The sequence below is a fragment of the Malaclemys terrapin genome, chromosome 24 (assembly GCF_027887155.1).
Source record: "Malaclemys terrapin pileata isolate rMalTer1 chromosome 24, rMalTer1.hap1, whole genome shotgun sequence".
Taxonomy (NCBI): Eukaryota; Metazoa; Chordata; order Testudines; family Emydidae; genus Malaclemys; species Malaclemys terrapin.
Window position 1 is genome coordinate 9,730,973 of NC_071528.1, and position 232,500 is coordinate 9,963,472.

General features: G+C 53.5%; 4 protein-coding genes, 2 long non-coding RNA genes and 2 other non-coding genes across 16 annotated transcripts in view; 3 read left to right on the forward strand and 5 right to left on the reverse strand.

Annotated features, from left to right (window-relative positions):
• Positions 1-75,786: 75,786 nt before the first annotated feature.
• On the reverse strand, positions 75,787-121,265 carry LOC128828743 (uncharacterized). 2 transcript variants are annotated; one of them, XR_008443227.1, is made up of 4 exons: positions 121,190-121,265; positions 87,860-87,935; positions 86,091-86,224; positions 75,787-76,168 (listed from the first exon to the last, which is right to left on the reverse strand). It is a non-coding gene; the product is annotated as an uncharacterized LOC128828743 (long non-coding RNA). The 2 variants fall into 2 exon arrangements; XR_008443228.1 differs by lacking the exon at positions 87,860-87,935.
• Positions 121,266-123,528: 2,263 nt separating this feature from the next.
• TNFAIP8L1 (TNF alpha induced protein 8 like 1) lies at positions 123,529-141,570 on the forward strand. Of its 5 annotated transcripts, none has more exons than XM_054013664.1 (2): positions 123,529-123,596; positions 139,585-141,570. In XM_054013664.1, the coding sequence occupies exon 2, from the start codon at positions 139,590-139,592 to the stop codon at positions 140,148-140,150; it is 561 nt and encodes a 186-aa protein (XP_053869639.1). In that variant the 5' UTR covers positions 123,529-123,596; positions 139,585-139,589; the 3' UTR covers positions 140,151-141,570. The 5 variants fall into 5 exon arrangements, with proteins under 5 accessions (XP_053869639.1, XP_053869640.1, XP_053869636.1 ...); XM_054013665.1 differs by lacking the exon at positions 123,529-123,596 and adding an exon at positions 124,213-124,394; XM_054013661.1 differs by lacking the exon at positions 123,529-123,596 and adding an exon at positions 134,113-134,131.
• Positions 141,571-144,081: 2,511 nt separating this feature from the next.
• MYDGF (myeloid derived growth factor) lies at positions 144,082-151,751 on the reverse strand. The gene is made up of 6 exons (XM_054013666.1): positions 151,577-151,751; positions 149,884-149,934; positions 148,359-148,420; positions 146,900-146,981; positions 145,952-146,024; positions 144,082-144,988 (listed from the first exon to the last, which is right to left on the reverse strand). The coding sequence occupies exons 1-6, from the start codon at positions 151,724-151,726 to the stop codon at positions 144,909-144,911; spliced, it is 498 nt and encodes a 165-aa protein (XP_053869641.1). The 5' UTR covers positions 151,727-151,751; the 3' UTR covers positions 144,082-144,908.
• Positions 151,752-154,893: 3,142 nt separating this feature from the next.
• On the reverse strand, positions 154,894-168,737 carry LOC128828738 (procathepsin L-like). Of its 2 annotated transcripts, none has more exons than XM_054013658.1 (8): positions 168,553-168,737; positions 162,091-162,223; positions 160,621-160,743; positions 159,998-160,147; positions 158,892-159,116; positions 158,633-158,801; positions 157,265-157,379; positions 154,894-155,324 (listed from the first exon to the last, which is right to left on the reverse strand). In XM_054013658.1, the coding sequence occupies exons 2-8, from the start codon at positions 162,211-162,213 to the stop codon at positions 155,225-155,227; spliced, it is 1,005 nt and encodes a 334-aa protein (XP_053869633.1). In that variant the 5' UTR covers positions 162,214-162,223; positions 168,553-168,737; the 3' UTR covers positions 154,894-155,224. The 2 variants fall into 2 exon arrangements, with proteins under 2 accessions (XP_053869633.1, XP_053869634.1); XM_054013659.1 differs by lacking the exon at positions 168,553-168,737 and adding an exon at positions 162,824-163,310.
• A 768-nt stretch (positions 168,738-169,505) lies between these two features.
• DPP9 (dipeptidyl peptidase 9) lies at positions 169,506-194,890 on the reverse strand. 3 transcript variants are annotated; one of them, XM_054013642.1, is made up of 21 exons: positions 194,737-194,890; positions 192,769-192,858; positions 188,827-189,080; positions 184,957-185,069; positions 183,637-183,846; positions 183,243-183,411; positions 182,973-183,086; positions 182,575-182,703; positions 182,040-182,101; positions 181,579-181,679; positions 179,454-179,631; positions 178,441-178,606; positions 178,215-178,291; positions 176,348-176,500; positions 175,795-175,930; positions 174,885-175,030; positions 174,316-174,462; positions 173,996-174,148; positions 173,140-173,282; positions 172,356-172,467; positions 169,506-170,817 (listed from the first exon to the last, which is right to left on the reverse strand). In XM_054013642.1, exons 2-21 carry the CDS (start codon positions 192,822-192,824, stop codon positions 170,725-170,727), a joined length of 2,712 nt encoding a protein of 903 aa, XP_053869617.1. In that variant the 5' UTR covers positions 192,825-192,858; positions 194,737-194,890; the 3' UTR covers positions 169,506-170,724. The 3 variants fall into 3 exon arrangements, with proteins under 3 accessions (XP_053869617.1, XP_053869618.1, XP_053869616.1); XM_054013643.1 differs by having other exon boundaries at positions 178,215-178,294; positions 183,637-183,810; positions 194,737-194,889; XM_054013641.1 differs by having other exon boundaries at positions 178,215-178,294; positions 194,737-194,889.
• Positions 194,891-195,310: 420 nt separating this feature from the next.
• Positions 195,311-195,382, forward strand: TRNAG-UCC (transfer RNA glycine (anticodon UCC)). Its single transcript has one exon. It is a non-coding gene; the product is annotated as a tRNA-Gly (tRNA).
• Positions 195,383-195,653: 271 nt separating this feature from the next.
• Positions 195,654-195,726, reverse strand: TRNAV-CAC (transfer RNA valine (anticodon CAC)). Its single transcript has one exon. It is a non-coding gene; the product is annotated as a tRNA-Val (tRNA).
• A 29,660-nt stretch (positions 195,727-225,386) lies between these two features.
• The window catches only part of LOC128828742 (uncharacterized), a 38,309-nt gene continuing 31,195 nt past the window's right edge, over positions 225,387-232,500 (forward strand). The window contains exons 1-2 of the long non-coding RNA XR_008443226.1: positions 225,387-225,423; positions 226,961-227,170. This is a non-coding gene — a long non-coding RNA (uncharacterized LOC128828742). The remainder of the gene's footprint in view (positions 225,424-226,960; positions 227,171-232,500) is intronic.

Here is a 232,500-nt window from a genome sequence, read left to right on the forward strand (position 1 = left end):
AGGGACAACGTGGAGCATGGGGGGCTGGCTCAGAGCTGCAGGGAGCTACAGCCCCCTCGGCGGGCACGTGTTAGGGCGAGGGATTGATACGGCTTTGAGCTAAGCTCAGGCACCGCTGTATAGGAGGGAGATGTGGGCCGGGGGACAACGATCGCTTTCAGAGATCTGGTGGGAATTAACTCCCCACCCCCCCAGCAGAGCAGGTCACCTGGGTGTGTTACACCTGGGCTAGATGCTAGCAGAGCAGAATCCTATCACCAGGTGCAATTCTTGGCTGCGTCGTACCTAGGACCTTCCTCCGCACAACACACCTGGAGCACTGAAATGAGCACAACAGATGTGTCTCCTTAGGACACCCCTGGACCAGACTGTAACACAACAGGTCCATTTCACCCGGCTGTACCTGGAACGTTCAGAGGGAGAGCGATTGTCTCTGGAGTGAAGGATAGAATTCTTGTTAAGCCCCTGTCTTGGGAATCAGGACTCCTGGGTCCTATTCCCGGCTCTTCCCCCAACTCAATCTGCGACCTCAAGCCAGTCACTTTGCCGCCCGGTGCCTCAGTTTCCCCATTGTGGGGATAACACTCTTTCCCTGCCTTCATATGATGGTTTGAGATCTTGGGGTGAAAATCCCCACCAGACATACAGCGTGTGACCACTTTATTTGGTGTTATAAAGTCAGTCTATCCTGGCCCCACTTGGCCCTGCTGTCCAGAGCGCGCCAGAGCTGTCCCCAATTCCAGTGTCTGATTGAGAGTTGCAGCACACCCGGCGCTGATGGAAAGCTGCAATCATTGCTAGTCTCTGATCGATTGTGCAGCGTGGACCTTGTTCTCTGCTTGTTTGACAGCTCCCCTTTCCCTGGGGATCCCAGCAGGCTGGCACCTCAGCTCCGGGAGCCAGGGGAGGGGATGGGTCATTAGCAGCCTCTTGCTTTCTCTTCCCCTGCCGCAGGTAGAGATCTGAGAAGCTGGAGACCAGGGCCCAGATTCACAGCCGGAGACGTGGGCTGCATTAAACACAACCCAGGGTTATAATCTAATGGGGGCTGGGATGTGCACTCCTGCTCCCCCCCCGGGGAAAGCTGAAGACAGCGGCTCGCATTTAATCACCAAAGCAAAGCTGATTTCATGTGCTTTCACCTGCATTTGGTGATGGAGGGGGAAGGAGGGAGGCAGGGTGCTGCTGCCAGGGGTTCATAATACATGAGCCCTTTAGTTTGCGAGGGTCTGGCTTCGGTCTTAAGTGAAACGAGGTGTCTCTGTCTAGCTACCAGAGGCTGATCGATCCAGCATCATTGCTTGGCACAGCTGGCAGGCTGAGGGCAGGGATGTCAGGGGGCACTGTAAGAGCTGGCGGTGCCAGATGGAAGAGGTTTGTCAAGACTTTCAGCCAGGATTGGAAGAGTGGGGTGGGGAGTGCGGGATCTGCAGGATAGGGAGGGGCATTGGCAGGGGAGGGGACGCTGTGGTCCAGACAGGTGTATTGGTTGAGTTGGGTATGAAGGGGTCCCTGGAAAAGCTCCGGGGGTGGCAGGTTGGGACTGAGGGGTGCCGGCAGAGCTGTGTGTAGATGGCACCAGGTGAATACTGCAATAGGCCTTTCTCCACCTGTTCACTCGAGTCACAACACTGAATTGTCTCTGGCTGCATTCGCGCCGTGCTCGTGGTCGCGTTCCTGGAACCCGCCGGCGCCCGAGTCCCCAGGAAGGACTATTCACCGTGAACAAGCGTTCTCGCCGGACAGTGGATTCCAAGAGTTACACTCATCCAATCAGAGGAGATAAGCAATACCACATGACATACGCATCCAATCCGAAACTAGCCAACACCGCTGGAATTCTGAGCGCCAAACAGGTCGGGAAGGATCATCCCCATTGTGTAGCCTTGGCGGCTCAGAGGCATCAACGAGGACAAATGCAAAACAGCTCCGGGCCAGATTTCCAAGGGCCCAGTGCCCACAGCCGGGAGGGGCTTTTCCAAAGGGAGCCAGTTCCTGGCCAAGCTCTCCGACAAGCTCGGAACCATTTGGGCCCCAAGGCACTTCTTGCGGTGCACAAATGGGAACTGAACCCATGGGAAAGGCCCGGTTCAAGTGATTTCCCCAAGGCCGCGCACAGAGTCCGGGCCCGGATTCCTGGGTCCCCCCACTCCCTTTAGAAAAACCAGAGTCTCTTCTAACAGTCCCTGCACGGCTCTACCTGCGCCATCCAGAGGCAGAATCAGGTGTTTCAGGGTTCTGGTGAGTTAGGTGGAGAGTTAGGTGCCGAAACGCCGCTGAGGATCCGGGGTATTGCCCACAGCCCCAGGGCGCTACCAGATCGTTGGCATTCAGGGGGTGCCTGTGAGCTCCATCGTGGCGGCCCTGGGGAGTCTGTGCAGCATGGCACGGAGCCGTCTCCCTCCCAGCCGTTTGTAACGTCACTGGCCAGCCTGGCAGCTGGGTTCCATTGGGAAAAACAGCGCTGGAGAGCAATGGCGAACCGGGCGAGTCTGAATTTCTCAATGCTGAAAGCTTTTAGTTATCCCCAGATTGTCTCCCTATGTCCCTAGGGTGGGGGGATCCCCGTCCAGCTGTTCTCGCCCTGTTCCGTGGGTAGGAGGGATCCCCGTCCGGCTGTTCTCGCCCTGTTCCGTGGGTAGGAGGGATCCCCATCCAGCTGTTCTCGGCCTGTTCCGTGGGTAGGGGGGATCCCCGTCCGGCTGTTCTCGGCCTGTTCCGTGGGTAGGGGGGATCCCCGTCCGGCTGTTCTCGGCCTGTTCCGTGGGTAGGGGGGATCCCCGTCCGGCTGTTCTCGCCCTGTTCCGTGGGTGGGGGGATCCCCGTCTGGCTGTTCTCGCCCTGTTCTGTGGGTAGGGGGGGATCTCCATCCGGCTGTTCTCGCCATGTCTGGGCGTGGGGATCCCCCGCATTCCAGCTCATCTTGCCCACATTCATCTCTTCTTGTCTCCAGAGGGCTGACCCAGCCTCGTCCTTGTCTCCCCATCTCCACAGAACTACTGCAGTCCAGCACTTCCGCCTACCCCCACCCCCACCCCTGCCCAGCTCCAAAGGCTGATCTCAGCCCAGTTCTTCCAGCCTCCCCTTTTCTCCAGGGGGCTGCCCATGGTCGGTGCACCTGATTCTCCTCTCCCTGACACGGGTGTAACTAGGGTGACCAGATGTCCCGATTTTATAGAGACAGTCCCAATTTTGGGGTCTTTTTCTTATATAGGCTCCTATTACCCCCAACCCCCTGTCCCGATTTTTCACACTTGCTATCTGGGCACCCTAGGTGTAACTTCACTGCCATCACTCAAGCTACTCCTGGTTTACACTGGTGCGAGTGAGGGGCGAATCAGGTCTCATCACCAGAGGGACCAGCCCAGCTCCCACCTTCTCTCTAACCCCCGAGGGTCCATCCCAGCTCCCACCTTCTCTCCAACCCCCGAGGGTCCACCCCAGCTCCCACCTTCTCCCCATCACCAGAGGGTCCATCCCAGCTCCCACCTTCTCCCCAACCCCCGAGGGTCTATCCCAGCTCCCACCTTCTCCCCATCACCAGAGGGTCCATCCCAGCTCCCACCTTCTCCCCAACCCCTGAGGGTCTATCCCAGCTCCCACCTTCTCCCCATCACCAGAGGGTCCATCCCAGCTCCCACCTTCTCCCCAAACCCCGAGGGTCCATCCCAGCTCCCACCTTCTCCCCAACCCCCAAGGGTCTATCCCAGCTCCCACCTTCTCCCCAACCCCTGAGGGTCTATCCCAGCTCCCACCTTCTCCCCAACCCCTGTGGGTCTATCCCAGCACATCCCTTTTCTCCCTCTCCCCAGCCCAGCTTGCCTGGTTTGGGCCCATCTGTCTAATACCAGCCCAAGCTATATTTACTCTCATGAACCATTTCCTGCCCTCTGCCCTTCCATGCAAAGTTTGAGACTTTAGAGACGTTTTTTATTTTCCTGGAGACTTTCTTTTCTCCTCCTGTTCCTCTGGCGTCTCTGAGCGATGAAAGGACCCCGAGGGCTCTGTGATGCCGTGCTGTGAAGGAGGTGGACGTTTAGCGAGGTGCCCGCTGGCATGCTTGTTACAGTCACCTTTCCTTGGAAGTCTTTATGTCCCCTTTCGCTCGTACGCACGGCTGTGGCCTTTCCCCTTTTCTGCAGGAGGACAGAAAGTCCCTCGGATTTATTTATACCGCAAAGGAACATGAATCCCAGCCTGGAGGGCTTTAGATCCTCTTTAAGGTTGGGCACTGCAGGTCAAATAGGCCAGGTGGCCACGCCAGAGCCATGGTCACCCGCTTCTGTTGCGTTAGAAAGCCCACGCTGGGCGGAAGGAGCTTGGCCTGCAGCCCCTATCTTCCTGCTCCCAGTTAAAGTCTCACAGATGGATCATTTCCCACTGGTGATTGCAGTGAGACGGGGGGAGCTGGACTCTTGGCCAGGAAGTGATTCCTCTCCAAAGGCCGTGGCACCCGAGCTTTGGCATGGGGGGGGGAAAGGGAGACGGCTGGAGTGGGAGAAGATTAGGGGGATTTGGAGGGAGTGGAGAATAAGCAAACACCGGCCGGCATTTCTGTCTGTGCTCGGGATCCCCAGCGGGAGCTGCCCAATTCAAACATCTTCCATGAGCAGAGCAATAAATCCCCACAATGTCTGGCATAAATCACACACGTTCAGGGGATTAGTGACCGGCTCCTTGCTCCTGCAGCTCTTGCAGCTAAGGAGGGACCAGTCACTTCCCGCTAGTGCTAGTAGTAGGGCAGTTACCCTGCCTGTTGGATTGGGGTTCCCGTTGGACTCCATCAGCACCCCCCTTTCATTAGCAAACAGGGTTGCTATTGTGTGATACAAGTGATCCCTCCCCACCCCCACGGGCCACCTGCACCTCAGAGCTCCCACCCTCTGCTGGCCTCCGTGGCGGGGGTGGGGGTGGGGTGGGGAGGAGAAACAATAGGAAGCAACACAGTCGAGTGAATTGGGCCCCAGTCTTGGTGTCAGGAGATCTCCCCTCTGTTCCTGCCATGGACTAGCCTGGGAAAGCCATGTCGCCACCCCGTGCCTCAGTTTCCCCTGAGAGATAATGTGACTGCCCTTCCTCTGCACAGTGCATGAGCCCAGCTGCACGGGGCCTCGACCAGATTCTCCCCCCAAGTTTACACCAGCGAGTGAATTTGGCCCACTAAATTTTGCACACCGATCTCCGGTCCGACCGGCAGGGTGCTACCCCGAGGCAGCCTGGTCTCTGCGCCTGTTTGTCCCCCGCAGTCACGGCGCGGTTTCCCTGGAAAGAGCCTCCGATTCCCAGGCTCTGAGCAACGTGTGCCCACGAGTCAGGGCGGAGGCCCTGTGAGCCTGCCCGCGACGGGAACATCGATTGTGGTTTTCTCGTCAAGCGTGGCTAACGCCCGAGGTTTATTGGAAAGGGGAGTGGGGAGAGCGCATTTTTCCCCCCGATGTATCTCGGGCAACACCGGCCAGAGGGAAAAGATTGTCCAGGGCTTCCGAGCTGGCAGAGAGCGCGCTGGTCTCCAGCCGGTGGGTGCGCTGGGGACCAACATCTCTACGGATGGATTAGGGAACGGGCCACAGGGGCTTTGTTCGGTGGAGGGGAACCCAGCAGAGTCGCTAATGAGAGGAGGAAAAGCACTGAGATGGGGGGTGGGGAGAGAAATGAATGTGATCCTCTCTGTGGGTTGGGGGGGGCTGGGCAGGAAGGGGGGGCTATGCTAGGTGGGGAGACGGGGATGCTGGGAATTGGGGCGCCGTGTCCATGGGGGAATAAAGAGATCCGCCAAAGGCCAGGCAGGGCTAAGCCCCCCGCTGCTGCTGAATGGGTGGGACTGCGGCTTAGATCTTCAAAGGTATTTAGGTGCCTAACTCCCCTGGGAAAGCCCCTTCCCAGATCAGGTGCTGGGGATCTAGCCCAGGCTCCCAGCCCCAGAACTGGGCTCTCCAGAGGCTCATGGTGCCCGACGGGTTGGCAGCCGGCCTGGGCCGGCTGGGGTTATGTCTGGAACCCAGACTCTGCGTGCTTTCCCCCCGCACAGCTGGGCAAAGCGTTCGGCCCCCCCCCTGTCGTTTCACATGGGACAGCCGCCTAGAGCGCAGTCCCCTCGCCAGCTCCGCCGGCTGAGCCGACGCAGGGGGGGTGGGGGCGCCTTTCTCACATTTGGGGGTGTTTTTCGCTCTTTTTCCAGGCAATGGGGTGCCAGGCTGGGAGCCCTAGAGGTCAAGGACCCCTGTAGACCCGCAGACCAGCCAACGCCTGCTCCCCAACTGGACCCACCTCCAGGTGGGAGAAGGGTAGGTTAGCCTCTGTTGCCCATTCAGATCTTGGCACCTGTGCTGTGACAGAGGCATCTGCCCATCAGGGACTGGACAGAGACCCGCCTGCCACCGGCAGCCCAGGACAGCCCAACCAGCAGCTCTGTAGCCCATCCCCAAGCCCTGGGGTACCAGCTCACCCTGCGGTGGGCTCTCCCGAGGGCCTTGCTCTGTCATGACTTGGGAACGTTTCCTTGGTTTTAGTGGCTGATACAGCCGCAGCTGGAGCATCTCACTAGTCATTCGCGGGGCAATAAGCCCGACCTCAGGCCTGTCACTGACCCTACTGGACCCCGTGGCTGCAGGGTGCGTACATGCGCACAACTGCCCGCTGCTAGATGGACGCAGATCTGTTCCCCCTGCGTGTCATAGGGCCTATACCGCTAGCAGCGGGTGGAGATTCTCCGCTAGTTCAAATGGCAGATGGTCTGTGCTTCTGGAGCAAGAGGATCCGGAGTTCCAAGTGGCCCTGGTGCAGAGCCTAGTGCTACCTGTGAAGTTCCCCCTGACAGTAACATCACTCAATTTGCTCTCCATATACAAAGCCCCCAGTGCCGTTTCTGCTCGTCTGTTCCTGTTCCAAGGCAGCATGAACCTCTAAACTGGGACTCGGGGGCCCTGGGTTCTATTCCTGGCTGCGCCTGGGCAAGTCCTGTCCCTGCTCCGTGCCTCAGTTTCCCCTCCTACCCTTTGTCTATTTCGTTTACAAGCTCTTTGGGCCAGGGCCTGGCTCTGTATGCCTGGCACAACGAGGGATGCTAACGAGCCAGCCCGTGACAACGAACAGGCTTGTTTTTATTATTTGCACCCATCCTAGCGGCCCACGTTCCCCCCTCCCATCAGGGCTGGAGGCAGCCCGGGCGCCCGCGACCCCCTGAACGCTGTTGATGCCGGGTATTCTTCAGCGAGGGATCATTAGAGCTGCCTGCTGGTACGGCTGCACCAGGGATCCGCGCCCCCTTCTTTGGGGGATGAGAAAATGAAAATACCAGCGTGTTCATAACATGCTTGGCTGGGGGATTCCCCCCCTCCCTTCTTTCACTCTCCAGAAGCCAACGCAAGGCGATGCATTGCTCCCGGCTTGCTCTCCTCAGCTGTTTCAAATCAGAACAGCTGTGCTGATTTGCACCTGAAAGGGAGAGGGAAAAGGAAATCTCCCCTCTCCCGGCAGGGAGAAATAGCCCCAATTCTAGGCCCTGCCAACCCTCCTTTGTCCATGGCCAGATTAGCGCCACATCCCTCCCGAGCCGGAAGCACGTCCCTTGTGGCGACTGGTGGCCCTCCCACCAGCTGAGGGAGCAGGGCCAGGAATGGCGCTGTTCTGCTTTGGAGCCTGGCGGCTTCGTGGCCAGCGTAATTAACCCGTGGCTGCGGTGTGGCCATGGCAGGCTCCCCCAGGTCCCGGCTGGATCAAAGGGTACCGGGCCCAGATTCACCCCCATACGGGCCCCTTTCCACCCACATCCCCTCAGCCAAGCACCTCCCCGCCCAAGCCTCCAACTTCCTTGAGATGCCAGGTGTGATACCGTTCAGCGTGACAGTGCAACCTAGTGGACGGAGCATGGGGTTCGGTACCCAGAATGGTTGGGGTCTGTTTTAGGCCCTAGGAAGGGGGGTGGTTAGAGCAAGAGTCAGGACGCCTGGGTTCTATTCTTGGCTCAGGGAGGAAAGTGGGGCCTAGTGGGGTAGAGTAGGGTGACCAGATGTCCTGATTTTATAGGGACAGTCCCAATATTTGGGGCTTTTTCTTATATAGACTCCTATTACCTCCCACCCCCTGTCCCGATTTTTCATACTTGCTCTCTGGTCAGCCTAGGGTAGAGAGGGGGAGATGGGAGACAGGACTCCTGGGTTCAATTCCTTTATCTGCCAGGGAGTGTGTGCTAGCAGTTGCAGCAGGGGAAGGGGACGCCAGGGTTCCTGGGGTCCATCCCCAGCTCTGCACTGGCTCGCTGCGTGAGTTTGGGGCAAGTCCCTTTCCCCCTCGGTGCCTCGGTTTCTCCATCTGGAAGCTTGGAGAATGCTGCCGTCCCACCGCCGGGCGCGGGGGAGGGGGCGTTTTGAAAGCCCGTGCATCTAAGTGCGATTATGATTCAGGGGAGTGTCCTGGGCATGGGGACCTGGGCCGGCTTTCCCCAGCCAGGTGATACGTTACCCCTCAGTGGCCATGATCCTGGGGGTCGGGGCCTTGCTCGGCCAGCATTCCCGGCGCTACACCTGCCCCCGCCTGCTCCGACACCCCTGTGCACCTGAAAAGACACACTTGGGCAGAGGCTGCTCCAAACCTAACAGGTGACACAACCCCCAGTCCAGGGATTCTCCTAAGCAACAAGCCCCCCAGTCTGACCCCCCAGCGTCCAGCCCCCCAGTCCAACCCAACCCCCACCTCCTTGCACCCTGCTGCGCCATTCTTAGCCGATCAAACCCTTCCCTCCGTGGGGCAAGCATCTCCAACAGGGCCACGCTTCTCCAGCTACCAACCTCTGCCTTCGCCCCCTTCCTTCCCTGCTACTCCGGTAGCCTCCCCCGTGACTAGCTCCATCCTCAGAGCTCTGCAGACTTGGCCGCGCCGCCCCCCTGCTCTGACCTTCCCCAAGGACAAGAGCAGGTGACACCTGAGGATTTCTCAGCCCCCTTCCCCGCCCCAAATCACAACCAACCCCCTGGGGTGGTGAATAATTAATTTCTCATCAGAACAAGAGCAGTTTAAACACCTCGCAGCATCAGTCATGCACCGGAGCTTCCTCCCGCCCCATGAATCTTTTAGCTCATTTTTAGTGCATGTGTGAAGGGGGCAGGGGAGGAAGGGCCATAAAGAGCCATGACCCAAGGCCTCTTGGTTGCTCCTGGCTGTGCCATGCCCGATGAGGGATACCAGGAGGGAGGTTGGAGCCAGCGCCCACGGGACCGGCAAGAGCTCCTAGCCTGGCACACACAGAACAGGGATCCGACGCGGTGAATTTAACCTCGCTTGACTTCTCTGTGTCTCTATTGCAGCATCACGTTGGCCACTACTAGGGGTTGAACCTGGGACCTTCAGAGCGTGAGCCTCCCTGGGTGTTACACTGACATCTCAAGGCCCCAAATGAGATAAGGGCCCCCGCGGTGCTAGGTGCTGTACCTACAGCCAGAGAGAGGCCCTCCCAGAAGGGGAAGAGTCAGACAAAGGGTCACGGGTGCTGCGGGAGAAGAGACGAAAAGTAACTTGCCCAAGATCATACAGGCCAATCCAGTGGGTGCTGGGTGGATGCAATGCCCTGGCGCAAACGGCTGAGTGTGGCGGCACTCCGCTGCCCCAGATTAACGGGTGGCACTGAGCTACCACTTGCTAGCGTCAGCCAGCCCCAAATGCTGGTCGTGGCCCCGAAGGGTCGGGCCGACCCGCCTCTCGACAGGTACACCTTTAAAACCACACTAGCTAGCTCTGGTCAAACAGACCCTCCCCCTCCCGGCTCGACCAGGACCAGCTCGCGCACTTTGAAAGGGGTAAAACCTGTCCACGCGAGTTGCTGACCTGTCCCGAAGCAGCGCCGAATTCAAACTTGTCCGCTAACCCGTCTGGTTTTTTTAAAACACCCCTTCTTTCCCTAGCTTCGCCAAATGGTGGTGTTTAGACAGCCCCACGCCGGGGCCCTGATAGTGGGCAGGGTTTGGGCGTCGCAGACACACAACTTATTAGTTTGTTATCATTAGAGCTGGCAGAAAAATGGGACAATCTGTTGTGCAAAATGTGTCCCTTTTTTCCACTGAAAATTCGGAATATTTCCAACCTTCTGGTTCGGGCACTAGGAGGGGGCTGGGCCTTTAAGGGCTGAGCTCCCGAAGGGGAACTGGTCTGTACCCAGCATTCACACTCCCGTCACTTCCTTGACACCACTGGGTCAGATCCTGCTTTGCCCCTTGTGCAGCCGCTAACATCTGGGCAAAGCATCAACAGTCGGATTAGCCTTTTAGCCCTGGTGTTACTGGCTGCACCAGGGGCAAGGGCAACAAGAGAAATGACACCAGGGGGCAGCACATACCGTGGCACGTCATGGGTGCCGGGCAAAGATCACAGATGTCAGGAGCTGCCTGAGTCCAGAGTTTGGCTGCCTCGCTGAATCTCTGGGGCCTTCCAGATCAGGCCAGGCGTTGGGCTGCCATGGGGGAAACTAACCATCAGCGCGCCCCTCCGGTCAGAGCACAGCCTTGCAGGGATTCTTCCCACGCTAGCATCCCCTTTTGGTGGCCCGTTCCCTAGCAGGGTCGCCAAAGTCCAGCTGTAACTGATCAGTCCCCTGGCAGGGTCCCCAAAGTCCAGCTGTAACTCATTGGTCCCCTAGCTGGCTTTGCCAGAGTCACTTCGCCCAGCAGCCCCCCGGCCCGGCAGCAAAGTCCTTCCAAACCAAACAGGACTTACCAGAATCTCCCTCGTCTTTTGCACGGTAGCAGGTCTCAGGGCTTCTCCCTGGGCCCCGCCATCCAACTCCAAACTCCAGACACCCAAACGCGCTGGCGCTGCCAAAGCGCCTTCCAGCCCTCTCCTGGCTCGGGACTCGCATCCCCCTGGGGCTCCCTTCAGCTCCTGTCTTGGAACGCCAGCCCCAGGCCTGTCTCCCTGGAGCCCGGCCCTTCTGGCCCAGGAGATAAGTTAGCTGCACTCCTGTGGCTCTAACCACAGCCCCACTTAGCCGGTCTCCATCTCCTCCCCTGCCAGCCCCCGGCCCTGACGACATTCTCTTAAGCCTTTGCCACACTAACACCTGACCCGTTAGTCCAGCCCCCTCAGGCCGGGATGCATTTAATTATGGCGCGTGTGTGTGGGCGTGTGCACACGCAGGGTGAGTACGCATGTGTGCCCACCACAGGGGAGCATGAGTGTGCACACGGGGTGAGTGTGTTTGTGCATGTGTGTGTGCACGTGTGCCTATGCGGGGTGAGTGTGTGCATGTGTCTATGTGGGGTGAGTGTGTGCACACAGGGCGTGTGCACACACGTGTGCATATGCGGGGTGAGTGTGTGCATGTGTCTATGCGGGGTGAGTGTGTGCACACGTACGCATCTGCAGGGTGAATGTGCGTGCGCACAGGGGGGGTGTGCCTAGCTGGGTGAATGTGTGTGTACACCGAATGTGTGCAGATGCAGGGCGTGTGTGTTTGTGTGCACACACAGGGCGTAGGTGCATATGCAGAGGTGTGCGCAGGTGTGTGTTACACTTGTGCGTGTGCACACACGGTGATTTAGACATGACTCTGCCCTCCTCCCCCACACAGAGAGAGCCCTTTTGCTCTGCTCAGGATACAAACCCTCCCCCAGAAGCCAGCACAATTCGCTCCTCTCCAGCTCCCGGAGCAGACCAGAATTTGGCTCCATTTCCGACTCCCCCCCGGCCCCTTTCCCAGCCAGCTGAGCACCGCGCCCGGGTCAGGCGCTTTCTATTGAGGCTCAGAGGCGAGCAGCTTGGCTCCCACTTGAACCGACGCGCTACCCGCTTCCCACACCAGCCTCTGCCACCCTGACCTGCCGCGGGCGGGGGGGAGCCGAGCCGCGGATGCCGGGGACGGGGGGGACAAAAGTGAGAGGCATGAAAAGCCCCTTTCTAAACCCGGGAAAGGCGCCAAGGCCTCACGCTCTCTCCTGCAATCAAACGCGCGGTGGCATTTGCCGCCCCACCCCGGTTTGCAGGCGAATGCCTCCTGAATTTCAACGACAGCGACGCACCCCTGCTGTTGTCCTGCCCCCCCTCCCCAAACCAGGATTGTCTGGGGAAAACCCCCCTTCAGAGACTTTATTTGAATATATTTTGTTGGGTGGGGGGGGGGGGGGGGGCCGTGACACAACTATACAGAAATTTGAAAGCCGGGGCACTTTGAATCCCTTTTTAACCTAAGCGATAAATATCACAGCCTTTCCCTCGTTAAAGATCCTGCAGCGTCTCCATTATAAATCTCCTGGTTTCAGAGATAGCTCAGCGGTTTAAAATACAGAGAGAGGGAGGAGGCGCGTGCATGTGTGTGTGTGCTTGCTGGAACTTGGCAGGAAGAGTCTATTTTTAAAACTACTAATCAATGGATTTCGGGGGCAGGGGATCATTACCGTTCGTTGCCTCCTCCTGCTTTTTCTGCAGACCAGAGCCCGGCCCCGGTCTTCAAACCTGCCTGCCGGTGGCTTCCTGGCAGGCCCGCAGCCCGCATCCTGGCTTCCTGCACGATTTTTTGCTGCCCTGTCGCAGTTCGGCGCAGTGGGTCTGGTCTGTTCAGAAGAGGGACCCAGGGGCGGGGAGAGGGGACTGCGGGGCAGCGGTAGAGGCGTGGGGTGGGGGACTGGAATAGCAGAGAGGGTTTTCGGGTCAGAACTGAGCTGCACTGGTGGGGGCAGAGCGGGTACCACAGGCTGTGGGGCAGGGAGGCCGGGATTGGAATAGCGGGGCGGGGGGAGGCTGCAGGTTGGGATTGAGGGGCAGCAGCAGAGCTGTGGGGGGAGCCCAAGATGAGACAGCAAGCTAGGCATCGGCAGAGGTGCACGGGAGAGAGCGGCTCACCCAGCACTTGCCTGCAATGATGCTTGGCTCGAAGTCAAAGGCATTAAAGTAAATCAATCGGAGCCCATTTTAAACGACACAAATGAAATCAGAATTCGCACTCACTCCCCTGGGAGGCTTCCCCCCGCCTCCCCGCTCTCCCGCAACAGCCCCAGAGCGATTCCTGTATGGCCAGGGCCCAGTTGACCCAGCGGGTGTAAGACACCACCACATCGCTGGTTTAAACGACTGCCCCAGGGCCCCGGTGACAGAGAACGGAGCCCACGCATGGAGCAGCCACCCCGGCTCGGGAACGACTTCAAAAAGGTGCTGCCTCTTGGGTACTCACGCGAGTTTCCTGGGGAACTGTGGGAGCTTGGTCTCTTCTCCCAGGCTCCCCAAAGGGTTTTCAAAATCTCCCCCAGGCCAGTGCATCGGAGAGCTGGGCTGGGAGCTCTAAGCCCGGTACCCAGAAGGCCGCGGAGTAGGGGAGGCTGCCGCAAGTGAAGACAATGGGTAAAACTGCATCTAAAAGGGTCTGGCTTGTTTGGGCCCGGGGCGCTGTTAGTGCTAACGAGGGCGCCAGTTAATTACCCCGGGCTGTGCAGGGTGTCGTGCGTAACGCACACGGAGGATTCAAATGAAAGTCCGAGAAAGCCGCCGGGGTTGGTGTTGAAAGCGCCGTCAGCTTGTGTAGACGTACCCGAGCCAGCCTGAAGCGAGCTCGCTTGAGGAGCAGCAGCAGTGACGCCAAAGCGGCGGGGGCTCGCCGCTCAGGTATAGACCCAGCACCCTGGGCAGGCGCGCCCATTCTGTCTACACATGCTGCCATCACACCTCTGACTGCCGTGCAGACCTACCCCAGCATGGAACCCCGTGACTCCAGTAGCTGGGGCTTTAAGAAATGCCCTCAAGAAACAGTAAAAAGCGGATCAAGACCGAATGAAATGCACGAAGTAAACAAATCGCATAAATGGTTAAAGACACCGTAGAGTTTAAAAATACTCTAAGGTGCTGACTTCTGGAGCAATTCCTTCCCCCCCGCAACAATATAGTTTTTAACCTTGGTGTGCCTTTAGCTCAGGCTGGTTTTAAATGGACTGTTTTGTCTTTAACCCTCCTCTTTCTTTTATTCTTTTCCGGAAACGTTATCCCCTTTATTGGCTTGTTATTTGTAACAAACACAGGGAGGAGCGAAGCGACGCAGTAAAGGGCGAGTGGGCTTCTGTGGAGTCTGATGGCGTGTCACGGGGAATACGCTACACAAGGCGCATTTAATGCCCGGCAATAAAGCACGTAACTCGTTATTAGAGCCAGAAGTAGTCAATCACAGAATTTTAGGTATCATAAAATCAAAGTGAGGAGATGCATAAATGGCCTTGATCCAGCCCTGGTGTGCCTCGGTGTCTGATCCGTGAATAACTTTAAGCACAAGAGTAACGTTAAGGATGTGTGTGTTTGCAGGATTGGGGTGGGATTTCCAAAGGGACCTAAAGGAGTTAGGCTCCCAGCACCTAATTCCCATTGACCATCCCGGTTAGTTCCCACTGGCCCCAGTATCCTGGAAATAAGCAAGATGCTAGCAGCTATCTTTCCAGATGGGTGTCGTCAACACGTGCGCACCCTCGCACCTCTTAGCAATTGTGGCATGGCGCAAAATGCTTGTTGTGCGAACAGCGGCCAGCAGTGCAGGGAATCTGAGGGCGGATCGGAGGGAACCCCAGAGGGCCCGCCTCTCTTCCCACCTAGGCCAACTTTCCACTGGTGTAACTCCACTGACTTCCACACAGATACGCCTGCTGTACAGGGGTGTAAATCAGAAGGGAAGCAGGCCTCCGATTGCTCCAGTCCTGGCACCCGCCACTCATCTTACCCCTGGCGGGAGGCCGCCGCATGTGTCATCTCGGAGCTGGCGCAAGGTTGGTGCAGAAGAGCTGGTCTCCTTTTGCTGCCAAGCCGCAGCCGTCAGTGGATTTATCCCCAGAGGGATGCAGCACTTGTCAGCTGAGACTTGCTGCCTTCAGGAAACGCACGGCCAGGACACGCATGTATCTCTGTGCAGAAAGTCCCCCGTGCCCCCTGCCCTCCCACCCACCCGGGCATTGGAACTTGCAGCTTATTTATCCAGAGCCTCTCCAGCAGCTCGCTCTCTGCAAAGCCAGTCGTGCCGCAGCCAGAGAAACCAGTGGATCCTCGTGGCTTGTCTGCCCCGGTCTCGTTGGCCCTCTCCGTCCCCCGAGCCACTTGACTCATCTCCTGGCTTTGCTGATGAACCGCATGACTTTCCCCTGGATAGATGCCAACGAAACTGGAGCAATCTCATGCTCTCCAGTGCAACCGGGGCGGCTCTCCAGCCCCGCTCCTCATCGTGATTAAAGGTGACCCCTGCCCTGGATGGCTTTTGTTTCCTGCTGGATAAAGCCAGCCTGGGGCGGCCAGTGGTTTCTCTCCTGCTTGTTTAGTACAGTAGAAACAAAGTCAAATCTCATCTAGGCTGGAACGCTCTGCAGAGAAGAAAGATGGTTTCCTGGCAGTGGGCTGAGTTCCCCTGCCTGCAGGAGACACCCTGGGCGGCCCTGATCTCATTTCATGGCTCTGGGCCTTGCTTGTAAAGCAGGGATAATGATTCTGTTTAAACTCTTTGGGCTGTTGCTCCCTACGAGCACGTACAGCGCCCGGCACGGCGGGGTCCCACTCTCGGCTGGTTCTGGCGTTATGCGAGTCGACGGAGGTAAAGGTCAGCATTGCAAGGAGAGAGGAAGCTGAAGCAATGGTCAGAAGACGGGTCAAGCTCTGTTTTGTTGTTGCAGCTGCACCGGCTAATACCGAGAGAAGAAGGCTTTGCTACTGCTCCGAAAGCCGCCACCTCCCCCACCCTCATTTCAGGTGAGCGCGCTCACCGTAGACTTCCCCGAGACCTCCTACAAATTCTCCAGCAAAAGCAGACGTGCTATTTTTAAGGGAAGAAATAAGCAGGCGTGGGGGAGAAATCTTGAAGAGCAAAAAATAAAAAGGCACCAGCCTTGCTTTTAGATCCCTGCCAGCCCGCCTCCCTGAAGGCTGCCATGGGAGACACACAGACTTCAGCGCATGGAGGATTTGCGGAGGCTGCGAGGAAGGAGAGGAAATCTACATGACAATACGATAGGGCTTTGCAGCTTGCAGCGCCCAGGAAGGAGGCTGCAGAAAACTGCTGGCTGCTTCCTGCCAGCGGAGGCCCATCCAGCCGCCTAGGCAAGTTGGGGTTATGGAAAAGCCCTTCTTCGGGGGATTGGAAGGCAGCTGGGAGGAGAGGATGGATTCGGGAGGAGACCTAGAACGCGAATATCCCTTCCGAGGTCCTTAGAATCTAGAACCTTATGGGTCTTGGAAGGTTCTAAGCTAGGCCCGGCACCCCGTGCATCTGTTACGGATACAGCTGACCTATGGCTGGCTGTGTGCAGATGGGCTAGTGGGAGTGGGGGGGAAATGGGGGTGCAGGGAGCCCCTCCACCAGTAGGGAGTCCATGCAAGGGGGGGCACAGGGCTAGCCACAGCAGCAATTCTGATCATCCAGAGGGACGTCAGCTGGATGGACACATGGTCCTATCCAGCTGTTCCTTTTAAAAAGGTGCCACTAGTGGCAGGGCCCTATTTCCGGCCCTCAGATCATGCTGGCGGGGACAAGGGGGCCCAGGGCGGAGAAGGGACTGGCCGGGAGGGCATCATCAGAGAAACCAGGAGTCGCCATCTGCCAGCCCTGTGCCCAGAGCCCCGGCACGCGTCACAGGCGGTGACGGATGTCAGCTGGAAGTGGGGAGTGCCAGGCGGCCGTTCCCCGCGAAGGAGCCTGGACGGAGAGGGAGCTTTCCCTGCATGGCACTCTCACCTTGCCACCTTCAGCCTCAATTATCCTCCTGGAGCAGGGAGAGAGAGAGAAATAAGGCAGCTAGGGGGGTTTCAAGGCAGCTGGGGCTTTTCCTTGACCTGTTTCTAGGAGGCCTTGGAGTCCAGAGTACATAGAGCACACCGAGAACTCCCCGGGAAACGAACAGTCAGAGACGCTACCCACCAGGGAGCCGTCTCTCCTCTCTCAGCCCGCGGGGAGATCCAGCGGCAGGAGCTTCGCAGGCCTCAGAACAGGGGTGGACATTTCTGTGGTGATTGGGAGCCTCCAGCGTTAGAAGAGTAAAGACCAAACAAGAGCTGGAGAAAGGATTTGAACCCTCCTGTGCCAGCCTGGACAATGGGGGTCGGGGCAAACTTAGCCAGTGGACAGGCTACCCGTAGCTGCCTCCGGCAGGAGTCCCTGCATCTCCCATTGAAATAGACGGTGCTGGCAACTGCTGGAGACAGGATACTGGGCCACCTAGACCTTGGGCCTGGTCCAGGCTGGCCATCCCAGTTCCTCTCCTTTGTAAAGAGGAGATGCCAAGCATTCCCGGGATAGGGAGGCAGACCCGCGTTTCCCAAAGGTTTCCAGACACAGATGGTAATTTCCCACTGGCTGTTTGCCTATCCTCCATGTATGCAAGGCTGTGTGTGACCGTAAAGCAGATTTTGCCGCCGTGCCGGCTACCCATCGGCACCATGAACGTGGGAGCTGAGCCTCATTCGCATTCAGCCAGTTCCCACCACGCTTTGCTGCCTGGCTGCGAGCGCCAAGTGTTTCCTTCCCTGCGAAGATTGCAGAGGGATTGATTCCTTTCAACCTCTTTTAACACATCAGCAGCAGCTCAGCTGAAGTCGATGAACAAGGCTGGGAATTGAATGGACCAAAGGGAATTTGCTTGCTGTGGCTAACCTGCATAACCCACCATCGCTGCTGGCAAATCATGTCTCCTGCCCCAAACATCCTCTGTTAACCCTCTCCACGCTGGAAGCTCATTGAGTGGGACCCCTCAATTCTAGCTCTTCCAGGAGATCTCAACTGTGAAGACACATTTTCCCACCAGCCGTCCAAGGATCTCTGCATCTGCCTCCCATCTCCGTAGCAACCCAGGCCCTCATGCGCATGGTGCATGCACTCATGTTGGGGAGCATTAGCCCTGCTCTTTTCTGAGCCAGAGAGTCAATTGAATGACTCGCTGGAGGTCACACAAAGCATCGGAGCTGGGACTCGAACCCAGGTCTCCTGTAGCCAGTGCCTGCTCCTGATGGCTGGTTTATCGACCAGGAGAACGTTCTTCTCGCATACCTCCAGCTGCAGGAGCTAAGCCAGAGTTCCCCAAGGCTGAGCTGCTATCAGTTCAAGAAGAACCCCTGCGGGACATCTGACCATGTGAAACCGACCAGGAGAAGGTGTGTGGTCATTCGTCAGGTCACTGCTGACTTTAATCAAGGCACTGAGTCGCTAGAGGGAGTTACAGAAGAGCTTTATTGGCCACAACGGCACTGCCTGGCCTCGGACACAGTGCCGGCCGTACTCCCAAAGTCCTGCCCTGCATGCCTGGGGGTCGATTCCCAGGCCAGGGCTTTGCTCACTCCCCAAGTACCCGTCTCTGCACACTCTTTTCAGATGCAGTGTTCACTCGAAGGAGGCAGCGTGGGATGCCCATAATCAAGCAATTAGATGCTAATGGAATCCTTGCTTGGCCCAGCTGTTGCGCTCTCCCTGAGAGGGGGGGCGCACCTGGGGATAGGGGCGGGGGGAGCTGCATGCTGAAGCAATCAGACTGGCTGGGAAAGGCTTCTCCAGTTGCCACTTCCTGTAAATGTGGGTGGAAGAGTTGGCCAGGGGAGGCCACTGGGAGTCTGGACTCCTGGGTTCTACTCCTGGCTCCCGGGCAAGTCACTCCCCATGGTCTAATCACACCCCTGCCTGGAGAAGCCAGATCAGCAAGACTCTCCCCAACCCTCCTTAGCTCTGTCTACACTAGGAACACCTTGTAAATGCTTGCTCAGCTGGGCGCCCTAGGCAGACTAGCTGCTGGTTTCAGCCTACGCCCCGTCTCACCTAGCCCTGTGCAGGGCAGGCCTCACTGCCATGCCCCTTCATGGTGGGAATTCCAGTTGGTTCCTACTGGTCCCAGTTGGCAATAAAGCTGGTCTGCCAGCTGCCAGTAGAAACCAATGGCGACCAGAGAGGAATCTCCCCATGGGTAGCAGAGGCAAGAAGGCTGCAGAGAGAGAGAGCTCATAGGGACCCATCAGAGTTCAAGAGTTGAGTGCCTAACTCCCTTAGGCCCCTTTGCAAATCCCAGCCTATAACAGCTGTGGCAGCCCCAAGCTAATCCTAGTGTAGACAAGGCTATTGGGTGTACGGAGAAGGGTAGAGACGGCGGCATTCCTGCCCTGGGGGGCTCCCTCCGCCCTGCCACAGGAAAGCATAGAAACGCCAGGGCATGATGGGATCTTGGCATCCCAAGGCGCCCCGTGGCAAACGTCCTGCGCTGAGCACTCTCGTCTATCATTGAGTTCAAGCAGCATTGGGCACTCGGCGCAGGCCCCAGTGGCTAGAGAGCTGAATAAATATTTACTCGCTATGAAGATGCACATCAAAACAGCGTCGCCGTTCAGCGTGGGGCTGGTGTCTCTCTCTCACGAGGGGGTTGCCAGTTTAATGACAGGGCACTGTTCTTCCCAGTGGGGAGCCCCCGGGGCTGGTGATGCAGAGAGCGGCAGCGCCTGGTGAATTTCTTCGCACGGAGCCCATCAAGGTGATCCCTTCCCTGGGTGATGGTTAATTAGAAAAGAACAACAACGCCCCGTGTTTGATCACGAGAGGGAGTGACTGAAATGTCTCGTCCGCTGAAGCCGGGGAGATGGATGGGAACGAGGGGGAAAAGAAACCAGCCCCCCTGAGGAGAGATCTGAAACATCTCAGAGGATCAAGGGGGCTGTGGAGACAGGTCTGACAACCCAGACTCTTTTGCTTCTCTCCAAGGAGCTCAGATGCTTGGAGCCAGACTCAAAGCCCACTGCAGCCTTTCTGCTGGCCGCTGGACCAAGCCCCTGAAACACGTGTTGGTCTTCAAAGGTGCAGCTGCCACTCTCAGCCCTGTCAAAGAACGCTGGTGACGACCTCATCTTCCCTGGGCTTCCCAGGAGGGCGGGGGTGCCAGGCCGGTGACTGAGTAAACATCTTTATTCCCTGGGGACATGGATCCAGGTTTGCTTGTCATAACCGCCGCTCCATGGGCAGTGTGATCCTTCCAGACCATCCCTGGAGCCACTCTAGCTACCTCCCCCGGCATCGATCGGTTACAAAGCACGTCCGCCTGGGTACTTAGCTTTAGCCACGGGAGACTGGCCAAGTGCTTAAACTTAAGCACGTGCTTAGGTGCTTTGCTAGATCACAGCCTTGGTGCAATTCCCAGGAGGACAGGCTAAGATGGACCCAGATTCCCAGGTCTGCTCTCATTTGAGAGAGTTCGGCTCCTGATCTGAACTTCAGAGCCTGGGCCAATCATTGGACGATGTATATTTCCTTAGAGAAATATGGCCCAATTACAGGAGAGTCTTATAACCAAAGTTATCTATGGTATTTATATCCCGCTCCCATTACGGAAGCATCAGGACATCGACTAGGTCACCTTTTCTCTCCCACTAGCCCATAACATGTAATCATCCCTGGATGGACTGCGCATAAAGCCCTCTGGGGTCACCCACTACCCCTGTTCCATCATGCGGCCACATATAAGACCAGGAAGCACCTGAATGCACGAACATCACAGTCCCACATCTGGACCTCTGTGGCAGTCCAGGGATTGAGACTAGACCACACTTCCTCTTTATCTCTAGCTTGTCCCCCCCATTCCTAACATTTCCTTCTTCTCTCTCCTTCTCTCTGCCACTTTCCTTCCCTCCTACCCCATTCTTGTTCCTCCTTTCTGTTTTCTCCCTCCTTCCTCTGGATCGTCTCTCGCTCTTTCCCCTTATTATCAGCCCACCTTTCTTCTGTCCTTCACTCCACCCCATTCTCCCCTTTAACTAGATTTTCAGCCTTTTAATTAATAATAAATGGCAGGAGGCAACTGGGGGATTCGCAAGTCAGAAGGGAATTGGACGCATGAATAGACCGAACTGAGCCGAACGGGATCAAATTAAGAAAACCTAACATGCAGCTCTACAAAACTTCACTCCCACGTAAACTATCAATTTCATATATTGCTGAGCTCACATAAACCCGTGAAGAGCCGGGGAAGGTAAATTTAGTTCCATGTGCAGATCTGAACGTGGCTGTGAATAGACACACTATTGCCATTCCGAAGGCTGGCGCTTTGAATAAAGGTGCTGTTGGGAAGCATACAGCTTTAGAGCGGAGGCCGCGGGTGAGGGCTCGGAACATGATGTTCTACGAGCTGGGTCTGTCGAGGCCTCGCTGCTGTTTGAGAAGGCAGCAGGGCTCTGAAGCTCGGTGCTTCTGCAAAGGGGAGGAGGCAGAAGGTACAGGAAACCCCAGGGTAGCCCACAGGTCAGGCCCTAGGGGTAAAATTCTGTCTCCACCGAAGTCAAGGGCAAAACTCCCATTGACGTCAGTGGCGCCTTTAGCACTTTGTTCATTTGTGTGACAGCAGAGCCGATCCCCGTCGTGCGAGGGTCCCTCCCCAAAAGACCTTATCATCTAAACAGGCCAGAGGGAGGCCGCTAGGATGTGTTGTTATCCCCATAGTACAGGTGAGGAGATGGAGTGCAAGGTGGCAACGTGATGTGACTAAGGTTATACCAGGAATCTGTGGCAGGGCTGGGATTGAACCAAGCTCTCCTGCAGCCTGCGCCTGACCCACAGGGCCAGCCTTCCTCTCACGTTGTTGCGTGTGTCAGAGGCACACGGAGCAGCTGGGCGCCCAGCCCCCCTTTGCCTACCTCCCCCTCAGACCCGGAGATCTGGCACGTCTCTTTGAAACCGGTCTATAGAGATTCTTCTGCCACATCCGTCACCGATCGTCTCCCAGTCCGCTCAGAAGACAAGCAGCGTCTCAGACATTTCACTCCCTAGCGGTCTGCCTGAGCTCTGGAAGATAAAATCTCCCTCGCTTTAATTTAGTTTTTACTTTCCCCTTCACTCCTGCTCCATTTCGTCAGCCTCTAATTAGAACAAGGCCGTTTAAGACTTACCGGCTTGATCACCGAAAGGACAATTGGCATCTTGAAAGTGTGTTTTCGAAGCCTGGCTAAGCCCGGTGGCATACGGCTCTCTGACCCTGCTAGGATCAAAACGATGACCCCGCGATGGTGCAGTCTGCATAACATCACCATCAAACGGGGAGGTTTCTTGGCTGGAAGAGGTGAGACTGAGAGCAACATGGAAAACCAAAAGGATGGACATGAGCTGGAGGAGAGACATGAGCAAGGTGACCCTATTGCAGAGGAGAGCATGCCAGTAAGAAGGCAGCGAACCATCTGGGGGACGCCTGGCCATGGCCCTTCACCATTATTCCAGGCTCTGGGGCACTTTTCTCAAGAGCAGGGACGTTAGCCCTGGCGTCCCAGCCAGATTCCAAGGCCCCAGTTCAGCAAAGTACTAAAGCCTTAATAAGGATCATTAATAATGAATAATCCTCTCCCCGGCTGATATAGTTCCTGGGAGTAGCAGCTGCTCTTAAGAGAGAGAAATCACGAGCCGAGGGACCCGTGCACCAAGTCAAATGCTGTCGCCACCTCTGTCGCTATAATTTTAGTCTCCTTAGATCTCAGGCCAATAATAAATTTAACGGAGTCGTCGGTGGACACTATTAGTGGGAGCTGCAATTCCTCATAAATCCAGACTGAATAATTAATGAGAAAGGCCCCGCTCAGCTAAGGGGCATTGCTAGCGGCAGCCAGGGGTTTGTGCTCCGCATTCATCAAGGAAACAAGCCGCAGATGGACTGGAGAGATTGGATCTTTTCCTGTGAATCAAAGCCTCACCGTGTCTATGCATGATCCCCGGCACTGCACGTGCAAATTAGAGGTGCAGTCGTGTACACTGACCAGTTAGTATCCCCCCGACACCCCCTTTTTGTGTCTACATGGCTCAGAACAACTCCTGGCTGGAAGACTCTCGGGAATCCCTGGTTTACATCATTAGGGAAGTACACATTTGTTCCTTGGTCATCGCTATAGTAACTGTATGACAGTAACCCCCAGAGGCCCCAATGACTGTCGGAGCCCCATTGTGCTAGGCGCTGTACATACACATATTGGGAGACAGTCCCTGGGATGAAGAGCCTACAGACGGCGTAGATCAGACAGACAAAGGCAGGAAGGGTAAGCAGAAGCAGAGAGAGCTACCTTCCCTTTCCTGCTGTCAGTTCAAGAGCAAATCTGGCTCTCAGCATCCATGACCTGCCTTCTCCTTTACAATAACACCTCACTCTTCTATTGCACCTCTCACCCCTAGACCTCAAAGCGTGTCGCAAAGGGGGCCGGCTCATCAACCCTCCGGGCCGGCCTCTGCCCCCAGGAGCTGGACCCCTGCTGCTCGCCGAGACAGGGAATCCCACGGGCAAAGCGCAAGCATCGCACGTGTGCGGAGAGCAGGAAATCGTGGGTGCAAACGAGCCGAACGAGCCATTTGCCACGGCTGCAATTAGCCGTTCGACCCTCGCTCGCCATGTCCACGCATGATCCCTGGCACTGCACATGCAAAGGAGGGATGCAATCATGACACTAAAACCAGACCCCTAATATCCCAAAGACCGGAACTGGCAGTGTGAACGGCAGCGCTGCAAGCCGCTTTAATTGATCCCGTGCTGCTGGCAAATGCTAAGCCTTGCAGTACCCCTTTACTTTCCTAAGTCACATCCACGCTCCAGCCCGGCTGGCCTGCTGGGATCTAACAAGTGTGCAGGGCAATGTAACATCCCAGGCCCGGCTCAGAGCAGAGAGGCCAGCCTGCACCACCAGCAGCCTCTCAGGCAAATGTTAACAAGTAGAGCGTTTGGTATACCTGCAATATAATTACACACAAGATGAAGTGGGAAATATACCTTACATTTCATTAATAACTCGGTGCAGTTAAAAGCACCCTGCATGCTCTTTCTCTGACGGCGAGAACACCGTGTGCTGTACCTTCAGCTTAATTACTAGCTGTCTCCCGTAGGGCAGAACAATAAGGGACAAGACATTTTCCTTCCCAGCGAACCCGGCTCGCCTCTAAGTCAGCCTGCAAACAGTGCTTATCCAACCACTAGTGCCCCAGAGCACCAGGCACCTTGCCCTCCCATGTACCGTTCCCCCTGATCACCAGCCTCCCCGTTCTCCCAGGCACCACTATCCCTACCCACCATTGGTGTCCAGCAGCAATGCCTTTCCACTAGTGCATTTGTTCACCAGTACTTCCTTGATTGCGGAACACCTTTGTTCCATGGTGACTTCTTCTTGGTGGTGCACCTATTCACCAGTACTTCCCCATGTGTGTAACACTGGTGTGATCCCTTTTCACAGCTGCACTTATTCACTAGTACTTCTCTCTGTGTGTAACACCATTGTGATCCCTTTTCACTGGTGCACCTGTTCACCAGTACTTCCCCATGTGTGTAACACTGGTGTGATCCCTTTTCACGGCTGCACTTATTCACTAGTACTTCTCTCTGTGTGTAACACCATTGTGATCCCTTTTCACTGGTGCACCTGTTCACCAGTACTTCCCCATGTGTGTAACACTGGTGTGATCCCTTTTCACGGCTGCACTTATTCACTAGTACTTCTCTCTGTGTGTAACACCATTGTGATCCCTTTTCACTGGTGCACCTGTTCACCAGTACTTCCCCATGTGTGTAACACTGGTGTGATCCCTTTTCACAGCTGCACTTATTCACTAGTACTTCTCTATGTGTGTAACACCATTGTGATCCCTTTTCACTGGTGCACCTGTTTCCCCGTACTTCCCTGCTTCCTTGAGCGTGTAACACCGGTGCAATCCCTTTGCACGACTGCATCTATTCACCAGTACTTTTGAGTGTGTAACACTGGTGTGATCCCTTTGCACTAGTGCAGCTACGCACGAGTATTTCTTAATTGACCATCCCAAATGACGACACCTCCTCAGAGCTGAAAGCAGTCGGAGAAAAGTTATGGACTGAAACTAGAATCAGAATGCAAACAAACCGCTGCAAATGAAAAAAAAATAAAGCGTGCTCTCTTTTTTTTTTTTTTGGTCAGCAGCACCAAGAATAGACAAAGTGTCTTATAGCTATGGATGGATAATTAGATCTAGGCTGAAATGATGAAAAGATATTTGGGAGCTTTGAGGCAGAACACTTTGAAGCCGTAAATCCTGTGAAGATAGCATCACTGCAAGGGCCTACTGAGAGATATTTACTTAGGACCTGCCTTCTGTCACACACCGTGAGCGAAGCCTATAAATAAACAGGTTACCCAGCACCAAAGATTAAAGTTTCACTGCAGAGAAGTCAAGGCCTGTGCTCATGGGGCGGAGGCGTGTGCATCACTTGGTGATTTTGTTTTCTGGTTGGCTTCGGGGATTGTGTGTGCGGGGGGAGGGGGGAAGGAAGGGAAGAGAATGTGTGTGTGTTGAGTGTGAGCTGCGTGGGTGGTTTCTGTAAGGGCAGGCTTTGTGTTAGTGTGGTTTGCAAGTGTATGTGCAGTGATGTGTTTCTTTGTGTATGTGTGTATGTGCTTCTGTCAGGGTGGGAGAGCATAGGAAGGGTATGTGTGCATTTCTTTGCATGCAGGTGTGTGCTCTGTGCAGGTGTGGGAAATGCATGTTGATTTGTGTCATGTGAGAGTTGGCTGTATGCGGTGTGTGTGTGGTACCTGTGCACTGACTGGTGTAAGAGTGATTATGTGTGTGAGTTCAGCTGTATTCTGCGTGTGTGTTAGGTACATGTGGATTGACTTATGTGTGGTTCTGCGTGAGAGTTCAGCTGTGTGTGTGTGTGGTACCTGTGCATTCACTTGTGTGTGAGTTCAGCTGTATGTGTGTGTGTGAGGTACACGTGCATTGACTTGTGTAAGTGTGGTTATGTGGGTGAGTTCAGTGGTGTGTGTGTGGTATATGTGGCTTGATTTGTGTAACTGATTAGGTGTGAGAGTGTAGGTGTGAGCTCTGCATGTGTTTGTGTCTGAGCGTGTGTGTGGTGCGGGTGTTGGTCTGTATAAGGTAGGGTGACCAGATGCCCCAATTTTATACGGACAGTCCCGATTTTGGGGTCTTTTTCTTATATAGGCTGCTATTACCCCCCACCCCCTGTCCTGATTTTTCACATTTGCTGTCTGGTCACCCAGTATAAGGGGTCATTGTGCGGGCATGCTCTCTAATACCAACAATGACAATCATTACTAATTAGCCATCGGGCCCACGCCATATTGACCTGCTGGGTGACACACAAAGGAGCACACAGACAGCTTCAGCCCCAAACCAGCATCAGCATCTCTCCCATGCTCCATCTTCCCCTCGCTTTTCTGTCTCCGACCCCCTTTTCTCCCCCTCCCGTTCTCCCTCCGCCGTTCACCCCGCTTTCCCTCCTCCCCCCGGATTGCTGCAAATCTCTGTACTGAACAGCGGATTCACATTCTTACTGGAAATTGCCCCGAAGACAGACCAGAGAGGTTCAGGTTGAACCACAATAATCTGAGTGAGCCGAGAGAGAGGGGAGAAGATGCAGCCTGGGGCTGGAGCTAAGACAGCAGCTGGGGGCTTCTCACCCCCGGCCCCAGCCCCCCTAAAGCACCAGCAGGCCACACGTAGCTTAATGGGGGCAAGACTCTGGTTTCCCTCCCTGGTGTGAGCTCTCACCAGGCGGTGAGCTCAGGCACTTGCTCTCCGCATCTCAGGATTGTGACACCCCTGTCCTCTCGCCACCATACCCTACCCCCTTCACCCCCGTACCCCTGCCCCACCGACAGGGGTCGATGGTATTGACTGATGGGTGCATGGAGATCCGAGGGGGAATTACCCTCCCCCATCCTTCTAGCAGCCAGGGGCCTCTACCCTGCCCCCTCAGCCTGTCCTACTGCACTGGCACTTTGCCATGGGGCCCTCCTTTGGGGCTGCGCCGGGAATGCACTGGCTCTGGTGTGTGCCATCATCCCGCCTCCTAGCTGCAGGAGCCGAGAGAGGATAAAAGCCCTGCTACTGCTGAGGGAAAATGGAGATGCCTCTTTAACTCCCTGGGGTGCATGCTGGGCATTCAGCAAGGGGCATGCTTAGGCCTGGTTCCGTCCCCTGGGGAGAGGCTGATATTAGGGATAAATCCTTCCCTCCCTGGGATGATCTGGCCAGAGACCCACGGGGGCTGCGCCCACCTCTGGGACATGGCCACAGGCTCTGATCAAATCCTGAGCCCAGAGCTCCCCAGCCACCTGCCTCCTTTCCACCCCGCCCCGCTGCCATCCACTCAGGCTGGGCATAACAACGGTCACACAATAAGGCGAAGGTTTCGAACCATCAGAGGAGTGAAGTTCTGGAGCAGCAGGGGCCAAAAACGCAAACTGGCTTTGAGACTGGGCCTGATACGTTGATGGAGGGGATGGGATGGTGGGGCAGCCTACGGTGGCACGTAGCCGATCTGCGATGGCTAGCAGCCAATATCTCCAATGACCGGTAATGGGACACAGTTATCGCAGAGAATTCTTTCTCAGGTGTTTGGCTGGTGGGTCTCACCCACATGCTCAGGGGCTAACTCGTCGCCATATCTGGGGTCAGGAAGGAATTTTCCCTTAGGTCAGATCGGCAGAGACCGTGGGTGGGTGGGGTTTCGCCTTCTTCTGCAGCATGGGGCACGGGTCACTTGCAGGTTTAAACTAGTGTCAGTGGTGGAGGGTTTGTACCTTGAAGTCTTTAAACCATGATTTGAAGACTTCAATCACTCAGCCAGAGGTTAGGGGTCTGTTACAGGAGTGGGGGGTGAGGTTTTGTGACCTGCCATGGGCAGGACGCCAGACTAGATGATTTTATGAGTCCGTAATCAGGGGACGTTAATAAGGAAAAGGGAGTTCCATTGAAATGGAGATAGGGGCCTGCAGTCGGAGCCTAAACAGAGCTCGGGGAGGGGTCTGCTTGGAGAGGAACCAGCTGCTTTGATTCTGCCCAGGGAAGCAATGGCAGCCAGAGAGGAGACTAGAGGCAGCAAAGCCCCTGCCCTGGTGGGTGTGCCCCCCCCCCTGCCCGATGGGGGCATGTGGCAGGGTGGCCACTCACCGCTGCGGCGCCTCCTGCTGGTCATCCAGGGAATTAGCTCTTCCAGCCCAGAGTGCCCTCTGCAGGCCGGTGTCTCACCTGCCGCTGGCCCCCCGGGTCCCTCCTGGACCCCGGTGCCCTTGTAGATCAGGGTTCTTCCCCCAGCAATAACCCCAATCTGGGTCTGCCCCCCTGGGGGAACCCCCAACCCTCTATCCCCACCTTGCCTCAGCGGCTACTGCAGGTCACTATCTAGCCCCCGCTCACTGGGGCAGACGCAGTCTGTAAACCCCTTATCATCGGCAACGGGGGTTAGGACCTACTGCCTTTGCCTGTCTCTGGGCTGCCCCTCTGCAGCCCCAAGCCCTTTTATAGGCCTTTAACAAGGTCTGCAGCCTGGGGGTTTTCCAGGCTAGAGCTCCCCAGCTCCTCTGGCCTTCCCCCAGCCCTGCTCCACCCTAGGTACCCTTCTCTGCTCCCAGGCAGCCAGGTCCTTCTCTCTCATGAAGCTAGACAGACTCTATTTTGGCCTGCTGGCTTGCAGCCCTTTTATAGGGTCAGCTGTGGCTTGATTGGGGCGTGGCCTCACCTGTGGCTGCTTCCCCCCATCAGCCCAGTCTTTCTCCGCCCCAGCCCTCTCCAGGGCTGCTTTAACCCCCTCAGGGCAGGAGCAGGGTGACCACCCTGCTACAGGGCAATTCCCTGGAGACCTGTTCTGGGGCAACTCCTTGAGCGTGACCATGAGACAGATCCCCCAGCTGCTCTTAGCACTTTCTCGCGCCAAAGGGAGCCTGTTGTGGAGATGCCACTCCCCAGCCATGGCTGGAAATGACCCTCCTTCAGAAGCACTTTTCGTCTACGGATCTCAAAGTGCTTTACCAAGCACGTCAGTAGCACTAGCCCCATTCTACAGATGGGGAAACTGAGGCATGGCCAGGGGACATGACTTGCCCAGGGTGCCTAGCAGCATAGCCAGGAATAGAACCCACAACTGTTGGGCTACTGGACCCAGAGAAACCGCCTGGACCCTCCTGGCCCCAATCTAGCAACACCCCCTCCACCGACCCCAACAATCAGCCTCTTCTCCTGGGCGCAGAGCAGCTGTTCCTCCCTGAGAGGCGGAGCGGCTGGGGACGTTTGATGTTTGCGGTGTCAGCGATCGCAGCATTGAATGCTCCAGGCCACCTGAAGGGCACCCCGCGGGATTGTGGGGAGAGATGTTCTTTTATTCTGGGCCACTGGCAGGGGCATAGGGGAAGCATATGGGGTGGGGAGGGGCGTTCAACCCACTAACTGGGTTTCTTTACGTTAACCCTTCCGGTGCCGAGACCACACTTGTGCTGTGCATGGCACTAGGCTCCGCTGAGGCTGTCGGTGCCCGGCCACGTTGCTAGAGTGCTCAGTGCCCTTGCAACCAGCTGAAGCTGGTGAATTCTGAGCCCGTAAGTAACATTACTGCCATCCTTCCGTGCCTCAGTTTCCCCACTTGTAAAAGGCGGGGGTGGGGGGAAGGATAACAATCCTTCCTCACTGTGTGTAGGCTGGGGGTACCTCCAGCTCGGTAACTGCCAGCTCTGGCTGAGCGAGCGTGCTAAGAATAGCAGTGCACTGAGGTGGGGTGGGCAGCGTCTCAGCCAGTCGCCCAAGTACACACCTGGGGTCTTGGACGGGATTGTACTGGCTAGCTAGGCCAGGCAGCTGCAGTCACACGTGCTAGTTCGCTTGGGTAGATGTACCCCTGTGAGCTCTTCAAGCCAGGGGCTGTCTCTCCCTGCAGGCAGCACCCAGCCTCACGGGGTGCCCGGTCTCGGCTGGGGTCTGTGCCGCTGTATAGATCACGGCAACAGTTCCCCTCAAGCCGTGTTCTCCAGGGCAGAGGCTCACGCTGGTGAATTCACCCCTTACTTCTAATTAAGCCCTAGAGTAGCTGACAGCCACCAACCTGGCTTGTACTAAAGTGTCTGCTAAGACTCAGCGGACCCCTGCTTTTATCACCCTCTCTGCCTCAGTTTCCCACCTGTAAAATGACAACAGTAATGCTTCCTCTGGCTGGCCTCTTTAGAGCGTGAGCAATTCTGGGCAGAAGGTGGGCACTTGGGAGACTGTGCGGCCTAGTGGATTGAGCAGCAGCCTGGGACTCAAATTTATGCTGTGCTCCGGATTCGGCCATGTGCGTGACCGGGGGTCAGTCATTTCAGCCTCGAGCTAAAGCTGGGGGGTTAGGCGCCAAAGTCCCTTTGTGCACGGGGATCTTCCGCCGCTCTGTGCCTCAGTTTCCCTTATCCACAAAATGGAGATGACAGCGCTGACCTCTCTCGTAAAGCGCTTTGCGATCTACCGACGAAGCGCTGCGGACTATTATTATACAGCGCCTGGCACAGCGATCTCAAGTGACGCTAACACGGTGGGAGTTCGGCACTGGGCCAGGACAGACTGGTGCCCCTACCTGTCTGTGTCACTGAGCCCACTTCTAACACCCCTGACTGTTGTTTTGAGGATGCCTCCCATTTCGACTCCTCTTTTTATTCTCACCTCAGTGGGGATTTTTCCTATTATAATCTAAATATTTGGCCGTGGCTGTAACTTTAAAGAAATAATAAACATAGCCAGTCCTCCCCTGGCCCCCAGATTCAGCAGTCAGCCACTCTTCTTACCGTATGCCACCCTCCTCGATAACGCCCCATAACTAGCCCTAATGAGCCGGCCACGCCAGGCTCTCCATTCCCGCTGCTGTTAACAGCTTGGATTTATTTGGCAGTTGGATTCTAGTGATTTTCATCGAGCCAGCCAGGGTGTTTCACTCCCCCCCCCCCCGCCCCTTGTCTAAGCGCTCTGTGTTTGACAAAGCTTTTCTGATCAGCTGTGGGTGTATGTTTCATTTCAGCCCATAACCACATTAAATCTCAGGGCTTTCAAAATCAACGCAGAGACAGAGCCGAAGCGGCGATTGCTCTTTTCCACCAGACTTTCCTCCCCCCCCCCCCCCCCGCATCCAATTTCTAAGATATCACTCCAAGATAGGGACTGTCTCCAGATTCCCCCCTGCCCTCCGCTTACGTAGATTAGTCTCTGGCCAGTTTCATCAGCGTCTCTGCTGGGAGAGTTTGCACTGATGCCCCGTCTGGTTGGATTGACGGCCAATCAGTTCATAATTGCATCCTGCTTCATTTTGAAAGGACGCAGCTGGAAAACTGGCCTCAGGGAATGAGCCCCTGTTGGCAGAGCCAGCAACTAACCAGGTAATATGGTCTGGTTGGTCTCGTTCAGCCAAAGGTTAGGCCTGTACCTAGCGCTCACCCTCCTTCTGGGGTCGCTGGTAACAGAGACAGTTCTTCCAGATAGCCCATCCAGCTGTGAACATCTGGAACTTGAGTCCTCCAGGGACTGAAAGAAAATCAATTAGTATTGGCAGTTCTTGGATTAACTAAAAGGCCCTATTTAAAAGGAGGCGATAAATGACTGGCGAGGAATGTGAAAAGCTGGTCTGGGGAACGTCTCTGTAGGGCTGGAAAGTTGTTGAGCACAGCAGGAAAGTGTCCTGAAATTGCTCCCCGCTACGTATGCCTGTGCGCGCACACGATTACATGGACTCACTGCACGCACAGACACCTGGTACGCAAACCCGTCCTGCAGACTTGCATGGATACACACACACACACACACACACACACACACACTCACTCTTTCGCTCACGATGCCCTGCCATTAGGCGCTCGGTTCCCTGGGCACTGCCCAGTACCTGGACACAGCAGGGCAGGAGGTTTTGCATGTCTAGCGGCTGCTGTTAAAAGTGCAGCATTTGCCAACCCTTCCCACGGGGGCGGGGGGGAGGACTCTGAGACCCGCCTGTTTCTCCCAGCGCCATCTGCAGAACGGGAGCCGTTGGGAAACGCCACCTTTCTCCTGGCGACCGACTACTGCTCAATGGACCAATATCAATTCCAGGGGCTAAATCGGGGTGGGCAAACTTTTTGGCATGAGGGCCACACCTGGGTATGGAAATTGTATGGTGGGCCATGAATGCTCACGAAATTGGGGGGTGGAGGTGTGGGAGGGGGTGAGGGCTCCGGCTGGGGGTGCAGGCTCTGGGGTGGGGCCAGATATGAGGTGTTCAGGGTGCAGGAGGGAGCTCTGGGCTGGGGCAGGGGGTTGGGGTGGGGGGGGGAGGTGAGAACTCCGGCTGGGGATGCAGGCTTTGGGGTGGGGCTGGGGATGAGGGGTTGAGGGGTGCAGAAGGGGGCTCCGGGCTGGGACCAAGGGATTTGGAGGGCAGGAGGGGGATCAGGCCTGGAGCAGGGGGTTGGGGCGCAGGAGGGGGTCAGAGTTGCAGGCTTCAGGCAGCATTTACCTCAAGCAGCTCCCAGAAGCAGCGGCGTGTCCTCCCCTCCGACTCCTACACAGAGGCACAGCCAGGTGGCTCTGCGCGCTGCCCCTTCTGCAGGCACCGCCCCTGCAGCTCCCATTGGCCACAGTTCCTGGCCAATGGGAACTGTGGGGGCCGCGGTTGGGGCGGGGACAGCATGCAGAATCCCCTGGCTGCCCCTACACATAGGAGCCAGAGGGCGGGACATGCTGCTACTTCCAGGAGCTGTGTGGAGCCACGGCACATGTGGAGCGGGGCAAGCCCCCGACCCGGCTCCCCAGTGGGAGCTCAAGGGCCGGATTAAAATGTCTGAAGGGCCGGATGTGGCCGTAGTTTGCCCATCCTTGGGCTAAATTCTGCTCTCAGTTACAACGGTGTCAAGCCGGAGTGACTCCATGGAGGCCAATGGGATCCGCATGGCCTCTGAGATTCGGACCAGTCTTATTTACATGCCTAAAGACAGGCTTGGCCTCACTTTAGGCTCCAAGGTGTTGCCCTAAGTGACTTGCCCAAGGTCACACAAGTGAGTCAGTTTCAGAGCTGGGAACAGACCCGTTTTCCTGACTCCTGTCCACTGGGAGATGAAGGGGAGACACATTCCCTGCCCTGGGGAGGCTACCAGCTAAACAACAGGGGCAATGCTAGAGGGGGGGCCTGTAACTCCCAGCCCTAGATCCCAAACACTGCAGAGCTGCGGGGCGCAGTGGGGATGCGGCTTTTTGCACCAGCCCCATCTCTCCGGACCATACAGTTGAGGCCAGTAAAGCCTCAGCAAGGCAGGGTGGATCTCGGACGGTATTTCCTTTCCAGGCCCTCTCCCCACCCTCCTCCTCGGCTAGGATCCTTTGTGCTAGTCTCCTTTTTGGCCCAATACAACCTAGCAGGCTCCCCAGCTCCAGCGCCCGGGCTGGGAAGGGCTGGCCAGCACTGGGGCTGTAAACAGAGGAAGCGCCTTGGCTCGGGTTTTATGCCACCCGCCCGGTTCTTGCTGGAAATCCATCCCTTTCCCGCCTCTCGCGAAGGAAGGTCAGGGCCGCATTCCGGAGCGGGAGCTGGCAAGGCGGGCGGCTCCGTGGGCGTTGGGGAAGGGGTGGGGGGACGGGGCTCTGTTGTCTCTTTTCGATACAAGAATGAAGGCGGAATGAAGGGGGACCGGGCTGCGCAGGGAGAAGTGGGGGGAGGGGGGGCGGGAACCTTCTCCAAGCTGGACAATGGGATTGGAGAACCAGCAGCTCAAGGTGGGAGTAATTAACGTCTTTCTGATTAAAGATACTTGCTAAGGCGGGGAATGCCCCTCCCCAGGTTCTAGTCATCACCCTCCCTGCAATTAGTCCCTAAGAAACACACAGATATTTACACCGGAGTGACTAGTCCGGGGCTCCCCGGGGGCAACAGCCCAGCTCTTTGGGGTGGCTACATGGGGGTGGAGGGGGTGGTCAGGGTCCTGCCCTGCTGAAGTTGTTATGCCAGGGGATTGCCTCGGGTTTGTTTCCCTCTTGAGCTTCCTCTCGCTGGGCTTAGCCTGCCGACGCTGCTCCTGGTGGGGAAGGAAGTGCTGCCCTACAGGTCCTGCCCATCAGTGGGGGCACTGCCCCAGCCAGAGGGTGTGGGGGTGCTGCTTAGCCAGGAGGCAACAGGGCGCTGTCTGGCCATGGGGGCACTGCACACCCATGCTTAGCCGGGGATAGGGGGGTGCTGCCCAGCGATGGGATATGGTCTGCACGCCCTGTGATTTGCTGCCCTTTGGTAGGATAAGAGTTTGCCGGCATTTGACAGGACGGGGCGCTGCCCGTTACTGGAAGCGATGGGGTGGGGGATGCCAACGGGAACAGGAGCCGGACTGTAACAGGAGCCGGCGATGACCCCAATCCCAGCAGAACATTCCTGGGGGGCTGCTGCTCGCTCCGCTCCGGAGCGCTTGGTCAAAGGCAGGGCAGGCCGACCCCGGCTGACCTGAGCTGCAGCGTCTCGTCCTAATGAGACATTTCAGAGGATGCTTTGAAGCAGGGCATTGAATAGAAGCCACTGGCTTTCCTGGCTCACCTGAGTGGTGTGTGTGTGTGGGGGGGGCATCATGAGGGGCTGGCGCAGGGCTGGGAGCCCTGTGAAGGACCATGGCTAGATGGGAGGGCGCTTCAGATCCAATTACCCCCCCGCCTTCCAGCTCTGGAGAGCCCCCCCCCCCCCCCACTTGTGTCCGTGTAACAGGGTTCAAGTCCTGTCCCTCTTCCTGGGGCCCACTTGCTGCCCCCAATAAAGCTCAGAGAACCACCCGTGTCTTTCTTTATATACGGTTCTCCCACCACCAGCGTTTCTACAGACACGCCTTGCCGCATTAGTCACCTCCTTTACAGGCAGAGGCAGCCTTCAGCTAGGAGGCCCCCAGTTCCCTCCCTGACCGACTTCTCCCTGGCTGCCCCCCGCCTTCTGCTTCCCTCCCAGCCTTCATAGCTCTTGGTTCGTCAGGCCTGCAGGCGTTGCCAATCCTCGGGCCGGCATCAGGCCTTTTCCACCAGCCCCAATCTGCTTCCCCTGATTGGAGCTGACTGGGCAGGGCCAATTAGGTGCTTTTGCCCCAGCACCTTGCTACAGTCAGGCAAGGTGCTGATGTGTCCCTCTGGCTCCCCAAACCTCCCCCCACTGGACCAAAGGCTGACCCAGCCCATTCCCCGGAGACCTCGCTGGCTCTGTAACAGCCTGAGACCTGCCTCACGCAAGTTCAGCCCCGCTGTGACGCAGGCTTAACTCCGCGGGAGTCCATGGCGCCCTCGTGTTTCACCAGGGCTCCGTGGTGTGAGTGAAAAGCTGCCGCCCATGGCACCGCCGAGAGGAGGCTGTTCACTCCATCCCCAGAGAGAGAGACCCCCCTCCTTCCCCTCCCCCATGCCTAGGCACGCTCGCGCACACTCATTTGCACATACACCCCCACTCATGCACGCAGGTCCTCACTTGCACGGGCGCACCCGCATACGTGCACTCACACCTGCACACGTGCACATACTAACCCAGCCCACTCTCCCCGGGGCTGCACGGCCCCGTCTCACAGAATCGCCCCCGCCCCCGCTGGCTTGGGAGGAAGACGAGGGGGAAACCATCCCCGCCCATAAAGCACTGGTGGGGAGGGGGGCAGGAGAACTTCTAAGGAGCCCGCATGCCCTTGAAGCCTGGCACCAGGGGACTAGCACAATGGAGAGCGCTCCCCTCCTCCCTCTCCCTGTCCTCAGTGGCGCCTTCATCTTCTCCCGGATGGCAGGAGCCAGACAAGTACCCGCCTGTGGGAGCTGCAGGGGGAAGGGGGCGATGTGTGTGGGGAGCCAGGCTTCTGACGGAACATTCTCTGCCTTCAGCGGAGCTAAAGGGTCCCATTCGGGACATGAAAGGCCTGCCACGCTCGTGCTAGGCCAGGGGCCCTCCAGAGACCACGGCGAGTCCCGTTTAGCCGCAGTTAGGGGGAGAGGGACGACATAACAAAAGGAATGTTGGATTAGCAGCGTGCCGGCAGAGCGGCCCACTGGGGAGCACATCGGCACCAGCGCCGCATCTCTAATTTGTCATCTGCAGGGGCGCTGGTCCAAGAGAGCTCAGGCTGCCACGTGTTGCAGCTGGGATTGTCAGTCTGCGCCGTCACGGCCAGGGCACTGCTGCGGGGAAGCTCACTGCTGCAGTGTGCGCCGTCACGGCCAGGGCACTGCTGCGGGGAAGCTCACTGCTTCTGTTGTTGTGGATGGAATTAGCGCTGTTTAAAATAGAAGTTGCCCCTGTCGGGGTTTTCAGCTGTAACAGCCATTCCTGGAGGGAAGCGTTTTATCTTCCCTCTCACCCCACCCTAATGAATTGTTTTAATTAAGGAAATGCCACTTCCACTCCAGACAGCCATTTGCCTGCAGAAACGCTGCTAATTACAGTGAAGGAAACGCACCACAGCTTGTGAGATTTGAGAAGCTCGTTCCCAGGCAGCGAGGGGGGGAAATGTGGATTTTTAACTTAAAAAAATATATGAAAAAGGAAAGAAAAACACTTCGCTCCGCACGGCTCAAACGTCCCAGTGCTGGCTCCGCGCCCAGCAGGGGCAGAACGCTGAGTGCCTGGGACAGACCCGAGGCAGCCGATTTCTAGATTCTGTGTGTCCAGGAAAAAGAAGAACAGGAGTACTTGTGGCACCTTAGAGACTAACAAATTTTGACTTGAAGGTATATATTGTCCCCAAATGTGAAATAGTTGTGGGTGAGGACAAAATCACAAAGTTCAGCCACCAGGTTAGCTGTGACATTATCAGGGATACTGTTCCTGATAGCTTGTAGTCCATCTTTGTGTGGAATATTGGTGTAGAGGGCTTCTACGTCCATAGTGGCCAGGATGGTGTTTTCTGGAAGATCACCGATGGATTGTAGTTTCCTCAGGAAGTCAGTGGTGTCTCGAAGATAGCTGGGAGTGCTGGTAGCGTAGGGTCTTAGGACAGAGTCTACAAATTTGTTAGTCTCTAAGGTGCCACAAGTACTCCTGTTCTTCTTTTTGCGGATACAGACTAACACGGCTGTTACTCTGAAACTTGTGTGTCCAGGGTGGCTCGGATGGGAGCAGAGAGCAGCGAACGCCCCGTGCGTCCGCAGAGAACGGCCTTGGCCCTGGCAGTCGTTATTAATAGCACCTAACCTGACCTCCAGGCCCCATCGTGCCAGGGGCTGCACAGACAGTCCCCGTCCCAAAGAGCTCACGGTCCAAACGACTTGCCCACGGTCACCTCCCAGAACATAGCTCCCGGCTTCTGATCCCCACCCCGTGCGGTCCCTACTGGATCCCGTGAAGCTGCTTCTAGCTCCGTGCAGGCGAAGGAAGGGACGTCTCGCCCGGCCTGCACCACTGCTAGGGTGACCAGCCAGCAAGTGTGAAAAATCAGGACAGGGCGTAGGAGGGAATAGGAGCCTATGTAAGAAAAAGACCTAAAAATCAGGACTGTCCCTATAAAATCAGGTCACCCTGTTCACTGCAGACCTTTGCAGGGGCACATGGACCATGGGGGAAGGGCGGGGGGGTCAGAGTTTGAGGGCTGCACTTGTGAGTCTCTCTCTAGTGCCTGAATTCCCCCTGGTGCAGGCAGGGACGGAGCAGAAGTAACTTACGCCTCCTCTCTCCTGGGAGCTGAGGCGGGGGGGACTCTGCCCCAGCACAGGTAGATCGGAGGCCCCATGGGGCAGGGACTCTCTTCTATGTCTGTACAGCGCCTAGCGCAACCGGGGCCTGCTCCATGACAAGCTCCTAGGCGCTCCTGTAATACAAATAATACATAATAATGCACTAGCACAAGCTTCCTTGCAGCAGGTGACACCAGCTGCACCCCCCTCCTTCCCCTCTGAAATGCCCGGCCGCGACCGCAGGGGCCCTTTGAGCCACAAAAGGCTGCGTGGCTGGTTTGCAGCCTTTTCCATGTGGCCTTTAGGCCCAAACCAACGCCCGCTGATGCTAACGGCTAGCTTGCCCTTGACACCAAGGAGAGCAGGTGCTGCCCTTCTTAGCCACCCACAGAACAGAGCCTCCCGGATCCAAGCGTCAGGCTCCTCCGTTCCCCATCAGAGCCACTGCAGAGCGACCGCAAGGCCTGGCCAACCCCCTCCTTCCTGTCCCTTGCCCTGCTGTCCGGCACGGCGGGAGTTAACCAGGAGCCCTTCATTACCGAGTCACCCAGATGGAGCATCGGGCTGATCATGGTGATTTAAACACAAAGTTTGCAAATGTACCGAGCGGTAATGAATACCTAATTCCACAGCTTTGTCATCAGCCGGAAGGAGCTCTGCATTACTTTATGTTTTCTGTTAACGGGTTTCATGAATTTTAATGGCCAATTGCTGCTTTTTCTTTTTTTTTTTTCATTAACAGAATTAAGTTCTCCACCCTAGTGGTCGCGGGCTGCCTTTTCAGCTTGCTCCCCCCGCCTCCTGCCGAATGAAATTGGCCCCCAGGCGAAGATCCAGCAGCCACGGCCAGCTCCCCCCACTTTGAATCCCACTTAAGTTGGATTAAGCCGGCCGCAGAGGGATGAGTTTCCTCTACAGACCAGAAGAGCTTCCCCCGCTGCTGAGAAAAATGGGCACCCCCTCTTGGATCTACAGCACCTGGCTGTTCGAATGCCCAGGCCGTGTCGCCCAGTAGGTGGGAGACCGGGGTTCTAATCCTGGCTGTGCTGTGTGATTTCCGACAAGTCGCGTCCCTTCTCCTTGGGCCTCTGAGCGTGTGTCTACACTGCAATTAAAAACCCACACCTGGGTGTAGATATCTGGGCGCAGGCCGCAGCCTAAGCCCCTGGGAAGGGTCCCAGATCTCGGGCTGCTGGAGCCGGAACAGTTCTGCTGCAATGGAACAGCTCCGCAAACTGAGGGCTTGTCTTCACGACCCGCCTGGATCGGCGGGTAGAAATCGATCTCTCGGGGATCGAATTATCGCGTCTCGTCGGGACGCGACAATCGATCCCCGAGTCGACGCGCGTACTCCACCAGCCCAGGTAGGAGTAAGCGCTGTCGACGGGGGAGCCGCGGCGGTCGATTTGCCGCCGTCCTCACAGCGGGGTAAGTCGGCTCGGATATGTCCAATTCAGCTACGCTATTCGCGTAGCTGAATTTGCGTATCTTAAATCGATCCCCCCCACACACAGTGTAGACCTAGCCTGAGCCAACTGGCATGGGCCAGCCACGGGTGTCCAACTGCAGTGTAGACGCAGCTTCTGATCCCTCACTACGCCGTGGGGCTGGCATGTACTTTGACACGCCCAGAGTGAAAGCACCTATGGAAGTGTTATTATCAGTAAGTCTAGCTGGTAATCCTGCTCCGACAGAAGTCAAAGGGAACGTAAAAAGAACAGGAGTACTTGTGACATTAGGTGGGGAGGGCTCTGAGTTACTACAGAGAATTCCTGCCCTTGGTAGGTTGTTCCAATGCTTAATTACCCTCATGTAAACATTTGCACCTTATTTCTATTCTGCATTTGTCTAGCTTCAACTTCCAGCCACTGGATCTTCTTGTCTGCTAGATTAAAGAGGCGTTTCTTATCGAATTTTTCTTCCCCACGTAGATACTTATAGACTGTGATCAAGTCACCTCTTAACCTTTTCCATGTTAAGCTAAATGGATTGAGCCCCTCCAGTCTCCCACTATAAGGCAGGCTTTCTAAGCCTTAATTAATCATTCTCGTGGCTCTTCTCTGAACCTTCTCCAAACTTGCAACATCCTTGCTGAAGTGTGGACAGAGGCAGGGCCAGCTCCAGGTTTTCTGCTGCCCCAAGCGGCAAAAAAAATAAAATAAAACCCCCGCGGCAGCGCGATCGCGCTGCTCCACGCTTCGGCGGCAATTCGGCGGCAACTCCTTCGCTCCGAGAGGGACTGAGGGACCCGCCGCCGAATTGCCGCCGAAGACCCGGACGTGCCGCCCCTTGGTATTGGCCGCCCCAAGCACCTGCTTCTTTAGCTGCTGCCTGGAGCCGGCCCTGGACAGAGTATTCCAGCTCTGGTTGCACCAACCCCCCACACAAAGGTAAAATAACCTCTCAACTCCGACTTGAGATTCCTCTGTTTATGCATCCAAGGATCACGTTCATTCTTTTAGCCCCAGCATCACATGGGAGCGCATTATCCACCAAGACCCCCCAAATCTTTTTCAGAGTCCCTGCTTCCCAGGATAGCATCCCCCATCCTGTAAGTATGACTCACATTCTTTGTTCCTAGATGTATGACCTTACATTTAGCCATATTGAAACGCATATCGTTTGCTTGCACCCAGTTTAGCAAGCGATCCAAATCGCTCTGTATCAGTGACCTGTCCTCTTCATTATTCACCACTCCCTCAACCTTTGTGTCATCTGCAGACTTGATCAGTGACGCTTTGATGTTTTCTTCCAAGTCATTGATACAAATATTAAACAGCAAAGGGCCAAGAAGCAATCCCTGTGGAACGCCTCTAGAAACACACCTGTTCCATCAGCATTCCCCATTTATAATGACTTTGTGGGATCTGTCAGTTAGCCAGTTTGTCAGCCATTTACCCTGTGCCATTTTGATTGTGAATCCTTCTAGTTTCTTAATCAATATGTCATGCGGTACCAAGCCATATGCCTCACACGTGTCTCAACATACCACGCTATGCCCTTTGTCAAGCAAACTTGTATTCTCACCAAAAAATGATCTCAAGTTAGCTTGACAGGCTCTGTTTTCCACAACAGTGTTGACTGGCATTAATTACATTACCCTCCTTTCATTCTTTATTAAACAGGTCAGGTATCAGCCACTCCATTATCTTTCCTGGGATCAATGTTGTTTGCCCTTTTAAAATATTAGCACAACATTAGCTTTCCTCTGGAATATCCCCAGTGTTCCGTAAGTGATTTCTGACTGTCCGGAGAGTTAAATAAGTTACTGGGAGGTGTAGAAGCTCCACTCCATCATGGGAGGTTTTTAAGAGCAGGTTGGACAAACACCTGTCAGGGCTGGTCTAGGGTTACTGGGTCCTGCCTCAGTGCATAGGGCTGGACGAGACGACCTCTCGAGGTTCCTTCCAGCCCTGTATTGCTATGATTCTGTGATTAAAAATCAGCAGTTAACAATCTGGAGAGCTCTTAGCCAGTTCTTTCAATACTCTTGGATGCAAGTCGTCCGGACGTGCTGATCTAAAAATGTCGGACGTTCGTAGTTGCTGTTGAACATTTTCCTGAGTCACTGTAATGAAGGGAAGCGACTTGCCCAAAATCACCCAGCAGAGCTGGGAATAAAAATCAGTTCTCCGGAGCGCTTCCCATTGGTCCACACTACCTGTCTACTAGAGTCGTGGCAGACTGGGTAGCTGTGGACTTTCCCAGCACATCCCAGCCCTGGGGAGGGAGGGGTGCATGGCGGTGCGTTAAAAGAGCCCAGATCCTCTGCTTCTCCAGTGGGAGGAGTTTGATCGCAGCCCAGCCCTCTCCCCATTCAGTGTCTTCTCCTCAATCCCACCCACCCCAGCCAGCTGGATTCCTGCTGTTTTCCTTCCAGTCCTGAGTCCCTGGTCTCCCTTCTGCCACAGGCTATGTAACCGACCAGCCCCTCTTTCCCTGTCTCTGGGCACTGCGCGTAGGCCCACTCCTGCCTTACTCCACCTGCTGGCTCAGGCAAACTGCCACGGCAGAACCAACCCAACCCGCCACGTGGTGCCTCCCCCCCGCCGCGAACCGTCCCCAGCTGCCAAACCCTGCCTCAATTTTCTGGGAGGCTTTTCATTACTACGGAGGAACAAAGTCCTGGGGGATCCCCCTTTAAGTTAATAATAATTCAGGCTGGCTGGGCGAGATAAAATACAATTCCAGCCGCGTCTTGTCGGCTGGAGCTTGTTCCGATGTTATTTAATCCATTTGAAGCCCGCTCTTCTGCAACCGCTTCCACGTTAACAATAATAAATCATCATACGCTGCAGCCAAATCACATTGTTTTCTTCAGACTATTAAAGGCCCCTTTTGAAGGCTTCCTCTTATTAAAGAAGATCGATGGGACGGGAGGGAGAGGAACTATCTCCGAACGGGGTGGGCAGCGGCCGGCGCTCAGCGCTCGCCCAGCAGAAGGCGGTAATAGCGGCACATCGCCGGCAATTGTCTTGGCAAACCAGGGATGGGTCGGCGGGGGGGGTTTCCTAGTGCTTCAAACGGCCTCCAAGTCCATGGTTGAAGGCAGCGTGATTCCCTGCTTTCTGCTGAGAGGCTGGGCATGAAGGGATCTGGCTGCAAGGGGCGCTTGGCTGTAGACTGCAGAGGCCCCAGCTAGGAGAGGGAGAGGGAGGGTGGAAGGAGTGGGGTAGGGGCAGGACCTCGGATAGAAAGGCCGGAGCTGGGGGGCTAGCCTTCCCAAAGGGGGCAGTTCATAGGGACATCCTGGTTATCTGCCTTCCATGCACAATTCCACTTCCCTGGCAGTCAGGACAGGCCCTAGCGGTCTCCAGGAGCTAGCCAGTGGCGCCGTTGTAAATCCAGTATTACAAGCGACACACACCTTAGACGACGGGGTGGTTCATTTCTAGCGGCGTTTGTGGGGAGGGCCGCGGGGGCCAGGCTCCCAGCTGCTGCATGGGGGCATAAGGCAAGGCCTGGCTAACAGGGAAACGTTCCAAACCGTCCCTGCCAGGAGTAATCGGCCCGTCACCGTCCTACAGCCTGTGTCGTGGTGCTGAGAACATCGGCCCCGACCTGTGAACACACCCGCACACACACAATCACACCCCCAAACGTGCACACACCTACTCACACACGCTCCCACAGCACCCAGCCCCACACATATGGTCCCGCACACTCCTTCCTCGAGTATGCACACGCGCTCCCATGACCTCTCACTGCCAATCACGTCCTTAGCCATGCACACCGACCCCTTATCCTCACTGCTCCTCCGGCTTTTCCAGGCCCAGGCCCCCGCCCCTCGGTCTGGCTCTGCAGTTATTCCAGTCCTGCCCTTGCACCACGGCCCTTCTGCTTCCCCCCGACGTCCCCCCCTTCCAGTCCAATTCTGAGCCTCGCCTGAGCAGACCGTCAATCACGACCCGCTGGCTGGTGGTTTGCATTGTGGGGCAGAGACTCACTGGGACTCTCCTGTCACTTGCGACCGCGTTTGTTTGCGGGTCTGCAGAGGAGTCCGGCCAGCAGGCTGCTAACTAGTAATCAGTCCCACAGTGAGATAAATCGCATGGGAAGAGGAAGCCGGTTTGGAAGCACAGAGGAGACAAAGTGAGCAGCAGGAACGAAGGCAAAGGGGAGGGTTTCCCTGCACAGAGATAAGGGGATGGGGCACCACCGGTGAAGTAGAAAAATCCCCTCCGGCTGCCAGGTGAAGCAGAACCACAGTCGCTGCTGGGGGGGTGGGAGGCATTAATATTTGCATGTGTCAGCATCATTGATCCCAAAGCACTTTCTTTTCTGGGGAAGTTCTCCGGCCCATGTTAAACCGGAGGTCAGACGAGACAAACGCAATGGTCCCCTCTGGCCTTGGAATCCACGAATCTACTCTCTGCGTACACGCGTGACGCCAGAGAAATGCAGCCACCTCTGGGGCGAAGCACAACATCCAACAAGGGAGGAAACGTTGCCCAGGCGTCCTATTCTGCTGGGACGCCCGTGCAGAGCCGAGGAGGGGGGCTGCATTTAAAAGACAAACGGCGCAGAGCTCAGTTTATCTGTCCTGGACAGACGAAAGGCTGATGAGACCCGAGGGGTGGGGGGGGAGGATTTGAAGCTGTGTTTGCGGGGCGGCTACCTAGCTCCACGCTGATGCTCGGACGGCTGAGCCAGCCAGGGGAGGAAGAGATAGAAGGAATAAAAAAGAAGGCATCTCCTTATCTGAGCCGCACGCTGGAGCCCTGCCTTCCACGCCAGCGGCTGGAGGAAGCAGAGGCTGGAAACACGAAGAGCCAGATCTCCTGAGCCACAGAGCTCATCAGATAAAGGCCTGTAAAATCCCTTACTAACAAGACTGGAGCACAAGGCAGTTTATTTCTGCCTGAGATAAGGGGCTGGGGCAGGCGAAGGGCCGACGGAGGGCGCGGAGGAGGTTTCATCCAGCCGTTAATTAATTTGCCTCCTGCATTTGCGTAATGAACTTTGATAATTGCCAGTGGTAATTACCCTTTAAGTCATATTGTTTGCTTGTAAGACACGGGCCCTGTGATGGCAAATGTGCTGGGGCAGGGGGAGGGGAAGGGACCCGGGGTTGGATTCCATCAAAGGGCAGCGAAGAGCCCAGCTCACGCCCCCGCCTGTCGCCCGAAGCTCCTGGCTGGGGGGAAGGCAGGAGGGAAAGAGAGACAGAGAGAGGAGATGGCACCTCGCACCCAGTCTACACCCACAGCCAGTACACACACCCACACAACCCATCACTGCACGGATGCATTCCCAGAGCACCCCCCACTGTGAACCCCCAATAACCCCAGCCCTCATATACCCCACACCTCTACCCCCACCAGCCCTTCCGCCCTGCTACACACAATTATAACAACAACACCCAGCTCTCCCCCCTCCCGCCCCAATGCCTGAGCCTCGCTCGCTCCATCTGGACCTATGCAGCCTACGCGTCTCCCATGCCGTGACTGCCGCCTGCCCGTCACCGCTGATGTCCTGTGCCCGGAGCGCCCAGGCTGCTGAAGTCAGCGGAGTTACCCCTGGGACAGCTTTGGCCCCTTGAGGGTTTGTTCACTTCAGGACTGGCTGGTCTGTGTGTCAGACTGGCCCAATATGGAAAGAGGGGACATCGTGGTAGCTAAGACTGGGCCCCAGGCTGTCACCAGTGGATCTGCCATATCCCACCACGTGATCGCAGGCCGGGAGCGCCCAGATTTACTGGCAGAACCGAATCATAGAATCATAGAATATCAGGGTTGGAACTCCATCTAGTCCAACCCCCTGCTCAAAGCAGGACCAATCCCTAACTAAATCATCCCAGCCAGGGCTTTGTCAAGACTGACCTTAAAAACCTCCAAGGAAGGAGACTCCACCACCTCCCTAGGTAATGCATTCCAGTGCTTCACCGCCCTCCTAGTGAAATAGTGTTTCCTAATATCCAACCTGGACCTCCTCCACTGCAACTTGAGACCATTACTCCTTGTTCTGTCATCTGCCACCACTGAGAACAGCCGAGCTCCATCCTCTTTGGAACCCCCCTTCAGGTAGTTGAAGGCTGCTATCAAATCCCCCCTCATTCTTCTCTTCTGGAGACTAAACAATCCCAGTTCTCTCAGCCTCTCCTCATAAGTCATGTGCCCCAGCCCCCTAATCATTTTTGTTGCCCTCTGCTGGACTCTTTCCAATTTTTCCACATCCTTCTTGTAGTGGGATCTCAGCCGCGGAGAGCCCAGTGTGCTCCCACCCGGCATAGGAAGCTGGGAGGCGACCCAGTCCACCTAACCCACTGTCCAGTGTTTGTGAGCCATCCCGCCCCCCACCCCACCCCACCCCACCCGGACGCCGTGAGGCTGCTATAGTGTTAGCTGAACGGTCGAGGCTGGTGCTTTTCACAGGGGAGGTTCTCTGGTTCCAGCCCCACTCGTCGTGTGTGCAAGCTGTGCTCTGTAGGCCGAAGCCGTGACTGCAGTTTGCCTGGCCAGGCCTAGCTACTGGTAGCCAGGCCCTGCGCCCGCCGTGTGGTAGGATAAACGGCGAGCAAGGGCCAGCTTCCAGGAGACCCCTAGTTTGGCCCAGGACATTAGTGAAGCAGGACACCAGGAACGCAAGCTGGGGCCAAGCACACACACTGGCCTCTCCGCGTGCTCAGGAAAAATCTCTGCTCCATCCACCCGCCGCGTGGCTTCTTGCTAACGCAGCACACTCCAGCTCCAAACCGGGCGCTCCGCGGCGCAGCCTCGCCCGGCTGAGCCGCACGGCGCTCCAAGCCCAGCCGGCGGGGAGAGCTAAATCATAAACCAGCGCAGAGGGAGAGGGGAACGGAGCGGCGGAGGCGAGATGTGATTCCTGATGAGATCCGGTTCGCCGCTTTTAGATACACGGGGTCAGAAGCGGAGCAGCCAACGAGGAAGCAGGAGTCCCCCCCCATGCGCGGGGTGGGCCCGTGTTGGGCAGCAGGATGGAGACCATGGGATGCCTTTTATCCCTATTAATACAGGGGCCTTCACCTCTCAGGAGGGCCAGACTGACACTGATTAGTGGTGTGTGACGTGGCCCCCGGCCTCTCCCCTGCCTCCCATCGCGCCCTCCAGGTACGAGCTTTGATTTCAGCCTCGGCTCCTTCCGCCACGCTCCGCTGCCTCCCACCACGCTCCACAAACTCTGTCCTAGCTTCCTGCCCCGTCCCATTTCCAGCCGTTCTGCCCTCGGCGTCAGCCCCCGGAGCCTAGCCAATCAATCACTGTCACCCGAACATCTCAGGGTCCTTGAAGGGCACCCGGTGTGGGGGAAGGATATTCTGCTGCCGCAGAGACAAGGTAGCTCCGAAACACACAGCAGCTGGGTCTTACCCCAACAAGTCCACAACAGACGCTGGCTGGCCAGTGTCTCCTGCTGGGAGGGGCCCCAGGGCTGTAAGAGTGGGGCAGTTTTTCAGCACCTTAGAAAACACAACACACGCACCGCAGCTCATTCCGGACACACACATCACAGCTAATCCCAGACACACACTGCCGCTCATCGCAGACGCACACAGCGGCACCCAAATCACAGGCAAACCCCCCACACACGCGTACACACATACACACCATAGCTCATTCCGGACACACACATCACAGCCACACACAGCAACAAACACTTCGCAACTCATCCCAGATACACACACAGAGCAACACACACTTTGCAGCTCATCGCAGACGCACACAGCCTCACCCACATCACAGGCTAATCCCACACGCGCGCACACACATACACACCACAGGTAATTCCGGACACGCATATCACAGCTAATCCCAGACACACACAGCAACAAACACATCGCAGCTAATCCCAGATGCACACACAGAGCAACACACGCTTTGCAGCTCATCGCAGATGCACACAGCCTCACCCACATCACAGACTAATCCCACACATGCACACTCACACACACACACACACCCTTCACAGTTAGCTCTATTCCACCCAAGACACAGGGGAACATCCAACAACGCACCTCTCAGGGCCGGGTCTGAGCTCCACCCAGTTGCAATGCGTGAAAATAGATTTGGAAAATGAGCCGTGCCCTTTGGTGGTGAAAACTCAGAGAGGCCCGGGCGAAAACCCTGGATCTGACCCCTCAGGTGCTTAATACCCCAACTCACCCTCAGATCTAACCCCCAGCTTTGCAAGAGGCGGTGCCCGCCCCCTGGAATGGAACCCCGTCAGAGGGGCAGTTCTGCAAAAGGCCCCCTATTTTAGGACTAAACCAAAACCCCAAAGTTTGGTGAGGGGGAAATGTGACTCTGGGTCCCAGCTTTGTGCCTGGAGCCCACCTCACTCCCTCGAGTGTTGCCCTCGCCCTGGCGTTTGAATCAAGGTCTTTTCCCGGCACCCACAGTCCCAGCAGGACGCCAGCCACTAGGGAAGCAGAACTTGTACCATGTATTAACAGGTGTATTGTGAGCAAGACACGAGAAGTCATTCTTCCGCTCTACTCTGCTCTGGTTAGGCCTCAGCTGGAGTATTGTGTCCAGTTCTGGGCACCGCATTTTAAAAAAGATGTGGAGAAATTGGAAAGGGTCCAGAGAAGAGCAACAAGAATGATTAAAGGTCTTGAGAACATGACCTATGAAGGAAGGCTGAAAGAATTGGGTTTGTTTAGTTTGGAAAAGAGAAGACTGAGAGGGGACATGATAGCAGTTTTCAGGTATTTAAAAGGGTGTCATAAGGAGGAGGGAGAAAACTTGTTCACCTTAGCCTCTAAGGATAGAACAAGAAGCAATGGGCTTAAACTGCAGCAAGGGAGGTCTAGGTTGGACATTAGGAAAAAGTTCCTAACTGTCAGGGTGGTTAAACACTGGAATAAATTGCCTAGGGAGGTTGTGGAATCTCCATCTCTGGAGATATTTAAGAGTAAGTTAGATGAATGTCTATCAGGGATGGTCTAGACAGTATTTGGTCCTGCCATGCGGGCAGGGGACTGGACTCGATGACCTCTCGAGGTCCCTTCCAGTCCTAGAATCTATGAATCTATGAGCCGCGTCACTGAGCTTGAAGAACATTGTCAGCGATTTCAGCGTCAGCAATTGGTGTTTCTGGAGGCTTGGTGGGGGCGCAGCACCTTTCACCTGGAGATGAGCAGCTCAAAGCTAGTGTTTGAAAGTCACCAGCGCCTGCTGGCTGCAGGGTGGCTCAGACACTGGATTCCTGCTCGTTAGCAGTGGGTTGGTCTTCAGCATCACCACTGGCAGCTTTGTGAGCAGTCCCAGAAAGGAGACCAAGGATCGAACGGGTCTTGGGCCCTGGACATCTCATGAGATGATCCACGGAAGGGAGGACAAGAAGCAATGGACTTAATCTGCAGCCAGGGAGATGTTAGGAAAAACTTTTTCTAACTCTCAGGGGAGTGAAGCTCTGGACCAGGCTCCCAAGGGAGGTGGTGGAAGCCCTGTCACTGGAGGTTTTTAAGAGCAGGTTGGACAAACCCCTGTCAGGGCTGGTGTAAGGGTCCTGCCTCAGTGCAGGGGGCTGGACTAGGTGTCCCCCTTACGATCCCATCCAGCCCTCCGGTTCTATGGTTTGATGATTCTGTGATCCACCCAGCTCAGAGGAGGGGCAGGCAAAGCGGAGGAAGCTTCTTCCCCTGGTGCTGCCCGTGGCTGTATCCCGACTAGAGAGACGCTCCCCAGAACCGCAAGGGGGGGGGGTGAACAGCCAGAGCCGCCCCCCGGCTCCGAAATCCAACCTCTTCCTCGTGTCCCAGCAGCTGGCTCCATCCATTCTCAGCACGCTCCCCGCGACATTTTTCAGGGCGGATGATACAGATTCGCCAGCTGCTTGCGGGTCTGAAAGGTCAGCGTATTACCTCGCTCTTCGCCTTCGGTGGGTATAAATCCATATCAGGCTGTCAGAGAGAGGCGCTCAGTCGGAAAATACCTGCTTGGAATTGGCGACACTCCATCCAGGACGGTGAATATTCGGAATCTTAATTCCAGGCAGGGGAGCAGATGCAAAGAAGCAGGGGGACCGGATATGGGGGCTGGTGAGTAAGGGGGTTTCTCCTAAGAAACAGCTAAATGACAGCTCTGGCTTCTAAAGGGTTCTTCACCGATGTAAACACCTCCCAGGCTGCTTGGGTGAGACCATTTCGCCCTGCGTTGGATCATCTTCTAACCCATCTATATGTCCGTCATCACCATAGGATCCCTGCCCTGAGCCAAGGGGAGTTAGGCACCAAAATACCTTTGAGGATCGTGGCCATCCAGCCCCTCACCAAAGCGGGGCCTGTTCGTTACCACAACCTGCTGATGGTGCCCAGATGCATCTAGCCCCAGCGGGCTCCTGCGGTTAGGGTGACCAGATGTCCCGATTTTATAGGGACAGTCCCGATTTTTGGGTCTTTTTCTTATATAGGCTCCTATTACCTCCCACCCCCTGTCCCGATTTTTCACATTTGCTGTCTGGTCATCCTACCTGCGGTTCCAATTAGTCCCTGTGCAACAGACACCCCAGGCCATTAACCTTTTCATTGCTGGATAAATATCTATCCCTAGGGGAGCGAGAAAGACTGGAGCGCTTGTGAAACGACCTGTTCTCTCAGCCGTGGGCAGGGAGGTGGTTTTGAAGACTCACGGGGTTCCGGCTTAAGGTTCTAAGGAGGCATCCCAACTTTGGGGGGCTTCTCTGAACTGAGCCCCGGAACCCTCAGGCTGATCCTCTCCCAGCAAAAGGCCTGTACTCCAGCCACTCGCTCGTTTGCCCCAGCCCTGTTGTCTGGCGGTTCTGGAGCTGACATGCTGCGAAAGGAGTGGAAGAGCAGGGTGGCTTGTGGTTGTGTGTGCGCAGACAGGTGCATCGATACATGCATGTTTGCATGTAAGTGATGTGTATACGTCTGTGCGTATATGTGCACACGTGAGTGTGCCTAGGTGTATGCATCTGGGGGGCACAGTCCTGAAGCCAGGGAGCAGCAGTGCCATAGGTGGGCATCACCACCAGCCTGCTCCAGGTTGGGCCAAGGAACCACGGCTCGTCATGGCCGAGGCTGCTGTTAAACCCATAAAATTCATAGGATCCTGGATTCTTGTTTCTCCTTCTTCTTCCCCCCCAGAAGCTGGACTAAAAATAGCAGCGAGCGTTTGTGCAGCGTGCTCTTTGCCCCCAGCCCGCGGGGAGCCGGTCTGCTCAGGGAACTGCTCCGAAGAGAAAAGACAGAGGGGAAAGTCGCTTCATTAAGTGAACACTTCAAACTGCCGGAGCCCCACCTGCTCCTGCTTCCCAGTGCAGGCCTCAGCCCCAGTCTCTGTCCGTGCTGCAGCCGCACGTGGCCACGCAGCCCCGCTGACAGCAGCCTAGCTCAGAGTCTGATCTGGCGCCCACGGGAATCCAGGGTTTCATTCACACAGGGTCTGAGCCTCGGAGCACAACCCAGGCTAGAACTGAACTCAGATCTTCCTGTACGCCCCCTCCTCAGCTGTATGGCTCCAGGGCTCCGAGGTTCTATTCCCAGCTCTGCCACTGACTGGCTTGGGGTGAGGCTCGCCGCCATGCCGTGCCTCAGTTTCCCCATCCACAACCTGGGGATAACCATACTGCTCTGCCCCACCAGGGGTGTTTGAAGGTAAAGGATTTTGCATAGAGATTTTTGGGGGGAGAAAAGGGTGGTAGAGAGGGGCAAAATATGGGTGCCCAGATACAGCAGTGACGGGCGCATTATAGAACCTGCTACCTCCACCCCATCCACCCCGGCGGCAGCTGGAACAGGCAGCCAAGTGTGGCCTGGATTTCGTGCCGCTTGGACACTGCCCACACTTCGACTACCGCTCGCCTAGCAACACGCCTAGCAACCTCACAGCTGGTTCGGGATCAGGCAGGGGGTGGGGGGGATGAGAAATCTGCATCGTGCCCTCTGACAGGAGCCCGGCTTGCCGTGTTCCTCGTGCGTCAAAGCAGGCTGGGCCCAGCTCCTTACAGGGAGAAATGGCCCAGGCCAGAGGGGGGCAGGCTGCAGCCTCCCGGGAAGGGATCACTATATGGGGCTAGGGATGCGGGCCCAACCCTGTGATGTCTTTGGGGGTTGCAGGGACCAGGCCCCTGGCAGGATTGGGACCTTGCAGATGCAGAAGGGAGGAGAGCAGCTCCCATCTTCTCTTTGCGGTTGATCAAGGTGGTTTGATCGTTTCCCCAGGGAAGAAAAGCAAACACACAGGAGCCCCCCTCCTGAGAGTGCTAGTTAATGTCTTTGTTGGTGGCGGGGGGAACTCTGCAGCTCCCAGGATTGGGCCCTCTGGTGGGGCAGACAGGAGACGAGGGGGAAGCAGTTGTCCGCTTGTCCCTGCAACTGATCAAGGGCATTCAATAATTTTCCGCCGCCCGTGGCTTGTGTTCCTGGGGGAGCGTGCGTGGGCACAGCCCCACCGCAGGCAATGGCTGGATCAGGCCAGTTGAAATGAACCTGTGTGGGCATGTGGGCGTATGCGTGTGGGCGCAGGGTTTGTCATCTTTCAGACAGAGCTGGCCGGGGGATGATGTTCCTGTCCAGCGAAAACTTACGAGAAATCCAAAAAAGTTTCCCGTCCCAAATTTGATGGACATGTGACATCTCAAAAATGTTCACCAACTGAAAATCAAAAAAACAAAACATTTTTTTTTTTTTTGCTTAAGGTCAATTAAAATGTTTTATTTGGAGAGTTTCCAAATGTTTCATTTTGCTTGCAACCATTTTGGATTTTAAAAGACTTTTGTTTCGCTGAAATTTTGAACTGACAGGTCGTGCCGAAGGGGAAAACCGGAATTTTTCGTTTTGAAAATGGCTCTAGGAAACGCTTCACCCATTTTGAAACTATTTTTTTCTGCCCCGAAAATTTTCCAGGTTGAAAAATGTATCGAAGCCGGTCCTTTCCCTCCGACATTTTCGGTTTCGACGCACTGGCACTTTCCAGTGAAAAACCTTTTGTCAAAACATTCCCACCTAACTCCATTTTCCGACAAGTCTGGGCTAAAAGGTTAATGAATTACATTCACTAATGACACTGATGAGTGAATACAGCAATAATGGATTCATCCGCCCAACTCTGCGTGTGGTCTCATCATTCCCACGTTACGGTGGTAGGGGGGAGGAAACTGAGTCACATTGGTCATTGTGGGATGGCTAATGCTACCCTGCACCCCCTGCTGTGTGTCTGTGAGGGTGCAGAAGCACATTTGTGTGAGGGGGTGGGGCTGTGTGTGTGCAGGAGGGTGTAGGAATATGAGTGGGTGTGTTGGTGTAAGAGGTGAAGAAGTCAGTGCGTGTGATAGAGTTCAGGCATTGGAGTGTGCGTGCAGAGGAGAGTATGTGCGTGTGCATGAGAGTGTACAGAACAGGTGGGAGGGCGCGGTAATTGTGTGAGGGCACAGAAGCCATTGTATGTGGGTGCGAATGATTGTGTGTGAGGGGCAGCGGGTATGGGTGGATGGGGGTGCGTGCGGTGAGGCAATGCAGCATGCTGCGAGAGTGTGAGGGGCAGTGCACCAGTGTGTGCGTGTGAGGGGCAGTGTGTGCATATGGGTGTGTTTGTCAGTGGCAGTGCATGAGAGTGTGTGCGTGTGTGGGGGTGGGTGTTTGTCAGGGGCAGTGTGTGTATGTGTGAGGGGCAGTGTGTGTGTGTGGTGGGTGTTTGTCAGGGGCAGTGTGTGTGTGCATGTATGAGAGAAAGAGTGGCAGTGTGTGTGTGTATGAGGGGTGGGGTGTGTGTGTGCGCGCATGTGAGAGAGAGAGAGAGGCAGTGTGTGTGTGTGTGTGTGAGAGAGAGAGAGAGAGAGGCAGTATGTGTGTGTGTGCGCGCATGTGAGAGAGAGAGAGTGGCAGTGTGTGTGTGTGTATGAGGGGTGGGGTGTGTGTGTGCGCGCATGTGAGAGAGAGAGAGAGGCAGTGTGTGTGTGTGTGTGTGTGTGTGTGTGAGAGAGAGAGAGAGAGAGGCAGTATGTGTGTGTGTGCGCGCATGTGAGAGAGAGAGAGTGGCAGTGTGTGTGTGTATGAGGGGTGGTGTGTGTGTGTGTGTGTGTGCGTGCGCATGTGAGAGAGAGAGAGTGGCAGTGTGTGTGTGTGTGTGACTGCGTCCCCTGGCCCCCTACTGGCCGTGCAGATGGGGCCTGGCTCTGCGCCCACCCCCCCACCCTCCCCACACACACACTTAGCGCCCAGCCCTGGGAGCATCTGGAGCCGGCAGCAACACCAGATTCTTGGCAAGTGAGACGGGAAGAGGGAAGCGATGGAGCAAAAACAATAACAGAAGAATCCCGGGGAGCCGGGCCAAGGCTCTGCGCTCACTGCCTTCCGCGGGGGGAGCCGGGCGGGGGGGCGGGGGCTCGACTGAGGCTTTGACAGGGGGCTGCACATGTTCCAGACGCTCTGTGCCCATCAGGAGCCTTCCAGAGGGGCTGGAGCTCCTTGGGCTGGTCTCCAAAGGGGGAGGGGTGCAGAGCCGTGTCCAGCGGAGACCGGGGTGCAACTGCTGGGCAGAGGGGCCTGCAACGTTGAGACAAAGCCCCCGCTGCGCCCCTGCACCTGGGCACCCCAGAGAACGTCTTTCCAGGCCCACAGAGGAGCCAGGTCTGGACCTGGAGCAAGGAGAAGAGAGGCTGGGCGCTGTGGGGAGGGGGAGCCGGGGGGGGGGGGGGGGAGTCACAGAGAGGGGGTGGGACACGGGGTGCCCCAAAGAGCATCTGCAGGGGGGATGGAAATGACGGCAGGACGGCTGCGCATTTGTCATGGCATGCAGAGACGTGCACGCACTCACGCATACTTGTGCACACTCACGACCATGCACGCCCATCCTCAGTCACAGGCACTCACACTCACTCATGATGCTGGTGGGGAGGGGCTGGGGACGATGGTGAAACACTGGCTGCTCAAACCCCCCCGCCCCCCAGCCACGCAGTTCTGGCCCTGGGGAGGGAGATGTGAGGCCAAGGGGTCACCTTGGGAACTTCCTCTCTGGGAACAAAAGGGGGCGGGGGACAGAACCCAATGCTCCTGTCCGGGCGTGGGGAGTGGGAAAGTGACAGGCTGACGCGTGCCCAGAGGTGGGAAGGGACTGAGTGGGGAGACAAAGGAAACCAGCCAGTGCCCTTTAATCATCATCAGCAGCAACATGAATTATTTGACTGGTGTTACGGATGTTGGCTGGTGAATGGCTCAGGAAGGGGCCAGAGCCCGAGGTTCTTACCCGGCTTGTGCCCAGCCCCCAACACAAGCCAAACTCCCGTTGCCATCACGGAGACCCAGGCCGGGCTTCGTTCGGACCTCCCGGCCCTTGGCGACTTGCCTGTGGGCAGTGCCGTGCGAAGCGGGCGGCGGGTGGAGATCGACGCTCAGAGACGGGAGCGGGGAAGGGACGTGGGGGAAACCAACAGCAGACGTGAAAATAAGCAGCAGCAGGAGGGTGGGATTTTCAAATGCGCCTCACTAGTGACTCAGGAGCTGAGACACCGGGGGACTCGTGTGACTCAGGTGCTGTGGCAGATTCCCGTACGGGGCTGCTCCCGCAGCAGATCGGGGCTGAGGGAGACTCCCCCAGGTTTCAGTGGGTCAGGCCCTGGATTGGCCCCCTGGAGCCAGCCAAGCCGGCCCTCTGTCCCCACCTGCCCCCAGCCCTGGGGCTGCAGCTAGGGTTACCATATTTTGTGCCTCCAAATGGAGGACACTCCACGGGGCCTCGGCCCCGCCCCCAGCCCCGCCCATGCCCCCTCCCCAACTCCGCCCCCTCCCCAAAGTCTCCGCCCCCTCCCCTGCTTCCCGCGAATATTAAATTCGCGGGAAGCCTGAAGCTGGTAAGGGGGGGTGTGGGGGGAGCAGGCGCGGCCCAGGCTGGCCCCCCGGCGGCGCCAGCCTGGGTCGGCTCGGGCCCTGGGGTGCCAGCCCCGGCCGACCACCCCCAGCCCGCCCAGCACTGCCGGCCCCCGGCGGCCCAGCGCACCCCCCCGCTATCCCGGACCGGCTCCCGGCCCCGCGCACCCCCCAGCGGCCCGGCCCCGCGACCCCGGACCGGCCCGCGGCCCCGCGCACCCCCGGCTCCCCGCCCAGCCCCGCGGCCCGGCGCACCCCCCCGCTACCCCGGACCGGCTCCCCGCCCGGCCCCGCGGCCCGGCGCACCCCCCCCGCTACCCCGGCTCGCGGCCCCGCGCACCCCCCCGCTACCCCGGCCCGGCTCGCGGCCCCGCGCACCCCCCCGCTACCCCGGACCGGCTCCCCGCCCGGCCCCGCGGCCTGGCGCACCCCCCCCGCTACCCCGGCTCGCGGCCCCGCGCACCCCCCGCTACCCCGGACCGGCTCCCCGCCCGGCCCCGCGGCCCGGCGCACCCCCCCCGCTACCCCGGCTCGCGGCCCCGCGCACCCCCCCGCTACCCCGGCCCGGCTCGCGGCCCCGCGCACCCCCCCGCTACCCCGGCCCGCGGCCCGGCGCACCGCCCGGCGCACCGCCCGGCTCCCGGCCCGGCACCGCGCCCCCGGCTCCCCGCCCGGCCCCGCACCTGGCCCGGCACCGCACCGGCCCGGCCAAAGAGGCCCCGCCCGAGCCCTCCATCCCTCCCTCCCGATTTTCCCGGACATGCCCGGCTTTTGGGGATTTCCCCCCGGACGGGGATTTGAACCCCCAAAAGCCGGACATGTCCGGGAAAATCCGGACGTATGGTAACCCTAGCTGCAGCGCTGTGAGCCTTGAACTCCTCACTCATTCACTTGCTGATTTAAACCTTTCCGTCCCAGCTCCCTCCCCCAGCTCCTTTCTGTTGCACGGCTGGAAAAACACGCACTTATGCACACACACGCGCGCGCACAAACGTGCATGCATCGTGAGCACACACACTTCTGCATGCGCACAGGGCCCAGCTGTCCATCTCGCACCCACTCCCCAGTTCTGAGAAGGGCAGAAAGAGGGAGAGAAGGGCACGTGCGAGGGAGAAATAACCGGGTGGGGGGAGGCAGGTTAATGCTTGGCCTTTGCAGCCTCCTCCCTGGTTTGGAAGCCCCCGGCCCCAGCAGGGGGGACCCGTCAGTGCATTTTCTCCTTGGCTGGCAATGCTGAAAGCGCACTCCAGGCAGCGGGTGGACGATCTCCATGTTCAGACACGGCCTCCGGTACCTCGTCAGCAGAGGGCCTCGCGTGCTCTGCTCCAGTTGCAGGGCAGGTACCGGGCACTACGTGCGGCTGGTCTGGTGGAAGAAGCTTCTTTCATGGGCAGGGCATTCCCTGGTCATCCGCTCTGGGGATTCGTGCACTTTCCTCGTGCACTGCTGAAGACAGGATTCTGGGCGGCATGGAGCATGGCGCTGGGCCAGTCTGGCAGTGTTCCCACATAGCAGGCTCTATGCTCTCTAGAGTCACTGTCGTCTGTTGTAACTAGCTCTTCCCACGCCGTTTGTACACGTAGACACGACATTTGCACGCACACTGGCCGGTCCGTCTCCCCCTCGCCACGGTCTGCCAAGCCAGGTAGGCCACTGCCCAAAATGATCGTCAGCACGGCAGGTGCAGGGGGATCGAACAGGGTCTAAATAACCGGCCTCTGTGGGAGCCAGAACATGGCTGTCCCCATTAGAAACACTGGTCTGGGAAATGGAAACCGGCCGGTGGAGATTAGACATGATAGGTGGGCTGCGGACAAACCCCATCCATGTTTCACATCCATATTGTGACCTGCAGCGTGCTTGCCCATACAACACCTGCGCCCCAAACAGTGCAAAGGCACATGCATGCAATGCACACTTATGCTACACATTCATGCTATACACACGCACACACAACACACACCCAGACTGTGCCATGCAACCTATACAATCATACAACAAATGTACCCTGTGCAACACACACCCATACAGTGCCATGCAACCTATATAATCGTACAACAAATACACCCCGTGTAACACACACACGTACTGTGCCATGCAACCTATACAATCATACAACAAATACACCCCGTGTAACACACACCCGTACTGTGCCATGCAACCTATACAATCATACAACAAATACACCCCGTGTAACACACACCCGTACTGTGCCATGCAACCTATACAATCATACAACAAATACACCCCGTGTCACACACACCCATACGGTGCCATGCAACCTATACAATCATACAACAAATACACCCCGTGTAACACACCCGTACTGTGCCATGCAACCTATACAATCATACAACAAATACACCCCGTGTAACACACCCGTACTGTGCCATGCAACCTATACAATCATACAACAAATATACCCCGTGCAACTCACAGTCAAGCTACACATGTGCACAAGCATGCTGCACACAGGCATCCATCCATCCAACACCCATTAAGGCTCCTTAGATTGGCGAGGAGCACTTTCAGCAGCTTCATGTGCCCGTGTGCCAGGGAAGTCACCATCCATGGAGCCCCATCCACTCGCGGGGGCCGGGGCTGGCCGAGGCAGTGACCCAGACAAAGGCTGCATCCATTCCCTGCAGCAGGACGAAGGCAGGCGCCCTCAGTCCAGCTGCCCCCCCATCCCTCGCCTTCTCCTCTAAATGCTTCTTAAATGAGGAGGAAAGGGATCGATCAGGCTGTCCCATTCACAGCCGCTAAGCAGTAATTCCAGGTGGCAGGCTGCCCTCGCTGGGCAGACGGCGTGCGCCACGCTGGAATCGATTGCCCCAGCCCTGCGTCCCAAGCGGCTCCGTACCTAGCCCTGGCCCCTGCCCGGGATCCCACCCGACCAGCCGCATGACCTGACGCTGCCCCGGCACTGGGGGGGGGGGGGGGAGGCTGGCGCTTGCAGGATCTAGGGGTTCAGGAACTTTGAAGGAGTTTGGGGTGACTAAGGATGGGGGCTAATCCAAGGGGTAGGCCAAAGACAGCTGCAAAGATTTCAGGGAGGGGAGGTCCGCACCCATAGGGAGCTTAGCCCAGCTTGGACAGTGCAGAGCCCTCGCCCCAAACATATGGGATTGTTAGGGGGGTTGGGATCCGAGTCCAGCCATGCCCCCCACTGGTGAGAACCAGAGGAGACCAGAGGAGTAGAGGAATCTGGGCCATCCTTGCTCCACCAGGTTCCAGGCCAAGGCCCTGTGACTGGCAGGTCAGATAGTAGGGTTGCCAGGTGTCCGGTTTTCAACTGGGACCCTTGCGGCTCCGGTCAGCACTGCCGACTGAGCTGTTAAAGGTCTGGTCGGCAGCGCAGCGGGGCTAAGGTAGGCGCTTTGCCTGCCATGGCTCCGTGCAGCTCCTGGAAGCAGCATCATGTCCCCCCTCCAGCTCCTACGCGAAGGGGCAGCCAGGGGGCTCCACACGCTGCCCCCGCCCCAAGCATCGGCTCTCCAGAAACCATGGCCAATGGGAGCTGCGGGGCAGTGCCCGGACGGGGCAGTGCGCAGAGCCACCTGGCTGCGCCTCTGCCTAGGAGCCGGAGGGGGGACATGCCGCTGCTTCTGAGAGCTGTTTGAGGTAAGCGCCGCCCAGAGCCTGCACCCCTGACCCTCCTCCCCCCGTACCCCAGCCCTGATCCCCCTCCTACCCGCCGAACCTCTCAGTCCCTTTCGATGAGAACTTTTGCGTACCTTGCTCTGCAAAGGGGCTGTTTGGAGAACCGAGAAGTGTCTCCATGAGGAGCCAGAGTCCATGAGGGAGACCCTATAACTCAGTTGGTGGCAGGGGATTGCTCTGCAGCTTACAGATGTGCCAGCATAAGCATTTGACCAAAGGATCTGATACCCCCACCCCGCCCCCGGGAGAAACGCAAGCAGTCTGGGATTTAGTGCTGACGTATTTCGACTAATGTCAAGAATGGTACCTGGAGTTTTTGATTTGTGTGTCTGTGCGCGAGAGAGAGCGTGTGAGTGATTGTGTGTGGGTGTGTGACTAAGATTCTGGGTATGTGTGTGACTGAGGGTGTGGGAAAGTGAATGTGAGAATGTGTGTCATGTGATTGTGTGTGGCTGTGCTCCTACAGGTATATTCGGGGTTGTGTGTGAATGTGCACATGTGGTCCCAGTTTGCGTTTGCATGTGTGATTGTGCAGGAGTGTGTTTTATGCAGCGATGTGTATGCACGTGAGCATGATTTTGTGTGTGTCGGAGAGAGCCTGCGATGGATTGTGGGTGTGTCACCCCTGTGGGCGTGAGTTGGCGCAGAGGTGTCAATGCTAGACTTGGCGCATGTGCGTGATGGAGTCTGACTATGGGTGTGATTTTGTGGCTGCGTTCAGGGGCGATTGTGTGTGTGTGTAACACTTAGACCAAAACATCCCCCTAGAAGAAGAGCCCTGTTTCCAGCCACACTTAACACAGAGGCAACTGTTTAGAACAGGCTACAAACAGTGACAGCATTCGCCTCGCTACTCACGCAATGTACCAGCAGATCGAACCGGAGCAACCGCATTGGTCATTAATACCCTGACAGCCCTCAGTCCCTCGGAATTGGATGCAGTTCCTGCCGCTGGCAGACCAATATCAATAAAGCTGGCTTATCGAACAGCTCCGGGCGGCGATTTCTCGCCCCAAGCCCGGCCCTGGTAAAAAGACATGTGATTCTCCGGTGTTCAGCGTGGCAAATTGTTCCATCCACGCTGCGCCAGCCGCTTCCAGCTGCTCCCGAACCTGTCTCTTAAATCACTGCTCGCCAGGCAGCCCCGGCTCTGCCGGAGTTCAATTTTTCTGCGGTGATTACAATTTAAAAAGCAACTCCCCTGACCATTAAATCAAAATGAAATTGACTGGGGGCTGGGGGGCGGAATTTTCTCCTCCAGACGCCGCTTCTCTTTTTTTTTTTTTATGTTTGTTTAATTATGCCAAAGGTGGCCACGGGTCCCACTGCAAGGGGCTGAGATGGATTGTCAATCTGGGGGAGGGAGATAAGTTAATGCTTCTCAGAGTCCATCAGGGATCCCAGAGGGGGGCGCATGACTGGAGAGATGCTGGGCTGGCTGCAGGCACCCCGCGTGGCCACCCTGTGGAGGCCTGTCTTTTTATAGAGGCAGGATTTTCTCTAGGGCCACCGTGAAGAATATTTCTCTCTATAGCCCGCATGGAGGGCTAGACGGTTACATGGAAGATGCTAGGCCCGATTCTCAGTTAAAGGCAGGGTGACGATCCCTGAGGTTATCCCCAGTGACGCGCTGGCATAAAAGTTTTAGGGTAGCCTTGTTCCTACCCACCCCGCGCAGGGGCTGAATCAGAAGCACGTTGGGTGGGGTGGTCAGAGCACACACAGAGACATGGGAAGCAGGCTGAAATTATAGCAGCCTTGGGGCTGCCCTGACTTCCATCCTGCATGTGCAAAGGTGTGAAGATGGCTTAAATGCACCTTCACCCCCTCCATCCCGCCTTCAGGAGTAGGAAGGAAATCGCTGAGAACCAGGACCTGCGTATCTGCGCAGCTATAGGGGGGAGCAGTTGTCGGGATGGTCATACGGGTTTAGATAGTGGATGCTTTGTGTTATTAGGGCAGGTGGCCCTGTTACACACTGTCTTGCCAGCTCTGTTTCTTAGCAGACAAGCACCGCTCAGTCTTGGAGCAATGGGGTCTGGGTTAGTTTGGGGGTGGTGGGGGGAACTGCTGCAAACAGCAATAGCATTTGCTCTCTCCTTTAACCTGTCCAGCCGAGAGTCAGATCTAAGGTCAGGGGTGCTTCCGGGGAGCCAGGCATTGGGAGCTCTGAAACTGGGGATTTGCCTGTGTGCCATTTGTGGCCACCTCTGTTCCTGGGCTGGTGTGTAAATAAAACACCAGAATAGACCCAGAGTGGGCATCACCAAGTTCTCCTCCCACAGGAAGCCGACCTGCTGGGCCTCGACCTCAGCTCCCTCTCAACAGAGGAACCGCATTATGGCTACCGGGACGATTATTTATATAGGCCTAGAGCGCCCCCCCCCCCCCCCCGACTCATGCTAGCGAGTACTGATCTTGGTTTGAAGTCAGCGGGACTCCTCCGGGAGAAAGGTGGGAGCCAGGGTAGCAGGATCCGGCCCATACCAAGTCAGCGGAGGGCTACCCAGTTCCATGCAGACGGCTCTTTGATGGCACAAACGATGCCCCCAGGCACGAATTCTGCAAAGCCCTTTGAGCCTTGGCCTAGAAATGAACCAACAGCGATGGGCTTGTAGAGGAGCTGGAGTGAGCTCCTAACCCTACAGCTGTCTGTCGTGCTGACCAGCGTCTGTCCTGTCCCCAGGACCCCGGCCCTGAGCAGCGTGGCCTGGAGAACCCTGCTCCGGCTCTGCAAAGCCCGCTCCCATCGGAGTATTCCCCCGTTCAGAGTTCCTGTCTGAGAACGCCGTCTTGCATTAAGCTCCGGTCTGTCGCTGCCGAGATTACTGCTGCTTGGCTATCCGGCCTCGGGTCCCAGCGAGGGAGCCAGGAACTGGGGCTACGCCAAACTAACCGAGGCTAATCCGATAATTGGAAAGTCGGGTTGTGGCACTGGGCTCACCCGAAGTACATTAACTCTGCCGGTGCCAGGGAGGGCATGGGGAATGTTCACGGCCCATTGCACGCCAGAGCCATATGGCGCAGTGTCACATGACACGGCGTGATGGTTAAAAACACCCAGTGAATGCATCACTCATGCTCCAACTGATACATTTTGCCCCCTCTGGGGCCAGGTGACAGTGCCCTGAGCTGATTTCAGTTCAAACCCACTAAGGTTTTTAAATAGTCGTCTCATTGAATGCTTTATTCTCCCCAGTGGAGTGAGGGTGTGCACTCCTGCTCTCTACTGGAATGCAGTGGAACTGCATGGCTGTGTGTCATATGCCCTATACTGCAAGCAGCTGGGGGACATTCTCCTTTAGTTCAAGTAGAAAGGGCCTGTGTTTTGGAGCAGGAGGCTCTGAGTGCTAGCCCCACGGCTGCTGTGAAGTTCTAGGTGTCCAGGCAATGTGATGTAAGGACAAGTATGCAGCGTCTATAGGTTTGTCATCCCCCTTCAACCGGGGCAGGGCTGTTTGGCTCCGGATTCGTTCCCAGCTGTGGTTTGGGTGCCAGGCCCAGCTAACAGTCGGTTTCCAATGCAGCAGCACCAAAATCTTGCTGCTGTTGCCAGGAGACTGCTCCTGACATGGCATTTCTCACTGCTGCCGTAATCTCTCCCGGCACTTCGGGTGACCAGATGTCCCCATTTTATAGGGACAGTCCCACTATTTGGGGCTTTGTCTTAGATAGGTGCCTTTTACCCCCCACCCCCGTCCCAACTTTTCACGCTTGCCATCTGGTCACCCTGCTTGCACTCCCAACTTATCCCCATCCCTTGAACGTGCCCTCAGGGGCAGAGGAAGCAGAGACATTCCTCCTGTACAAAGTTATCTGGGCTTCAGCACAGACCATACTCAGGGCTGGGGATGTCTCTCTGGCCAATCTGGCTGGCAGTCACCGGCCCTTCCCCAGTGGAGGCTGTGGCCATGGGCAAGCAAGTGGGTGAAACTGACACACAAAGGCGCTGCCCAGAGCAGCGAGTAACAATCAAAAGGTCTGATGCCCAGGCCTCTTTATGCCAGTCTGCATGGGGGGAAAATGGGCCCCTGCAAATACCCAAACAGACCATACTGGGTATGCAGGGGCCTGTCTTCCAACTCGTCACACAGGGGACAGATTGGGCGAGTGGCCAGAGTGCATTGGGGGCCATGGAAAGCGGCGCATAATTTAGAGCAACCCTGAGGCTGCTCTAACATACATCCAATGTGATACATGGCCCTGAACAACTGGTGCACAAAGGGGTCTTAAAGCCAACACCCACATACACACACACACACCCTCTTTCCATGCCCCAAGTGCAAGGGTGGAGTGACTGCGAATCAGACCCATAGCGTATCTCACTCCCAACAGGGCAGGAGCTGCCCCGGCCCCTCCCTATTTGTGATCAGAGGGGGTGGTGTCAGGTTAGTGCAGCCGGGGTTATCCAGCGCTAAGGGCTCACAGCTCGTGGTTTCCCCGGCTGTTCCCTTCTCCTCTCCCAGATTCCTGTGCCCATGCAGTGTAATGGTGTAGTCAATACAGCAAGGCTTTCCGATAGTTAAAGGCAGCACATGGTCTTCAGCAACATAAAAGGGCAGAAAAGTTCAGGGCCGTTACCCAGCAGTAATTAATGACACTGTGAGAGCGGCAAAAGGGAAGAGACCCACACAGCTAAATGAGCTCACCGCGTAACTCCAGGGCTAATATTATTACTTACTTCACTGAACTAAGTAATATTATAGAATTACACATTAGGGCCTTATATTTCTGGGCTCAATAGGAATCCATGCACAATTAGACACCTCAGATCTCTAACATCAGTCAACTTCCTGCAGGAGCACATGTTCGGCCACACTGTGAAAAGCAGCACATGGTAATCAACAGTGGTAGAGAGGGAAGGACTACAGAAACGCCAGCCCAGCCCTGAGACTATTTTAGAACCCTGCAGGTGGCTGGGCTGGCAGAATCTAGAACCTTCGAGAACCAGATGTTTTCTGGAATTAAAAACCTTGTAGAAGCCCACGTGTTCTGGGATTTGCAAGCCATTTGTTCTAGAGCCTAGAACCCTCTGGGTTCTAGAATGCAGATCCTTTTAGGGGCTGTGTGTTCCAGAATTTAGAACCGACTTTGTCCTAGACTTTAGAACCCGATGCATTCTAGACATCAGAACCAGGTGGGTGCTGTAATTCAGAACCCTTTTAGATCCCCATGTGCTCTTGAATGGAGAATCTTTTAGAACACCATGGGCTCCTGCACTGAGAACTTTTTAGAATCCTCTGTGCTTAGAATCTAGAATATTCCCCCCCATCCCCCGGTATTCGGGTGTAGAAGCTTTTTGAAGTTGGTGTGTTCTGGAAGATGGAAGAAGCCTGTTCTAGATAGTGATTGTTGGAGGCATGGAACGGCTCCTCGAGCTTCTAGCTGCATCTGGTTTAGTGGCTGTTAGGCAAAGGGCTGCTGCAACATATTCACTCTCATCCCCCGGAAAGTGCTCTTGGGATTGGCAGAGACACCGTGTGCTCTCTGCGCTGCGCATCTCTCCTCCTGTGTGTGTTAATCTAACACCAGCCGGTTGTACCTGAAAAGCCGCAGACGAGTAAGTGGTGTGTAAAGAGCGAGACTTTTAAACTCGGCGAGCAGGATGGAGAGTACAGTCAGAGCGAGAGCACCATGCACACACAGCCAGGCTGTCGCTTCCCCTTTCAGGGGGATGAGCAGCACCCAGTGGGCTGAAGTGCAACCAGAAACATGGGAGGCTGTTTAGCATTCCTGGCCTGACAGCCTTAGCCAGGGACAGGGACAGCAGCTCTGGGGGCAGATCAAGAGAGGAGCATTGAGGGACCTGGGAGGGGGGCTGCCAAAATCAGTACCCCAATGCGCTGGGCACAGCACAGACACAGCCAGAGGCAGGCCCTGTTCCAAAGAGTTTACAATCTACACAGCCGAGACAGCCAAAGGAGGCGAGGGAAACTGAGGCACGGGGGAGTGAGTGAGTTGCCTAATGTTGCCAGCAGAGCCAGCAATAGAGCCTAGCTCTCCTGAGTCCCAGCCTAGTGCCACTAGCTTGCACAGGTCCCCCCCACCTCATCCCTTGCCCCAGCCCCAGAGCCTTTTAGGGACCCAGCAGGAGCCATTTTAATGGGCAGGATTTTCCTGGGAAAGTAGGGTGACCAGACAGCAAATGTGAAAAATCAGGATGGGGGTGGGGGGGTAATAGGAGCCTATATAAGAAAAAGACCCAAAAATCAGGACTGTCCCTATAAAATCAGGACATCTGGTCACCCCATGGGTGAGACACTTGCTCTTTCTCTTCAGAGCAGCCTTCAAGCAGGCAAACACCAACCCTCCCCGGAAAATCCCTAGAGCGCTACATGTGCCAGCTGCAGCCCAGGGCACCCGGGGATGCCCAGACAAGCGTTGGATTGCTAGTGCTGGGGAGAGATGCCCAGTCCTGAGCGGACCCGCTATCCCCACTGCTATTCCAGGCCTGGGGGTCCCACAGAGCTCTGCCAATGCAGCATCTGCTATCCCTGCCCCCCCCCCCCCGCCCACTACACTCCTAAAATCCCGAGCTGCCATTCTGTCTCTTGCAGCCCTGGATGTCCCCTGCCCCTCACAGCTGTGAGGAAGCACCCAACCCAGCGGCATCCCCTGCCCTCCCAGCCCCATGGTACACCGGCCTGTCACGTCTCTCTGCAGAGCCTCTCCCGAGCACCAGGGCCGATGCTGTCCGTCACACCCCCCCCCAGCCCCGCCCGCTCCCTGGCGCGGAGCCGCAGAGCTGCCAGGAGAACGGGAAACTTTGTGTTGTGAAGCTCAAGATCAAAGCAATCCAAGGAGAGCTGGCAGCCCAGTCACCCTGGAGACAGGAAGCAAATATTTGGGCTAATCACGCTCCAAGCTGGGGTGGGCCAAGCGCTTGCCATTGTGCGATGACAATGGCGATCTCCGGCTGATCGGGCTTCATTAGCGACGCCCATTATCGTGGCAACGTCAGGCATTAGCGGGTTCATTAAGGGAATCTGCCATCAGTGGCGGCTGACTTGATGAGGGGCCGCTCTCTGTAATGGAGCTCACGGACCTGGGCTCCTCGCCGCTGGCGGGACGTGCAGGAGAGAGGCCGTGTTTCCCGGCACCGGCGTCTGCTCTGCAAGCCACACTTGCTGCCTCTGTTGGAGCGGGGGGGGGGTTAGCGTTGCCAGAGCACTTAGAGGCCCCCCAACGGAGATCAAGGCCCCGTTACACTAGGGGCTGTACGTGCACCTAGTGAGAGACAGCCCCTGCCCCAAGGAGCTCAACAGACAGCGGGTGGGAGGGGAAGCGGAGACGGGAAGGGACATGCCCAGGGTCAAACAGCAGCCCAGTGGTAGAACCCAGGCCCCTGTGCACTAGACCCACTCACCGCCACGACCCACTGTTGCTTCCAGCCCTCCACACACCCCCCCCACCACCATGCTCTCACCTTCCTCCACCCCCAGAATCCCCCCTTCCCTCCCTGCTCTCCCCATAGCCCAGTGCTCCCCCTTAGCCCATGCTCTCAGCCACAGCACCTCCCCTGCAAATAGTCCCTTAGGAGACTTCATGATCGTTTATCAGGCATGTTAATAAACTATGGGAAAGAGGGGAGGGGGAGCTCCATTTTCCTCCCCCACTCTACTCTTTCTGTCCATCCATCTCTTCCTTGCTCTTGTCTGTTCCCGCTCTACCTCTGCGGTTCCTTTTCGCTGCTTGTCCTAGCTGGGTAGAAAGATGGAAAGCAAGAGAGGTAGAAATGGGGTAGGAGGTTATCAGGATGTGGACTCACCCCTGCAGCACCTCCAATTGGTCATCCTTGGGAATTAGCTCCTTTTCCAGCCAGGAACACCCTCTGCAGGCCAGTGATCCACTACTGGCCCCTGTGGGCCTCCCAGGACCCCAGTGCCCCTTTAACTGGGTGCTGCCCCCTGGCAATACCCCCCCAGTCTGGGTCTCCCCCTCTCAGGGGAACCCCCACCCACTATCCCCACTTTGCCTCAGTCTTGGCTACTGCCCAGTCTCCATCCAGCCCCCGTTCACTGGGGCAGACGGCAGTATCAGCCACTCATCACAGGCAAAGGGGTTCGGACTTGCTGTCTCTGGCTACCCATGGGCTGCCCCTGCAACCCAGTACCTGATAGTCCTTACCCAGCCCACAGCCTGGGGCTTTCCTAGGCCAGAGTGCCTCAGCCCCACTCCACACCACATACCTGGTTAGCCTCCCAGCAACCAGGCCTTTCTCTCTCTATCTGTCTGGGCTCCTGGCTCAAGCCTCTTATATAGGACCAGCTGAGGCCTGATTGGGGCATGGCCCAGCCTAGCCTACTTCTCCCCAATCAACCCAGGCTTCTTGCCCCAGCCACAGCCCAACTCCAGGGCTGTTTTAAGCCTTTCAGGGCAGGAGCGGGGTACCCACCCCGCTACAGGGGTGTTAAAACAAGAGGATTTAGTTGTAATTTAATAGCAGCGCTCTGACCAGTCAGTCCCCTACAGGTGACTTTGCACAGGTCTCTTCTACTATTACACAGAGAAGACTTTGCCCAAGTCTCTTGCATTTTCACACACCAGAGAGTTTACACAGGTCTTTTGCACTATCGCATGTGGGTGTGACTGCACAGGTCTCTTGCATAGTGCACCTGGATGGGACTTTGCATAGGTCTCTTGCACTATTGCATGCAGATGTAACTTTGCGCAGGATGGGACTGATTCACCATTGCCCTGCTCTGCGTGGCGTCTTTAGACAAGTTGCAGACTGGAGCTGGGCAGTGGAGTTCCACTTTCCAGCTGGACCAACGGGGAGTGTGAGTGGTAGAAGTTTAAGATTTCAGGGTAGACGTGAGGGCCCCCCCCCATGACTTTCCCGCAGACATACAGGGAGTCTATGGGGGAAGAGCCGATCGCTGGAGTCCCAGGCCTCGGGGGGGTTATGTCTACACTGCAAAGAGTCTCAGAGCCCAGGTCATTTGACTTAGGCTCACGAGGCTCCGGCTGCGGGGCTAACAAAAGTTGTGTAGAAGTTCCCGCTCGGGGTGGAGCCTGGCCTCTGAAACCCAGGAATGGGGGAGCCTCTCGGAGCCCGGATTCCAGCCTGAGCCGGAACATCTACAATGCTATTTTTAGCCCCGTCGCCCAAGCCTAGGTCAATCGATCTGGGCTCTAAGACTTGACTCCGTGGGGGTTTTCTTTGCAGTGTAGACGTACCCAGTGTGACTTCTCACAAACAGGCTGGGCTGCTGGACGGCGCCTGGTGACCAGAACTCTCCCGTCTCCCGCAGGCCGGGGAAATCAACCCTCCGCCGGCATGAATTTCCCAGCACTAATCTCCTTCTCCTCTGACTGCCTGTACAACATCATTTGCATCCAGTGTAGCCAGTTTGGCCTGGGGCTTGGTCACAAAATATCTAAAAAAAATAGTCTACATCCAAATTACATTCCCCTCTCCCCCGAGGACTGGGAAGCCACCGGACTCCTGGGTTCTCTCCCTCACTCTGCTGTTGGCCTCCAGTAAAGTCCTTTCACCTCTCAGTGCCTGGCTGTGATGTGCTTTGAGAGCCACAGGCAGCTAGAAGAGGACAGTCCCAGGGGAGAGCGGGTCTCCCGGTGCCGGGTGCTGCACAGACGTGGAGTGAGAGGCAGGCAGTCCCTGCCCTGAAGCCTTTACAGTCTCACTAGGCAATGGAAGGATTATGACTGTGTTTTACTAGTAGGGAAAATGAGATCAATTGTGGGAGCTGAGCTCTCGAAAACCTGGAAACAAAGACCCCAAACGTTACCCCGAGCAGAATTTTGCCCTTGAAATGGAGAAGAAGTGCACGAGTCTCCTCTGTGGCAAGAATGCATGCGGCTTGATCCCAGGGAAATCGAGTCCCATGCACACCTTTCAGCTCCAGGGCTGGAGGAGCTCCATGCGTCTGAGAGAAGGGGAGACGCGGGGGTCCCAGCGTGCCCATGTGGGGATGGGGTAGAGGGACTGGGAAGGGTATAGACAGGGACCTATCCAGCTGCAGCCAGACTCCACCGTTTATGTGGCCGACGCCTGCGTGCTGTGGGGATTGGCAGCAAGATAAAACCCTACAATAGATAGATGATTTTGACCCTACAGGGACTGAATGCCATGCCCGCGTGATGTGTTACAGGTGTTAAAAACATCCAGCTACCCCCCTCCCCAAATTCCTTCTGTCTGTTTCGCCCACCTCCCATCCTCTAACCTAAGATGTTTTCCAGCCTTTCCCCGGCAGGTTCTTGCTGGGCTGGGAGGGGACGCCGAGAAAGAGCAACCCCCGTGGTGACTGCCAGAGATTTTACAGCGCACACCTCGTAAACTTAAGTGGTTTTTAGACAGCTGTTCGTAAACATTACAAATTATTCTGTCTCATACAAGCGCAGATCGCACTTCTGCTGTCTGGGGAGAGCCACGGCAATACTGCGTGTGTTTTTATCCAGGGGAAAGCTATTTCTCTTCACAACCTTTCAGCCCAGGGCTGCAATGGAGGGGCAGGCAGGGGAGGGAATCTCCATGCATCTGAGAGAAGGGGAAACGCAGGGGTCTATAAGCGTGCCAGCATGGGGATGGGCTAGTGAGACTGGTAAGGGGATAGGCACAGAGCCCTTGCCGGCAATAGTTATGCTGGGGGGAGCATGGATGAGCAGACCTGCCTCCTCTCTGAATTGCACCAGGGGAAAGGCCTGGGACAAACTTGGTTTTCTGCCGTCTGCTTACGCGACTCCATCCGTTTCAGGTCACCCAGAGCCATGAAATGCCATAGCAGGATTCTGGTGCTGGCATTAGACGGGCGATCTTGGTTTGATTCCCAGCCCTGCCCTGGACTACTGGCAAATGCCACGCTTTCCCCCAGAACTCAGCACCCACAAATGGTGCCAGATTTTTCAAACCTGCTCCGCTCCCCTTGAGACACTTGACACAAGAGCCAGATTTCCCAGCAGTTCCCGGTGTGACCCTCACGGCCCGATTGCCACTAGAGCAATGCACCCAAAGGGCTGAGCTTTTGGGAAAACCTGGCCACTGCTTGGGGGACCTCACTGGGGCCTGAGCTCTTCTGGAGAGCCAGCCAGCCCCGACAGGAGGGGCTGTGGAGATATTTTTAAAATCCTGGCCTTACCCTCTTGGTGCGTCAGTTCCCATCTGTAAAGCCGGGATAATGATCTTTCCCTGCCTGCTGCGCAGGGAGGGGTACATTCGCTGAGGGCTGTGGGGAGAGCAGATGCTAGGGGGCTCAGTACCTAGAACAGGCCGCGGGACCTCGCCATGGGCTGAGTTACTGAAGTTACAGAGAATCCACCATTTACTCTAGCTCTGTCAGCTGACTGGGACAAGTGACCCATGCCCCACGCTGCAGAGGAAGGCAGAAAACCCCCAGGGTCTCTGCTAATCTGACTTTGGGGGAAATTCCTTCCTGGCCCCAAATATGGTGAGTTAGCCCTGGAGCATGTGGGTGAGACCCACCAGGCAGACACCTGGGAGAGAATTCTCTGCAATAACTCCAAGCCCCATCTAGTGTCCCACCACTGGCGTTTGGAGATATTTGCTAATCGCAGTTGGAGGTGGATCATATGGCATTGCAGACAACCTCATCATACCATCCCCTGAGCCTCAGGATGTTGATGGCCGCTTTAACACATGCCATGCTACTGAGGCTTGCATGGTTGTCATCCCAGCCAGGGCTGCCCGGGGGGGGCAAGTGGGGCAATTTGCCCCAGGCCCCACAGGGGCCCCTTGAGCCCTGGCCGAGAATCCCTTTCCTGGCTAGAGGCGCCTTTTTAATTTTTACTCACCCGGCGGCGGTCTGGGTCTTCGACGGCACTTCGGCGGCGGGGGGGCCCTTCAGTCGCTCCGGGTCTTCGGCGGCATTTCGGCGGCGGGTCCTTCAGTGCTGCCGAAGACGCGGAGCAACTGAAGGACCTGCTGCTGCCGCCACAAACTCGGAGCGCCACCCGGTGAGTACAAGCGCCCCAGCGGGTGGCACCTTTTTTATGTCTGCTCCCCCGCTTTGCCCCAGGCCCCCTGAATCCTGTGGGCAGCCCTGACCCCAGCAACATAAATCAGCCACCGGTTCAAAGCAGGCCCCCAGCCTCAGTGTGCCCAAGGGAACCCCACATTCACTACCTTCAGCAACCCCAGCTTGTGGTGTGGCTTTGCAAGGAGACCAAAACCGCACGAAGCGATCTTGATACCTGGTGGACCCATTCCTGGCTCCCAGTGCAACCTGGGCCAAGTCCCTTAGGCTAAACCTTCCAAAAGGGCAAATCGTTTTGGGTGGCTCTAGTTTTCAGAGGGGGAATGTTCGGCACGTTCTGAAGCTCAGGCCCCTTCGTGGTGTCTCAAGATGAGCACCCAAAAATTGGGCAACCCAAAGCCGCTCGTCTCTTTTGACAATCTTGGTCTGTTAATACCACTGCCGTCATAGACCAAAAAGAGGGGTGGGGGGGGTTACAGATTGTTGTAATAAGCCATAAATCCAGGGTGTTTGTTCAGGCCATGATTTTAAGTGTCCAGCAGAGTAACGAATTTAAGGTTCGTCTTTTGAAAGTGTCGTGCAGGTTTCCTTTGAGGATGAGGAGTGAGAGGTCAGCTATAGAGTGATCACCTTGTGAAAATGTTCACCCCCAGGGTGTGTTTGTCTTTTATCATTTTCCTGTGTCCGTTCATTCAAGAGCATCATGATTATCTGGTTTCACCCACATCGTTGTTCCTGGGCCATAGTGGGTTGGATGAGGTACACGGGTGCATACTGCAGAGGTGTGAACGGGCCACTCTACCTGGACTAACCTCTTACAATACGTGCTAATTAGTTATGCTAAACAATCTGTTCCACCTTGCATTTTCCAGTGGTGCTGGGAGTTCGTTTTCCAGACCTGAAGAAGAGCTCTGAGTGTCTGGAAAGCGTGTCTCTCTCTCACCAACAGAAGTTGGTCCAATAAAAAATATTAGCTCACCCACCTTGTCTCTCTAATATCCTGGGATAGACACAGCTACAACACTGCATATAAATCTGTTACTAACGAGAAGTAGCTTCATTGTGTGAGCCAAGCTCTCTCCCAGTAACAATGGCCCACCTGACCCTGTGTGTATGTGATTGTGTTAGTGTGTGACAGTAGGTGGAAGTGCAGATGTGTTTCAGTTGTGCCAATGTGTGTGTGTGTCTGTGCATGTGTATGTTTGTGTGTGTATAAATGTATGTGGCAGTGTGTGACAGTAGGTGGAAGTGCAGATGTGTTTCAGTTGTGCCAATGGAGATATCCCATCTCCTAGAACTGGAAGGGACCTTGAAAGGTCATCGAGTCCAGCCCCCTGCCTTCACTAGCAGGACCAAGTACTGATTTTGCCCCAGATCCCCAAGTGGCCCCCTCAAGGATTGAACTCACAACCCTGGGTTTAGCAGGCCAATGCTCAAACCACTGAGCTATCCCTCCCCCCAATGTGTGTGTGTGTCTGTCTGTGCATGTGTATGTTTGTGTGTGTATAAATGTATGTGGCAGTGTGTGATTGTGTCTATGTGTGTGCTTGATTTTGAGTGTGTGTGTGTCTGAATAAAGGTATGTGTCATTGTGTGTGAGTGTATGTAATTGTGGAGAGACAAGGAAAGTGAGGCAATATTTTGTACCTCACACACCTGGTCTCACTAATATCCTGGGGCTGACACAGCTACAAATACACAGCACGCGACACGTATGTGATTGTGTCAGCGTGTGTCTGCGTGAAGGTGTGTGTCAAAGTAGATGTGGTGTGGTGTGTGACTATCACTGTGTGTGTGTGAATATATGTGTTTATAAAGGGATGTGTCAGTGTATAATGGTGTTTGCATGTCAATGTCTGTGTGTGGCTGTATAAAGTGTGTGTGTGATTGTCAGTGTGTGTGTGTGCGATAGTGCAGGTGTGTCAGTGTGTGTGTGTGTGTGCAGGAGTGTCAGTGTGTGTGAACTCTCCCTGGCCCCAGGACAGCTAATTAAATAATGTAAAAAGAACATGAACAAATTCTTAAGCCCTGCAAAAGTCTGTTTAATCATTAAGCAAGCGGAGCAAAGCCCCCATCCCTGCTCCACAGAGTCTAATCCTCAAAAGTGACAAGTGAGCTGAAGTAACAATAACTAACTTACTGTCTAGCCTCCTGTTAAAAGAACACAATATAATTGGAGTGACACACAGGAAAATCAATCTGAATGAATGAGGTCACCTGCTTTATAAATAATTCATCAAAACATGCGTGTAAATACATATTTCCCCCACATGCCTGTCGGTGGGAGACAAAGTGAGAGACAGAGAGAAAGGGATAGGAGTGATGGAGTGTGCTAAGGCCCTGCCTGACCGGGAGGGTACTGGGTGGGATTCCAGTTCTGGCGAGGATAGAGTCCAGTTCTGGGGTGGAGCGCTCCCAATTTCTGTCTGGAACAGAGCGATCTCCTGGAGTGTTGCAACATACAGGTCATGCACAACAGCAGTCGTGCTCTCCACCAGCAGGAGGCGCTGGAGGGCACAGAGGGCGATTCGATTAGACAGAGCTTTGCGGGGAATTTGGAGAAGCTGACCAGAGACGAGGCAAGCTACAGCACCATGATCCATCTAACAGGGGAGCTCAGGCTTCACGGTCCAGCAGCCCTTGGGCTCCATGCTGAGTGTACCAGCCAGGTAGTTAATTAGTGCCATTCAGTGTGTGTGTGTGTGTGTGTGCACGTGCTCTCTGGGCTCAGATCCATGTCGCGCACGAGATCAGAATGGCCTCTCGCTCCCTAGTGAGCACTGGGGAGAAGCTAGAGGGGGACGGCTCCATCTCCCACTCCCCTGGCTGGGCTCCCTCTAAACAGGAGAGCTGCGTTCTGGGGAGGTCTTGGGGAACACAGCCCAGGCTTCACGGCTGCAATTATCTTTGGAAAATAACTCCTCTGGCTTTATTTCTGGGGCTTTCCTGCAGGCAGGTGCGCCGAGGAGTCCTGACCTGCCTCTGCCCAGCTGCTGGAGGAGATAATAAAAGTCTCTTAACAACACCCGCTGGGAGGGGACCCAGGCCTGACCCTCCCAGATGCCTCCTGCACAGAGCCACATTGAATGTTTGCGGAGGCAACGCTCCTGCCAGCCAAGCAGAAACCCGCCCCTCCAACAGCACCTTGTCTTGCAGCATTCTGCCCTCTGATTCCATCCTCTCTCCCTAGCCCGGCTGTGCCGCACAGGCCGCGGTGCCTACTTCTTTGTGGCACGATCGCGAGGCCGTGGGGCGGCGCCCGGGGGTGGGGATATGTGGGTATGGAAAGCGCTGATGCTCGAAAGAAAGAGCCCCTCCCTGCAAGCTGCCCCGACGCGGGCAAAGGGAGATGGCTGGGCACCCACATGTGCCAACATCTGATTTGCGAGCAACATCTGGCTGGGAGGCTGCTGCTGTCTCTGGACTGAAACGACGTGGGGATGGGGGGCAGAGAACAGAAAGAAAGAAAGAAAGAAAGAAAGAAAGAAAGAAAGAAAGAAAGAAAGAAAGAAGAGGAGTTCTTGGCACATTAAATGCTGCCCACGTTGCACACGCTATTAATAATCTCATAACAACACACGTTTGCAGAAGCACCTGGGAGCCCCAGACATGGAGCCGGGTCCCGTTGTGCTAGGCGCTGCACAAACACAGAACGAAAAGACGGTGCCTGCCCCAAAGAGCTTCCAGTCAAGCCCCTGAGCATGGGGATGGATCTGAATGTTCGAGGGACGCTAAAATCCCAGGCCAGTCCGTGCCTCCCATGCTCCCAACTCCCTCATGGTTCCCCCGATTCTTCCAGAAGCAGCCAACACCTTCCCCCTCTCCCAGTCAAGCCCTGAGAGGGGCTCTGGGTGATGCAAGGGACCCACTCAATAGGTTTGCTCCAGTCTCGGGGCCTCCACGCTCTGTAGACCCCAGAGGAATCTCCCCTGAGGCCTGAGAGAGAGGGGGAGGGGAGCGTTCGGTCACGAACTCGTCCGGGTTTCCTGTGGCAGCGTGAGCAGCGTGGCTTGACCCAAACTAAAGCCTCTCCGGAGAGTGAGGCACCAAGGAAGAGAAACCTGCCGGGTCTTTGCTGCAAACAGCAGGCCAGCGTGCAAAGAGGAAAGGGGCCCATAGGGGGCAGCCAGGTCCCGTGACTGCCCCCAGAATGCTGGCCTTGGGGGGGGGTGTTCCCTGCCACTCCCCTTGTCTGGGATCTCCTCGCAGCCCATAGCCTGAGAGAGGGGCTGAGCCGCGCGCCGGGCTGGCGATCCTCAGGCAAAGTTGCCGCTGGCTCGGATTCAGGGGTCCGGAGCCAGGCTGGTGATGTGAGTCTGGGTCTGACCTTGCCACGGTTTGGATCCTGTGCTCTGCTCCGGGCGTATCCCTAATATAACGTAAGCAGGACCAGTCAGTACTGGGATGGCAGTCCGCCAGCAGGAGAGGTTGCTTTAGGGAGTAGCACGAGTGACTCAGTAGGGGGCGCTCTCACCTCTGACTCAGAGCTGATCCCAATGCCCCAGTGAGGTGCTAGGGGGCGCTGGGGTGCTGGGAATGGGACAGAGGGCTCAATAGGGGGCGCTCTCCCCTCTGACTCAGAGCTGATCCCAATGCCCCAGTGCAGTGCTAACGGGGCATTGTGCTGCTAGAGATGTCGCCTTTTTGGATGCAACATAAATCCCAGGCCTTGCCCCCTTGCAAACGGTCACTAAAGATCCTATCACCGTTCATAAAGAATCAGGCCTCTCCTGCAGGCGAAGCCCAGTGCAGGATAATCCCATTCTGCTCTCTAAAACCCACTTCTATTGGAGAAGTCACGCTTCACTCTGCCTGCTGCAAACGACTGAGCGGGGCCCACCCCAGAGGTGGCTGCATTTCATCAAGAGGCGCATCATCCCCCTAAGCAGGGAGTGCTGGAAAGTGCTTTGATGTTCTCTAGACTCTGTATCTAATTGAAGAGATCAGTAGTATTTCTTATTAAGTGTGAGCCCCCAGGTTGGTAATAAAAGGATTATAAACGGGTGTGAATCGAAGCCAGCAGCACACAAACCTCATTTAAAGCAAAGGAGCTGACCCAGGAAAGTCTGCCAGGGCTGCGGTCCAGACTTACCTTATTACACGCACAGGCTTCCCCAGACAAATAGGCCCCGGGGATCTATTCGCATGGTAGCGCCCGGGAGGAGGAAGCGAGCACAAAATGCAGGAAACGCGCAGCCTCGTCACCCCGTGCTGCTGCAGGGTAACGGCCCAGCATAAGTAAGATGCACCCCCAAAAAAGAACGTTGCAGGACAGAGGCCCAAAGGAGGGATTTGTTGTTATGATCACGCTGCAATGTAGCCAGCTGGTGCGATTTTATGGACAGATATTTGGTCTTTTTCTTAAAGCGCCAGCTCTTGGAGTCCGGTGATTCCATGAGATTCTCACCTTTTGTTTAACCCCCTTGTGATTAAGAAAAGCTGGAAATTGTGACCCTACCATGACCTACAGGCTCAGAAACCAGAGGCAGATTAAAATATGTTTATGTTTGGGTTTTTTTAAATCCCATGATTTTTAAGCAAATCTCATGATCAGCGTGGGGGAGGGGCTTAATCCTAGTGTTTTTAGCACCTGGGGTCGGTGTTATTGTGTTGAGATAGGAACTGACTCAAGGAGCCTGGCGATTTCAGTCTATTAAGCACATTGCTTCACAGACTTAGAGATGGATTCACCAGACAGGCACCGGACACAGATCCTGCCCCAGGGATGGGCACCGGACACAGATCCTGCCCCAAGGATGGGCACCGGACACAGATCCTGCCCCTGGGATGGGCACCGGACACAGATACTGCCCCAGGGATGGGCACCGGACACAGATCCTGCCCCAGGGATGGGCACCGAACAGATCCTGCCCCGGGATGGATGTGAACTTTGCAGCCTGGCTCCATCTCTACCCATCTCTGCAATAGAGACAATTAGGTCCAACATGTGTCCCCACAGGCTGTACCAGATGCCCCCCACCGTCCCCTCCCCCACCACGGACACTGCCACCAGTTGCTAGCCACACATGTTAACCAGTGTCAGGTTATCCCGTCAATGGGCAGTTTTGTTCCCCTGCACGCCTGGGACCTGAGAATCAAATGCAACAGCAGCCGGGGGCTGGGAGGGGGCAGGACCCAGGCCGGCCGGCCGGCCAGCAGCTGGCAGCAGGATGGGGCTTAGAGGGGGAAGAAAGGGCTCCAGTGTTGGGGCTGGGGCGGGCCGGCAAATGTTTTAATTCCCCAGCTGGGTAAGCGTGTGGCTGGTGGGCTGCACAGCTGCAGGGGGTTGCCCACAGGCAGCTGGTGCTGGGGCCTCTCCGCAGCTGCGGGGTCACTCGCCTCCTGCCCGATCAGGCTGGGCATTTCAAGCCAGGGAGCTGGCGAGCTGATGTCTCAGAGCTGCTGGGTGCCTGCTCTTTCTTCCCTGATTTGCAGCAGCGCCCCTGGGAAGAAGGGGCATCAGGGCCAGTGCTGGCTCCCCAGTATCACGTACAACCCGCTCACAACCCGCGCTCTGCGAGCGACTGGGAACCAGCTGTGCATCTGTCTGTCTCTGCTGATGGCCTGGCCCTCACCTCGTCCCCGTACGGGTGGCCCAACCAGCTGCTGCCCCGCGGCAGAGGCCTGCGCTATGTTCCTGCTCGGAGCCGGGGGCTGCTTTCCGCTTCTAAGCCTTGTCCGTGCTGTAGGATGGATTTCGGTCCCGCTACAGCCCTCCTGGGTACTGGGGAGAGCGATCTTGTGTCCTGGATCAAATGCCTGGATACTATGGTGATGAGCCTGTGAGAAATGCCATAGACAGATGGATGGATGGATGGATTGATGGATGGATGGATGGATGTGTCTGGAGATAGATAGATAGATAGATAGATAGATAGATAGATAGATAGATAGATAGATAGATAGATATTGGGGTATGTATGGGGATAGATAGATAGATAGATAGATAGATAGATAGATAGATAGATAGATAGATAGATAGATATTGGGGGGGTGTATGGGGATAGATAGATAGATAGATAGATAGATAGATAGATAGATGTGTATGGGGATAGATAGATAGATAGATAGATAGATAGATAGATAGATAGATATTGGGGTGTGTATGGGGATAGATAGATAGATAGATAGATAGATAGATAGATAGATAGATAGATGGGGTTGTGTATGGGGATAGATAGATAGATAGATAGATAGATAGATAGATAGATAGATAGATAGGGGGTGTATGGGGATAGATAGATAGATAGATAGATAGATAGATAGATAGATGGGGGGGTGGATGAGGATAGATAGATAGATAGATAGATAGATAGATAGATAGATAGATAGATATTGGGGTGTGTATGGAGATAGATAGATAGATAGATAGATAGATAGATAGATAGATAGATAGGGGGTGTGTATGGAGATAGATAGATAGATAGATAGATAGATAGATAGATAGATAGATGGGGGGTGGATGGGGATAGATAGATAGATAGATAGATAGATATTGGGGTGTGTATGGGGATAGATAGATAGATAGATAGATAGATAGATAGATAGATAGATAGATATTGGGGTGTGTATGGGGATAGATAGATAGATAGATAGATAGATAGATAGATATTGGGGTGTATATGGAGATAGATAGATAGATAGATAGATAGATAGATAGATAGATAGATAGATAGATAGATATTGGGGTGTGTATGGGGATAGATAGATAGATAGATAGATAGATAGATAGATAGATAGATAGATAGATATTGGGGTGTGTATGGAGATAGATAGATAGATAGATAGATAGATAGATATTGGGGTGTGTATGGAGATAGATAGGTAGATAGATAGATAGATAGATAGATAGATAGATAGATAGATAGATAGATAGATAGATAGATATTGGGGTGTGTATGGGGATAGATAGATAGATAGATAGATAGATAGATAGATAGATAGATATTGGGGTGTGTATGGGGATAGATAGATAGATAGATAGATAGATAGATAGATAGATAGATATTGGGGTGTATATGGAGATAGATAGATAGATAGATAGATAGATAAAGGATGGGGATGGATGGATGGATGGATGGACAGATAGATGCACCCATTGTCCCTGTCTGAGGAGGCAGATAAGGACTCTGCTCCCATTTGATCAGAGCCGGCTCTGTGGCTCTTCATTAGCCAAAGGTGACCCCAGCCACAGCTGGGTCCCGTCAGGCCCTGGGCTCAGCAGAGACAGCTCAGGCAAATCTGGGGGCCACTCTTCTGTGGCTGTGGACTGGTTACCCGCCCGGCAGTTCCCCATATGCAACCTTATCCCCCCACCCCCTTGCCCATCACTGCTAGGCGAACGGGGTGAGGAGTCTAGCCAGGTCCGGTGGAAAGAGGATGAGGCTGTCGTTTGCCAAGTGGGTGGGTGTGATTGTGCGGGGAGTTAGATGATGCTTGGAGGTTTCCTGTTAAACAAAGGGGCTAAATCGGGGCTTTGATAACAGGGTGCGAGCGCCCAGGATGAGGGTCCTCGTTACCAGCACTCCAGAGCTCCCAGCCAGCGTGAGGTAGTTCACACTCGCCAGGCCTAGCATTCCAGCCTGCCCCAGGCAGGACGGGGCTCTGGGGACGGAGCCATCAGACAGAATCTCAGCAAGTTTCCATCCCATCCCCTCTGTGGGAAAACCCCCACTGGGGGAAAGAGCTGACCCTGACCGTTCACACCAGCCCCGTCAGAGATGAAAGGGAGATAAGCAGTGGTCGACGTGAACCAGGCCCCAGCCAAAACGATCAGACCAAGACTCCACTGTGGCAGGCCTGGCTCCCTTTCTGGAGCCCGTCCTGGCCCTCGCCGGAGCCCAGAGCCAGCCCGGGTCACCGCCCTGCCCCGCTGCCTTGACCGTGGCCATTGTGACTCACAAGCGCTAACAGGCCTGGCAATGAAAGCAGAGCCCCGATAACCACGGTGGGGAATATCAGGGCTCCGAGGCAGCTGCCGCCAGCCAGAGAAATTCGGTTTCCATGAGCACGAGGCAAACATTTAGAGAAACATTCAGCTCTGGCTGCTGAGTTCAAACAGACGCTTAGCGGGGGCGTGCGCCCAGAAACCCGAATCCTGATGCTCCTCACTGGAGCGGCACAGATGTGACCGAGGCCTTGTGGTCGCTGCTGGGAAAGGCCGCAGGAGCCGACCCAAGGGGAAAACACAGCCAAGACCAGGCATTTGAGTTTCTCTGTGAGGGAAACTAGGCCAGGGCAGCCCCTATCCCCTTGCTGGGGGAGGGCCAGTCACGCCAGTAACGGGGGCCAGCTAGGTAGAAGCTGTGTGTGAAAGAGAGACAGAGACGTGCACTAGGATCTGGGGATGATAGCCAGAGAGAGATGAATTATCACTGTGCATTGGCGCCATTCCCCGTCTAACTGCAATGGCTGGTGGCCCAGAGGCCACTCACCTGGAAATTCCCTGTGCTCAGGAGAGGCCAAGGACTGCAAGGTCCAACTGGAGCCTCTCTCTCTTAGCCTTCCTCCACCTTCAGCCAATTTCAGATTGGAAGGGGGTGGGTGGGAGAACAGAGCATCAAGAGGTGGGGTATTCCAAGCCAGCTCCCTGCTAGCTCTGGGTACTGCAGTTGTAACCCTGGCACTGGGAGAGAGGTAATTGATTCATAAAGATGCCAGGAAAAGGGCTGGCTAGTGAGAATCCTGGGAGAGCTGAAGGCAGGATCGGTGGCGGTGGTGGTGATGGGGGCGCGGGCGTGCCCTGCAGCAGCGCAGAACAATGAGAAAGGAGGGATGGGAGAGAGGAACAGAGGTGTGGCTGACAGCCATAACCTCTCAGCTGCTGTGCTAGACATGCCGATAAAGCTGGTGCAGGGAGTGTTTTTTTTACATGCGCTGGACAAAGAGCTGACCAGCAGGAAGCACATTCCTGGCAGTGCTGTGGTCGCTCTTTTAATTCGTGTATGATGGGAACATCATAACATATCAGGTCTCGCGCTGCCCTAAGGGGCTAGCATGTATTTGTCACAGATAGCCGGCCAGATCGGTAACTTGACCTTTGTGGCTGCTCAGAGCTTCCCAGCAGGAGCAGGGCTAGAACTCCGATCCTCCTGCTCCCAGGACTCCACCTGAGCTCACAGCGAATCTCCTTTACCCTGTTGCAGAATAGAGCCCGGGACATACAGGTGAGCAGTTCTGATTCTGTCCAGCAGGGAGCAGTGACACACCCGTCCACTAGCCCGCCCGCGCAGAACAGCACTCACAAGGCCTGAGACTCAGGCCCCGGGCCCCTCCCAGCGCTGGGAACAGAGCGCCGGTAAATCCTGACTCCCAGCCCTGTGCTCTAACCACTAGACTAGACTGTGATCAATGAAAAGATTCCGGCTTTCTACTGAGTATTGAAAGTCTCCCCTGGGGAAGGAGCACACGCGGGATCTGATGAGGGATTTAAACCGAGCCGTGTCATGCAGGCAACATATGGAAATACACACCCATGCATACACATCCCCAGATCATTCCCCTCCCCAGTACCAAGTCCCCACCCCGCTCCAAGAGACACCAGCAGCAGCAGCCCAGGCAGCGATAAGCAAGGAAGGAGGGGCGGGGGAATGTATTCCGCTTAGGGCAGCATTCAGACACCTCGGCTGGATTTACGTTCAGCGACAATAACCGAGCGCCTCAGAGCCGAGGATTCCAGTCGCCCCAGGGCATTTAATAATCCTGACACAGCTAACTCTCACCAGCTCTGCCTGCCAATCCCGGCTGCATGTTTCCTTCTTAACCCTGCCTCCTCCTCTTCCCCCCAACACCCCCCCCCCTTTCCTCCTAATTCCTTTTACACTGTATTAAGTTGTTCTGCGAAAGAGAAAACGAGGGAACCTGAGAGGGGGAGAGGGCCCAGTAGCACCTAAATGTTTCCAAAAGAACATCTTGAAGCCATTTCACCATCTGTTGTGTTTCATGGGTAATTAAGCAGGCAGCATCTAGGAAAGACATCTTCCTCCCCCAGCTAAGATCACAGCCCCACCCTTAACCCCAGATGGCATCAGTCCCAGGAGACACTTTGCTGAGCACCGTCTTAGGGAGGGGAATGGGAACGTGGTTCCTTGGGCCATGCGTCATTCCGGATAGTTTTGCCTGCAAACCTTCCCCTGTCAAGTGGCCGATCATAAACTGGTAACCAGCAGCAATGGGGATTGAACGGGGCCGAGTGCTTGGCTTTTTGCAGGCTGGACTGAGCTGCTCTCCCCACCCCACGTGCCCTGCGGGACAATGCAGCTCCTCGCCTTTCCTTATCCCTTTGCCGGCCTGCGCAGACACAGATTAACTACACAGCTTCCCACCGGCCTCTCTGCCGCGGCGTGTGTCCATCACACCGCCGCTCCCGCTGGGCCGATCAATAGATGGCTGACAAGTGACTACTTCATTAGGGCATCGGGTGGCAGGGGAGCCTGGCTGCGGGAGCGTCTCCTTGGTGCTGGGAGGATGGAGGGGAACGTCCTGCCCTCCGGGGGGGGGGGGAGGAAATGGGCCCCTTCCCATCCACCTGCTGCAAACAAGGCGGATCAGAACAGACAGCAAGCCTAAGAGGGAGGGAGGAGTAGCTGGACCTCACGTCTCCAGGGGATTGCTGTTAGCACCAGGTCGGTGGCCATGGAGAGCAAAGCCCTTTTGTTATCCACGGCAGCTTTCCCCTGTACCTCCCTCCCCCGGGGGCAGGGGGCATCGCCTCTAGAGGGCATTGGGGAGTCCCCATGCTCCATTCAGCTTCTCAGCCAGGCCTGCCACCCGGGGAGGGGGTTTTGAGGAGCCAGCCCCTTGGAACTGGGCTGAGACCTGCCCAACTCACAGCACGTCCCCTGCTGAAGGGCTGATGCCGGTGATGTCTGATTTCAATTGGCCACCTGGAGGTGAAGAGCCCTGTCCCCTTGCTCCATCCCGTCCCAGCACTAGCCAGCCCTTCTCCCGGGAGACACTCCTCCTCCCGCGCTGCTTTCCCTTGCTGCCGAATCTCACCCTGGTGTAGGGTGACCAGATGTTCCGATTTTATAGGGACAGTCCCAATTTTGGGGACTTTTTCTTATATAGGCTCCTATTACCCCCCACCCCGTCCCGATTTTTCACATTTGCTGTCTGGTCACTCTACCCTAGTGACTCGCATGCAGCTTCCCCCCCGAGGGGTTCGAAATCTGCCTTGCCCACAGACAGGCCCGGCCCGACCCGACTGGGCCTACCCCAGAATATCCCATCTCCCCTCCAGCTCACCCACCACACCAGCTCTGCTCTGCGCTCACACTGGGGAAACTGACCATTGATGTCAGTGGAATGAGCCCGGGGGGGGTCAGGAAGAAGAGGAAAATCAAGCTCACTCCCCTTATCCCCCATGGACTTTAATGGCTGCTTCAGTCAAAGCCCAGGGGCCTGCCTCTCCTTTTGCATTTACACTGGTTCAAATTCAGATTAACTCCACCAATGGCAGCATGAAATCAGGATAAGGCCGCCTGTCCTTGTGTTGGGTGATGAATTATTCATGTTCCAACAGCGCCAGCCCCGGCCAGCTCCCCACCGCACGAGGCATTGGACACACACAGAGCCTGCAACCTAACCAGAGAACAGGGACCCAGGTACCGGATAGCTGAAGTGACTCACACAAGGTCATCCAGCAGGCCAGTAGCAGAGCCTAAACTAGGATGCCCAGGGTCATGCTCATCCCACTGGGCCACGTTGCCAGCCAGCTTCCTGTCTGTAAATTCTCCCTCTTGCCTAAGGAGCGGAGGTGCTACAGCCCACCCCGAACGCTGCTGGGCGCCACATCCAGCGACTAGTGTGTCGTGCGACCCCATTAACGGTGGGGCCCGTATATGGACGCACATCCCCACCCCCTACACAATGGGATCTTCCTCCACACGGCGCCGCATTGCCCAGGGGAGGGGAGCTGGGGGGAGGGGGGCGCGCCCTGACGAGGACTTGTGCGGTTGGCAGGTAGATTTCCTTCTGGAGATGAAACGGCTGCCAATTCCCGGCTCGTCATGCTTTTCCTTTGTTGCTGTTGTTGTTAACTTTAACTGTAACATTGTTTTACCCCCTTGATCTTGACAGGAAGTAGGAAGCCAAGGGATGTCTCTGGGGAATCAACACTGCATGCGCTAAGCTTTAATTAGGCATGTGAAATTTCCTCCGACAACAGTGATGTTAAGCGAACCCAACGCTGGAAATGATTAGGACAAAAATTAAATTGCTGGCTCCCTGCTCCAACTGGAGCAAAATGCCTAGAGCAGTCGGGCAATTGAAACTTACCAAGAGCCCAGACAGGGTCCTGGGTGAGATTTCCTGGCCGGTGCTACGCAGCAGCTCCGAGGAGATGATTATAATGGGCCCTTTCGGCTTTAAAATCTAAGGGCCAGATCCTCCGCTGGTGTAAAGTGGCATCGCTTTAGCGAAGCCAGTGGGGTTACGCGGATTTACAGCCGCTCAGAATCTGGCCTTATTACGCCATCATGGAAGAAGGGGAGGTTAGAGCCTCCAATCCTCCACCCAACCGAGAGGGGAGCCTGGATCCTCATCTCCAGCTTGCCCCAGAGGGTGGATCTGCACCCCAGGGACCTCACCGAGGCCAGAAATAGCTCTTAGAGTCAAAATCAAAACAGGTGAGATTTGAAAACAGATAGAGAGACGATGAGGCAGGGAGATACACAGAGGCGGTACCAAGCGGCACCAGCTGCAGAGGAGAAGGTTCTTGCACCAACAGCATGGAGACTGTGCAAAAGGAGAGGGAAGAAGCCAGGGCTGGATGAGCAGAGGAAGTGAGGAGGAGGGGAAGGAGAGAATATTTATCCATCCTTCCTAACACCACTCACCCGTCCATCCATCCATCCATCCCATGGTATCTGAGGCCTGAGTCTGCTTCTAACTTACACTGGATTTATACTACTCTAGTTGGATTGCTCTCAGAGGGTTTTCGCCAGATTTACACCAATATAAGCGAATGAAGAATGAGGCCCGGAGGGCCTAGACTGGAGCGAACCCAAGGAAGGCTTTGAAACGGATCCCAATGTGAACGGGGAGCCAATGGCGCTGTCTGAGGTTGGGGTGATTTTGCTGCCCTTCATTGTGGGTGTGAGCAGGTGGGCAGGAGCATTCAGAACACGCGGCTCTGTGGAGGCGGGAAGGAAAAATCTTCTGTGTGTAGCCACCGTCCTGTATGTATCTGGGTTGTCATTTGCACAAATGCACCCGCACACCCCCCATGTGCACCAATGCACACACATGCACCTGCACAGACACACACAACAGGCACGTACGGACATGCACACACACCACATGTGCACACACACACCACACATGGCTCCATTCCAGGCTCAAGGGGAGACCTCCATTGACTTCAATGGAATTTCTCCTTTTTTGCCCCAGTGGGAGTAAGAACAGAATCAGGGCCAATGCGAATGCTAGAAACACGCAGAAACACGGTAAAACACACATGGAGACACATACGGGGCAGATGGACAGTCCCGCTCTGGTCCCCTTGCGTTGCTCAAACAACTCAATGCGAGTGGAAACCACCTGGATCACCCCAGCTGGGAATCTCCCTACATGTGACAGTGCCCCCTGCTGGCCAAGAACTGGCAGAGCTGATGGCCACAGCCCCAGCAAAAGGGGCAGGGAGCCATAGGGAGTTGATCTTTTGGGGCCCATAACCAGTTGGCTTAGGTTAGCGCCGCCCCAGGACTGCCCTATCTCATGCTGAGGCCAGAGACAGGGCAACGGTGCGTGGCGAATGAAGGATCCGTAACCAACTCTCTTATGCCCCCTTCCCCGCCTGCTGGGCCCAGCTGATCTCAGATGCAGCAGAGAATTGGCCCCACCTGGAGCTCCTAGAACATGAGTGGCCTTGGAACATGTTTGTCACCTGGCCCTGCTGTTCCTCCGGCCTTTTCCATCCCAGGCTGGGTCCCCTTGCAGCTTTTCCCTGGTGATGCTGCAATGCTGGGATCCCTTCCCCGGACCCCCCGTCTGTTCATTTTTCCTAACGGCCCCCATTGCGCTGCCGTCCCAGGGAGCAACGTGGTAATGTTCTAACAACCAGTCTGGCATGTGGACTTCAAACAGCGCAGCTGAGACCTACAGCATGCGCCATCCTCTCTCCCTGCGCCTCCTCCCAGCACCGAGATACGGTGAACATGACCTATATTACCCAGATCTGCCTTTAAAAAATGCGCTGCTGTGGAATTATGTGCAATATTAATAATCCGTGGCCTGGGAAGAGGCCTCAGTCAGCAGAAAAAAAAGTGCTGTAACCAGGCAGGTCAGCAGGGAAGCCGAGTCTCACACGCCTATATTTTTAAGGTGCCAGGAGACGTCTCCAGGCCAGCGAACGAAGGGCAGCTTTCGCAGCCAGGCCTGCCGCTGGCAGGATGTCCTGGAGTTTTATACTGACAGCGCCACTAACGAATAAGAAGGCAGCTTTTCATCTCTCTGAACACTTTGCCAGCACGATGAACCACAGCAACCCCTATCCCGTATTGTTACCCACAGGGGGAAACTGAGGCACAAAGGGGCAGTGACCTGCTCAAGCAAGTCAGCGGTAGAGCCAAGGAGAGAAGCCAGCTCTCGAAGCATGTTGTTGTGTGCTTTAAGCCCGAGAAAACGCTCCCCCTAGAGCTGGGATTAGAACCCAGGGTCCTGACTCCCAGCCCGGTGCTCGCACCACTAGCCCAAGCTCCCCCACAGAGTTGAGATTAGAAATCAGGAGTCTTGGCTCCCGGAGCTCTGCTCTAACCGCTAGACAACTCTCCCGTCCCGGAGCTGGAACTAGACCCCAAGAGTCCTGGTCCCCAACCTTGCACTAGGCCGCACTCCTTACCATATACTCCAGGCACTGGTTTCACCACCTGCAGTCCCAATGAGTCAGGGGCACAAAAGCAAGCGAGCTCTTCCCTGGATGGGTCCCGCTGCCGTATCTCACTCCCACGGCAGGCTGGCTGCACCGGGAAGCTGCTGTGGCAAGGGAAAGCAATGGCCTTGGTGCCTAGTGGGTAGAGCACCTGCACAACACCCGGGGCATCTGCGTTCAAACCACCCGCTCCCCAGCCAGCAGAACAACCAGGAGCAGCTCAGGATTCGCTCCTGTGAATGAGGGAAAACCTGGCAGTGGAACCCACTTGGCTCGGGATTTTTTAAACCTAGATTGTACAAAGCCCTTAGAAAGGGACCGCAGGGAGCGGTCCTGTCCTGGCTGGCAGCTGGGCTGAGAGGTCTAATCTCTCTGAGCCTGTAACATCAGCCAGGGGCCGCGGGACAATCCTCATGCACTCAGCTGGGACAACTAAATACAACTCCTCCCAGTCGATAGGACTTCTGAATAGCAAGCAAGGGGCCTGGGTCTGCTCTCTGGCCTGGGGGAGCCCTTGATTTCCAAAGCAGAGATCAGGTTCAATCTCCCTGGAAAGTAACTAGTGAATCTGCGGTCTGAAGAATCAATCACCCCCGGGAAGGTAGGAGAGTGTGAATTTTAGCGGCGACTTTAATAATAATAATAATTTAAAGGAACCCTGGTGCGAATGACTAGGGAATAGCAACGTCCTTAAAAGAGCCATCCGGGAAGCAGGAGCGGCCCATTTAGAACGAGGTGTCGCTGGAAAAAGCTGACCTTTCTGATCTGAGCCAGAGGGAGGGGGAAGCTGTTATGAAAACCATTTCTTGTCCCCTGCTGTGAGCTAATGTAGCACTGAGCTGTGATGATGGACTCCCTCTGCTGGGAGAAAGGAGCCCCCCCCTACCTCCCCCACACACACACAGCCCCAAGGAGATGGAGAGCCAGGGCTGGAGCCGGATGCAAAGGAGGGCGTGACCCCAATCCCAGGGATTCCCGGGATCCAAACTTGGCTCCAGCTTGGCTCCCGTGACACTCCACGAATGGATTGAGAGTCCGGGGCTCAACACACGTGCCCACTGCAAGGATGGGATCCAGCCTGTTGCCAGTCTCCAGCAGGCATTTATAGGGCACTGCTCGCTGGCACTTCAGGGCACCACCGGGATAGTAGCTGGCAGTAAGAGGGCACCGCTGCCAGGAAGCTGACAGCCAGCGTGCTGTTCCCGGGAAGCCCAGCCTGCGATGACCGGCGTTTACTGAGGAGTGGGGCGTGAGCACTGCCTGCTCAGCGGGGTGACTTCAGCACCACTGGGGCAGTGCGCTCCCCGGGCCACAATGAACAAAGCCACGCAGCTCGGCATGAACAGCGTGGGAGCCCGGGAAAGAATTTCAGCTAGGAGACGGGTCTGGTCCGAAGCGCCAGAGCGGAGACAGCTGCATGGTTAGCCCTGGGGCCGGCCCATCGCAGAGCCTGTACCGGTCCCAGCGCGAAACTGGGGGCAAGGGGCCTGGCTGAGCAAGAGGGCAGAGAGCCCCTGGCACTGAGCAGAGGTTCTGGGAGTCAGTGCTTGTTTGCCCAGTGGAAGCAGAGGGTCTCCGTGACTCAGCTCTCTGCAAGAGCAGGGGGTGGAGAATGGCACAGAGCGGGGCTGCGTGACTCATTCCCCTCCACAGAGCATTGGGGGGGGCACACATGACTCACTTAACCCCACCAGGCACTGGGGAAGAGGGGTGACTCCCCAGGAGGTGCCATGACTCACCTCCACCTGCTCCATTCCCACAGGGGCAGAGCATCCGTGCTTTCCGGGAAGGCAGCCATTCCTCCGCTGGGACGCCCTGGGAAAGAAGTCTAAGCCACAGTCTGGAGCCTGCTTGTCCCTCCCCACCCTGCACCCTGGAGTCCCCTCAAGTTAACGAGCCGGGCCAAGAAATGTGCAGAGAACACAACACCCTTACTCGGTCCAGGCACACGTCTGTGCCCTATGCTGCCAGCTGACAGCAATCGCACCCACACCTTGACACCTGCACCTTCACATGGCCACACACACACACACACACACACACACCGAAATGCACATGTGCACACACATGCACCCAGGCATACAAATATGCATGCAGAGATGCACATACACATGCAGAGGCAAACAAACTTACACCCCACACACACCACATATCTGCATGCAAACACACACACACACACACACTCCACATACATAAATGCACACACAGACACACACGCATACTGCGGACAACCTCTTCTCCAACACCCTTCGCCTGCACAAAGCTCCCCCTGATAGTGTGCGACTCTCTCTTGTCCGCAGTGCTGGGTCAGCATCTTCCATCCCAGGCCAATGCACCCAGCCTGGTCGATATTTAACACCGGCCAGTTGGAGGTGGAACGCTCCCCTTGTATTTCCGCCTCTGGCTTCTCCTAATAGCTGGGCCGCAGGGCCCTGTGGGAGAGCCACAGTGTTTTGCACACAAATGTGCGATCATCTTAAACAAACATTACCATCTGATTACATTTGCAATTACATATCTCATCGCCGGGGCTTTCTCTTGTCATCCCCGGCCACAGATAGCGACGTGAGTGTGATAACAAGCCCTATTAGCATAAAGTACCATCTCTGAACCCGGCCAAGGATACGGAGAATCACAGAGCCAGCTTTCTCCGCTAATTAATAATCCACTTGATTAAGAATTGCTCGTCAATACGTTACCAGCTAGGGAGCAGGGACGCCTTCGCTAAGAGCCAGGTTTACAGGCAAAGGCCAGGCCACTGTGCAGTGAGTTTAGCCCCGGTCACGGTTCCCCATCATCAGCTGCTCCTCTCATGCAAGGAGCCCCAGCCGGCACCCCCACCCTCTACTGTAAGGTCTGAGGCTTTTTTCTGCAGCCACATTAGGACAGCAGCAGCGATGAGCTAAGACTCGGAAAGTCACATCCTCACGTTCTATCTAAATTGCATCAAAACAATGAAATATCCGGCTGTTAAGAAGGCTCCTGTCCACACAGGACCCGCCATCACCAGCGAAAGAAACAGAGCTTACGATATTTAAAGAAAACTCTGCTTGACCACATTCTGTCTGGCAAGGAACCACTTATCAACAGCGGTGATTGTGAAATCTATATTTTTATTGTTGGGCCTTTATGGTCTCCACTTCCCTATTGTTTATCTGTAGGACAGGGGTTCTCAAACTGGGGGTCGGGACCCCGCAGGGGTCACGAGGTTATTACGTGGGGGGTCGCGAGCTGTCAGCCTCCACCCCAAACCCTGCTTTGCCTCCAGCATTTATAATGGTGTTAAATATAAAAAAAGTGTTTTTAATTTATAAAGGGGGTCGCACTCAGAGGCCACCAGTAAAAAAGTTTGAGAGCCACTGTTGTCGGGTCTCTGAGTCTTGAGTTCTTTCTGTCTGTTGCATAATGAATTTTGCAAGATTTAAATCAACTAAGGGGGTGGCATATGATTGGTTAAAGAATTTTTTGTAATGGGCTAGGATTGGTTTTGTACACTTCAGTTTAAAATGATTGGTTAAGGTCGAGCTAAGCACGACTCCAGTTGAACTATATAAACTAGGGTCCAAACGGAAGTTTTTTGGAACTTAACTCCAGGGCACAGCCCAAGATCAGAGCTGCCAGACCTCAACGCCCTGCCAGCCATATTGTGCAGAAGCTGGAGCTCCAGATGATCTGAGCCTGACTGGCCACCAGGAAAAAATTGTCTGTCTTACTGGGCGTGGTGAGCATTGTATGCTTAGCGTGTGCAGAAGTGGCGCCAGAGTTTTTGGCGACCTAGGTGGGGGTCCTTCCGCGCTCCCGGTCGTCGTTGGCAATTCTGCGGTGGGGGGTGGGGTCCTTCTGCGCTCCCGGTCTTCGGGGCACTTCGGCGGCGGGTCCCGGAGCGAGTGAAGGACCCGCCGCCGAATTGCCACCGAAGACCCGGAGTAGGGTTACCATATTTTGTGCCTCCAAATGGAGGACACTCCCCGGGGCCCCGGCCCCACCCCCAGCCCCGCCCATGCCCCTGCCCCAACTCCGCCCCCTCCCAAAGTCTCCGCCCCCTCGCCTGCTTCCCGCGAACATTTAATTCGCGGGAAGCCTGAAGCAGGTAAGGCGGCTGGCGTCGGCCGGGGCCGGCACCCTAGGGCCCGAGCCGACCACCCCCGGCCCGCCCAGCACTGCCGGCTCCCGGCCCCGTGACCCCGGCCCCCGGCCCCCGACCCCAGCCCGGCTCCCAGCCCCGCGGGCCCGGCCCGGCTCCCAGCTCCCCGGCCCGGCTCCCAGCCCCCCGACCCGGCTCCCCGACCCCGGCCTGGCTCCCAGCCCCGCGGGCCCGGCCCGGCTCCCCGACCCCAGCCCTGCGGGCCCGGCTCCTGGCTCCCCAGCTCCCCGGCCCCCCGACCCCGGCCCAGCTCCCCGACCCGGCTCCCGGCCCCGCGGGTCCGGACCGGCACCGCGCTCCTGGCCCCCCGGCTCCCGGCCCGGCCCCCGGCCCCGCGCCCAGCCCGGCCCGGCACTGCGACCCTGGCCCGGCCTGGCCCCCGGCCCCGCGCTCCCGGCCCGGCACCATGCCCCCGGCCCCGCGACCCCGGCCCTGCACCGGCCCCGGCCCCAGACAAAGAGGCCCCGGCCGAGCCTCCCAATTTTCCCGGACATGCCCAGCTTTTGGGGATTTCCCCCCGGACGGGGATTTGAGCCCCCAAAAGCCGGACATGTCCGGGAAAATCCGGACGTATGGCAATCCTAACCCGGAGTGCGGAAGGACCCCCCGCCGCCGAATTGCCGCCCCCCAAATCCTGGCGCCCTAGGCGACCGCCTAGGTCACCTAAATGGAAGCGCCGGCCCTGAGCGTGTGCAGTCTGGTTTGGTAACTGTTCATAAATAGAGGTTAAGGATATTACTGTGTAAGGCCCTTTCACCGGTAAAAGGCCCCGCAAACCTGCAGAAGATTTCACCCTGACCCCTAGGAACTGGGTAAGAGTAGGTGCTTTTCACCCAGAGCCCGGAACTGAGGGCCTAAATTAACTGGAAGGGTAAAGGTGGGGTGACCCTAGACTGTGCCGGTAACACACACACACACACATACACACCTGGGAAGGGACGATGTGATGGCACAAGAATCAATGGCACATCCCGCCATGTGAGAGAGATCACAGTGTGTCGGCTGTTCCCCCGATCCTGACGGGAGCTGGAAGAGTGCGGGGGTGGGGGTCCGGGGGACGTTGTAACCAAAGACAGGCCCCGAAATTGCAAGTTTTTAGCTGAACCTTTCCAGGCTTGGGCTGTTCAGAGACAAAAGAGCCAGCCCAAGGTTTAGCGCTAGCAAAGCCAACCGAGGAGGCCCAGTCAGACTCAAACCCAGGGCATCCTCGTAGCCTCTCCAGGTCTAGCCTGATCATTCCAGCCAGTGATGGAGGCACGCCGGGGTGCCAAGAGGCGTGACGATGCATCCAAGGCTCTGGGGGCTTCGAAGAAGGTTCAGAGAATCATCCCCGTCCTTAGGGAGAATGTCGCTTTCCATGCAGCCTGCAGCGGCCCCAGTCCTTGGGCCCAGCCCTTTGCAAGTCTCTGGAGGGCTCTAGTGCAGGCTGGGATCTTCTAGGGCTGGCACAACAGGTGTGATCCCCGGTGACGCTTAGAGATGACTAATAGAGGAGCAGCCCAGGGGCTGCTGCCGCTGTCATCCTCTAGGCCGGCTCCGCTCCAAGATGCAGACCCATTGACTTCAGTGCAGCTGCTTCGGCTTCACTGGGAGAAGAAACCATCCGGGAGCGCTGCCGGGAAACCCCCCGGGGCACAGGGTCCAGTTCGGTTTCCCAGGCCCAGCGATGACCTCACAGCACATCAGCCACTCCCTCTGCGTCCTCTGCTGATGTCACAGCCAGCGCTCGGAGCACAGGGTGTCCCTCTCCCGGCTCGCGGTGATGATGTCACAGCGCATACGCCACTCTCACTGGTCAGCCTGATGATGTCATCAGCACCATAGGCACTCTTCCCACGCACGCCAGTGAGGTCACAACACAGCAGTCACTGCCTCTATCCCAAGCGATGTTGCCGCGGGCAACCAGCCATGCTCACAGTGATGATCTCACAGAGCATCAGTGTCTCTGATGACATCACCCCCCTTTAATGACTCTAGAGGCCCACGAGGATGATGTCACAGCACTCGGCCCCATTTCCTCCTGTTGCCAAATCCAGCGTTTCTCTCGTTAGGCTCCACAGCTGTTGTCATTAATTGGTTAATTTTCTCTGGTCCCCTCTCTATGCTGTCCCCTGCCCCACCCCCAGCCCCCCAGCCCCTGTCTGAGGGAGAGTCGCCCAGCCCCGAAACTGACGCTGAAGCATGCCCTATCTCTGCAGATTAGAACCAAGGCCATCAATTTGCTGCACATGACAGGCCTGGTTTATCAAAGCTCAGAAAAGAATTAGCGCTTACGTCTTAATTACATCTTGTCTTTGTTTGGCAGCGGCGCCCTCGCCTCAAGGTCACAACCTCCGCGGTGCAGAGACCTCTCTGATCTGGCTCCAGCTGGGGCGCTGTTTTGGGGGGGGGCACTGCCCTTAAACAGCACGTGTCTCCTTCCAGGTGCAGCCACCCCGTGCCCTCAGCATTGGCACCCCGACAGCGAGAGCATGCCGAGCTGTAGGAGACCGACTGGCAGCATCCCTGCCCTAGAGATGCATACAGAAATCCCGTCCCCTGCAGAAACCCCACTAAACCCCATTAGACTGTTCGGCTCATTTCTGCTGGCTCCTTCCCGCAGCCCCCGAAATGAGTAACGCCAGGAGCCAGGAGAGGAAGAAACCAACTCCTCAGGTATTTAGGAGACTAACTCCAGTTGAAACCAAGGGGTGTTCGGTGCCTGTCAGGGCCAAATGCACCAGCCGGCCACTGGCTTTTCGCCCAGAACCTAGTGACTGAACGGCGTCCGCAGAACCCAGGGGAACATTTTCAGCTGGAATTTCTGATAGGAAAGGTGGGGCATGGGCCACTGGGGGCGGACTTTGCCAGCCTCAGCCCAGAGAAGCGAGCGAGAGAGAAGTGCACTAGCCAATTGTCTTCTGCGTTGTGTCTTCAGCTGGGGCTCACTCTTGGGGTGTCTATGAGGATCCGACCGCCCCGGGGCGGATGGGACGGGTCTCCCATAGACACGCACCGAGGGCTCAGAGGAGGTTGGCATCACCTCTTGCCTTGTGCTAGGTGTTGGTTCCAAGGAGAAGCGGGGCCCAGCGCGGCTCCCAGCTGCTCAGTGCCGGTGTCATGGCGGATGGAACGTCACGCGGGTGCTGCTGGGCGGGGCTGGAACTGAGCAAATTGCAGGGAGAGGGAAAGTGTCTGGTTAGAGGGTCCGGGGAGACACAACCACACACTCACATGCGCTCACAAACACACACCACAGACCCAAACGAACTCACACACCCCTACACGCACACTCACTCACACCCATACACGTGCACTCACACACACCACAGACCCAAACGCACTCACACACACAGCCATACACACGTGCACTCACTCACAAACACACACCATAGACCCAAACACACTCACACACACTCCCACTCGCACATCCCATACACATGCCCTCACTCGCACGCTCAAACACACCCAGCCCCACACTCACACTCAGGCACCTCGTTTTCTATCCAACAGGGATGCGGGACTCAAACAGATCAGTGAATTACCCACAAGATCGCAGAGGTGCGAAGCTGCCGTACAAAGCGCGGAGCGATGGAGGCCCGACTGGGAGAACTCTTTGCAAGGGAGCAGGGAATTCAGAGAAAGAGGTAAAGAAATGAGGGAGGGGGAAGGACTCAGGGTGAGCCCAGCTGTTTCTGCTAAACATCCCCTCCCAGCAGAGACTGGGTGCTCTGTCCTGACTGCTACTGTCCAGGGCCCTGTCCAGCCCTGCTCTAAAGGACTCGTGAGCTCCCAGCTCGCTGCACACCCCTTGGGAAGGAGCGCCAGTGCCGTTGGCTCCCTCCCCCACCCCGCATCATTGGGGCCATGGAACCTCATGCAATTGAGGGGCGGGGTGCTCATTGCAACCTGAACGGAGGGGGATGGCGGGGTTGCAGGCAGGAGGGGGATGGGGGCAGCAAGTGCCATGGGAGGAGATGGGGGGGTGCAGATCTGGTGCCGAATATGGAGCGAGCTGGATGGGGGCGTGGCAGCCATCCACCATCCAGCCTACAGATCACAGCCACCCGCTCTTCCTCCTCAGACCACAGCCAGGCTCACGTTCACTGGCCCATCTGCCCCAGCCTTCGCAGCAGCAGGACCAGGGAGCCAAGACACACTAGTCCCATGACCTCTGAGCTGGGCTATTTACTGCCTGGGGAGCAGGTGCCAGGTACTTCCCTGAGCGCCACCCTCCCCCTGGGCCAGCGACGCTCAGCAGGAGATGGGGGCAGGGATGGCACCCATCTTGGGAGTCTGTGATTTGTGCTAGGAAAGTGCAGGGCTCTGGGCACGGCAGACACCCTCCTCCCCAACGGCTCCTGAAACCTCCGCACATCGACCCTGGGATGCAGCCCTGCCATGCTGCAGAGTAAACCCTCCCACTGCACAGCCAGCAAGGAGCGTGTCCCTGCAGCGGTGCCCCCGTGGACAGAAAGAACCGTGGGCATCTAGTGCGGTGAGCTTCCTCAGAGCAGTGCCCCCCGTGAGCATGGGCCATGTAGTGTGGGGAACGTCTTCACCGCCGTGCCATCTGTTTGTTCCAGCCAGGATCCCAGCAGCGTGACCTTCCACACCTCAGCAGGCAGCCAGGGCTGTGAGCTTCAGCACAGCAGTGCCCTGTGTTAGGCCCAGCTCCGTGCCCCATGCAGGTATGACGTGGCTTCTTGGTGTTGCAAACTTCCTCTTGGCAGTGGCCTGCCCCTACCCCATTTGTTCCACTCTCCCCTGCGCAGGCTGTTGGAGAACGCCAGCCCCATGGCCTGGCTGCTGGCGGGGATCCCACGGCAAGGCCGGATTGTGGGAAGGAGGTTTGTTGGGGGTGGGGGGACGGGTATTAGTCTAGAGCCCAGCGAGCTGATAGCGGCAGATATCCATCATGTGACTGGGCTAAGAAACCATCTCCCCGTTTCCAGGGACACCAGCGCAAACACTGAATGAGATACAGCCTTGAGATGGCGGAGGCGGAGATGGAGAGACAGAAAGACCGACAGACGCAGGAGGAGCATTTGCCCTTTACTTCTAGGAATTCCTGGGCCAAATCCACCCCAGGCGTAGCTGCGGGGGCCTGCATCCTACCAGCACCGATCCACTGACGGCAGTGGGGTCACTCCGGATTGACACCAGTCTGAGCGAGAGGGGAATGGCCCAGTACCGTGCCCCGGCATCCCTCCCCCACCTCCCACTGAGCGCGCCGATTTTCCAGGTCATCTGGAGTTCCTTGTTCAACGGAGGCCGGGCAGGGCAGGACGCACCGGGCCACGCAAGGTGCCAATCACCAGAGCTGCTGCTCCCCAGCGCCCACTCATGGGCGAACAACCCCACACTGGCCCCATTGTGTCCCCTGCATGGATTGTGGGACCCTGAGGGGGTGAGAAGCAGGGCGGGGTCTTGCCTGATCTTTCATGGGGCTTTAATGTGGCTGCGTATGGAGAAGGCTCCTCTCCTCACACCCTCCCGGGAGGGTGGCCTTGCTCCGCTGGGAGAGCGGAGTGTCTCAAGTGCACGCTCGCCCCGCTGCCCAAGCGCCTCTGGCACACAGAGCAAGCAGCTACTACAAGACGGAGAAAAACCCCGGCCGTGCCCCGAGCATCCCTCAGCGAGTGAAACGGCCCGCGGCTGGCGCTCGTGTGCACAGAGAGAAAAATCAGAATAAAAGGAGAGAGAAATCGATCAGGAAGAGGCTCATTCCTCACCTGGGGAGAAGGGATTTTCCAGCCCCCTGGCCATACAGATAGGAGGTCATTTAGTGGAGCTGAGTCTGACCAGGGGCCAAGGAACTAGACCAGCAGGGACCCAAGCGAGAAAGGAGGGACTGGGAGCCAGGACTCCTGGGTTCTATTCCCAACTCCTCGCCGACGGCCTGGCCGCTGTGCCCCGGTTTTCCCACCTGTACGAAGAGGGCGCTGTTCCCCTTAGCCTACCAGCGAGGGATGAATCAGCAGCGCCGTTTGCAAAGGGCTGGCAGGCAGGCCCGTGATGCAGCGTCCCGAATGCTCCCTTCCGTGGCTGCCCCGCCCCGGGCTGAGTCCAGCAGCTGCAGTGAAGATTCCCGCTCTCTACACCACCCTGGGCTGTCTCCTCCCTCCAGAGAGAGGCGCTGCAGCATGGCGCTCGTGGGCCCGGGACACACCAGACTGGAGGGCCGGTGGCATTGCCCGTCGCCGGAAAAACCCTTCCTATTCAAGGGTCTGCTACTGCTGTGCCCCCTGGGAGAGGTGTGGATTTTGGAGCTAAAGGCAAGGGGGTCTAGTCCCAGTCTGCCACCTGCCCGCTGCCTGTAGACGTGGCTTTGTTACAGATTAGGACCCGTGGGCACTGGAACTACTGTGCACTCCCTGCAGATGTCAGGGCTCTGTAATGAGACCTAATAGTTCCCTCTCCCCTCTCTGCCCTTCCCCGGCGGCTCTCGGCTCCCGCACACACCCAGAGAAACACACACACAATTATCTCATTGCGGCAGGAGGTCACCGCTGGGATCAGACCCCAGGCTGCGGGTTTCCTATTCAAGAGCTCAGCTCGCCGAGTTTCCAGAGCCGCAGGGTGCCCGCAGGCTGGGGCCGGACTGCTAGTGTTTAACCTAGATTCCCTTTTGTCCTGCCCCTGTTCAGCCGGCGAGCGCCCCGGGGCCCCTCTTTCACAGTCGAGTCCCCGTGTCAGCTAGTGGTTAGAACAGGGTGGGTGGTCTGGACTCCTGGGTTCTATTCCCAGCTCTCGAGGAGGGGGGTGTTGTTTAATGGTTAGAGCGGGGGGGCTGGCAGCCAGGACTTGAGTTCTAGTCCCAGCGCAGGGAGGGGAGTGTTCTCTAGTGGTTACAGCTGGGTATTGTGAGTCAGGACTGCTGGGGCCTAGGCCTGACTGTCTCTGACCTGCTCTTATCAACAAGTCTGCACTCTGCGGAGGTGTAGTGAGGCTAAAGGTCTGTCCGCACACCCGGCGAGATGTGGCTCTGCCCACGTTACCTGCGGCAGCCACCGCAGGCGGGGCTGGCAAAAGGCCCGCAGGGCGGGGAGGGATGCAGCGCGGCAGCAGAGGGAACGTGGCCGAAGCGCTCAGGTTATTTCATCCCGTCCAAAGCGAAGTGGGCCGGGTTGGGAGTAAGATGACCAGACAGCAAGTGTGAAAAATCGGGGCAGGGGTGGGGGGTAAATAGGAGACCCAAAAATTGGGATTGTCCCTATAAAATCGGGACATCTGGTCACCCTAGTTGGGAGAGGCGCAGCGCCCCAGCCATGGCTCTGGGATTTAAAGACTGGTTCTTTCGTCAAGAATGGGCCCGGGGAAGCAGTTCACTTATCCTCACCCAGAGCTTCCTACCTGCCTCGCTGTATGAGATGATGTACAGCCGCCCGGCCCAGCCTCAGGGAAGGAAACGCTCGGGATGGGGGCAGGGCAGCGGTTCACACACGCTGCCCCTAGGTCTCTGCTGTATTATGACTGCTCGACTGCTCGGACAGCGCTGGGAAGAGAATGGCTTTTTTCCACCAGGTGCGTGGCCCTTTGAATAGCCCGTGGGACTAGAAGTCCAGACTGCCGGGCTCTATTCCAGGCTCCACAGCGGAACTGAATAGCTCACAGGAGCAAGCGTCAGGACTCCTGGGTCCAGCCCCTCGCTCTGCTGCTGAAGTTGGGCCCATTGTGTGCACTTGGTGCTTCATTTCCCTAGCTGCAAAAGGCTTCGTCCACACATCACAGGGGTGGGGCTTCGGAGGCCAAGAGTCTTCATTAATATTTGTAATTAAAGTGCTTTAAAGTGCTTGGATGGAAGGGGGTACAAAATAACGACCCTTGGCAGGGCTAGAAGGCGTTTTTCACCTACAGCTCTCAAAGCAGTTTACATGGGAAGTAAAGTATCATTATCCCCAATGTTACAGATGGGGAAACTGAGGCACAGGGTGGGGACATGATTTGGCCAAGCTCACCCAGCAGGCCAGTGGCAGAACCGGAATAGAAGCCAGGCCTGCTGATCTCTAGCCACTAGGCCGCGCTGCCTCTTCTAGCGCATTCATCATGAATCATCTATTACTCATTTCCTGTTTGGCCTCACCTGCTAACAGCTGACAGCGTTGTTATCTCTTGCTAAACCCCATGTGTGAATCATTCTTGGCCCATAGCTTGCTCCAGCTTGATTCACTGCCAGGAAAACAGCTGTTCAAAATCCAAGCTCTGTGGCTCACATGAGATTATTTCTGCTCCCTGATTGGACGAGTGAGCTCTTTGAATCGGGTGTCTGTGGCAAATACGCCTGGGTACGAGTTCGAAATTCCCTCTCCTTAAAACTCATGTTGCCAGGCTTGTTCCTGCTGGTTACTGATTGGCTGGGGTAGCGGCAGGAAGCGAGTGCTGTGAAGGGCGGATGCTGATTTTGATTGGAGCGTCTATTTGGGGAAGAGGTCCCCAGGTGTTTGGCCAGCTCTAATTTCCAGGGACTCAAAATGGGGATAAAGATCAAGGTTAGATGCCTCGAATAGAAAATGGATCCAGCGATAGAGGCATGCCCCTTCCCCTTCCACTCACACCTGCACGTCTCCATTTACACAGCTCGGCATGCTGGGTACTGAGCTCTTTGGAAAATCTGGTCCTTTGCCTCTCTGGGCCACAGCTCCCAAGCTAGGAAATGTTGATCCTTCTTTCTCCCTGTGTGTGCCGGGCCCCTTTGGGGCCGGAACTGTCTCTCACCATATGGCTGTGCAGTGCCTGGCATAACGGGGGCCTGATCTCCTTTGGAACGCTACCAGCTACCCTAATGCAAACAATACTGGGTGATAGTGGAAGAAAGAGGCAGAAGGAGAGATGGGGAACAAGCTGAAGGGGCAAGGACCCAGGGAACACTGGGAAACAAAAGTTAGCAGCTTGCAGAGTGGGCCGGGAGCCAGGGCTTCGGAAGAGAATGTGATCAGAAGGGGACGGAGAAGATAAACAGGGCCAGGAAGTGAAATTGACAGGGACCGTAAATCGGGAAAGAGCAAATAAACAGCATGCTCCGGCGTGTCCCCTGTCCCCTGCTTTATGGTGACACGCACGGGCTGCCACGGACACCCCCGGCCTCCCGGCTCCTCTCTTTTGCTTTGATAAATGAACTCCGAGGATGGGGTTATATATCAGCCCGATCTACGGGGGCTCAGGTAGGCAAGTCCGCGAAGAAGATGATTTATCAAGGACAGTGCTGGAGCCACTCTCACCGTCCCTCTTTTTGGGAGGTTTCTTGCTTGCTCTGGCTTTTTCCAAGGGTTATGGAAACCAAATTCCATAGAAATGGATCGAACCGAGACGGCTCCAGCTCTGACTTTGCTTCAGGGGCAACTCCACATGCAGAGACACAGATCCTGAGGGTCTGTCTCCAGGATGTGTGATTGCAGCATGTGTAGACATACCTGCACTAGCTTGGATCTAGCTAGCTTGAATACCAACAGCAGGGAAGCCACAACAGCATGGGTGTTGTTGGCATGGGCTAGACCCTTGAGTGTGTATCCAGGATCCTGGGCAAGTGGGGCTAGGACGTGTCACCTCCTGCAGCTTCGTGGCTATTGTTACTCAAGCTAGCATGGATCTAGCTAGTTGCTAACAGTAGAGGGTTTAGGACACACGGATAAGCCGTTCTGATTCCATCCATAAAGGGCACCGAATCATAGATGCTCGGGGTCAAAGAAAACTTGTGCAGTGGGCCAAATACTGTGGTTGAGTGAACCAGTGAAGGTACAAAACAAATTGACCTGAACCTTCACCGAAAATATGGAACAGACCCCAATGGAACATTGTCCATCCAGGAATGATGCCCTGCACTTCTCGGGTGTGCCTGATGCCTCATATACCACATGCTGGGTGATCATATGAGAGGACTCCAGGTTTCTAAATGTAAACTGGCTCTTTGATAAGATGACTATTTACAAAGATGATGCAACTGCAGCTGGCATTCCAGTCCTGTGCACACAGACTGACTTTCTGGGGCCTCCTCCACACTCTTCCCTCCTGCAACCTGTGCTCCTTCCTCCAAGTTCCACATAGCTTGCTACATCTGGGACTAGAAAGAGAATGATCACAGTGCTCATGGAAAGGCTGCGCTCGGCGGTGTTTCCAACCCAAAGCTCTGAACTCTTGAGTGGGTCTTCAAAGGGAGCCAAACTTCGAGGAGGCTGATGCTTTTCCATCACTCGCAAATATCAGAGACGGGGATCCTGTCACTCAGATCCACAATTCGATCCAAGCTTTTCTGGATCTGGCCCCAAAACTTTCATAAAGTTTGGTGTGTTTGGATCTGGCATCTCCGTTGGGGCCCATTACAGAGGAAGGCCCAAGCCTTCAAGTTCTGATCCCTTAAATTTATACAGCGCTTTCCATCCAAATCACGGCAAAAAGCTCACTCCATCCACCGTGATGGAACATGACACATGCTCTGCGCTGGCGACACTGCGGTGTTCTTAGAAGGGGAAGTAAAGAATAACTTCTTTGATTGAAACTGCAGAGGGAGTTTTAGGTAGCTGGAGTGTAATTATCCCTGTTGGAAATTGGCCAGGATACTAGCACTTCGACTCCTCCGAAAAGCGCCAGGGGACATTTCATGATTGCAAGCAGGCAAAGCTTGAGTTTTACGCCTCATCCCAAAGATGGCACCGGAGCAGCGGAGCAGCGTTGCTACCCCTCGGCTGATTAAGTATTGACCTTGGGACTTGGGAGGGACAGAGCGCCACCTACTGAGCTACAAACACTGCATCTGAGTTTTCTTTTGAGGTCTCCCCTCCAAACCCTGATCAGACCCAGCCATGTTTCCTTTCTTAGGAAACCAACATGATAAGCCAAGATGCTGTGATTTACCCAGCTGGCTTCCTCCTGGATGCGTGCCCCACTGAGCTGCCTTGGAGTCCATTCTGCTGTTGAATGCGTCTTCTTGCCATGAGAAAGTTTCGCCATAGACCTCAGCTAAACTTGCCCTTTGACTCAAACTCGTATTCCCCCAGCCTCCCTGCTTCCCCGGCCAGCAAGGGATCGGAGACCTGGAGAATTTACAACGGACTGGGAAAAAAACAAGCTTTCATTTGTCAGGAGAGGCTGGAGCTGAACTATATCCTCCTCCCCAATCATCTGGGCCGGGTGGAAGTTGAGGGCTGTGGATTTGAAAACAAGCCAGAAGCCCCGCCCTGCGAATGAGGGGAGAACCCCTCTGGGAAAGCAGGCAGTCAAACTGATTCATACCCATGCGAAGGGTCTGCTCCGTAGACGCTCAGAAGGGGACCATCAACGGCCTGCATGTTTCCTTGGGGGGCTTCTGTCTCTTGCACTCTTCCTAGATTGCTTGTGTGTCCATCCAAAATCCTTCGTCCGCCGCCGACGAAGGGGCCGTTCCTCGCACATCTGTGTCTCCAGCGCGTGAGTGAGCATGACAGGTGGCTTTTGCAGAAAGGCTCTTTTGTAATAGTCTTGTTTCTCTGGATGGGAGCACGTGTGTTGGGGGAGCTGCTTGGGCACAGGGACTGAAATCTCGCAAGAGAGGGTGCCCCCTACAGGGCACAGCGGATGTCCAATGGGAGAGAACAGGCCTGTCACCCTAGGGGAGTCGGACTCTCCAGGGCAGGAATCCATTGACCCCAGGACTAGGGGAACATGGAGACCTGATACCCTGCTCCATGCAGAGCTGCCTGGCTCTGCAGGAGAGAGTTGAGATGGCTGGGGAGAAGCCCAGGAGTGAGTGCACCTGGAGGCCAGTCCAGGAAAGAGTGACCCTCCCGGGGCAGGGGCCCGTTACTGGATCAGCCGGGGGGGGCCAAGCCCAGGGAGACCCGTTCCCCTGTGCATCCATGTGGACCTCGTCCTGCATTGCCACTGGGAGCAGGATGTGAGCAGGGGGGATGTCGTATCCAGGAGCGGGAGGAAGGGCGTGTATACGAGCCCAGGGAACGCAGGCCGGCAATTCAGAGCCCACGTTTCCCGACGATTCAGAGGACAAATCTCGTTTCCTGCTGCATCTTTGTAAGTGGCTCCAGCTCTCCAGCTTCAGCTGGCAGGAACTCCTCAGCCCCTCGGTGCCGCCGCGCCCGGCCACGCGTCCTACTCCACCTGCGAGCCTGGCTTTGACTAAAGTGCGGCCAGGGGGGAGCGGAGAGACCCACGCAGCCGGGGTGAGAGATCCTGGAGTGATATCCACCCCCAAGGAATGCAGGCCAGGTCAGAGCTGTCAGGGCAGCAGCTGCCAGGCGGATAACAACCCCCCCGGATAGTGTTACAGCCGTTTCCCCTACTGCACACGGCAAATGGGTGTCTCCAGGGTGCAGAGATGAGCCGCCGTAGCAGGCGCAAGGGAGACTAGTGAGTTCATCACCCCGCCAAGTGCTCCCGTTAGCCCACACAGGCTCCGCTGTCCTTCTCTGGGTTAGCGATAGGCTCACTCCATCCTCAAGCCCCCCGGGCGTCCCCCTGCAGCGGCCAGCCCCCGGTCCCCTGACCGCATGCAGGATTCCCGGCTTCTCTGCTGACCCGGGACCGCTTAGCTTGCAGCTCAGTTTAGCAGGCAGTGCCTCGATTTGTGTCGAGCGAAACCGAGCAGACATTTCTTTCACAGAGAGACATTCAAGCGAGCGCACATAGGCGGAAGTTACATGTAAAAGGAAAGCGTATCACCCTTTCTAGAGCCTAGACTTAACTAACCAGACATTTTCCTGTCCAGTGAAGCCTGTCTCACCCCAAGTCTTTAACAGCCAGGCTGACTGTGACCCCTCTGTTCAGGAGACATGCATGCTGGCAGCTTGCCTCCCAGGTGAAGGAGACCAGGCACCCCTGTGTGCCTGTAGCTGTATTCCAACAATCCACCGTCTTCACTTGTCATCGGAACGCCCCTCCTGCCCCCCTTTCCTAGAGGCTGCCCCGTGTGCCGCCGTTTGCACCAGCGTGAACTGGGTGCAAGCTGCTACCAGATCAGAACAGCGGCGTTTCATGCTCCCTTTGCACTGGGGGAAAGGGCTGCAGGAGGGCACCAGGCCCTTTCTGAATTGTAAACGGCACCACAAAAGTCACTACTCACGAGGGACCTTCCCGCGGCCACCTTCCCAGAGCGGCTTTCCTGGGATCTGTGCTGTAGAGGTGTAGACGTTGGACAGCTGCCCCTGCTCTATCCCCTGGCAATCACCCTCTTCCCCTCCCCAGCAGGCAGGAGACCCGCTCACGGCATCTCAGAGGCTTTCGAGGACCGGCACTTCCCGACGACAGCCTCGACAAGCTTTAATTGCCTAATGATTCCCAACATTTGAAACCGCTGTACTGTGAACAAACAAACAAAGACAGAAGGAGCGGGAGCCAGATGTGTCGGAGGATGCGGCGGGGAGCCAGATGTGTCGGGGGCGGGGGGAGAGCCACAGGGAAGAAGAAGGAAGAGCGAAATCAATGTAAAGCCACTGAGAGCTTTGCTGTAGTAAACAAACCCGGTCTGAAATTGAGTCTGCATGGCAGGGTGTCTCGAAGCACAACATAATGGGTCCCAATGCAACAGGGCTCTGGGGACTGTACTCTGCAGGGGCCGCTCTCAGCAGAAGGGGAGCACCAGAGCTTCCCGTTGCTAACAGATGGAAACCTCAGCCACACGCCCCGGGGTATGGCTTGATGGTGATCGTGGGTAGGGAGGCACATGGGCCAATCCTAGAGGTGGAGGACATGGGGCGTATATTCCAGACCCTATTTAAGGGCTGGCGTCTGGAGAATTGATCCCAGGGTGGATGTGCAACGTGTTGGCAGAGGGGGGGCCGCGTCCTGCTCTAGTGGCTGGGCTCCTGGAGGATAACAGCCTACTACTGCTAGCAGCTAACGGAGTTGCTTCTTTTGCTTAAGGAGTAGAGATGAAGGGCTGCCATGCTGAAGGTTGGGGAGTCTCAATCCCTGCTAATGAGCCACGTGGTGGGGGCTCCGTTAGAGATGCCTTTCTACAGCTAGATTCCTCCCAGGTCTTTCCTCCCACCGCTTCATCCTCCTCCTGCCACTCTCAGCTTTGTGCTGTCTGTCGCCCAACGGCCAACCCTCTGAGCTGTTTCTCGCCTCCCTTCAAGTCCATCCTTCCTAGACCGGCCTCCTCACCCATCCTCTCTCCGTCTTGCTGGGCTGTCACCCTGGGCGGTGTCCGGTCTCTGCTATATCCTAAGATGATCAGGGTTCTCGGGGGCTTCCTAGGGGAGTTAGGCATCCAGATCCTTATTAGCATTCAATGGGAGTTGGGCACCTAATTGCACCTCACTGATACATTAATGGCTCTTTCCTACTCAAAGGTGGCACAGTGGCTAGGGTGACCAGACAGCAAGTGTGAAAAATTGGGACGGGGGTGGGGGGTAATAGGAGCCTGTATAAGAAAAAGACCCAAAAATCAGGACTGTCCCTATCAAATCAGGACCTCGGGTCACCCTAAGAGTAGCTAAATCTGAAGGGCATTCCCTAGGGAACTGCAAAGGATCTACCCCAGTCCATGGCTTCTACTCAAAGGGAGCACGGGGGCGGGTTAGGCTGATCATCCCTGGATCTCCACCTCTTTGCGACGGGAACACTGAGCTCCGTGTTTTACAGATGAGTGTCTGTGGGTGGCTGGAGGGGCGGCTTCTTCCTAACACAGCCGCCTTCCCCAGTAACTGCAGCCTCGGCCGAGTGCGAGAGAAGGAACTGGTTTTGACAAACGTTGCTGGTCTGCGTCCGTCCCCGGAGGGTTTTCATAGCCCCGACCGACTGAGTTTTCCTTTCGGGGGCTGCGCCGGGAGGCCCTGGCGGTATGCGGCACCCAGAGCCCTGCCGCAGACCGGGGTGTGGCAAGGCATCAGGGAAAGAGCAAGTGAGCCAAAACTCCTCATAAATCTCCGCCAGCGGCTGCGGGGATTAAGGGGCCTGGTGGGCGGTTAGGGTGAGGGTTAGGGCTCTCAGTCACGCCCAGAGAGAGGCTTCTCCCCTCTGGGCCCCCAGCCGTAGCTGGGCCAGCCGCTCGTTGACCAATGTGCCCCTGGTGGCTCTTGACGGCCACCTACTCCCCCTAACACCACCCCAGATGACATGCACAGAACAACCCCCCCAACCCACTCAAAGATGCCAGCTCATGTTCAGTGCACCGCGTATGAGGACTCTTGGATCCCAGGGCTGTGGCCAGGCCAGGTTATGATCTTGGAGGAGTGGGGTGGGGGGGGGGGGGGGGGGCGGGTTGCATTGGCTGTGACACTCTCCAAACTGCCCAATCCCGGTCACAGCCTTTGCAATGCCAGGCTGGGCTAGCAGATGTTCCCGCCGGGCCTCCCTCCTTCCCCTTCGCCTCTGCCTGACACCTGCTCCAAGCAGCACCCGTGGAAAAGTTGTTCTGCGCACGACGCCTACTACAAAGGGCCTTGTTCTCGCTCGGCGCCTGGCGGCTCACGGCTGCACGGGGCCCCTCGCTGACAAGAAGGCCAGCGGGGTTAGACATGGGTGAACCTGGCGCAAGGGAGCTCCGAATCAGCTCCGGTTGCTGGGTGTCCCACACCTGGCAGGCACAGATGTCACCTATACCGCACGGATTGGACACTCCATCTCTGCTGCTGGAGGAACAGACCCCACACCCAGCTGCTTCTCCGGCTGAGTCTCCCTCCTGTAACCCCAGTTCCGTGTCCTGTGTGGAAGATGCAGGCGCTCTAGGTCGGCTGCCTGTTAGATACCGTCAGTCCATAGCTGGCTAGAGAGTGGGGAAGGATGGACTGGGACTGCGGAGAATTGACTGCAGTTCCCTGCTTTCCCACGGACAGCCGGCAGGCCATGTCACCTCCCAGGGCCTCAGTCTGTCATCTGTAAAATGGGACTAATGATCGTTCCTTTCTCCCACCCTTGGCCTGGCTTGGCCTCAGGGCAGGAACTCAGTGTATGTACCACACCTAGGATGGCGGGCGTGGGGAGGGGGCAGTCTGGCTGGGGCCCTCTCATAGTAATTGGATGGCTGTTGGGTCCAGCAATCCCGTATCTGGCCCCTACTGGCTACACTTAGTTCGCATCCGACACTGGCTGGAATGAGCGATGCCACGGCTGACACCTGGGAAGTGATTCCATACTTGCTGGAGAATTACGCCAGGACCTCATTTCTGATGCCTAGTGAGTACAGGGTCTCCTAGGTCTAATGCCTACCGGCTCCAGCCGGTGGGATGAAGTAATTCCAGCGCTGACTGCTACTGGATGCCGTTATTTGGATGCCTGTTGTTTTCCAGAGCTGACGGCTTCCTGAAGTGGTCACAAGAATGAATTTTCCTGCCAGCTCTCCGTCCGGGGAAGGGCGGGGGTCTTCCAAGGCCCGGCAAAAACGAACGGGGAAAGCAGTCGCTGGGGGAATTCTGTGACCTCCCCCTGCCGATCTTCATAACTCCGGCAAGAAAGCCCCATTGTGAGGCCGCCTCGCAGCTGCGCGATGGGCCGGGGGAAGAAGCTTTGTTTGTTTTGCTTGGTGAGGGAAAGTGCTGGGAAGGCCCAGAAAAATGTGAAACAAAATCCGGACAAAACCCAAGTGAAAGTACAAACAACTCTCCCAAGGGCATGTGTATTAATACCTCCCAGCGTGCTGCCCAGCCGCACGCTCCATATGGTTACAATAGGGAGATTGTGAGGTGGCTTTCTCTGAGGGAGGGAGGCTCTGGTTGTGTTAGGCTCTGAGAGAACCACGCTGGAGGGATTCATTAGCCAACTGGCTGGAAAACATTTGGCCTCAGCTGGCAGTTGTCCTGCACGTGGAGTCAATGCAGGACTGAGGGTGGGGGGGCCTCCTTAGCCCAGGGGCGGATGCGCAACCTGTTGGCAAAGATGGTGCAGCGTCCTTCTCTAGTGGGTGGGCTCCTGGAGGATAACAGCCCTACTACTGCTAGCACCGAAGGGAGTTGCTTCTTTAGCTTAAGTGGTAGAGCCGTAGGGCTGCTGGGGAAGGCGCCTGTCCGCCATCTTGGTGGCTCACTGTGGATGTATGCGTGACAAGTGCAGCCACATGCCTGAGTCCCCTTGAAGGAGCCCAAAGAGCTTTACTAAGTCACGCTCCAGAATCCCTTTACCCCCCACTGAAATGCAGCCACCTCTGGGGTGGGCTGGCAGCTGGCACAGACTCACCTTCCCGACAATGAGGGGAAGAGACGCCCCTGCCCTTATGGAATGTGTCATGGGAATCGTCAGCGCCCACAGTCCCAGAGAGCCGAAAAGAGCCTGGGTTTTATTTCTCTGCCTCCACGGGGCGAAGGGCTGAATCAAGACGCCCAGGCTTTGACGTTCTGGTTCCACCGGGGAGGGAGTCAAGCTGTGGTGCGTCTGAGGCCTACAGCTCCAAGCCATCCTGTCCTGGTGGTGGCCAGTGTCACCTGAATTCCTGCTATTGGCCATAGAGAGAAGGGGCTTTCTCCAAGGCAACCAGGTGGATTGCATCATGCCCCACGGGGAAACCCAGGCAGAGGGGTTAAGGGACTTGCCTGAGGCCTGGAGACAAGCTGGTAGCAGAGGCAAGATGAGATCTCAGATGTGCCTGGCACCAGGCCTGGTGTTCAGACCACTGGCCTGCACTGCTCTCTGGAGGGTAACAAGCAGCCGGCAGAGAAACAAGAGCATGTGGGCTTAAAAGGGTGTCAGATGGTTTTCTTTAGCAGAGACAATATTATCTATCTAATCTAGCTATCTATTGCAAATGCTCCCCCTGCCAGTCTCCTGTTTCAGCATTTCAGGAGTCAGTGACCAAAGGGGAAAGTGCCCCAGGTCAGCCTGAGCCGGATGCAAACTGGGTTAACCCCAAGGGCTGTCACTGATAGCCAAGGGCAGCAGGGAAGCGGGCTCTGCCCTCCATCCCTCACCTCACCAGCGGCAGGAGGTGTCCTTGGCAGAGGATTCTGCTCAGGTTTGCAAAGTGCTTAGGCCAGCTGCCGGGGAAGGAGTTTCAGGAACTTGGGAGCACCGGCCCGGGAGCGTTACTGAGAATAAACCCAAGAGCCTTGCGCTCCAAGTCCATCCCGTTCCCACCGCCCTCTCCTGGCCCGGCCTTTCCCTCACTCGAAACTATCTGGCTGCCCACGGTGTCTCATCATTTCTTTGCCCTTAGCAAGAAGCGCTGCAAGCCTTGAGCTGTGCATTAATGGGCATCGGCTGCTCTCCCGCGCTAGCAGAGCCTAGTTAATCAGGGACCGAGCCCAGGTCTTCAGAGGCAGGGAAAGAATTTTTTTATAGATTAAAAATAACAGTGTTCAAACAAACTGTGAGAGATGGCAAGACAGGCTCCGAACCCTGACCTACTTCCAGGCGGGACCGGAGTGCTGGGAAATTGCATGAGGCACTAAATATTAGCTAGTCCAAAGGGGCTGCTTTTGAAAGAAAGAAAGAAAGAAAGAAAGAAAGAAAGAAAGAAAGAAAGAAAGAAAGAAAGAAAGAAAGAAAGAAAGAAAGAAAGAAAGAAAGGGAAAGTCTGTTTGGCCCAGATGCCATTTGTCTTTTCTTTTCTCTCTTTTCATGCGGCACAGACTTTCATTTCATATTGACTGGCAGTGTCTGCGAGGCAGGCTTCCTCCTCCAAGACAAGGACCGCTTGCTTCCAAGGGGATTCAATTTCCTTTACACAAAGAGGGGGCCGTGGGACGCTCCCCCGCCCGAATCTGGGGGGAGGGGAAGAGGACCCTCCTGCTGGTGTATGGGCCAACTGCTGATCTTGGTTACACCCTCCTCGGCGTCAAACCGGTGTAATGACAGCAAGATCTGGCCCGGCAAGACTGGGTGTGCATGGAGATGTGGATGTGCTGCTGAGGGAGGGCAAAAGGTACCAGGGAGAGGGAAGAGAGAGGCCCCGGCTCAGCGCCCACAGGTCTGGCTACTACCTGGATTTGATGTCTGGATTCTGCTGCACTCACTGGAGCCTACTGGGACTCCTTTGCTCAGCCTCTGGCTGCACTGTCTGGCAGTGAAAATGCTGCCTGTGGCACGCTGGCTCTGCTGGGTGTGGGACTGGGTGGTTCTCCTGCCCCTAGCACGCTGGCTGCACTGCCTGGCCATGGGAACGCAGCCTGTAGCATGCTGACTGCACTGAGTGTGTAGGACTGGGTGGTTCTCCTGCCCCAGCATGCTGGCTCTGGCAGTGGGAAAGCTGCCCCCACGGCTGGCAGTGGGAATGCTCCCCTAGCACGCTGGCTGCACTGGCTGGCAGTGGGAATGCTCCCCTAGCACGCTGGCTGCACTGGCTGGCAGTGGGAACGCTGCTCACACGCTGGCTGCACTGGCTGGCAGTGGGAACGCTGCTCACACGCTGGCTGCACTGGCTGGCAGTGGGAATGCTGCTCACACGCTGGCTGCACTGGCTGGCAGTGGGAACGCTACTCACATGCACTGAGAGGCTGGGAGTCACTGCCGCGCTGTCCCTACATCACAAGAAACCCTGTCACCTCCACAGCAACACACGGAGAATAACAGGGAGGTGAAGCCGTGCTAACAATGCAGCTGAGCCGCCGGCAGAGCCCAGACAAAAGCCGCCTTTGTTGGCGGGAAGAAGATCCATTTCGCTGACACGTCCTGGGCCCCGCTCGAGGCTCCAGCCCCGTCTCTCACCGTCTCTTGGAGCTCCCCGTTTGTGCCGGTCTGTCTCAAGCGCATGTTTCGTCTCTGATCACTGCAAGTGGCCAAAAGCAACAGATGAGCCCGCGATGGTGATTTATGCTGCACAGGTTGGCGCCGCAACTGTTCCGGAGCCGGGTGGCAGCTGTTTCTCCTGTTACCGTGCAACGTGTTTGGTGGAAGCAAATTCCTCGGTCGGACCGGCCCCATTGGGCTCTGCGCTGGCCTCCGGGGGCTGGTCAGGGTTTCTGGTCTGGGATCAGAGCAGGGGGAGGGCTGAGGGGGGCTCAAGGTGAGAGGGGGGCTGCGGGGAAGGGAGCTCGTAAATTGCAGGGGCTTGGAGGTGAGAACCGTGGCTGGATGAGGAGCCTCGCAGGGCGGGGAAGGGCTGCAGGCAGCCTGCTCTCTGGCTGGGCAGGACAAGGGATGGGACGCCCTCAGGGATTCCAGCCTCCACGCTCCAGCCCCTCCCTGCTCTTTTCTCACTGAGTCCTAACTCCCCTGCTCACCTAGGCCTCATCCACACTGGTATGTTTCTTCTGCACCCCCGCTACCATTCTGGGGCAGCATCCCCTAGTGGTTGCACTGTGCAGACCAGCTTCTGGTCTTTTTAGCAGCCCTGGGTTAAAACACAGGGGATCCGTCTACACTAGGGCTCTCGACTCTGCGACCAGTGGAGCGGCGCTGATGCTAATGCAACAGTGTGAGCTTGGGAGAAAAACGCCAGTGTCGATAAAGCCAGGGGGAACTGCCTCCCCACTCCCTGGAAGAGGAGAGAAATGTCCCAGTTATAATCCCTGGAGCCCCTCACTCTCCACCTCCGTCAGCACAAAGAGTGGGGATATCTGGAGATATGGGAGCACCTGACGTCTGAGCTAACTCCCATTTCGATAGAGTCCTCTGTTCCAACGGAGGAAAAAGCACTTTGCAGGCACAACACCGACACCCTCAGCATGAAGAGCGCCGCATCCGCCAGAGGAAAGCATCTGTCTCTGGGGTGCACAGCGGCACACAGCAACGACACCCAATCAGTCAGGACAGGAACTGGGCCTGACTCGCCGTGCCCTGCACCTTGGGCAGTCACTCATCGTCTTGCAAAGTGAGCGTCAAACGCTACCAGATGGGAACGGTAGCGTAGTGTGCTGCCGTAAATGACCACACGGGGCGCAGGGCGGCCACGGGTCATGCTGAGCGTGTCCACTTGCAGGAGCAAATGGGAGGGCAGGGGCAGAACATAATTAACTGTTGCAACAAACTCTCCCAGGAGGAGGCGGATTCTCCAGCGCTGGATGTCCTCCAATCAGGACTGGAGGCCATGCCTTAGCCAAACGCAAGTTACTGGGCTCCATAAAGGTGTAGCTGGAGAAACTGAATGGCCTGTGATCTACAAGAGGTCAGACTAGATGATCAAATGGGACTGGTCTCTGACCTTAAACTCTGCGAATCGAAACCCTAACTAGCGTCCAGTCAAAGTACTGGAGATCATATCCTGACTTCCAAGAACACCAGGGGCTCTTTAGTGACTGCAAAGGCCCTGGTTCTCCGTCCCGCAGCCCAAGGAGCAGCAGTGTCTCCCCTCCCAGTGCTGACTCAGAGGGGACACAGCAGTCTCCTATCCAAGTGCTAGCCCAGCATAACCTTGGGGATGGCACCTGCAGTACAGCTGTCGGGCTGCCAGAGCAGGTGTACCACCTCCCCCCGACTTGGGTTGGTTGTTTTGATCCCCCTAACCAAGCCGTTGCTCTGATTTGTGCCTCTTTCCCTGCCTCCCCCTGAATTATAGACGTGTTTGCAGATGTAAAGTGATCTAGAAGAGACAGGCAGGCGAGCGGAGGGCACACAGGCGGGGGAAATGCCTGTATTAAACTGACAGCAAAGAGACAGCAACACCGGAGCAAAAGGAGATGCTAGGGTGGTTTTTTTTTTCAGCATCACAAATACATGGAATGATCATCTTCTCTCCAGAATTTGCCTCTTTGTTCCTGTAGCTTTTGGCCTAACCACAGGGGAAGGATGCCCTCTGCTGGAGGTAAAGCACTAATGCAAATCAAAAATGCACCCGGCAAAGACAAGGCAGTGGGGTAATGCCCGCTGTATCCGTGCCCGGGGTTGGTGGTTGCCTCTGCAGCACAGAAAGGAAAGCCACAGAGACAACTCACGCGAGGCGCTTGCATGCTTCCCAGAGACAGGGTGACGCTGAGGTTCCATTCAAGGGTCCATTTAATCCTGGCTTTAATCTGCTCTAAATCCCGACTGTAAGCCGGTTAATGCCACCCTTCAGAATTAGGCTCCTGCATGACAGCCCCTTCCTGCAGGCTGGCGACAGGGAAGGCTTCTGTGTTCTGAGCTGTGGGGCTGGTTGGGCGATCGCTGTGTGCGAGTTAAACAGATTCATGCACATAAAAGGTTGTTACAAGGAGGAGGGGGAAAAATTGTTCTCCTTAACCTCTGAGGAGAGGACAAGAAGCAATGGACTTAAATTGCAGCAAGGGCGGTTTAGGTTGGATGTTAGGAAAAACTTCCTAGCTGTCAGGGTGGTTAAGCACTGGAACAAATTGTCCAGGGAGGTTGTGGAGTCTCAATCATTGGGGATTTTTAAGAGCAGGTTGGAGAAACACCTGTCAGGGATGGTCTAGATAATACTTAATCCTGCCATGAGTGCAGGGGACTGGATTAGACGACCTCTCGAGGTCCCTTTCAGTCTTACGAGTCTATGATGGTGCAATGAACTTGCTGGGGCACAGTGGCTTGGTCTCCACATCACAAAACCACCATCACTGCTGGCCGTGCCAGGCCCTCTTGCCAGCATGCCCAGCAGAGGGGCCAAGCAGAAATGGCTGCAGAGACTGGCCCCTCGGGGCCAAGTGGGACGCACACTGGCTCCAGGTGGTGAGGGGGAAGATGACCTTGCACCTGTCCATGTTCTGGCTTAACAGAGGCTGGTCCTCTGGCCCCACATTTACACCCACAAACAAACAGCTGCAGGGGGCGAGTCGGGCATCACAGCTCTCACAGCCTCGTGGCTGGGTCTCCAGTGAGCATGGACCGAATGGGGGAAGGAGCATGTGCAAGATTTCCCCTGGCTAACAGGTGCAACAGCAGCCCAGTGGAGGGCCAAGCAGCAGGCAGAGTTACCTCTGGAGCTGGCATGCGACTCCTGTCCCTTCCAGCAGTCCGGCCACACCCCAACCGTCGCTATCCGGGAGAGGTGGAGGTTTTCAATGGTCCGTCAGCCTAGCTTCCGGGAAGCTGCAACGTGGTCCCACGGTGGAGCGGTGCCGTGACGAGAGATGAGCCAGATGGCAAAGCCCAGCTGTGGATCGAGGGGATGGGGAGCCCAGGACTCTGCCGCACCTGTGTCCCGATGCCAGAAACTCTGCACCCGGCTGAAGAGGAGTCCCCAGGGGGACTTTAAGGCCTCCCCTTTCCCACACTCGGGCCAGTCCCGGAGAACAAAACAGTGGGCGTGAGACAGCAGAGGATTCATCCACCGCCCAGCCACATTCAGGGGTGAGGCCGGCCCAGCACGGTCCCCCAAGCCAGCCGGAATGGACGGAGCAGATCTGCACTAGCACGTGCTTTCCCGGCTCTGCAAGGAACAGCAGAGCCAGCGCCCAGCGCTGTGTCCTGGCCAGGGGTCGAAAGGCAGCACCTCCCATTGAAAGGACTCAGCCGTGGCGGGTGGCCTGTGCAGATGCCAATGTGGTGGGTGGACAGATATCAGGGAAGACTGTTCATCCCCCTGTACACCCCAGGCAGCCCTCCCTTATCAAGTCACAGTCAGGTTCTTCCCTTCTGGCATCCATGTCTGAAGACCCCCAGGTTTCCTGCTGCTGTTGTCTAAGGCAGGATGCACACTAGACGCACCGGTGGTCTGCTCCGGTCTAGCAATGCCTGGGTTTGTACAGCACCTAGCACAGTGGGGCTCTGATCTCGCCCGTGGCCTCATGGCTCATTCTTTTGATTGACAGGGATGTTACATCTCTTACTCAGGGCACCCCTGCATTGGTTTAAAATAACAATCCATCCAAATCAAGCCCCGACCCCAGCAAAACTCCACCCCCAGCCCCCATCCACTAGGCAGGAGTCTCCCCGCCAACCCTCTGGCTCTCACAAATAATGCCCCACCCCCTACCCCCATCTGCTGCCACGCTCTTGAGGTGCCAGGGCAAAAAGAGGAGCCTTGGAAGGGAGATAGGTGCTCTGCAAGTGGCGTATTAATGCACCAGCACTGCGGTCGAGCGTAACAGCTCTCAGCGTCGTTCCAAGCTGTTCCCAGAGTAGGGGTTATTCCCTAGAGGCTGTGCAGCTGGCAGTGCATTGCAATAAATAGCAACACAGCCAAGGTGCTTCAGAGGAGAGAGCCAGTGCGTGGAAGTCAGGCGAGCTGGGGTCAATTCCCATCTCTGCTACTACCTTCCCTAGCTGACCTTGGGCAAATCACTTTCCTGCTGCGTGACTCAGTTTCCCCAACTGTCTAATGATACCCACCCTCCGCTGAAATCTCTGGAAGAAAAGCGCAGTATGGTGCTAAGGGTTATTGTATTCAAGGATAACTTTTCTGGATTCATAGGTCCAGAGCCTTAGCCCCCCTGAAATTCACCGGGCGATGGTGATGTCTGCCCGCTGAGGACGTGACCCATTGATTGGACCACACTGATCATCTAGTCTCAGTGCCTGCATGACACAGGCCAAAGAATTTCCCCCAATAAGAAGCTCTGTGGCTTTCCTGGAGGCTGGATCCTCCATGCACATTCCCAGGCTTTGGATGCAAACCCCAGGTAGTACTGCCAGAGCCTACAGAGACCCTGGGCGATGCCTGGCAGTGCCCTTGTTGTGACGTTCCGCACAGGAAGCCCTGCCGCTCACAGGCATCGGCTGCAAAGTTGTTCCTCTTCCGCATGACCTGGAACGCAGAAGCCTTTGAGGTAAGACCCAGCAGAGAAAAAACAGCTACTGAACCGCCCATGGCGGGAGCTGAGAAGACACCAGACAACAATCCATTACCCTGGAATAGACCCCCGATGGGTATTGATGGAAACATGGTGCCAGGAGCATTCTTCCAGGCCCAGCTGCTGGCAGGTCTGGCTCACCGCCCAGCAACAAGTGATGGAGAAAAACTTCTCCCAGGGCGGCGGAGGCCCTGCTGCAGGGCCATGTGATGACGTCACAGAAAACCCCGCATCAGGGCTACGAGACGATTGTTGGGGGTACTACCTTAGTGCTTCAAGGCCCCAAGCAAGATCAGGAGCCCAGTGTGCTAGGCCCCATGCACACACAGCAAGAGATGGCCCCTGCCTGGAAGGACTTACAGCCTAAAGCAACATGACAGAGGGTGGGAGGGGAAACTGAGGCACAGAGCAGGGAAGGGACTTGCCCAAGGTCAGGCTGCAGGTCAGTGGCAGAGCCAGGAGTGACATTGGGTGATCCCAAAAAACTCTGGCTGGGTGAGTGATACACAGTGGGGCAGGATGCCAGCCCTGCTGCTGATCTAGCCATGGAGTAGAGCCTCCGCTCCCAGCTCTTTGCACGGGAGGAACAAAAAGCGAGCGTAAAAGAGGCAGAGAGGGACCCAAGGGATGTCCCAGCACCTTCCATAAACCCTACAAATGCCGCTCCCTTAGGCTAATCCGCTCACCCACTCACTTATCCCTGGGGCTGATAAAACGCCCATCGCTTTAATATCCACGCCCCCCGGAGGCTGAGGGCTCAGTGAATGCAGCTGTGGGAGGGGTTGGGGTTGATCTGGGCTGAAGGTAGGACTGGACGCTCTCCTTGGGATGATTCACCCTCCAAACCCCAGGAGATTCTGGCAGGGGTTCGAGCTGACTTTCCAGCTGCTCAGTACGTTTGCCAGGGCCACACGCTCCCCTTCCCGGCTCAGCGAAGGGGGGCCGTTATAACCCAGCAACCAGCAGCAAGGGGGTCAAGACACACAGAGCCGCCACACCTCCAGCTTCAATGCCCTGGGATCCTAACGTACCTGAACGGCTAAAGAAGCCCACCCCAGCCCCAGCTGCAGCAGGGAGGATCTCAGAAACTCCACCAGCTTCTCCCCTCTGCCAGGTGAGGGCATCTCCCAGGCCTACAGGTTTATATTCTCAGCAGTGAGTGGGGGAAGTTGGGTTGGGAGAAGATGGACCAGATCCACAATCAGCTGGAGCCCCCGTCTCTCCTACCTCCCCCTAGCAGCCCTGCTTGTCTCTTCGAAGAGGGCTCTTTCCAGACTAGCATGGCCGAGGTGCTCACACATACATCCTTCGCTTTGATGTAGCCATCTCTTCTTTCCTGCCTGCACAAAGCTGGGACGCCGAGCTACAGTGGCTCAGAGACTTGGGCTGGGCGGTGGGAAGAGAGGGGGGAAACATTCCCTTCCCCTACGCAAAGAACCTGCTTTAAAAATCTCCCAGGCAGGTGAGTCAAAGAGGTGACAACCAGGGTTGGGTTCACCTCCTCTTAGGACCTTGATGAGCTGCCGATGGGCCTCTTGGGCCCTGCCATGGCTCTGTTCGCCTCACTGCAGACAGATGGGGAGGAATGAGGCAGTTTAAGCTGACCGGGAGCAGGGGCTGTGTGGCAATGCATCCTCCCAGCAGTTCAGCTCAGCTGCGGGTAAGCAATCAGCATTCAGCAAAGCACCAGGAACCACTGGGGCCCAGTCATTTGAGAATCAGCAAAATCACACAGACCAATTGCAGGGCGATTGGATTGGCTTAAACTGCTTTCGAGCGGCTGTATTCCTGGCAGCAATCCTGAATAACCCCGCACAGCCCTGGCACGGCCCAGAGAGATGCCCACCCCCCGGGAAACCTGGCTCACGGGGGCCTTGACGGCGCGGGCAAAGGCAGAACCTATGATTCGGTGCTCGGGGGAGTTGCAGCGCGGCAGGGCTAAGGCATTTCATCAAGGTCGCATGGACAACAGCGCTTCCACTGCTGCTGTTACATGGATGGGGGAGTCCCACTTTTCCCAGCCTCAGAGCCCAGGAACGGCCAGACTGGATCAGACCAGCGGTCCCTCTTCGACAGTGGCCCCACACAGAAGCTGTAGGAAAGGACAGGTCTCTTCTTAAACCAAGGCCCACTAGCTGATGGGCGTGAACGCTGGCAGCAGCAGTGATAGAGGCACCGGGCTCTCACAGGAGACGCATCAGTTAAAGGGTCCAATTCTGCTGTCGGTCCCATCCGCTGGCCCCGTTGGAGCCCCTTCGGGGTCCCATCAGGACAGCATAGCCCAGTCCAGTCTTTAGGAATGAAGGTTACCAGCCTGAGAAGCAAAAGCCGCCTATTGATGTAGAGGACGGGCCAGCCAGCTGCAGGGAGCACAATGCCAGCTCGGCAGGCAGCGACCGCGCTCTCTCCTGGCAGCGGAGGAGGTGGATAACCCGACATGGCAGAGACTTGCCAGCCTCCTGGAAAGATTTCTTCTCTTTTTTTGGCCTTGCCAACCAGAGCAGAGAACACGGCCTCAGCTGAGGCGCTGGCCCGGGCCCTTCTCTGTTCCACAGCCGCTGATGGCAACTGAGCAGCGTAGTGCCTGTTGTCTCCCCCGAGACTGGCTCCCCTCCAGCTCTGCTAAAGATGGCCCCGGGGCAGGCTTGAGACCGACGGGGCCTGAGCTGGTGCTCCAGGACCTGCGCAGGCCGTGACGGGGAGAGGAGGGCCGTAGCGACCGTCTGCTGGGATGCGAAAGCACCACACAGGGGGATGTTGAAGGCGACTCCGGGTGGCGCGCTAGGGCGCAGGTAAGAAAAGGGGAAATGTGGGTGAATCAGCAGGAATATGTCTCCTGCTGCTGAGACCGGTTAGGCTCCCTGGGCGAGGGATGGAGCCCCATAGATGGAAAACGGCAGCTTGGCAAAGCACTGGGGAGTGCACTGCAGGGGACAAGCCTGCTTTGGAGAGGAACAACTAGAGGAGCCCTAACAAGTCTTTTCAGGCTCTGGTTCTGCTTCGCTGTAATGAAACCGGGGACAGCAGCAGCCTCCCTCCCGCTCAGGAGAGGAACACGTGGGGGCCAAGGAGTGACAACCACAAATGGAACTCAGCAGCCAGGGCAAGAGGTATCCACTTCTTGTCCCGTCCAACATCCACTGGAAGAGATACAGGCTCCTTCTTGATCTGCCAGGCCCTAGGCCTTGCACGTATGATAGGATGAGCATTTCCTTGTACTTGAGAGGGGACAGCTCCTCAACTGGCATTAATCAGCCCAGCTCCCGCAGGGCTGCCTAGCGGTTGGAGCACTAGGCTGGGTTCTATTCCTGGCCCTCCCACTGGCCTGCTGGGTGATCTTGGGCAAGTCACTTCCCCGCCTTCTGACTCAGTTTCCCCAACTGTAAAATGGAGATAATGATGCTGGGGGCCTAATTTGCAAAGTGCCTTGAGATCTACCGATGTAAAGAGCGAGGTGGCGTTATTATTAAGCTCAGTGGACTGAGATAGATTTACATCTGCTGAGTGTCTGATGTCAGGGTGTTGGTGTTTATCATGTGAGCAGCGTGAGGTTTATGATGTCCTCAGTGATTCATTTATTTGCTCGAGTTTTGTAAGTGATGTGAAGGGTAAGTACATTGGCAGTCGCCTAGCAACCGGGTCGGGTTTTTAATGAAATGTTTCGATGTCTTGTCTTTGGAACGGATAGATGGATAGATCTGCAGGACAGGAACTCCGAGTGGCAAATAAAAACACAAGGAACTTGGAATTGGCCGTAAGCAGACGGGAGGGGGGTCTCTGTCGAGCACAGCACAAGAAGACAGTGATGTGCTATTATTGGCCTCTTTCCTCTGAAGTTAGGTGAAGTCGTAAAAACCATCCTTTAAGATATTCCATCTAAAATCTCTCCTGTCTCTGACACCATGGGGAGTTCCATGATCTAATCTTGCTTAGGGCACCAGAGTCTCCGAGGCCAGTGCTGAGGTTTCAAGCCAGCTCTGTAATGCAAGATCATCTCTCTTTTATCACTTGCCACTGAACAGGAGACATGAACTGGGAATGATCTGCGTACTGCGCCCTTTGCGGCGATGACATTTACAACTTTGATATACGGACCTTTGAGACCAGGTTATCTGCACCCTGGAGAGAGGCTGCCAGGTTATCTACACCCTGGAGAGTTGGCGTCTGTGTGCCTCTGACATTCCTACCAAGGCAGAGGAGGTGTGCAAAGCTGACTACGGGTCCCAGCGTGCCATTCCTCACGGTGCTGACTGACTGAATGGACCTCTGTGTGCAATGGGTGTGAGCCGGCCGGAAAGGGGCCCCGATCAGGGAGGGAGCCCAGGTTAGTCTGACAGTCGGCAGACCTCTAGTGCCATCCTGGGAAAAGCAGGCCAAAAGGCGCACGAGTCCACGGCCATCATCCCCACTCCAGAGCTCCAGACACCGCTATATGCATGCATACACATACATATAAATACACACACACACCCCTCAACGCACACCTACATTCACATATGTAAACGCACACGCTCACACCCCTATGCACACACACTCATCCATATAAATACACACACCCCTCAACACACACGTACATTCATACATGTAAACACACACACTCACATCCCTATATGCACACACACTTCTACATGTAAACACACACACCCCAATGCACACACACACACTCGTATATGAACACACACACACACACTCCAGTGCACACATAGGGTCCGTTTACTCTGCATCTGGGAGCAAGCGTTGTAAAAGTAGCCGTGTAGCTCAGGGTAGCACTGGCGACAGCTCCAACTAGCCGGCCAGGGTCCCACTTGAGTTAATCTGAGTCCGACCCACAGGGTCCAGGTGGGTTTGTTCTCAGGTGACTAGCCCAAGCCACCCCAGTGCGACTTCTGGCTACACTGCTAGCTTGCTGGCTCGAGCCGAGCTAGCAAATGTCCATTTACTTGAGTTAGGAAGTTTGCTCCCACCTGCAGTGTAGATGTTTCCGCACACTCGTGCACGTAAACACACACACACGGGCTCCTATTCACACACACACACACTCTTATAAGCACACACATATATGCATAAACATACACCCCCTTAAGCACACATACATCTAAATGTATACACATTTCACACATTTACATTTACACATATAAAGGCAATCGTATCCCCCTACTCACATAGACATAAATATCTGTGTACGCATAATATGTATACACTGTCCTATGCACACAAACATATTTATACATACCCAGACCCCTACAAACACACACTGACACGCACTATTTTAGAAATATCTAAATGCCCTTTACACACACACACACACACACACACACACGTATCTATCCATCTGCACACGTGTAAATACATTCATACACACACACCCCTCCTGTAGATAAGAACATAAGAACGGCCGTACTGGGTCAGACCAAAGGTCCATCTAGCCCAGTGTCCTGTCTACCGACCGTGGCCAATGCCAGGTGCCCCAGAGGGAGTGAACCTAACAGGTAATGATCAAGTGATCTCTCTCCTGCTATCCATCTTCACCCTCTGACAAACAGAGGCTAGGGACACCCTTCCTTACCCATCCTGGCTAATAGTCATTAATGGACTTAACCTCCATGAATTTATCCAGTTCTCTTTTAAACCCTGTTATAGTCCTAGACTTCACAACCTCCTCAGGCAAGGAGTTCCACAAGTTCACTGTGCACTGTGTGAAGAACTTCCTTTTATTTGTTTTAAACCTGCTGCCCATTAATTTCATTTGGTGGCCCCTACACACCCCTAAACATAATCACATGACTACACACACCCCGTGGACACATATCAACACATACTTACACCTACATCGGTTCCTACACACCTACACCCATATAAATATATACTGTACCTTTTACACACACCCTTGCACAGGCACACACACAAATACAGTCACACACATATGTAAATATACACACATATGCATACAAGCACACACCTACACATATTTAAATACATGCGCATATAAGATACCTTCAAACACACGCATCCGACATGCATCCGACGAAGTGGGCATTCACCCACGAAAGCTTATGCTCCAATACATCTGTTAGTCTTAAAGGTGCCACAGGACCCTCTGTTGCTTCAAACACACGCATTCATTGTGCACTAAAGTCAATGGAACTTCTCTTGCTCCATGGGGTAACTTGTCCAGTACTGGACGTACACAGCCTGGCCAGGGAATACTGTTGTTCCTCTAGGCACCAGGAGCGGACAGAACATTGTCGACAGCTGTGATTCTAAATATTCCAGCTGCATCCTGCTCTCTGGCCAGACTACCACAAAGTAACAAAGCTCTCTTCTCTGGCTTCCGCCCTAGCTTCCAGGGAGCAGCCGCTTTGATGATGTTAATCTGAGCAGTTAAAATAAAAGATGAAAGTTGAATAAACGTATGAACTTACCAGCAGAGAAAGAGGCGATTCAACTTCAGGCATGGAATGGTTAAAGCAGGGAAGGTCTGTTCAGGGGACCTGGCTGATGCAGAAAAAATCTGGACTCAAAATCTAGGACAGGGCAAATCTGTTACTACAGAGAATTCTCTCCCAGGTGTCTGGCTGATGGGTCTTGCCCACATCCTCAGGGGCTAACCCATCCCCATATTTGGGGTTGGGAAGGAATTTTCCCCTGGGGCAGATTGGCAGAGACCCTGGGTTTTTTTTCGCCTTCCTCTGTAGCATGGGGCACGGGTCACTTGCAGGTTTAAACTAGTGTCAATGGTGGAGTGTGTGTATCTTGAAGTCTTTAAATCATGATTTGAGGATGTCAGTAACTCAGCCAGAGGTTAGGGGTCTATTACAGGAGTGTGTGGATGAGGCTCTGTGGCTTGCAATGGGCAGGAGGTCAGACTAGAGTCCATGTCTGAGGTGACACTCTGGGGTGATACAAGGGCATGATTGCATTAGGGCTATGGGGTGACATGAGAAAGGCTGCTCCCAGACACAAGGCAGGTATGTTGCAAGGAGATGATGTGCTGGACGAGGGACCAGGGAACGTTAGGTCCCAGTTTTCAGAGGTGCCGGTGTAACTCCTGCCAGAATGTGGGTGTTTGTCTCCCTGTCGTGGCCAGTCCACAGAAGACTGCTGCTTCACCCACAGCACCTGTGCCGCATGATTGCAGACATCCCCTAAGGGTGGGTCATTTTAGCTCCAGCCGTAGCAACTCATGCTTTTAGCCTGCTGGCATCGTAAAGTGGCCTTAAAGGGGGCAGAAATGGCCCCCTGTGCACAGGGCCTCCTTGGCCAGCGCAGAACTGGCATAAGGACCCTACCCTGCTTCCAGCCCCTGGCATCGGTGGATGGATTGAAGGGATCAGGGTATGGCCAGGTATACTGCATGATGGCTACTGTCTGCATCCCAGGGCCCATAGGTGGCTGTTTGAAATAAAGTGCAAGTTAGAGCACCCACGTGGTGAGAGCGGGGCACGGGATGGGCATCAGGACTCCTGGGTCCTATTCCCAGCTCTGGGATAAAATGTATGTGATGTTGCACTCCATATGCTTTATAAATAATATGTTTATGAGCGTAAATATGATGTAACTGGAACATGCTTTATGCAAAAGGTCTCTTTTAGGGTATCATTATAAAGCTTATAGTCTACTGAGTGTGTTCATCCTATTTGTATGACTGTATCATTCTTGTATCTGAAACTAGGAATATGAGGTCCTATTGTAATTATGCAAAGTGTGGGCCATTAATGGTGGTTTAGAATCTTGATGGCTCCCATTAACTAGGACAATTGATTGTAGATGTCTGTTTATTTGTAAGCCTTCCTGTATATGTGTGTGCCAGCCAGTGGGCAAGGAAGTCGCACAGGACATGTGACCATGTCACCTGATACTGGAATCCATCTTAAATCTGGTGCTTTTCCATTTAGAAGAAGGAGTGGAAACCCAGAGAGAGACAAAGGATTCCCATTTTGTGCCAAAGCTATAAAAGGGAGTGGAACAGAACAAAGGTGGAGGCCAGTCATGAGAAATCCCCTAGTTACCACCTGAGCTGGAACTAACAAGGATTGTACCGGGGAAAGGACTGGGCCCAGATTAGGAAGGAGTCTAGTCTGTGAAAGAAGCTTATTGGAACATCTCAGAGGGTGAGATTTTATTTGAATTAGTTTCTTAATGTATTAGGCTTAGACTTGCTGGTTTTATTTTGCTTGGTAACGTACTTTGTTCTGTCTGTTATTACTTGGAACCACTTAAATCCTACTTTTTATACTTAATAAAATCACTTTTATTAATTGACCCAGAGTAAGTGATTAATACCTGAGGGAGAAAACAGCTGTGCATATCTCTCTATCAGTGTTATAGACGGCAGACAATTTATGAGTTTACCCTTTAAGCTTTATACAGAGTAAAACGGATTGGGAGCTGGGTGTCTGGGTGCTGGAGACAGGAGTACTTGCCGAGCTGTTTTCAGTTAAATCTGCAGCCTTGGGGACGGGGTTCGGACCCTGGGTCTGTGTTGCAACCAGCTGGCGTGTCTGGTTCAACAAGACAGGGTTCTGAAGTCCCCAACTGGCAGAGAAAACAGGCTCAGAGGTAGCCTCAGCACATCAGGTGACAGTCCCAAGGCGGGTCTCTGTGACTGAACCCGTCCCAGTGTAATCTACTGGTTGGAGATGGCGAGTAACAATTAGGGCTCCTGGGTGCGGCTCCTGCCACTGACTCACGGCAAGGCGGGTGACTTTCTGTCTCTCGGTTTCCCTATCTGTGAAACGGGGATAATGACCCTTCTCTCTCCAGCTAATGACTATTGCCGGGGCCCCATTGAGCCACGGTGCGGCTGAGGGCTGAGCAGGCTCACGGCTGGTAATTACTATTATTATTGCAGCCTGCGCTGCTTCCTGTGGAGGGTGGGAACCGGGATGGGCCGGGGAGCTGCCAAGCGCCTTCGGAGCTGCTGGCGGAAGCAAAACAGGGCAATAAAGCCAGAGGAAAGAGCGAGGGAAAGCTCTGGGAGACAAAAGAGGCCAAGGCCTTGGCGGGGGGATGCTGACCCCGGCTCTCGGGCTGCATCGGCAGACAGGGGTGCAGGCACTACTGCATAGTGTGTGTGGGGTGGGGGGGGGGCGCTGAGAGCCATTGAACCAAGCGAACCCTATGTTGGAAACCACTTGGAGCCAGGGGGTGCGGCTGCGCCCCCAGCCCCAGCACCTAGGTGTGTGGAGCTGACACAGCTGGGGCAGGGGCCTCCTTGGTGCCAGCGCCTGGGCAGGGAGCCCAAAAGCCTGTTGGGGGGCAGCTCCCCCCACTTCTATCAAACCCCAGCTAGAGCCCGCCCCCGCGCCCGGCCCTCATTGGCTACTTTGTAGCTAGCCCTGCGCTGCCATTGGCTGGCGGCTCCGTCACCCCCCCCCCCCCCGCTCCCCCGACTTCTCCTTGAATTTGAAACTTTGGGCTGCGCTGGGCTCGGGTTACACCGCGGGGGGGCGGGCAGCGGGACCCGGGAGCGCTGCCTGGGGCTCGCCGAGCAGCCGCGGGACCGGGCTGCGCCTGGGAGGGGGGCAGAGAGAGCCCGGGGGGCGCGGCGGAGCCTGCGACCGGACCCGCGCCGAGCTCCGCCGTCGGGACGCGCATCCCCGCCGGGCCGGTGCCCGCAGGAGGCGGGTAAGTGCGGGGCTGCCGCGGGAGGGGCCGGGCTGGAGAACCGAGCCCTGAATAAAGAGACCCCCCCCGGGAATCGACAGGCGCAGCCCCGGGCCACGCGGCGGGAGTCTGGGACACCCCCCCCCCCCAGCTGAGCATCACCCTCCCGTCTGCCCCCTCTCCCCCCGCCAGGGCCCGCCCCCCCCCCCCAGCTGAGCATCACCCTCCCGTCTGCCCTCCCCCCCCGCCAGGGCCCGCCCCCCCCCCCAGCTGAGCATCACCCTCCCGTCTGCCCCCCCTCCCCCAACTGAGCATCACCCTCCCGTCTGCCCCCCCCCCCAGCTGAGCATCACCCTCATGTCTGCCCCACCCGGCCAGGGCCTGCCCCTCGCATCTGAGCATCACCCTCCCGTCTGCCACCCCGGGCAGGGCCTGCCTTCCCCCCGCCCCCGGCTGAGCATCACCCTCCTGTCTGTCCCCCCTCCCGGCCAGGGCCTGCCCCTACCTCCACTTTTCTTTCTCTCTCTCCCCTGGCACAAGACCCTAATGGACATCTCTTGATTCCTGCAGTACCAGCCCGTCCTGATCTCTCTCCCTTGTCGCTCCATGGCAGTGGGCATCTCCCCTCTGTGCCAGTGGTTGGCACGTGTCTCTCTGCTCTCTCCCTGAATCCATAGGCACCTCTGGGCTGTCCTTAATGCTGGCAGATCTCTGGGGCGGGCCATGGGGATTTCTCCCCCTGTCCCCATGCCAGTGGGTTCTAGGAATCCCCATCTCTCACCTCCTAGGAATCCGAGAGGGGGAAGCCCCATTGCACAGTGCTCCCCGGTGTAGTGTCTGAATACCTGCAGTAATGGTTAGATGCTCACTCCAAATGCCACAGACTGTATGGGTCAGGGAGGATGTTCTGGGGTGCTGCCTTGTTCCCCTGATTTATGACCCAATCCACTAATATTTCCCTGGCCCGGGGTAACTAAAGGGCCAGGGAAATATTGGGGCCAGGGTTCCACCCACCGCGCTGCACTCTTCTGAGCACCTGGCTGCTTACGTGGGCATCGAAATGGAAGTGGAGCTCTATTGAAGATCTGGTTCCAGGGGAGTAAACTGTGCTGGTGCCAAGCAAGAGAACTGAAGTGCGACTCCAGTCCAAGGGGCGACCAGCCTGTCACTGGGATTTGAGGAGGCAGTGATTGTTCAGAATCCGTTTAACTTATTGCCCCATGCCCTGAATGGCTTGATAGGATCGAAGAACAGAGAACAAAGCTCGTTCCTTGTGGTCTGTTGCCACTCAAGAAGGCGATCTTGGCGTCATTGTGGATAGTGCTCTGAAAACATCCACTCAATGCGTAGCGGCAGTCAAAAAAGCAAACAGAACGTTGAGAGTCATTAAGCAAGGGATAGATAATCAGACAGAAAATATCATATTGCCTGTATATAAATCCATGGTACGCTCACATCTTAAATACTGCGTGCAGATGTGGTTGCCCCATCTCAAAAAAGATATATTGGAAAAGGTTAAGAAAAGGGCAACAAAAATGATGAGGGGTATGGAACGGCTGCCCTATGAGGCGAGATTAATAAGACTGGGACTTTTCAGCTTGGAAAAGAGATGACTAAGGAGGGATATGATGGAGGTCTATAAAATCATGACTGGTGTGGAGAAAGTAAATAAGGAAGTATTATTTACTCCTTCTCATAACATAACAACTAGGGGCCACCAAATGAAATTAATAGGCAGCAGGTTTAAAATAAACAAAAGGAAGTATTTCTTCACACAACGCAGTCAACCTGTGGAACTCCTTGCCACATGATCTTGTGAAGACCAAGACTATAACAGGGTTCAAAAAAGAACTAGATGAATTCATAGAGGCTAGGCCCATCAATGGCTATCATCCAGGATGGACAGGGATGGTGTCCATAGCCTCTGTTTGCCGGAAGCTAGGAATGGGCGATAGAGGATGGATCACTGGATGATTACCTGTTCTGTTCATTCCCTCTGGGGCACCTGGCATTGCCCACTGTCGGAAGACAGGATACTGGGCTAGATGGACCTTTGGTCTGACCTAGTCTGGTCATTCTTATGTAAAATCAGTGGTGTTTTCTGCTGGAACAAGTGACAGTGTGGCATGATTTGTCTTCTAAAGCCCCATCCACCAGTTTATAAAAGCAGCTCAGTAGGGGAGGGAAAGGAGCCATTTAATTCCTCTCTAAAAGGATATTGCAGATTTAGAGGGGGCTCAGAGAAGGGCAACATGAATGATCAACGGCCTAGAATGTCTCTCCTCTGACGAGCGATTGAAAAGATTGAGACTGGTTGGTTGAGAGAGAATTGGACTGGGACTGAGGAGATCTGGGCTCTATTCCCAGCCCTGCCACTGGCCTGCAGGGTGACCTTAGGCATACTACTTCCCCTACTCTGTGCCTCAGTTTCCCCCATGTATAAAACAGGGGAATGATGCCGACCTCCTTTGTAAAGCACTTGGAGATCTACTGCTGTATAAAGCTCTGTAAGAGCTGAGGATTATTATTAGGACCACCTTAGAGAGGAAGCAGATAAGAGGGGGCTGTTATAAGATTCTATAATATAATGAATGGTCTAGAACTGATAGATTAGGAACATCTGTTCTCCCGGTCTTTGTGACACAAGCCTTAGGGGAGGCTCACTGAAATTAAAAGGTGGTAAATTCAAAACAGATGGACGGAACTACTTTTTCACACCGTGTATAATTAGACTGGGGAACTCATTACCACAAGAAGTCACTGCGACCAAGAACTTTGCAAGATTCAGAAAGAGACAACAAGTATATGTGAATTATCATCGTTATTGCCAATCATTTTGGAAGGGATATTACATTTCAGGGTTTAAGCCAGTCTCTAACTGTTAGAGATCAGGGTGAGATCAATGGTGAGAGGCAGATTACCCAACAGCTGCTACTGTGGGTTCTTGCACCTCTCACACTGTGAGAGACAGGCTACTGGGTGAGATGGACCTTAGGTCTTATCCAGTCTGTCTATTTCTTTGTTCCTGATCTCCTGAGTAACACCATATACATCTCTAGCGTCTTCCATTCAAGGACCTTAAAGCTCTTTACAAAGAACTAACCCTCTTAGTCCCTCTGAGCATCATCACCCCATTTTACAGATAGGGAAACTGAGGCACGGAGAGGGGAGTGACTTGCCTGAGGTCACCCAGCAGGTCAGTGGCAGAGCTGGGAATAGACCCCAGGGCTCCAGAGTCCCATTCCCTAATAACCACTAGACCATCAGTTGGCTTAAAAGCGAACTTATAAATGCAGCAACCCCAGAACACAGCCTGTAAATGTTGTTGTTGTTCATTATTTGCAATTCAGTCACACCTAGAGCAGGGACTCAGGACCCACGGCCCTTGGCGCAGTCCTGGCTTGTGCAATCTTATGTCAAAAAACAAGATGGGGAATGAGACCAACAGAACAGCGTGGTCAAGGCGGTAACAGTGAAACCAGCAAGAGTTGCACCCTGAGCTATGCAGGCTGCTTGTCACCTGCCCAGCCAGCCCCATTAGGCCCAATTTGGGGTGCACCTACCACAAGCCTCCCCCCCCCCCCCCCCCCCGCCTCATGAGAATTTTTCGTTGCTTCTAAAGTGGCTTAATATTCGCAATGATCCTTTCAAAGGCACAGACCCCGTCAGCTGGGAGCATCCATGTGCCAGTCAGCTGAGACGTCTCCGCATGGGGCGTGGGGGCTTGAAAGCTCCTTCTTCCTAATGAGCCTCCTTAATCACCATCCTCCTGAGCAAGGGCGGGAGGAAGTTGCTCCAGAAGAGAGAACTGCTGATCTGAGCTCAACAAGGAAGGGAGGGAGCCGAAAGCAAGAGAGATGCCTCAAAATAACTTGCCCCTCTGTATCCTTGCTCCATTCTGGGACAGAGCATGATCCACCCGGCCCCGCTTCCTGCCCCTCCCAGAGAATTATGCCCAAAGTTGGAAGGATGCTGCTGTGATGGGAGCAAGCGCTCTGAGGGTCAGTGGAAAGGGACCTTAAGGTGGACGGAAGCACCGCTTCCCTCCAAGAATCTCCCCTCCCTGTATTCAGGGAGCTTTCCCAGCCAGCGTAGAACTGGCCTACAGGCTCTATGCTGGTCCTGCTCCCTGGCCCTGATGTAGGGGCAGGTTGGGGGCACAGCCAAGTGCCCTGTATCACAGCTAGTCTCTATTCTCAGGGCCCGCAGAGGGCTGTGGGAAGGGGAATGTAAGTCAGAGCAGCCCCAGGGCTTCTCTACTGGGACCGGGCGGGCTCCTCTATGTTTCAGAATACAGGGAGTGCAGTGGTGACATAAAGCTTCCCTATCTCCAGTGCAGGAACGGAGTAACTGAGGCTCAGGCTACAACAGGGCACGTTCTGTCCCTGACCTCAGATGCCCCAGGAACCTCTCTGACTCCCTCTGTTGAGTGGCAACGTCGTGTGATCCGTTCCCAATCCCAGGCATCACTGCCATGATATTCCAGAGCAGGGGAAGGCGCGGTCCTTGAGATCTCTGCATACAGCCTTTTCCGGGGGAAGCTGATTGGAGCCCCAGTGATCAGAGTGCCGGCTCACCAGGCAGTTCCCAGCACTCTGTCACCCAGGTGGTACGTGAATAGCTCAGATCTGTCGCGGGTTCTTATCCATTTGAGCGGTGAGCCCAGAGCCGGATCCAGGGTTTGGGTTCAGGGCCATCTCTGGTTTTTGCTCCAAGTTGGCTATTTACCAGTCGGAGCAGGGTTATTAGCGACTGTGGCCTATTCCAAAGAAGAAACCCTAAGAACTATTTCAGACGGCTTCTGGTTTCCGCCCTGCTGTGTCTGTTGGCTTCCTGCCACTCCTAATCAGTTCCACGCTTGGGAGCAGCGAGGGGCCGACAGGGGGCTGGCGTGCTAATAGCGGGAGTGGAGTGAGTGCTGAGAAGTGCTGTTTGGGGGATTCTGTGAAATGAGTTGGCGAGTTCTCAGTCCGGTTCTGAACAGCCAGGTGTCCAGCTTACAGCAGTCACAGCTGCATTAACCGGCCCCTGGCTGATGGGCCTCAGCAAGAGAAACCAAAGAACATCCTAGCCATCTGAAACCCCGGAGTATGCCCCAAGCCATGCTGGTGGCAGGGGGACCTTCCATTGCCACGGCTGGGTGGCTAATTAAAGGCGCTCAGAGCTCTCTGCCGCAAAGGGTCAGGAACCCCAAGGGCCTTTTACAATAACACATTAGCGCTTCCCTTTACGCTGCATAGCCACCTGTCCCCTAATCAACTCCCCCTGCCTGGCAGGGGCCTGCACATGGGACGGTTGGGGGCAGAGCAACGGCAGGGGTGAGCCGCAGGAGGCCTGGCCAAGGCAGCCCTGAGTCAGGCCAGTTTCCTGCTGTCCTAGCCCTATGCTCTTGGGGCCTGGACTGAGGCCTCCCCAACTCGTTTCACAGTATCCACTGAACAGTGTTTCTCAGCCCCTCTGGGCCTTGCAGCAGGCCCAGCTTAGGCCAGGCCTGGCTTGCACCAAGAGGGAAAACAGCCCGTGTTCCCGGACTAGAGGAGTCCCACGTCTTCTCCCCTGGTCCTGGCCCCACACTGAACCTTTCACTGTAAGCCCTTTGGGGAAGGGGCCGTCTCTTTGTTCCGGGTTTGAACAATGCCGAGCACCATCGGGGGCCCTGACCTACGACTCCAGCACCTCTGCAGCCGGTAATAACAGCACCACGCCGGCCCAGTGTCACTATAAGTGGGATAGGCCACCGCTGTGTGTACACATGGCTGGCTCACCGGATTCCTGCCTCCTTTGTCAGGGAGAGGGGCTTTACACAGTAGCTTCCGTCTCCTTCTCCTCCTCGGACCCGCCCGCTCTGTACACAGTCTGCCTCCCAAGACTTCGGTCGCTTGGCTACTGATCAACTCTTACATTTGGCCACTTCAGGAGAACTGCAAAGGGCCCGGCTTGTTTCTCGAGCAGCTGGTAGATGTTAGCGAGGAGGCTGCTGGGGAAGGTGTAGCTAGCAAGGCTGTTGGCGCCCATGGCAACGGGTAACAACAGCGGCTGCAGGAGATGAGGTACCTCTTTAATTATTTATTCCCCCACCCCCAAACGCCACTAAAAGTCAGGCCTGGGAGGGAGAGATAACAGTGCTGCCAAGGGCATCTGGAGTTGGCTGATGTAGGGAGTGTTACCTAATGGTTAGAGCTGGTGACTCCGTGGTCTTGCTCTGTGTGGTTACGTCACTTCACTCTTCTCTTTCCCAATCTTTAATGGTCGTATTAACGCCTCCCTGGGATGGCAGTGAAGCTTAATTAAATGACTGTCCGTTAGCCGCTCTGAGAACTGCTGGGTGGTACTGCAGGGCAGAGCCATACGAAGAGAAACGGAAGAGAAGGACAGTTGTTGAAATTCCTTCACCTCTTTACGGAGCCCGGCTGGCTTGCCCCAAACGCGGGCAGAAGTTTAAATGTGTGTGTATTGGGGATAGCCCTTGTGCAGCTCTGCTCCGCTTTGGGATGCCCTCTGCACAGGGGATATTCCGCGTACTTCAAGGCCAGGATGGCATAAAGGGGCCTCAGTGTAACAGAACCACACCTAAGCAGGCTGCCTTGCCCCAGTGTAGACAAGATAATGGCACAGTGAAGCACTGCGCACCGGATTGCTCTGCTCCTGTCAGGCTCTGGCATGACACGCTGCTCTCCAGCAGACCCAGGTTAGGCCCTTGGGTGGCGAGGCGTTCCTGCCAGGTTTGCTTTCCACCGCGCTGGCAGGGAAATGGTGGAACAGCTGAGTTCCAGGGCAGCCAGGGAGCATCTCGACCCACACCACATTCATCTCTGGTTTCCCAACCAGCTGGACAGATGCCGCTCCCGCTGTCTAACGCACCCTCTGAGCGGAGAACTTTCGCACCAGAGGAAACTTTTGACGGCAAGTTATAAATCCAGGCAAAACAGAGGGGGGTTGAGGGGGCTTCGACGGGTATGTGAACGCGTCCCTAACAAGCGCTAGGAGGAGGAGGTGCCTGCCTGCTCTCAGCGCCTCTTTCCACATGCTGTAGGCTCTCTCTCCACGCTGACCCATAAATTATTCAAGTGCCTTTGTGCTGCTCTATGAAATATTCATCCCGCCATCAAGGGAGCGGTGGGTGGGTGTTCGGCGGGAGAAGGGGAACGGCTGACAGTTGCTCCGGTAATTGAGACCAGCATCGTCGGGAGTGGAAGCAGTGCAGGTGTGCAGCGTCTGGAAGAAATGGGGGGGGGGAGAGAAGTGAGGGGCAGAGTGGGAAATAATCAATCCTCACCTCCGCTCCCTTCCCAGCTTGTGGAATGGGAGGGGGCCGGACTCAGGCTCCCAAGGGAGCCGTGCTAATAGCAGAGGCCCCTGGGAGGACAACATTGCCGGAGTTGGATGCAGCGCGGCAGATTGGCTCCCTGCACACACCTGTATGTGTGTTTTGCCTAATCCCTTTCAAATGTCACCAGTCTCCGCTGGGTGCTGGCAGGATGACAGTGTTTTCAGATTCACGAAGCGCCCGTTTTCTGATTCGTCGCAGGGGGTTGCTTTTAAACAATCGGGGCCTGATTCGGCCCTCGCTTCCGCTGGTAGCTGCGGGAGTTATTCCTGATGTGCACCACTCTTGGGGAGGAGATCAGGCTTTGTCTCTGTTACATGTACCCACAGAGGAAGGCTTGTGTCAGCATCTCAGGAGCCAGGCGGGACTGGGGGAACCATGAAGCTGTCACCGGATGTGCAGAGGTTACCATGTGCCATGTTTACGGGTGAACTGAAATGTTCGTATGCCATTGCGGTCCTGTGGTGCGCGTCCTCCCCAATGAAAGGGTTAAAACTCAGACCTGGTCTAAGTGGCTGCCACACTGCGGAGGTCAAGGGAGGCTCTTACTCCCGGGCCAGGCCCTGTGTGTTTGATCAGCCAGGGAAAGTGGATTCTGATGCTATGCGGTTTCTAGCTTAGTGTTCCGTTGGCCAGGTTGCGGCTGTCACTTGAGATCTGGGGGTGGCATTTGGTGATGCTCTCTCCGCTGCACGCCCTTCAGTTAAGCTCTTATTAAAACTCAGTTTGTTTTTTCCTCCCTGAGAGTTGCCCTCGCTGCAGAGCGGCAAAACTCACTCTGCGTCAGGTGCCAACTTTGCATGTGCAAAGGAACGCGTTTGTAACTGCCCTGTGTTCAGAGCCCCTTTGTGAGAGCTGGGGAGGGGCTCTCCGTGGTTTGGGGCCGAGAGGAACAGGTACAGAAAGGATTCTGTGGATGAACAGTGTTCGCTGGATTTATCTTTGCCCACAGCTGGGTGTATCCGCTGGCTTCCCCCTACTCCCCATGGATAGTTCGAGCTTCTTGTTCTTCCCTTTAAGGCTTTGCATGAAGCCACTTCTGCTTATATCCCCGCTGAGGTCTCTGGCTACTCCCTGTTGCTCTGATGATGAATCCGCCTGACCACCCCCTTCTCCCACCCTGGTCTTTGTGCCTACTTCCATGGTCACGCCTGAGGCGTGGATTGCTCCAGATGCCTGGCCCTTCCTCATTCCAATCCCTCCTATCGCCAGGCCCATCAGCGCTCACGTCTGGCAGTAAAACCCACTGAATCAAAGCCAAAGACATGCTTCAATGCAGGGTCATGTTGGTGGATCAGCATCAGCGAACCGATAACACAGCTCATGCCATCCAGCGAGGCCAGGAAAGCAGCTCACTGCTCTGCTGTCGGTAGCAGTGGCGGCATCCTCGACGGGGAGAGAAACTGAATCCTGAATTTGGGCACAGCAGATTAAAACATGCACCCATCTTGCCTTGGAAGATCTATATGTATATTAAGGTACTTGCCTGGTCCTCATCACCATAGTATTTGAGCACCTCACCATCTTTATTTATCCTCACAACACCCCTGTGAGGTAGGGAATTGCTATTTCCCATTGTGCATATGGAGAAACTGAGGCACGGCAATGCTTGCAGCATGGGTAGGCATCTTGAGCTAGCTGGATAAAGATAGCAGTGCAGCTGCTGAAGTACAGTCCCACCCAGGACCCTAGGTATTGTCCCAAAGAGCCAGGTTGCAATATCCACACAGAGCAAGACCATGGAGTCACCGGCTCTAACCATCAGGTAACACTCCCTACATCAGCCCTAGCCCTGGCCCCTTTGCACCCAGGCCTTTGACCCATCTACATCCTTCCTGCGACCTCTTGGTGAGTCGTGACCCACTGCTTGGGAAGCAACCCTGTGCAAAGTGACTTGGCCACAGACTTTCTGCGTGACCTTGGGCAAGCAGAGAATTGAACTTCAGTCTTCTGCATCCTAGGAGTGCAACCTAGCCACTAGCCATCCTTCCTCAGGGTCACGTTGAAGTGTCAAGGCTCCCAACTGCAGGAGAGAGCTCTGAGAGAACTTCAGGTGTCCGGAAGAGATGGGAAAGCAGAGACGGCTGCAGTCTTGGACGCTGCATCTTCAGCCCCTTGACCGTCACCCCATCCTTCCTCTTGACAGATGCGGAGCCTTGCTCCATTTCCCACAGTCGTGTCACAGAGCGAACTGCACTTTCAGAGGCTGTTGGGGCTTTTTTTAGAGGTGTTTTCAAACTCCAGCAGAGCTGGAAGCGTGAGTGACAGGAAGGAAATCTAACTTGTGCTGGGGCAAAACTGCCTCTTCCTCTGTCGGCTGATAAAGCAGCGCCGCGGTGAACAATGGAACGAGGAGGAGGCTCTGCCTGACGGGCTTGTCTGAGCCGGAAAATGTCTCATTTGAGGGAAATCTCCAGTCACTCGTTAAACGGTAGCGTCTGCCCAATGGGAAGTGAGCCATGTTTCGGGGGGCGGGGGAGCATGTTGAGAGGATAGTAACAGATTAGCAGGAGAGAGGGGTTCGGCACGGAGGGAAGGCATATGAATTAATTCATTCATTCCCCAAGTCCGGGATGATGCTGCCAAGTCCCATTTAGAGCCCCCTGGCATGGAGTGATCCTTAGAACTGGATGAACCAGGAGCAGCACGGCTCTCTGGAGAGATTAGACTGGCACTGGAGAGACCTGAATTCCTGGCTCTGCAGCCAGCCGGCGGGGTGACCTGAGGCAGATTGTGCCTTGAGACGCAAGGGAAATGAGCAACAGAAATGAGAAGAGGTTTGGAAAATGTGACCTGTGAGGAAAGGTTGAAAAACTGGGCCTGTTTGCCAGGGCCACCAAGAGCGGGTTCAGGCCCCGGTGAAAATTTTTTTTGGCCCCCCAGCAAGGGCGGACCAGCTAAACAGGACCGACGAGGGGGGCGGGGAAGCCGGGCCTGGAATTTTTTCAGGCTCCCCAGCAAGGGCGGACCGGCTAAACAGGGCCAACGAGAGGTGGGGGAAGCTGGGCCCCCTTCCGGCCACCGGGCCCCGGTAATTTGTATTGGCTTCCCCCCCCTTCACCCCTTGTCGGCCCTGCTGTTTGCTCTAGGGAAGAGAAGGCCGGGGGGGGACGGACATGGTTAATATGTAAAAGGTTGCTATAGAGAGGACGGTGACCAATTGTCCTCTGTGTCCACTGAGGGTAGGACAAGAGGGTGTCACCTTAGTTTGCAGCAGGAGAGACAGGTTGGATATGAAGGTAAACTTCTAACTCCGAGGGTTGTTAAGCTCTGGAACAGGTGACCTAGAGGGGTGGTGGAAGTGTTTAAGAAGAGCTTGGACTAATAACCCCTGTCAGGGATGGTCTAGGTTTACTTGGTCCTGGCTCAGCGTGGAGGGGCTGGACTAGATGACTTCTCAAGGGCCCTTCCAGCCCTCCATTGTAACGATTCCATTTCTCCCCGTCTAAAGTGCTTTGAGATCTGTGGCTGAACAGAGCTATGTAAGAGCCAGGCATTGTTAAATTAATAATGCGAGGGAGTGTTGTGTGGTGTCTGTTACCATGGTTGCTTACAGGGCTGTATGGGTGTTGCAGGCTCTTTAGAGAAGGTTCCCTTTGCTGGGCATTTCCTTGTTTTTAAAGGATTGTGTGGGTGGACGTTGTACTTGGTCAACCTCAGCTGACAAAGGTTTGGGGTGTGGGAATTTCTATTTATACGGGTGCCTTTCATGATCCCAAGGCGCTTTGCAAACTGCAGGCACACAGCAGCATTGAAATGCAGCCACCTCTGGGGTGAAGCCACCAGCAGGATGGATAAGGCATCAACAGGTTGGAAGGAGCAGAAATTTTGGGCGAGGACAGGGAGGCAAAGCCTTACTCTCCCAGAAAAGACCCTGGGAAGTGTAATGTCTGTGCAGAGCAGAGAGGATCACAGCTGGTAAGGTCGCATGCTCTAAAATGTGCCAGATTCATTTTCTCTTCTGTCACTTGTGTTCAGTTCTGCAGCCTGTGCTCTGCAGGAAGTCAAGCTAGATTATCAAAATGGTCCCTTTCAGAGCTCAGCGTCAGTTTGCTCTGAAAGGACAAATGGATAAGTCAGCCCCACGTCTTTTAGGCAAAGGCCTTGAGCTGTGACCAAGGATTTTGGAAGCCCCAGTTTTTTGGGGGTGCTCGGTTTGAGACACCATAAAGGGGCCTGATTTTTCCAAAGTTCTGGGCACTTCCAGCTCCAGAGAAAGTCAGCCCCCGTACTGCCGCCCACACCCCTGATCGAACGGCTCGGTTTCTCTCCCCCTTGCTTTCTCCTCTCTCGCAAGCGGCCTCTGTCGATACCAACTTATCTCTCGTCTGCCTGTCGGGCAGAAAACGAGCCTGTCCTGTTAGGAGGATGCCTGCAGCTTCAGCATTGCAGGCTGTATTTTTTCCATTTCTTTATTAGTAAAGAGAGAGCCCTCAGCTCCCGACTCACGCTGTTAAAATCAATGTTTTCACATAAAAGGAAATACTTGCAAACCTTTGTGTTTCCAAAGGGCTGTAAATAACGCGGCGTGGAACATCTTGCAACAGTACCAGTTTTGACTGCTCTGTTACTGCTCACTTTAATTTATACCCTCCTTAAGCCTGGGCCAGCCTTTCCGTGAATGCCCCCTATTTGCAGGGGTTTAGAACTTGCAATGGAAAATTCCCGGTGGGCTGGAGCTCGGTGCGCTGGCTCCCACCGGCACCTTTGTCATCCGACCTGAGGCAGCTCTCCTGCTTAGCTGTATTGCTACCAGTTGAGGAACTGATTCAGAGTCACCAGTTCTATTAGTTGGACTGTTGTTCCAATGTAAACCCTAGGATGACAATGATCTTGTACCAGCAGATCGAGGGACGTGATCATTCCCCTCTATTCGGCAGTGGTGAGGCCTCACCTGGAGTACTGGGTCCGGTTTTGGCCCCACACTACAAGAAGGATGTGGAAAAATTGGAACGAGTCCAGTGGAGGGCAACAAAAATGATTAGGGGGCTGGAGCCACATGACTTCTGAGGAGAGGCTGAGGGAGCTGGGATTGTTTAGTCTGCAAAAGAGAAGAAGGGGAGGGGGGATTTGATAGCAGCCTTCAACTACTTGAAAGGGGGTTCCAAAGAGGATGGATCTAGACTGTTCTCAGTGGTGGCAGATGACAGAACAAGAAGTAATGGTCTCAAGTTGCAGGGGGGGAGGTCTAGGTTGGATATTAGGAAACACTATTTCACTAGGAGGGTGGTGAAGCACTGGAATGGGTTCCCTATGGAGGGTTCCCTTAGAGGTTTTTAAGGTCAGGCTTGACAAAGCCCTGGCTGGGATGGTTTAGTTAGGGATTGGTCCTGCTTTGAGCAGGGGGTTGGACTAGATGGAGTTCTAACCCTGATATTCTATGAATGGTCTAAAGCACCTTCCACTGGATGATCTCAAAGCACTTTATAAACCTGAGCTCACTATCTTCCCCTCATGTCAAGTAGGTAAGTATTTAGTCCCAATTTACAGATGAAGAAACTGAGGCATGTTGAAATGAAGTGACTGGCCCCTGGTCACCCAAGGAATGTACGGCAGAGCTAGGAATGGAATCACGGTCCCCCTAACTCCATATTCAGTGCTTTAACCACTAGACTATGCTCCCTCCTTTAATCACAATCTCTGTTATTGTGCTACAAACAGCAGTATGCCCCATGTAGAGGTCACAGGACTAGGAAGCAGGAGACCTGGTTTCAATTCCTACCACGCACCTTGTGCCACTCTGTGCCTCAGTTTCCCCATCTGTAAAATTGGGATAATGATACTGCCCTCCTTTATAAAGGGTTTGGCGATCCACAGTTTAGAGTTAGGATTTATAATCCATAGCACCTGTGTCCTCATTCCCTGCCCCTGTTTGAATGACTCCATTTCCACCAACCAGTAAAGCCATCTTAACCCCAGTTTTGATGTTACTCAAAACCTTTGAGAGGTGCGTTTTCAGCAAGGGCTAGTGATTCTGGGGGCCACCTGGAGACCCCTTAAAGGGGCCTGACTTTCAGAGAGCAAATGCCGAAAGCTTAAAGTACAAATATTAAAGAGCATGATTCCGGAGGGTAAAGGTTTGAAACTGGATTATTTAGAAAAAGGAGACGCTGAAAATGCTTCAGAGCAATCGACTTATTAATGGCTTCACCCCAGTGGCCTGGATTACCTTCCCATCCCATATGATCTGTATTATCATAGTGCCTGGGGAGTGCTTCTCATTGACCAGGACTCATTTGTGCTAGGAGCTGTACAAACATATACAGCCTCTTATGTGGTGTGCCTCATATACACGCAATGGCTGAGCCCGCTGAGGCCAAAGCCCCAGAATGACTTCCCTCTCAGCAGAGCTTCCCCGAAGCCAGTGCTGTAATTTTTGCCCATCAGGTCAACGCAGTGAAACACATTTTTATTTATTGTGTTACAACAGCAGCTAAACCCTCCAACCAAGGTCAAGGCCCCGTTGTGCTAGGTGCTGTAGTGGCAGTCTCTGTCTCTTACAGAGTCTTAGTCTCTTACAACCTAAACAGACAAGGGGCGGGCAAAAGGAAGGATTGTTACCCATATTTGACCAATGGGGAAACTGAGGCACCGAGCGAGTCAACGACTTGCCCACGGTCACAGAGCTGGGACTTAAACACAGATCTCTTGAGCCAATGAAAGCGCCAAATCAAATTTGTTCAAATTCAGCGTAATCAGGTCCTACTGTATGCAAACAGTTGCATCACCAACCTGCTTCTCTTTCCCAGCTGTCCTAACACAAGAGCTTGTAGTTATCATGGTCTGCCGTGTGTTGCTGTTCCAGGCAGGATGAAGCCCAGCACCTGTGTTGCTTCATTCACTTGTTTCGGTCTCTAACACAATCACTGGCTAAGTGGCTCGGTTTGTGTGCTTGAGTCCTAGGCAGGTCTTGTCTGTCTCTAGGTCTTTCTCTTGCCTGAATTGCTGCATTCATCTGTGTGTAGCTTTCAGCTAAGCTGATAACCTTGCTTATGAGCACCTCACTTCTTTCTTCCTTGGCGGGTTTGCAGGAATCAAATTCCCCTCACGCAGCGCCGGTGGGGCGCGGCAGGAGAATCGGTCCCTGAGTAATGGTGAGCGCAGGTTATCATCCAGCCAGGAAACTGAATGGGTTCCAGAATCCAAACTCTGGCATAGCAGGGAGCCGGAGAAATAGAGTGCTTTGATGTACTTTGACAAACACAAAAGGAAACCAGCAGGAGTGCTGCTCTCTGGCAGGTTGCAGGGACTGAACAAAATTATATCTGCAAACGTGGCTTATAATGCTATCCGCTCTCTGGGTGCGAGCTGTGCTGTGCTAAAGGGCCGCTCACCTGCCACACGACCAACAAATGTCACGTGGGTCTCCCCCTCAAAGAAACGAGCCAGATTTTAAGGCGGGCACGTTAAAATGGGTGCTAAGTCTTATTCTGCGTAGGTAGCAATACAGATCCCAGGTGGGAAGACAGTAATGTAGGTCTAATGGGCCTTTCCAATGTACGCAGTGCATCGACCTTCCTTTGATGTTTAGGGGATTTTATTCCACAGTAATACCTAGCCACTAAATTACACCTGATCTCAGAAAGGGGGAAAGAACCCAGGAGTCTTGGGTCCTAGTCTCCTACTCTGTAAACCACGTGCCCTCCTAAAGCGGAATACAGACCCCAGGCGTCCTGATGCTCAGTCCCTGCCTGTTCTTCCCACTAGACCCTCCTCCTATCCCAAAGCTGGAATAGAATGCAGGAGGCCAGATTCCCACCTTCCTCTGTTCTTAGCCCAAGATGCTTTTGTGTGTGTGCACACCTGGGCCAGGAGGGGAGGGATCATTACTCCAGGGCAAGGGTTGAATCACATGGTCCTGTTTTGTTTTTTCCTCCCTTCCAGAGAAGATGGACACCTTCAGCACCAAGAACTTGGTTCTGCAAGCTCAGAAAAAGCTGCTGAGCAAGATGGCCTCCAAGACCATGGCGAACATCTTCATTGATGACACCAGCAGCGAGGTTCTGGACGAGCTGTACCGGGTCACCAAGGAATTCACCCACAACCGCAAGGAGGCCCAGAAGATCATCAAGAACCTGATCAAGATCGTCATGAAGTTGGGGGTACTGTACCGCAATCGGCAGTTCAGCGCCGATGAGCTGCGGCTGATGGAGCACTTCCGCAAGAAAGTGCACACCCTGGCTATGACCGCCATCAGCTTCTACCAGATAGACTTCACCTTTGACCGCAGGGTCATGTCCAGCGTGCTGAACGAGTGCCGCGACCTGCTCCACCAGGCTGTCAACACCCACCTGACGGCCAAGTCCCACTCCAGGATCAATCACGTCTTCAACCACTTTGCGGACTACGAGTTCCTGTCGGCGCTGTATGGACCTTCTGAACCCTACCGCACCCACCTGCAGAGGATCTGCGAAGGGGTCAACAAAATGCTGGATGAGGACAACATATGAACCAGCAAACACAAGGCCTGAGAGCAAATGTTTGGCTCTTTGCCGGACTCTCCAGGCTGCATTCTGGTAGCCGTGAATTCAACGGCAAGACGTCTGTTGTTCTCAGTGGGGTCAGGCCTTCTCGCTCGCTCTTTCTCCACGTTGCGAAATGTCTTGCTCTTTCCTTTTTTTCTCATGAAGACCAAGGACCCTTCACTTTCTGTCTAAATGAGGTTGCAATCTGCTGCTTGTCTTAGTAGCCGGAATCTCTTCATCTCACTTTAGCTCCCTAATGAAATTAAAATGAGACAAAGCAGCTTCCGTCTCTACCCTACTGGGGCACAACCACACCGAAGGCGGGGTTGTTTGTATGAGTGAAACTGGAGAAAATGCTCTTTTTTGCACTGGCTTGATATCTCCCCTTTGGAACCCAATCCAGTGTCTATAACCCATCAGAGGCCAAGCCCCACAGCCCATACACACTGTACATGAGCTCTCTGTTTAAAGGTCCTTGGTCTCACTGTATATATTTTTATCCACCAAGTGCCCTTAAACCCGCAATTCAGAGTCCAAGGTGTCCTGCTGGAGCAAAATCTCTCTCACTTCTAAATCTATTTTCATTCTGGTGAGGGGTGAAACCCACTACGTCTTGTGTGTAGCTTTTTTTTTTTTTCTTGGTTAAGATTAATTCAAGCAGAGAGCATGGAGGAGTGGTTCAGGTGTCCTGCCACTGCCAAGATGTAAGGCTGTCTATCCTGAAGTTCAACCATGCTGGCTGGGTTTAAACACAGTTTCCCTGGCCAGCGTAGAAAAGGATGAGCCATATTCTAAATGCTTTACAAATCCATGCTATGGTCTAGCACCCCTAGGCCAGGGAAAGTGCATTAGCACCTTGCAAGCAAGAAGTGGGTTGTTGTGTTTACCTCACTATTGTCTCCTGGGAGGCCAAGATATGGATAGTGGGAGAATCTCACATAGGGATGGACCCTGCTTGGATGGATCACCCCACAAGTAGAGTCCTGCATGGATACAAAATTGGTATCCACATCCGCAAATATGGTCTGCAGATATAAAGTGGATTTCTACAGATTTGCAGGGCTATACCCATCGGGTCCCAGGATGGGGAGGGACCCTCTCCCTTCTGACTGAGAATGGTGGAACATTATTTTCTGTCCATGTTCCTTTCCCATAGGGGAAAAGAGGAGACTGTATTTTCAAACCAAATAGCAAATGTGCACTTTCCTCCTCAGCCTCTGAAATCCGAACTGAATTTCTCTGTCGTCACCCTCTCTGGCTGATTATATCAATGTAATTGTTTAGATTTGGTCCTCTGGGACTTTCCCTAGTATGTCGTAGGTTGGAAACAACGTCTTAGATTCCAATAAATTAAAAAAAAAAAATGTAGCCCTGGTGAATAAATAAAGTTGTATCTTCCACCTGAGCACAGTACAGGGTTTGGTTACCAATTCTGTAAGTAACCAGGGTGCATTGCTGGCAGATCCTCGCTTTGCTTTTGCTTTTTAAGCAGAAGTACTAGCCTAAGACCTCTCCTTTGCCTTTTTGGCACCAGGGTTCTGCCCAGGAAAGCGGAGATGCAGAACTATGTTCCAGCACCTAGAGGTGCTGGGGCACCCAGAGATCCTACCCATGTTCATGTGAGTGGAGAGCATTTAACCCCGTGCAGGGCTGGGCCTCTGGGGAGCAGGAGCTCAGATTAGGCACTTGTTGTGTCCCCTCTGACAGCCCCCGGTGTTTAGAATGTGTGCAACTCTGAACCACAGCCCTGCTCACTAATCCCAATCTTTTACCTAGCGCCTTTCAAAGTGCTTTCCAAAGGACATCAGTAGCATTGTCTCCATTTTATGGATAGGGAAACCAAGGCACAGAACTGGGAGGTGAATTGTCCAAGGTCACCAACTGAGCTGGGAACAGAACCCAGTTCTCCTGAGTTGCAGGCAAGTGCTCTGTTCACTAAGCCACACTGTTTCCAGTTAAGGACGATGGTGCTCCAGCCCTTAACCATCCACTTTTGTCCACAGAGCAGGTACAAGGTGGGCAATGGCTGGGCAAGCTTCCCTCCTCCCCACCTCAACCCTGATCGGGAGGGGCCATTTCTAGAGGGTGAGAAGGTAGTTAGGTCTTCACCCCCTGCTAACTTGGTGCCAGGAGGGGTCAATTATGGTCACCACCTATTTAGTGGGAATTAGCCCCGAGACCAGTTTGTTGGGCATAGGCCATTGCACCACCATCGATTAGGTGATTCCATAATCCCATTGGCCAGCCATTTGAGCCATCCAGCCACCCTTCTTTTAAATAAAGTTTGACGGCTTTACTGCCACCATTCAACCAGGGGCCGGGCTTCAAAGGCGAATGAGAACACTTGAGCCGGGGGTGTTGGTTCCCCTTCGGCACACAAACCCAAGTGCTGCGTTCTGCAGCCGCGTTACCAGAGGGCCGGGGCCATGCCCCGGATAAAGCCGCTCTTTGGCTTCTCACTCTTAAGAATGAACTGAAAGGCAGGGTGTGAACGAGACCGCGGTCTGAACCGGATGCCACCCTCCAGGGCCTGTCTTCAGCTCTCTGATCTCTGCATTGTGCTTGGAAAATAGTCCTTTAAGCAGAGCAACTGTTTCACAAAGGCAGCCTTGCCTTATCTCGGTGACTTCCTTGGGCCTCCTATTCCGAGGGATGTCTCCAGCGCAGCAGCTCGCTAATGCTACCCCTGTAGATTTAGAGCAGCGTGGTATCGGAATAAACACCTTTTCTGCTGCTGGTTCGAGGCACTGATACATTTCAGGCTTTTAAAATTGCAAAGCCCCAGCCTCTTGTGTTTAATTTGGCTTATTCTGAACTATCGCAGCTAATTTAATTGTGCAAGGCAGCTGGGGATGCAGGGGAAAGGAGTGGCTACAGGTGCATGACTATAAGAAAGCCCAGCGGCATGGTGTGTACAGCAACTCTTCGCCTCTGGGGCTCGCAGCTGTAAAAGTTTGCAAGCGGAGGTTTAATCTCTATTACTTTACCATCCTGCGCCTGTCAATCTGTGCTGACGAGAAGCCCAGGCCTGGAACAGCCTGTCGATAGCCAGCTGGCGTCTTGGCAGATGTGCCGAGAGAAACCGAAGCGGAACCGGTCTGATTGATGCGGCAGCAAAGGGCTGGAACGCTGACAGAAAAATGCTTTACTGCTCTATTCTCAGCACCATTTGAGATTATGTGGAACATCTCTGTGGGGAAAAGTTCTCTGGACTCGGCAAGAGTCCTCAATCGTGAGTCACTGGTACGACAGTGCATGATGTAGCATACCTCAGAACTCACCAGGAACGTGTCTATATAGCAACTGTACAAGGAGGGTCCCTCAGAGATGGGTCTTGCCTGGAACTTCCCTTTTTCCCCTCACTCGACCTCCCCAAAAATCTTCCTCTTTCTGTCTTTATGAGAGCTACGAGTTCTCAGCATCTCCGGAAATCCAGTAGGCTTCTAAAAATCTCAGTACAAGGCACAACAGACTTCCGAAAAACACGTGGACTCTACAGAGTGTAGGTTAACCAGTCCCTAACTACTGTCCAACACACAAGTGACCCAGCAACAGCTACTGGGAGAATGGGACAAACTCATAGATTTAGTGTTGTCTTTGCACCATGGCTGGGGACTACACTAGATGATGAAATGTCTGATACAGCTTCTGGCAGGAGGATGGATTCAATGTTGCAACAGATCCTTTGCATCCTTAACTTCTAGGTTCCTCAAGCATAGGCCATGGGTTATCTCCCTGAAGTGGCCTTTGTCTTATGACATGTCAACCTCCCAACCAAGGAGACCCAGTCTGAGGATTTGCAGGTGTCTGCTGATTGGATGTCAAACTGAAGAGCAAAAGCTATTCCACATTCCGGGCTCCCAATCATAGAGATGGTAAGAAGCTGGAACAGCCACAGTGACCAGTCTAAGCGAACTTGGAGACAAGATGCTTTGCTTTATTTTATTTTTTTATATACAGATGAAGGGAATTCTGGATTCCTTCACAGTTATTAGACTAAATAAGAAAATCACTTCAGTATATACGAAAATAGTCCCGGAACTGTATTGAATAATGGATGCCTCATTGGATGGATTTCTGTGTGGTATCAGAATAAACAAGGCCTGTGTGGACCCCACAGTTCTGCTTTTCTTATGCCAAGGTGCCAAATTCTGATCTGGGCAATAGGGCAGAGTTTCCTCCTCAGCTCACCAAATGCTGCTCGGCGGTGACTATTTACCAGATAGGACAGTGAATGGGTTTGGCCGGTTCCGTGCCCCCTCCTACTACCCATTTAATAGGTTCTTCCTGTCACGCTTCTGGGCAGAAACCCTATTCCCTCTCCAGAGACTAGAGAGTTAACTACTTTCCTTTAGCAAACCTTGTTAAAATCCTGCTCCTTATCTTTCCGCATTGCTCTGCTTAGCCAGGAAGATAAGGAGACACAGCTAGAGGAGAGCTTTACCCTATTCAGCTGATCACTGAAGCAGAAAGCAGGCAACAGAATGGCTGGCTACAGATCAAGAATCTCAGAGGAAGTCTCCAGCTGCAAAGGCTTCCAGCATCTCAGGCACCTGGTTACTCTGACACAAGACAGAGGGTATCTGTCTTAACACCGCCGAGTCCAGTTCAGAGCGGACCCCAATATACTTCTATGTGGGAAACAGGAAAGAACACCCTAGACAACCAGCAATTAAGAAAAAGTCCCCTTTATCCGCCACGCTTCTCCAGCCGAGAGACAAGCCCCTTCCCTAGGTCCCCGGATCACAACTCGTCATGGGGCGTTTTCGCTACAATCACTAGTTTGGACAGTTCGGAACGGAACTTCCCTTCTTTGTGAGCCACTAGAATGAGAGAAAACACAACAGGGAATAAATGGACGATGAAGCATCAACTATTAGAACCGCCGGTTCCTTCCAAGAGATCGAGAGGGCAAATCAAAAACTGAACTGCACTGATCACCTACATGTGGAGTGTATTTGCAGCGTTTCTCAAATGCAGCCACCGTGGCGGGGCAGAGGGGGGGCAAGCTCTGGTCCCAGGGCTTTGGGCTCCCCCGACCCACTGCCATTGCCCCTGGCCCCCCGCTGCCTCAACCCCTCCATCCAGGGCTTAATTTGTCCCCAGGCTTGACAGGGCTGAGTAAGTCTGCTGTGAAAAGCGATACTTGTATGCTTGTTAATATCACTTTTCACAACAGACTTACTAGCTAGCAATAAATAGATTGTAATCCAAATCATTGTAATTATTTGTTTTACCTAAAACTAATTAAGTGTTTTAGGAAAAAGTGTGAGCGCGGCCACCAGGAAGGGTTGTTGACCACACTCTGAGGCCACCAAAATTTTTGTCCGGAGAACCTCCCACCTTAGAGGCTTATTAATAAAGTCATTGTCCCCCCTGCACATACATATTGTGGTAACACCTATGGGATCCAGGAAGGGTTCAGGGCCCCATTTTGTTAGGTGCCGTACAGCCAAGCACCAAAAAGTCAGTTCCTACCCCAACGAGCTCACAATCCACGGTTACCATTAATACACCACCTGTGATTCGGAATCATCCAGGGCACAGGTGCCTTTCTATCCATCCCCTATTAGACTGCCAAGCTCCAGACATGGATCAAAATATACCACAACCATCCACCTGGGTAGTGTATGTAGTTTTTCCATACTTCTGTTGCACATTTGAATCTAGTCTAAATGCCCATTTCCCCAGGATATACAGAGATCTCTCTCTTTCTCTCTCTCATGTTGGATAAGTGACCTCATCTCCCTCACGAGTCACCCTCTGCTCTTTCGATAGCTACATACCTGTGGTTTCGGTGATTTCAAATTCCTCCGCCTTTAAGGGGACGTCGCTCTGTCCACCCGTCGCAGCTTGGGACTGAAATGGGAAAGAAGAATCTTTACCCTGTGAGCTAATCCAGAGAGCTTCCATGTTAAACAAAATAATCATCTGGCTCTACTGCCAAAGATCGCTTTGGCTCCTGTAGCTTGTAACAACTGGGGTCAAGGGATTAAATCAGCAAAGGAAATTTAGAGGCCAATCTCTGGGAATTTATCCTAGTTCCTCTTAACTTTATTTCCCTGGGGAGGTGCTGGGAAGGCTCATCATTTGAGACGTTTAGAACCGGATAGGGCAAAGCGTCGCAGAATAGCATGCAGGGGGACAATTCTGCACTGGCCAGGAGTACGGTTTGAGGAATGGACTGGACCATGGGGGTCATAAAGAGGTTCCATGGGGTTATAAGCTCCCTTCCTTTTTTAACGGCTACATAAAACGGGGGAGGAGGGGAAAATTTTGTTTCTGTTGGAACATGGGGTTCCAGTATAGAAGAAGCTGTGAACCACAGAACTAAAAAGTCTTTTCTCTCTCATTTCTGTGGTTCTCTAGAAACCTTTTGTATCTTTTAACGGGTCCAACAGAGGCTTTACACACTGCACAATGAATGACTGGATGGATTGGGCCACAGCTCCCCTCCCCATGCATCCCATAGCAGCATTGCTTCGGAACTACTGACAAGAGTAGCAACTGGTGTCCATAAAGCCAGCAACCGGTCAAAAAACTTTCAGGGGGCAGGTACTGTATGCTGCACAAAGGTCCCTTTTTAGCCACGTTTCTGGCCAGAACCACGCTATAATTCAGTGCACAACAGAGCAATGATTTCATTGCACACATTTTATAGTACAGCTGTCTGATCGTTCTGATGTACAGCCCGTCTCCCATATGCCCATTCAAAGTAAGCAGCTGGGACTTACATAAGCCATGCCATACTCTATCTTTGCTCCTTTCACTTCAGCTTTAAACTGGGTAAAGAAGAGATAAGACTTTCCTTGGGGCCTGAAAAGGAAGAGCAAAATCTTTGACTTTGAAAAGGTTATCCAGAAGGCACAGAACAGGAGCGCGCTGCCGGCCCGGCGATTAGAACATCACTGCCACTCAGGGAAATAGGGAACTGAATTTCGTCCCATGGCTTGCCCAGCTAGCAGGGGTGGAAGCATTACAGACATCGCACTCAGCTGAGGGAGGAGGTGACGTGTATCTCTCTTACTGGCCAACAGGGGTGGGAAGAAATGCTCTGAAAGGAAGCAGGTCTCTGCTGGGGGCTGGATGTCCCTGTTGTGAACTGGCCCAGCACAAGAAAGGACAGAGGTGCAGTGAGCACATGCGTAGGAATAGCTCAGTGGTTTGAGCATTGGCCTGCTAAACCCAGGGTTGTGAGTTCAATCCTTGAGGGGGCCACTTAGGGATCTGGGGCAAAATCAGTACTTGGTCCTGCTAATGAAAGGCAGGGGGCTGGACTCGACCTTTCCCTTCCAGCTCTAGGAGATAGGATAGGTAGTGATCACAGGGTGTACTGTTCCTTCAGGAATGTACCAGGGTTGTGAGGGCTGGACTCAATGACCTTTCTGGGTCCCTTCCAGCTCTAGGAGATAGGTGCGGTATGGAGATATTCTTTCTCCTGTACTTCCACCTAGTGAGGAAAGGCTGGGGGACGGCAGGGTTTACAAACTGCCTCCAGGCTAAGGAGGCTGCCGGAAGCCTGAAGATTCCTTTGGGGGCAAAAGCCCCCTAATAATGTGCACAAGGGTTTAGCCTGAATCCAGCTAGGCTCATCTGTTACCCGGGACTCCAAGTTAGGGAAAGGGGAAATACCACCTAGCATGAAAATGTGCGATGGTTTATCTCCACCCTGAATCCTGGCTGCCAACTAAGTCTGAGGGCTTGTCTACACTTGAACGCTTCAGTGTAGGCCCTACCTATGCTGATTGGAGGGGTTCTCCTACTGGGCACTTCTCTGAGAGGTGGTACCTAGGTCGAAAGAATTCTTCCAGCGGCCTAGCGCTGTCTGCACTGGGGGTTAGGTCAGCATAGCTAGGTCACGATGGGGTGTCGATTTTTCACCCCCCTGAGCGCTGTAGCTGGGTCAACCTGGCTTTTTAATGGAGACCAGGCCTCAGTGCAGAAGATCCCAGCTGCAGCATGAGGAGGGACAAGCCACCGAACGAAGAAAAGAAAAGAGTTAAAACGGACCCCTACCAGAACCAAACATGTTACCAAATGACCCAAAAGCCTCAGACCTCTGCAGGAGAGTGCAAAGTGGGAAAGAGTCTACCAAACAGAGAGGCTCTCTGGAGAACTGAATACTGAGAGCAGAGGGGATTCAAGGGACCAGGTACAGAGAACAAGGCATAATTTTAAAAGGATTCCACACACCTCCACACTGAACAGGAGAAGAGTTTGTTGTCTTCACTGACTCCAATGCTCATCTGCCATTGCTGTGGAGAGAAAAGGTCTGAACAGTAAATCTCGGTAGCATTTACAGTCATGCCCAAAGCAATGGTGCTAGCTACACACATCACAAGCCTCCCCCGCAACAACTGACACTCCCGGGGAGGGATCTCATGAGAAAGACCAAGACTGGAAACTTAATGTCACATTCTTCATATTGTGGCTTTATTGCATGAGGAGGGAAAGCTTGGGAAGGGCAGAACATGATTCTCAAACGAAGGGCAGTGCTTAATTTGTGCCAGGGCTTGCTTGAGCCCCGGCACCTCTGGGCTTGGTCGTTCAGAGCCCCAACACCTCTGGGCTTGCTGCATCAGTTATGAAAGTAAAAAAATTGACAAATTTTGCATTGACAAAGGGTGATTTGTTAAAACCGCACATACACAATTAAACACCGTTTGCCACTTAATTACCCGTGGCTCTTTTTAATAGCTTCACTTCTAGCGGGTGGAATACAGGGGAACCCTTTCCTTTAGCTCCGCTTCTTATCAGTACCAATGAAAGAGTGGAGCAGCAGCGGCCCCCTGCCCCACCCTAGAAAAGCCATAACCCCATTCATGCTACAGGGGCTGACCCTTCTCCAGAGGAAACTGCCACAAGAATTTAAAGTCATTTTGTTCTGTTTGTACAGCAATGGGGCCGTGATCCACGTCTGGGCCTCCTACGTACTATTGCAATACAAGTAATGATAAAGTCTTCAAGCCTCTTTAAGAACAGAAAGCCTGTTGGTTGTTTGCACATAGATTTCCCCAGCACCAGTAAGGGGTTGGAAAATACCACACTCTTCTAGAGAGAGTTTCTGCCCCATGCCCTCAAAAGCAAAACTAACTACAAAGCTATATAAACATTACTGATATCCAGGACTTGCTAAACACAGCCTTATTGTAGCACACAAAGACTTCATCCACAGGTGAGGCTGACACAGGTGATTCTTTTGCAGACATGCAGTGTTTCCAACTCTCATGATGTTTGTTTGATCTTTTAAAGCCCCAGCTCCTTGAGTCAGGGGATTACAAAAGACTCTTGGCCTTTTTAAAAAAAAGCCAAATTTCTAGCCCTGGTGGTTGTGGAGAAAAGCTTGAATACACGAATCCTAAAGGCGCAACAATCAGAAGGCAGTGGAAAAGACGCAAGATTTATTAATTTAAGTCAATAATTATTTTTGCAGGGGGGCTGCTCAAGATGTTTAAACCCTTTGGGTTGCTGTGATAGAAACAGAGGTCTTTCTGGATATAGAAATTATCTTATAAAGAGGGATGCAATTGTTCCTTATTCTTACACTGCAAGATCTAGGAATCTAAATACACTAATGTTCTCCAGAGCCCCAGAAAAATGGTGAACAAAGTAATTAGCTACAGTCATTCTACAGACAGACCTCTTGAGAGGTTTCTTATTCTACTTCCTTGAAGCCTCTGCACCTGTGTTTCTTAAGTGAAGTGTTCAAATAACTCACCTCATTGGTCCCTCCCTGAGACGCGTATGTGAATGTGCAGGTGTACTCCCCCTTGAAAACAGCAGAGAAAAGTCAGTAGTTTTTCTAAAACAAGATATGCTATGGTACTAGCTATTAGTTGAGCATAAGCAATTTGCTTGGCATTGTACAGAACATATGCAACTTGGAGAAGCTAGGGGGAATTTAGGTTCTGATTTGCCAAAAGCCCTTAAATTTTCTCTCCAAGCATGAGAAAATGGTGAAGTATTCACACTTCCCCCAGAACGTGGCTATAATATCTTGTTTCCTCTATGCACGGGATCAAGTTTAGTTGGGTTAGTACCCAAGCAGGGGCCTTGCTGCAAGCTGCCTTGAATTGGGTTGCCAACTTTCTAATCACACAAAACCGAACAAACCTTCCTTGCCACCCGCTCGCTCCATCCCCCCTCCCTCTGTTGCTCGCTCTTCCCCACCCTCACTCACTTTCACCAGGGTGGGGTGGGGGGTTGGAGTATGGGAGGAGGTGAGGGCTCTGGCTGGGGGTGCAGACTCTGGGATGGAGCCAGAGATGAGGGGTTTGGGGTGCAAAAGGGGGCTCCGGGCTGGGGTAGGGGTGCAGGAGGGTGTGAGGGCTCCAACCGGGGGTGTGGGCTCTAGGGTGGAATTGGGGATGAGGGGTTTGGGGTGCAGGAGGGTGTGGGTTCCCGGCAGCATTTATCATCGCTCCGGGGAAGCAGCCACCAGGTTCCTGTGGTCTCTAGACACATGGGTGGCCACTCCAGGCAGCTCTGCCTTTGTGCCTGCAGGTGCCACCCCCCCGCTGCTCCCATTGGTCACGGTTCCCAGCCAGTGGGAGCTGCGGAGCTGGCCCTGGGGACAAGGGCAGCGTGTAGAGTCTCCCAGACCACCCCAGTACCTAGGGGACGCAGGGACCTGGCGACCGCTTCCGGGAGCGGCGCAGAGCCAGGACATGTAGGAAGCCTGCCTTAGCCCCGGGTGTCTGCTGCGCCGCCAACCGGACTTTTAACAGAGTCGAAAACCAAACACCTGGCAACCCTTAGCCTTGAGGCTGCACTTGATTGGTGTGGTCCTTCCCCCATACAGCATCCAGTTCAGCTTGGCGACGCTGCTGCAGTGGGAGTCCTGCAGGCTGGGGGCCAGTCTCTGCAGGGCTCGGAGGGGACACTTGTGGGTAGGGGTCATTGGGGGGTGGCAGGGGTCTAGTCACAGACACGCAGGGGTGCGGAGGGACTCATTGGATGCCTCTGTCCTGAGAACCTGGGGGGCCCACAGGACAGGCCTTTGGCAGGCGATGGGTGTGTACTGGGGGGGCAGGGGGACTACCTCTTCCTACTGAAAGGGGGTTACACATGAACACCCCCAAAAAAACACGGGGGAGGGGCCCATGGAGTGACCCCCCTCTACAGCAACTCGGGGAGGGGCTCCAGACTGAAGCAAGGGGGAGGGGCTACAGGCCCGATGCCCCGCCCCCCGGCTCAGGACTGCCCCGCCCAACCCCCTCAGCCTGCCCCCGCCGGGAGCCACTTGGCCGGAAGCGGCCCGGACCCGGCCACATTGAGACCCACCCCGTTTCCCAGTTCCGCGTCATCCTCCAACCCGCCCTGGCTCTCAGCCAATCAAAGTGGCGGGACGTTTGAGCGACGTGCGGCTCAGCCAATCAGGGCGTCGTGCCCATACACCTCCCCCCCCTCACCAGGCTCCGGGAGAAGGAATGGACCATCCCGCCGGGCCGCACGTCGAACTCGGCCGTGCTGGGCCCCTCTTCGGCCGTGGCGAACAGGAGGAGAACGGGGACTAGCCCAGCCCAGAGCCGCCAGGCGCCTACTCCACTGGGCGCCGCCATCTTGGAAGAGATGCCTCCCTACGGCGAGCCGGAGGGGTCAATTCAGAACGAGGCCGAGCCGGATCACGTGAGGAGCATCCCCAGGCGGCCATCTTGGATGTGGGCAGAGGTACCAGGCTGGTAGATTAACCCTTTGGGGACATTCCCATTCTACTCCCTAGAGCCCTGAGGGCAGCAAGGAGGTAGAGTGGGCCCCCACCTTGCCATGAGCTAGGGTGGTGTGGGGGATAGTGCATGCACGAGGGCGCTTCGCTTGCACGAGGGCGACGGCCCATTGTGTGCACGAGGGCGCTTGCACAAGGGTGGTGGTGTTTGCACAATGGAGGCCCAGCTGACTGTTTGCAGAGTGGGGCAGATGGGTGGCTTTGCACGGGGACGTGTTGGTGCGGTTCTGCGGCAGCAACGGCTTCTTGGAGCAGCATGTTGGAAGGAGCAGCACCGTGGGGATGCCGTCCACATAGCGGCACCGTGCAGGGCTCGTGGTGTGGCGTGGGGATGACGTTCGCCAGGCATGCGGCAGTGACGCTGGGGCAGCTTCTCTTAGCAGATGTTTGTGCCACTGTAGAGCTGTGGCACCGTTTGCACAGCAGGGACGGCATTTTCCTTCTGCCAGGGTGACGGCTGTCTCGACTGGTGCTGCCAGGAGCGGGTTCACAGAGCAATCGAACAGCGGCATTGGGTGATCAATGGTGACCTTGCTCTAGGAACGCTACCATAGGAATGGCATGTGCAGAGCCGTTGCTATGGTGCCCTCCATGGCAAGGGTCCTGCAGGGTAGTCGAGGATTGAATGGGTGAGATAATATCTTCTGGAGAAACAGACGTCCAATGAAAGATGTTACCTCCCGCACCTTGTCTTGCTAATATCCTGGGACCAACACGGCTACAACAACACTGGCTTGAATTTCAGAGCGGTAGCCGTGTTAGTCTGTATCACCAAAAGGAACGAGGAGTCCTTGTGGCACTTTAGAGACTAACAAATGTATTTGGGCACAAGCTTTCGTGAGCTACAGCCCACTTCATCAGATACATGTGTGTTCTCTGTATCTATCTATCTATCTATCTTCCTACTGTATTTTCCACTGCATGCATCTGATGAAGTGGGTTTTAGCCCACCAAAGCATATGCCCAAATAAATTTGTTACGTCTCTAAAGTGCCACAAGGACTCCTTGTTCTTTTTACTGGATTGAATGGCTCCTTTTCACCCCCTACAGGTGAGTATGCTGGCCGCACACCATGGGAGAAGTTTGCACTGCTGCTCACTGCCCCTATTTGATAAGGAGAGGATTTCATTCTCCAGGGCTGTCAAATAGGCCAGCACTAAATTAGCCCCCCCCACCCCACCCCCAAACCATGAAATAAAAAATCTCCTCTTCCCTCCATCTCTTTCAGGTCAGTGTCCATTGGGTCTGGCTCATATGCTCATGCAATGACCTTAACCAGCCCAGGCCCCCTGCTAAAAATGAGGGACTGGCTGCTCTTTGACAGAGGTGCTGCGGAGAGCCAGCACTGCTGCCTGTAAGCGCAGAAATCAATCTAACTGTTCCTGAAGCTGGCTGTGAAATGCTTGATTTATACCATAAGTACAGCTTGCGATTTCACAGAGCGAGGGGCAAATAAAGCTGAAGGAGCTGCTAATTCTCTCATAAATCTCGGGAGGCTTAGCATGAAGGACACCAGCTGGGCTGAGTGTTGTATGCTGCAAAGCGAATTGTCAAACCAGGCTTCCAAGGCACAGGGCAGCTTCGGCGCAGCGTCCCGAGAATAGGCCAGAACAGCGACAGCAGTAACAAGGCTCATTGAGCAGAATTCTGGACTCCCCCCGCCCTTCACACATGCTGAGGCTGCTCGGTTTGCAGAGCTCTTGGAAGCCTGGCGAAGAGACAGGTGGATGTCTGCCGTTGGCATGGGCAGATGTTCGCTGCCTGAGGTCCAGGGGTGACCTGCGGGTCACTCTTTTGGGCTGGTACATTGACAGATTTGAACAGTCGCAGGCATGAAGCACCAGGGGCCACCCTCCCAGACTCTAGCTTTCAGCGGAGAGCTTTACCCCTCGCCCACAGCCACCTGCTGCCTCGGTAACAAGCAAGGAATACAGCCTTGAAGGGCGGGATTGATGGGAAGGGGATCCAAGCACAGGAGACCTCACTGCAACAATAGATGAAGCTGCTATCCCCTTTCTCCAGCGGGCCTCAAAGGGCTTTACAAACTCCACGGCAGGGCATTTGGGTGGTATTCTCACCCACCTGCTGGGGATGGGGAAACCGAGGCACAGAAATGGGCCCCAAGGTGTGTCAGAGTTGAGAATAGTGCTCTGTTCTCTTGCTTCCCAGTTCTAAGCATTGGGCAGTACTCCCCTTTTGCTTTACTCAAACGTTGTTGGGTAATGGTCATTTTAACAGCCCCGTGGGTTTTTTGTTTTGCAAATACCAAAGAAAATGAAAAACAAGGTGTAAAATAAAACAAAAACTCCCCTGCAGTGGCAGCTACCGCCTGTGAGGTTGAGCCTGGGGACCTAGTGCACGGGGTAGCAGCAGCACTTGGGTTTGGCCCAGCTGCCCCTCTGTCATGATGGTGGGAGATGGCTGGGCCAAATTTGAGTGAGTAGCGTTGCAAGCTGGCACATAGGGCCAAAGAGTATGGGGTGGGTTTGCATTGCAAACTCCCCCCACCCCGGCTTCCTACTCCACTGGAACCAGCATCTGACCCTCCTCTGGCTGGAGAAAATGAAACCACACAAAATTCCCCCCAAAAATAAAATGATATAGAGAATTTGATGGGGTTCTAATCACTTTCTTTCTCCCTGGCATCATCATATCCGAATAAAGAGGGCCTGGGGAGCAAATGTAACAGGACCTCTTTATATGGCTTCTTGCCTTGTTGTTCCTGTTTGGTTGTAAATATGTATCTTCAGGACAGTAAGCTCTGCGGTCTTAGATCATGCCTGCACAGAGGCAGTGCTTTAACAATACAGACTCAGGTTACAGGCACTTCTACACCTTCCCATCATCATCTTCGTGGTTTTGTTGGCAGCCGGTTTGGCACGGTCTCCACGGGCTTTTGGGCTTTAGCTTAAAGAGGAAAATGGGATCTAACAGCTAAGGGAACTTGTAAGGTGTATAGAAAGCTCCTACGGAGAAGCATCTTTAATCATCTTTCAAACCCACAAGGAGACTGGTTTTCACACTGAGAGGAAAACATTCTTTATTTTATGAATACGTTGGACAGAACACTAAGCCTCGTTCAGCGATGCTGCGGCGTGGCCAGAACAGGACTTACCCAGGCTTGCAAGAGCAATTTGCTGCACAACTTTTAATCGCTTCTAAACCCATGTAAATCGCAGCTAAGAAACAGCCCAGAAATCACTGCCAGGAGCAAAAAGAATCTCCATGCTGAAGACGATCAAGTCATTTAGACTGTGGGAAGAAAAAAAACCCCACACAGTATGCGAGGCCTTCTGCCATGCAGGCCCAGGGCAGGAGGAAAACCCAGCACCGGCTACAAGACGGGATAGCTGGCTTGATTGGCCACACCACAGTGATTGTTGGCTCCTTTCGCCAGCCGGATGTAACCTTTTTCGCCCCATAGCTCAGACCAGCTGCGGGAAGATAAAGTGAAGAGAGCATGAGAGAATCTCTGTGCGAACTGAAGGGCGTTTGAACATTATAATGAGAAAGAAAAGTTGTCCCAATATGCTAGACCAGTGGTTTTCAAACTGCGGGTACTGGGTCGCGGGGGCTCTGGTCAGCACCGCTGACCGGGCCGTTAAAAGTCCCATCTGCAGTGCTCCCAGCTAAGGCGGCTAGTCCCTACCTGTTCTGACACCACGCTGCGCCCCGGAAGCGGCCAGCAGCAGGTCCGGCTCCTAGGTTGGGGGGCAATGGAGCTGCACGCGCTGCCCCCGCCCCGAGCACCGGCTCCGCACTCCCATTGACTGAAAAGTCTGTCTTTGCACCCCCGCTGTGCCGCTGCCCGGGAGCCGCCCGAGGTAAGCCCGTGCCCCAACCCCACGCCCCAATCCCCTGCCCTAAGCTCCACCCTAAACCCAGAGCCCCTTCCTGTACCCCAAGCCCCTCATCCCCGGCCCCACCCCAGAGCCTGCACCCAGAGCCCAGACCCCCTCATGCACCCCAACCCCCAGCCCTGATCCCCCCCAAAACCAGAGCCCCCTCCTGCACCCCAAACCCCTCATCCCTGGCCCCACCCCAGAGCCTGCACCCCCAGCCCAGAGCCCCCTCCCACACTCTGAACCCCTCATTCCCAGCCCCCCCCCGCAGCCAAACCCTCTGCCCCAGCCCCAAGCCCCTCCCACACCCCAAACCCCTCATCCCCAGCTCCTTTGGGTCACGGGCATCAACAATTTTCTTCAACTGGGTCCCCAGAAAAAGAGTTTCAAAACCACCGTGCTAGAGGCCAGCTTCAAGGATCCTTTGAGCATCTGCCTAACCAGCTGTCCACTGGCTGATCTCAAGTTCTCCAGACCATCCAGTGAAGGCACCGAACGCTTGTTCTCTGCAGCGGGACGCCGTGCATTGGCACGTCCCTTCTGCCGTCGATCACAAATGGAATAAATCTGGCAGCCTCAGCTCAGCCGTTTCTCCAGAATACCCCTCCGTCAACTAGCAAGTTTGGCCTTCTCGTTTCAGGAGCCACCAGGGAGAGGGTAGGGAAAGGAGCCACGTGGCACTGAGGCACTGTAAGGTGGGGGAGGGTTGCCCAGCGCTCAGTCCACGTACGCCTGGCTCCTGACAGCTGCTTAGCTCTTTCATTTTAAGACGGCAGAAATCCAAAGACCGGGCCCAGAGCGGGACAGATCTCCGGGGTGGGGGGGGTGCAAGTTTGCACGAGTGACCATCCTGAGGCCTTGGGAATGCGTGCGGTCGGGGAGCAGGGTGAAGGGTTGTGAGTTCACACGTGGGCACCTGCATGCTGGTGGGCAGGGATTGAGTTGGCCCAGTGTGTCCTGCAGGAGGGGTAAGGGGGGGAGTTTACATGTGTGTGTGCACATGCAATCTGAGGGGAGGATGCACATCTTGGAGGCGGAGCGTGTTTTGATCATAGAATCATAGAATCTCAGGGTTGGAAGGGATCTCAGGAGGTCATCTAGTCCAACCCCCTGCTCAAAGCAGGACCAATCCCCAACTAAATCATCCCAGCCAGGGCTTTGTCAAGCCGGGTCTTAAAAATCTCTAAGGAAGGAGATTCCACCACCTCCCTAGGGAACCCATTCCAGTGCTTCACCACCCTCCTAGTGAAATAGTGTTTCCTAATATCCAACCTAGACCTCCCCCACTGCAACTTGACACCATTACTCCTTGTTGTGTCATCTGCCACCACTGAGAACAGCCGAACTCCATCCTCTTTGGAACCCCCTTGATGAGTGTACACATACAGTTGGGGGCTGGGGAGGAAGTGGGGGGGTGCATTTTCACAGAGGGCATGGGTTGGAAGCAGCTTTGGATGCCGCCAGAAGGTGACAGAGGTGAGTGTGCCAAGGGTGTCTCGGGGAGAGTCTCTCGCCTGGCTACTCCCCCTCACCTGTTCTTTAGGAGCCAATAGGGGGTGCTCTTCCCGTTCTCCTGGGACGTGCCGTAGCCCACGGCCAGCATCGCGTGGTTCACTGTTTGGCTGCACTGGCTGTCGGTGAAGACTCCTGGGGAGAGCAAAGCCGGAGTGAGATGAGGGAGGTCCCAGCGGATCGGAAGGAAAAACTCTCCCAGGGCATAGGGAGCCCGGACAGCTCAGTGAAAAAGCCCCGAGCCAAAGTGCAGGAATCCCGTGTCCTGTTCTGGTCTGCACAGAAGGACGTTGATAAATTGGAGAGGGCTCAGAGCAGAGCCATCGTGACGATCAAAGAATCTGGGCTTGTCTCCAGCTGTAGCGCTTAGCGAAGATTTTCCCTATGTCAATGGGAGAGTTTCTCCCCTCGGGGTTGGTACTCCACCTCCCTGAGAAGCAGTAGTTCTGTTGACGGGAGAAGGCCTCCTGTCGCGGTAGTGCTGACTAGACCCGGGGGTTAGGTTGGTATAACTACGTCGCTCAGAAAACACGCCCCATAGTGATTGACTCAAGCAAGGAGCTCAATTCTATTTAGCTTCAAGTGAAGGCTAAGGGGTGACTTACCAGTCTCTAAGTACCTCCAGGGGGAATAAATATTTGAGACTGGGCTCTTTAGTCTAGCAGACAAAGGCGTAACGTGATCGAATGGCTGGAAGTTGAAGCTAAACAAATTCAGACTGGAAATAAGGGGCAGACTTTTCACAGCGAGGGTAATTAACCATTGGAACTCACAGTGGATTCTCCCTCCGGGGCAATTTTTAAATCAAGGTTTCCTAAAAGATCTGTTGAAGCAGAGGTGCTGACTCTGTGGGTGCTCTGGGGCTGGAGCACCTACGGGGGAAAAATGGTGGGTGCTAAGCACCCACCGGCAGCCCCCCTATCAGAACCTCCCCCTCCCCGCAGCGCCTCCTGCCCGCCGCAATCCACTGTTTCACAGCGTGCAGGAGGCTCTGGGGGGGAGGAGGGAGGAGCAAGGATGGGGCAGGAAGAAGCAGGGTGGGGGTGGGGCCTTGGGAGAGGAGGCGGAGTGAGGGCAGGGCTTGGGGCAGAGCCAAGGTGGGGCAAATACCCCCCCGCACATTGTAAAGTCTGCACTTCTGTGCTCTAGCAATTAATTCAGGCAAGTCCTACGGCCTGCATTATGCAAGACATCAAACTAGATCAGTAGCTTCCAACCTGTGGCCGGTGGACTCCTGGGAGTCTGCCGACAATGCCTCCGATTTCCAAAGGGGTCCGCCCCTCCATTCAAAAGGTATAGGGTCCGCAAATGAGAAAAGGTTGAAAACCACTGGGTTAGATTATCCCAGTGATCCCTTCTGGCCATAGACTCTCTGGGACGTTTGGTACCTGACTTGTAGAAGTGGAAGTGGAAGGTGCTGGCATCCACAGCAGTGGAGACCGGGCCGACAGTGGCCACTGCCTGCTCCAGAGCGGTCTCGTTGCCTGGCTGGATCTGCATGAGAGAGGTGCAGTTGGCAGCGTTGTCCTGGGGGTTGTAATGGCAGCTGAATTCGTCCTGCAGAGAAAGGAGATGGAACGGGAGCTCGGGCACTGTTCCCTGGAGAAGCAGCCGCCCGCCCCAGGAGGCCACGCTCGCCTACGTTACCCTCTCCAAGTAGGGGTAGTTGAGCTCCGAGTTGATGCCCTTGTTGTCCCGCACGTACTGGAAGGCCCGAGTGATGAAGCCCCCATGGCACCCGTTGTTCCCCAGCCTCCTCGAGCAGTCCATGAGGTTCTGCTCACTCAGTGACACCAGTTTGCCCGTCTTCTTGAAGACCAAGCCCTCCAGGGCTCCCGTGGCACTGAAAGCCCAGCAGGACCCGCAGTGGCCCTGCAGAAAGCAAGGCAGGTAGGTGGGGGACAGGTTCGAGCTCAGACGTTCTCAACCTATTTACCCGTATGCCCATGGAGGACGTCCCATGGGCCATGTGCTGATTGGGCCGCGGGTTGAGAACCACCGTTTTAGCTCAACCAGGAGCTGCTGGGCTCGGTGCAAGAATCCCAGCGGGAGGTTCCCTGGGCTGTGTAATCGTCAGGGCCTTACAAGCTCTTGCTCGCTGGAAAGTGGCGGGAAAGGGGTCCAAGCCCCAACACGAGGCCGGGGAACTGGAGCAGCAGAGAGCAGCTGGGGTGCTCTGGCTGCCCCTCCGCCCCGTGGCAGGGTTGGGGATTTGCAACGGGGACCCTCGCCTCTGGGGCTTGCTCCCTCTGGTGGTGGCTGTTAGATGGGGGAAGAAATTCCCACCACCGCCTGCTTTTAGCGATCCCGGCTCCCGCCCCAGTGCGGCGGGGCACGTGGCCGAAGTGAACCCAACTCCTGCACGGCAGGGGCTGGATCAGGCTCAAGCTCCAGGCAAAGGCGCTTGGGGAGGCAGAGGCAGGACCCCAGGGGAGCAAAGGCCGATTCCATGGGGCTTCATGGAAACCAGGACAGGCCAAGGGCCGACCAATTCCACGCGGGTTAGCCACCTGCCAGGCCGTCCTCTAGGCCCCGGGCTGAGCACATTCCAGAGGGGCAACCAAGGGCCCCTCCATCCATCAGCCAGGAAACCACAGGCAGCGACGCTGTTCAGACAGGCAGCCAGGCCCGCCTGAGGGTTGCCTTGACCCAGGCTCTGGGGGCCAGTGACAGGGAGCTCCGGGGCTGGGAGGTTTCCATGGCTGGCTGCGGGGTTAGGCCCCAAGCAGGGAGCTCTCTGCACCGGCACCCACCTGGTTTTTCACGGGGGTGACATAACCCTTTGCGCGCCAGTCCACCTCCTTGGGAGTCTCCCGAGCAGCCGATGCCTGGAAGAGAGGCACCTTCCCGCCGTGCCGCTCGGCTAGGAAACCGTTCAGAAGCTGGTTAAACTCTTCGTCCGTCTGGAGGGGAAGGAAAGTTTTAAATCCGGAGAGCAGGCGACTGAGAACTCCTGGCCAACAGAGGAGCTGCATTCTCAGCCCTGGCCCCCAACCCCTGAGGAGACAGACAGATCAGACAGCTGATGATGTTGAGAGAGGGGGAGACAGCCCCACGGAGAGACTGGGGAGCTCGTAGGAGGAGGCTCTTGCACCAATGGCAGCTAGGAGGCCAATGAAGAGGCAGGTGCTGAAGGAGGGAAAGTTATAAAACAGCGGGGCCCTGACGTGAGTAGGGGCAGCAGTGGGTATGGAGGTGGATGGGGCGAAGGGAGCGGAGTCACGGGTGGGCTGGGAGCTGGGATCTGCCGGGCCCAGCAAGAAGTGGGGAGTCATATGAGGCAGAGGGAGAAACCAGGGAGGAGGCTTCGGGTTTGGTCCTACGGGTGCCTCGCCCCGCAACCAAATGCCAGGATCCGCGCCGGGGGGCAGGTTACCAGGTCCCCGAAGTGGTTCATTTCCAGCCGGTAGCTGTGCTTCCCCAGAGACTCCTCCAGGTTGTGGCGCTCGATCCGCCGCAGGTTCTTCTCCCAGACCGTCCTGCGGAAAGCTTCCGCCTCCTGCCAGGGGACGGAACGACAGCTTGGTTACACTTGGCCATGGCCCCCCCGCCCTGCAAGCAAACATCCAGCAGGCAGGCAGTGATGGGAGCCGTGGTTGGCCCCAGCCCGGCCTGAGTTCCATTGAGGGGGGCGACGTGTGGGAATCCGGGCACCCGCGAGCCGGCCAGGAGCTCGGCTCGCCTGGGCAGGCTCTGTGCAGCCGGTGAGCACAGGCCGCGGGGCTGGGGAGGGCGGAGCAGCGAGGGTAAGAGAAAGCAGCAAACATTTCGCCTCAAACGTTTGAGAGCTGGTAGCTTTCCTGCCTGCTCCCAATCCTCCCTGATTCTCCATGCACCACAGCTGCTTGCAGGGGCTGAAGTACGGGGGCAGAGCACATGTCCCCCTCCTCTCCCAGGCCTGGCTAAATAGGGCATTCCCTAAGACTACCCCTCCTTCCCAGCTCCATTAACCCCCGAATCTCCCTATTCCCAGCTGGGAGCAGATGTGCCAAAATTCAGCCTAAGAGGCTGGACCCCCCGCGTGGCTGAAACCCCACAGGAGCTGGGGGAGCCCTGAGGCTTCCCAGAGGGTGGAGGAGCAGCCAAACCCCTACAGCCATTGGGGCTCACCCCATCCCCCATCAGACCCCAGCGAGGAAGGAAGCAACAGCCATTCCAAACACTGAATCTATCTCCCCTTGTAAGTATTCTCACCCTTCTTATCAAACTGTCTGTACTGGGCTAGCTTGATTATCACTTCAAAAGTTTTTTTTCTCTTACTTAATTGGCCTCTCAGAGTTGGTAAGACAACTCCCACCTGTTCATGCTCTCTGTATGTGTGTATATATATCTCCTCAATATACGTTCCACTCTATATGCATCCGAAGAAGTGGGCTGTAGCCCACGAAAGCTTATGCTCTAATCAATGTGTTAGTGTCTAAGGTGCCACAAGTCCTCCTGTTCTTTTTGCGGATACAGACTAACACGGCTGCTACTCTGAAAGCTCCCCTACAGGGGCAGCTGACATCCAGGTCCTACAACCTCCCAGCCAAGCCACCACGGCTCTCCGGGAAGTCGAGTCTGGCCGTGCCCCGGCCGCTTCGCACGGCCCGGTGGGTGCTGCTCGCTCTCGGGCAGCTGGGGCTGGAAGTGCTGGATTGCAAGAAGGCCTTGCTCGCTACTTCCCTCTCCCCTACCCCCAAAAATCCTCGAAGCTCGGGCTCTAGCCACTCGGTTTGGTTCAAATGCAGCCGAGCGAGGAAATCCCGCTCCCAGGGAGTGAAGGAGATGGAGCGAGCCGGGGGACAGCCGACGAGACGGTCACAGTGGCCAAGCCACGAAGAGTCACTGGGGCCGCAGTACTTACTTCAGGATAGTCCTTAGCGTGGAAGGTCTTCCATCCTCGCCAGCCTTCCTCCAGGGCAGGGTCCCGTGCCCCGGACGCACCCAGCAGGACCACAAGGGACCCCACCAGCACTGGCAGCTGCATCTCTCTCAGGCTGGGTGGGTTAAAACGCACCTGTTAGAGTTTAATCCTGGCTGCTCTTGGCATCTCACCGAGCCGGGGCGTGGAGGGGGACAGGAGCCAAGAAGCGCAGCTTGTCCTCAGTTCCCAATTGTAACTCAGCCTACGACGTCCCCTCCCCACCATTGACGGCAACTTGATGGGGAAACCTCCCACCATAGAGCCCTAGGCAATTCATGTCAAAGACCCCGCTCTCCCTGGCAGCTCCAATCCAGCCCAGATCTGAACTGTGCCATCACCTGAACAGCTGCGGAGTGGCTACTAGAATCAGTGGGTGGCTCTCAGTCCAGTTTCTAGCTGGTTACACCTCAAAGATCAGCCATTGCCCGTGATTTCTTCGTTCTCGGTCTCAGCTGGGAGGCCGAGGACGGAGCCCAAGCTCCAGGTCTGGCCTGGGGCTGTCAGCTGGTCCTGCCGAGCCCTGTATTGCATACATGCATCCAGGCTCAGAGATATCAGCTGGGCCCTTTTCTCCCCCCCACCAGCTGCAAAGTCACTGGTTGCACACTGCCCACCCTCCTCCTTCCTCCCACTGTATTCAACAGAGGTTCAGAAAATTAAACACAGCAGCCACCTGAAGATCTGGCTTTCCGGCTCTGCTGCCCGAGCCCTGTGTGTCTGTACAGCGTTGGGTGCCGCCCGCACTGTCAGCTAGCACGCTAGGTTCCCCAGGCCAGGGACTGCATTTGCACCTTGGCTTTCTTCAGGGCTGAACGCACGGCCAGCTCTCACCGATCATATCGTAACTCTGCTCCACCTAACGGATGCGTCAGCCAGCAGCATCTCCGCGTGAGGACAAAACACCCAACCTTTGCCGCTTGGAAATGACTCAGCCTGCGGCTTCCTCCCTGCCAGCAGTGCGGGGCTATTGCAACATGCTGCCGGCGTGTGCCCCGCGCCCCAGGGGGGCGTCACCGTTTTGCAGCCAAGAATTGAGCAAGGTTCAAGGAGGGCTTGGCCTTCTCTGTGCATAACCAGTGGCTCTAGTTAATGCTAACAGAAGCGGAAGGGAGAGAAACGCTCAGGCGTCAGTGCTCAAACTGCTCTGTATTAGGGATGAGGAGATTGTCAGGGTGGGGCAGATTATTGCACATCGGCCTCCAGCGGAGTTTTTTTGCACCTTCCCTTGAAATGTCTGATGCTGGCCCTGGTCAGAGCTGGGAGACTGGACCGGCTGGCCCATGGGTCTGATCCAGTCTGGCAGTTCTCCTCCAGGCTAACCCCATTTGCGCAGCACCAGGAGAGCCCACTGGTGTCAACGTCTGACATCAACAGGAAATAGGACTCTCCCAGCCAGGCGGGGCTGCTGCAGCCCAGGGGCAGTGGAAGCAGTTGGGGCAGAGGGTGAGCACACCAGCACTGGAAATGTCCTGGGGGCTCAGCTCCCCTGTCAACTTGGGCACAGCTGGGGGGAGGGGCGCAGAGGCAACAGGGGGACCCGGAGAAGTTGGACCAGCTGCTGGGGAGCAGGGGCTAAGACCCAGAGGGGCTCGAACAGGCTGGGAGCAGGTAGGAACCTTGGGGACCCTCTTTCCCCACTCATAGGGAGGTTCTGCCCCCCCTCTGCTCTTTCCTAACTGACCCCCTAGACTTTGAGGTCAGAAGGGACCATCATGATTCTCTACTCTGACCTCTGGCCCATTGCAGGCCACAGAACCTCACCCGCCCACTCCTGAAATAGACCCTCCAACCTCGGTCTGAGTTACTGACGTCCTCAGATCATGGTTTAAAGACTTCAAGTTACAGAGAATCCACCACTGACACTAGTTTAAACCTGCAAGTGACCAGCGCCCCATGCTGCAGAGGAAGGCAAAAAAAGAGAACTGGATAAATTCATGGAGGTTAAGTCCATTAATGACTATTAGCCAGGATGGGTAAGGAATGGTGTCCCTAGCCTCTGTTTGTCAGAGGGTGGGGATGGATGGCAGGAGAGAGATCACTTGATCATTACCTGTTAGGTTCACTCCCTCTGGGGCACCTGGCATTGGCCACGGTCGGTAGACAGGATACTGGGCTAGATGGACCTTTGGTCTGACCCAGTATGGCCGTTCTTATGTAAGGCAAAAAAAACCCAGGGTCTCTGCCAATCTGACCTGGGGGAAAGTTCCTTCCTGACCCCAAATATGGTGATCAGTTAGACCCTGAGCACATGGGTGAGACCCACCAGCCAAACACCAGGAAAAGAATTCTCTGGAGTAAGTCAGAGCTCTCCCCATCTAGTGTCCCAGCACCAGCCATTGGAGATCTTTGCTGCTAGCCGTCGCAGATCAGCTACATGCCATCATACGCTGCCCCACCATCCCATCCCCTCCATCAACTTTTCTTGAGGTCAGTTAGGGTTTTGCTCCCAGTGCTCCCCTTGGGAGGCTGCTCCAGAACTTCACTCCTCTGATGGTTAAAAACTGTTTAATTTCAAGCCTAAACTTGTTGGTGGCCAGTTTCTATTCATTTGTTCTTGTGTCCACATGGGCGCTTAACTTAAATAACTCCTCCCTCCTCAGTGGTTAGTAGGCCCACTTCTTTCCTTCTATTTATATGGCTATAGAACCTTTCGCTATTGGCTTTAATTCCTTTTGCAAGGTCCAACTTCGCTTGGCTTTTGGCAGTTCTCACTGTATTCCTACACTCTCTGACCTTTCCTTGCTCATCCCTCCCATCTTCCATTCCTTGTAGGCGTTCTCCAATCACCTGTTTGAGATGCTTGCTCATCCAACTTGGTCTGCAACTCTTCCCTACAAATATTTCCCCCTTGCTTGGGACGCAGGCTTCAGACAGTTTCTGCAGCTTTGATTTAAAGTAATTCCGAGCCACCTCCACCTTCACATCCTTGAGTTCTTCAGTCCAGTCTGCTTCCCTAATTCCCTTCGTTTTTTAAATTTTGCCCCTTTGAAATCAAGGCCCCTAGTTGCAGAGTTCTTTTTGTTTATTTTGCCTCCAGCTCTGTTGGTTACAAAGAGGTTGGGGGTTCAGGGTGTGTCCCCTAAGTATTTAGCTCAAGGCTTGGTGCTGCTAACTGGCAAACGGCACAAGGCGAGTGGTACAACTCAATTTGTATTTTTTTTTATAATTTCAACAGAGAAATTGATTTAAAAAAAAGCTTAAAATCAAGTTTTCATGGTTGTGCAAAATGATGGGGGGAAAACGCTTAAAACCATTTTTATCTTCACGGTTACAGGAAATTGGGGGAAGGGGTCAGGCAGTATTTCTTTAACAGTCGGTGCTGACATTCAACAAGTGAAAGCTTCATAAACTGTTAAAACACCCGTTGGCAACATCACCTGTCAAACTCTACAAAAAGTCAAGAGCCTTAAATCAAACTCTGAGAAGTTATCAAGCTACGTTGCCTGTCAGTTTCAGTTATCAGCAGTGGGCTTTTTTTGGTCAGTTTGTGCAGGTGTGATGAAATCTACTGACATTTACCAATTTGAGGGGAAAAAAATCTAATTTTTCCAAACCTTCTCATGAGCAAGAGCTTAGAAGAACTGTGCACAAACATCTCCAGGAAGCTGGTTTTCCTATTGGCCAGAAAGCCAGAGTCCAGCCCAGCCCAAAGACCTGGTTGAAAATTACTGCTGGGAGAAAATGTGTCTGCAACATTTTTACACAGTAGAGCGCTTCCCCTCCCTCCCTGGGCTGTGGCTGCTGCAAACTATCACACGTCCTCCCGCAGCGCTGATAAGTAGAGCCGTTTGCGAGCAGCCTGATCGGAGGCAGAAATAGCATGTGTGATGGATAAGGTCAGAGAAACCGGGGGAAGGCGAGAGAAGGCTGTTGTTTTGCATTGAGGTTTAGAGCAAGGCGTGGGTGAACACAGAGCTGTGCGTGATGGATGGAGCCTTCAGTTCTAAGCTCAGGGCCCTACCCGCTAGGACTCAGCTCAGGATGACTGTAGGAAGGTTTGTCTAATGCCTAGGGTTAAGGGGAGGTAGATCTGACAGTCTCCTCCCTCCAAGCACTTAAGCACCCAAAGGAGCTGCAAAGCCATCCTGCATACAGCTCCCTGCCTGCTCCCTAACTGGGGCCTCTAGACTTTGTTGCAATATCAGTAAACCCCATTTTACAGAGGGGAAACTGAGGCACGGTGCCTCGCACTGGGAAGCCCATGACAGCTAGAATCCAGCTGTGACTGCGGATAGAAGACCATCCCCAAAGAGCCCCTTACTCCTGTGTCAGCTTCACCGGAACAAGTTGATTTCCTCTCCCATTTCCTCCCAGAGAGCATACAGGGTTGGGCTGGTCAGGGATGCCCTAGATCTGTCACTTCAGGAAGCTAACACTTGCTGAATTGTTTTGACCCCCTCATTCTAGGTAAGCGTTGCTGTAGGAGGGTGGAAACAGCATGCACTACTCCTTAGCGGACCAGATTCTCCATTTCCCTGTCCCCTGTGCAATCATTTACCCCAAGGCCAAGCAGGTGTACAATGAATGAAGGGTAGAGTTGATACACACTAAATGTTTTCACCCTGCTGTTGTGGAGCAAGGCCGGTCGTTCCATAGTTAAGGCTGCAAGGGGTGGCTGAAGCCAAGTGGTGGCAGTCAAGCAGCTACATAAGTCAGATCGGCCTTAAAGTTAGAGCAGAGGTAGAATTTCTACCAAATGTTAAGTGCATTGGACGATAGCATCTTGCCTAACAGCCTAGAAATAGTTGAAGGGCTACAGCAAAGGAATCCTCTTTTCCACCTCTAAAATGCAGCTAGCTCTGGGGTGGAAAAGAGGGGCTGTTTAAGGCACTGTGGTGCTACACTGTTAATGGAGAACAAAACGGTGAGTACTAAACATAGCTGATGGCACCATCGCGTGAAGGGGGCTGGCTGAAGGTTAGAAGCTGGTAAAGATGTTGTCAGCGAACTCCCGGCAGGAGAATTTTCTGGTGGATTTTAGCATACTTTATTTTATGGTGTATTTCATTTTTCCAGCTGTGTAACAAGAATCCTCCCCTACCAGGGCTGCAGGACCCCATCACCACCCACCCCTTACCCTAGAATTTGTTTGTCTTCTAGCCACCACCTTATAAACCACTGCAGTGTTGTAAATAATGCAGAGCTGCGGGTTCTGCCTCACAGAGCAACACAACACTCCAGAATGTGGCAATACTGTTTCAACACGGCTCAGTGGTGAAAAAGCAAGCAGAGGGCTCAAAGCTTCTAGTCCTGAACACACAGGACTTTTATTAACCTAGCACTGGCTAAGGGCTTTCAGACATCCATAGCTTCCTTGACCCTAAACATTAGAGACAAGGTGGGGGCTGTAATTGTTCGAGATCTTTCATTACCTCACGCACCCTGGGTCTTGAATATCCTGGGACCCACACAGTTGCACCATGACTTGACACCAATATAACACTGTGCAGTGATCAAAGGAAATGCTAGAACGTTTTCCATCAAAACATTTTTTTGAGGGGGGGACAAAGTGGCTTTTGATTAACTTCCCCCCCCCCCCCCCGTTATTTGTCAAAACCAAAAACTGGGGGGGGGAGGAAAGAAACATTTTAAAAACAATGTTCTGGCCCTTAACACCAGAACATTTTCCACATTGCAGAAAACCTGGAAGGGGGGGGGGGGGGGGAGAAGAGAAGATGGACAAATTTGTTTTTTCAATTTTTCACAGGGAAAGAATTCCTTTCCCAACCAGCTCTGGTGGTCAGTCCCATTCTAATGGAGTATTATCAACACTCACACCGAATCCCCAAATACCATTCACGTCCAGGTGCAATGCATTTAACATGTCAGCAGCTACCTTTGAGATACAGATGCAGTAAGGTGCATTGAACTGGCTTCAGCAATATAGGAGGTAAGGGGCAGCTGAAAGGAATAAGGTGGAGACTCTCTGCCTAATTTGTCCGCAGTGCCAGATTGGAGTAGGTTGATTTCCCAGCTACTGTCTTTCAAGCTCTCAATCCCCCACATAGAAAAAACAGCCCCTCTCCATGGCATGGAATAGTCTTACACATTCAAGGGATGAGCTTGGATGATTGCAGTAGCGGAGAGATTTGTAAATGCTTCAGGAGAAGGACTTTAAAAAAAGATGTTGCAGAAGCATTAAGTCCACTTACTGCACAATACAACTACAATCAACTGCCTTAGGCTCTTGGGTCATTGCTGGTCACCTACCACATAGTCTAAAGAGGAGGAGGGAAAAGAAAGAACACAGCAGGCTGGGAATAAGGGGCTCGAAGGGCTCAGGTCTGTCCTGCAATCCATCCTGCTTTCAGCCGTGAGGAAGCTGTTAGGATTAAGGAAGACAGAAGAGGAACAATCCAGGCAACACACAAAGGCTGTTGTTGTTGACTGGCACTTACTTACCTGGATCTCCAAAGGCTGGGAGAAAGCACAAGCAACTCCAATCTCTCTCTTTCTCACAGCAATGTGGGGCCACCAGTACCTCCACTCGGGGAACTGCAGATGTGTGCAACTTCCTCCATCACATCTCCCTCCCCCAGCCCTGCTGCTCAGTCTTTTACCCCACAGGACTTCCTGAAGCAGCTAGAACAAGATTACAACACCGTCAGGCCAAGATAGATGAGAAGATAAGGAGGGGGAGAGGGAGATTTTGTGAGTAGCCACCAGGTAGGAGGATCTTCTAGGTTCAGTCTTCAAAGATCGAGTAGATGCCCTGGCTGTGAGAATACTCTGCACCTGAACAGGACCTCTGGCTCCATCTCTCTCAGGCTTAATTAATGCATTACTCCCTTACACAGAGGGTCAAATTAATGCCGATTTTTTCAAACTTCCCACCCCAATTGTGCCGTGAGATGAGCACAGGCAGGCCTGAGCACCCATGCAGAGGGGGCTCTGCCCAGGGGGCCACCTGCCCACATTTCACTGCAGGGTCAGACTCTTAAGATGTCAAATGTGAAGTACCTATGTGGACTGATGGCGAGTTGCAAGCGTGTCCAACTCCCACAGTGATCAGTGGGAGCTGCTGGTTGTTCATCTCCTCTTGAAGAGTCAGGCCACTTATTATGGGACCTAAATACGGACCTGAGGCCAACCTTTTCAAACACATCCTCCCCCAAAGACGCACTCAGCCGGTGGCAGGCTTACAATCCACGAGACCCAGCGTCTGCAATTTCAACCACCAGCTCATGGTTTTCCGGAGGAATGTTGTAGGGGCGTACTATGTTCCCAATCCGCAGCAACAAAACTGAGCCTTTTGCGCTCACCCCGCCAGCAGGGTCGGCCATGGCAGGGCAAGACATTGCTTCCCTCCCCGAGCTTCCCCAGGCAGTCTGAAGACCAGTGAGAGCACTGCTGGGTCTGCTTCCAATATTTTAATGAGTCGCTACATCGTACACTCATAATTATAAAAGAATAAGAATCCATAAAAATATTTTCTTTTCATAATACGCACTTAAAATACTCGAGGGCAAGTTGATGTGGTTCATTAGGGTGGGTTTCTTTTTTTCTTCGCCCCTGGCAGAACCATTGGCTTGCGGGGGTGGGTGCGACCCTGAGGTGCAATTGCTCGACCCCCCCCCTCCCTGGAACTGCAGTTCCCGTTGAGTAGGAAAATAAAAACCAGAAGAGTGTTCACCAAATAGATGCGCGAGGGAAACAGTCACTGACCCGCAGAGAACTGAAGCACAGCCAATTTCAGTGCACGTCTGAAAGCTCAGGGCACGGGTGAGGAGAGAAAGGCAGGGTCGGGACACAGCACGAAGAAGGGTAGAGGGGCGGGAAGGAGAGAGAAGGGGGGGGGGGGGGGAAGTAGTTGCATAAATATCCATTGTGTGTGGCAAAATCCAGATGCTGCTGCTGTGGTTTCTGTAGAGGCGAGTGCTGACCTGGCTGTCGTCAGCTGCCATGCTCTCTGTTGGCACAGTTCTGCCTGCGAGCGGAGAAAGGTGCCCGAGGATGCTGACTGTCGCCAACCCCAACTGCTTCCCCCAATCTGCTATGCAAAATTAAAGAAAAAAAAAAACGACTAGTGTTGCATGCTTCTACGGAGCTCTTCTCAGATCCCAGGGCTCAGACGCTCGTCACGTACGGGCCAGGAAGCAGCAGCAGTGATCAGACTCCACAGGACGCAGCAGGGGATCACCCTCTCCCTCCTGGCTTAAGGCAGCTTGCTGATTCGCCTCGTCCTTCTCCAGCACAGGCACGGAGTTCTTGCAGGTGAGTGGAGGTGCAGTGGAAGGAAAAAGGAAAGAGGCAGACCTCCGCCTCTGGAGACACTCCACTGATTTCCCAGCGTAGAGGGAGTAGCAGCAAAAAAAAGCATTAACAACCAGGCCAGAGAGGAGAGCGGCTGAGCAGGGCAGAGCTCCAGCTGGAAAGTGAAGGAAGGTGGCACTGTCCAGAGGAAACTGGAGGGGTGACTTCCACCCTCCCCCTCACTGGAGGCAGCACCCCTGTTTGGGGGTGGGCACTCAGTGATTTGTCCACTGGATGAGGAGGCTTTTGGGCTGGGGGCGGGCAGCGGCAGGAGGCAGAGTTGAGCTGTCAGTGTCCAACAGTTTGCAGAGGCCTGTGCGCTCAGAGGTATTCTTGTAGAAAGTGCAGCAGTGTGATTTCATAATGCTCTCCGGACTCGGGGCACCGAATACTATGTCTCTCGTTGGGGTAGATCTGCGCAGAAGCAAAAGGGATGGCCGTTAACTAGGAATAAGTCATAGAATCTCAGGGTTGGAAGGGACCTCAGGAGGTCATCTAGTCCAACCCCCTGCTCAAAGCAGGACCAACCCCAACTAAATCATCCCAGCCAGGGCTTTGTCAAGACTGACCTTAAAAACCTCTAAGGAAGGAGACTCCACCACCTCCCTAGGGAACCCATTCCAGTGCTTCACCGCCCTCCTAGTGAAATAGTTTTTCCTAATATCCAACCTAAACCTCCCCCACTGCAACTTGAGACCATTACTCCTTGTTCTGTCATCTGGTACCACTGAGAACAGTCTAGATCCATCCTCTTTGGAACCCCCTTTCAGGAAGTTGAAAGCAGCTATCAAATCCCCCCTCATTCTTCTCTTCTGCAGACTAAACAATCCCAGTTCCTTCAGCTCTCCTCATAAGTCATGTGCTCCAGCCCCCCTAATCATTTTTGTTGCCCTCCACTGGACTTGTTCCAATTTTTCCACATCCTTCTTGTAATGTGGGGTCCAAAACTGGACACAGTACTCCAGACGAGGCCTCAACAATGTTGAATAGAGGGGAATGCCCCTACTTATACAGCCCAAAATGCCGTTAGCCTTCTTGGCAACAAGGGAACACTGTTGACCCGTATCCAGCTTCTCGTCCACTGTAACCCCTAGGTCCTTTTCTGCAGAACTTCTGCCTAGCCACTCGGTCCCTAGTCTGTAACAGTGCATGGGATTCTTCTGTCCTAAGTGCAGGACTCTGCACTTGTCCTTGCTGAACCTCATCAGATTTCTTTTGGCCCAATCCTCTAATTAATTAGTCTAGGTCCCTCTGTATCCTATCCCTACCCTCCAGCATATCTACCTCTCCCCGCAACTTAGTGTCATCTGCAAAATTGTTGAGGGTGCAGTCCACGCCTTCCTCCAGATCATTAATGAAGATATTGAACAAAACCGGCCCCAGGACCTACCCTTGGGGCACTCCGCTTAATACCGGCTACCAACTAGACATGGAGCCATTCCCTCCTGTTAGCCTGCCGCTCGGTTCAGAAGATGTAGTCCATTTTAGGGGAGCAAATGACGGTTCGGAGAGACAGCGACCCCGGCGCTCCATTACGGTGGCATGCTATCTGCGAGCCAAAGGCTTGAGAGGCCCACTCAGTGGCATCAGCAGAAGTATCTACTGCCAGAGGGCAGAGGCCACCTGGGGAAATGAGATTCCCAGCCGTAGAGTGCAGGGGAGGAAGGACAAACACCAGCCAAGAGGGTGAGAGTCCAGATTCCAAACTACTACTCAGTATTGGAACACGCAGTGGATCAAGCAGTGACAGAGTGCCACCTACTGGCCAGGCCTGTGCAGTCAGCTGCCAACAAGCCAGTCCCACAGGAAGTCATAGGAGAGAGAACTCAGCTTCTCCAGGTGAAAGAGCATCCACACTCCACTCATATTTCCCCTTGGGGGGGTGGAGGAGGGGAGTTTTCCATTGCCTTCAGGCTAAAGAGACCTTCCCACCTCACTCCAGTCCCTCCTACCTGCAGCTGGTAAGGCTTTCCAGCCCGGATTAGCTGGGAGACCAGAAAGTTGGTGTGAAAAAAGTGCACATTTTCATCCAGAAACCCATGGAGGATCAGCAAGCGGTTTGGCCTGGAGATGGGACAAGATGAGAATCAGAGCAAAGCCCTGCAGGAGCCCTGAGCAGGGAGCTGCCAGCCAGCCCCTAGCCCACTTGGCATGGTGCAGTGCCACAGGCTTGGAATCCTGCCTCTTCCCTGTGGTGAGCACGGTGCCACCCCGGCTCGCTGCAGAAGGCAGCGATGAGCCGAGCAGAAATAAGGCTAAATGGGGCCTGGAATCACCCAAACAAACCTTCAGGGCCCTCCGGACAGATGTTCTCCAAGCTGAACAGACTCTTCCCCAACTAGACCCTCTAGCTAGACTCCCTGGTCATCATCTTCCTGCATCTTGATCTTCCTTCCAAGTAAGGAGCTCAGCTCAACCATTCAGGAAGGTGATGTGTCCTGCTCTGGCCAGGACTCTTCTCCCTGGGAGACTTGGACTCACTGGTGCTAACTGGTGGCCAGTGTACCTGACACGCTCTACACTGGCCAGTGCTGGCAGAGCGGAGTTTCAGGAACCAGGGAGGAGAACCCAAGGCACAATCAACAAACTAGGAAGGGTTACTCCTGTAAGCTTTTTAATAACGTCAACACCCGCCCCACACACCAGAAAGCATTACAGATTCTCTACCACTCCTCACAGTGCAGGTGCCCAGAGGGTGGGCTTCCAATTATGAGCATCCAACCCCGCAGTACTCACTCATTGGGGAGTTTTTCTACATGCAGCGCCACCGAGCCAGCCTCATAACCTTGCTGGTTGTTCTCTGGGACATCCATGTACCGCTCGGTGTATCCAGTATCGTACGCCATCCAAACCGTGACAGGGGCACCTGCTATAGCAACCTGCCAAACAGGTAATTGGGGGGGGGGGTAATTTTTCCTTTTCTAGGACATTTGGGGGTGGGGGGGCATCTGTTTCTGCAAGTGGCGATTCTCCCCTGCCAACCCTGGTCATTTGCACTGGAGTATCCCACAACCAGGAAGTCAGGGACTTAGAGGTCTGGATGGTTGGTGAATTTCTTCCCCCATGTGTTATTTTCCTTCCAATTCAAGAATTAAAATCACTACTGCAGTGCTGGCAGTGAGTCTCACGGGAAGCCATGCTACAGCCAGTCGCTGGGGGATGCAGTGTCATTAAACCTTTTTGGGGCAGAAACTGTCTTTGTACAGCACCTGGCACAATGGGGTCCTGACCCAGGACTGGGGCTCTTAGGTGCTATGATCAGACAGTTGGCTCAGCACACTCTAGTGTCTCCTTCTGCACAGTGCCTAAACCCCACCTGCTTGAGTCCCCGCATGCCAAGCCTGAAACCCAGAGCGTAAGTGTGATGCACGCTGACCTGCCGGATTCTGGGGAGGAGCTCTGGCGTGCTAGCAGCAGGCTGAGGTGAAGGGACTTTTCACACTTCATTACAGTCTGGGTCCACAAGCCACCAAGGACAACAAAGAGTAAAGGCCACTGACAGGTTCAGAGCCCTAGTCCTCCCTGCCCAGTATTATTCCTCCCAGACACAGCAGGGACTTAGAGAAGGACCCCCGACCCCAGCCAGACTCACCTTGAATACATGGGGCTTACAGATAAGGCCCATGAGGGAGAGGAAGCCCCCGTAAGACCAGCCATGTATGGCTACCCGACTCAGGTCAATGAACCCGTATTTTTCTGCTACGTAATGTAAACCTTCCACCTGGTCCTCTATCTCCACCTGACCCTAGGAGGAGGCAACAGGAAGGTGTAAGGTCAGTTTGTTTCCTCCCTTGTAACTGAAGAGACACCAAACAAGGCAGTGAGGGAAATACACACAAACACAGTCAGGCTGTTCTAAGAGATGGGAAGAGGGAAGGAAGTGAAAGGAGACACCGTAAAACAGGATATTACCATCTGGTTTTTAAGGGCCCCTTCAAATTTGAGTCCTCGCTGGCAAGAGCCCCTTCCATCAATCACCACCACTGCGTAGCCTAGAGACGCTAGCGTGTTGAGCCTTAGGTACTTAATACCTTTGAAGGAGTTATTCACTAACTGCACCTAGAGCAGGAGAAAGGACAAGTCACATGGAATGTTCCCCAGTGAAATCTTTAGCCTTTCAGCCACTAGAGGCCACCAACAGTAGCAACTGAGCGTGGCTGGGCTCTGTACTAGCAGAAAGCTAGTCTTGGCCATTCCCAAATTCCATCAGGTTCTGAGCTGGGCGACCAATTTTGCCAGATGGGCAAAAGCCATTAACTAGGGAAGTTATGCAATTCTGGATTAAATGGGAGAAGCCATCTGCAGTTCACCAAAGGGGGTTTACAATACTCCAGGCAAAGCTGTCCAATTCCAATCATGCAGAGTGCTTTTCCCCCCCCAGCAGAGCTGAGCTATGGAGAGCTCTGTCCTGGACCGCACCACCAGGCTCACGGAGGAGAGCCAAGGTCAGCGGTTGGTCCTGGCCGTGGCTGGGTTGTTACCTGAGGGCCTCCATAGACGAACAGCACCGTGGGGTGCTTCTTTCCAGGTTGGACGTTATGAGGTTTGTAGACCATCCCATAGAGCTCTACGTCCGACTGGGTACGGAAGTGAAAGATTTCGGGGGGGATGTAATCTGCAGGACAGCCTGCGGGAAACAGTTCAGACGCTAGCTACCAGGCTAAGGACAACATGCTTTCATCATCCTCCCCAACCCAAACGAGGTGAGTTCAACCTTTGCCCAACGTGCCTCAGACCGGGGGTCCCTCCCCACCTTCCCTTTCAGGATGAACGGACTGTCCCAGATCTTAGCAAAACCTCCTTTACAAGAGCCCCTCTCCGCCCGCACCTGGGAACTGACCACCCGCAGCGCTGGGACAACCCAATACAAAACTTCACCAAGCTGTGCTCCGAGCCCCTCGTTCCATGCACAGCCCAGTGTGACCCTGTAAGGGGAGAGGAGGATGGGGTGGAGGGAGAAAGCCTTCCCAGCAGGGTGCAACAGCTGCTGTGAGCTGAAAATAATTCTTTATGGGCACCAAAAGCAGGAATACAGGAGGAGCCAGCAGCTACACACATTCCTTGGATGAAGCGGTCAGTGGATCCCCACCCATCCCGTCTCTGCAGACCATCACAGGAAAGAACCTGGCACCCTGTAAGGAAGGGGTGGGTAGTACCAATGTATAGCATTAGGGCCCCTCTGGCCCCAGCAATGCCCAGTCTGTGTCAAGCAATCCACTGAAGAGCTCTCTCCAAGGATTTCACAACTTCACCATGGGAGGGTGGAAATCAGCTAGGTCATTTGCCATCTACCGGTCTTTGCCTCTCCCTTTCCATCACATTCAGTTACTGGCATCAGTGATGCTCTCCTGGCTAGGTCGCCTAGCACAGAGGGGATTGGGGAAGACTTACTGGCTGCTTCCATCATGCTGGCCCAGAACTTGGGCTGTTTGTGGAGCGGGTCGTCAGCCGAGCCGTTCAGTTTGTAGACGTGCACGCAGGGTGGGGTGCTGACGCTGCTGTAGTGGCTGATGAACATGTCAAAGTTCTACAGGCAAGAAACAGTTGATGGGGGTTAAGCGAAGATGGTTATTCCCTCAGGCCACTTCAGTGGGGGTCTGTATCCCTATCAGGGCCTTGAGAACTAGCCAACGCTTATTCCCCCCCCGCCCCAACCCCCCCCCATGCCTTCCTCTCTGGGGCATGTTAACATCACACTACTCCTCCAGAGGAGTAAGTCCATCATGAAGCCTTCCAAATGAGCACCAGCAGGGACCTCTACTTCCCATGATGGTATCTATGGAGTCCCATCAGGAGATCATGGTAGGCACCGGATCACTCCCATCAGAGTCCAGCAAGCAGCCACGGCATCTAAGGGAGCCCTCATGGATCATTACTAGCCAGGACTCATACTAGCCGGAAGATAGGGAGCCTACATGGTATCCTACGGACGGGGCAAACAGACCTGGCTCATAGAGCAGCTGTGAGAGAAGCCCAGTGTGGTGAGCCGTACAATCTCGCTCGGGGACTCGTAATTGACCACATAGAGGTGGTGCTCCAATGGGGTGTCCTTCGTGCCTTGGAAGTACACCAGCTTCGTCTCCTCATTCACCCAGATCTGCCAAGAGAACAGAGGGCTCAGTGTCAAAGGAAAAAACAGCTGACTGCTCCCTGCCCCCACTGCAACGATCTGTCACCAGGCAAAGTCAGGGACAGTACTTGGTCCTGCTAATGAAGGCAGGGGACTGGACTCAACGACCTTTCAAGGTCCCTTCCAGTTCTATGAGATAGCTGACTTTATATATGGACATATACCTTAATCAAACACATCGCAGCGGTACAGGGTGCTTGTGGTATTAATGGTTAGCGCATGAGATCTGTTGAGCTGGTAAGTTCTAGAAGCACTGTGTATGTTCTGTAAGACAGGATAAAGCCTAGTCCTTTGCACCGGAGGAGACAGCCAGCTGTCCAGAGGAAGCCTCACTGTGCCTATGTGCTAAAGAGCAAAGCCAGGAAAAAAGGATGTTCTGCCTCTGTTCATTCTGACTGAAACCCTGTTGGAGCACAGATGCATCTACCCAGCGTTCCAGCATTGCTTCCCTGACCAGCGCGCACCTCCAACATTTCTGTCCAACCACGACGCTATATGTTCATGCTCTACATTCCTTGCAGGGGGTGGAATAGCCACTACTCCATGACAGAGTCCCAAACCTAATTCAACTGCATGTCTCTGTTTAGTCATCGGTCCAGATCAAGCCGTTTCTAAAACGATCTGGCCGGCCAGCCTGGAGGAGGTCACGCTGCATTAGAGTTGTAACGCTAGACTAGAATAGGGCTTTTAAACGGAGTTCTAGCAGCGCTTAGCTCCACAGCTAGCTGCCCGCTTTAGAAACTTCACAGGGAACTTAAGGTTTCTGAATCCCGAATGCTATTCTTAGCCCAGCCTCGTTGGGGTCTGCAGCAGCGTCTACATTAGCCAAGAAGACAGGGATAGAACCTTGCAGAGCAACCAACGCATTGAAATAATTGCTGCCAGTACAATTTCAGCCATCGTGTGCACAGAACAATACCGTGGCCAAAACGAACAGCACATCCCACGTGGCTTCTCTGGGTGAGGGACAGAAGATGAATTCCAGAGCGGGGAAAAGCCGCTGAGACTAGCTGCATGCCCTCAAGAGTGCGAAGTGAGTGAAAATCCACGTTAATTGGGGCTGAGCAGACAGGCTCGTAATTTCAGTTGAAACCGACTGGGTCGGAGCGATTAGGTTGAGGGCCACCTCATTCTTAAAGCAGAAAAGGAACCGGGCCTTCCATAAGTCAGCAGCAGGCTAATAAAACACCTATCTGGCTATTCTGTAGACACACAGTTCCCTCCTCTCCACCATCACACTAAATTCCCCAGCCTGTTTCTCAAAACACTCGGCAGAGGGATCAGCTAGATGGAAGCAGATAATTCCAAGCACCAGGTAACGTCCCCGATTCCCAAATGCCTTTTGGGGTTAAAATGCCGCAATCCAGCCCCACGATGGGTTTGCACAGAATGTCTTTTTGTGGCTATTAAACCTCACTCGACTCCTTTTTATGGCCTGATCCACGTGGTTTCCCAGAAGGAGCAATAAGAGACCTGATTAAAGGCAATCAGCTTTCTGTGCACTCTGCTACAGTGCTCCTGGGGGAAGCGAAGGCAGCAATAAAAAAGGAAACTAGAAACAAAATGAAGCCTAAACGGTTGTAGCTGGTCCCAAGAGCCTGTAGCACAAGGTACATGCTAGGATTGTGGGCAGTGAGTACAGAAGCAGAGCACTGCAAGAGAAAAGAAAGGTAACCGGTACCTTGGATCCATGCCTCGCCAACACCTCCCATTCCCCACTGGTCAGGGCGACCTCCTCTTTGATAGGACATTTGAAGTCTTCTAGAAAAGAGGGAGTGCAAGGATGAGACACAGATCCCCACTGCCAGAGAGCAAGAGCTGAGTACATTCGGAAATGCCCTCCTGTCGAGGGTGAGGCAGAAAGGAGAGGGAATATTCCTCGCAGTTGGGAGGGGATTTGCACTCACCTTCGCTAAGGACATATGGCTGAGTCCAGTCATAGCTGCTCTGCTTTAGGATGGCGGTGACTCTGTACAAGTGACAGAAACCGGTCTGGCATTCGTTGGCTCGGATGAAGCAGAGCTCTTCTTCCTCACCCACCAGTTGGGCAAAAGGATAAAAGATATCGTGAACCTAGCAGACAAGAGATGGACAAAAGCACCATGAGCCAGGCAGCCTCTACGCTGGAATAACACAGAATCACAGCTTAGGGAGCCAACACTAACCCAGGCACTTTCATGGGAAATCAAAATGACAGATGGTGGGGAAAGCCGGATCCTGACTTACCGTCTCAAAGGAAAGCCCTGTGTGCTCAAAAAACCAGGCACGTCAGCCTTTCCATCTGGCCCCAGGACACAAGTGAGCCCACGAGGCCTTTCAAATGCCCATGTCCAGCAGACACGCCCTCCACCCCCACTCCCACCCCTCCCGTGTAATTTTTTAAAACCAAGCTGCGTCTGACTGACAGCCCCGGAGACCGAAGTCCTGTTTATCCACAGAACAAGGATAGCCCTGAGAATGCAAACTCTGTCCCCTCGTCCCGTGTCCATCAACTTCCTAATCCCTGACAGAGGAACCAATTCTAGGGCTGAGGATAGTTCACTCTTCAAGATCCCTTCCCTCCTTGACCTCTCTGCCAGAACCTTCACGAAGAAGTCAATTAGCACCACAGCGAATGAGGTCTGCAAGGAGGAGAGCTGTCTACTAAGAGTCAGACTCACTAACTCATTTCACTCTGGCCACTCAACTGTCTTTTCCAACCTAGGCTTGAACCAGTAACCCAGAGGTGACCGTTCTTTATTATCCCACTACCAGTCCTTTGACCAGAGTTTGACATGGGCCAGAGTAACCATGGACTTTATCAGTCTCCTAGGGCTACCTGCATCGGCAAAGGCCAAGCTGGTTGCACGTCTCACACTCAAGAGGATGGGGGGAAAACCCAGGGGCCCGTTTCTAATTTGGGACAGCCCCGTGCCCTTACATTTATCCACACATCTGTGACTTCTTCATAGATCACGTATGGCTGGACGTTTTCTGGCACGGCTTTGGCAAATTCGATGCGCTGCTCCTCACTTTCTGGTACTGGGATAAAGAGCGCTGGAGGCAGGAGAACTAACTGGAGCCGTTGCTGAGGTCTGTCTAGGAACATGGCCCAGGCGCTGGGAAAGAAAGAAGTTAGCAAAGGTGAAACTGACAGCATTGCAGAACAGAGATCTTGGATGTCAAGAACACACTAGCTTTTCCTCAGCCGAGAAGGGGATTTAGGCTCCCCCTCATTCCAGCCTTACATATTTATTGGAAAGACTCATATACATTTGAATCCCAAGGCATCCATGGGATTGTACATGGGTAACATACAAGCAGGTTGTTTGGGAATTTGCTAGAATGGCCATTTACAAAGAAACTCAATGAGCAGAGCTGCATTTTTAGAATTTAATTTTTCAGTGGGCAGCCCCGCTCCTTGGGTAGCAAGGGCCACTTGTATTATCATGAGCCCCCAAAACAAAACGAGAAACTAAAATAACCACTTTGCAGCTTCCTTGCCGCCTGGCTATGCGAGTGGGGAAAGGAACAGACCAAAGATCAGTGCAAACTGAAGGAGTTGCTCCAGTCTCAGCTTCGTCTCTCTCAAGGGAGACCGCTGATTAATCAGGAGCGGTGCCCTATTGCAGTCCTCCTGGCTAGAGGAGGCAGATCATCATTGCTTGGTTTGGACACCCCTCGGGCCTGTGTCCACAGCAGAAGGGGTTTATAAAACTGGGAAAGATGAAGGAGCAGGTTCTCCCATGAACGATACCCTGCTGATCATGACCTGATTTCATAAACGCATGAGTACTGCCTACCTCGACGAGCCCTAGTGCATGGCAGTTGTATCATGAAGTAGAACGCTGCCTTGTGGTTCCTATGTAACGCTGAGTAAACCTAGCGCTGGGGCCTGGTGAATTAATCAAGAACAGGCCCAAAGGAAAGTGCAGCATGCTCCAGTTATTGATCAGCCACAGAAATTACATCTCCTGAAAACAATTTATAAATAGCCAAAACAAGTAGGATCTGGATTGAAGCCGGCCAAAACCTTAGCAAGCTTTTTAAGCAAAATTAAAGAGATTTTAGTAGGAAAGAATTTTTTTTCAGATGCTATTTTGGGGTCCTGTAACAATTTTAAAGAAAAAAGAGAGCCACAGCATGTCTGAGAATCATCCAGGTTTGTGTGGGGGAAGGGAAAAAATGAACATGACGTGGTTCTTGTACTTGGAAAAGCAAATCACTGAGCCGGGACCTTCACCTCCAAGGTCTCTGGACTATTTTTCTGCTGTACTTGGAAACAACGATATACGGTCAAAGGAAAGCATGTCAGGAACCATGTAGCTAAATCTTCCAGGCACCCCTTAGAAAATACACACACCCTAATACAAGAGCCCCTTCCCATCTAGCCAAATGAGAAGTTCCCCAATACAGATTCACTCAGTCCTTCAGGGCTGGATGTTATGACCATTAACAACTTCTACAGCTACGCCAGCTGAGAGACTAACCTTCCAGAAGTGTACGCTAGCTCTGCGGAGATAAAGGAGTTCTCCCAATATACAGAATGCACAAAAGACTAGGTGCATTGTGGGAATTTTTCACCTTCCTCTAATGCCTCTGACATGGTCACAGACAGCGGCAGGACAAATCATTGTTCCATTTAATGATGTGACCCTTTATAAAGTTCTCATTTCCTATCAGAGTGTTGTGTCCATGTGCCTATGATGGGTTAACGGTCCTAGTCATGGAATTTTAATTGAATTCCCGGGGGAGAGGGGTCACACTTAATACATCACTGTCATTTACACCTGTGGCAGTGTTACGGTTCTGGCTTAAAACCCACAAAAGCTAGAACACGTGAAGCCCTTCACTCTGTCCTCCACTTGGTCAGTTACTACATGTGCTGTGTAAGGCCATATTGTTGCAGGGGCTGAGTCAAGCACAGCCAAGACTGGCTTGTGTGGGTTTAAAACCAGGCCTTTATGGTGGAAGGTGAGAGGCAAATTTCTTCAGTGAGTGGCTGTAATAGCTCAGTAAACTGGTGGGGCGGGTGGGGGGCAGTGTGTGGTAGAAAAACTATGTACTATTTGCCATCTCTGGTCCATCCAGCCCGGGCGATGTACTCCACCGTAGGGAACAATGTGGCAAAAGGCTGTACCAGCTCCTTGTCCTGAGCGAACACGATCTGCAACAAGAGACCAAAAGAATATTAAAAAGCTAGGATGTTTCAACATTGTGGGCTGGTCTACAATGAAAACTTACAGCAGCCTAGCTATGTCTCTTAGGGGTGTGAAAAACTCACACCCCTGAGAAATGTAGCTAAGCCGAACGAACACTGGGTTTAGACAGTGCTAGGTCAACGGAAAAAGTTTTGTCGACCTCGCTACCGCCCCTCAAGGAGATGGATTACCTATGCTGACGGGAGAACCCTCCTGTTGCAAATATCAGTGGGTATTCACCCACGAAAGCTTATGCTCCAATACGTCTGCTAGTCTATAAGGTGCCACAGGACTCTGTCGCTCCTGTTGCAGTAGTCACTGCTTACCTTTCCCTGGCTGTCCATTTTAAACTCTGCCAGTTTTAATGAGATCTTGGGATTTTTGCTACCTGCAGAGGAAGAAGCAATGAGAGAGAACACCATTATCAGATGGCAAGCGGTCGGAGCATCCCAGGAGAACAAAAATCTGAGCCTGATGCTATCTGGCTCTGTCTGGATATACACCTGGGGAATGGCATTGCTGGTGTGGAGATAAGAGATTCCATGTGTGGAGAAGTATGCCTGCCCATGTGAATGAATGCATGGACAAGCATTCCCAGTATGGAGAAGGTGGGATTCCAAGTGTACTCAGCAATATGGCAAAGGGATACCCTCCATCTCGTAACAGCAATCCCTTTACTTAGCTGTCCTTCCTGCAATGAACTTTGTGCTGACAGATTCAGAGACTGTCCTGAATATTTACGGACCTTCTCCTAAATCCTGGTAAGTATCTAGATTAATAATGCAAAGTCGATAGCACAGATGATGCTTCAGCCTGCATGAGGCAGCAGCTGCATTAGTCGCTCCCCTGCGCCTCACTGACCTGTCCTGGGGTACCGATAGGAATCCGTTTTTCTCTCCTCCAGGGCAGGTGAAGGAACATGAATTATCTCCACCTCTGACTCGTCCACTTCCTCATACAAGATCCGCAGCGTTTTCCAACCCTCTGAACCTAGGACAAGACAAGATAGGTCCATTTGCCATCACGCAGTTTCCCAATTGTATCGACTTGCAAGGACCACCACAGCAGCACATACTGGGCCTACTGGTTTTCCACATCTCCCTTAGGGTCATGCCGCACCTACTAACTATTCACACAAATATTTACCAGCACACAGTGCACATCCCATAATGAATGACTTGGAACTCAGCACCTTAAAGGGGCCATTAATTATGTTACCAATGCAGCCTGGCCTCTCCAGGGCTAAGCAGAGAACTGACCTTCTAGGGTGGCTGTGGGGCACCACCAGTACCCTGTGAACCGATCAAACTCCTCCTGGATGACAAATGTGGCTACACCTGCTGATTTGGGGTCATCTAACACGTTGGATAAACCTGCAGATAAAAGAGAGCAGAGCGGTTGAAGTTAATAGAAAGACTGATCCAGAAAGGGAATGAGACTCAGATGAAAAACAGGAGTAAATCCTTCTGGTCAGACTCTTGTCGCAAGAGGCGATTCTCCTCCAGATGTGGAGGAGCAGTTCTGGTTACCTTTATGGCAATAAGTCATCCGTTTCTCCTCTCCTGTCTCGATATTTGCTACCCACAAGTCATTGTTATTGATGAATGAAAAGACGGAGGGGTCGGCAGGGCAGATCTTGGGATCCATTCGAGGTCCCGTGCACTGGGTCTTGATTTCCAGCGGCTTCATTGGAGACACCTGGGGAAATAAGGCATATGATGTGACCCTATTCTGCTTTCAGCTTCAAACAAAGGCACAAACTTCTCGATAGCTCCAGCCCACCCACAAAGGAACCAAGACCAAGAAAACAAGACTTGATGGCAGACCAGAGCCAAGGTCTGACTCAAGAGGTATCCACTATGGGAACACCACGCTGAACTGCGGAATCCCTCAAACCTCCCAAACAGCCGTTAGCAGACCCACCATGAAGCCATTCTGGCCCCCATCTCGACAGTGGAAGAGGCTGTTGCTGGCCTGGAAAAGAAAGAGGCCGCTCTCGCTGTGGAAATCGTAGGAAGTGATTCCAAAGACCCCAAGACGCTTGCGTTCCCTCAGGAGTTCTTCTTCCCTAGAGTACATCCCATGGTGAGGGGTTGCCTGGTTGCGAACGACAGAGAGAGACAATCTGCAGGTCTGAAGGAATGGCAACACTTTATTAATGAGACCAGCTAATCCAGGAGTGGCCAGAATGTAACCCACTAGCCAAATGCAGCCAGCAGTCCTACAGCATGGCCACCACCATCGTTAGTGTGAAAGCGTTGCCCACAAAGGCTACACCCCCATGACCTTCCAATTGCAATGTCCCCATCTAGATCTGAGCCAAAGGCTTGGACCTGTAGTCTATGAATGGCACCTCCACCTTAAAACGGAGGAAGAGCTGCCGCTTGTTTATGCAAATTAGGAGCAGCCAATTCACCTAATGACATTATCCATGTCCTCTCATATACAGCTTCCAAGTCAGACACTGCAAACAACTGCTATTCCAGGACTCTTGAGTTAGTTTCAAGGGGACTGAGAAGAGCCAAGTGTAGTTCCAGGCACTTGAAATCTCTGCTTAGCAGAAGACCTGAGAAGTCAAAAGCCAGTCCCACACCTTCCACCCTCTTGTTGCTGAGGCTGGCGAATTATTAATGGTACCAGAACACCAGGCCCCTTTGAAGATAGGGAGGGGGAATCCATTTCCCTTCCTAATTCAATCTGGTTTATGTGAGTCTAGCTGGCAATGTATGTGTAGAATGCAGACAGCAGATTGATCCTTATTCTACACATTTGATAAAAGTACAAAGTTATCAAAAATAAACATGGTAATCAATGTGCAAATGGAGGGAGGGCAGGTGGGGGAGTCTGGCCAAGACAGCCAGAGCTCTGGTCTATTCTCCCAACAGTTTATGTTACTGGTTTATAACTGGAGGTAGACTGCAGGCAACAGGAGACTTAGGTACAGCGTTAAACCAGTCCTTGCCCTGCCAGCTGTTGTTCCATGCTCTCACTGCCAGCCCGTTCCATGCTCTCACTGCCAGCCCCATGCCTGGCACACCAGCCACTCTCCTGTATTACTGGGGAAGGCATCTTCCCACACAGCACTCTACCAATGCCATGCCCACAGCACCAAGCCCTGCTCCTGGTTCCTGCCTTGCATGCCACTTCACCGAACTCCAACATACCAGCTACCACTCCAACATCCTACTGTCAGCCTGGGTCCCCACGCACCACCACAGCAAAGAGTATGTTGCGGCTCCTCACCTGAAAGTGATCCAGCATCTGTTTCCATGACAAGAGTAGCAGGGCTTCTTTCCGTACCTTTTTGGGAATCTCTGAGTAAAGAAGGGAATTCTCCCGGCTACCATATGGCATCCCTGTATGAGAGAACAAAACAAAACAATCAGGGCAATTTCAGAGAAGTCAGCCAGGACTAACCCAGGAAAGGCAGATACACAAGGCCATTTTCTTAAATATTCAGGAAGACTAGATGGCTCAGGAACTTTTTAAGAGGTGTCTTTCTCAACCTGCTCTTACACAGTCCACTTACTGCATAGGGTCCAAACGCTTTAATTTTATTAACATGCAAATTTTTCAACAGGACTAAGTCCTACTCAAACCCTCTCCCAGCTTTGGCGGCTCCTAGGGTTCCTCTCTACAGTCTGCTCAGCCGCCACCCTAGATCCTCACTCTAGCGAGCTGACCCCTGTAGCTGTGTGTGTCCACGTCAGCAGAACCCTCTTAACATTCCTCAGCACAACGAAGATCTGCTACCCGGAAAGAGCGTTCCAACAAACACAACCAGCCTGTTACAGCTTTAGGTCCTAGAGACCAGGTTCAAATGGGGCTTTGTTGAATACTGGCCAAAAGGCATTGCTATCTGCTGGCTGTTCAGTGGCCATGGTAAAATGAAGTTATTTGTGCCGGTCCAATTTCCAACCTCAAAAACCTAACACAGCTGGCAACTATGTTGGCAGTTTCAGCAGAGGCACCAGAGACAATGAATGTTTCCTTTCACCTTTACTGGTGGGGATGCTCTAGATCAAGGCTGTAGTACACTGACAGGATGCCATGTGGGGGAAGCTTCCCATGCTACTGTCCCTGTGGCATCTATTCTGTGCAGAAGAGGAAGCCTTCAGTCTCCAAGCCTGTTATTCTGTCACTAAATTCACTTTACAACAATTAACATTTAAATATAGTTATAAGAACTCAGGAAGCAAAGCAACTTATAAGCATACAATCTTCAGAGATGCAGAAACACTGAAATGCTGAGCATGTGGTGTTTAATATAAGCAGCATCTGCCATGATACAACACGAGAATCTATGGGAACAGCCCAGGAAAGATCTAACATGTTCAAACAGAACAGGCTGCAGTCAGGGACACAGACAATACTACAGATGCATTCTCAAGGCCGTGACTACAACCACCTGTGAACCTCCAGATCGATCTATGGATATTCTCGTACTGTACTAATATCTATGACAACTCTACTGTCAGTATCTGCAAAAGAATTGTCCCCCAGTTTTCAATACTTTGTATTTTGGTCCTTAAATGAAGTCGAAAAGATGCTCAGTTCTGATATCAAAGTTTTCCAAAGGTCGAATAGACAATATTTGCTCGCTCCTCCCCACTCCTCAAAGGGCATACGCCAATAAGATCCACACTGATGCTTGGAAAGCAATACTTATGCTAAACGTGGGAAAATACTGGTATGCTGCTTTTAAGCATATTGGTGAAACGTCAACAGGCACATCTCTTAAATCGGAATCAGATTCTTCACAATACCTACCTACTACAGTACAGATCAAATAGAACGGGCAATTCAACCCCAGCTTAATGAGGCTGTAATAGAGTAGGAAGGTTTTACCCTATATTGTGGGAATGCCTTGAAGTTAAGATATTTTGAAATCTAATTACTAGACACTGCTTTGAAATACACCTCTCCCCCCATATAACGAGACCCAATATAACACGAATTCGGATATAACGCGGTAAAGCAGCACTCTGGGGGGGGGGGGGGGGGGGGAGGGGAGCGGAGCTGCGCACTCCTGTGGATCAAAGCAAGTTCGATCTAACGCGGTTTCACCTATACCGCGGTAAGATTTTTTGGCTCCCGAGGACAGCGTTATATCGAGGTAGAGGTGTAGTCGGCCAACATCTAATCTGCTCCTGTGTTCCATATATCTTCTTGGGGAACAATGAAAATTAAACATCAAACATATGGATATATCATTTAACACTGGATACTAGAATCATCATCATCATTCTACTGTGCGACGTCAGCTAGGACGATGAATTAGAAACTCCTGACACGATGGAGAAAAATTACTAACATTAAATGAGACTCAGAAGCCAACTACAGCAGAATCTCCGTTACAAACACCTCGGGAACGGAGGTTGTTCATAACTCTGAACAAAACGCTATGGTCGTTCTTTCAAAAGTTTACAACTGGACACTGACTTAATACAACTTTGGAACTTTACTATGCAGAAGAAAACCACTGCTTTTAACCATCTTAATTTAAATGAAACAAGCACAGAAACAGTTTCCTTAACTTGTCAAAAAAAAAAATTAAACTTTCCCTTTATTTTTAATAGTTAACATTTAACACAGTACTGTTCTGTATTTGCTCTTTTTTTGGTCTTTGCTGCTGCCAGAGTGCACACTTCCAGTTCCAAATGAGGTGTGGGGTTGACTGGTCAGTTCATAACTCTTGTGTTCATAACTCTGAGGTCCTACTGTACTTAAATATCTGGCTACCTTTTGTCACTTACACCAAAGAACCAGCACCAAGGGGATCTAACGTGTCTATTCTGGTCTGACACATGGACAAACTTAATTAACGAAGAGCCATTATTGTCCATACTCTCTCACTAAGGAACCCACATGCTTTTCCCTCCTTCTTAACACATCTGTTTAACTTGTTTGCAGGGTGCCAGTTCCACTAATTTCTCTATGAAAATGTACGGAGGACTACAATAAGTAACAGTCACAGGCACGCTAGAGTTACCAGAATGGGTCATACCATTGGTCCATCAAATCCAGTATCCAAGGCTTCAAAGGAAAATGAGGCCACTGCAGGGAAACATGGTCAGTTGTGTGGAGTGTTGCACATGGGGGAAGTTCTTTACTGAGCCCTGTAATGATCAGCTTTGCCCTGGAGCATGAAATATTTCCCTTTCACTGCCTGTAAAACTAATTATTACGGACCATAAAATTATCCAGCCCTTATAAAATCCAGCCACTGTATTTAACTGTTGCTTATTAGTTTCATCATGGTTCTGCCTAGAACGATAAACTGGTACAGCACAAAGATCTGCCTTCTCTCAAGTCTCTGGTAAGGAACAGAATATTTCCCTAGGAAACATCATTAATACCCAACCCTTACCTAGTTATTTTTCCTCTTGTCAAAGTATTTACAAGCACCGATTTATCCTCACAACACCCACAGCAAGGTCAGTCTCTTCCAGTTTATTGGGCAAAATAGCAACAAGACTGACTGATGGGCTGCCTCTATGAAAAAAACTGATATCACCTGGCCAATCAATGAAATGCACTGGGCTTGCAAGGATACAATAACCATAGGGAGAGTTATCAGGTCCCTGGATAGCCAACCTGCTTAAAGAACCAAATTATCCCCATTTCTTTGAGGTAATACTCCATAGTTCGGAGAACTGACAAACCAAGTCCACCTGAGAAATGAAAAGAGGCAGTGGCACACAGAGGTTCCAAGCTGGGGCCCTATTTGGGTCAGCCACTATATGTAAGCAGTCAGCTAGTCCTTGCCCTGAAGAGTGTCCAGTCTAAACAAAGGGTAGGAGAGAAGCAGGCTAATCTCCATTTAACACATGGGGAACTGAGGCATGGAGAGATTAAGAGACTAGCCCAAGATCATACAAGAAGCCTACACCAGAGCCAGGAACTGAACCCAGATCTTCTGAGTCCCAATCCAGTGCTTTAACCACAAGACCATCCTCTCTTTTCCCCTTCCTCTCTGGCACCGGGCTGCCTAGTGATGAATGGAGACATCAGCCAACAAAGCTTACCCTCCTGACAGAGACGGGTTTGGCTCTGCCAAGGGACTATCGAGGTGACCTACTAAGGAAGGTGGCTGGCTGAATCCAGGCTTACCCAGATAGTAAAGGCGATGAGAATGTGGGCTGGATTCTTCTGTTTTCTGGACAAATTGGAAATCATGGGGCGCCTTGTTCACTATCATGCCTGAATACTTCCTGCTGCTGTGAATGATGTCACGCAGCCCATCCCACGAATGCTTCTCCACCAGGAACTGGGAAGGCGCGTCCTCCATCTCGACCACTTCAGTGTTGTCTGACAGCGCATCCACTGCAGTCATCCTCTCTTCCCCCTCGGAACTGGTCAAGAAACTGAGAAAGAAGGTGGGGGAGATGAATTAACGTGGGGAATCGGATTAGGCACATTCCATCCACTCACAGGGAGCTCTGAGCATTCAGGTAACTTCTAAGGACACATCCTAAAGTTACCTACACATTCATAAAGGTTACCAGTTAAACAAACAGTACCAGATGGAAAGGAATACTCCATCTCCCACGCCCAGCTTGGTAAAGGATGCTAACTGAGCCCAAGACTCATTTGCAGGACTTCTTCCAGGAAAAAAGTCAACTGTTAAACCAGTCAGGGCAGGAAAGCACCTGGTATAGCAAGTGCTTAATCATTTGACCTAAGTGAAACATACTCCAGGCATTTAGATGGGATAGGTCCTGATTGGAAGATACCATCAATGTATGGGTGAGCACAGAGAAACTTCTGACCTGTGGGAATACAGAAGTAAAGTCCCCTTCCTGTCCTGCAGAGATCAGATAAGCATCTCAAATAGGTTTAGCGAAGGCATGACACCTGCCTTACTTGACGTGCTGCTGCAACCAGGAGTGAAGTGGCACAAATGACAAAATAAGATACCAGTGCAATTGAGTTGGCTAATGGAAAGTGGCACAGGAATAATGCATATCTTGGACTCCTACTGCATAATCAGCAGGAATCCCTCATTGATTTCCCAAGTATCACATTATATAAAACCCACAACCCATCTCCCATAGTCATAAAACCTTCCAGTTCAGCCCCTCCAGCCATTAGGCACTTCTGGGATCTGCACAGTCCAGAAGCAGGATACACTGCCCTTGATCAACCTTATTCCAGATGAGGCAAGGGCCCACAAGTCAGAGCAGGGACCTTATTCTCAGTGGAACCAGGGCCCAGGGAGCATAGATCCAGGTAACCCAAGAGCAAGCTAATCTGCAAGGCTCATTTTCTTCTTAAAAAAGTGACATTTCTGCAATGGCACCCTCAAATCACCACAGCACTAGTCCCTTTATTATTTCCTAGTCCTACCTATTAACATGGTATCTGAGCACCTCAATATGTATTTATCCTCACACCACCACGAGGTAGGCCAATGCTTTTATCAAGTGCTACTTTACAAATAGGAATTGACACACTGAGGTAACTTGTGCTGGAGCAGGGAAGGAACCCATGTCCCAGGCTAACACCCTAACCGCTGGACCATCTTTCTTCATGGTCATCTTATGGGGTCAAGGCTCTGTTACTCTGGGACAAAGATTTCAGTTTGCTGGAAAATAAATGAAACCAGAGGGGTCTCATCACCTTGACAGAATCACCATCCTGGATGCTGCATCAATATAACAATGTAGTAAATAAGGTCTATAGGAGTTTAAAAAAGACCCCTGTTCTAAACAGCCCAGCGTTAACCAAGACTTCCTTCTTAAAGTCATATTTCTTAAATGAGGGAGTGCAGCTTGCCCCTTAAGAGATTTGTCTGCATTCCAACAGGAGACCATCCTACCATGTGCCTGTCAGACTTGAGTATTTAATTTGCATGAAATATACACCAACTCTCTGAAAGCGCAGCCTCAACACCACGCAGGACCTGAACAAGCCCTCTCCCAGTTTGATTCTGGCGGGAGTTGGGGGTGGGTGGTTAATTCATAAACCAGTGTTAGATCGTTTCATCTCAATCCACTTTATCTCACAAATGATTCTGCCAGGAAATCTTTCTGCATTCCTGGAGGACTCCCCACTACCTTCCACTAGCCTTTTCAGAATAAAGTTTTCTTCCCTACATCTTGATCTCATTTGACTATCAATTAGACATTCTGTCCTATAGAATTATGCCTTTCAACGGTCAAGCACAATGACAACTCGATTTCCCTCTTAATGAATAAATACCTCTTGTGATGTCAAACACACAAACCTCTTTTCCTTTAACCAAGAGGGAAAAGGAAAGTCTTTACAGTTCCTCCTCCAATCTGTTACTTTCCTGACTTCATTCTGAGAGACTAACCTGAGATTAGGCAAGTAGCAATCCAAACCACACACAGAATCTGCTGCCTGAGACCCAGAAAGTGGTGTGGGCTCTGCATAACCAGCAGACCAGATCACAGTACACGAGGCCAGAAAAACTGAACTAAAATACAGCTTGGCTCCGTTAAGTTACAGCTACAGAGTAAAATGGCAGCTTCCAATTCCTGAGTCTCTCAGTGGTGCAGAGAACAAAATACAATGTGGACGCTACAGAAAGGGGACCTCAAAATAAACATCTCCCCACTACTCCTAATATCTATGACCCTGAAGCCAACCAACAAAACAAATCACAGCTTGAAAATTAAACAAAGAAAAGTACTTTCCCATCAGGCCATGGCAGGCAGCACAAGTAAAGCCAAAGTGGCAAAGACAGCGGACAACGGGATGAAAAGCTGGACCAAGCTTTGAGGAACTTTCTCCCAAGACTTTGCAGAGTGTCAACAGTCTTGAGTCTGTCCAGTGTGAATGCAGAACCATGCAGGGGGAATTAAATTCAGTCTAATGTCCTTCCCCTTCAAAGTAACTAATACTGTGTTTCAAGGCAAACTGCTGCCTATCAAAAATACATCACAGAGAACATAAGGATATAAAGAGGGATAGAGCAGTGATTTGGGTACACGCCTCTCTTCCCAAATCTCACGGCAGCTTGGATCTTAAAAGTCTGCTCAGCTGGTAAAACAAAATAGCTTTCATGCAAGTGAAGACATTCCACCCTACAGCTAATTCCCACCCAATTGGTGAAGCCTCTTCAAGGTTAGTGACGTGATCATTCAAACAACACTGCTCCTCACAAGAAGGGCTTTCAAGGCCAGATCAGGTTTCAGGGACCTAAGTCCAGGACAGTCCATTCACACCCAGATTTTACATACTTGCAACCACCCACTCCACAGTGACTAACCCCACTGCTCCCCTTCCTGGTTAATTTTGTCTGTAGAACACACTGTGATTGAGGCCTGGTCTACACTTAAAATTTAGGTTGACATAGCTACAGTATTCAGGGGTGAGAAAAATCCACACTCCTGAGCACCAGAGCTACGCCGACCTAACCTCTGGTGTAGCTGCAGCTTAGGTCAATGGAAGAATGCGTCTGTTGACCTAGCTACAGTCACTTGGGGAGGTGGTTTTCCCACAGCAATAGAAAAAAACCCTTCCATCGCTGCAGAGTGCGTCTACACAATGGGGTTAAACTGGCATAGTTACAGCACCATACATATGCTGCTCAAGACCCTGCAGCATAGACGTGGCCCAAGATCCAAGATGATCTCAGTGGAAGCGGAACAGTCAGCCTCTAATCCTACGTTCAGTATTCCTCAGGCACAACACAAAAGAGTCTGAAGATGTCCAAATATACTGTTTTACCATCCTGCTTAATCTGCCACATCTGACAAGGTTACGTGGCTGCAGGTTTTGGGGAGGGGGGAAATTTAATAAAGTTAGGCCAAAGAGAAACCGCAAAGGTAGGGGAGCGAGGAGCATTAGGGTAGACAAATGCAGACAAAGACCTTTTAAAGCCTGGAACCTAAATTCCAGTAGGAAAGAGGTAATTTTCCTCAAACACTTCAGGCACTCTCAATACAGTTGGACACAGGATGCCATGGGCAGAATTAACAGGTGGTGGTTTATTGTGTCCATCACTCATTCAGAATGTTCATTGTAGCCCTCTGACCACTTGGTCCCAAAGGCCACAAAGATCCCGATAGAGACCAGGAAAGTTACCTTCTCCAACTTCCTGCAGTCTCGTTTTCCAGACGAACCCTCTTTATCTTCTGCATTAACTACTCAGCGAGCCTTGGGCAAGACAGGAAACTAGATGAGGAGAGAGAAAGAACAGATCTCATGTAACCGCAGTTCCCCCTGGCATGGGAATGAAATACTGTAAAAGGAGTCCTCCATCAATCATGTTGCTGACACAGCCTGGGGCCTACCGAGCAGCTTCCTGGGGATATCTCTGCGTTGCAGTCCAGTTCCATCTCAATTAACCCTTATGGGATATTAATACCCAGATATTTTAAGAGGTGGATTTCCTAGCTTCTCAGCACCAAATATCAGAGTATGCAGTGAACCATGCAGGTAGTCAGCAGCTTTTTCTTCTGCCACATTCCCAGTTAAAATCTTCTGAATGATCTCAATCTTTAATGCCCAGATTGCTGTAAGACCCTAGAGTAGAGAGAGTACTCAAGTCTGTTGCATATATTTCAGGCACCAGCTCCACCAAGAATATAACCCCCTCTTGTTTACAGAGCTGGCAATTCTCTGTCTCAGCAACACCCTGATGACTGCGACAAAACATCCAGGGTCATTGGTATTTACAAGATGTTATTGCTCCTTAAGACCGTAAAGAGGAATGGGTCTTTAATGCATAACTCTTCCCTCACCCAAAATCCTAGCCAAGAAAATCCTGAAAGTACAATGGGACCTCCCCCTCATCTCCCATCCCCTTGTAGAGCTTTGGATTGTAAATACGCCCCAGGTCTGCAGCATTAACAGCCTTCACTAGCAGACCCCTGGGCCTGTCCAAACAACCATCACCTCTTATCACCCAACAGCACACTAGGGGAGGCTAGGTACAGAGGCTATTTCACTTGCCCTCTCCATCAGGGAGAGCTCCAGGCCATGATGTTCCCTGACTCCAGAAAACTCAAAGTGGGGCTAGGCAGAAACAGCCAGTATTTTGGGGACAGTTTTAGATGCGCGTATGAACCACATCAGGACTGGAATTGGGTCTGACCCAATGGACACCCTTTTACAATCCCTTAGGGGATCAAACTCTATGCAGAAGAGTCACAGCAGCGCCGATGGCTCCCAACTGAAGATGACCCAAACTAATGGGACCTAAGAAATCAGAAATGTGGCAGAGAGGCTGAGAAGATGGGCAATTATAATCTCGTCAGCAAGACCCTGGACTGCTGCTGCATCTGCAAGCCCCACAAAGATGCTGTCACTCCCAGGCCGAACATGGTTCCCTGTGTTGTCTGGATGCTCTGAGACCTACCTACCCCAAAATAGGGGAATCAATAAGAACTTGCACAGAGAGGAATAGGGCTTGGCATGGAGCAGCTGCCAACAGCGACTGGCATTAACGGCGAGGCAGAGAAGCCCTGCCCAAGCTCCTGTCACAGGCCAGGCCAGAGAAGCGGTTATTTCTCTGTAGGAGGGAGCCGGCTGCCAAGGCAATGCCAAGCAAAGAGGGCAGCTGGAATGTGTGTCACTGTAACCTCCGGCCCAGCTGCCAAAAGGGTGAGTCGACGCTTGCCTGGACAATAAGGAGTGAGCACATTCCTCCTCCCCCCCACTCCACCCGCACCCCCAGGAGGCAGCCAGGGGAGCAGACTCCCCCGCCCTCCAAGAGACTGGGGGGGGGAGAGTGACATCCCCCCACCCCCAGGGCAATAGGGACGAGGCTCCCCATTCCTCCCAGGAAATCTGGGGAGGGGGAGCCAGTGACACAGCCCCCCAGGCACTGGGGGGGGGCTCCCCATCCTCCTGGGCAATGGGGACAGAGGCCCAGCCAGAGACAGCCCCCCCCCCCGGGAAACCTCCCCCCTCCGCGCCATAGCCCCTGCGGGAGGGGGGCAGTGACCCCGCCCCTCATGTGGGGGGCAGTGACCCCGCCCCTCCCTCAGGCTGGGGAGGGGGAGTCAGAGCCCCGGCGGGGAGGGGCGTCTCCCCCCCCCCCGTACTCACCCCGGGGCTCGGCGTCCTCCCCCGGCCGGGGCGGCTCCTCAGCGGGGAGGGGCGGGGCGGTGGCGCCTTCACTCCCGCTCCATGTCCCGGACACTCAGACAGCAGCCCCGGAAACGGGGAGGGGAAGGGGGGTCGGCCTGCTCAGGCGCGACCTTTAACCCGGAAGCGGAAGCGCCCCGGTCTCAGGGTGGAGAGGGGAGGTCCGCCAGGAACCAGCCCGCCCCTGGGAGGGGCACCCGGGAGAAGAGCTTGGGAGGAACCACTCTCGAGGATAGGGGAGCTTGGGCGCAACCATTGTACCGTGGGGAGGGGAAGCCAACATTCCCGAAGAGGGATGGAATCGTTCAGCCGGAGATTTGAGGGTCCATGGAGGGAACTAAACCTAATGGGAGGAGGATGAAAGAGGCTTCTGGGCTTCTCTCTCGCCCAGCCCTCCCTCTTTCCCACACAGGCGTTGGTTTAGTCCTCAGAATACCTTTCGTAGGCACTACCCCCTTCCAAGACATAGGAAATGGTACATGCCTAGAGTCGTGCTGTTCTCCTGTAGCGTTCTCAGAGAAGGGTCGTCAGAAGCGCGTTGGTGGTATAGTGGTTAGCATAGCTGCCTTCCAAGCAGTTGACCCGGGTTCGATTCCCGGCCAACGCAGCTGCGTGTGTTCTTTTTTTTTTTTAATTCATTCAAAAATTTAATTTCAACAATAGTTGTTAATTGCTTAGTTGTAAGTAATGATCAACCTTTATTCTAATAAGGCAGTCATGAATGAAGAATGCTTACCACTAGGGGGCCACAGGAATTCTCTGCAGGGTCATGGTATTTAACTTGAAATTAAAAGCAAGATTCTTTTTTATTGATTAATAAACCTTGATGTTCAATGAGCATGAAACTGAGAAAATAGAAATAAAAAAAAAATTGACCCTGTTCCCGCCCGGGATCGAACCGGGGACCTTTCGCGTGTGAGGCGAACGTGATAACCGCTACACTACGGAAACCCATGAATGAAAACCTTGTCATAAGTCATGATATCTCTGAAAAAATCTGTGTGTTCTGGGCTATTGCTGAAAAGTCTGAGAAATAATTAATGTTAGAAACCCAGAAGTTATTTGATATTTATTTTACAGTCACACTCAGGGCAAACACAGAAGAACAAGCCAAGCAGCACTTTAAGAATGTAAAGTGCAATGTAAGCCCTAATTAGTCTTCATTTATTAATTATGGGGTGGTTTATTATTAATTAACAACACATAATAATGTGTTTACAGTAAGTTAAAGTTCACAAAACAAGCTGGAAAACTAGGGTGTAACATCAACACTAAATATTATAGATTTGTGACTGATTCCAAAATATTTTGATTATTAATATTAATTATAAATACTGGGAATCTGTGAATATAGTAAGTAAAAATTCGTCAAGCATTGTGGAGATACAAACAGCAATACAATACCTCAACCTTGCAATGAACTCGCATGGATCCGAAATGTTAAGTACTATTAATTCATTACTGATTATTAGAATAAATGTTGATTATTAATAACAACGAAGCAACACTATTAGCTTGGTTGCAAGTCAGCATTGGTAAAGCACTTTGAACATATTATAAAGTGAAGTCTAAATGCTAAGCATTATTGGAACCAATGTTGCAAAGTACTTAAGCGTGTGCGTAACTCATATTGGAGTACATGCGTACATGCGTTGATGAAAAGGCCCTTAGCCGAGCAAACACTAATGTTTGTGTTTTAACTTCAGGATTGTGACTAGCCTAAATCAATTCATTAAGCTATGCCCACACGTAATGGTTTTGCAGGATCAGGGCCTATGGAGGAATTTAGGCATGGGTTCTCGTCTATACTATCCTATTCCATGGGTGCTTTTATTGTGTTCAATGGGAGTTATGAGGATACTTTTGAGGATCTGGGCCCAGAGGCCTTCCAATCATGCATTAACCCATGTGACTGACGTTGGTCACTTGTTTGCCAACCACAAACACTGAAAAATTATGAGGTAGGCCCCCAAAATCATGAGATTAAAAAAGAAAGAAGAAAGACATTTGGATTTGTTTTATTTGTCTTCTGATTTCAGAACATTTAGGGTGTGCTTGCTTCACATTTCCAGGTTTTCTTTGCAAGAGCAAGAAACTTATATTTTTTAAATGAAAATTGAGAGTCTCGTGTTGCTTTCAGGAGCTGAGGGCTTAAAAATAAGCACCACCGAATACTGTGAAATTGCGAGGGTTGGCAACACATCGCTTAAAGTTAAGCACATGGGCAAGTGTTTGGCTGAATATGGGCCATTGTAATTAAGGAGTAGTATAAAATATTAATTGTTAGTAATAACTACGAAGAGCAATATGTGCGTGATCCAGTGAAGAGTTCACTCCGCTCCTGTTGACAATAATGGGAAATGAGGGTGCTTGCTGTCTTGCGAGATCCATCCCGTGGTATTGGCATATCGTATATTTAAACAGGGGTTTTCAACACCCAGTACCTCTCAATTGCAGAGGAGTTAAAGTGCATGTAATCTACAGATCAAGGGCAGCGTATCTTCCTCATGGCCCTTCGTGACAAGCCCAGCTCAGAATGACAGAGGCCAAGGATTTTGTGTGCCTCCATTTTTGGGCCTCCAGCCTGAGACCCCCGATTTTCAGAACTGCTGAGAACCCACAAACTCCAAAGGAAGCAATCGGGCACTGCATCGTGCTGGGCTCCTCTGAAAATTAGGATAAGTGGCCACTTTGTAAATTTGGCCAGAGTAGGCATCTTCCATGCATATCCTCCACTCCGCTACCAGCCCCAGCCCCTCGCCTTCAGGCCTGGAAGCAGCCCACAGAGCCATTCCAACCCACGCGGCGTAGAGGGCATCCACGGAAGAAGTAACTAACCCGAACTGGTACGCTCACAATCTCATGTGATTCCAGCAGCTTGATTCATTTGTCTGCCAGCCTGGCAGGGAGTCTCAGCTTTGCATTTTCCTTTGATTGATTTGCATTCTGCCTGGCTCGGGTGTGCTATCCCTGAGCAACCCACTTGCCTCCAAGTCGCGGCTAGTGTGGATGCAGCTGCCACCAGGTGTCGGCAGAAGAGCAGAAATATAGGACCGGCCTTCTTCCTTCCCCTCCTTGCAGAGCAAGGATCCTGCAGCTCAGGAGAGTTCCAAGCAACTGACAGCAGCATCAAGAGGTCTGTCCTTGGCCTTCTGAGCAAGACTCTGGGAGGGGCCTGTAGGGAAGGCAGTCATGCGGGATCCTGCAGATGTGGAGGGAGCTTGGAGGAGTTCTGGGGGTGGGTGGAAGGAGTGAGGGACCTGCTGCTGGAGAAGGGGGAAGAGAAGGGGAGCGCCGTGTGGGGAGCAACTCAGCCTCCCTTGCAGCTGCATCGAAGCTGGGTGCAGTTCTGCTGGTGTCCCGAGGGGCGGAGTCAGAGGCATGGAGCCAGCCAGCAGGGCGGCGCCGGAGACCTCACTGAGATTCACAGGGCTTGAGCAGCCCACTCAGGCCTGGGCCAACTCCTTTGCCTGCTCCAACACTCTTGGGCAGAAGCCCTGCCTCTGCTCCAGTACCCCGTGGGCCAAATATTGCTCTCCGTGGCCACCACGCAGCACTGCCAGGGTAACCCTGAGCAGGACTGGGCACAGTATAATAATAACCCCTACCTCATTTTCAATAGATCTCAAAGGATCCTTTACTTAGGAGGTCAGTGCCACTAACCCCATTTTACAGATGGGGAAACTGAGGCTCAAAGCGGTGCCCAAGGTCACCCAACAGGTTATTTACACAACCAGGGCTCATAGGATGATCAGATAGCAAGTGTGAAAAATCGGGACAGGAGGTGGGGGGTAATAGGTGCCTGTATAAGAAAAAGCCCCAAAAATCGGGACTGTCCCTATAAAATCGGGACATCTGGTCACCCTAAGGGTTCACCATGCAATGTTGCCAGCTCTACTGGGTTTCACGATAATTGGTATTTCTATTATATATGCTGGAATCATGCAACTATATGAGAATCTCATCTTCCATATATTTTTTTAAACAAAATTATGTTCCTAGCCCTCACGGCTGCAAAGAGAAGCATGAATAATAATAACACCAGATTGCCCTTCGATGGCGCCTTTCATCAGTAGAGCTCAAAGCATCCTCATCATTATCCACATTTTACAGATGGGGAAACTGAGGCAGAGAGGGGACGTGAATTGCCCAAGGTCACCCCACAGGCCAGTGGTAGAGCCAAGAAAAGAACCCACGTTTCCTGCATCCCAGTCCAGCGTGCGATCCACTTAACCGTGAAAATACAACTCTTGTCTAAACTAAAGCCTCAGAAATCTGAAGAGACATTAAAAGACCCCAAACTTTTATGTTATTTTAGTTTTTTAATCTCATGATTTATTTTCAAGCCAAACTCATGCTTTTGGGGAGTGGGGGAGGGGCTGACTCGGGATTTTTAAACATGGATCAATGTTGAAAGGAGTTGGCAATCCTGAGAGTGGAACAAACATGAGTGGAAGCGTTCTCCCAAGGTCCGCCCACAGCCCACGCTCCGCCCACAGCCCAACTCTGCCACTCAACTTGAGGCCACTCAATTCTCCGTAACACAGTCATCTCTCGTCTTTCTTACGTGCTTTGGCTAATGCTGACATTAGACTTCAGTGTTAATACCTCCTTGCAAACAGTAGGGATGGTTCACACCTGTTTCAGAGATCTTGTTTCAGGCAGCTGACAGACTCAGGCAGATGTCATTGCATCCGTTTACATTTTGAAGGTTTTCTTTGCCACCATAAGGGTGGACAAGTTAATTATCATGATTAATGATGATTATTATTTTAGTTTAATAAATTTAAGCTTGGATTCTGGAGCACAAGTGGAAGCCTCATCCCAGGAAAAGTAATCGCTCACTGAACTGCTGTGAGCCAGCCCAATCAGACCTCAGCACCAAAAAGTATGGCTAGCTCTAAGGACCAGCCTCAGTGCTGGATATAAGTCGATGCAACCCCGTCAAGGTCAGTAAAAGCTGTGCTTCCTTGCACCAGTTTGATCCCTGCTGGGCTATAAGTCCTGATGAAGAGCAAAAAGAAACTGCCACTCATCACAAGAAAAATCCCTCCTGTTGGAAATCAGAGCTTGCACAATATGGTGCATGCAACATACCCCAGCACCCATCTCCTCTAACCACCTCTTCCCCAATCGGGACGTGCACGCAAAGTCCGTATGTGGACACGGTTATGGTAGGCAAGAGGAGGACACCAGCCCAGACTGGAATGTTTGTGTCTGTGTCTCTGTATGTGAGAGCAGCTTTTGCTGGAGAGCAGCCCCGAGATGAAGGAAGCTGTTTGAACACCTACCAGTGTATGTCAAAGTGAACCTGGTTCCAGGGACATCTATTCAGTTAAGTCTTGGTGAGATTAGAGCTGAGGCTGTGTCTATTGCCTTATGCTCCTCAAGGACATGTTTCAACGCCTGCAGAAATTCACAGCCAGCGCTGGAGAGTGACTCATCAGAGAGACTCACATGTGGACTAAATGAATCTATGTATCTACCTAGGCTTTTCTGTCTCACCTGGCACCATGGTACCTGGGCTCCATACACAGTGACATCAGTCCTTGGCCAGGCTCCAGGAAGGCACTTACACACAAGTGACTCTAAACGCATGAGCCGTCCCTTCGACTTCACTGGGAGCTGTAGACTTCAATGGGGCTAGTCATGTGCTTAAATGTACTTATGCCTCCTGGCCAGATCTGAGGCCGAATGACTAGGTCTGCCAATGAAGAGACAGAATAAACCAAAGCCTTTTGCCACCATCAGGGCTGCCCTCCCGAACATTGTCCTGAACATCTTTTTCCGAAGAAGGCTCCATTCACTAAGGACCTTTCAGTAAATATGACCTTGTCTGGGAGTTCAGACACCTAGTTTGATCGCTGAGCCAGTGACAAACAGTATTACCAACTCTCCTAAGAACATAAGAGCGGCCAGACTGGGTCAGACCAAAGGTCCATCCAGCCCAGTGTCCTGTCTACCGACAGTGGCCAATGCCAGGTGCTTCAAAGGGAATGATCAGAACAGGTAATCACCAAGTGATCCATCCCCTGTCGCCCATTCCCAGCTTCTGGCAAACAGAGGCTAGGGACACCCTCCCTGCCCAGCCTGGCTAATCGCCATTGATGGACCTATTCTCCATGAATTTATCTAGTTCTTTTTTGAACCCTGTTATGGTCTTGAGCTTCATAACATCCTCTGGCGAAGAGTTCCACAGGGTGACTGTGTTGTGTGAAGAAACACTTCCTTTTATTTGTTTTGAACCTGCTGTCTATTAATTTCATTTGGTGACCCCTAGTCCTTGTGTTATGAGGAGGAGTAAATAACACATCCTTATTTACTTTCTCCACACCAGTCATGATTTTATAGGCCTTTATCATATCCCCCAAGTCATCTCTTTCCCAAGCTGAAAAGTCCCAGTATTTTTAATCTCTCCTCATACGGAAGCTGGTCCATACCCCTGATATTTTTGGTTGCCCTTTTCTGAACCTTTTCCAATGCCAATATATCTTTTTTGAGATAGGGCGAACACATCTGCATGTAATATTAAATATGTGGGCATACCAGGGATTTATATAAAGGCAATATGATATTTTCTGTCTTATTATCTAGCACTTTCTGAATGATTCCCAGCATTCTGTTTGCTTTTTTGACTGCACATTGAGTGGATGTTTTCAGAGAACTATCCACAATGACGCCAAGATCGCTTTCTTGAGTAATGACAGTTAATTTAGACCCCATCTTTTTATATGTATAGCTGGGATGATGTTTTCCAATGTGCATTATGTTGCATTTATCAACATTGCATTTCATCTGCCATTTTGTTGCCCAGTCACCCAGTTTTGTGAGATCCCTTTGTAGCTCTTCGCGGTCTGCTTTGGACTTAACTATCCTGAGTAGTTTTGCATCATCTGCAAATCATCTCATGATTTCATGATGAGTCTCACAATTTTTGGAGTTTTTCTTAAACTCCTGCAGTCAAGAGGTTACATAAGGATCTTGGCTTCCATGTTTTAAAAAAAGGAAGTTTCTCGCCCTGGTGGCGGCAGAGAAAAGCTTGCAAATGTGATGCAAATGCCTCCCAAAGGCTCAGATTCCAGATGGCAAATCAAAAGAACCACACAAATCTATATCGGTTTATTTTAAATTCTCATGATTTTTAAGCCAATCTCGTGATTTCTTGAGGACCTGGCTCATGCGTCTGGGGGTTGGCAATATTGCAAACATAGTTTCAGATTGCGATAGGACCTGGGTCTTTATTATTCCATAGCCACACTGAAGCCGTGGGACCTTGTCGGCATTACCATTTTTGTTAATGTCTCCCAGCATTCCAGCAGCACTGGAGGATGAATATCAGCCTGGACAAGACCAGATGGTTTCGAACGACACCACAAAGACTTATTTAACTCCAACAATAAGTGAACACTCTGGAGAAAGGACAGGGCGCAGTCTGTGCTGCGCCTCGCACAGACAGCACGGCCCAGGCAATGGCAGGGCACGAGTGGATCCGATCCCCGCAGCAGTCGTAAGAGCATGATCAGGCCCCCCCCAAAAGGCACAAAGGGACCATAAGGACCAACACCTCATTGCGGTCACACTAGCCACGTTCAATAAACAGGCTTAATTCTGGTCAATTTCATAATCTAGACAGGCCCAATGAGAAAGAGTAAGACAGAGAGGGGTGGTGCTACCCAGTGGGTAGGCCAGTGGCCTGGCAATCAGGACACCTAGAATCTGTTCCGGTTCTGCTGTGTGACCAATGAGCAGGTGGTTTCCCCTCCTGCCTTTTGTCTGTTTCAATTGCAAACCTCTCGATGTTGTATAAACAACCGTAAAAGAGCAAGCAGGGGCTAATTTAGATGTGAGGGGTAAATGACCCTGTGTATTGCTCCAGTCACTGCACTGGCTGAATTACCCCCTTCTCAATTGGCTTTTTCACTGGTGTAATGAGCAGTGTCATGCTCTGCTTTGTTTCGGTGACAAACCAGAATGGCTCCAAAGGTCCCCGCCCCCCAACAGTCGGCATGATTTGTTACACGAGAGCCGAGAGACATTCAGGGGAGCTCAGAGCCCCATCAAGCAGGGAAGTTGACAACCGGGGCTGAAAGACAAAGCAGCCTTCACAATACCCCCAATTAGCCATTCATTTGGGCTGCCCATGGAACTGGGAGCACATCCCTTGTGCCGGGAGATAAAACAAGAAAGGATTCAATAGCGCTGATTCAAATTAGGTCAGGCTGGCTTTTGAGTTGCAGGGGCTGAACAATAGCAGTTACACGACCACGGAGGGGGCAGACAAAGGAAAGAAGACCGACCAGGCAAGTGGCACAGGGGGCGGGTGCAGCAGGGGACATATTGCAATAAAAAATTATTCTAACAAGGAGCCAAGGGGCCACATGGACTGCACAAAACGGGCTGGTCAAAAATACACCCTGCTCCTTAATAAGCCAACCCCACTCCTTCCCAGGCTTAGCCAGGGACTCCTGAATCAATAGAGATGGCAACGCAGAAGGCGTTGTGGTGGGGGGGGAAAGACATTCCCTCCTTTGCGGAGCAAATTCTCCCATGACTCAAGTAGGCCGATCCTCAGAAGTAGTTAGGAAATCAGTGGAAGTTAGGCACCTAAACACCTTTGAGAATCTGGGGCGTAGAGTTTACGGATGCGTAGATCTTGTTCTGGTCCCTCTGCACAGGGATGGATTCCACCCCATCTGAGGATCTCAAATTACCCAGCCAGCTTTTTTTCGTTCCTTGCGCCCAGGGGCGGCTCTAGGTTTTTTGCCGCCCCAAGCACGGCACTCAGGCGGCCTTCGGCAGCGTGCCTGCGGGCAGTCCGCGGTCACACGGATGATCTGCCAGTCCCGCGGCTTCGGCTACCCGCCGCCGAATTGCCACTAAAACCGTGGGACCGGCGGACCTCCCGCAGGTATGCCGCCTCACTGCCGCCCTCCCTGTGACCGGCACGCCGCCCCTCCGGCTTGCCGCCCCAGGCACACGCTTGTGCCTCACAACCCCGCTGTGAAGCACCGGTCTGTTATCCCCATTGTACAGCAGAGGAGATGGAGGTGCAGAGACATTGGGCAAGATCACACAGCAAGTCAGTGGCAAAGCTGGGTTTAGAACCCAGCTTAGTTTACAGTCCCCAGAATTAACCCCTTGGATACCACTCCTTCCCATGTAGGATGACCTAATAAATCTATTCCCATGTTGTGTGTCTGAGGTTCTGTGAAGTCTTGTTCTTAGCTCTGGGCTGATGGATAGACCTTGGAGAGAATCAGCAACCTAGTGAAAACAGCCTCATGGGTCCAGCTCTTGGGCCTTGGAAATTTGGTTCCAGCCCCAGACCCGGCTATCAAATAATTTGTATTATTACAACAGGGGTTACATATGTTTGTGACTGTTTATCCGGCAGTGGAGAACAGGGCCGTTTCTGTGGCAATATCAGGGCAGCCAGAGATATTTACAAGAACCTGATCTTCAAAGGCTGCCTGGCCTGGTGAGTTGTTGTTATGATCTGAAATCTGCAAACTAAACAGGTTCATGTAGGTGAGTCCGCTTACTAGTGGGGAGTTTTAAGAGCAAGGGCTCACTCCTGTGAGTCCTCTCTTAATAAATCTCCCACTGACGTCTCTCATGCCCCAGATTGGAACAACGGGGGCGAAGTTGCATTGCTAGAGGACCAAAGAAACATTAACTAGAGGAAATGTGTGTGCGGAGGCAGGGCATTTTCCACCAAAGGAAAAACAGATCCAGACACTTAACACAGGCAAAGCCTTTCACATACACACGACCTTCCCACGGCTAGAACAGAAGCCAGGCAATGGAAGTTAGGAGTCTAACTACTTTTGTGGAGCCGGGCCGTACAAGGATAGTTAACCATTGGAACAATTTACGTCGGGGTTTGGCGGATCCTGCGTCACTTGAATTCTTTAACCTGAGACTGGACGACTTTCTAAACGCCATACTGGAGTTCAACCAGAAGTTAAACTTGATGCATGAGTCACTGGATGCAACTTTCTTGTGTGATTAGATTATCATAATGGTCCTTTCTGACCTCAGTTCTATGAATCTGTGGCTATTACAGAGTTGCCAGTTTTCACGGGTTTATCGCAAGCCGCGCAATATTTGATGCTTTTCTGAAAGCCCTGATGTCATGTGATTTACACCAGATCTCATTTCTGTCCCTTGGGGTTATGGAGACAAATGCAAACCCTAAAGATTCCAAAACCAGAAGTCAAATAAAAGGGACCCCATGTACACCTCTACCCTGATATAACGCTGTCCTCGGGAGCCAAAAAATCTTACCACGTTATAGGTGAAACCACATTATATTGAACTTGCTTTTATCTGCCAGAGTGTGCAGCCTTCCCCCCCCCCCCCCCGCCCCCGGGAGTGCTGCTTTATTGCGTTATATCCGAATTTGTGTTATATCGGGTTGCGTTATATCGGGGTAGAGGTGTATGGGGTTTTTTTTAAACCCTCATGATTTTTAAACCAACCTCATGATTTTGGGGGGCCTGGCTGCAGACTGTTGACACTCCAGTGGTTGGCAAGGCTGGATTGATAGCCTGGTTTTGAAATATAAGTCCCTGCATCAAGCAAGCCCAGCGGTTCCAAGGCCCCTCATGTAAATAGGACGTGTGTTGAAGGAGGCTGATTTATTCCCTGCCTGTTTGTTTCCTGATGTTTTAGTTTATTTTTCCTTCTTTTATCAGCTGCAGCTGAGACAGGAAGGGGGCGGGAGGAGGGTTTTGTTCCTCTCTCTGTAGATAACAGAAGCTGTGTTTGTGCAGCCATGGTGACAGAATCCAGGGTGCTTTCTGGCTTCCAAGCAGTTTGCTCCCCACCCCTGGCTCCCAAGTGCTGGTGAAAGTGGGGCAGACAGAGATGAGCCTTTGTCTCTCAAGTGCTTCAGCTATTGCTACTAATTAAGCAGAGAGCTCTAGTGCATTCCCCCCCTCAACCTCGCCAGCCCAAGGAGAGTCTAGTTGGGTCTAAAGAGAATCGAGAGGCAGGGCTGAGGGCACGGAGAGCCAGGACTCCTGGGTTCCTCTCCTGGCTCTGTCACTCGCTAATTGCGCTGACAGTGACCTACCTCGGGAGGGGGCTGTTTGAAAAGCTCCCTGATCATGCGCTAGGTGTTACGACTAGTTGAATGTATTATATCCCCGGCATCAGGTTGCTCTTTCCCGTTTCACTTCATTCCTTCTCCTCTCCCTTCTCATTGTCATTCTTCTTCCCCTCTCTCTCCTTCATTTCTCCCTTCCTCCTTTCTTTCTCCTTCCCTCGCTTTAACTCCCCAGGCCTTCCCCTCACTTCTTGGGTTCTAATGGCCTCCCCTTGGCCTTCGTGCCCCACCCGCTCCAGTGTCACCAGGAGGGGCAGAAAAGTGACCAGCTGTTACCATGCAAGGAATGGTGGTTCGTTAAATGGCCTTTCAGCAGGGTGATGCTGGTGCATCCCAGAGGAAGGAGGGAAGGAGCGTAGGTAAAGGGAGGGGGAAAGGCTGGCGAGAAGGAGAGCGAGTCAGTAAAGGAGGGAGGAGAGAAGGAAGGGGGAGGGGGTGATGGGGAGAGGAGACAGAGAAGTCACCCCAAGGGCCACGGCTCTCCAGATTCCAAGCCCAGAGACTCAGTCTGCGCCTGGTGACTTCTGAAGTCGCTCCTCACCTCACCGGGAAAGGACCCGGTCATCCCGCGAGCCCCCCGATGAAGTCTGTGGCCGTTCCTTACCCGGACACCTAGCAGGAGGAGGTCCGGGGCTCAAGACTGGAGCAGATGGTCTCCCCTGAGCAGCCCTCTCTGTAGAGCGGAGCAGAATCTTGTTTACTTTACCCCTGGTGACAACAGGGCAGGGCCGGCGCAACCCATTAGGCAACCTAGGCGGTCGCCTAGGGCACTACAATTTGGGGGGCGGCGACCGCAGCAGTATTTCGGCGGCGGGACCTTCCACCGCCTCTGTGGGGGGGCGGCATTTCGGGGTTGGACCTTCCGCCCCCTAGGACAGCAGAAAAGCTGGCGGCGCTCCTGCAGCAGGGTGACACGCCGGGAAACCAAGCTTCCCGGGGGCCGAGCCTCAGAGCTCGGGGGTTATAGGCCCAGCTTTCTACAAGTGGCCAGTGATTTGAGGGATGCCTTAACTTACAGGGGATGGTAACAAGGTGGTCTGCCCCTTTAAGAGCCTGAAAGCAGCCAGCCCAGTTCTGAGGCAAAGCCCTGTTGAGTTTGCAAGGAGCCGAGGGATTGCCTGATGAGCACAGGGGCTTGGTATCCAGGATGAAAGAGCTCAGCTGAGGGGGGAGCTGTAAGAACCAGGTCCCTGTGGCCTGTAGGAGGGATGGGGCGGAGCAGCCAGGAACAGAGGGGACTCTCCCAAGGAAGCCCAGGGTTCAGCAGCTGGATTTAGGGTGAACTGTTTTATCCTGAAGATGGTTGGTGCCACCGTTCCATGGGGCCCTGAGGAAATGGCTTGAACGGAGGCCAGCAACCTGGAGGGCCGGATTTCAGACTGCACCAGGCACCCACAGCTTCGGGCGACTTCATCTGGAGTTGCAGCGGCTCAGAATCAGGCCCAGGACATCCGGACAGCCAGAAAGGGAGAATTAGTGGCCGCTTGGGGAAAGGGCAGCCTTTGCTCCTAGTAACTTACGGTGAAATCCCATCTTTGCCAAGTCAATGGCAAAACTCCCGTGGACCTCAGTGGGGCCAGGATCTCACCCTTGGCCCCTTGCAGACCACCTCCCAAATAAAGGCTGTGCAGGCTATGGATATAGGCTCCTTGGGCCAAATCCCCTGCTGGTGTGAATCTGCAAAGCCTCATTGAAGTCAGCAGATCTAGTCTGACTTACACCTAGGCCTATAGTCTCGTAGAGGTTAACCAGCCTTCACTGCCCCATAGTGCTGAGCTGGCAAAAAGGGAATTGGACACCACAGGCCAAACTCATCCCTGGTGCAACTGTCCTGGGGCTGTATTTGGCCCTGTATAATCCAGAGTCTGACCATCCTTTGGGAATGCTGCAAAACCTTCTGCTTCGGAACAGCCGTGCCCCCGTCAGAATGACACTCACAACACCGATGCCCCCCCACTAGCCAGTGAGCCCCCCGCACTGCCCCCCCGTGATCCAAATCAAGGGAATGGATAAAATCTAAACGAGAAAATGAAAATCTCCTCCCCCAAGCAGGGTTCTGACCCCAAAAAGGGAGACGTGCCAGAGATTGCATGGAGTCTACTAAGGACTAGGCGCCCAAATACTATGGTGCTGGATGGCAGGATAAAACCCGACGACAGCTAGATGTACGCATGTGTGCGGTCTCTCTCTTTTTCCTTGCATTTCTCACTCCCTCTTCCTTTGTGCCAGCGGCCTTGCCTCCTCTGTCTTTTCGCCTTTGGCAAGAGATATTTGCAAACATGTTGTACCAGAAGCCGGGAATGGACGACGGGACGGATCACTTGACGAGTCCCTGTTCTGTTCGCTCCCTCTGAAGCACCTGGCATTGGCCACTGTCGGAAGACAGGATACTGGGCTAGATGGACATTTGGTCTGACCCAGTCTGGCCACTCTTATGTTCTTATGACTCATGCAAACAGATCAAACTGCACCTCCCTCCCTTAGCATCCCTCTCTGATGGATGCAGCTCCCTGGGGGACATGCCACGGACACCAAGTCCCACCCTCTGTGCGTTGCATGAAACGAGTGTCTCCGTTCACAGTCCAGTCGACCGATGCCCCCACTGCAACCTGACTGGCTGCAATAAAGACCCAGTGCCACTGACTGGCACCTGCTGCCCTATCCTCATTGTGAGTCATCTTAAAAGAGAGCCTAAGGGCTGAATGGGCCATGAATGGCCCTTAGCAGTGGGTCCTCCCAGGCCAAGTTGCGTGTTAGCAGGGCGGGTGGGTGTGTGCGGAGGGAAGGGGGGGAGCTTTTACCCTGAAGCTGCCTCTTCTGCATCAGTTCACCGGATAGACAGAGAACCACATCCAGCGTCTCTCGGCCGTGCTACATGTACACACAAACAGCAGAGAAACCAGTCTCCCCTCTGCCAAGTGCCGGTGCAGAATTGGTGCTGCACCCCCAGCAAAGCCGCCCTGCTTATTCTTTGTTCCAGCCTGTAACATCGACGCGCAGCGGACGAGCCGTGCAGGGTGTCACAGGAGATCATGCATCCGTGCGTTAGTGCATGTTTCCTACATGCCCTGGTCCCAGACACCGGGCCTCCAAGCCCCCTTTCTCCTAGGCCCCTAGGTCAGGCAGGCAGTGCTCTAATGGCCCTTGGTAAGCAGAGGGCACGGATCACTCCCTTATCCCCTTCCCTGGGGGTCGCCATCCACTGAGGCTAGGCCTTGGGATGCTGCCGCTACCAGCTCAGCAGTAATCAGCCCCGAGGCAGGAAGTGGAAACTTTCAAGTGGCAGCCACTTAGCTTCATTAGAGGCATCGAGAGAGACAACAAGCCTCAGGTGGGGCAGTGAAAGTAGACGCTATGGGGGGTTGGGGGGGGCAGCCCTGACACCACTGCTTTCCAAGCAGGTCTCTGGGTAAGCTTGGGCTAGCGTGAGGGGGAAGAGAACAGAGGATGCTGGGATGCGGCCAGGGCCGACGAGAGGGGGGGAGGGAGCCAGTGCAAATTACAGGGGCTTGGCGGTCCGGAAGGGGGCCCGGGGCCCGGCTTCCCCCCACCCCTCTCGTTGGCCCTGTTTAGCTGATCCGCCCTTGCTGGGGGGCCCGAAAAAAAATTTTCACTGAGGCCCGAACCCGCTCTCGGCAGCCCTGGATGTGGCAAGATGGCTTGACTGACCTCATGGCTTGAGACGGGCATAGCCACGAGGAAATCATACAGCCTGTCCCAGGGGAGTGCTGATAAAACCTCTCTCTCTCTCTCTCTTTCTCTCTCTCTCTCTCACGCACACACACACACACACGCATGATGTGTTCCGGAGCGAGAACACGACAGTGTGCCGGGATGAAACAGCGAGGGCCAAATTCCCTCCTGTAGTAATAATCCGTTGATGTCATTGGTGTCATGCTGGCAAAGGAGCTGGCTGCAGGTCCCAGGTGAGAACGTACCCGCGGTTAGAGTTAAATCCAAGCCTTCGGCCGTGCACCCGCCGTGACCTGCTTTGTTTAGACACAAAAGAACAGGTTGGAAGCAGGATCAGGCCGGTAATCGCATTTCCTTTCTGCAGCAGGTTCTTTATCAGCCCTGGTCTCCCTGGGCGGCTTGTGCCCGGCTCTGCTCACCAGAGCTCTTAACCTCATCAGCGTGGATTTTATTTTATTCTTTTTACCCCGTTGCAATCTCGTCACATCTTTTCTTTTAAAAGCAGAAATGCAATTTCCCGCTTGGAGCTAAACGGGTCCGTCTGACTAAGGCACCTCTGTGGCCTCCCATCACCATCATTCTGAGCACCTCATTCTCTTTGCATCACGCGCCAGCCCTGCTGCAGAGAATTCGGTTGCAAGTCTCCCAAGCCCCGCTCCCCTCCTCTAATGCACGCTTAGACTTTCTCTTTAAGCCGCCCCGAATAACACAACTGGCACGCACCGCTGGATGGGCCACAGATGGCTCCCTCGTGGCATGCGTACAGCTGTGCACATCTGGCAGGCAGGTATTTGCTGGCATATTTGCTTGCTAGCCAGATGCGCCAGCCAGGAGCCGGGTTGAAAGGGGAGGGAGACATCGCTCACAGAGACAGAAATGGAAGTCTCTTGGGGTTAATCCTGGAAGGATCCTGCACCCAGCTTCCCCTCCTGTCTATCAGCGTCTCTGCCCTCCTTTCCAGCAGGGAAGGGGATTGCCTTGGCTGGGAGATAGGCACAGGTGGTAACAAGACACTCCAGGCCCCCCTGGCAAACACCTGCAGCGGGTTGTTATCTCTACACAGCTTTCCATTCAGTGGAGGAAGGGGAAGGGACAGCTGGAGTTTTGATGCTGGTGATAATGTTCAGTGGCAGCGCCAGCAAAGGGAGCATTAGCGGTTAGCACAAGGGCCCCAGAGGCAGGGTTGCTGAGCGTTACAATGACACCTGCGTTCTGCTGCTGGCTGTGCTGCCGGCCTGCGGTGGGACCACAGCCCAGTCACTTTGCCCTCTCCATGTCTCCGGAAGAAGGGATCATGATTTTGACCTACAGCCCAATGGTCGTGTGACGCCTCATGAACGAACGGGGGCAAAGTGCTTTGAGGGGAAGCTCGCCTCAACTGCAAAGCAGTATGTAAAGCCTAGGGGGACCCCACGTCCCGTTTTGGCCAGGACAGTCCCTTTTTTAAGCCCTGTCCCGACTTTATTTTGTGTGGCAAAAGTGGGTGTGCTGACTTGATCAGGTGGCAAGAGCAAATGGGACACGTGCCCGCTTTCGTCAGAAAAGTGGGGAGTGGTGGGGAGGAAAGTGCGGGGAGACGAGCGGTGATGCCAGCCCCACACAGGGGGGGAGGCAGGGCTCTACCAAGCAGCAACATCTCATGCAGGGGGCAGGCAGGGCGAGCGGTGACCCCAGCCTCGTGCAGGGGGCAGGCAGGGCGAGCGGTGAGCGGCTCGGGCCAGTCCCATGCAGGAGGCAGGCAGGGGGCTTGGGCCGGCCCCGCATGGTGGCCTGTTTTCCCTTTGGCTAATATGATCACCCTAGGTTGTCCTGAAACCCAGCTGCTCTTTAGGGATGGGGGATTCCACGGTGGCATTTGAAGAGGATCGGTGACATCATGGAGGTCAGGCCCAGCTTTGCTGTGTGTCTCTGAGCCTTGAGGCGTGGGAGCCAGTAACCCAGTCTCCAGATCTGGAGAGGAACCGTCCCAAAGTTTGAGGGGAACCAGATCTGGGGTTCAGGCTTAGCCACATCTCCTTATTATCACATGGATTACAGTAGCAGCTAGAGGTCCTAACCGAGCCCCATTGTGCCAGGCGCTGCACAGAGGCATCATTCTCTGAAACAGCTCCTAATCCAAACAGATAAGGGCAAAGGGCAGGAGGGTAAGTGATTGGCTCAAGGACATACAGCGCATCAGTGGCAGAGTCAAGACTAGCTCTCAGCTCTCCTAATGGCAGGCTAGTGCCCTCCCCTGCTAGACCATGCTGCTGCTCATCTCAAGTCGGTGGCTTTTTGGAGGAGATGGGTGTAACGTTCCTCCTGTTCTTTTCCAGGATGGCTGCTTGCTGCAGGCGAGTTTCCTCACAGGAACCCAGCCCCCTAGAGTGACCCGAAGGCCTCGTTTGCTGGAATTGGAAAGATCAGCGCAGGACACAGCCGGCACGCACACCGCTCTCCAGAGTCTGCTGCGTCCCTGACTCGGGGAGGCAGGCTGGGGATACAGAGACCAAAGGCCTGGGACAATGGCGGCATCGTGCCTACTTGGCATGGCACGGGCAGGAGAATGACAGGCGAGGGAGTCAGGGCTCTCAGCGGAGTCCTTGTCTTTCATGAAGCAGATGCGGCTGCTTTTTCAGGCTGTGTGTGTTTGAAAAGAAGTGGCAGAGCGTATGGATTTGTGGCTCGGAGCTGGGATGAGGGGCCTTTCATTTCCTTCAAGGGCTCTCGAGGAAGGTCTCATTGTACCTGCCTGGAATTAATTCTGCCATCATCTAAACATTCAATTCGCTGTCTGCTCAAGTGCTCGCAACCCCCAGAGAAGGAGCATAAGGGAGGAAGGGGGAGGGGAGGTCTCCACCTGGGACAATTTGTGCCTTGGGATTAAAGTGTGGCCAGCCAAGGGCTTGCATCAAACAGCCATGGCCAGCACCTAATCTAGGTTACCCCGGGTCAGATCCTCAGCAGGTGTAAATCCACATAGCTCCATTGATTCCAGCCGAGCTAGGTTGATTTATACCAGCTGATGATCTGGCCGACTGGCTCCTGGTTTACAACTGTGAAGCCCAAAGCAGAGCAGGCCTCAGGTGAAGGAGCGTCTTTGCAGTCAGTGGGGTCTCCTCTCCTGCTTGGGAAGCAGAAAAGCAGCAACCTCAAGGGGGTGAGGTACGTGACCTTTCTCAGACTTGGGGAGAGCAAGGCTTGGAGCTTCTGGGACGTACACACACACACACACACACACACACACTCAGGGGGCTGGCAATTTTTGTGCCAAGCGACGTACCCCCCTTCTCAGGAGCTGCCACCCCGGCAGACTGCAGACGGCCTGGGCTCCCCTCTTCGTTCAAACTGCAGCTGCAGGAGAATTTCTCAGGGGAACCCTGGCAACACACTGTTCTCCACCTATTGAACTTGTAAACCTCTTCTTAGCCGGGCTCTGCCAATACCAACTGGGATGCCATCCACGTGCTCTTCCCCACGGCTGGGCCTTCGCACAGCCAGGAGAGGTTTGTTCCTCTTCTGATGGGACCTATTCTAACCCCCAGGTCTCCACTACATCTCCCCTAGCTGCTTCCAGTGAGGAGGAGGAGGGGCATGGCCCTGAGCCAGGAAATGTGCCTTCTATTTGTTCTGTGTTTGTACAGGGCCTAGCACAGTGCGGGTCCTGGTCTACGGCCACGGCTAAGCATTACCAGAATACCAATAAGAGTCTGATGACAAGTTGGCATTGGCAGTGTGTCTGTCTGTCTCACTCCTGCTCTTCTAACTCCCACCAAATGTCTTTCATTTTGTCTCCGCACCCTCCAGCAGAGGGGGTCCTGTGTGGCGCGGGGCGCGGGGTGGGAAGAGGGTCGCACCAGGGATGCCGGCACAGGAAAGCATTTCTTTTTCGGCTGAGCCCTCGGAGTCTGAGCTTTCGTGCAGTCGGAGTCTATTTTCTCAAGAATAAAAACAGTGAATTAATGAGCTGCTTGTGGCTAATGCGTAGGGTTTCTCAGAACTGGGGCTATTAGAGCCCAGTGGCATGTAGGAGTAAATGGCAGCACATGGTGAATAAAGAAGTGATATAATAGGTTTAAGTAGCCCATTTTCCTTTGGAGTGTTACTGATAACAGACCCAAATGCGTATGAGACCATTACCTTAATGAATAAGACCCCTCTCTGGCAGCAGACACGCTGCCGCTCAGAACAAGGGCTTTATTTTTCATAATTCTATTCCAAAAAAAAAAAAAAAGAAAGAAAAGGCGTTGGTATATGAGTGGAGCAAAAGGAGAGGTGGAGGGAGAAAGAGAGTATGGAAAAAAGGGAGGGAATGAGAACTGGGAAGAAAGAGGAGTGAAGAAAGGACCAGAGCTAAATAAGGGGGGCTCTAGGCCAGTGTTTCTCAAACTGGGGTCGCCACTTGTGTAGGGAAAGCCCCTGGCTGGTTTGTTTACATGTCCCCTCCACAGGTCCGGCCGATCACGGCTCCCACTGGCCGCGGTTCGCCGCTGCAGGCCAATGGGAGCTGCTGGAAGTGGCGGCCAGCACATCCCTCGGCCCGCACCGCTTCCAGCAGCTCCCATTGGCCCGGAGCAGCGAACCGCAGCCAGTGAGAGCCACGATCGGCCGGACCTGCGGTCAGGACAGGTAAACAAACCGTCCCAGCCCGCCAGGGGCTTTCCCTACACAAGCGGCGACCCCAGTTTGAGAAACACTGCCCTAGGCCATGCCCCGGGCCATTCTGATCACCAGAAGCTGATTCCTGTGGGATTTACACACACACACAAACAACACACCGCAACATCGCACAGAGGATCACGCACATGGGCACACACTGCGGCATCGCACAGTGCATCACACGTGTCCACAGTAACGTTGTACAGGTATCGGCAACAGCGGGCCAGACCCTGATGGCTGCTATATCAAAGTCAGTCTGAGGTAACTCCACTGATTATAATGGAGTTTCTCTGGATTTAGACCAGTGTCACTGAGGTCAGCATCTGGCCCTGTCACCGTGACTCCACCTGCCTCTTGCATGATGCGGAAAGAGTCATGTATGCAGGGGCATGTATGTGCTTGCACCTGCTTTTAACGGGCCTGTGCACATGTGTGTCTGCTCTACCTTCCAGGTCTTATCCACGCATGTAGCATGTCTGATAATCCCCTCTGTTAGCACCCAGATCACACCTCACAAAGATAACTAATCCCCCAAGAAAACAGATCATAAGTTATCCCTCATAGAGCCCAGGGAATAATTTGCAACAGACCATCTAGCTGATGAATGTAGCCACTGTGGCTGTTCATGAAATGTCTGCCATTGGGTTGCGGTTTCCTCAGACGCCTTCGTTCTGCAGTGAGGCCTGCCCGAGCTCCGGGACGATTCATCCCAGCTAAACTCTGTGGCTTGAATGCTCAGGGGATGCGAATGCCAAAGAAGCAGAAACATGAGCAAAGCAAATGCTGTTAGAAACGCCAAATACATATTTCTGGACACCTGGCTGCCGTATTTGGGGCTGAAGGTTTGTCTTGTGGTTACAGCACTGGCCTAGGGTCTATTTTCAGGTCCTGCTTCTCCCTCAGACTCTTTGTCTGACCTGGTCCTCTTTGTCCCGGGATCTCTTTGCGCCTTGGTTCCCCATGTGAAAATAGGGCCTGTAACTGATTCTTTGCCTATTTAGATTGTAATCTCTTAGGGGCTGGGACTGTCTTTTACGATGCACATGCAGTACTGAGCACAACGGGTCACTGTTCTTGGCTGGGGCCCTAAGGTCCCTCTAAGCTGTGCGGCCGGGCAGCAGCCTATTAAGTGTCGTGCAGGTGCACAGGGCTGCGGTGGGGAGAGATTCCTCTCCCCTAGCCCCAGACCCAACCCAGCCCAGCCTCGAGACATGCCCCTCCCCCTGCCCCAACCCAACCCAGCCACAGACCTGTCCGGGCCGCAGGAGAGGCGCCTATCCCGCAGCCCCAGCCCTGGAGCTGCTGTGGTGGGGAGAGGCGCCCCTCCCCCCCCCAGCCCAGTGCTGCTGTGGGGAGAGAGAGCTGGGGGAGAGTCCTCACTCCCCACCGTAGCCCTGGGGCAGCCTGCACTCCAAACCCCTTATCCCCAGCCATACCCCAGAGCCCGCACCCCCAGCCGGAGCCCTCACCCCCCCACACACACCCCAACCTTCTGCCCCAGCCCTGAGACCCTCATCCCCGGCCCTACCCCAGAGCCCCCATCCCTAGTCAGAGCCCTCACCCCCCTGCACCTCAACCCTCTCTGCCCCAGCCCTGAGCCCCCTCCCACACTCCAAACCCCTTGGCCCCACCCCCGCCACACATCACCTCCATATTGGTGCACATAACAAAATTCATTCCGCACATGGGTGGGAAAAATTAGAGGGAACATTGGCCCTCCAGGTAATACTGTCATATCAATAGCAATTATTATTCGTCTAGCTCTAATTGCTAATAACAGATGATCCAGGCTGTGGTTTAGACCCGGCCTCGCCTACCAGACAGCGGCCCTCATCACCACCAGATTCATTCACAGTTGGCCAGTTTCTGCACTCAGTTGTACCAGCGAAAACCAAGAGCGTCTCCACACTGACCCCAGCGGCGCTGGGCCCCTCCGGCCCCTTTCTCTGCACAGTTTGCTTTTCAGCTGGGGAAGCGGACTCAGAGAGCAGCACCGTCAGAAAAATCTCTAGGAAACACAGTGACGGAAAGTTTTCTGCGTTTGCTCCCAGGACTCTCAGTGGGAATGAATTTAGCCTTTTCTGCAGCAAAGCCAATACCTTGTCAGTGCTAAATAAAATGCTGGAGGAGCAGTCATGGCTGTGTCAGGCCCGGAGACAGTTCTGCACTACAGACACAATCAACTCCATACGCTCACACACACGTACGCCACAGGCTGTGTCCAAATTACAGCTCCAGCCATACCAGCAACAACTCTTAGCCCAGCCCTCGTTGCAGATGAAGCTAGGGATTGTTGCTCGCGTGGTGGCAGCTGTGAAGTGGTCAAAGTCCTTTGTGCCATACACACCAGTTATTCAACAGACACTTGCTGACCTGCCATTGATTCAATGGGAGAAGAGAGAGGCCGAGGCTGAGCGCATCTGAAAAATCCTGCCCCTAGTGTAGACAGGATAAGCCACTACATGCTACCATTTGCATTAGTGCTGCTTGATTCAAACCAGCGTGGCCTGTCTACAGTAGGGCTTTGTGCTGGAACCTCTGAATAGCTGGTTTTAATGGGAGCAAGCCCAGTGTTGGCAAAACCTAAGTTAACTGTTTGGGGCTTGATTCACCTCTCACTGATTACACACATTTTACACAACTGGGTCCTGTTGAGTTAATCCTGATTTACACCAGTGAAAATCCTAGCACATCGTTTAGGGTAAACTCTCCAAAATTTTCTCCATGCTTTAAGAGTCTCCGTCACACTAAAAGTCAATGGGGTTTGGGCTCCTAAGTCACTTTCAAAAAATGGACAGGACTCCTAAATCACTTAGCTGCTTTTGAAAGTGTTGTCCCCACTGTTCTGATTTGCCGATCGTGTTTATTTAACTTTCTTTAACTGCCTCAGCAACTGGGAGAGTCTGGCACCGGGGAGTTAAACACAACTTTAACCAAGGACAGGTGTGCTTGGCTGAATGACTGCTTCCTAGTCCTTGTCTTTCTCATGCTTTTAATATCACAAGTTCAAGCACATCCACACGCAGTTTAATACAGTACCGAGACAAAGCTGTCCAGAAATAGCCTGCCTCACGTGCCGCCCGGGCACAGACACACACACACACGGCTGCTTGCTTTTTGCACATCCCTCCCCAAAACTACACTTCTCTCTCTCTCTCTCACACACACACACCCCTGCACCAACACACCCACAACCCACAATCAGAAGCACAGATGTGTCCGCACAGGCACCAAACACATTATACACACTCCAACATTGACGCACCCAGAACCAAATATGTCCCTGCCCCCGCTCCACACACAGAATCCTGCCGTACACACTCATGCACTCCTCCACACAAAAAATGCACAGAGTTGTACCTTTACACTCACATTGCTACTGCTCACTCACACGTGCAATTTCAACCCCCCCATGTATGAACCATTTTGCACACCCCCAAATTATCTCCACCTTACTGCACCTTCATGCCTAATGAAGTTGGGCATGTGCATGAGTACAAATGTGTATTTTCAAAATTGCATGAATGTGTGTGTGTGTATATATTGCACTCATGCGTTTTCACAAATACACACTTGAACACATGCACCCACATACATACGTCCACTGCATAGAAGCACATTCTTGCACACCGATAAGCCTACAATAACATCTAGGCTGTAAGTTCCTTGAGGCAGGAACCTTTTGGTATTTGTCCATGAAACATTACACACATTGGCAGCCAAACTTTCAAAAGCAATTAGAGATTTTAAGTTCCCAGGTTTTTAGGGTGCCCAGTCTGAGGTGCCTTGGGTGTGCCCCTCACGCATGCGCCTTCATGCAGGCAGACAGACAGACACACACACATTGCCCTTTAAAATGAGAGGCTCGATCCAGTTAGTATTTGTTTGTTTCTTTGCACCACGTGGAGCTCTCAGCCCTGATTCGCCCCTCTGGTGTAACTCAGAAGTAACTCCACTGATTTCCACAGATCTAATCTGGTGTAGAACTGGTCCAAGTGGCAGGAGAACCAGAGCCCTTGGGTCCAGCTCTGTCCTCCCACCTGTGGGATACAATGAGCCTTCACTGAAACCAGCGGAAGTTACTCTTTCTCTTGGATTCTGGCAGGTGCACTGGGGCTGCCCCTAGCCACCCAATTCTAAACCAGGCTCTGGGTCATGGAGGGAAGATCCCCTGGAAGCCGTTTGAAGGCCTGGTCTGGCAAGATTCTGAGCGCCTGTCTCCTTGCTGGGAAAGGGAAGGACTAGCAGGCTATAACAGGAAAGCCTGCAAGGTAACTGGTGAAAGCGCGCAGTGCCTGGTTCTGGGTGTGTCTGTGGCCTAGAATATTTTGTGTTAGATCCTCAGCTGGCATAGATCAATGTAGTTCTGTTGAAATCAACTGAGCGACATTGATTTACCCCAGATGAGGATCTGGCCCGTAGTATGCCGTTTCCATCCGCCCTTGTGCTAGCAATGGTGCGAGCACAAGTGTATAGAGAGTTTCATGGCACAATGGCCCTGACAGCTGCATCCCTGTCTATTCTCATGCTTACCCCACGGCTAGTACTGGTGGAACTGAGCCAGTGAGAACAACCATGGGGAATTATTGGCGACAACATCTATTGCAGACTTACAAACCCTTCTGGGGCCTCCGTCAGGGGCGAGGGAAGGGAGGAGAGAGAATCCGTTGTTAGATTGTGTAGCGTAGCTGAATAATCTCCGCACAGCTTATGAAAGATTCAGTGCCTTGTATTTACCCGCCTCGCTGGGTTTGCCAGTTCAGGAACTTTATTATTACTGTCGAGAGCCTGTTGGCCTGCTGACACAGTGTGGCGTGCGATAGGCTTGTGAGGCACTGGTGCTGAGAGTGTCAGGGTGACAGGTGAGTGGGTGAGAGCGCCACTGTGCATGAGCTGGGAGAGGTCTCCGTGTGTGTGTGTGTGTGTGTTGGGAGAAGTCTCCACATGTATCTGTATATGGAGGGGTCTCTGGGTATATGTTTGTGTGTGTGCATACAACGGGGAGGGGCGGCTCTGAGTGTGTGAGTACCAGGGAGAGAATCTGAGCTTATGTGTGTGTGTGTGTATACTAGAGCTGTCGATTAATCACAGTTAAGTCACGCAATTAACTCAAAAAAATTAACTGCTATTAAAAAAATGAATCGCGATTAATCGCACTGTTAAACAATAGAATACCAAGTGACATTTATTAAATATTTTGGGATGTTTTTCTCCGTTTTCAAATAGATTGATTTCTATTACAACACAGAATACAAAGTGTGCAGTGCTCAGTTTATAGTATTATTTTGATTACAAATATTTGCTCTGTAAAATGCTAAACAAAAGAAATAGTATTTTTCAATTCACCTCATACAAGTACCGTAGTGCAATCTCTTTATCGTGAAAGTGTAGCTTACATATGTAGATTTTTTTGTTACATAACTGCACTCAAAACCAAAACAATGTAAAACTTTAGAGACTACAAGTCCACTCAGTCCTACTTCTTGTTCAGCCAATCGCTCAGACAAACAAGTTTGTTTACATTTACAGGAGATAATGCTGCCCTCTTCTTATTTACAATGTCACCTGAAAATGAGAACCAGCGTGCGCATGGCACTTTTCTAGCCAATGATGCAAGGTATTTACCTGCCAGATATGCTAAACATTCATATACCCCTTCATGCTTCAGCCACCATTCCAGAGGACATGCTTCTATGCTGATGATGCGTGTTAATTAAATTTGTGACTGAACTCCTTGGGGGAGAACTGTATGTCTCCTGTTCTGTTTTACCCGCATTCTGCCATATATTTCATGTTATAGCAGTCTCAATGATGACCCAGCACATGTTCGTTTTAAGAACACTTTCACAGCAGATTTGACAAAACGCAAAGAAGGTACCAATGTGAGATTTCTAATAATAGCCTCAGCACTCAACCCAAGGTTTAAGAATCAGAAGTGCCGTCCAAAATCTGAGAGGGACGAGGTGTGGAGCGTGCTTTCAGATGTCTTAAAAGCGCAACACTCAGATGCGGAAATCACAAAATCCGAACCACCAAAAAAGAAAATCAACCTTCTGCTGGTGGCATCTGACTCCGATAATGAAAATGAGCATGCGTCGGTCCGCACTGCTTTGGATCGTTATCGAGCAGAACCCGTCATCAGAATGGACGCGTGTCCTCTAGAATGGTAGTTGAAGCATGAAGGGACATACGAATCTTTAGCGCATCTGGCATGTAAATATCTCGCGTCGCCAGTTACAACAGTGCCATGCGAATGCCTGTTCTCACTTTCAGGTGACATTGTAAACAAGCGGGCAGTATTATCTCCTGCAAATTGTAACCAACCTTGTTTGAGTGACTGGCTGAAGTAGGACCGAGTGGACTGGTAGGCTCTAAAGTTTTACATTGTTTTATTTTTGAATGCAGTTATTTTTTGTACATCATTCTACATTTTTAAGTTCAAATTTCACGATAAAGAGATTGCCCTGCCGTACTTGTATGAGGTGAATTGAAAAACACTATTTTGTTTTTTACCGTGCAAATATTTGTAATCAAAAATAAATCTAAAGTGAGCTCTGTACACTTTGTGTTCTGTGTTGTAATTGAAATCAGTATATTTGAAAATGTAGGAAACCCACAAATACTTAAATAAATGGTATTCCATTATTGTTTAACAGTGCGATTAATCGTGCAATGAATCACGATTAATTTTTTTAATCGCTTGACAGCCCTAGTGTATACATATGCGTGTGCATGTGTGTAATGGAGGTCTCAGTGCATGGGAGTGTGTGTGTGTGTGTGTGTGTGTACAGTGTGGGAGTCTCTGAATATGTGGGCAGGAGGTCTCTCTATGGGAGGGTCTGTGTGGGGGATGGGTGAGTCAAGGGTGTCTTGCAAGAGTGCACGGTTGTGCGGGAGGATGGCTGTGATGTGGAAATCTCATTATCGGCATGTGGAGGGGGGAAGGAGGGGGCCTGTGGGTCGCCAGGGGATGCATCTGTGTGGGAGCTCTCTGTGCCAGTTTGTGTAGGGGGGAGACTGTGGGGGAGATAGGGAGTCTTTAGCTGTATGTCAGGGAAGGGAATCTCGTGTGTGTGTGTGTGTGTGTGTGTGTGTGTGTGTGTGTGTGTGCACACACGTGCATTGAGTGAAGTCTCCAGGTGTGTGTCTACAGAGGGGCGTCTCTGCGTATGTGTTTGCGTGTGTGCGTACAAAGGGGGGGCTCTGAGTGTGTGAGTGCAGGGAGGGGGGTTTCTGAGCATGTGTGTGAGCGAGTATGTGAGGGAGGAGGAGATGGCCTTTGTGAGTGGATGAAGCTTGTGGGGTCTCTGCATGTATCTGTCTCTGTGGGTCTCTCTGTGTGTAGGGTCTGGGGAGATCTGTGAGCACGTGCATGGAAGGGGTGAGTGTGTGTGTGAGAGAATTAAAGTGTGTGTGTGGGGGGGGGTGGTATTCCCACACCTTGAATACTGCATGCAGTTCTGCTTGCCCCATCACAAAAAGGATATATTAGAATTGGAAAAAGTCCAGAGAAAGGCAACCAAAATGATGAGGAGGATGGAACTTGCGTATGTGGAGAGGTTAAAAAGAGTGGGATTGTTCAACTTGAAAAAGAAACGTCTAAGGGAGGGATATGATGGAGGCGTACAAAATCATGAATGGTGTGTAGAGCAAGTGAATAGGGAAGTGTTATTTATCCCTTCATATAACACAAGAACCAGGGGTCACCCAATGAAATTAATAGGCAGCAGATTTCAAACAAACATAAAGAAGTGCTACTTCGCACAACACACAGTCAACCTATGGAATTCGTTGCCAGGGGATGTTGTGAAGGCCAAAAGAATAACTGTGTTCAAAAACAAATTAGATACATTCCTGGAGAAAGGGTTCATCAGTGGCTATTAGCCAGGATGGTCAGAGATGCAACCCCATGCCCTGGGTTTCCCTAAACCTCTGGCTGCCAGAAGCCGAGAGGAAGACAGGGGATGGTTCACTCGATAAATTGCCCTGTTGTGTTCACTCACTCGGAAGCATCTGGCACCAGCTACTGTCAGAAGACAGGATATTGGGCGAGATGGACCGTTGGTCTGACCCAGTATGGCCATTCGTGTGTGTGTGTGTGTGTGTGTGTGTGTGTGTGTACAGAGAGGGTGTGCAGGAGGTCTGTGATTTGTGTAGGGATGTCTGTGTGTGTCTGGGAGCTTCTCTGTGTGTCAGAGTCTCTCTGCATCGGGGACCTGCATGCACAGGGTGTCTGTATTGGGGGTATCTCTGTGTAGAAGGGAATGTCTCCTTTGCTCCCCTCTCTCCCATGCAGCTGGGTTTGCAGGGCCCTCTGAACTGCTGCTCTCCCTTACTTGTTGAGGAGCTTCTGCAGGAGAAGGAGCGGTTCCCTTGGAAACCTCTGGATGCCCAGCAACAAGTCGCTGGCAGCTGCCATGTGACCAGGTGCATTAATCAGACATGTTGTATGAATCAGGTCAGCTGGGGCCAAAGTCCAACTTGCTCTCTCTCCCCATCTCCCCCTCCTCCGGCCCCCCAGCTTTGGTTGCTAATTACCTGAACCTCCAGGGCTGTTCTGAGCGGGGAGTGGAAAACAACTTGAAATAATTCAGTAAAGTGGCGACCTTTCCTGTTGTGTCTTCCCCGGTCCACGCCAGACTTTCCCTTCAGAAACCAAATCTGTCCCATCCTCACCCCCACCCTCATGGAGACAGACCCTGAATGCAAATGAGCCAAGGAGACTTCACCCAGAGCAAACATTGGGTGAGAAGCAAGAAAGGCCAGAGGAAATTAATCTAAGCCACTGATGCTATGAGTTTCCAGGTCTCTGTTTGCAACAAGTCCTGCCTGTTACAAAACATAGGTCAACATTTTTCAAAAGTGGCCTCTGATTTGTCATGCTCAGGTTTCGGTTACCTGGCTTGAGACACCTGGGTCCTGATTGCCAGAGATATCGAGCACCCATGACTCAGCCCCTTTGAAAATCAGGCCCCTGCTGTCTCAGGTTTGACACCCAGAATCACTGGCCAAAATCACTAGTTAAATTGCTTGCTGAGGACCCACGACTAGAACCCTGAGCCAACAGCTCAGGTTTCTGCCAAATGAGCCAGCGAGGCAGCACCTGCTACGCTACCACATCCCTTATGCTTTCTGTGGGCCCAGCCACCCATGTGCTATCGCCGTCAGTCACAGACCCAGAGCTGGTGGGTTTATTCCTAGTGCTTCCTAATGGTCCATTTCTTCACACCACCCCCAGCAGGGTCCTTCTCCAGTTGAGTCAATAGCAGAACACTGCATGCCAGAAGCTAGAGGGGAATCAGAGCGGAACTCTTAGCGACAGCTCAGAATTAGAGTGTGACGCCCAATACCACGCTGGGATAGGCCTCGGAGCACGTCAGGAGGTGCTGGTGAGTAGGAGTACAATAAGAGAACCAAAGGGAAGGATCAAAAGGGCCAGCTAGGCTAGCAAGAGCCATGGGCTCTGGACCAAATCCTGAGATTCTTACTCCATATTAGACTCAGGCTGGGATTTGCAGAGCCACCCTAAGGGAGCAGACTTATGCTCCTAAATCATTTAGGTGCTTTTGGAAATTTTGCCTGGAGCTCCTAACTCCTGTAGGTGCCTTTGAAAATCCCGGCTTCAGCAGCTTCCCCTGAAATGCATGGTAGTTTTGCCTGGGTAAAGACTGGTCCTGGCCCTCGGGAGTCGGCTCCCTCTGAACGAGAATCACTCCCAGACACACACGGCGACAAAGCTGTGACATCTTCTTCACCCGGCACGCCAGTCTCCACTCTCTGTGCTATGACTAATGCATAGCCAGGGACCAGGTATGGCTCAGCCTCTGTGTCTTCTTTCAGAAAATCAGTATCTGTGCCTCATAGGGCATCCACTGCATCATGTCTGAGCAAGGGTACATGCTTCACAAAGCCATCTGTTATTTCAGGGAACCACAAAAACCACATTCTCAGGTGTAAAACCAGCCCGAGGCTTTGGCCCTTAGTCCTCGACTGCATTGAAGGCCAGAACAGAGAAGCAGGAGACAGAGTGGCTGGCTTTATTCTAATCAGTATTAATAGCGTTCATTGCTACTCCGAAATGAGCTCATTGTATTAGACCCAGATCAGAAGAGCACAATTTTTACTCCACAAGTTTCATTCAGCCCATTATTAGCAAGGGGGCCATTTGCAAAATTCAGATCTGGATTCAGATTTCAAATGCCTCCAAAAGTTTGGGGTTGACCAAACCTGGGGTTTGGCTTAGGACTGTCTTGATTAATTACCATTTATTTTTTACTATTAATTATTATTCTTAATACAGAGTGATGTGGACAGGCACCAGCTAGGCAAACCCAGAGAGGTGTGCGTGCCACATGTTGGAAGGATTTTGTCTGGAGGGGTGAGTTGTCCTGCAGCTAGACTGTAGGGAACAGATGTCTTGCCTTTTTGCACTAGGTTTATAAGAGAACCAAATGGATTAGATACCCTCAGCTTGGATTTCGCAAGCCTGCCCGGTGGCTCTGGGAGGAGACAGAGGGATGGATATGTTTATAAGCACAGACAGTGTTATGGCTACAGATTAGAGTGTTAGAATGAGAGTTGGCTACAGCGATGAATGGGGGGAGAGGACGTAGACTCGGTGATGCTGGAGGGAGAAAGGGCACATGTCTGGGAAGTGTGGTGGCCCAGTGGAAGAGACCGGGATTATCTATCCATCTAGCTGGCTATGGCTTGATCTTGCCAGGTGAGCACGTTGGTCCAATCCAGCAAAACACTTAAGCGCTTGCTTTAATTGAAACACTTGCATGTGCATCTTTACACACACACACACACACACACACACACACACACACACACACACACACACACACACACACACACACACACACACCAGTTTCCGGGAGAGGAGATTGCTCCTGGTCACAGTCAATGGCAAGTGTGTCCAGCCTCAGTCTCCCTGAGAGACAGACAGACCTGTTGCTATCTGCAATCACTCCAATCTCCCCGCCCCTCACCCTGGGAGGAGACTATTATGCTGAAGCGGAGGCTACTATCTATGATGTAATCTGTGCATTTGCAATAAAAAGCAAGATCTCATTGGCCAGAATAAAGAGCCCCCGACCCGGGCACTCCTCCCAGCCGCCTCCCCAACGGGCTATAAAAGCCCACAGCCAGATGCAGGGCAGCTTTCCTGCACCCTGCACCCGAAAAGGTGACCTCAGGGACAGGTGAGTTTTCCCACGGGGTTCGAACGCCCTCCTGGGAGAGCCCGGGGCAGGGGTGGGAGCTGCGGGGCGAGTCGTCTGCAGGGCCAGGCTAGGGAAGGCGTGAGGACTTTCTGTAGAGAAGGGGGGGGAACCCCAGCCACCTGTAGAGTGCAGATCTACCGCTGACTCCTTCCCCCCGCCCCCAGTGAGGGGGGGGAGAAGAGATAACTCCACTAACATTAGACAATTGGGAGGGAGGAAGGGAGAAAGAAAAAGAGGAAGGGAAGAAGGAAGAAAGAAAGAGGGAGGAAGGATGGAAGAAAGAGGAAGGAAGGAAGGGAAGAAGGAAGAAAGAAAGAGGGAGGAAGGATGGAAGAAAGAGGAAGGAAGGAAGGGAAGAAGGAAGAAAGAAAGAGGGAGGAAGGATGGAAGAAAGAGGAAGGAAGGAAGGGAAGAAGGAAGAAAGAAAGAGGGAGGAAGGATGGAAGAAAGAGGAAGGAAGGAAGGGAAGAAGGAAGAAAGAAAGAGGGAGGAAGGATGGAAGAAAGAGGAAGGAAGGAAGAAGGAAGAAAGAAAGGGAGGAAGGATGGAAGAAAGAGGAAGGAAGGAAGAAGGAAGAAAGAAAGAGGGAGGAAGGATGGAAGAAAGAGGGAGGAAGGAAGAAGGAAGAAAGAAAGAAAGAAAGAGGGAGGAAGGATGGAAGAAAGAGGAAGGAAGGAAGAAGGAAGAAAGAAAGAGGGAGGAAGGATGGAAGAAAGAGGAAGGAAGGAAGAAGGAAGAAGGAAGGATGGAAGAAAGAGGAAGGAAGGAAGGAAAGAGGAAGGAAGGAAGGAAGAAGGAAGGGAATCTGCTGGGTTTGCTGTGGGGCAGAGGCACTGGCTAAATCATGTTTCCTTTTGCTTGGGGGAAAAGGCGCAGCTGGGACTTACCTTTCCCGGGGGACGAGAAGTGGGGGGGGGGTTGCTCTCCTTCTCTAGCCTTTGGGGGCGGGCAGCGTCCTGGGAGCCCCGAGAAGGCGCTGGGAGCGGATCAGCACCCTGGACAGATCCCAGGGGGCTGGACAGCTCCTCGCAGTGCCGGTGGGGCGAAGGCCGGTCCGGGGGCGGTGGGGCGGATTTGCTCGCTCCCAGCGGGACGGAGGAAAGTTTCCCGGCGAGCCCAGGAGGGAGCTGGAGCGAGCGTCGGGCGGGGAGTGTCCGAGGGGAGGGCGCTGGGCTGCGGGGAGCTCCGGGCTGGAGCTGCCGGTCTGGGGCAGCCGCTTTTCAGACCAGCCGGGGGGAGGCAGAGCAGAGCTTTGCCAGGCAGGCTAACCAGGGTGTGGGGCTGACACGGATTGGTCTGCATGGGCCCCTTCCCCTAGGGGACAATAGAGAGGGGCTGTGGACTAACCCCTGGGGCTGGAGGGGTAGCTCCGGGGCGGGGTGGGTATTAATAAGGGGAAATGATTAATTAGCAGTAATACTTCATACAGCACCTCCCAGTGCAAGTGATACCGAAGTGTGCTTCTTTCTGTCTTTTTTCATTTCCTGCATGTGTTTGCCCCCCTTTCTGGGCTCAGCAATGCAGCTGCCCTAAACCTTTCGAGGTCCAGCCACAGTCTTTAACAAAAAAATAGGGGAAGCGGTGAGAAAATGATCGAGCTGAAACTAGAAGGGACGCTGGAGAAGCAGAAGGTAATTAGCAGATTTGGGATTTGGCTGGGACTCAAGGTGCAAGGAGCGATTGGAAACGTTGGCTGTCTTTTGCTGACTATGCCGCACCAGCCAAGGTAAGAAGCCTTCACAGTGACTGGGTCTTAGTGTGATCTGGACTGGGGCAGGAAATATGAAAGCTGGTTATGAAGCTGAAAGAGACGCATTACTTCCTATGAGCTTCACCCAACCCATCCAAATTCCCAGAGCTGAACACTTTATACTGAGTTAGTTGAAATAATTCTTTTTTAAAATATAGCTTACATGGTGTCTCGGGTGTTTTGATGTCGATTTCCATTTGTGAAGTTGCTTTTAAAGTTGATCTGTGCTTGCCATCCATTGGGGATGTATATTTCAGGATTCTGTTACTCCTGAACTGGTGTGGAGAATGAATTCCTCACTGGCCCCTGATCTAAAACATATATTCAGTAACCCATCCCTATTCAACTAAGTGCTTAAGATCATGCTTATCTTTAAGCATGGGCTTAAGTCCCATGGTCTTCAGTGCTTAAGCATTTTGTTGATTAGGGATGGATTTAAGCACACGCTTAAATACATTGCTGAACGGAGGCCGAACCATCAGAATAACTCAAAGCTCAGCATGTCACTATGCTGTATCATGACAACTAGACTCCCCGAGTGTATTTTTTTTAATATTGTTTCGTAACAGGGGACAGGGCATCTTTACTGAGAAACCAACTCACTAGCCTCTATTTCAGGGACATTTCCATCTCTGAATGACATACCTGAAAACAACAATATCATCTGGAAAAGAAAATGAATGGCACTTCAGTTATGGCCTTGCAGCCTTTCTGGAAGTGCAGCTATCTGTGCACTTCGAACAAACGAGTGCAGAGATTTCTTTCTCTAGACCATGAATAGGGAAATGTCTCCCTGCTAAAGTCCTTTAGCATCTCATCAGTGCTATTCACCATCAGTTCCACCTTCCCATAGTGCCTGGATTCTCTGAGTGTTCTTCCTTTGATATGGCACAGAATTGGGGTTCATTTATCCTAATGAACCATTTAATCTATCACATCTCTTCCTCCAGCAGAAGCCTAGCTGCATAACAGGGGCAAGAAATCTGTTCACTAATCAGCCCCCAGCCAACCACAAGCATGAGTGAGTGCACGCACACACACACACACACACACACACAGAGTCAAGAAGAAGGAAGTTAGAAAATTATATTGCATCAAATACCCTTTTCTGCATTTGGGGGATTGCTTTCTTATCCTCTGCGTAAGTGTCTAAGCAAATCTGAGTTTTCATATTCAATCTATCAGGAGAGATGCTAGAACACCCCGCTGCTCAACTGTATATTTTATTGTATGCAGTGCATTGTTAAACCAAAGTGGACTTACAATTCATTTGGAACGTTTTTCCTTCAGCTGTTTCTTTACTAGCAATTTTCTTTAGTTCTCAAACCAAATGCGTCTCACAGAAGGATTCAGTCCTGCCTCTCTTCTGAATAAGCTCAGGCAGAGAGCTCTCTGAAGAGCAGGGATCCAGGGTGAGATCTGAACTTGAATGTGTCCTGATTTCTTCCCCTAAAATATTTAGCAAAAGGTGTAAGCTGAAAATCAAGCCCAGCTGTGATATTACAATATAGCCTTCAGGGGAGAGAATTCATGTAAGATTCATTAGGAGAAGAATCATTCTATGCCTTTATGCTATTTAATTTTGTTACAGACAAAATCTACACACACCAGAGAGACAGCTTGTTCCAATCTCTGGGCTCTGTGTGCATTGCACAAATATTTGTCTGTGAGTCGCTTCTTTCTCACTGCAATCATGGCATCTGGAGGGGTTTCAGGCTGTGTGTAGCCAGGTAACTGGTAGGTGGTTGGGAATCTCAGCAAGAAAGAGGGAGTAGATTGTAGACACCGGGTCAGCAACAGTTTCAGTGTCATGGATAAACAAGTCTACAGGCCTCTCTCCCCTTTACGCAGGCTTGTTCAACCCTGGTCACCTGAACTTGACATGCAGACCTGGACACCAGCCTTGCTACAGACACCTGCATTCACATGCAAGAGATCAACAGGGCCCTGTTTTAAATCCAGGTGCCTCTCCAATATCTGCATTCACATGCACTAGACACACGTGGTGGACCACAGCATGCGCGTGCTGCACTGCGACACCCCGATTCTCCCCATTCTCAGCAAAGCACTTAACCACACACTTCACTTTAAGCATGCGAGTAAGTCCACCCCTGTTCCGCAAAGCATTTCAACAGGACTTAAGCACGTGCTTAAGTGCTTTGCTGAATCGGGACCAGAATTAGATCCTTAGAGGCTGGAGGAATAATACTGAATAAAGAAAGAGCCATCTCTTGCTTTCCTATTCACTGAAGTCAATTGGAGTTTGCTCTGAGTTCGGACAGTAAAATCAGGCCTTTCCAGAGAACTCCATTGATAAGGAAGCAAAAAAAAAAAAAAATCTTGTTGAATTACACTGGAATCTTGCTAAAAGGCACAGAACAGATTAAAAGGCAAGTGGCGAGAATGTCCTGGGAGTTAGCTTTACCTTCCCCTGAAATGATTTTCTACTTGTTTTGATCATCTAGTAGTGAAATCACCAGGTGAAGCATTATTTAAGTCCTGTCAAAACTGAATGAACTTGGGGCCAAATTTACAAAGGTCTTCAGGGCCAAAAGATGCAGATAGGCACGTAGTGGGATTCCCCAAAGTGCCTACGTGGGTTAGGTGCCAACCTCCCATTAAAGTCAATGGGAGTTAGGCACCTAATTCATTCAGACACTTTTGTAAATTATTCTAGGTGCCTATTGCCTCTTTAGCTGCTGAAATTCCTTTGTAAATCTGACCCTTGGTAATTTTGGGTGCCACACAGATTCTTTCTTTTGATGTATAACTTGGGCTAATCTATGCACATAGACAAAAGGAGTAAAAGAAAAAAATAATAACTCAAGAACAGAGAATACATTATTAAGTATTCACTTTAATGACTGAGATTTTCAAAGCTGCGGAGGAGATCTGGAGACTCGGTTGCCATTAAAATTAATGGGATTCCGCATCCAGGCAGCTCTGGAAATCGTAGCCAGAGTGCCTAAAAGCCTAAGAAGGATGGAGACTTTATGATGCTTGATGCTGGACAAACACAAAAGAAAAGACTGCAAGGAAAAATAGATGAATCTCAGCCCTGCAGCCATGGGTGTGATCCTGCAGCCTTTAGGCACAGGGGCAATCCTTACTCACACAAGCAGTCTCACTCAGCTAGCAAAGACTTAAGCATGTGAGTAATTTTGCTCCTGTTAGACAAGCCGCGCTATCCACACATCTGAGTCTTTGCAGGATCGGGCCCTGACTTCACTGGCAGAGAAAGGTGTCCTGTGGGTCTTGATCATAGGATCAGGCTCCATCCCCACTCAGGGAAAAGCCTGTGTAAAACGAATAGGGACCATTAATGTTCTCACCAGTTGATATATCGTTGTGCGGGACCGCATGGGATATTCATAATTAAAAGGTATAACGAAAAGGGGATTTTCCCCTTTAATGACTTTTAAATTCAGGAGGGCCAAAATAATGCTGCTGACCAAGAATTTGTAGAGTGGATTGTTTAATTAATGAGCTTTTGGGTTTTTTGCTTTCTGAAAAAATGGAATGTATGTTCTGCTACCTAAATGCTGCCCTGATGTCCACTCCGTGGCCTCCATGTCGTCACTGCGGGTAGCCTGGCTGCGGGAGACTGCGGGCTCTTTGGAGACTGTTTGTTCTGTGTTTGTACAGCATCTGGAACGATGGGGTCCTGGCCCATCACTGGGGCTCTTAGCTGCTACGGCAAAACAAATAATAAATAATAACCATTAATGGCACTGCCTGGCTCTCCGAGAGTGAAACTCATCCCTGCTCAGAAAGCCAGCACTAACCCCATGCACCACTTGAGTCCCACTTAACCCCTGATTAGCGGGACTTGAGTACAGCAAAGAGGCAAATTTAGGCCATAAATAACTTTCAGTCCTTTCTTTCTCTCTTTTTTGTTTTTGAATGGACCCTGGAGGTTTCACACATGAGGCCTAAATCCTATTCCCCACACTGCATTAGGGCCCTGATTCAGAAGAGCAGTTAAGCATGTGCATAACTTTAAGTCTGTACTCAGTGACTTCAGTGGGAGCTAAGTGAGTATTTAAAGTTAAATACGTGGCTGGGTGCTTTCCTGAATCGGGACCGCAGGCTGGATTTGTCCCATAATGCTTTGCAGAAGCCTCTCTCTCTTATCAAGCATTTCTCCAGTACGGTGTGGCCAATTCAGATAAGAAATATAAAGCATGATTTTCAAAAGTGACTAGTGATTTTGGGTCCCCAGCATGACACCTTAAAGGGCCTTGATTTTCAGAAAGTGCTCAGCACCCACCCCTCTGAAAATCAGGGGTGGCACCCACAAATCTACGGCGCCCCAAATTACTAACCTCTTTTGAAAAGCTTGAGGCATGGTTTACAGCTCACCTACAAGAACCCAGCACAAATCAACATTGCATGGATTGCGGCTTTCCCAGCCAGAAGCAGCATGCAGCATCCGCTCTCCCCTGCTACCCAGAGGTGACAATGCACCCTGCCATTAAACTAGAGAGCTCCCCTTAAAAGAGAGGAGAAAATTGCACAGTCCTCGGGGAGGACAATTCCAAAGCTTTTCAGTTACACACTCAAAATTATGAATGTGCTGTGGTCTGTAATTCTAGCTAATAGAATATTCTGTCACTCTGTGTTGCCAGCGAAAGGTAGGCTGAGAATCAGTGACACAAAGCAATGTAAACCCAGGGACCAAGCTTTATTTAAGCGCCCCCTGTTCAGTTATAATCCTGATCCTGGGAAGTAAAAATCCCAGTTAGGGGCCCTGTTCTGCATTTGCACCAAGATCTCCCACTGAATTCAAGGAAATCAATGGGAAGTTTTCCTGAAGACCACTGGGTTCAGACCAGAAAGACACCCTGAATTCAGGGGGCCCTATTGTAATCCTGAACATTGGGTTCTATTCAGCCAGGCACTGCACAGAGAGCAGAAATGGCCCCCACCCCGAAGGGATTATGATATAAAGACATAAGGAAGGAAGGGGGGGGGGATACACCATACTAGCCTGGGAAGAATTGGCCCAGCTTTGTTAGTTACATGGATTGCAGTTTGTTTGTTTTATTTCACTGCGGGGTAGGAAGTAGAAAGAGAAAAGAAGAAAAGGGGGACCTGCGGCTTGCCAGTTTCCGAGCCATGATCATCAGGCTGGGTTGGGAAGGTATCCCAGCAGAGATGCGCCATGAGAAGGGATTTGAAGGAGCGTAAGGTCGTGGCTCTTTAGATTTTATCTGCGTTTGTCGCCGGCATAAACGATGGCCCAAATGCAGGGCAGCAGAGAACCCAACCAAGAAAGCAGAACTGCTTGCTAGAGCTTTCAACAC

Excerpts from the sequence above, each read along its gene's own strand:
- MYDGF (XM_054013666.1), bottom strand. The coding sequence starts at position 151,726 with ATGGCGGCGCCCAGTGGAGTAGGCGCCTGGCGGCTCTGGGCTGGGCTA. Across the intron at positions 149,935-151,576 it reads ATTCCTTCTCCCGGAGCCTG|GGGGAGTACACCTGCACATT; the intron begins GTGAGGGGGGGG and ends GCTGTTTTCAAG. Across the intron at positions 148,421-149,883 it reads CTCAGGGAGGGACCAATGAG|CAATGGCAGATGAGCATTGG; the intron begins GTGAGTTATTTG and ends TTCTCTCCACAG.
- DPP9 (XM_054013641.1), bottom strand. The coding sequence starts at position 192,824 with ATGCAGAAGATAAAGAGGGTTCGTCTGGAAAACGAGACTGCAGGAAGT. Across the intron at positions 178,607-179,453 it reads TCACAGATGTGTGGATAAAT|GTTCACGATATCTTTTATCC; the intron begins GTAAGGGCACGG and ends CTTGTCTGCTAG. Across the intron at positions 174,463-174,884 it reads TCGTCTATGGAGGCCCTCAG|GTGCAGTTAGTGAATAACTC; the intron begins GTAACAACCCAG and ends CTCCTGCTCTAG.
- LOC128828738 (XM_054013658.1), bottom strand. The coding sequence starts at position 162,213 with ATGCAGCTGCCAGTGCTGGTGGGGTCCCTTGTGGTCCTGCTGGGTGCG. Across the intron at positions 159,117-159,997 it reads TCACCCCCGTGAAAAACCAG|GGCCACTGCGGGTCCTGCTG; the intron begins GTGGGTGCCGGT and ends TGCTTTCTGCAG. Across the intron at positions 157,380-158,632 it reads CTTCCACTTCTACAAGTCAG|GAGTCTTCACCGACAGCCAG; the intron begins GTACCAAACGTC and ends TGCTCTCCCCAG.